Genomic DNA, 288,358 nt, shown 5'->3' with positions numbered 1-288,358 from the left:
AGAGCATGGTTAGACCAGGTTGAGACATAACTTGGATGCAAAAAGAGAATGGTTCAACTGAGTTCCCTAAAGTTGATGGTTGTAACTCTGAGTTCAAGCTGGCCCTGTCCACTGTGGGGTCAGACTTAGCCCCAAGTCCTGCCTCACAGTAGTTCCTGGTTCCCTCCTTACAGTGACTATGAAAATCTCTTCTCTCCACTCTCCTCGCCTTTGCCTTTCAGGTCAACAGTGCTGAGACAAATAAGCTAGCCTCAGTGCTTGGATGTGGGTGGGACTGGAACTGAGACTCGAGGTCACAACTGCAAAGATGAATCTTTTAGAACCATGTTTCCTGAGGGACTTTGGGAGAAGGGAGGAAGGGACAGGGAGAGCTAATTGCAACAGGAATAGATCTCCATGGCATCAGTATAAATGCAGTGCATGAGCTGGATTCATACTCACAGTCCAGCCCCCTCCATCAGTGTTCATGTCACACAGCACAGTCAGAGACTTGCAGTCAGAGAGGTAGATGGTATACCAGCCACTGAGTGTATTACCTCTACCCATCAGTTCCTTACAATTTCTTGCCCCTGGGGATATGAAGTTAGAAATGGAAAAGCAAAGAGACAAGATCACCTCTCCCACATGCCCCACCACTTCAGCTTTGGGTGTCACGGGAAAAATGAGCAGGTACAGGGAGCAATACTGGCTCTCACATGTCTTTGAGTAGAAAAAAACAGTTAGAGTATCTCAATGTCCCCTAAGGCCTGTGGAAATTTAGGCTGTATCTCCTCTGGAAATAATGAGGAACATCTGAACCTCTGACCCAGCCTTCTGGCCCAGGGTTCCTTGGTCAAGCAAAGGCAGTGGGGGGGGGGGGATCAGGAGAAGCAATCACCTGTCTTGCACAGCTGAGTTTCCAACTCCTCACCTATATATGGGAAGAAAATAATCAAACACTTGGAATTCATGATTCTCATTCACATTTCATTCTTGGGTTGTGACTACAAAAAATACAATATTATAACAAAATATAATGCAGTAAACATTATTGGGGACCTAGTATGGCTAGAACCCTGAGGAGAGGCAAAATTTCAGATAATAAGAAATAGCATTTATATAGTATCATAAGGTTTGCAAAGCACTTTAAAAGCACTGACCCTGGAGACAGGAGAACTTGAGTACAAATCCAGCCTCAGATACTTAATAATTATCTAGTTGTGTGATCTTGGACAAGTCATTTAACCCTATTGCCTAGCAAAAAAAATTCATCTTATCCTCATACCCAAAAGGTAGTTATTATTATTCCTATTTTACAGATGAAGAAAGATAGGCAGAGAGAAATTAAATGGCTTGCCCAGCTAATAAATGAAGGTGGATTTGAACTTAGATCTTCTGACTTGGGACCCAGCATTCTAGTCCTCTAATTCCAGAAACAATGCTCTTTCCACTGTCCAATTTGGCATCTTGATCCAGTATGATCAAGTACAGTAAAATTTCTAATTAATTCAGATGTCAGGGCAGCTAAGTGGGGCAGTGGATAGTTGTCAGAACTGAAATCAAGAACACTCCTCTTCCCGAGTTCAAATCTGACTTCAGACGCTTACTATATATAAGCTTCCTCATCTGTAAAATGAGCTGGAGAAGAAAATGGTAAACTACTCCAATATCTTTGCCAAGAAAACCCTAAATGGGCTTACAAGGAGTAGGACATAACTGTCAACTAAGCAATGACCTACCACCACCACCATCCCATTGCAGAGTCCCCAGTGGAATCATGAAAAGATAGGAGTTATTTTGTTCCCAAGTGTTCCTGACTTCTCCCAACTCAAAAAATATTGCTAGGGTCAGAGGATAGAGCTAAGTTAGGCATTCCCTAGGTCTTGTCTTTTTATCTCCTAGACACAGAGAGCACCATGATCTCAGAACTGTCTCTTCCACCATAACATTTTATCATTGTAGTTAATTCCATTATTGTTTTGTCCCTTTTGTTTCTCTTTATATACACAAATAAATGCCCAGGATCAACACTATCAGGAAAAATTGTTAGTATTCTCTCCTGCTTTCAATAATCATCAGATTACACCATAATAAATAGAGTGCTGGACTTGGAGAGAGAAAGATTTGAGTTCAAATCCTGATTCAGATACTTACTAAATGTGTGACCCTGGGCAAGTCACTGAACATTTTTGTATTCAGTTTTCCAACCTATACAATGGGAATAATAATAATAATAATCTCTTTGTCATTCTTATAAATATTAATATATTGTATTATTAATATATATCTATATATTTATATTTCCCATTACACTTCCCTCCCAGAGAATATTAAACTCCTGGAGGACAGTTATTGATTTTCATTTTGCCTTTATAATGGGGATAATTATAATCCACCCCAATTTGTGCTATCTAGAGCACACCCCCCATTTCTGGGCTTGGCTACACTTAGCATTTCCATTATTTTAAAAAAAAGCTCCTTCAGAATCATTTACCTGTAAGATCTATGAAGAGAGGAATTTATACCCAAGAGATAGAGAGCATTATGAAATGCACAATGGATAATTTTGATTACATTAAATTGAAAAGGTTTTGCACAAATAAAGCCAATACAACCAAGATTAGAAATAAAGCAGGAAACTGGGAAACAGTTTTCACAGCCAGTATTTCAGATAAAGGACTCATTTTTCAAACATAGAAAACTCAGTTAAATTTACAAAAAATAAGAGTTATTCCCCAGTTGATAAATGATCAAAACAAATGAACAGTTTTCAAATGAAGTTATCAATACTATGGACATATTTTTTTAAAAACATGTTCTAACCTACTACTAATCAGAGAAATTTGAAGAAATGCAAATTAAAACAGTTATAATGTACTGCCTTTATATCTATTGGATTAACTAACAGGAAAGAAAAAGAAAATGACAAATGTTGGAAGGGATAAAATGAGACATTAATTCATTGTTGGAGGAGATGTGAAATGCATTCTGTAGTGCAATTTGGAACTATGCCCAAAGGGCATAGTTTCAATGCCACTATTAGGTCTTTATTGCCAAAGAGATGAAAATGAATGGCTAGGAATTGGAAATTGTGGGATTACCATAAATTGGGGAATGGCTGAACAAGTTGTGGTATGTGATTGTGATAAAATGCTATTCTGCTATAAGAAATGATGAGCAGGATGCTCTCAGTAAAACTTAGAAAGACATGAGCAGATGCAATGTGAAATGCACTATATACAAAGTAACAATATTATAGAAGGGTCAACTATGAATGACTTAGCTTTTCTCAATAGTGTTGAGAATTCCAAACCCAGAAAAAGAGCTAATGATGTCTGAATACAGATTGTTTTTTAATTTAAAAAACCCAGCAACATTGGGTGATGATCAACTATGAGGGACTTAGCTCCTCTCAGCAGTTCAATGATCAAGGACAATTCTAAAATACTTGTGAAGGAAAACAGCATCCACATCCAGAGAAAAAACTAGGAAGTCTGAATGCAGACCAAAGCATATAATTTTCACTTTCTCAAATTTGTTTCTTTTTTTTCTTTTTCTCAAGGTTTTTCCCCCTTAGTTCTGATTCTTCTTTCACAACTTGGCTTTTACAGAAAGATGTTGAACATGTTTGATTGTACATGCACAACCTATATTAGATTACTCACAGTTATAGGGAGAAGGGAAGAAAGGATGTGAAACTCAAAAGCTTCAAAAATATGAATGTTGAAAACTATCTTTATATATATTCAAAAAGATAACATTCAAAAAAGTTGTTTTTACATTTAATGGGGGAAAATAATTATTAAGAAACATTTTAAAAGTTCCTTCAGTAATGCATTACCACATCTTTGAATCCTTATCATTCAAAATTCTTTGGGCCTAACCTTAATGCCTATCTATACATTTCAGATGAAGGACTGATTGGTCCTGGTATAAACTAAAGAACAGGGAAATAGAGCCTCACCTATTCTTCCAGGCATCCCAGGATCTCCTTTTTCTCCTAGGAAAAGAAACTGATTCAAAAATAGATCACAAGATTACAATCTCCTATAAGGGTCCAATTTAGGATATTGAAAAAAAGGAATAGGATAATTGGTACCGGATATTTTCTGAATGGAGCAAATAACTTGGCATTGGTCATTTTCTGATTGGAGAGAGTTAACCATAGTGAGAATTGACTATGAACCTGCAGAGACTGACCCTAACTACTAAGAAAACCTGATGGGGCAGCTAGGTGGTGCCAACCCTGGAGTCAGGAATACCTGAATTCAAATCCAGCCTCAGACACTTAATAATTCCCTAGCTGTGTGGCCTTGGGCAAGCCACTTAACCCCATTTGCCTTGCAAAAACCTAAAAAAAAAAAAAAAGAAAACCTGAGACACACCCTGATGGGTCATCCAGAGTCATCATTTCCATAGACTTAGACATTGTTTGCTTTCTGGAAGTTTGTTAGCTAGCTTAGAAACTTGTTCCTTATTTTATCACACACCTCAAGTAAGCTAGAGGGGAAAGAAATGGAGTTCTGTTTGGCACAACTTTGTTTCCTGTTTTGCAAAGTTTTTCAAGTCTGAGTTCTGGGTGAAGACAAAAACCTGGGGTTTTTGTTCTAGAGGCTACTGGTCATATGGATCTCTGGGACTAAAACAGGAAATTCATGTTTTTTTCCATCAGAGATAAGTTGGGTCTCTAGAAAAAAAGAATCCAGAGTGGACATTTAAAGAGATCTCCCTCACTGCTGCTGCTCAAGAGAAACATGAACTGCAGATATCTACACTTCAAGTTATCTTTGAAGGACAAGTGCTTTATTTTTGTTGCACTACATTCACTTCATGGTGATTTTTCTGTCTGTGGAGGACAGCTGGAGAGCCTGGAAATTTCTGACCTCCTCCGCCATCTTCCCAGAATGTCCCAGAGAAATACATTAAGGTCTCACCTGAAGATTATTTGTCTTTTATTTCTCCCTCTTACCTTTGGGACCTTGTGTTCCTGACTCTCCTGGGCTCCCAGGGGGGCCTCTTTCCCCTACAAATACCAAAAAGACAAATGCTGAAAACATGTCTCCCCCAAAATACTGATTTCTCTAAGCTCCATTGTCTTTAACATTGCAAGGGGCAGTCCCTGAGGTTCCATGCCAACTTTCCTATGTGATTAGTAACCCCTAGAGATATACTAGCTTTGAATTCTGGTCTGGCAAATGGTTGTGGGAAGCCAGGCATCTGCACCAAGGGGATTTCATAATTCACAGACCAAGGCTGTATTGCCTGTAAGAAATAGCAATTATATAACTATAAAGTAAACTTGAAAGATCCAAATTCTGTTTTGATTCTATTTACCTTTCAAGAAAAAGGCCTGAATTTGAAGGTAAAGGACCTCAATACTGGTTCTGCCCCTTATAACCTTCTGCAAGGCACTTAACTTCCCTAGGCCTCAGTTTCCTCATCTATAAAATGAGTAAATCCTCCCTGATTCAGTTGGAAGGGACTCTGAGTAGGAGTCCTCTGATCTTAAGTTTTGCTTTTGTGCTTGTCTCTTTTCTCACCCACCAAACATAAGGAAAGCATGTGTGATAGCTTTTTCTTGGCTACCTTCTTCTCCTCCTCCTCCAATCTGGTCCCCTTCTTAAACACATGTCCTATGCAGGGCCAGAAAGGGAAAAATTTTGCCTTGGAACTATAATAAAAATCCTAAGTTCAGGATCACTGGAAGGTCAAATGGACAAAAATATCTTTAGTTTCTCTTTTCATAATAGCAAATAACTAGAAACTAAGAAGGTGCCTCTCAATAGAAGAACAATATTTTATGCATTTAAAAAACTTTATTCCAAGAATAAACTTCAAGAGACTGTCAAAAGGGTCCAGGACACCATAATATCACACTATAAAAATCAATCAATCAATAAACATCTACTATGCACCAAACACTGTACTGAGGATACAAAAAGAGTCAATAAGAGTTTGTACCATCAAAGAGCTTACAATATAAAGAAACGGTTCCAGAAAAACCAGGGAAGACTTGTATGGGTGTAAGTAGCATGAATAGAACCCAAGAACAATTTGCAATTGTAACGATATTGAGCAATTTTAAAAGACCTAAGACTAACCACAATTCCAAAGGACCAATGATGAAGCATGTAACTCACCTCTTGAGGTGATGAACTCAGGTTACAGAACAAGTTAGATGTTTTTGGACATGGTCAATGGAAAAATTTGTTTTTCTTGCCTATATTTATTTGTTGCAAGCTCTTTCTTTCTCAAATGTGGGGGGAACAGGAAGTTAATAGAAGGCAGAAAAAAAATAAGTGTTTGTTAATATAAAAATTAAATTAAAAATAAAAGAGAAAAGGAGGTAAAAATAAACTATAATTTCCAAAGTAGGTATGACTGTCAAGATTATTCAACTATTGTCCTCTGGACCTTCTCTAAGTCTGAACAAAGGAAGAAAACAAGAAACAAGTGAAAAAAAAAGTCTTTCTGAAACACACATTCCTCCCTTTAATATTAGGAGAGTTCATCCAGGAAATCATCCTTCACCCACTGACACCCACATTGCCATTTTCTTTGCACAATTATAAGGCTTTTCTGATTTACTGGATATCATGTGCCATGTGGATACGGAACAAGGCCTTCTGCTGAGCCAGCCTAAATTTCTGTTTTTCAATCCAAAACTCTTCACTGCTAAGACCTTCATGATCCTGTCCTCTTTCCTCCTCTGTTCCTTCTTGGGAGAAAACCACTAAACAATGCAATTTTTAAAGAAACCTATTTTTATCATTTGTGCTTTAAAAATATATATTCAGCAAAAGAGTTTGTTATCTTGAAGATGTTCCTGGCAGAAAGCCAGATTGAGAGTTTCACAGGCCAGCACTGAAAAATTAGCTAGCCATTGCTAGATTGGATAAAGAATAATCTTCAGTCATTCAAAAGCAAGTACAAATTAATTTGTACACAAAAGGTGAATTTAACTTAGAAGTGTAGTTGCCAAAGAAACTTTTTCCTGAATGGGAAAAAAAAAAAGACAGTCACAGGGAATGCTATTGTGTTAAATACAGTGCTTATCTCAATAACTTTTTTTAAAATTTTCTGATAGCCATAAGAAATATTGGAATTGGGAGTTTAGAACAAGAGTATATTGGATGGGGGCTGGGGATGGGCAGTGGGCAGTGAAGGAGAAAAGATGTATTAGAGAGATAATGAGAAAAACTTTGCTTGGGCAAATTGGAAGCAAATTCTATCAAACTAGACCAAGGTGCTTTCCAAATTAAAAAGAGAATTTATAACGAAGATATTTCCCCAAAAAAATAAATAATTGAGGAATTTTCAAACTATATAAAGCATACATAGCACATAAGGATAAATTTTCATAATATATAAAATATATACATAGGGATAGGACTTGATCAGTGGTTTCATTGATATAAGAAATTCCAGGGTGAGGAAATTCCTTTTATCAGTGAAGATTTTCATCTTCTCTGCAAGTTAACTGAGATTAAGGGACCTTGCAAAAGGTCACACAGATAGTATGTTTTAGAAGTAGAACTTAAACATAGGTTTTTATGACTTCAAAATCAATTCACTAAGCCACATTGCCTATAACACATTATGTATTCAAATATAAATTAATTAATTACTTTTTATGTCATTTTAATTGCATTAGGTCTTATAGGAAAAAGAAGCCTAACTAGATAAATTTGTTAATCTGTATCCTCTTGATTACTGAAGTAAAGCTGCATTACTAACTTCCTTGCATCAACTAGAATAAGATACATGTAAGTATCTAGAATTCTGGAAATAATCCACTTCTCTAGGGTTGGAATACCAACAAAAATATCGCTCGCAATTTCTATCAACATCTCTTAGCTGTTGGGCTTAGAAAGTTAGTGCTTAAAAAGATACCTATCATTCCTGCATGTCCAACTTCTCCTTTTGGACCAATTGCTCCAGGAAGTCCAGGACAGCCTTGAAGAATAGCAAGTTTTTCAGAAGCCCCAAGACCCACAATCTTCACATCTGCAAAGAGTGAATCATAAATTCAGGTAAATATTTCTTAACTTGGGTATACAGTGATATAAAGTCATTTTCCTACACCTCCATCAATTTATTTTTTAGTACCAATTAAAATAGTAGTGAAAAAGAAAAAAGTTATTAAAGTTTTAATGTATTCTTTTTTTTATTTTTGTTTTTTTGCAAGGCAATGAGGTTAAGTGGCTTGCCCAAGGCCACACAGCTAGGTAATTATTGTCTGAGGTCGGATTTGAACTCAGGCACTCCTGACTCCAGGGCTGGTGTTCCATCCACTGTGCCACCTAGCTGCCCCTAATGTATTCTTCATGAAGACTTTTTGTCACTTTTTTGGGTTTTGACATTCTCAGCTACTTGAACAGCACCTGTCATAAGTTTGAAGCTTAATTAATAAGTATTGGCTAATTGATTATTTGATCATAGTCCCACATTTGTCTACCACTATCCAATAGAATTATTGTAGAGATAAATGAGAATGATACTAAATGAAAAAGCATTGTAAATTGTAAAGCAATATATAAATACTGACTATTATAATAACAATTTTCCTTTGCATACTAGGTAAATATTGATTTGTTCATATATGTTTTCAGTCTTGTCTTCCTCATAACTATTAATTCCTGGGAACAGTAAAGAAGAGGAAAAGCCTTGCCATGGAAAAATTGTGATATGAAGGTAAACATACTACTAAATGCAAAATAGTGTGGTACTTTTCAGAACCTTAAACAGTCAATGGAATCAAAGTTAAGATTTGGTCAAAGGTAAGTCTCAGATGGGACCTTGAATAAATTTAGGTTCTAGAGGAGTAGAGAGGAGGTGAGAGGTCAGAGAAAGTCAAGCAAGCAGCATGATCAAAAAGAAGGCAAACAAGAATAAGCTTGATTTGGATGAGATTCATAGGGAAGTATTAGAGATATCAGAAAAAAGTAAGTTTAGAGAATTATGGGGAGCCTTGGATGTCAAGATGAGGAGCCTAGCTAGCATGGTTAGGAAATAACAATCATGTTGAAGCAAGAGGGTAACATGATAAAAGGGAGATTAATGTAGTGGTAGTAAATTTAAGATAGATTGAAGGGGGGAGATTGAAGACAAGAAGATCAGTGAAGACAATATAGTAGCAATTCTGCAGTGAAGCAAAAAAGGAGTAGATTCCAATAGTATCTGAGACAGTGGAGAATAGCTGAGTTCAATCTAACCTATACCTATAATATTAGAATCTCTAAAAATATAAAACCTCAGTATGAAGAAATTAATTATGGAAAATAATTTAACCTACCTCTAATAAAGAATTTTTCCCAGAGGATTCAGAGAGGACTATTTGAAATATTGAAGAGGCAGCTAGGTGGCGCAATGGATAAAGCACTGGCCATGGAGTCAGGAGGACCTGAATTCAAATTCAACCTCAGACACTTAATAATTGCTTAGTTGTGTGACCTTGGGCAAGTCACTCTTAACCCCTTGCCTTAAATAAATAAAATTTTAAAAAATAATTGTACAGAGAGGAAGCAATAATTCAAGCAGTTAAGAGCCTATGATGACAAAAAAAATGCATGAACCAAAAGGCCAGCATCTCTCACATATAACAGTTATAAAATATTCTACCTGTGATTCTATTTGGTGTAAGCTGAGATAATAGAATACATCATGTATATATCCAAATTATTTTATTGCTTCAAACATTCCATGTCATTTTTCAGATAGGTAAACAGAATTTTGAAATGTCAACCAAATAAAAATTATATAATAATGCAAAAAAATTTTAGAATCCCTACTGCAACATAGCTGGCAGGGCTTCATCTTGCCTCTGCTTGAATTCCTCCAATGAAAGAGAATCTCTTCACAAAGCCCATTCCATTTTGGGACAGCTCTAATTGCTAGGAACCTTTTTTTGATGAAAAACCTAAATTCATGTCTTTGTTCCTTTCCCCACTGGTCGTAGCTCTGGTCCCAACCTCTGGAAATGAACAAAATAAAGATAATTCCTCTTCTACATGACAGTCAATCAACAAGCATAAAAGACAGAACCTGTCCTCAAAGAGCTCACAATCTAATGAGGGAGACCACATGTGAACTATGTACAAACAAACTCTATAATGGATAAATAAGAAAGAATCAACATAGGGAAGGCACTAGACTTAGAATTTCCTATAGAAAATGGAATTTTAGTTGGAACTTGAAGAAAGTCAGGAAAACAAGGGGGCAAAAATGAAGAGGGAAAGCTTTCCCAGCAGACAGCTAGTGAAAAAGCTCAGGGTCAAGAAATGAAATGTCTTTTTGAGGGAATAGGAAGAAGGCCAATGCTACTAGGTAAAAGTGTCACTGGGTTGAAGGGGAAGAATGCAAGGTATAAGAGTGGAAAAATGAGAAGAGGTCAAGCTATGAACGCCAAATGGAGATTTTGTATTTGATCCTGAGGTGAAAGGGAGACACTAAAGTTTCACGAGTAGAATGGGTGACATGGTTAGACCTGTGCTTTAGGAAAATCACTTCAAAATCCTTCATACTCTTCAAATCTTGAAGACAATTATCATTTCCTACCAGTCTTCTCTAAGCTAATTATCTTCATTTCCTTCTGCTGATCCTCAAGTAATATGAATTCAAAGATTTCACCAGCCTGATTGCTTATCCAAGTCCTTTATAATGTGTCACCCAGAACCAAACAGATGGGTTCTGCCTTGCTCAGACCACACAGTGTGATATCATTGCCTCCTTATTTCTAGAGGCTAGATCATTTTTGACTCAATCCTGGGACCATGTTACCTTTGGTTACCATATCATTCTGTTGATCTCTGCAATTCAGTTTCATCTTATTATGGAATGATAGAATAGAACTGGAATCTTGCAATCAATAAACATTTATTAAGTGCCTACAAGATAACATGGGCTGTGCTAGGTGCTGGGGGAATCTCAATACCCCAAAATGAAGTAATCCCTAAACTCAAGGAGTTTGCATTCTTTTAAGAGAAACAACACCCATACATGTAGAATAAATGCAAAATAAATACAAAGCATTTAGGGAAGAAAGACATTAACAGTTGAAAGGATCAGAAAGGTCTTCATAGAAAAGATGGTGTTAGAACTATCATGAAGGAGAAGCTATCAATCAGGCAGAAGGGAGACGTAAATGTGCAAAAACAGAGTCTGGAGTGCTGTGAGTATGAAAAATGGCAAAAAGATCAATTTGGCTGGACTAGAAAGTACATAAAAAGAAGTAAGAAAAAGTAAACTTAGAAAGATAGGTTTAGGCCAGGTTATAAAAGGTTTTTGCAAGGAAAGGAAGAAGGAAGGAAGGAAGGAAGGAAGGAAGGAAGGAAGGAAGGAAGGAAGGAAGGAAGGAAGGAAGGAAGGAAGGAAGGAAGGAAGGAAGGAAGGGAGTCTATATTTTATCTGAGAGAAAACAAGGAACCACTAGAGTTTATCAAATGGGGAGTAACATAGTCAGACTTAAGGAAAATCACTTTGTCAGCTTCATGGAATGGGGAGAGATGCCAGCAAAAAAAAAAACAAACAAACAAACATAAAATAAAATAAGGAAGGATTAGCTTAGGTCATGATTTTATGAGTATAAGGAAGTGGTTAGTTTAAAAAATGTCAAGATAGCATCTGGTTTGATATGTCAAATGGGGGGAAATGAGAGAAGAAAATAATGGTAAGCTTAAAAACCTGAGAGATTGGAAGAATAGTGGCTGGTACCTTGAAACTAAATAGAGAAGTCTGAAAAAACAGGTCATTTGAAGGGAAAGATAATGTTCTGTTTTGTACACGTTGAGCCTAAGATGTCTATGGGACATCAACTTTAAAGTGTCTGTCTAATACATAGTTGGTGAGGGGGAATTGAAGCTCAGGAAAAATATTGGGGTTGGATCTATATATCTATGTGTAACATGATTAGAAATGATAGCTAAAATCATGGAGTTGATGAGGTCACCAAGAGAATGAAGAGAGAATAGAAGAAGCCTTAGGACTGAACGCTGGAGTATGAATGAGTTGTGAGAAACAGGGAAATTGGCTTTCATTTAGAAAGATATCAAGAATAAACTTATTCATAATCCCCCAGGCAACAGACAAGGGGAATCAGAAGAGACTAAGTCAAATTGAGAAAAATGAACCTTCCTCCCATCTTTGTATTATTTGTATTTCTATCCTTAGTGGCACATAGCAAATGATTAACAAATACTTAATTATTAAAACTGATGTGAAATTCTATAAATACTATCAGATATGATTGGAGTGTTGATTGGTTTTTGCCAAGTTATCTTATCTTTCCCTTTTTATTTTTTAATCATAGTTACAAAGAATGACTCTATGAGTAGAGAAAGTGAAGAAATGTATTTAGAAATAAAGATCATTCTAAAAAATATTGACACAGTAGCTAGAGTACTGACCTGAAGTCAAGAAGACCTGAGTTCAAATCTGTCTCAGACACTTACTAGCTCTGAGATTATGGGCAAGTCACTTAACCCTGTTTGTCTCAATTTCCTCATTTGAAAAATGAGCTGGAGAAGGAAATGGCAAACCTTTCCAATATTTTTGCCAACAAAACCCAAAATGGAGTCACAAAGAGTCAGATATGACTGAACAACAACAGCAAAGAATGACTCAATGAGTAGAGAAAGTGGAAAGAGGTATTCAGAAATGAGGATCACATAGAATCAAAACAGCAACAAAATAATGTTTATGCAAAAAAAACCCTATTTTTTTTATTTTTAAAGAAAGAAGAAAATGGATAGTTCAAATGTTAGTACCCCTCCTTTGAAAGCAAAATGTATAGAGGGAGGTTGCAGTTGATAAACCTAAAAATATCAGATGCTCAAAATTATCTGGGGGGGGGGGGGTGTTACTCACCTGGACATGTTTCCACAGCCTGAACAGTCAGGGTCTTAGCACACAGAAACATGAGTATTTGGATAGCTTTCCCCATGGTAGCTCTGTAGGAATCTTGCCCCTTCTCGTATTTGCCTCAGGAGCAGATCCCAGACTCTTATAGGGAAGAGAAATCCAACCCTAATCCCAGCTTCTTGTTTCTCCGCTTCCTGTGGCACCAACATTGCTTATCAATTGATCAAAAATTATATGTCCCCCAAATTAGATCCCCCCCTTAGCTTCCTGTCTAACTGACCTCACTTTCCTGACAGAGTGGATTCTGGAATACTCTCTCAGGGCCTCTCAGTGAGTTGAGGTGATAAAAGAATTGTCTCTGAAGTCAAGAGTAAACTTAAATATCAGCATTGTCACTGACAACTTACATGACTGGACATCTCTGGTCCTCAGGATTCTTATCTGAAAATGATGGAGTTTAACTGTATCATCTTAAAGAGCTCTAAATATTAGTCTCAGTAGTCACAGATGGGCTTCCAAATATGGTTTCTCCAGTATCTTCCAGGCAGGTAGGAGAAGCATCATTACACAACAGAAAGAGGGACAGATTTGGAATCATAGAACCTGGGTTTATTTAAAAGAGATATAGTTGAGTTAGAGATAGAAATAGAGATGAGATATAGATAGAAAGATATAGATTTGATATAAAGATGCTCACTACACTTAATCTCTCTAGGCACCAGATTTTTCAAATGTATAATGAGGAGGTTGGACTAGATGACCTCTATGATGCATTTCAACTTAGATTCTATGAATCTCAAAGATTGGCATTCTAATACCATTTTTTCTCTCTCATTAGTCAAGAGAAAAACAAATTCGTTCCAGTTTTTTTCCTATCTTTAACCAGGTGTGAAACTTAGATATCTTCCATAACTTCCATAACTCCTCAGTGTTTCCAAATCTCTATATCCAAAATGTTGCCAAGACTAGTTAATTTTACTTTCATAACATCTTTGAAATATTCACCTTCACTCCTCTGGTATTTCCACTGTCAGTGCAGGTCCAGTGCAGGTGATAACCTCATGCTTGGAAAATTGCAATGCCTACCTCTCACTAGTCCTTTCTGTCCTCCACTTAGATGCCAAAATGATCTTCCTAAAGCAAAAGTCTTGACCTTGTTACTTCACCTACTCAATAAATTCCAATGGCTCCCATCATTTCCAGTATTCAATATAAAATTGTGTTTGGCATTCAAAGACTTTCCAAAGTACTCACTTGGTTGAGCAGGATGTTATACCAACCTCTTAACACACAACTTCAGTCCACCCTCTAATTCCATGCCCCTGTCAGATCTTGGAACAAACCTGTATCCCCTCTTCTGCAGCAGGTTGAGCTCCAGGGCACCCCCACCCCAACCACAAGTCTTCCAGTTCAAGGAGTCGTTGGGTCCTGAAGGTGGCAAAGTCCTTTTCGTCCTTTTTTGGTACAAAGTCCAGTGTTCCAAAGGGAAGAGAATTTTCATTCCCAACTTATCAATACAACACCTCAGAAAGGTCAAATCAGCTGAGCTGAAACTCCCTCTGGCTCCAGATAGAATCTTAAGGAGACATTGGCCTCTTTACATTGAACTTGGGCCCTGGATGGAACAAGAATAATCCCTGTGTGCATACAACAATGGTGCATTTATGTAACTATACAGAAACTCAGATTAATCCCCAAATTTCCCCCATCATGTTACACAATTAGATCTTAAGTATGGGCAAGCATTTAATCTTTTCCTCCCAATCCAGACCTGCCTACCTCTGTCCATCTCTTTTGGAGAAGCAGTAGTACAGAGAAGTAGCTACTGTTGGATTTGGAATTAGGCAAATCTAGGTTCAAATTCTGCTTCTGACTAGGTATATGATTATAAGTAGGTCATTTCTTATGGGTTTCAATTTCCTCATCCTCAAAATGGAGGTAATAAAAATCATTGTATCACTAGAAAATTGTGAGTTTCACATGAGATCATTTATATAAAGTACTAGGAAATCCTTTAAAAGACTACCGTATTTTTTCCTAGATCCTCTGTTTGTGACACAACTTTGAATTTTTTAGGATTTCCTTGGGTATGGAGAAAATCATAGCTCAGAATGCCTCCATTTATTGATATCTCAAATATACTTTAGCCATAATCATAATTTCACAACATATTAGAATATTCATTTAGGTTCATATTATTTTCAGTTCCGGTATAAGAGTTTCATTCTTGAACCAAGTCTACATGGTACCCTTTTATGGTCCCTGAGAATCCAGTCTATAATCTTCATGGAAATGTTCCTTTGTAGGCTTAGAAGGTTTCACTAGAATGATAATATATACATAAAGTACTGTTAAAATGTTGCTTGCTCAAGGAACATTCAGGGGAAGGTTGGCTTGTTAATCCTAATATTTGGGAGGAGGTATTTACCATTTGGGATCCTTCAGACTGTGAGGCCCCTAAAGCATTAAGAGTCATGTGGACTGCAGCCCTACCCATGGACATCTTTCATGGGGGAAGTGAAATGTTCATTGTTTGACTTTGCCTGAGATTTTCATCAATCCCAGTCTCATAGGGAAGGTGGAGAATGGGAGATGAACTTTAAAAGTCCGAGGTCAGAGTCCTGTTTTCCTTCAAGGTCAAAGTAGAAAAGAGGACCCAGACCAGACACAAAGGGATGCATCCAAGTAACAGAATGATCTGGTCTGCCTTAAAGATTCTCCTTATACTTTCCCTCTCCTTCTGCCTTTGACAAAAGAAGGAAGGAAGCATGTTCAGGTGAATGGACAACATATTTGCTGACCTGAGTACCTCTAAAACTCTTCCCAAGGAAATTGCTACTTGGGGAGAAAGGAGGCAAATGGCTCCCATACCGATGCACTGAAAAACCCCAAGATTCAGCAGACAGAGATTGTGGACATAGGAACACAGCTGACCTTCCAATTCCAATAGTAAACCCATTTGCCACAGAGTTAAGGACTGTGATTTTAGGGAACCAAAACACACTCAATTTATTCCATTCAGTTATCAAGGTGTCTATAATTGCACCATTTGTATTTCATTCCTTTGTATTTCATTCCTGATTTAAAATGAGAATTCTCCTGGAAAATTTTTAGTTCCTTAACACTGCAATGTGAATGAATATTGACTCCTTTCTTCAGTGACTCTGACTGAAGCAGCTGGAGAAGCTACCATCTTAGGATGCTAGTCACATAAGGGTATTCCATAAAGGGGGAGGGGAAGGGTTTCACATTTTGGAAGATGAACAAACGGTAAAAACAAATTTCCCTCATTTAATGATTTGTTGAAAGAGTCAAATCTACATGAAAAGTGAGGTGGTAAATGATCATAAGAAAAAATACCACCAAAAAATGCAATTCTAGTTCTGGATAAAGTGCAATTAATCTGATGATGACAGTGAATGCAGAAGAACTGAAAATTGTTTAAGATTGAATTCAATTTCCCTATGACTAAGTTGTCATTGTTGTTTTATGTATATCAAGGTTATTTAAAAGGTTAGCCAGAAGTCATCATCAATGAGAAAGGAAGAATATTCAGATACTGAACTGAGGACTATGAATTTCCCTGTATTCAAATCCCATCTCTGTCAATTAACCACCTGTGTGAACCTAGGACAAGTCACTTAACCCATCTGGGCCTCAGTTTCCTTCTCTGTAAAATGAGAGAATTGAAATAGATGTCCCTTCTGATTCTAAATGGCTTGTTCTTTGATCTATGACTCTATTATTCATCTCTCTACTGTTCCATGACTCTCAATAGGATCACTGATAATACTTGACTCACTGCTAGCCAAGTCCTCTTTATTCAAGGATAAAACTAGCTGGTCTATTGACTGCCCTTCCTTTAGCTTCAAATCCCCTTGCTACTTTTCCCTACCTTCAGAGCTCACTAACCCAGCTAGAAGATAGGTAGATCAGAGAGAAGATAGGTAATTTCAAGAGTGGCTCTTGTAAGGGGGTGAGTCCAAGAAAAAATTGAAAATAAAGACTCAGGTCAGTTTTCAGCATGATCAGCATGTTTTAATTGTGTTCTTCCTGCCTTCTACTGCAATTGATAAGGTTAAATTCTTTCTCAACCCCTGTGTTATTTTTGCTTACATGTTCTCCAACGGGACTCCCAGTCCTGCTTGTGTAATGCTGGCATTTGTTTTATTTGGGGTCAAATTAATCAGAATATGACAGGTGGGGATTATAGAGATCTTTGAGTTCTTCATGAGATGGAGGGTGGGTAATATATTTTGGTTTAGATATTCTCAGGGAACATTACTGCATAATGCTTTGTTGTTCCAAAAGAACTGGGAAAATCACAAGGTAAAAAAAAAGATTAGAGACTTTTTTTCTGAAAACTTTTTAGATTTGGAATAAAACAAGTTGGACTCAGAGTAGTTGGTGGAAGTGGATAGGCTGGTTTGTAATTATCTTTTTTTTTTTTTTTAGGTTTTTGCAAGGCAAATGGGGTTAAGTGGCTTGCCCAAGGCCACACAGCTAGGTAATTATTAAGTGTTTGAGGCCGGATTTGAACTGAGGTACTTCTGACTCCAGGGCCGGTGCTATATCCACTGCACCACCTAGCCGCCCCTCTGTAATTCTTTCGAGAAGCCAAGCAGTTTACCAAGATCACCTCCTACCTCTACCTTTCCTCTCTTTATTCCAGAAGTGAAAGTTGTAGATCTGGGATCCTCAGACAAATTTGTGATCCTTCAAGGCTGCCCTGGCTTTCCTGAAGTTCCGGTGCCCAAAGGAGAATCTGGTATAACTGAATTGAAAAGTTTGTGCCTGGACCTAGTGTGAGACAATACCAAGGAAAGGTAGGAAGGAAGAAAAGGATATAAATGATAGGATAGAAGATCACTCTATCCCTTATCATCAGGAAAATTTTTAGGGGACCATTTGGCATCATATACCAACCCCCCCACCTCAGTACTTATCCCTGACCATAACCATTTCCTGCCCAATCCCTCTCTCAGATCCAATTTCCAACCTTATATGGCTAGCTCTATCCTTGTCCTTGATTTTTTTCCATTCCAAGCTCACTTCCTATCCCTAGTTCTTGTTTCCATGGCCATTCCACTATCCATTAGCATTCCCTAAATTACTCAGTAAGAAGCCCTGATGTAAATTCCAAAAACCCATCCCTTACTGGTTCCAAATATCTTCCCTCTCCTCTTCCCCTACCAGTGAGTGTTCAAGGAATTTCATCTTTATCAAGGAGTGTGGGTTCTTTCATTTTTCAGGAGAAAAGGAGTTCCCAAGGAACTCAGGAAAAAATTATAACAGAATGAAGCAAAGGTAAGAGAAGATGGGTGTTGCCTTTGACTAACCTTCATGGGTACATATCTGAAGCATTAGGGAGTTTTCTTTCAAAGTCAGTAACTCCTGTGGGAAGGAATAAGGAATATGGTTCTACCTAGAAGGCATAACCAAATAAGTGATAGAAACAACAGGAGATTTCACTTTTCTTCTCTGATTTCCTAATATTCAATTTCTCTCTCATAACTTGGGCCTCAAGGTTTCTGCCCTGACCTTTAATCAACTTCTCCTTTTCCCAATAGGGCCTCTTCCAACAAGGACCAACTCCTTCCCTCCCCCTGGGTGAAGAAGAAGAAATGTAAAAAATATTTCCTCATCTATAAAATGAGGAGGCTAGACTAACTGGCATCTAAGTTTCTTTGCAGAACTAAATATTATTGGTCTGAATATTTCCCCCTAGGAAACCCAGGGGCTTCAGGCTCTTCAAGAGTCAAAGGTAAGAGAGATCTGTCTAAGCACAAGACTCGTGTTTGACTCTGAGAAAAGTCTTTTAGCCAAGCATGTTTCCCTTTGAACTCTACCCAGACGGATAGCCCAGAAAGATCAGCTTTGGATAAGTAGTAGGCTAGCAGACTCAGATATAGCAGGAAGGAGAGAACAGTCCCAGAGCTCCCTAAAATGGGAGAAATAGGATGTGTAATCTCTGACCCAGAACTGATATTTTGTTTCCTGGGTTTTTTTTTTCTCTACAGATAGTAAAGATGATAAGCATTATGAACAAAAAAGGGAAAATGATTCCTCTTCTAACTCTTCCTATACCACCACCCCCACAAATCTCCTCTCCATCCCTTGTCACTCCTCCATCCTACAAATCTACTGTCCCTCACTTCCCAACAATCTCCCTCTACCTCCTAACTCTTGCATCCCAACCATACTCTCATCTCCAATATCCTTCTGCTTTCCTTATAATTCAGTGTCACCCCTTTTCCATCTTCCAATATTACATTATTCATCCCTTCTTTGAGAAAATAGTAGGAATTGTCAATGCCCAACATGCACCGCAAAGGGCTGACTCTACTGATCTAGGTTTTACTCCTGTGACTCTCCACTCCTTCCCAGTATCACTAATAGTGATTAAGATTAAAAAGGTAAGGGACCATCTTTTAACTTCCCTAATCTTAAGAGACCAAAGGCACAGTCCTCATCCCTATATGAAGGGGCAGGCAAAGTCATTGAGCAAGATATAACTACTATCTTTAAAAAACTTACAGAAGATTTAAGAGGAAGACAAGGTTTAGTGAAAAATAGCTGGGAATATGTTCCAATCATCAATAACAGGATTGTTTAATCTTGTCTCATTTCAGGAGAAAAAAAGCTCCAGAAACATTCTCCAATCTGAGTAAGAATATTCTCAAATCCTCAAAGTGGAAGAATTATTTAAATTTCTCTTCTATGGGTAGACTGAAATTCTATAGGACTGAAATGTGGAGAAGGAAATGATAAACCACTCATTACCTTTGTCAAGAAAACTGTAAAGGGCAGCTAGGTGATGCAGTGGATAGAGCACCGGGCCTGGAGTCAGGAGTACCTGGGTTCATTTTGTTTTTTAGGGTTTTTTTTTTGCAAGGCAAACGGGGTTAAGTGGCTTGTCCAAGGCCACACAGCTAGGTAATTATTAAGTGTCTGAGGTCGGATTTGAACCCAGGTACTCCTGACTCCAGGGCTGGTGCTTTATCCACTACACCACCTAGCCACCCCAGTACCTGACTTCTCATTTTAAATCTCCTGCGGTTCTACACAGACTTCTCACCTGGATTCTCCCTTCCCTCCCACCCCTCCCTCCTGAGTTTTCTGCTATGCCAGAGAGATAACTCTGAACTTCTCATTTTAAACCTCCTATGGTTCTACACAGACTTCTCACCTGGATTCCCCTCCCTTCCCCCCTGAATGATGGGTGTCTCTGCTTATTCCCCTTTCCTTATAGGTAGTGTACCAACCAAAGGATGAAGGTTTTGATGGAAAGGAGGAGAGGTGGAGTGAAGATTTACTCCACTGAGAGAAAAGAAGGACAAGATTGTTGAGTGGCATGGTTATATCCTACAAGAGTGTGTTTCCTATCAAGGGAGAGTCTAATCTCTGATTTAGAGTATGGGGTATTAGTAATGGTGTGAGGGGACTTCAAAAAGTAAGAAATAAGAGGAGGGAGTGAGTGGAACTATAGCTGAGTGAAGCTTCCCTCATGGTTTCAATGTCTTCCTTTTTCCCAAAGCCATGACAGCAAGAGTTGCAGTTTTCGCTTCCCCAAGGTCAGGTGGTAACAAAGATTATACAACACTGTGCTGATTGACTCCCATATATGGAAGGATACAGAATCATCTCTCTGAAAAGGTAAAACAAATTATCCCTCTTTGATAGGGTAAATTGAACAATTATGCAAATAGGGCTTGAAAATAGGGCTTTGGGCCATTTGGTTGGATACTCACAGGAAGATTGTGAGCCCAGCTATCTAACCAATAGGTATCAGGCCAGGGAGTTGGGAATGTGTTAGGGACTAAGATACAAGGGGCTTGCACACCTCAGCATTTTGCACTCCTCCTAGAGCTATAACTCATGTTGCTGAGGTTGTACCCTCTTGAGAAGAGCAAATAAACTCCTTTTTGTTCTCCAGGAAAAAAAAAAAAAGAGGGGAGTGGGGTGGGGATGGGTGGCTAAGAGGAGATCCTGGACATCAGGATGAGCATACGGATTATTTTGCCATTGCCATGTGCATATCATTTGTATCTATTTCCTCAACCTAATAAGTGACTATGCCTTTCACTATATTAGGAAGGGAGGGAGGGGAAGGTAGAACCTATGGGGCACAAATGCCACAGTCTAAATTTTCCTGATAAAAGGCTTCTAATTCATATCAGTATTCTGCCCCACCTTCCCAATCCCCTTGGTCCTATTAGTATATTCAATCTGTCTTGGAATATGGCTAATAGAAATATATACAGAAACATGGAAGCTAAATAAATAGTTCTTAATTCCCTTTTCTTAATTAACATCTTAATTCCCTTTTCTTCTGCTTAGGACCTTAAAACAACAAGAAGATTTTAATCCAAAGGAATACCCTGAGTGGCTGTTACATCATCTCCCTCTCCAACTAAAAGCCTCTGATTGTTTTGTGTGACATGGACACTGATGATAGGAGGAAGACTGTGAATAAAAATTAAATAAGTGAAAACACCTCTTACTCCTTTTTCCATAAAAGCCTGGTAAAATTCCCCCTGCTCTCACCTCTCTTTCCAGGATCCCTCCTTCATCATCATCTATAAAATAAAAAAAAAATGTACCTTCTAGTTCTAGTGCTTATTCAGTGAGTAGTTCACCTTTTTCCCACCCTGAGCATTTACTCTCTGTGAGACTCTGTGGCTCTGTGAGAGAGCAGTGAATGAGCATTATGAAAGTTAGTAAGATACAGCGGAAAAATTACCAGATATGGAATTAGAAGACATCCCAACTGATCTGAGTGATCTTGGGCAAGTTGCTGAACTTCTCTGTGCCTTAGTTTCTTTATCTGTAAAATGAGGAGGTTGAAGTAGACAACTTCTCAACTCCCTCCCATCTCTAAATCTGTGATCTATGTTCCAGTAGTACTATGAGGAATTTAAAATTTCTCCTGGATGCTCAACAGTTGGGGAATGGCTGAATAAATCATGGTATATAAATGTGATGAAACACTATTGTTTTATAAGAAATCATGAAGGGCAGGGCTTCAAAATAGTCTGGAAAGTCTTGTATGAACTGATGCTGAGTGAAGTGAACAGAACCAGAAGAACATTATACACACTAACATCAAATTAGGTGATGATTAACCATGATGAACTTGTTCATTTTAGCAGCACAATAATCAAAGACAAATCTAAAAGACTTGTGATGGAAAATACCATCCATATCCAGAAAAGGAACTGTGGAGTTTAAATATAGCTTTTACTATCTTCAATTTTTAAAAGTTATCTTAGGTATTGTGTTTCTTTTTCCTCTCATTTTCCTCTGAATTTGATTCTTCTTTCATAATATGATTGATATAGATCTATGTTTAGCATAATTGTACATGTATGGCCTATGTTAGATTGCTTTCTGAAGGGGAGGGAAGGGAGAGAAGGAGAAAGAAAAATATAAAACTCAAAACCTGGCCCAAAAAAAAGATTGTTGAAAACTAGCATTGCATAAAGTTAGGAAAATAAATAAAGAATAATAAGAAATAAAAAACACTTAAGATAATAATAATAACTAAAGAACATAGTAAGTTAAATAAGCACTTTTTGTTCTAATTCTTGGTGGACCAAGTTAAAAAAAGATAAACAGAAATGTGTTCACATAATTATAAGAAGAACCCTTGAGTAACTATCCTAAGTCTTGATTCCAACAAAAATGCAAAGGGATTTATATTTACCCTGAATTATACAAACTCTGAAAGTAAATGAAATACTCATCATATCCATTGCAATAAAAAATAAAGATGTGCAATTATTAATTCATGGAGAGTCACTAACAGTAATCTGGAGACTGAAGTTAAGTGAACTTTATTTCCTAAAGTGATGTAGTATAGCATTAATTAGATAAGTAAATCTACTAATTCCACAATTTTTCTTTGTGGTTAGCTACAGAAGAAAATTTATGGAATTTTGAGCTGTTAAATATAATAGAGAGTTGTCAAATATAAACTGCATATAATAATAAATTTAAAACTTTTTTTCCTTAAAAAAAATTTCCCGAGGCAGCTAGGTGCCACAGTGGATAGAGCACCAGCCCTGGAGTCAGGAGTACCTGAGTTCAAATCCAGCCTCAGACACTTATTAATTACCTTAGCTGTGTGGCCTTGGGCAAGCCACTTAACCCCATTTGCCTTGCAAAAAAAAAAATTCCCCAGAAGGTTATCTTTTAGTGAATTCTGTTTCAGGTATATCCAAATTGTGCCTTTGAAAACTCTTTTTTGGGATTCAGATTTGAGTTCAGTGGAACCTCTTAGTTTAATTTTTCCCTGACTCTGAGAAGTCAAAATCCAAAATATTTCTTTCCCAAAAGACCTCTGTTTTCTCCACAAGTTTTGCAAACACGTACTGATGGATCTATAAACTTCTACCAGAATTGGGATACATTGAAAAAAAGGTTTTAGCAGTCATAGAAAAGAATTCTAGCTGGAGAATGACAATCTCCACCTGCTGATAGTTCAGAGTAAGTCTGTAATCGATGTCTTTCTTGTTTCCAAGAACATTTCTTTTGAGGCCAACTTTTCCTGCTCTTCCAACCTCACCTACTCTAGCAGGCAAGATTATTGAAACAGAGTCCAGTGTTACTCCCACCCTTACTCCCTTCCAGTTCTATTTGTTCCTTCCACATAGAAACTTAGTAAACCAGAGCCAATAACTCAAGGCAATTCTCCCTTTCCAATCCCATAATGCCACTAAGGAAAAGGTGGCCCCAATTCTGCAGTTAAAGTTTTCCTGGTATCATATTCCATCAAAACTAGAAGGGACTATAAAAACATAATCTAACCTCTTATTTTGACAAATAAAGTAAATTAACCCTAGAAAGAGAAAGTGATTTGCCTAAAGTCTCAGAGCAAGTGGCTCTTATTATATAATTATGGAAATCAGGAACTCCAATTTGATTTTTCAAGATTTTTCTATTCAAACCTCCTTTGCCAAGTGTGATTTATTCAGCATCTCTGGAGAAGTTAAGAAGTACAAACTGTATCTTGGAAAGTTCCTCAATAATACATTGATCCATTCCCCATCATGAGTGTCTGTGTCATAGTGCATAGTCAGAGACTTTGCAGTTGGAGAGGTAGATGTTGTACAGACCATTCCCATTATTCCTATGAACCCTTCCTTTCAGAATCAGGGTCCTAGGTAAAAGAAAAGATTGATCAAATCTCTTTATGATTTTATTAGTAGGAGATTAGGAGGCATGAAGAGACAGGAAAAAACCAAGGCATATAGGAAATAGGACTTGTAAACTGAGGCAGGCATGCTCTTTAAAAAGTTTAGATCTCTTTACCCCAAGGGGAAGTGGAAAGACTCCCATAGTTCTTCAAATTCAAAGGCAGTTCTTCAAATTCAAATCCCCCTTTTCCCCAAAAGGAAGAAAAGCAGAGGAAGACAGTGCCTGCGAAATTAAAGATGATATTTATTAGTCAAAGAAAAAAAAATGATCTTGTGGAATAGATAACCTAATACCAAAATAGTTCAATTTTGGGATAGAAGGGATATGGATTATATTATTTTCAGACAAAGGAGGGTGAAGAATGGGCTGGTCTGAGGAGGAAATGAAGGGTGACTAAGATCTTCAGACCCAAGGGGTGGAGGAGTACCAGGAAGCAGGGGGAATGAAGAATTCTAGGTGCAAGGACAAAAGAGGACATTAGATGTGTCAGAATGACTACTAGAATCCAAAACTAGATGATAGTTTATCTTCTGAAACCACTACAGGGTCACTGATTCTACACTTCTTGATCATAGTAAAAGATTATTAGTATGTCAAGCCATTCTGTCAAATTAGTCCTATAAGAGCTCCATTGGGTTACCTGGATAATTAGGGGAGCTCAAACAAATCAATGTAGTTAATATAGCCATTTTTAAAAGCTAGTAGGAAGATCATTCCATGAAGAAAATGAAAGATATAAACTGGGGAGTAATAGAATATAAGTAGATCTTGTGGGCAGGTTTTTAAATACCACCAGACAGATAAGTTTAGGTGTGGTGAAGATGACAACAGGGAACTATTAAAGAATTTTGAGTAGGGAGATTCCTTGAACGTGGTAGATTAGGAAGATTAATTGAAAGACTAGTGCTACTAAAGACTGGTTGGCCACAATGGTGATTTGACACAACCCAGCCGCAAATCATAGAATGTCTAAATGTACTTTCCCCTTCTGGGGGACCTAGCCTTTGCTGCCCAGAACAGCCAGTTTCCTGAGGCAAAGGATAGAGGGTAGTGGTCACTGGCAAGAGGTAAGAGGTAAGAGGGAGGGTGTAGGTGAAATGAGCAATACCCATTGACTAGCTTAGATTTCTGTCTTAATTTCTTCAGGAAATTCCTTAAACACACGCAAGAACATGCTGTTTTCTACCCAAAATCTGAACAATAAATAATAAGACACCTGAAAACTGCACTTCTATTTTCAAGGGAGGCTGGTGGTAAATAAATGCCATGAAATCAATCCCAATAGGCTCTACTTGAGAGGGACCCACTAGAATTATGCTGTTATGATATCAACTAGAAATCAGGGAAAGAATCTAATTGTTCCTACAAATTCTCAGAAATTAAATTCTGGGTTTTGTAGGAACATAAGAAGATCCTGCCTTCTAGTAACCCCAAGATGAAGATGTACCCATCATTCTCAGTTCATCCTCATTCAATGCTGCTTCTGAGCCCCTGGGTGTTATTTTCCAAATGTGAAGAGTAGGAGAAAACTACTACCATCTAGAAGCCAAGTTTTGTTACATGTTTCCTGCTCCATTTCCATTGACTATGATCCTTAAACTATTCTATCTCCCTCCACTCAGTATAAAGATTACCGCACAACCTGAACTTATGTCTGCAAGAAGTGATAGAACATTATTTCAATAATCCCAGTTCCTTAAATCTTTCCCAATATTTGAGATTTTTTCTATTTGTATCTCCAGAATTTAACACAGCAAAGACTTTAAAACTGTGTTTTTATTCATTAATTCATATTTACCAGTTGCAAACTCAAGAGATGCCTTGGTCATGGGGGAAGCACAGAGGAGAGAGAAGGGAATTATATTCATTCCCATACATATGATGGAAATCCCTAAAATAAAGCCTGGAAAAGTAAAGTGGCACCCACTTGAACAACTATTTGAAGCCAAGTACAAAGATGTAATGATATTTGGTCAAAGGCAGGGGACCTGGGAAGAAAAGGCACTGAGGAATAAAATACCTCACTTATCCCTAAATTAAAACCTGGGAAATTGGAAAGATTGACAGGGCTATTATAGTAGCCGGCTGTCTGGGCCACATGCAACAGAGAAAACTTTCCCATGTGTTTCTAGCAATGACAGTTGCTAATATTTATTTCTAGGATTAGAAAGATCCTCCTTTGCAGAATGAAGACAAGCAAACCTCTTCCCACCCCAGTCTCCCTTACTTTGTTCTTATTGCCAGAATCCTTTTTTCTGACCACCAGGATGAAAAAATGAATAACCATCTGGAGATACAAATGCCCTATATTTCCACATAGCAACAGAGACCCTGGGAACTCAGAATTGCGATATAGATTACCCTTGTCCCAACACCATCAGGGATGCACCACACAGTTCATTCTGCACCAGTGATGCCCTAAGTGACCACAGTTACCACATGAGCCAGTGGGGTGACAAATGCAAATCTCACAGAGACAAATATCTTAGCAGTCTCTCATACTTTTAAACTGACTTATTCCCAGACTCTGACAGTGACAGAAGATGACACTTCCTGACAAATCTCACTCCAGAAGACAGAAATAGTACCTAGATAGGTTCCTTGAAACCTGTGAGGGTGATGTGATCAGCAGCCAGACACTGAAGAGTTAGGTGAGAGGAAAAGAAGTGGAGGTTCCTATTGCCTATAGCTTTCTCAAGGAGTTTAGCCACAAAAAGAATTCACATGAAACATTAAGTATGAAATGATCACAAACGTTCCATTTTCAGGATAAAAAACTTTAACATTCTTCTATCTGATCACAACTTCGTATAGTTTTATCATTCCCTATATCTTTCTCTTCCAAAATCTAATCTCTGTCTTCTCAAGTTCTCTAATTCCTCCACCCCTCAGGATGGTTCAGACTATTCTTGACTTTACTTTTCTTCCCTTCCAAATCTCCATTGTACAGTTAACTAGCTCAATTCAATCTGTCCTCTACTCTCAAATCATTTGCTCTATTGTTCGATAAGCCTTACTATCTTGCCAGATTCCAACCCAGAGTTATTCAGCTTCCATTCCTACTCAAATGCTGCTGAATAGAATTGGAGGAAATTATGAAGTCTAGCTAATTAGGTCCACTATAAATTTATATTAGCCAATCTCAGGTGCAACCCTCACTGCAACAAGACAATCTTTTTTACTGACTCTCAGGGATACTCATTTAAAATCTAGACAGAAAGACCCAGCAATACAAACATGTGAGCTAGAGAACTGATCAGGTGAATAGAGGAACTAATCAGTGAGTTAAAGGCTTTCTGAGATGGCCTAATTTTGATGGGGTAGAAGGATTCTTACTATTCTTGTCCCTGATGTACCAGTACAATTTTACTACTGTATTTCCCCCAAAATAAGACTGGGTCTTCATTAATTTTTGCTCCAAAAGGCACATTAAGGTGTATTTTCAGGGGATTTTTTTCATTTTTTTCTTCTACATTTAGACATGTACATTTCATGTACAAAAATCTACATTCATTTATGTACAAAAATCTATACTTATTCAAATACAGTCTTGTCACCTCCTGAAACATCATCATAAACTCTCCTGAATTCTGACCTGAATTTCTTTCAACTCCATTTCCCAAAGAAACGTTGGCCCCAATCTCTCATGTTCAGCAATAGAGCTCTCCTTAGATGAGCACTTCTTGTTCATGAAGCCTGCTTTTAGTGCATCTTCAACACTGCTGTCAGTGATTTTATCCTATTGAATTCTTCACCCAAGTCACAACCTCTTGCAGGTTAGGCTTCACAAAGTTTCCACACTGATTTCTCTCCATTCTATTTTCAAAATAGTCATTGATTTCCATGCACAAATGGTCCTTGAATGACTAGTTCATAGCAATATCAAGAGCCTGGAGATAGGAAGTCAATCCTGAGGGAATCATTATTTGTTCTATTCTCTCTGCAAGGAAGTTTTTTATGCCTTTGGGTAAATCCCAGACTAGAAGACCTCTTTGGTCACCTCATAAAACAAGTGGCAGCATTATATCGACCTACTTTCTTATATTTGCTTGGGTGTACCAGGCTTTTTCAGTTTCAAGAACATAAATGGCTGAAACACACTCAATGCTCAGTCTTATCTTTCTTGCCCTTACTGATGATTAGAGGTGGGGTTTTCTTTCCATTCAGATGTTTTCAAGTGCTCATGTTTTATTCATGAATTGTATCTATACTCCCACTGGTCATTCTGCAAAAAGTTTCAAGTTCATCTGTTTACATAGACATTAACTTCTCATCCAAAGGCCCCACTTCAGAATTTACAAATTCTTAATTATAATTTATATTTTCATTTATTTTAAATACTAGTACCAATAATATTACTTATTCATTTTTAATATACATTTTTATAATTAATATATTTTATAATTCAATATGTCTGTTATGTGTTGCAATGGACATACTTAACATGTTCCTAACTAAATGTGTTCTTTTTGGGGTAAGGCTTATATTACAAACTTCTTGAAAAAATCATGCTAGGGCTTATTTTTCAGTTAGTTCTTATTTTGAGGGAAATATGGAAGTACCTCCATAGGGTAACCACTAATTTATCTTCTTATACCCACTATATTTTTAAAATTGTGTCAAAAGTTCCTTATAAAAAAGAATATCATCACATACTGCTCACCCAGCATGGCAGCCGGTATCATTCCTCCTCATCATTCCTGGAGTGAATCTTTGTGTGAACAGTCTTATGACTGCCCCAAATTCCCTTCATCAATTCCTGTGCCTAGTCCTTTATAATGATTTTGTCCTGAAAATTCATGTTTTGACCAACATAATTCAGATGGGGATGTCACCAAAATGCTTATCTTAAGCTTATCTTGAATTGGCTGAAGATGGCATAAATCCAATCCCCCATACCTGTCTCTTTCAAAATTAGTGTCTGCTTTTCTTGCTGTCTTCCATCAAAGTTCCTAGTGCAGGGCATTCATCTTTCAGAAATTGAATATGCAGAATTCCCATTTTTATCCTGAAAAGGTACATAGGATAATTCCCATCCTGAGCCTTCAAGTAATTAAACTAATCATAGACCATATCCTAATTAACCATTGTTTTAGTGATTCATTAGATTTCTTTTGCAATCATCAAAGATCCCTATATTAAAAATCTATAGAGCATCTTACTCTTCCATTCTAGAAGTAACTCTCAGGGACATAATACTTCAGGAACAAATAAATGGGTAAGACTGAAGAGTTGTTGGGTTTGATTTAACCATTTGCTTTAATTTCCATTCATGGTTACCCTTAATTATATTATCTTCTTTAATAGTCTCAATTTCTGCAGCACTCAAGACATTCCTCAAAGAAATCTCTGTATCAGGAAGCATGTTTTCCACCTGTTGCCTATTAGTCCCTGCCTCCATTAATATTGACCTCTTCACCTGGGTAATCAATAAATCTGGTAAGTGGTCCTCTGCTTTTTTTTTTCAGGATTTTTGCGAGGCAAATGGGGTTAAGTGGCTTGCCCAAGGCCACACAGCTAGGTATTTATTAAGTGTCTGACTCCAGGGCCAGTGCTCTATCCACTGTACCACCTAGCCGCCCCTGGTCCTCTGCCTTGAAAACAGCTTTTTAAAGATTAAAGCCTCATTTGTCTCTTCCTCTGCCTGCCTAATATATAAGGGCAATTTACTTTGTCCACCTTTCATTGGCAATCCAGGATTTCCAATGAAGTTATAAAAGCTAGTAATTTGGGAGTTCATTTTGATAGATCTCATGTAGAGATAATGGATTTGTTTTACAGGTTTAGGTTTTGGTTTGCTTGGTGTAGGGAGGAGATTTTTCTTCATTAGGGGATAGAGGAATAGAGAAAGGGACAGATTAATATAACAATTTTTACTTGAAAAAATAAAAATAGAGGGGTGGCTAGGTGGCACAGTGGATAAAGCACCAGCCTTGGAGTCAGGAGTACCTAGGTTCAAATCCGGTCTCAGACGCTTAATAATTACCTAGCTGTGTGGCCTTGGGCAAGCCACTTAACCCCATTTGCCTTGCAAAAAAAAAAAAACCTAAAAAAAATGAAAATAAAAATAAAAAATAAAAATAGAATTGTTGTGGGGGCAGAGCCAAGATGGCGAAAAGAGAGGATCTTCTCTTAGGTGTTCTCTCATAAAACTTATAAACTAAGGACTCTAACTAAATTTTCCAGAGACAGAAGCCACAGAGGGACCCAGTGAGGCACTTCTCCTACTCAAGGTAACCTGGAAAAGAGCAGAAAGGCTCTGCAGCACGGGGTTGGAGGGGCGGCCTGCCAGAGGGGTGGCCTGCCAGAGCCAAAGAACTTTAGCCTCCCAGAGGCAGCCCCAGGGCACTGGGAGCCAAGGCTCACAGCAGTGAGGGAGTTTCCTGATCTACACCCCGGGGAGCACTGAGCACAACTTGGGGAAACAGCAGGGGGACTTCTGCCAGAGAGAGCATGTGAAGCCCAGCCCTCAGGGCACACAGCGAGCAGCTTGGCCAAGGCAGTCCAGATCCAGGAAACAGAAGCAGGCTGAGCTGGTAAGCAGGAGCCCCCAGGGCATGAGCCCATTGAACCTAGGGAGGGGAGTGAAGAGAGACTGCAGAGCTCTGCCCCTGGAACAGGACTCTGGGGTTCTGACCACCAAATCTAGGCCCCCCCATAGAACAGCAGGGCCCCCTTCACCTCAATCCCGTGGGCAGAGGGGGACACTTATGGTCATTCACATATCAGGAGGGAGGACAGAGCCTCACACACACTGAGATCTTTGTGGGAGTGTCCCAAAAGCTCAGGAAGCACCCCCAAAACAGGCTTAGGCTGGGAAAATGAGCAAGCAGAGAAAACAGAGGAATACCATTGAGAAATATTTTGCCTGTGAGCCCAAGAAAGGATCAAAACACTCAATCTGAAGATGAGCAAGCACAAGCTCCTGCATCTAAGAAAAACAGAAATTGGGCTCAGGCTATGACAGAGCTCAAAAAAGACTTTGAAAATCAAATGAGGGAGTTGGAAGGAAAAACTGGGAAAAGAAAGGAGAGAGAGATGCAGGAAAAACATGAAAATGAAGTCAGCAGCTTAGTCAAGGAAATCCAAAAAAATGCTGAAGAAAAGAGCATGATAAAAACCAGCTTAGGTCAAATGGATAAAACAGTTCAAAAAGTTATTGAGAAGAAGAATGCCTTAAAAAGCAAAATTGGCCAGATGGAAAAAGAGATAAGAAAACTCTCTGAGGAAAACAAATCCTTCAGACAAAGAATAGAATTCAGGGAGACTGATGAATTTACCAGAAATCAGGAATCAATACTTCAAAACCAAAAGAATGAAATATTAGAAGAAAATGTGAAACATCTCATTGAAAAAACAACTGATATGGAAAACAGATTTAGGAAAGATAATTTAAAAATTATTGGAATATGGGGGCGGCTAGGTGGCATAGTGTGGAGTAGTGAATAAAGCACCGGCCCTGGAGTCAGGAGTACCTGGGTTCAAATAAGGTCTCAGACACTTAATAATTACCTAGCTGTGTGGCCTTGGGCAAGCCACTTAACCCAGTTTGCCTTGCAAAAACCTAAAAAAAAAATTATTGGAATACCTGAAAGTCATGATCAGGAAAAGAGCCTTGACATCACTTTCAAAGAATTACTACAAGAAAATTAACCTGATATCCTAGAAGCAGAGGGCAAAATAGAAATGGAGAAAATCCACCCATCCCCCCCGAGAAAGAGATCCAAAAAAAAAAACCCAAACCCCAGGAATATTATAGCCAAGTTCCAGAACTCCCAAGTCAAAGAGAAAATATTACAAGCAGCCAGAAGGACATAATTCAAATACCTTGGAGCTGCAATCAGGATCTCACAGGACTTAGCAGCAACTACATTAAAAGCTTGTAGGTCTTCGAATATAATATACTGGAAGGCAAAAGAGCTTAGAATGAAACTGAGAATCAACTACCCAGCAAAACTGAATATCCTCTTCCAGGGAAAAAGATGGACTTTCAATGAACCAGGGGAATTTCAAATGTTCCTGTTGGAATGGCCAGAGATGAACAGAAGGGTTGATCTTCAAATACAGGGCTCAGCATAGAGAAGCATAGAGATTGGAGGAGAAGGGAAAAATATAAGGGACTTAATGATGATGAACTGTATGTATTCCTGTATAGAAAAATGACACTGATAATACTCATATGAACCTTCTCAATTAACAGAGCAGGTAGAAGGAGATTTTATAGATGAAGCACAGAAGAAAGCTGAATTTGAAGATAAAATATGGTGTAAAAATGGAGTCAATAGAAAAAAGGGAAATGTAATGGGAGAAAGAAAAAGGAGTGGGGGAATAGGCCAAGATATTTCATATAATAAGATTTTTCTTTATTACAATGAGCTATTGCAATGATATGGAAGGGGGGAAGGCAAGGGGGAATGAGGGAATCTTCGCTCTCATCAGAGGTGGCTAGGAGAGGAAACAGTATATATATATATATGTATATATATATATATATATATATATATATATATATATATATATACATATATATATATACTCAATGTGGTAGAGACATCCAGAGTAAGGGGTGGGGGGGTGGACAGGGGGAAGGGGTGGGGATGTGAATGGAGGAGAGGATGGACCATGGTGGGAGAGTGGTCAGATATAACACATTTTCTTTTTTACTTCTTGCAAGGAGCTGAGATTGGATGGCCTGTCTGGGACCATAGGGCCAGGCTGATGCTAGGCCTAAGGGGTGGTATGGGGGCTGGGGCCTCTTGGCCCCAGGGCCAGGGATCTGTCTGCTGCACCACTCAGCTACCCTACAGCAGAATCAGAGTGAAAGGAGAGAGAAAATATAGTACATGGTAGTGGAGAAATACCAAAGGAGGGAGTTGCAATCAGCAATGGCAGTGGTGGAAAAATATGGAAGTAACTTTTGTGATGGACTTATCATAAAGAATGTGATCCACCTGCAACAGAGTTGGTGGTGTTGAAACACAGACTGAAGCACATTTTTTATTATTATTATTTGTGGGGGTGGGGGTGCAGGGCAATTGGAGCTGGGTGGCCTGCCTGGGGCCACATAGCAGGGTGATCGTTGGGTGTCTGAAGCCAGAGTTGGACTTGGGTGCTCCTGGCTCAAGGGCCAGTGCTCTGTCCACCACCCAGCTGCCCCTACTATTATTACTATTTTATTTTATTTTGGATCTTTTTCCTCTTTTTTTGGTTTTTGCAGGGCAGTGGGGTTTGGGGTAGCTTACATATCACACAGCTGGGTGATTGTTGGATGTACAGGGCCAGATATGGGCTCCAGGGCTGGTGCTCCGTCCACTGCACCACCTGGCCATACCTACAATTATTACTATTATTTTTTTAATTTTAATTTTAATTTTTTCTCTCTGCTATATCGCTCAAGCGAGTCTATATTTTTGGGGGGAGGGGGTATTTTGTTTACTCTTAGACAAGAATATTTTATTAATGTATAAAAAACATTATTTTTACAAAATGAAAATAAATATTAAAGAAAAAAGAAAAATAATAAAACCTTTTTTTAAAAATTAATAATTCAGGGAATATTTTTGGCACAGAATTCCTCAAAAATGTCTTGTACCATTCCCATAAGTCAATAGACATTTGTTTTTCCCAAAAGAGGGTCATCTATATATCTTAAACAATTTGTCACTGGTAAATGAAATTCTGTTCCTAACATCCCATTATCTCAGACTCCCTTTTTTTTTCCATAACACCCTTCCTCACCTAAAAAAAAAAAGATGTATTTAACCATAAAAAAAATTTAACCTACAAAAAATAAAGAGTTGTTCCTACAAAACCTTCTCAGGGTCTCTAACCTAAATTGTAAAATCTTCTATTTGAACTTTAAAGCCCTGCACAATCTATATTCAAACTACCTTTCCAGTCTCATATATTTTTCCCTTTCCAAAATTCTACAATTCAGCCAAAGTGACGTTATCAAGCTGTTCCACAAATAACATTCCTCACTTCCCCATGAATTAACACATTCCCTCCACACAACCTCTCATACTTTGATACTGGCCATAAGTAGGTTTGAAATGTACTCCCCTTTCATCTTTGCCTTGTAGAATTCCTTATTTCCTCAAGAACTAGTTCAAGCACTAGTTTCTTCATGAAGTTTTTCCTAAATCCTCCAGTTGTTTACCCTCCCAAAAATGTCCTGGAATTTCTTTTTAAAATTATTTTGTATATACATACATATATATATATATATACATATATATGTATATATATACATATATATGTATATATATATGAGGGAGTTTCCCTACCCCCACCCACCCCTCAGTTGATGCAGTCACAATAGCCCAGAAAGTCATCACTGTTGTTAAACTATCTGTAAGACATGTCTGAGCACTGTCTCTTTATAAACTTTTCTCTCATTGAGACAAGAAGAAAACAACTGGATTGACTGAGAAAATAAATTATCTCTATCTCTCAGAGTTTTAAATTGCTTAATTCTGTAATGCCCAAGGCAGTCAAGATTCAGTTTGATTGTATAGGAAGGAGGAATCTCTCTCTCCTTATCCCACATCTGTCATAGTATTTGGCAGTAAAGCAGGTGACAAACTATCTAGCAGTTAAAGACTGAGAGAGATTGAAAATAGGGAGTTATCTTTGGAGGAGATTCCTACAAAGACGGAAAAAAATTCTCCCATAAACCTCTCGTACAAATGTATGTCCAAAAGAGGAGTACACGCGCACGCACACACACACACACACATATACATAACACTAGTAAGGAAGAAACACAGTCAAACCAACTCTAACACAGCAAGATCCTGATGTCTTTCTCCTGGTGAAGAGTCTGTATTTGGACTCTACATTCTTTGAACTTCCTTTAACAAATTGGGTCTAGAACCTTTTACAATCTGAGAAATACCTACACCAAATCTTAGAGAAAACATTTACATCTCATAGTCTGTTGCTTGTCCTTTAAATACTGTAATTTCATCAGATGAGTTGGAGTGGGAGTGGGGGTTCCTGCCTCAATTGATCAGGGAACTTCCCCACTACATAAGCACCTACTTTGTGCTAAGCACTATGCTAGCAATGGGTAAATAATGATAAAATGAAAATAGTCCCTGCCTTTAAAGAGTTTGTGTTCTATTGAGGAGAGAGAGAGCATGTACATAGAAAATTAAATACAAAATTTGCTACAATGTAATTAGCAACTGAAGAAGTAGAGATAGTTTTCCTTATATGAGATGACAACTAAGCTGAGTTTTGAAGAAAATTATAAATTTAAGGAAGTAGAGTGGAAGAAGGCTTGAGGAACAGCAAGTCTGAATACAGATAGAGACATATTATTTTTCACCTTTGGCGGGAGTGTTTTTCCCTACATGACTAATATGGAAAAGTATTTTGGATGATTATTCATGTATAACATATCAAATTGCTTACCATCTCATAAGGAAGAGAGGGAGACAATACTGAAATCAAATTTTTTTAAAAATGAATGTTGATGGGGGTGATGATAACCTTGATGAACTTGCTCATCTCATCAGTGCAACAGTCAGGGACAATTTTGGTCTATCTGTGATGAATACCATCTGTATCCAGAGAAAGAATTGTAGAGTTTGAACAAAGACCAAAGACTATCACCTTTAATTTAAAAAAAAAAACAACAGTATCTTATTATGTAATTTTGTTAACTCTTATACTTTATTTTTTTCCCCTTAAGGATATGATTTCTCACTCATCACATTCAACTTAGATTAATGTATACCATGGAAACAATGGAAAGACTAACAGACTGCCTTCGGGGGGGGGGGGGGAGAGCAAGATTAGGGGAAAAATTGTAAAACTCAAAATAAATAAAATCTTTCTAAAAAAATGAATGCTAAAATTGTTTTTATATGTAAATGAGAAAAAATGAAATGTTATTCAAATGTTTGTTTTTTTAAAGAAGAAACAACAAGCAGGGCAATTTGGTCTGAACATATACTCTATATATGCTATAGAATATAGCATAAGTTTGTGAGCTTCTACAAGGGTAAGGATTATCTTTTGCCTCTTCTTGAATTCTCATTGTTCAGCATAATGCCTGGCATAAAGTAAGTGCTCAATAAAAGTTTGCTGAGAGGAAATCACAGGTTCAGCCCCATCTACCTCACCCAGACAAAAATATTATTGAATAATTTTTATCATAATTTATTTAGCTTTTAAACTTTTTTTGGACATTTAGGGTGTTTCCAGGGTTTGTATATGAATGTATAATTTTTTCAATTATAAATAAAGTAAACCTGAACATTCTTGGACATTTTTTTGCTGTTTTGACAATACTTTCATGATAAATTCTCAGCAGTAAAATATAGTAGATTAGAGGGTAGGATTTTTTTTAAACTTTTATTGCAAATTGCCAGACTACTTTTCACCCAAAATTTCTGCAAATTTGCAATTCCACCAGCAGCGAATGTCTATGTTGGTTCTTCTATAGCCTGTCAGTATAAAATTTTGTTTCTTTTAATTTTTTTTGACAATTTGGTAGATGTTCAATGCAACTTCATAACTTTTATTTTGTACATTTTTCTTGATAATAAAGTTAAGTATTAAAATTATTAATAATTTGTCTCTTCAAAACTATATCTTCTGACCACTTATCCATTGTAAATGGGGATTCAATATTGTCAATACCTAACAATAACATGTAATTTAGATAGTGGTGTTTAAAAAATCTATCATACCAGCTATATGTATTCTTGCCCATTCCTCTTTTTCTTTTAATTTTTTGTTGCATGTATATTTTAAATTAAATGTAGTCAGATGGATACATCCTCTCCATAATAATTCCTTGTATTCATTGAATAGGATAAAAATTATTATCTACCTCTCCATTATGGAGTTAAATATATTATTTACAATCTTGGAATCATTAACTCTTGCCTTTCTCACCCCTTTCTCACCCAAATCTTGATTTTTGAGTATTTCACATCTGACCTTTTTCTGTACTTATAGAACCACCATCATAATCCAAGCCCTCTTTATTTCATACCTGGATTATTGCAATGTCTCCTGTCTCCACTGGTTGGGTTTTTTTTGGGGGGCTGTCTTTCCTTTCAGATCATCCTCCACAGTTTCCAAAATGATGCTCATAAAGCACAACTCTGATCATGTTACTCCTCAGCTCATGAAGATTCACTCCAGTGATTCCCCTTTGTTCCTAGGATAAAATACAAAATCCCCTGCTTGACTTTGAAAGTCCTTTTAAAACCTCTACCTTTTCATATGGGATAAGGATGAAGAAAGAGACAGATAGTCATCTGAATGATGTGAGATTAAAAAGAGAGAAGAGGGAGTTCACTGTGAATGATATGAATTTTTTCTGTAAAATATGAAGCAAGATTCTCAATTTAGTTATGGGAAATGAGGGAGACTTAGGAGGTTTGAGGAGGGATAAAAAGGTTTGAAAGAGCTGCTGTGGAGAGATGGATAGTGAACTCCTACAAGAGGTACAGTAGGGTTTCCTAGCAGCAATAATAATATCCTTCATTTTTCAAAGAAGACCACGAATTCAGGGAGGTGATGCCATGACAAGCACATGAATTGGATGTGAGTGAAGGGGAGCTGTCCTAGTTGTAGTTATATGACATAAATTTGTAGTAGACTCTGTCAGAACAGTAGTATGATTTTCTCTATTTCTGTTCAGCAGAATGTGTGTAGGAGCAAAGGCAGCAGATGGTGGGAATGATCCAATGCTGAGTCTTGGCAGGGTACAATCAGATAAGGGGTAGGGAGTCAAAAGAAGAGGAAAGTATAGAGTTAGATTATTTCACCAAGTGGTCAAAATGGGGAAAAGAGGAGAGAGTAGCTAGTACAGGGGAGCTGACCAGGGAAACAGGTAAAGAGTGAAGGGGTTAGATGTCACAGTAAGGGAAGGGAAGGCAGAGGGAGAGGTAGAAAGTCTATAGATTGTGGTCAGATAAGGATATTTAGAAATTCTTGAATATGGCGATGGTGCATTTGTGAGTGATGGCAAGATCAAGGGTATGTCCATCTTTGTGTATGACTGATGTAAAATAGAGGAGTAAGTAGATCATGGGAATTGAGTAGGTTGAGAAATTGAGTGTTTAAGTCCCCAAAAATGAGGACAGGAGCTGAAAAAGAGAAAAATTGTGAACTAGGTACTGAACTCATTGGGGAAGGAAGAGGAGTGGACTAGAAATCTACAGACAAGTATCATGATGTTAATTGGGTGGTAGTGAATTACTTGTATAGAAATGGAACTACTTTGCACCAAATAGAATTTGACATCATAGTTGCCTTGAGCAAAGAAACTGAGTAACTGCTAGGTGACTTAGAAGATAGAATACTAGGTCTGAAGTCAGGAAGACCCAAGTTGAAATCAGCCTTACTAGCTTATGTGACTTTGGGTAGCTATGTGGTTTGGGGCAAATAACTTTAACTTTCATTTCCTCATCTGTAAAATAGGGATAATAATAGCACCTGAGTTCAAATATACATCAGACACTTCCTAGCAATGTGATCTTGGACAAGTCACTTAACCCTGTTTGCCTCAGTTTCCTTATCTGTAAAATTAACTGGAGAGGGAAATGGCAAACCACTCCAGTATCTTTGCCAAGAAAAACCCCAAATGGGGTCATGAAGAGTTGAAAACAAATGAAAATGACTGAACAATGACCTTCCAGGGTTGTTGTGAGGAGCAAATGAAACAATTATAAAACTCTTAGTACAATGCCTGGCAAATAGTAAGATTATATAAATGTTATATATTATTATTATCAGAGATTGGAATCTAGATCTTCTTCACTCTGTGGCTGCTTATACACTGTATGATACTGCCTTCCATATACTATAGAATACGATAATGCAGTCAAGACTAACAATTATGAGGAAGCTGACAAGTCCTTCTTGAAAAGAAAGGTGGGGAGATGGAAAAGAAGGGAAATAGAACCAGAAACACAGAATGTACACTCATTACAACAATACTAGAGGAAAGGTGAAAGAAAAAAGAATGAACAAAGAATCCTGCTGGAGACAAAGGGAGTGACTGAAGAATAGTCAAGATGTTATTTGAATATTTTAACTTAACTACAAATCATTAAAAACAAATTTAATCAATAACCTTGACACAATACATCTTCTTGGAATGTGGAAAACTCCTTATCTTATCAGCCAGAGAGCTCTTCCATAGTTCTGGATTAGTAAATCAGTCAGTAAGCATTCACTAAGTCCTCACTAAGGCCCTCTGGAGATACTAAAGAAAAGCAAAAGCTGCCTTTCTCAAGTAGCTCACAGTCCAATGGGGGAGCTAACATGGAACCAACTAAGTAGATACAAGAAATATCCAGTTATCCCTTCCACATCATGACTTTTGCCATCATGATTTCCAGCATGAAAAATTAAATAAGATTTTGGTTGGAATTTTGCAGACGCCAGATCACATACAAAAGCCAGCAGATGACAATTTAGAAACTCAGAAATGCACCAAAAATACGAATATTATTAACATATTTTATCTTTTAATAACTAAATAATTCAGACTTCTCTGGTGCCAAGGAAGAGAGCCAAAAAAATTTAAGTGGATTTTCCAAATCAATGTGGGTGAGCTGGGGTGTGGCACTCCACCCACCTAACCTCCAAGATGTGGAAGGAATGAATAACTGTACAGAGGAAATGAAAGTCATCTCTGTTGACTGGGAGAAACCAAGAAAAACCTCCTGAAGTGTAAGGGATTAGAGTCACTATCTTGGAAGGAAGCTGGTGAAGATAAGGGAGGGGAGAGATTTGGGGACTGGTAGAAGATTCTAGCATAGGGGAATAGCTAGAGTAAAGAGTGAAGGGAAGAGATGGAGTGAGGTGATCAGAGAACTGCAAGTAAACCAGTATTGATAAAACATATTAAATATATAAATTTACACATCTGCATATGTATGTATATACATTTATTAATCACTTACAATGTATCAAGCATTGTGTTAGACACTGGTTAATATAAATATAAGTCAAAAAAAAAGAGTCTCTACCCTCGATGAACTTAAAATTCTAATGATCAAAGACACATGAAGGAGAGCTAGAAAAATGGTAGAGGAGATTCAGAAAGACTAAGGAAGGCTTTCTTCTCCTGCACTTCCCAGGTAACTGACAATCTTATCTCACTAAATACAAAAGATCAGTTCACTCACTCTAACAAAACATATTTCTTGTCACCCTTATTTGCCAAACTGTCCACGTACCAGTCCAAGGGTTGATAATTTGAAGGGTCTTTCATCTAAGTGGCTTAGAACTAGCTAGGTGGGGTAGGAAGACCAGTTGGCAAATAGGCAGGGCTAAGAAATCAGGGAGGAGTTTATGCTGGTACTCAGAAGCTATTATATAGAAAAGAACAGTGGACACATGAGAGGAACTCCCAACATGGAGAGGTCAGTCCAGCTATTCCTGGTAGGATGCTTCTGGCTCTTCACTCTTCTGTGCTGGGCTGAAAACTCATGCCCAGGTAAGCAATGATAATTCCTTTCCAGCTATATATATTTTTTTTAATTTATTTAAGGCAGTGGGGTTAAGTGACTTGCCCAGGATCTCACAGCTAGGTAATTATTAAGTGTCTGAAGCTAGATTTGAACTCAGGTCCTCCTGACTCCAGGGCTGGTGCTCTATCCACTGCTCCACCTAGCTGCCCTTCCAGCTATATTTAATTTCCAAGGACAACTCAACTCCCCTCAGGAAGAGCCACAGGGAATGGCCAATGAGTCTTGTCTCCTCTTCATACCACCAGGGATAGCTAAAATTCCCCCATATCAGGGACCTCCTTTGGCTTCCCAGAGCAGAAAAATCGAGTGGGGGGGCGGGGGGATTGCCCTTCCTTTGACTTCCCAGAGGTGGGGAAACCTGGGGCGTTGCCAGTCAAGATATTAGTGAGCCTGAAGAACTTCCCAGGAATTTAGCTGATGGCCTGTAAGCCTGAAGTTGACTGAGTACAGTGTTTCATGCAGGTAAGAATTCCCAATCCACAAAAATCCAGGCTCACTATAGAAATCAAATGTAGATAGAAACACCTTGTTCTACTCCTCAGTTATTTTATAAAAGGATCCTTCACTTTGAAAAGCAATTCCTCATAGAACTCTTTTAATAACAGAATCCTTTAAAATGCATTTTTTCTTGTGTAATGGAAGGTCACCTGTTGTCAGTATCTGTGTCACTGAAAGATTAGCAATTTCAGAGAATCTTGCTTATACTCAATTTCAACTCTAATGCATGTTTATTTGATCTTAGGTTTCCACTTATTAGGACTATGACTATAGTAGGTCTTTAATTAATATTTGTTAAGTGAATGGTAAAGATAAGTAAATATTCTTAAGTTTACAGTTGCAAAGGCTTTCCTTTCCTGAAAATTTTGATTCAGGTTATTGCTCAAAGAGATAGATTAGATTGGATAGATAGAAAAGATAGAGATAGAGTTAGTTAAATGAATGCATGGATGAATAAGTAAATAAAAGAATAATTTTCTTATATTAACATTAAAAACATTGCCATGAATCAAGTATTTACTCATTTTTCTTCCCTGCTGGAAACACATATGCAATGTGATAGTTTGAGATTGAAAATTGCAGTTATTTCAGACAGGGTCTTTTCTCCTGCTTCTACTGATTAAAGAAGGCAGCAGCTTCTTGGACCTTCCAGTCTGAGCCTAGGTCCTCTTTGCATATTTCAGAGATGAAGGTGACCAGTCTGGATTCCTTAGAAAAGGCCCTCATAATCCAAGGGTGCTCAGGAGTTCCAGGGCAAAAGGGAGAACCTGGCATTGCTGGAGCAAGAGGTATGTCATTGTCCCAGAAGAGCCTTTGCTTGGGAGGGAAGAAGAAAAAGAACAAAGAGAGAGACTATGAAGAAAGGGAGGGTGTGTAGGGGGGGGAGAGAAAAAGGAACAGAACCCCACCTCACCCCACCTCATTTCTCCTGTCTCCATTCATCTCCCCACTCCTATCTGGACTTGAACCCAGCTAAGAGCAGCCTTTGTCTTCATTCTGGGGTCCTAAAAGCCTTCATTCTTGTGTTTGCAGGACTATCGGGTCCCCCAGGAAACCCCGGCAAAGCTGGTCCAAAGGGAAGTAAGGGTAAGAGAGGACAATGCTTCAGAATCTTTGATACATATATATATATATATATATATATATATATGTGTGTGTGTGTGTGTGTGTGTGTATATATATATATAACTATCAGCATAAGTTCCCCTATACCTGCCTCTATTTCAATTCTACACCCATTTACTAAGTGCTTTATTTGTGTAAATTACTGGACTAAACCACTGACAAAATACCTTGTGATGTGGAGGAGTGACCAGTTTGTATATCACTAAAAAAGGAAAAATTTGGTAAAGTCAGAGGGAGAATTTATTTTGCTGTTACCTGCTTTTTCGGATCTGAAAGGGGAGAACTTAAAAAAGGAAGTACAGATATGGCAACTTGTTTTGCATTTTGCATTCAAATCCTCATCCTTGCAGAAACAGGAAACTGATTGGTGTCACAGAATTTAGTGTTTTCAATTTTAAATTATTGGCAGATAGAAGACACTGTATAGAGTGTGACACCTACTGGTGAAGTATCTGCCAGACATCATAGATTCCCCTTCATTAAATAATAGTTATTAAGGAGTTTGGAGGTCAGTCATGAATATCCAGATTAAAGGAGGAAAGGAGGGCTCCCAGGTACTGAAAAGGTTCTAGTCTCAGAAAGGGATAGTATACAGATAGGAAGTTAAAGCTTTTCCTGGAGCTCCCTAACAATTTTGTTCATCAATAGAATTGTCAAACATGCAGTCCACCCACACCTGAATACTGCCCAAACAAGATGAAAATATAATTGTGAAATATTTAACAAAACAAATAAAAATATAATAAAACAGAAAATATTGCATCTTAAAATTAATTCGATATATGACCCATAGGGATCTTTACGTACATATTATTCATTCCTGTTTCTACAGTACAACATCCATTGTATCATGGTGCTGATCACCAATTTAGCCATTTACTCTCCCAAGAGTTTCCAATTCAGACTCTGGAGATTTTTTTTTTGAACAGAATAATCTCCAACTTTACAATGAAAATTGAAGGGGAAAATGGTACTCTTATTTTAGAAATACTCTTTGCATCCTTCTTTGATGAGTTATATCTATTATTTTTTATAATCCATATTGTTTGTTTTTCCTTGGGATGTCTCCAGAAAGAAATATGATTTTCACAGCAACCCCTCACTCATACTCAATCTATGTGCTTTTCATGATCACTTCCCTGATGTCATGGTCTTCTTCAAGAATGAAGGACAAACAACATCATCATATCTACATTTTAAAAAGTTATAATTATACATACTTCCAAGAGACATTAAGCATGTTCATGTGCATACACACACACACACACACACACACACACACACACTCACTTACACAATTATTGTTAAATCCTCATAGTACCTAATAAATGCAGCTTCCTCCAGTGGAGAATTCCCACTGGGAAGGAGGTCAGGAGTGCCAGACCAATGATTACACTTTTGTTTTCTACCCAAGTTCCCAATTTTTTATGGAGTCAAAGATAAAAGGTTTTTGGATTGCTGTGATTCCTTTCCTGGGCACACAGATCATTGGTGAATACAGAGAATAGAGAACCAAAACTTTATAGGAGAAGAATCAGGAAAGAAGAGACCCTAGAATGAGTTCTATTCTACTTATGTTCATTTTGAAGTAAACACTCACAGAATCCTGGTAGTAACCCCAAGAGGTCATAAAGAGGTCACCTGCCTCTAATCATTCATCTCACTATGATTGAATTAAAAGGCTGTGGACATACCAGTGGAAAAGGCATAGACCTTTCTCTCAAGGAATTAAGGAGATAATTCAGGTACACAAATATATATATATATAAAATTGGGGTTCCCTAAATTCTGTGCTGGTTTTCTCCCCTAATCTCAACCACATTGGATTTTCAGAGGGGCAGCAGCTAGAACTATTTTCATGGTTCTAGTAGTAGTAACCTTGAGAATGCTAGGTGGTGAAAAGGTAAGGAAGGTGTTGAGGTGTAGTCTTACTACTATTGTTTCCAAACCGCTTCAATGTACTTCACAGATGGCACAATTTACTTAACAAATGCATTTACTCAAAAGGTAAGGTAAGAACAATAACTGAATAACATTCCATTCAAAAACCCAGAATGTACTCCCTTAAATACATGTAGTACCCATAAGAAAAGTGGATGCTAATTTAAAGTAACTTGGTAGTGAAGCATACCTGTAGGAAGAAACATGTGACCAAGGCAACTTAGAACTCTGAAAATGTAGGCATTAATGTGCTTTATTCTCAGGATCAGTCCTTACTATGATTCACTAATAGTAACAGATGCCACTGTTGGTTTGTGGCAGGTATGTTGGACATAAAGCTCTATTTCTAAACTGGACTGCTCCACTACTATAAGTCCAGATCACCACTTTGCTAGAATGGGGTTGTGTACACCTTCAGAAAGGGTAAATAACCTTAACTTGGAATTTGCAGAAATTCTCCAGGACTGTTCCTTTGGCTAGACCTTGAAGGGTTTTCACTCCTAGGTAACAAGTATCAGGTAAAAAAATATATGTAGCCTCTCTTCCATCAAGTTTTCTTTGATTGGATTTTCTTTCCCAAATCCAATAACCTTCCCTCAATTCTCAGTCATCTTGACTTCTCTGTAACCGTTGACTCTGTTGATTTTTCTCTCTCTCTCCCCTTGCTATTCTTCTCTCTAGGTTTTCTGGATGCCACTTTCTCCTGGTTCTTTTTCTACCTGTCTGACCTCTTCTCAGTTTCTTTTGATGGTTTTTCCTCTAGATCATGCCCTCTAACCACAGATGTTCTTTAAGATCCTTCCTGGAATCTCTTCTCTTCTCCCTCTATAATATTTACCTTGGTGATCTCATCAGCTCCCATGGATTTAATTATCATCTCTATGCTGATAATTTTCAAATCTACTTTTCCTGCTCCAGTCTCTCTGCTGACCTCCAATCTCCATCTCCAACTACCTTTTAGACATCTTGAACAGGATATACAAAAGACAGTTTAGATTCACTATGTCCAAAATAGAATTCATTATCTTTCTCCTCTAAACCCTTCCCCTTTTCAAACTTCCCTGCCAATAGTGTTAAGATTTGCAACCTAAGAGTCATTCCAAACTCTCTACTCTCACTCTCCATAGTCAATCTATTGTCTAAAACTGCAATTTCATCTTTGTCCTATCTCATTTGTGCCTCCTCTCTTCCAACACTGCTACCATTCAAGCAAAGGCCATCATCACCTCCTTCCTGGACTATTTGCCTCAAGTCTCTCCCTACTCCAGTATATCCTCACTTCAGCCATCAAAGTGATTTTCCTAAAGTTCAGATCTGACCATGTCACCCCTCTTTCTATCACCTCCAGAATTAGATATAAAATCCTCAGCTTGGCATTCAAAGCCCATTATAATCTAGACCCCTTCCACCACCACCTTTCCAGTCTTCTTAGATCTTACACCCCCATACACACACACACACACACAAAATGTATTCTTTGATCCCATGACACTGATCTCCTTGATATTCCACAAACAAAGCAATCCAGTTTTTTACTCTAAGCATTTTTACTGGCTGTCCTTTATTCTGTGAATAAGACTTCTTCTGGCTTCCTTTGAGTCTCAAATAAAATGCCATCTTCTAAGAGAAGTTTTTCCCAACCTGCCTTAATTCTAGTTCCTACTCTCTTTTAGTTCTTTTCTATTGATTCTGTATATGGTTTTTTTATATACAGTTGTTTACAGAATGTCTTCCCTGGATAGATTGTGAATTCCTTCAGAACAAGGATTGCTTTTTCCCTTTCTTTGTATCCCTAGCTATTAGCATAGTGTCTGGAACATTGTAGAAACTTAATAAAGGTCCATTAACTGCTGGTTTTGAAGCTGGATACTCCTGATGAGTGTTTTAACCAGTACACTTACTAATTCCTCATCTCTGCAGGCTAAGCCACAATCAAGAATAACCCTAAAGTCTCTCCATTTGCCCATTAATTACAAAGAATTCCAGGCTTCAGGGTCATCCAATTTATTAACTTAGAAGTTCTTTCATGCAAGTGAGCAGCTGGGAAATAATGCACTGAGATTGTCTTTGCCCTAGAATAAGTGCTTTGTTTCAACTGGTTGCTTTCTTCGTGTTTTTCATCTTCAAGTCTCACATTCCTTTTCAATCAGCAATGCCAGTATCTGAAAGGAAGCAAAATCTTACATAAATGGATAGGAAAAAAGCACAAAATGTCCTTAAATGTTCCCTGGTCGATTGATATACTTGTCCAAGGTCTATCAATGAAGTGGGTGGAGTCTCAATCTTTTCATATCACAGGGATCTAGGCCAAGGTTATGCTGCTGTCCCTAACTCCAACTTGAGAACTTACACCCACCCCTAAAATTAACCTTCCACAAATTTATTTTTTTAAAAGTATACTTCTACATCTGTTCTCTATGCATAATTCCCTTCCTTCTTTCTTTCCTTCCTTTCTTTCCTCTCTCCCTCCCTCTTTTCCTTTCTCTCCTTTATCTCCCTCTGTCCACACAAGGAGCCATACCCTTAATAGTTGAGGTATATGGACTGGATTTCTTTTTTATGGATCATGCATCCAACTTTCATTATTGATCATTGAAAATTCTTGGCAAATGCTTTCACTCTGGTCAGTCTTGCATAGGTCCAAAAATTTCATTTTTCACAACATAATAGGAATGTTTCTGGACATCCCTCTTAATCATGGCCCCAGTTCTGAAAACCATCGTAGTTCAGGTCATAAGTGATGCCAACTAGCAATCTGGCAACATTTTTCCCATGACCCACCAGGGAGCTTCCAGAAACTAAAGTCTTTGGGTTCTGCAGGGGATTATGGTTGCAAAGCTGAGTAGAACAATTCAATCACTCTACTGATGACTAGACAGGTTAGCTATACTTTGTGACACAAAGTTGTTGTCAAAAAAATCACTATACTGGTTTTATGTCTGCTAGCATTGCTTAAACACCGAGGTGCCTGATGATATGGGAGGGAATCACATCCTGAAGGTCAAAGAATCCCATAGCATTCAGACCTTTACCAGAAGTCCTATTTTCAGAGGTGACTAAGTGGCACAGTGGATAAAGCACTGGTCCTGGAGTCAGGAGTACCTGAATTCAAATCTGGCCTCAGACACTTAACAATTACCTAGCTGTGTGGCCTTAGGCAAGCCACTTTAACCCCATTGCCTTGCAAAAAATCTAAAAAATTTTTTAAAAATTTAAAAAAAAGAAGTCCTGTTTCCTACCAGATCAGGTCATGGAGTAATGATGTTCTAGAAAGGTCAATAAGAAGGATGCCTTTGCACAACATTCTCCTTGTTATAATCAACATGATATGCATGTCATGCTATCATTCATTTAATGTTGTTATCTTTTTCAATTATACAAGACAATAACATGGACCATGACTTAAATTAATTCACTCTGGCTTTCATTGATTGGCCAACAAAAGGTCCCACTCCAAGTTTCACTTGATCATTGTTTGGATTCTGATGACTCAGAGTGAGTGAAAAGAGCAATTGTTTCTGTTTTGACCAAAAACTTTGAGGGTCTTTCCCTTCCAGATAAAATTTATTTATTTATTTGGGGGGGCATGCTAGGTAAAAGAGGTCATTCTTTACCTCATCTTAACCTATCCTTAATACTGAATTGCCTCAGACAAACTGAGACCTGGAAAAGACTTTAGCTTAAACAGGTCAAGGTCTCCCTTTGCATTCGGGGCCATCTCCAGGCATCCTGATCCTTATCTTGCCACTGGACCCAAATAACCTCAGAGTAGAGAGTGAGGCTGATGACTCTGCACAGTCTTAAATTCAGTTCTTGCAAGTCATGACATCTCCTTCCTGATGTCCTGGTCCTCTTCAAGAATGAAAATCAAACAACAACAACAACAACAACAACAACAACTTACAAAGTACTGCTCTACCCTTTATATGGTCCCAGGAAATAAGTCTATAGTTGTAGTCTATACATGACTAACCAAAGGTATGAAGAGAAAAAAAAGGAGGAAGCTCATTCTCCTAACTTAATTGCAGTTAATCCCCTAAATTGTTAGTTAGGATTATAATGCTTTGCTTATCACCAAATGTAAATTAGACAGATTCCAGGGAAGTGTGTAGTTGGCAATACTTATTGGTCATAATCCACATCAAGAAAGTAAATTCCCAGAACAAGCAGGGAAGGACATTTCCAGAACAGTCAAGAATTAAAACTGCTTTTCTTCTTCCAGGAAATAAAGGAGACCCCTGGATATCATCTTCTTTTGGTAAGAATATTCCCTATAATTACCCATGACAAGTTTGGAGATAAATGTGTGAAGAAGAAAAACAATCTTAGTTTGAGGGGGTCCTTGCTCTATAGGCCCCAGATTGTAGGGCACAATCTTGACAGTGTGGCATAGGAGCTGGTAGTCAATAGAACTCTGAGCTTGAAGTTAGGAAGACCCAAGTTCAAATCCAGCCTCAGATACTTCCAAGTGACCCATGACAAATCACTTACCTTTTGTCTGCCTCAGTTTACTTAATTGTAAAATTAGGATAATAACACCTACCCCACAGGTAGGTTGGCTGATAAGAGGTGCTATATAAAGACTTATTACCTTCCTTCCCCAATGTTCCAGATCCCTAGCTAGCGGCTCTCTGATACTTTCAAAGTTCTTGAAAGGAAAGGTGAGAATAACTGAAATGGAAGGCCAAGGTAACAAAATTAAGTTGTCCCTCTAAGAGGGCTTTTTTTTTTTTTTTTTGGATTCTAGGATCACAAGTTTAAAAAATGGACCCAAGTGCCCAGGAAGCTTCCTAACCTCTTTGTTTTTCCCTTATTCAATTGTGTTTGACTCTTCATGACCCTGTAAACCAATTTTGTCCATGTAGTTTTCTTGACAAAGATACTAGAGTGGTTTGCCATTTCCTTCTCTAGTAGATTAAGGCAAACAGGTTTAAGTGATTTACCCAGGATCACATAGCTAGTAAGTGTCTGAAGCCGTATAGAAAATCAGGTCTTCTTAACTCTGGATTTAATGCCCTATCTAATTATCTACCTAACTAGCCCATGGAAGAATTACCATAAATTTTTTAAGAGATAGGGGAATTCACAATTTAGCAAGGAAGCAATGTTTTGAGATAATTAGTCTTATATTGGAGTCAGGTCAGAGATCTCTGCTGGGTGTCTCTTGAGAGCACTGGTCTGTGCTTGATTTGTTGAAAGGTAGAAGAAGAATGGAGGAAAGAACTACCAAGAGAGGTGAGGACAAGAGAAAAAGAACCAATAGTCTCAGTTTCTTGCAACTCTTATACATATACTTGAGGTAAAATCAAAGGAGCTAACATGAACCCTGTGTCCCATGTCTCTGTCCTAGTTCTTGTTCCCCATATATCACATATGAACTTTGTCCCATTTTTCTTTCACCTACAGAGGCAAAAGATCTGGAAAACATGCTGTGTAAGAATGGTAAGTGTGACCCTGGATGGCAGGAGAAGCAGCTAAAAGATACCACTGACTTAAGTCTAAAACTTATTTACTACCTGTGTGACTTTGGGCAAATCCCTTAACTCCTCTGGTTCTTTTTTCTTACCTGATTTTTGGTCCCTTCCAGGTCAAAATCTATAATACTATGGGAATGGCCCCTCCAAGGATGGGAGTTTTCAGGATAATGCCCATTCTGTGAAAATCTGGGTCTAGAGAGGGGCCATCAAGGCTCCATCAGCCTCTAGAACACCTGAAATGACTTTCTCCATCACTTTGTAGGCTTAGGTTTATAAATATGGAATTCCAGAACTAATTATTTTGTCTTGGACACTGGTAGCTACTACCAAGGGAATAGTTTGGTCTAGGTCAGGATAAGGACTGGCCTTGTGATTTCATTGATATAGTGAACTTCTAGAAGAGGAAATTCCCACTTCTTATGCAGATTGGCACTTTTGCTTTGATTTACAGTGTTAGAGAGTTGGTTAGAGCATTAAGACTTAAAGTGATCTGCCCAGTATGACAGAATCAGGATGTGCCAGGCAGAAAAAAGGTCACCTTATTCAGATGACAACTCTATGTGTTTTGCTACACTACTTCTCTTCAGGTTACAACTAAAAATTTTTTTAAAATTTTAAAAAGCAACACAGGACTTGCCCTTAAGACGCATGCAGTCTATTTGTCTACAACTCACATCATTAAATATATGAGATAAACCATGATTAGGACAAAAAAAGAAAGATTGAGACAGAGTTCTAAAAGGAACTAGAGGAATTCAGAGATCACATTCAATAGGAGGGGAGCAGAAAAAGATAAAGGAAATGGAGACAAGGGATAAGCAGACTTCATAAAGCAAGTATTCAAGTCTTAATAGATAAAGATCGCAAGAACAGGGAGTGTGTTCCTTAAATGACAGAAGGAGGGGATCAGGGAATAGCTAATGATTCAGTCTGGCTAGAAAGTTAAAGCATATAAAAAGAAATTAGAGTAAATTAAAGGTAGATTGGGGCCATATTGTGAAGGATCTTACATATAAGTCTAGGGAATTTGCATTTTTCTATGACCTTTGGAGAGTCCCTAAAGGTTTTTGAGCATGAAGTGACAGAATCAGACAATACATTAAGAAGGTGAATTTTGTAGCTGAATAAAGGATGGATTGGAGAGAGGAGAGAAAGGAGTGAGGGAGGCTGTTTCAGTAGTCCAGATCAAAAGTAATAAGGCGAGGTAGCTAAGTGGCGCAGTGGATAAAGCACCAGCCCTGGAGTCAAGAGTACCTGGGTTCAAAACCGGTCTCAGAAACTTAATAACTACCTAGCTGTGTGGCCTTGGGAAACCCACTTAACCCCATTGCCTTGCATAAACCTAAAAAAAAAAAGTAATAAGGCACTGAACTAGTGTAGAAGCTGTATGAGTAAAGAAGAGGTGTTAAGGAGACAAAACTGATAACACTTGGCAATTGATTATAGGCAGAGTGGTAAGGAACATGAGGGTGATGCCTGGTCAACAAAAATAGAAAAGTTGAAAAGAGGGGCAGCTTTAGGAGGGAAGATGCTGAGTTCAGGTAAGAACATGTTTTGAAGTGCCAATAGAAGTCAGTCATTTGGAGATGTAAAACTAGAGACTGGGGAGAGATTAGGATTAGAACTATAGATTTGGGAGTCATCTGCATAGAGATGATCATAGAAGCCATGAGAGTGGATGAGACCAGTAAGAGGAGAGAGAGAGAGAGAGAGAGAGAGAGAGAGAGAGAGAGAGAGAGAGAGAGAGAGAGAGAGAGAGAGTGTCAAGAAAAAAAGTCTTGGGTACACCTTTTTCCACGTAGGCATTTCCTTCTCTCCAGGACCAAAAACCTGCAAGGATCTACTAGACCAGGAGAAGATCCTGAGTGGCTGGTACACCATCTATCCCTATGACTGCACCCCCATGACTGTGTTCTGTGACATGGACACTGATGGTGGAGGATGGACAGTGAGTGATTACCTCCAGGAAGAGGCTGGCCCTTGCCCAAATCATTTTCTTTCTCTAAGCTTCTGTTTCTCTATTTTTAAGAGGAGGAAGTCGAACCAAGTATTCTCTAAGGTCACTTCCAATCCTGACATCCTACAATTCTATGGAGAGAGCTAATACCCCAAAGTTAATCACATTTTGTGAGGAGCCTGCTCAAAGTCTCTTCTCATCATTAATATCTGAACAGAAATCCCTTTAACCATTTCCCGGATCTACCTAAAGACTTTCAATGAGGGAAAACTCATTTTCTCCCAAGGCAACCCCTTAAACTATGGAAATTCTTTATGCTAGTTATGGTAGGCAGCAAGTATCAGTAGCCACAAGGGACTGGGAAAGAGGGAAATCCCTTTCCCACCCTCTTTGTATAAGATCTTCTTCCAACTAATGTTTGTCCATTTTCAAAGAAGATCACCCACCCCAGGGAAGTTATGCTATGATAAGCCCATGATTTGGATTTGAGTAAGGGGAGGCTGTGCTAAGTCACCAGCTTTATTTTCTCCTTCAGAGCTAAGTCCAGTGGACTGATATGAATCAGGATGACTGGAGAGGTTCCTGGATGTGAGACCCGAGTGACTTGCCCAAGGTCACACAGCTAGTAAAGTCAAGTGTCTGAGGCAGGATTTGAACTGCTGTCTCCTGACTCCAAGGCCAGTGCTCTACTCACTGAGCCACCTAGCTGCCTCAAAGAAGAAGGGCTTTTCTTTCAACCACACCCTTCCCAGGATGGTGGTCATCAGTTAGAAAGAGAAATACTCTTATCCATGTATCACTTCTGATAGACTTTTGCTTTCACAGACTTCTAATTTATTTCTAGGACTATCTAAATCCTGAATTTATATGCCAGACTTACAGGGAATAACAATGTTCTTCCCCTTTGCCCTAGCAGCTTTAAATCTCTACACCAACAGCTATTGATGCAACATTCTGTCTCCTCAAAGTCAAGAATACTTCTTCTCTTATTTTGTCACATTCATAAGCCTTAAAGAATATGTATACCCAGTTTAGCATTTCTGCTGACCTACTTGGTTTCACAGTAGGTTTATAAGGGGCAGCTAGGTGATGCAGTGGTTAGAGCACTGGCCCTGGAGTCAGGAGGACCTGAGTTCAAATTCAGCCTCAGACACTTAATAATTACCTAGCTGTGTGACCTTGGGCAAGCCACTTAACCCCACTGCCTTGAAAAAAAAAACCAAAACATAGCAGGTTTATAGCAAATCTAACTTGAAAGCAACAGATATAGAAATGTTCACACTTAGCTAAAGCAAGAGGGAAAAAGCAGTTTAGCAAGGAAGCAGAAGAGGTTCTTCCTATATGTCTGTAGGTCTGGTCTTTTGGGCTGATTCTCTTCTCCTCAAAGCTTCAGATCACTGAGCTGCCCTTCTGGATCTTGATGCATCACCACACACTCCAGGCTTTTTTATAGACTCTCTCATAAATCTCTCACCATGACCCTTGCTACCATCTCAACTCTACTATCTTCTGGCTTACTTATCTCTTGGGTCTTTTCTTTTTCCTACTTCAAAGTCAAATTGTCCCTTTCCTAATTCTCTGTCCTCCCAAAGTCAGGTTACATTCTACTAAGGCAAAATCTCTCTTTCTATGATTTCTACCTATTGATCCTGGACCTGTGTTCTGGGATGCTATAGAACAATTCTAATTCTTCATCCATATAACAACCCTTCAGGTACTTCTTTTTTCCAGACTATACCTATCCACCTTTGTTCCTCTACCATAGGTTTTCCAGAGACGAGCTGATGGATCTGTGAATTTCTTCCGAGACTGGGCTGCCTACAAGAGAGGTTTTGGCAGTCAACTAGGGGAATTTTGGTTGGGGAATGAGAACCTCCACCGTCTGACAACTCAGAGTAAAAAATTCATCATCTCTACCTATAGTCCCCTGGGTCCAGGCAGAGGGTTTGTGTTCATAGATATCGGGCATACCACAGTAGATTGGTGCCTGAATGATATGATGTGAATGTCCCCTTTCCCAAAAGTATCTCTCTCTCTTCCTATCATAGAGAAGATTAATAATAGAAAATCATTCCTTTAGCTTAGAAGGATCTCTAGTCAACTCAAGGCAGTCAATCAATTTAATCTAACAAGCAGGATGTATTTACTTAGGCTTTGTTTCTATGGATTTTTTTTCCTTCACACAGTCTTTCTAGAAATGTGAAATTTGGAATCTATAAATATTAATGTAACTATTTACAGGCTTAATGTCAATTGACAAACATAGACAGGCTTCAAATACTGATCATATACTTATCTAATATTGATGGTCTCAATATAAACGAGACTGGGAAAGGTACAGACTATGCTCATGGACAAATTCAGGGATAATATTTATTGGTTCAACTTCTCACAGGAACTCTGAGAGCTGGGGAAATCCAAGCAGCCCTATTAATGGGAAGTGAATAAAGAAGATAGAAATGGGGGTGGCTAGATGTCACAGTGGATAGAGTACCGGCCCTGGAGTCAGGAGTACCTGAGTTCAAATCTGGCCTCAGACACTTAATAATTACCTAGCTGTGTGGCCATGGGCAAACCACTTGCCTTTCAAAAAAAAAGCCTAAAAAAAGAAGCTAGAAGTGTAATAAATTAAATCCATTGACTGAAACTTCAAGTCCTAAAGACAATTCAGTCTGGAGACAGCAGGGTATCCTTAGGAAGGAGGTGTTAACTAAGAGAACACAATTTCATACCCTTTCTAAACAGAAAACAATGAACTTCGAATCGACCTCCAAGACTTGCAACAAAACCATTTCTTTGCCAAGTATGCATCATTCCAGATTCTAGGAGAAACAGAGAAATATAAGCTGATTCTTGGAAACTTTGTGGAAGGGAATGCAGGTGAGTTATCATATTTCTGTGACAGGTAGAGGGCTTGAGAGAAGAGGTAAAGGGTCATGTATTCAAACAAAGACCCCACAAAGACCCATACCTTAAGAAAGAAAGAAAGAAAGAAAGAAAGAAAGAAAGAAAGAAAGAAAGAAAGAAAGAAAGAAAGAAAGAAAGAAAGGAAGAAAGGAAGGAAGGAAGAAGGAAGGAAGGAAGGAAGGAAGGAAGGAAGGAAGGAAGGAAGGAAGAAAGAAAGAAAGAAAGAAAGAAAGAAAGAAAGAAAGAAAGAAAGAAAGAAAGAAAGAAAGAAAGAAAGAAAGAAAGAAAGAAAGTTTTTCTACCATCTTGCCCCTGTAATTCTGGCATCCATTTCTGCTTCCTAGGCCAAGGCTTTCTGCCTCCCTACAATCTATGACTTAGGTACAATCCCAAGGATATAAAAGCTCTCTGAAAGAGCTTAAGACTCTCCAAGGTTCTGATACTTGCTCCATCACTCACTTTGGGCAAATCAAGCCTCAATTACATATCTACAAAAAGAGGGGATTGGAAGTGATCATCTCTAAGGTGTCCCAGTGGTATGTGATGTTATGATCTATTAAAATGAGGAGACCACAGGTCCTTAAGAACTGACAGCCCCATTGCCCATTTGAGGCTCTCTATGACATAATTATGAAGAAATGGCAATGTAAAACTTAATGGCTGATTTCGCATTTTAGAATAGCTTCTAAAAGTCACAGAATTGATATATCCCCAAGAACAGGAAAACCTAAAAGGGATGATGATCAGTCAATATATATATCAAAAACACTTGGTTAGGGAAAGGAGTACCCTGAAAGGGAAGTCTTGTAGAAATTCTGTGAGAGATTGTGAGGTGTGGGGTAAAGAAGATAGGACTAGATTATTTGGGGAGGTATAGAAAGGCCCTGGATATCATAAAAGGCTTCTTCCCTTGGAGACATAGAATAAATGCTTAAAATACTTGCTGATTTGCTTCCTTCTTTCCTATACAGTTAGTCCCAATCCTTCCCCTGAGCTCCAGCCCCATATAACAGACCAAGATGTTCCACCAGCACTTCAGACTCAATATATCCAGAATTTGAACTTTTCATCTTCTCCATTAAACTTGTCCCTCCTCCCAGTTTTCATATTTCTGTCGAGAGCACCACTAACTTCCCAGAGCATCTGATTCAAAACCAAATCTTTGAATTTTCTTTCTCTTCTATCCCCTGATGCAGTTAGTTTCCAAATCCTATGTTCTATAAGAGGAAAGGGATCAAGCCAAAAAAGCATCCACCATGTGCAAAGCATAGGGCTAAGCACTTTATAAAGTGCTTTGTGCCATTTAATCCTCATTACTCTGTTAAAAAGTAGGTGCTATTATTATTTCCATTTTAAAATTGAGGAAACAGAAGTGGACAGAGGTTAAGTGACTTGCCCGGGGTCATTCAACTAATAAGTATCTGAGGCTGGATTTGAACTAAGGTCTTTCTGACTCTAAATTTAGCCACTACAACCTCTCAATTCTGTCCCCTTCTCTTTACTTGGAATTCTACCACCTCAGCTCAGGCCCTAAACACCTCTGACATGGACTATTTTAATAGCTTCTTAAGTGGTCTCCCTGTCTCCAGTCTTTCCCCTTATTCATCCTTCACACCATTCCCAAAAAAACTCTTCCTCAAATACAAATTTGACCATGCTATTCTCTAGCTAAAAAACTTTAATGTCCCCCATTGCCTCCAGCATAAAATGGAGAGACATTAGTCTAACATTTAAGACCCTTTATAGTTTGCCTCCAGCTTCCTTCCTCATTTCATATTAGGCCATCATTCTCCTTACATTGCAGTCAAATTGGATTCCTAGGTAATCCCTGAATTCAATATATTAATTCTTCCCTCTTTTTATTCATTCAAGCTTTCACCCATTCCTGGGCTGGTTGCCCTTGCTCCTCATCTCTGCATTTCTTATCTTTTTTTCAAGAATCAGATTAGGTACCTTATTTCTATGAAGCTTTTCTTATATTCTCAACTTCTAGTGCTCTCTCTCCTCCTCACTGTAATTTATGACCTGTGTGACCCTGAGCAAGTCAATTAAACACTCTGAGCTAGGTTTCCTTATCTGAAAATAGAATTGATACCCTCTGAGGTCCCTTTCAGCTCTAAATCATCCCATATCATCTATCACCATCTCCCTCCCTCTCTCTCTCTCTCTTTCTATTTCTCCATCTCTCCATCTCTCTTCTTACCCAGAGATGTTAGATGGTTACCCAATTAATCAGTGGTAGAGCCAGGACTTAGACCCTAGTGTCCCTGGGCCCAGTCCATTGTACATTTCTCTAATTCCCTTTGTATACTTTTGAAACATCATGGAGCTGTACAGAGCTGAACAACTAAGACTTTTGATTGTATGTCAATCTCTGCAGGGGACTCAATGTACTACCACCAGAACAAACCATTTAGCACCAAGGACCAAGACAATGATGAGAATGTTGGCAACTGTGCCCAGATTTTCAAAGGTGCCTGGTGGTATGGAAGTTGCCACCATGCTAATCTTAATGGACTCTACCTCCAGGGAAACCATGAAAGTTATGCTGATGGCATCAACTGGAAGACTGGCAAAGGGCTTAAGTATTCTTATAAGGTATCTGAAATGAAGTTCAGGCCTATCTAACCCCAGATATTTCATAGCTATTGAAAGAAATTCAGGACCAGATTATTAGGGGAAGGAACTACATAAGAAATTTTTTTGTTATTGTTATTCCCAACCATAGTGTAGGTGTGTGGGCATGATGAGTAGAGATGCTACTGCTCTTTTGGGGCATATTTAAAGATATTTCTACACAAATTCTAAAGGCATGAAAATGACTTAAGAATGCCTTTGGTTTAGTTTTTGTCTCCTCCATTCTCTCCACTCTATTGCCACTATCACCGTCCCAGGGCAAGTCCTCATCAACTCTTATTTGTATTATCACAATAACCTCCTTCAGTATTCCCCAATGCATATTTCTGCCCCAGCAATCTTCTCAAAACCTGATTATGTCTATTATTAAATGCACATGCAGCTAGGTGGTTGCATAATGATAGTTCTGACTGAGTTCAAATCCAGCTTCAGTGTGGCTTTGTCATTTATTCTGTTTTTCTCAGTCTCCTCAACAATAAAAAGGGTACAATAATCCTATAAACTACCTCTTACAGGATTATCTTGAGGATCAAATGAGAAAATATTTCTAAAATCACTTAGCCTGAGATATAGTAGGTTTATATAAATGCTTATTTCCTTACTATTCAGAATCTTATAATGATTTCATATCACCTACCAAATAAAAGCCTAGTCTTATCCTTTGCTTAATCATTAACTTTCTTGCCTGCGGATGTAGAATTAAAATCTCAGCTTAAAGAGACCTCAGTGGTCATCTTGTACTAAATATACATCAACAGTAATCTTCTAATCTTCTCATCAAGATCCCCAACAAGTATTCATTCAACTTAAAGATCTCTAGTGATAAGAATTTTTTTTTTTAACAAGCAGCTAAGTGATACAGTGGATAGAGCACCAGGCCTGGAGTCAGGAAGATCTGACTCAGATACTCTCTAGCTATGTAACCCTAAGCAAGTCACTTAACCTCAGTTTCTTCATCTCAGAAATAGGTGTATTGGTAGTATCTACCTCCTAGGGTTATTGTAAGGGTCAAATGAGACAATATTTGTAAAACATTTGGCCCACTCCTAGATTGTAAGCTCCTTGAAGGCAAACACTCTCTGTATCTCCAGCACTTAGCATATCACATAGGAGGAACTTAATAAATATTGATTGATTGATTACTTCATTTCATTTTTGTAAACCTCTCATTAGAAAGATTTCCCTTATGGTAACCTGAACTCTTTCTCTGCAACCTGTTGCTTCAAGGTCTTCACGTAGGACAAAGCAAAACAAATTGAATACCTCTTACACCTGACAGCCCTTCAAATACCAAAAGACATCTATCATGTCTCCCCTAACCTATTCCCAGTTCCTTCAGCTAATCTTTATATAATCCATTATATTGCATGGATTCTAATTTTCTTTCTAGGTAGAATTTTGTCTTAAGTTCCTTCTGAATCAGTTCTGAACACAAAATTTCATGAATCCAAGTAGCTGTTGAATTGAAGCGTGCTGCACCTTGAGGGAAAAGTATGACAGTGTGACAAGATGCTGTTCAAGACCATAGGGAGGCAGCAGTACATCAAATACCAGTACAATACTGATGCAGTCAAGTTTCTTTTTTATTGATACCTTTCATTTTAACATCAATTTCCAAGTGTATCACTCTTGGACTTCACTAGGCAGAGAGCCATCCCTTGTGAAAAGAGTTCTAAAGATAAAAGGGGAAGAGAGAGGAAGCATTGCAGCAAAAAACAGACCAGCATTTCAACTGTCTGATAATGTATAATGTTCCATAGCCACAGTCCTCCCCACCCCGAAAAGAGAAGAAAGGGATGTGTTTTCTCAGTTTTCCTCCGGGACCAACCTTGGTCATTATAATGACAGAGAATTCTCTTTTTACTTTTATTTGAAATTTTCTTTCAATCTACATTGTTGTAATCATTACATGTATTGTTTTACTGGTCATTCTTACTTTATTTCAAATCAGTTTATATATCTTCTTTAATTTTTACTATTCATCACTTCCTATTATGAAATAACATTTTACTACATTCATGCACATATAAATTCATCTATATGCATATGATGATAATGATATTTAGCATATGTGTATATATGTATATATGGTAAATATTTTAATTTATTTCAAACAAATACAAAATAAGAAAAGAAAAAATAAACTTTTCTATGTTCACAACAGAACATAGAAGATTCAATATAAAAACAATACATTTCGGGGCAGCTAGGTGGCATAGTGGATAAAGCACTGGCCTTGGAGTCAGGAGTACCTGGGTTCAAATCCAATCTCAGACACTTAATAATTACCTAGCTGTGTGGCCTTGGGCAAGCCACTTAACACCATTTGCCTTTCAAAAACCTAAAAAAAAAAAAAAATACATTTCCATTTCAAGAAAACCTATATAATAAATACTACACATTGTTTTCAAAACTGTCTGGCTTTTCTTTGTTTCCTTGTAGGGTTTCTTTTGTTCTCAGCTGTATACTTTTTAACTTTATTTTACCCATTGCTCTCTTTTCTCCCTTTTCCCCTCCCCACTCTAAAGAAGCTACAATTAAGTGTGAATATATATAAATAAATGTGCATGTGTATTCATATATATACATATATATATTCGTACACATAGATATATAAACTAATAATAATAATAACAATAATAATAATAATAATGTGGTGCAGTGGATAGAGCACTGGCCTTGGAATCAGGAGGACAAGAGTTTGAATCCATCCTCTGACACTTACTAGCTGTGTGATCTTGGGGAAATCACTTAACCCCAACTGCCCAGCATCCAGGGCCATCTCTGGTCATCCTGATTCACATCTGGCCACTGGACCCAATTGGCTCTGCTCCGAAAGTGAAGCTGATGACTTAGCATAGCACCCCCTCACTTGAATCCAATTCATGCCTTGTCATGGCATCACCTTTCTGATGTTGTGGTCTTCATTGAAAATGAAAGACAGACTTCCGGCCAAGATGGTGAGAGAAGATAGGCACTGCATTAAGCACTCCCTGTGTCCCCTGAAAAATAACATGAAGGAAACCTCCTAACAGAAACTCAATCAACAAAACCCAGAAAAAGAAGCTAGGAGATGAATACCTAACAACAAGGTCTGTCTCAGGGGAACTTGGGTAAACCAGGAGAGAAGACCAGAGGGTCAGTGCAGGGACAGCAGTGGGGGGGGGGGGGGGAGTCAAATGACCAACATTAGGCACAGTGACTTTGTTGAGAGGCATTGGCCTCAGAGATTTTGGTGAGAGGCAGATCGAGAGCCAACTTTAGCCATGGAGTCTTTGACCAGGGGGAGGGGAGATCTGCACACCTGGAAATCTTCCAACTCTGTTCAGGATCTGAACTGCATACTTTTGGAGCATTCTTCCAGGAACAAATGGTAGCGGCCTGCCTCACTCCCCCCAATCCCCTCAAGTACAGGTGTGGACTAAGGAGGCACTCAGTTGAAAGGAAGACTGGCTTCCAGTCCATTGTTCAAGGTCAACTCAGACCCTGCTGCCCCTCCTCCCTCCCTCCTACCCCATCCAGGATAAGGAGAGGGCTTCAATCACTGCAGAGAAAGCAACCTACACCCCGCTACTGACTGGCCCTTGGAATTACTAAACCAAATGAACAAAGCCTCTTAGGATCTTCAAAAGCAAACCTCTGCGAGTCAGCCCCTCCCCCAACATAAGATCCTAGAAAAATGAAGAGAAAATAGCAAAAAGGGGGAGTCATAGAGAAATATTTAGAAGGACCAGATTCTAACCCAGAGAGATCTGGCACTTCTGAGGAGAATATGAATTGGTCTCCAGCCCAGAAAGACTTCCTTGAAGAAATCAAGAAGGAGTTTAAAAATCAATTGGAAAAGTTGGGAAAAGAAACTCAAGAGAAAATTAGCACATTGCAAGAGAAAATTAACATCTTGCAACAAGAAAACAAAATATTGGACAATACAACTGGACAAATACAAAATGAGAATAATTCTCTCACATCTTCAATGGGGCAAATGAAAAAAGAAAATAATTCTCTCAAAACTATACTTGGGCAAATGGAAAACTCCTTCAAAAATAGAATTGACCAATTGGAAAAGGAGTTGCAAAAGGTAAATGAAGAAAATTCTTCTCTAAAAAAAGAATGCAATCTGTGGAAACTAATGACTTCATGAGACAACAAGATTCTGTTAAAACCAAAAGATCAAAAAAATAGAAGAAAATGTAAAATAACTTATCAGCAAAACCACTGACCTCGAGAATCAATCTAAAAGGGGCAACCTGAAAATTATAGGACTTCCTGAAAACATTGAAGAGAAAAAAAGCCTGTACTTAGTGATTTAGTGATGGAAAACTGCCCTGATATTATGGAACCAGAGGGCAAATTAGTTATTGAAAGAATACATCGATCCCCTCCAGAAAGAGATCCTAAAATGAAAACACCAAGAAATGTTGTGACCAAATTCCAGAACTATCAGATAAAAGAGAAAATCCTGCAAGCAACCAGAAAGAAACAATTTAAATACCAAGGAGCCACAGTAAGAATTATGCAGGACTTGGCTGCATCAACATTAAGGGACCAAAGGGCCTGGAATGAGATATTCCAAAGAGCAAGGGAGTTTGGAATGCAGCCAAGAATCCACTATCTGGCAAAGCTGAGCCTTCTCTTCCAGAGGAAAAGATAGACATTCAATGAACTGGGGGACTGCCAACATTTCCTGATGAAAAGGCCAGAGCTAAATAGAAAATTTGGATATCAAACAGGAGGCTCAAGAGACACATGAAAAGGTTAAAAAAGGAGGGGGGGGGGGGTAAAGAAAAAAACTGCTATCCAATAAGATGAAATTGGCTATATCCCCACTTGGGAGAAAGATTATCATAACTTGAGAATTGTAACTCTACTAGAGAGAATATGTTTAGCCAGAAGTGATGTACACTCATAAATTTTCTGTGATTCAGATAGAATCATTTAAAAACAATACTTCCTTAAAAGGGGGGGGACAGTAATGAGACAGGAGGATGGAGGTGACTGAATGGGGTAAATCACATTATATTAAGAGGTACAAAAGACCTATGCAATAGAGGGGAAGAAAGGAGGAGGTTATAACCACCTGAATCTTCTTCTCATAAATTTGGCTTAAAGTTAGCTTACACACACACTCAGTTAAGTTAAGAAATTTATCTTACCTTTAAAGTATTAAAAGGGGAAAAGAGGAGAGGGAACAGAAAGGGGGAGAAAAAGGGGAACTAACAGAAGGAAGGGAAGGAGGAAGGGGAAAAGGGGAAAGGGGAAAGGGGAAAGAAAGGGAGGGAGGTTGATATAGGAGGGCAAACACACTGAAGGTGGCAGTATTCAGAAACAAAATATTGGGGAATATGGATAAATAGAAAAAAGGGTGAAAATACAAACAGAGGGAAGATAGCATGAAGGACAATAAAAAGTAATTATAACTTTGAATGTGAATGGGATGAACTCTCCCTTAAAACATAAGCGAATAGCAGAGTGGATTAAAAACCAGAATCCTACAATATACCGTTTACAAGAAACTCATTTAAAGCAGAGAGATACATATAGAGTAAAAGTAAAAAGTTAGAGCAAAATATATTTTGCTTCAGCTAAAGTGAAAATCATTATCTTATTATGTAATTTTGCAATCTCTTATTCTTTATTTTTCTTCCTTAAGAATATGCTTTCTCTCTCATCACATTCAACCTAGATCAATGTATACCATGGAAATAATGTAAAGACTAACAGATTGCTTTCTGTGGGGGTGGGGGGGAAGGGAAGCAAGATTAGGGGAAAAATTGTAAAAATCAAAATAAATAAAATCTTTCTTTTATTTCAAAAAAATTGTTAAGAAGGCAGCTAGGTGGCGTGATGGATAGAGCACTGGCCCTGGAGTCAGGAGGACTGAGTTCAAATCCGACCTCAGATGTTTAATAATTACCTAGCTGTGTGGCCTTGGGCAAGTCACTTAGCTCCATTGCCATAAATAAAAAAATTAAGGGGGGAAAAAAAGAAAATGAAGGACAGGGGGCAGCTAGGTAGTGCAGTGAACAGAGTACCAGCCCTGGAGTTAGAAGGACCTGAGTTCAGATCTGCCTCAGACACTTACTAATTACCTAGCTGTATAACCTTGAGCAAGTCACTTAACCCCATTGCCTTACAAAAAAAAATGAAGGACAAACATTACATACATATATATGTTAGACCATACTTTGCTTATTTCCATTTGTCATCTATTTCTCTAAAGTAAATTAGTATCTTCCTTTGTAAGTTCAAGTCTTTCTATTTTTGTACTCCAATAAAGTCTTTCCTGAGGCAATGGAATCCATTTTGCTTCCCATTTTTGCTACTGTAAAATGGGTAGCTATGAATATTTTGGTACTTCTTTCTGTCTTTTATATGGTATGGGGATCTGCTTAGCAGTAGGATCTCTAAACAAAGGATATGAACATTTTAGTCACTTTTTAAAAACATAATTCCAAAATGATTTTCAGAGGAGCTGAACTTATTTACTCTATCAACTCTGCATTAGTGTACCTGCTTTCCAACTATTTTAACAATTTAATTATTTCCTCTCTTTTCCATTGTGTTGAATAAGAATTGAAACCCCAGAACTATTTTCACAAGATTATAGCTATAGACATGGAAGGAACTTCAAAAGACTTCAATATGATTAAGTATAACCCTAGAATAGTACAAACTGATATGCCCCATAAAAAGATTATCATATAAATTATCCCTAGGGATAAAAGTATAGGATAAATATTTTTATATATTCTTAAACTGCTTCACCTCTCTTCAAGATCATTGATGATCATGGTTATGAAGTGTCCATAAATGGTGGAACTGTGATGTCTTTCCAAACCCATTTATCCTATGCCTCTGAAAAGTAGAGGGGGATAGATAGATAGATAGATAGATAGATAGATAGATAGATAGATAGATAGATAGATAGATTAAACAACCAACTTGGGGAACATTTTTAAACTTAACCTGCATTATTAACATCATTTTCTTCCATGCTTTTTTTAAATCTGGACAATCAACAAAACAATAAATCAAGTCCTGAATTGTAGTATTTGCCAATTTTGTGGAAAAGCCCACAGTGAAAATTTAACAATGCCAAGTTTGAGTTGGCTCTAGCATAACCCTTGTTATTTTCCTCCAGGGTAGAATTGTTTTTCCCTTTCTTCAAAGATTAATTCATAAACCACATCCTCTTTGAAGCTTTTCCTGATAGTATCTCTTCTTCCATCAATCAGTTAGTGCTTATTAAGCATCTGTTATGTGCCAGACATTCTGCTAGGTATTGCAGAAACAAGGGGATAAATGGAATAGTGTCTATCCTCAAGGATTTTGTCTTCTTTTGGGGAAGACAATACGTACATTTATTTAGATTACATATAAAATAAATACAATTGTGACTTGATGGATTGGTCAATATCTTTAGATCATATGTATACATATTCTGCCTGTTTCCAATGCAAGGGAGTTGTTATCAAGCCATAAGTGATTCAGGGAATTGGACTGTGAGAAAATTCATCTAAGTGGCTGCAGCTGGGAAGAAATGATGACTCAGGAATGGCTGAACTAGAACTGAATATTGCAATTAAAATCACCCATCTCTCAGTCTCTTTTTAGGCTGCTTAGAGGGAGAGGAGGAGTACTGATGAGTGGAGGACAGTTTTAAGGTCATGCTTATAGCTGGAGTGATAACAAAGCAAGATAGGGAAGCAATGAGTGTATGGTGTACCAGCTGAGAAAGGAGCAAGGGAGGAGTTAGGGGAAGGAGATGAAGTACCATATTTCCCTGTGTATAAAGCACACCTTAATTTGGGGGCCCAAAATTGGGGAAAAAAATGTAATACATAAAGTTATTGAACTCAAGTTTTATTCATCATGAAATTCAAGGGCCTCCTGCTCATATTTTTCCAGCATCTTCTGGGCAAGTCTGGTGTGTGGACACATGCTCAGTCCATTTCCATTTTATGAACCTGAAGCACCAATTGTGTCCTCCTTTGAAATCAGTCACTTCTTTTTCATCAGCAATTCTTCTTGCTGAACCATCTTTGTGGACACAGGAATGCCAATTATCCTCTGCTCTTCAATCCATCTCTTCAATTCCCTCTCTAACTCAGGCCATTTAGCTGACTTGCCTCTCATGACCATGGCAAAAGCCATGGTGTTTTCAAGAGGGTTTCTTCTTCCTTGTAGCCAGTCTCAGATTGTTATCTCAGTTGGAGGAGGACCAAAATGATGTTCAGCAGCACTATTTCCATACACTTTTGCAAACTTGATCACTTTGAATTTGAATTCAGCACTGTACAAAAATATTTTCTTTATATTTTTTGTTCCTAGTACTAAGCACAGAGCCTCTCACAAAGCTTGATAGATATATTTGGTGATTAATTATCCCTGAGTAACAATGATTCCACATTCTTTCTGCCTCCAGTCTATAACTGCATAATCAATTCTCACCTCTGAGCAAATGCTATTGGTACCACAGTACAAAATAATCTCTCCTTAAATACCTTCCTAAAGTCCTAAGTAAAGTTGAAGTCTCCAGACTCTGTGACAAGTTAGAGTAACAAGACATCATCAACTACCACAATCACAGTCCCCATTTTCCAACTGCCTGTGGAACACATCTTAAGCTGCATACTTCCATTTAGCACTTCATTCTCAACATCCCTAAAACCCATCATCCTTCATCAGGACAACCTTACTATTGCTAACTCTCTTATCTCTAAAATGGCACCATGTTCCTCCAAGATTAGAAACTGGAGGGTTATCTTCAATTTTTTCAATTTCTGTGTTATACACCTAATTCCCATTCAGTCTTTCACCACATTCTATATATTCTTCCTTCCCAAAGTCTATTATGTTCTATTCAATTCAATAAACATTTATTAAGTGACTACATTGTGCAGACTATGGAGTGCATAAAGTCTAGATAAAAAGTGGTTCTTGTCTTAAAAAATCTTAACAGTTTAGGTTTGCAAATATAGAGTTAGAAAAGAACCTTAGAAGTTATCTAGTCCAACTCCCTTGGAGACCCAAAGATTTTAAACAGTTGTACCTAGGGTCACACAGGTATCAGAGATAGAATTTGAACCCTAGCAACCAAAGTTAGTGCCTATTCCACTGTCTCTCTATCATCATCATCATCATGTCTCTCTTAGACCATCAAGGGATAGAAAGGATCACAGAAGAAGGACAATTTTGATCACATGAAATTAAAAAGTTTTGGTAGAAACAAACATAATGCAACTAAAATTAAAAAGGAAACAGTTACTTGAGTCGGGGGGGCATGCGGGCAGGGGGAGGGAGGGGAAATATCTACAAATCTCTCTGATAAAGGTCACATTTCCAAGATACATAAGGAACTGAGTCAAATTTCCCATTAGAGTCATTCTTCAACTAATATGAATAGACACTTCCCATGAGAAGAAATTCAAGATATTTAAAGTCATATTTTTAAAAACTGTTCCTAAACACTAATAATTGGAAAAATGTGAATTAAGCAAATTTGACATTCTACTTGATACCCATCAGACTGGCAAAGCTGATACAACTGGAAGATGGCAAATGATTGGAGGTGGGGAGTGGAAGGAGGAACAGGCACACATTGATCTAGCCAGTCTAGAAATAAGTTTACTTAAGCATAATCTTTAACCCAACGATACCACTATTACATCTAAACCCAGAATTTTATTGATGAAAGAGGAAAAGTTCCTATATACACAAAAATATTGTAACTCTTTTTGTTATGACAAAGAATTAGAAACTAAGAAAGAATCTAGGAATTGGACTGTGGCTGAACAAATTTTTTGAATATATTTTTATTTATTTCACAAAATATTTCCCAATTACATAATTTTAGGGGGTTTTTTTGGCAAGGCAAATGGGGTTAAGTGGCTTGCCCAAGGCCACACAGCTAAGTAATTATTAAGTATCTGAGACTGGATACGAACTCAGGTACTCCTGACTCCAGAGCCAGTGCTCTACCCACTGTGCAACCTAGCTGCCCCCTAGCTGTAAAAAAATTACAGATCTTTTTAAATTTTTATTCATTTTTAGAGTTCCAAATTCTCTCCCTCCCTTCTGCCTGCCCCTCCTTCATCCCTTGGGAAAGCAAGCATTATGAAATCAATCATGGATGTGAAGTCATCCAAAACATATGTCCATGTTGCAAAAAAAAAAGAAAGAAAGAAGAAGAAAATTTAAAAAGTATACTTCAGACTGCACTCAGAGTTCATCAAATTCTCTCTTTAGAAGTGAATAGCATTTTTCAGCATCATTCCACTGGAGTTGTCTTAGAGTTTTATCTTCATCAGAATAACTAAGTCTTTTACAATTGATCATCATTACATTACTATTATTGTATACATTGTTATACTGGTTCCATTCATTTCAATTTGTGTCATTTCCTATAAGTCTTCCCAGATTTTTCTGAAACCAATCTGTTCATTATTTCTTAAAGCCTAATAGAATTCCATCACGATCATATACCACAATTTGCTTAGCCATTTCCGCAATTGATAGGCATCCCCTCAATTTCCAATTCTTTATTAAATGGCAGAACAAAGTAATGAATATAATGGAATATTGTGCTGTAAAAAATGAAGAAAGATATGGTTTCAACCACCAATCAACTGATGCAGAGTGGACAGAACCTAAAGGACAACCAACTCTTACTATAACAACAGTGTAGTAAAGACAAACAGTTTTGAAAGACTCACGAATTCTGATCAGAATCCCAGAGGGCCAACACCACCCCGGGACAGAGAGGGGTTGGATTAAATTGTACATACATTTTGGAACTTGCCAACTTGAGAATTTGCTTTGAAAATTTGACTAGTCAGCTTTATCACAAAGGCTTTGTTTTTTGTTTTCTGTTTGTTTTTGGTCTTTGGTTTAGGTTTGGATTTTTTTTAATTTGGGGCTTTTTTTGTATTTTGTTTTAGTTTAGTTTTTTTTAAGAGAGGAAGGTGATGTGGGAGGGAAAAAATAAGTGCATGATAATTTAAAAAAATAACTAAAAAACGAACTCCCTTCCACAATTACGTAGAGAAACTCTAGTCTCAATTTTACCCACTCCCACAGAGGGAAAGCACTCTCAAGTTCACTGCGACTCTCGCCCTCTTTCTCAGCCCGCAGGGGAAGCTGCGCTTGCCCGAGCTGATCCGCGCTCCCAGCTCCAATAGGCAAAGCCGCAAGAGAAGGAAGGGCAAGGGCAAGGCGACTGGGGTTTGACTTCTACCTCAGCCCCGCCCACTCCCTCCTCTCTGCCCCGCCCACTCCCGGCCTCCCTTCCTGCCTCTCGCCCAGCAATGGTTAACCTGGGCCTATCTCGAGTGGACGATGCGGTGGCCGCCAGACACCCGGTGAGCAACGGGGGGGGCCCGTCCTGGAAATGGAGGGTTAGTCCCAGCAAGAGCCGAGAGGCAGGAGCTGGGGGAGAGGCACCTGCACGGCGTGGGAGCCGGGGGACGCGGCATTGCTCTCCTGGTGTTTGGGGGGGGGAGTTCCTCTTGGGTGGGAAGGTCTGCTGCCCTTTGGGAGGGTCTCCTTGGTGACTGGCACCCGAACCTGTACTCATCCCAGGGACTCCGGGAGTATGCTGCGTGCCAATCCCAAGCCTTCATGAAAGGCATCATAACATTCATTACAGGTAGGCTGGCAAGTTGGCTTATGTTCCGGGAAGGGGGAGGGTTTGTCCTGGACCTTTCTATCTCCGACTTGTACCCTGAGGTGCCCCCCCCTCCTTGATCAGGGCACACTGAACAAGAGTGGGGGTCAGACTAATCAGGGACTTGGCCATTAGCAGGCACCGGCACAGCCTTCTTCCTACAGAAGCTCCTCCAGAGAAAGTTGCCCTATCCCATGCAGTGGACAGTGCTTCTGGCCATGGGTAGGTACCAGAAGCTTATGGGAGAGTAGGGGGAGGGGAGGTACAGAGGTGTCTATACATTGGAAGAGATTGCTGAATCCTGACTTGCCAACCACCCATGACCCTGACCTGTCCAGGTAGTGTGATTTTGCCTTCTATTCAATCAGTTTTCCTTAAAGAAATGAAAGGGTTGGGGGGAGGAAGGGTTAAGACAACCAGCCTGAGATTCCTCAATTATTTGAGACCCCACTGGGTAGCCCTCTACCCAAGTCATTCCATTTACCTCTGCTGGCTGAAAATTATTTCCTGCTGCCAGACCCTAGCCATGGCTCCTTTTTTCCAAAGATCTGGGAGAGGCTAAGAAGCCCCTGATCAGAGTCTGTGCCCACCCCTGTTCATACCCTTTCACTCCTGTAGTCCATCCTGTTCCCTTAGTTGCTGGCTCAGTTGGCAGCTATGCAGTGACCCGGGTGGAAACACAGAAATGCTCTGATCTCTGGCTCTTCTTAGAGACTGGACAACTACCCCAGGACCATGTCCCAGGTGAGTGGAGTCCCAAGGGTCAGGCAGGTGGGCAAACTATACCATAACTTTCTCTCAAGGAAACATCCTGAACTACAGGTATGAAGAAAAAGATAATGTGAATCAATTAGAAAAATATTGTAGCCTACAACGCTGTTCAGAAATGAAAGGGAAAAAAGGAAGGGGGAAGGTAAGGGAGGGGGAGGAAGGAGAAATGAACAGTAACTAAAGGCCAATCACATAAAACTTGTCTTTTCCCTTCTGTCCTGGCTTAGGGTTAGAGTTGTGGGAGATAGGGACTGGGAAGGAATGTTTGTTCCTTAGTATAGAGCAGGCAGAAAGCCCTAAGGTCATTGAGCTTCTGGGAAAATGTGTGGTTCTTGAACAAAGTTATGAGGAATTAGGTACAGATTGCAAACCAAAGGCTGCATCCTTGCAGACCTACTTACAAACACAAGCTCAAAGCCAGATACTTTATAAAAAGTGTTTTGGGAAGTGCATCTCAGGGAGCCAAACAATTCCCTTCTCTCTCTTGGGTTCTATTTTCTAGCTTCCTCCTAGGAGCACCTTCTTTTATCGGGCTCCATTTGTCCCCTTGTGAAATCAACAACAACAAAATCAAGCAGATACAGTGTTTCTTTCATTTCTTACAGAGCCAGCCTCTCCAGGGTGCTCAGATCCAGAACAGAAGAAAAATCAGTATGGAGATGTTTTGGAGTAAAGATCTTCCATGATTTTGTCTATAGTACCATCATGGCTCTTCCATCTGTACATAAGCATACCAATCTCTAATTCGTATATACTTATAAAAAGTGATCTATCATCCTGTGCAGTCTGCTGCTTTTGTGCTCTCTAACCAGAAGGACTAGAGATTAAGGGCAATTAGAACTGGTATAGACAGTGGGAACTGTACTTAAAACTGTTATAAAGTGAAACACAGTATCTATTGCATCAATATGCTGCTATCTTTGATCCCTCCAGGATCAAAAAGCCAGAGTTGGAAAGAGACCTAAGTAAAGTGAGCCTATGTGCTAATGGAGGCCTTCTCAACTTTCAAAAGTTGTAAAAATGGAGGAAGATGAGAAGGAGCCATCATGGAACAAAAATCTAAAATTTTAATATATCCCTTTTAGGCTAAGGACTGTGTTTAGTGTTGAGAAATATACAAAACTTAGATAAGACCTACCTGCCCTCATACAACTTTCCATTGAATAGGGAGATAAAGCAAAAATAAAGGTAACAAAATACAGCATGCTAAATACAAAACAAAGATCTCAACAAAATGTCATGCCCTAAAATGTTGCACCTTAAGGGGAAAGAAAAGAGATACTCAGAAAAAATTGTCTTCACTGAACCCTTTGTTCAAACCCAAGACGCTTACTAACTTGTATGAGTCATCATTCAGTTCAGTACATGAATAAAATGATCAATTAACCTGAATAGATAATAAAATTTGGTTCTGAAAGGAACTCTAGAGAGGATATTTTGCAGGTGAGAAAATCAAAGCCTAGAGAGGTGAAAAGGTACCTCTTTGATCAGATAATAAAAAAAAATGATTTGAACCTAGGTCCTTCATTCCCAAATCTTATGTTCTTTCAGCTTTATCATATGAATTGATAATTTTTTCACTTTACCGCAAGGGTGCTATAATTAGCTAATTATCATAAGATTCATTTTTACTTGGTCCAAGAATAAATGCCTATGGGGTCTATTAGGGAATAGGTCATTAGAAAATGTCTAGTTGAATGACTGCAAGTTTAGGACTCTGAAGTTCTATGAGAATTGAGAATCCTATGCTTCACAAACAGCTCCACTCAGCTCACAATGAGACAACTGGATCAGAGGCATTACTTAGCCTATCAACCAGAGTGGAGGAAGGTGGGCAAGTTAACACCAGAGTTTTGAGAGCTTACCCCTTTGGGGGAAAAAAAAAGACTTGAGAGTGACCCAGAACTGTCACCATGAGGGTCCAGGATCTAGAAAACTTGAAGGATAAGATCCAGGAGCTAAAGACCATCATCAAGTTCCAAGGTAAGCTTTATACCCATTCATTCCATCTCAGACCCTGGCATGATAGTTTGAGGCCTCTTAGGAACAGACAGTCAGTCAGCAAGTCTAGAGTTAGACCTGTGTTTGGCACTCTGTGAGTATACATATAAGAGATGCTGGTTCTTAGCCTCACAGCACTAAGATGCCAAAAAGACTAACATAGATAAGTAGAAAACAATACAGAATAAGTCAATAACTAAGTTTGAAATATAGCACAGATATATACTCTGGGAGTTCGGGGGGGAAAAAAATCAATGTATGGCCTTGGGGGGAATTCCAGAAGATCCTAGGGCTTAAATTGAAGCCCAAACTTTGAGATCTGGACAACAGAATCAGGGGAAAGGTATAGTAGTAAAGAAGGAGGAGGGGCAAAAAATGAAACTGGGAAGCTGCCATGAGTCATGGAATTCTAGAGAGAGTACTCCCACATAACTATAATCCCTCCCATAGAGAACTTTTCTTACCAGGTTGGAATCCATGAGACTCTCCTAGGAATGAATGTTGTTTGCTTTGAATAAATTCCTATATTCTGTGAGGCGAAAACATGGTCTAAGAGGAGCAAGAAGCAACAAAATTCATCCATCTGCAAATTTATAGGTTACACATTTTTCTACTGCCTGTCCTTCCCCGCCCCCATCCTTGGCAGCAGTCTGGTAAAAATTGCAATACACATTTTTGTTTAACATATTTACATATTACTCATTTTGTATAAGAGGAATTAGGGCTAAAGGGGAAAAAAACCCATGAGATAGGAAGAAAAACATAAGAGAAGTCTTAAGAAAGTGAACATAATATATATTCTGTGCTTTAGTCTTTTGGAGTTTTTTCCCCCTCTAGATGTGGATGGCATTGTCCATAACGGATCTCCCAGGGTTGTCCTTGATCTCTGAATTTGCTGAGAAGAGCTGCTTCCATCACAGTTGTTTAACTCAAAGTGTTATTAATGTGTACAATGTTCTCCTGGTTCTGCTCCCTTTGCTCAGCATCAGTTCATATAATTCTTTCCATGTTTCTCTATCACTCATTCCCCAATTGATGGTCATCCTCTCAATTTCCAGTTCTTTGCCACTACAAAAAGAGCTGCCATAAATATTTTTGAACATGTGGGATTTTCCCCATTTTTTATGATTTCTTTTGAATATAGGTCTAGAATTTGTATTTCTAGGTCAAAGGGAATGATCAGTTTTATTGTTCTTTAGTCATAGTTCCAGATTGCTCTCCAGAATGGCTGGATCAATTCACAATCTCACCAACAGTGCATTAATGTCCCAGTTTGGAAGTATTTTCTGACAGTTATCCTCTCATGTCTTGACTCCTGTGCCCATCCATACTGCATCTGATTTACCTACAGAAAAAGGTCAAGTTCTACAAATCAAGTCCTTGGAGGAGAAGGCAATCCATAACAAGGATGTGATTAACATCCTGCAGAACAACATTCGTCATTACTACCAAGACTGGACAACTGCCAAAAAAGTATGGAACTTGAGCTAAAGCTCTGGGTAAAAGTCCATTTCCTAGTAGGGAAAGAATCTATTTCTCTAGATTCCCTTAGCCCCATAACTCAAAGTCATTGTGGGCCCTATGGTGACTAAGGTACTCCACCCCATCTCCCAGACTACCCCATCTTCACCTTTCTTGGAAGAAGTCTGACTTTGGGGGTGGGGAGGAGAGGGAGGAGAAAAAGGTAAGGAATAGCCATTTGTAATATATGTTGGAAGACCTAAGATTAAATCCTACCTTTGACACTTACTATCTTGGACAAGTCTTTCATCTTCCTAGTGTGTGTGTTTCCTCAACTATTAAATGAATGAAGAGAAGAAGTTGAATTAGCTGACCTCTGAGGTCCCTTCTAGCTCAAGAGTTATAATCTGGATCTATGATCCTTGGACTTCTCCAAAGAAGCTTCTCCCAACTGGGGACAACTTTAGTTGCAGAATCACCTAATCAGAGTATGGGACAAGGGAACTATCATGTGGGGAGGAACACTGGTTTCACACATTTCCCTAGTCAAGAGATTCAAGAAAGCTTCCATATATCATTTCAGTTCAGGATATTAGACAAGAAAACTATGTTGGTTCTGAAAGAAATACTTTCCCAGCTCTCAGGTAATTAAGTCACAGGAATTTAGAGCTAGAAGGAACTTTAGAGGCAATTTATTCCGACTCCATCTTACAGAAAGGCTTTGACATGATAGGAAAGACACTCCCTGTTCTTGGAGAGTACTGAGTCTTATGGGTCAATCAATCAAGAAACACTGGTTAAGCACCTATTTTGTGGGGATACAAAAAAAAAAAAAAGGTAAAAGACAGTACCTGTCCTCAAGGAGCTAACAATCTAAGTGGGGAAGCCAAATGCAAACAACCATGTAAAAATAAGCTCTATACAGGATAAATCAAAAATAATTAATAAAGGCACTAGAATTAAAAAGGACTAAGAAAGGGTTCCTGTAAACTGAGATTTTTATTTTTAGATTTTTCAAGGCAATGGGGTTAAGTGGCTTGCCCAAGGCCATACGGCTAGGTAATTAGTGTCTGAGGTCGGATTTGAACCCAGGTACGCCTGACTCCAAGGCTGGTGCTCTACTTACTGCGCCACCTAGCCACCCCCTTAAACTGTGAGATTTTTAACTGGGATTTGAAGGAAACGAGTAAAACTAGGGGGCAAAAATGACTGAGGGACAGACAATCTATGAAAATGCCCTGAGACTGTATCTAGTTGGAGGAACAAGAAAGTCAATGTCACTGGATAGAAGAGGATATCAGGAATGGGGATTAAGTGTAAGAAAACTGTAAAGGTAGGAAATAGGGCAGATTATGAAGATCTTTGAATGCCAAGCAGGATTTTATATTAGATCCTAAAGATGGTAGGGAAATATTAGAATTTATTAAGGGGGTTCATGGTCAGACCTGCATTTTAAGAATATCATTTTTACATCTGAATGGAGGATGGATTGGAACAGGAAGAGACTTGGAGTAGCCAGACTAACCCAGGTTATTGCAATCATCCAAGCATGAGGACACAAGTATTGGCAGTATCACAAGACAGAAGGGGACATAGTTGAGAGATTTTACAACAGGTCTTGGCAATAGATTGGATATGATGGGGTGAGATAAAAGTTAAGGATGAAACCTTGGTTTTGAACCTGGGAGGACAGTGATGTGTTTTATGGTATTATCATCCCTTCCACATCACAATTTTCCCATCATGGTTTCAATATATCACAGGTTGGCATAATAAATGGGAATTTTCAGGGAGTTTTGAAGAAGTCACAGATGATATGTAAAAACCAGCAGATGGGGGGCAGCTAGGTGGCACAGTGGATAGAGCACCAACCCTGGAGTCAGGAGTACCTGGGTTCAAATCCAGTTTCAGACACTTAATAATTTCCTGGCTGTATGGTCTTGGGCAAGCCACTTAACTGCATTGCCTTGCAAAAAAAAAAAAACAGCAGATGACATGGGAAAAGATTAGGACCTCAGAAATATATAAAATATATGTATAGTATATATAATATCAACCCAAATTTCACAGTAAGATATTGTAAAACATTCCATAAAAGAAAAAAGAGCAAATTCAGACTTCTTCTCTGGCACAAAGGGAGGGTCAAAAAATTTTATGCCAATTTTCCCAATCCCACCATTCCCCAATCTTGCAAGAAGTTTGGAAAAGGGCATTATTTGAGGGGGAATAGATAATGAGTTCCATCTGGAACATATTAAGTTTAAGATGTCTATAGGTCATCTAGTTCAAGATGAGATGTCTAATAAGAAAGTTCAAGATGTTAGACTGGTAGTCAGAGAGGTTAGAGCTGCACAAGCAGATTTAAGAATCATCAGCATAGAGATGATAATTGAATTCATTGGAGCTGATGAGATAAACATGTAAAATAGAAAAGAAAAAGAAAAGGGCTGAGGACCCAGGTGGAATATATAGAAGAGAGTTATTAACTGAAAAAAAAATACTTCATGTTTATGTAGTGCTTTATAGTTTTCAAAATATTTAACATTATTTTATTTTATTAATTGGTTGTATATATTATTTTATGATTCTATACCTATATCATATTATATATATGTATATATTAAATATATTATTTTTAACATTATGCATTGTACCTTGACTCTCACAAAAACTTTGAGGTAGGTGTTAATGTTATCTTCGTTTTACAAATATGGAAACTGAGATTAATTGACTTGCCCTGTGTCATTCCACTAGTGTCCAAAATAGAATTTAAACCCAGGTCTTCCAAATCTAATGTTTTATCTACTATAACATGCTGTCTCATAGTCTGCTCAAAATGTCTGCTCAGGGAAAGATAATTTTTCTAATTGCCATGAGGCAAGAGAGGCAGGTTGTGGGGAGGGATGTCAGTAAGAACTGAAATGAGGGTAGGGGAACTGGGACCAGAAGAGATGAAAGAGCAAGGAAGAGCAATTGGTTTGAGGAGGAAGGGAAGAATCTGGAATTGAAGTCAAAAGACCTTGAAATCTTGATTCTACCACTTTACTAATTAAAGGATTATGGGCAAATCACTTTATCTGAGGTTTACTTTCCTCCTCAATCAAAAAAATTTATTAAGTACCTACTATGTACAGGTATTATGCTAGCCTCTGGGGACAAGGAATAAAAAAATCTCTTGCAAAGAGCTCATTTTCTAATAGGGGAAACAAAGTACATATAAAAATATAAATTTGATACATATATATTCAAAGTATTTGAACATGGATAGTTTGGAGAGGTTCACATAATGTTTGAATGCTTCTTAAAAGAAGAGAGTGACTCATCAGGTTGGAGGTAAAGAGGGAGTACATTCTAGGCATGAGGAATGGTTATTACAAAGTCACAGAAATGGGAAACAGAGTATTTTGGAGACTAGAGAGAAAGTCAGATGGCTGTATTGCAGTATTGAGGGGAAATATGTCCAGCGAGGCTGGAAAGAGGGGACCAAGTGGTGTTGGTGATTTAAAAGTTTACAGAGGGCTTTATATTTTATTCTAGAGACAATAAGATGCCACTAGATTGCTAGCAGAGTCGCATGATTAGATCTGCACTTGAGAAAAATTACTCTGGTAGCAAGTATTGGATGAACTGAAGAGAGGAGATCTCCTTAAGTTAGGGAGACCAATTAGGAAACTGTTTCAATAGTCTAGTTGAAAAGTGATGAAGGTCTGAGAGAAGGGTTTAGATGCAATAGATGTTGTGAAAGTAGAAAAAGCAAGATTTGACAAGTACTTTTAAATTTGGAATAAGTGAGAGTCAAGAATCTAGAATACTGCTCAGATAACAAACCTGGGAGACTTGAAGAATGACTTTCACAGAAATAGGGAATATAAAATGGGAATAATTATAGTCACAATACCTACTTTAAAGCACTTTATAAATATGTACAATTATTAAATTTTACTGGGTGGGGATTGTGTTGGGGATTGAGGCTTGGACCCTGGAGCATCGGGGTATAAGGGGAGAAACAACTGTGGCTTTGGAACTGGTCAGCTAAATATCCCTCAATTCTACAGCATGATGAACGGACCATTGCCCGAGCCTGCGGCAAGAACATACCTTTGAAGTTGGCCACTTATCCAAGTACTGTGGAGGTAACAACTAAGGGAGGATGCATAACCAAGAACCACAAAATGTAGAAATAGTATATCCTACCCACCCCTCCCAAAGAATAGCCCAAAATAAACCCTTTCTTTGATGTTTAAGTAGAAAAATTTCAAATGAAATATACACCCATGAGAGTATGCCTGAGGACAAAAAGGCTCCCAAAGCCATCCCACCTTATACCACAAGGAAATTGGGATGTTGTTAGCTCTCTGTTCCCTGATAAAAGTTCTGAAGTGTTGCCATTGGCTTTTGAAGTTCAGAATTGGGGGAGGCATATGATGTCTTCAAAGCAGAAATCCAAAAAGGAAACGTTGAAGTAGGAGAAGTATGCTTTACAGAACTGAAAGAAATAATCTTATCACCATGCCAGTCTCCATCCTTGCACCATTTCTAGTCTTGGACCCCATCCCAATGTCTCCACTCTACCTTCTTCCCTAAGTTCCCCCTGTATCCACTCTTCTGTCCTTCTCCCTCTCTGTGTTTCATAGTCTTGGCCCAACCCTCTTGTACCTTTTACAGGTAGCTCGGGAAAAGTTGCGTAAGTATATTTTTGACCGTGTGAATGTTCACAATGTGATGCTACACCTTGTGCGGCAGCGAGGGGAGATGCTCGAAAACATGCAGTTAGAACTAGATAATCTGTTGAGCCAGCAGAACAGTAGCAAAGAAGAACTGCAGCAACTGCAGGTGAGAGGGCAGACCAGCAAAACTTAAGACTTTACATTAGCACTTCTCATTCCCTTAAAAAAAACAGTTTGAATTCTGAGAGAGACCACTCAAAATCCCAACCTCAGGTCCCTCAGCATTAGAACCAAAAAGCTTTCCCAGAACTTGCTGTGTCCATGGAGCTAATACCATAAACCACACCCTTGGTAAACCCCAGAAAAGGAGAGAAATATCTCACTGTGTGGAGACAGAGATCACAGAGCATGAGTACAAACCCAATGCTAGGGTGGGGGAGGGAGGAGGGACAGAGCAAGGAGTTCCTTCCAACCTATCCTTTGGTTACTTCCCTTTTAACACTGGGGCAAATCCCTCCCTATGGGGAGGCTATGGTCTTGCCCCATTGGAGCATATTCCTACCCCTGGCCCTCCCCTTTGTGCTTTAGAAATTCCTACCAAATGCACACATAAACATACATACTGCTCTCAACTTTCCAGATCATCCGTCAATTAGAGAACAATATTGAAAAGACAATGATCAAGCTCAATACTAGCCAGAACATTTATTCACTCTACATTCCACTGTTGGATTATCTGAAAAAAGTGAGTCCCATTCCGCTTTTCCCACCTCCATTCCCATCGATACTGCATTTTAAGTTGGTTAGTTTAGTTCCAGGAAGTCTGCTTAGTGTGCAGGCGGGGGGGGGGGGGGGGGGGGGGGGGGGGGGGGGGGGCAATGGTTTCAAATCTGACTACTTCTGTTGTCTTGGGCAGGTCATTACACCTGTCTAAGTCTGTTTTTTCATCAGTAAATGAGAGAGTTGGCCTAGACAAGGTCTAAGTTACCTAGTAATATTTCAGATTTGAGTTCACCTATGATTTCCCTACTTTGAACTCAACCACCCCAATAATAATCTAATGACTGTTGATTAGCCCCTGGGGATGGACAACTTCAAAATGGAATGCTATCTATGACATAATAGGACTCAATATCTGACTCTTCTGCTAAAGGATCTTTAGTTCTATCTTCCATGTTACCAAGCAAAAGCCAAAATAGAGAAGAATGCCTCTATATAACAAAAAAAAAAAAAAAAAAAAAACTATGTATATCCAGCAGTATATCCAGGCTTCTCCAGTGCTCTTTCTCTTTCAATCAAAAAAATAAATTTTTATCATGCACTCACCATGTACCAGACACTTCAGGTACAAAGAGCTAAAAACAGTCCCTGCCTTCAAAGACTTCATCTTCTAATGAAGTAAGCAATATGCCAATAAGACAATGCATGCAAGTTATCTACAGAGCCAGCCAGAAAGCCACCTTGAGGGGAAGGGAGGAACCAGGAAAGGCCTCTGGTAGAAGATTAGATTTGAGCTTTCTCCCACCACCCACCTATATACATGATTCAGGTGTATAAGTCAATGAAATAAAATAAAATAAAATTGCCTTTAAGCACCTCATGGATGTCAAAATATATTAGAGTGAAATGAGATACTAAAACTAGAACAAATGAAAAGTTAGTATACTGCAATGGTATAAGCTCATTATTCAATGAATCAAATTGGGAAAGTTGTTTTTTAACATAGAGAAAAGTAAATTTAGATGTCTCATGCCTCATGCCACAAACATCAAAAACCTCCAGATGGATTAATGAGCTAAATGTACAAAATAAATCATAAATTAGAAAAAGCAGAATAATATACTTATTCCAGATATCTAATTTGTCTCTAGATAAATCTCTAATTGTCAAAGAAATAAGTCAATTATATACACCTTTAATTAAACAATAAAAAGTAAAAACTTTTCTTTTAAAAAAACAGAATGGGAAAATATTCACAATGAATATGACTATAAAAACATGATTTCCACAATTTGCCCAAGCAAATTTAAGTCAGTAAGAACAATAGCAGTGGCTAAAAGACCAAAAAATATGGTCAGTTCAAGAAAGAAGAAACATAAATGCTTGGAAAGCTGTTCATTCTCACTAATAATTTGGGATAGAGAGAGCCTGAGCCCTGGAACTTCATCAACATATAGGGGTATCTGCAACCCTTGAGAAAAAACTATCCATGCTGATCTATAGCTGTCCTACGACTTAATATCTTAAAGAGCCAAGTTTGTTCAATGTCTTGAGAGGTTAAATGCCCAGAATCACACCATCACTATATGTCAGAAGCCAACCTTGAACAACCCAAACTGATCCTCTTAAGCCTGTTTTCTCTATTGTGTACCATCTGATTCTCCATTAAAAATTTAGGAAATTCAAAGGAAAACAATAGATTTGCCACCTCATATCCATTAAACATAAAAATTATCAGACCCTCAATGTTTAAACACTAGCTAATTAATTCCCTGCTGGTCTCCCCACTTAGATCAGAATCAGAACCAGGGCACAAATTGCAGTTACCAATTCTATTTGTTCACCCAGTCCCATTCCTGCCTGTTTTCCCAAGCAAAAAGGGCTTGTCATCTTGATCATTTTTTCATCTTTCTCTTCATTATTTACTATCTCTTTCCCCAGTGCCCTTGAATATCCCTGTCTTCCCCATCCATAAAAAACACTTCACTTAAACTTTTCATTCCCTCATACTATCATCCCATCTCCCCTTTGAAAACTCCTAGAAAAATCAACTGCCTCTATCTCCATTTTTATTCACTATTTACCTCCTTATAATATGACTCCATTCTCCTGAAAATTTTCTCTCAAAAGATCTTTTAACTGCAATATTCAAGAGCATTTACTTGTCTCCATACTACTGATCTTTGCAGCTTTTGACACTAATCCATCATTTCTCCTCATTTCTCAGCAATGTCTGTGACATTGTCTCCTCATTCTGATCCAACCTGTCTGACCATTGCACAAATCTGGTGGCTCATATCCAGAAGTTCTACAGACTATCTCAGTTTCCTTTGCTTGATCACATCCATTTCCAATCTACCTTCCATATGGATCCACCTAAAGGCAATAACATGGGCCTTCTTATTTCTATATATCCCTTTCCCTTAAGTTACTCCTTTGGGATAATCATTATCTGCTGTGGGCTCATAGGATTATATGATCATAGATTTAAAGCTAGAAGGTCCTTAGTGATCATCTAATTCATCCTCCTACCTCATTTTTATGGATGAGAAAATTGAAACCCAAAAAAGTTAAATGAATGCCCCTAAAGTCACACAAATAATGCTTATGGGATTTGGTCAGAATATTTCCACAGCACTACTGTTGCTTCCCAATATAAATGACCCCAAAATAGATAAAGCTACTTGAAATCTTTCTGCTGACCTTGTCTCATACTGCCAACTACTTTCTTCCAAGAAAGATTTCCATCTAGATATCCAATTAGCATCTTAAACTCAATGAATACAAAAAGAACCTTCATCTCTCTCCCTCAAAGATTTCCCTCTTTGTGTTATGGACACCACCACCTTTCTTCCAGTCACCCGTTTTTACAGTCTTCCAATCAACATTGCCACATCTTTTACCATTCTTTAGCCAACAATCAAATAATCACATTATTCTCACATCTGCCCTTCTTCTATATAATCATTTGTCAACTTTCCTAGGTCAAATCCTCATAAGTCCTGTACACTAAGCAACTGCAAGAGTTTACTTTATTTTCTCCCTCCCCTAAGGCTCTGAAGGACTCTTTCTCAGGTACAAATCTGATCTCATCACTCCCTTTGTCAGAAATTTTCAGTGGTTCCCTAATACCTCTAGGATAAAATGTAGCATTTAAAGCCCTCTTCTACATTTCCATACCTTTCATATTATTCACCTTCATGTACTCTCCATTCCCACCATACTAACTCTGGTATTTCATTTCCCACTGCCATCCCTCTGCACAGGTTTATCCTCCATATCCAGAATGCCCTTCCATGTACCAGTCCCTCAAGAGTCCTTTTCTTTATTCAGGTCCCAGATTAAGTGCTGTTGTTCAATCATATCCAACATGGCTTGCCATTTCCTTGTTCAGTGTACCCTCATTTTATGGGTGAGAAACTGAGGCAAATAGGGCTAAGTGACTTGTTCAGTAAGTGTCTGAGGTTGGAATTGAACTCAGATTTTCCTGATTCACTCAGCTGCCCTTTTTAGCATTCCCCATTCCCAATTGTTAATGCTTTTATTCTCCCCTTCAATTCACTTTCTATTTATTTCTATGTTTTGAAATTGTATCCCAGTACTTTAAATGTAAGTCTCTTAAGGATGGGGATGACTTCATCTTGTCCTTCATTGGGGGCTGTCAACAAATCAAGACCGTTATTGCTTCAAGGATTGAAATGTCAGTTGACTGCTTTGTCATTCCATTCTCCATTCCTGGGATTGCCAAAACCAAAACATGTCCCTAGTCACTTTTCCTCAATGTTTGCTACCTCCCCCTTTAGAGTGTAAGTTTCTGGTGTGTACATTTAGCACTTAGTAAGTGTTTGATATGTTATCTTTTATTCATTCACTATCATATTTCCAGCTCCTAGCACAGTCTATTACAAAATAATATATTCTTAATGTTTATTGCATAAAGAAAATTCCCTGTGTTCTTGTCATCAGGAGCTGACACACTATCCATCACAGCTAGACACGCTGCAGAACATGGTGTTGCTTTACCAGAAGGATCTTTCCGACATGACTTTAATGACCAATGAAGCCATAAAGATGACAGAAGAGGCCAAGGTCAGGAAACTGAAACGGGGGGAAAAGATGAGGGGACCTCCCACCCCCACCCCAGGCTAACTCTAAGTTTTTCTTTTGGGACACTTAATTCGATAAATAATCTGGGAGATTCATGCTCCTCTCCACTTCCTACATCAGAGGTTAAAAGGGGATATATATAACCACTAGCCTCATATTCATTCCTTTCCTGACTATACCCATCCTCCCACAATGTCATGTTACCCCTAATTCCTAACTCATGCCCCACTCCCAGGTCATAGCCTAATCCTAGCTGCTTGTTTCTTTCTACTGAGGCTGTTTCCTCCCAAGAGTTGCTGTGGATTTGTTCACACATTCCTGTGATAACCCAGAGCTCTGACCACACAGTGGGTCAGTCTGAGATAAACCCGGTGGGGTCTACAATGAGGCAGAGGTAAATCAGTTTACCTAGGATTAGTTTGTGGATCACTGTCAATCCCTGTTCCCATCATTCCACCCCAGGTGAACATGACAGAAATGGAGACAGCCTTCCTTGCTGAGCGCAGGGCCAGGGAACAAAAACTCATACAACAGAAGAAACTGATTGAAAAGGTTCATTCTGCTGTCATTGACAAGCACCGTAAAACGAGACCCTTGGAAGTAGGAAGTAAAAGTTCCACTTGGGTGAGTGTTTGGAAGGAAGATTTTCATGTTCCTGCCATATCAGGAAGGGGAGAGGGGGTCAAGATTCACATACTCTCTGCCCAAAGTGACCATCTATGATTGATACAATCACTGTTTTTGTTTCTCTCCACTCCCACCCCCAAAGGGCAGGCAAGATTTGGAATGCTCCTCCTTGGTGACCTCAGAGCCACTAAAAGGTAAAAAATAAATGATGAGTAGCTTCTGTATGTCTTAGCCTCCATCTTGGTTTCTTGGAAAAAGGTTTCTCAGATAGTCCCAGTCCAGGGCAATACTCTGAAGGATCATGCCCCAGGAGGTCAATCATTATACCCATGTGAGGGAATACAGACTCCCTGGGCAATCTATCCATCACCTAACTTACATGGGCATGGGGCATGGGGTAGGAACCCAAAAAGGACAGAGACTCATAGAGTGATAGGAATTGCCTGTTCCCCAGGTACCACTCTTAAATGGATGGCCTATTCACATCAAATATTATAAGTAATGTATTTTGTCAGAACTCAAAACCTGTATAAATGGAAGCTATTACAAGTATTATTATGGTACAGATTTGTATGCTTGCTTGTTCCCTCCAATCTGAGAACTTGGAAACTTAATCTTGCAAATATATATACAAACACATATACATATATATAATATTTATACATAATACATATGTGTCCATACAAATATATATGTGCATGTGTTCTTGTCTCTGTTTCTAGTACTGGTATTGGTGATAATGGTTCATGGGAAAAGATACCAGGACACAGAACAGAATACAACTGGTCACCTAATGAACTCTCCTACTAAATATCATAATAATACTAATAATAACTTTCATATATGCTTAAGATTTGCAAAAGACAATATATATATATACATATGTATACATATAATCTCATTTTATCTTCACAAATCTATTACATGGGGTGCTGTTATTACATTTTACAAATGAGACAATAGAGGCTGAGAAAGATTGTGTTTGCTCAATGTCAGAGGTGGCATTTGAAGTCAAACCTTTCTAAATCCAAGTCCAACATGCCTGCACAACACCAGTGAATCTCCTTTGACTCATCAAATTCACTATCTGAATTTTCTCTCCATTACATTCCTTCATATACATCAGACTAGTTCCTGTCTTCTTGCCCCTTTTACTCACACCACTGTTTTATAAACTGAATTATTTGAATCAAAGGTTAGAGCTTTCTTCCTTCATCATACCTAGCAATTAGTTTTTCTACCATCAGGATCAAGGATATACTTCCTAAATAAACTGACAACTATGAGCAACTCTCATAGCCTTGGTGTATACCTGAGCTGGCATCTCTAGCCTCTGGCCTGGTCCATCCTGTTACTTACTGATCAATATGTGCATTCAAGCAGCTACAGTGACACTGAAGGCCCCGGTATCAAATGGCTTTCACAGGGTATGACATCAAGGTAAGGGGATGAGTCCCTTGAGTTCCCAAATAGATAAATCTGAGTAGAACTCTAAATTCCCAGAAGCTTATGTAAACACAACTTTATTATAAAGAAAAGTGAGAAAAGAGGTAGAATTTAACAACTTCTTTTTAAAAAAATAAAAAAAGTGAGGATGAAACCACATGCTACTAAGTTAAATATTTCTCACACCTCACTCCAGTCCCAAGTCTCCCCAGCCCCATCCTAGTGGCTTTTTCCTGACTCTTAAGTAGCTTTGTCAAAGGAAAAGATAGTACAGGAGATTTGAGTTAATGTTTTGAATTGTGTCATCTTCCAGTCTCATTTTTCCCAACTGTAAAATGAGAATGCTGTGTTACATAATCCCTTAAGGTCTCTCCCAACTCAAACATTCTGTGACTGGGTATTCCCAGAGACACAATGATGGGCAAGCACTTTGGAGGAGACTCGATAACTCCCTTGCCTTCCATCACCACCCCTATATGACTACTTTATTCCACTCCTTTCAGGAAAACAGCAAGATGTATCCGAGTCTGATATTGAGTACCAAGCAGCTGTCACCCAAATAGTGGAAAAGGTCAAGACTGCTGTCAAATGCTCTCACCTCTGGGTAAGAGCAACTTCTCTTCTTTTCTCAGAGCCCTAAGGTGGCCTGGAGTCAGGGAAGAGGAGTTTGTGATGGCATATAGACCAAGCTGAGGATGGAAAAACTCCATGGGTTAGCTTGAGTAAGGACAGAAAGCAAATCAATTCCAACCCCACCACTACCACCACCTTCACCTCACCCAGTAGATGACACACCTAGTCCACAAACCACACATGGAACTGTGGTATATTATAGAAGAATAATGAACCTGATATCCAGAGGCCTGGGTTCAAGGCCTAGTTGTACCACTTGGTCATCGTTTGTCCTCTTTGGCCCTCAGTTTCCTCATATAAGCTGAGGCAGGTGGATTAGATCATACTTAATGTCCTTTCATTTGTAGCTTTCTGTTATCCTAGCCAAGTCCCAGGACATGAACAAGCTAGATGGAAAAAGAGAAGGAAGAAATGGGATAGCTTCAGGATCTCTTAAGTCTTTTGACTCCCCTTCCATGAATAGGAATGACTGTGCCTAGGGCAAGTTAGGGGAGTTCTTTACCTGGATACCTGTGCTGCTGGCTTCTGCATACTTGTGGCCTTTGCACAAGATTACAAGAAGCAAACTGTAAGAAAGTAAGCTTTATCATTGGACTAGGTGATCTCCAAGTCTAAATCCATGAGTCTACGAACTTTTCCCCTCCCCACTTCTTTCACACCACCCTGCCTTTCCCCCTATTTCTACATATACACCTTTTCTGGGAGAGAAAGAACTGAGAAAAGATTAGACTTGTTATTTCACTAGTTTTGGTCATGGTGTAAAACTCAAATTGAAATAGGGCCTTCATAAAGATTCTTGCAGGCTATAGATTGACTTAAAAAACTACATTTTAACATTATATTTTTTTGAGGTAGCTATGTGAAAGAGTTGACAGAGTGTCAGGCCTGGAGTCAGGAAAACCTGACTTCTAATCCAGCCAAAGACACTTACTTACTAGCTGTGTGCCCTTGAGCAAGTCACTTAATCCTTTTTGCCTCAGTTTACTCATCTGTAAAGTAAGCTGGAGAAGGACATGGCAAATCAGTCAAGTTCCTTTGCCAAGCAAACCCCAAAAGGGGTCACAAAGAATCAGACAGAACTGAACAACTTTTTTATAATTTTGTTTATTTTGCCAACTATTTCCCAATTACATTTTCATCTGGTTTTCCAGCAACAACCTGCAGGTCAGCAGTTTGTGAAAACTGACCACTCCTCTAGAACTTACAGTCTCAAATAGCCTCCTGACTCTGTGGGAAGGGTATATGACTTGTCCAGAGGGTTACACTCTAAGTGTCCAAAGGACTAAAATTCCAGGTTTTCTAGTTCTAACTTTACAATTAGGCTAAATTCAAATTAGGCTTCTGGTTAACAATCAGCACCATTGGCCAACAGAGAGATCATGGAGTTTGAGGAAGTCTGAGCTATATCCCAGCTATGTGGAGGGAAGGGGTTATGCTCAGCTCTATTTGGGCTTCTTGGTATTTCTGTCCAAGAGGACTGTGTTGCCTCTTTCCTCACTTGTACAGACCTAGGCCTACATTCTTCTTTCCTTGCATACCAAACAGGATATCGCAGGCAGGTTCCGGGCTCAGAAAAACACCCAGGAAAACCTGCTGCAGCAGTCCAAAGAGTATGAAGAGAAACGGAAAGAGCTTGAGGCCCTCCTGCAGAAGTTGGACCTAGAACGGGCAATGCTCAAGTTTCATCAGGACCCAAACACCAACAGGTACAGGAGAGAGGGTAAACCTGGGAACCCTCAAGTCTTCCCCTAAGCCTTCCCTAGAAGTGAATTCTCATAGTTCTAAGATCTGTTCCAAGCTTCTACCATATCCATAGGAAGATGAAAAGGATCGTGGGCTGAGTACAAGTTTCAGGTGGTCAGCAGGCATTGCTAAGCATCTACTATGTGCCAGGTATTAGAGATAGGCACAAAACAGTGCCTGCTCTCAAGAAGCTCAACACAGGGGGCAGCTAGGTGGCACAGTGGATAAAGCACCGGCTCTGGAGTTAGAAGTACCTGGGTTCAAATTCGGTCTCAGACACTTAATAATTACCTGGCTGTGTGGCCTTGGGCAAGCCACTTAACCCCACTGCCTTGCAAAAACTTAACAAAAACCCCAACAAAAAAAAAAAAAAAGAAGAAGCTCAACACAGAAACAACTCTGTGCAAGATATATACAAAACAAATTGGAAATAATCAGAAGGCAGGCAGTAGCATTAAGAGAAATCAAAAGGTGGGACATGAGCTGAGACTTGAAGATACAAGATAGAAAGGAAGAGAGAACATTCTAGATATGGGGGACAGCCAGTGAAAATACTGAGAGTCAGGAAATACAGTCCAGTGTCACTGGACCTCATTTAGAGGGTAGTCAGGTATAAGAAGATTGGGAAGACGGGGACCAGGTTTTTATTATTGTTCAGTCATTTCAGACTCTTCATGATCCTTTTTGGGGTTTTCATGGCAAAGATATTTGGTTCTTCTCAAGCTCATTTTACAGATGAGGAAACTGACACAAATGGGATTAAATGACTTGCCCAGAGTCAGGCAGCTAGTAAATGTCTGAAGCTGGATTTGAACTCAGGTATTCCTGACTCCAAACCTCCACTGCACCACCTAGCTTGCCCTCGATTATAAGGGTTTTAAAAAAACAGATAGAATTTTATATTTGATCCTGAAGATGAAATAAAGTCAATAAAGTTTCTTGAATATAGATGTGACATGGTCAGACTTGTACTTTAGGAAACTCATTTGAAAGCTTAGTGAAGGATGAACTGGAATAGGCAGAGATTTGACACAGAGTCCAACCAGGAGACCATTACAGTATTCCAGAACTGATGAGGACTTTTCACCAGTAAGGTAGCAGTGTGAGAGGAGAAGGGAGTGTATTCAAAAGATGATACAAAGGTAGGCTCAATAGGACTTAGAAACTGAGAGGATGTGGGAGAGAGAGGAGTAGAATGTAGGGAGCTGAGGATGGCACTTAGGTCCTGAGTTTCAAGGACTAGGTTATTTTTATCCTGGGCAGGATGGCTACCTCAGTGCCCATTCCCCTACTTCTTTTTTTTTCTTATTTAATATTTATCTATTCTCATTTTGTACAAATAATGTTTTTTTATACATTAATAAAATATTCTTGTTTAAGAGTAAACAAAATACCCTCCCCTACTTCTTTCTGGACTCTGGGACCTATAGATTTAAGAAGTTAGAGGAGAAAATGAAGGTGATGCTGGAAGAGGAGAAAGAAAGACTACAACAGGAAAATCAGAACTTGATGAAGAGTGAGCAGATGCTTCTCAATATTCAGCTTGGCATTGACAATCTGTTCATTCGACTGATAGGCATCACATTGCCCTCAAAGGTATTGCTGCTCTGGTCAAATCTCAGCCCAATTTCCTTTAGGAAAACAAGAAATGCCCCTCTGACCTTGATGGTTCTAGGAAGAACCAGTTTAGGGAAAGCCACAGATTTTTCCCTAAAATGATTTTTCAGATTAAAAATGACCCCCTTAAACCTTTTAGTCCCTTAATAATCTGTTGGGTCTCTATAATTAAGTTATCTTGATATATTGGAGAAAGGTACTGGATTTGGAATTTTAAAAAGTCAGATTGGTGTCCTGATTTTGTCTCCAGTGAGAGCTTGGACCTAAGTTTACTCATTTGTAAAAACAATAAATTGTACAAGGTCAAAGGAACATATTTATACTAGCAGTCCAATCACCAGGATATTCTTAGAAAATGTTTCCAAACAAAGGGTGAAGCAGTACAGCCTGTAATTTGTCATAAAGTGATCTGCTTCAAAGGAGGAGAAGCAACACAGCATAATAGATAGAGGAGTAGAAAGACCTGGTTCAAGGCTTTCTCAAACTCAAAAAGTCACTTTAGTGCTCCCAGGCAACTCTTTTTGTTTGTTTGTTTGTTTGTTTTCGCAGGTCTGTGGGGTTAAGTGACTTGCCCAAGGTCACACAGGTAATTTTGTCCGAGGCTGGATTTCAACTCAGGTGGTCCTGACTCCAGGTCCAGTACTCTATCCAATGTTCCACTTAGCTGCCTCTACCCAGGCAACTCTTAAGAAAAATAAGTTGTCATAAAAATGCTGACCTGCATCATTAGAGAGAGTTCTTCCCTGGGAGCTTTCTACATTAACAAAATCACAGGTCTAGTAATTAGAAGAAGAAGAAAAAAAAAGAGTGGCCTTGGAGTAAGGAGAATCTAAATTCAAATGTGACATTGGATACTTACCATTTGTGTGATTTGGGGCAAGTCACTTAACTTCACTTAACTGCCTGCCCCACCTCAAAAAAAAAATGGTTTCAAAGGTGAGGGGGCCAGTGGGGAAATACCCTGAATATAGCTCTAGAGATTAGCCAGGATTACTCCTCTCAGCCCTGCTATGATTTTATAGCTTCCTATTATATTACTTTTCAGTCTTTTATCTTCCTAGGTTTAAAAGATCTAATCAATTCAATCTTTTGAATCAAGTCTCATCTAACCATCCCTCCCTGTCCCAAGAATTCTTTTAGTTATATACCTGTTTTCTGAATCTTCTCCAATTCAGTCTTGATACATCCCCATTCTTCTGATGCTGAGTTCAGTTACCCAAAATTTGTCCCCTAAACCCTATCTAGGTCCTGTTTGTTCTGAGCTAGTGGTATCTCCCACTCTCTACCTTGTCCCTTCCCAGAGGAGTATAAAAAGGCACTTAAGATATGACCCTTCACCCAACACTCCCTCCAGTCTGAAATTCTGATCCTGGGGAAGCTCCCTGCAGAGATGGGTTAAAGGGAGAAAGTTGAGAGGAAAAGTGACACTTCTTTGTCTTCAGAAAGGAATCCCTACTCCTGCTGATATCAAAGATTCCTACAGCAAACTACAATTCTGTGAGAAGAAACTACTTTATCTGATAGAAATAACTAAGAAATATGCGGATATATGCAAAGAGGTAAATGAGGGGGAGGACAAAGGCAGAAAAGTTCTTTAATATACCCCCTTCTCCCAGCGCTTCTTTCCCCTGGATCTATCTTATGAGAGCTCTGCTTTTACAGCCCTCCCAGAAAGTGAGAGACTTCCTAGAGGAAACAACTCTAAAAGAGAAGCATAACCTGAGGATTACTTTTGAAGATATTGATGATGATGATGGGAGAGGTGAGTTACAGTGTCCTAGGGGATAAATCTATTGAAAATTCATTTCAGCCTTATGTCTGAGGCTGCTGATCCTGACTTCAGCAAATTCAATCTCCCCCAACCCCACAAACAAAAATTTAAACAACAGGGATAAGAAGAGGAATTAGACATAAGTATTAGTTTTTAACTTGGGGAGAACTCAGTAGCTGAGGTTTCTAGTTGTCTTTAATGGGATTGGGGGAAGTCTGTGGAATACTAGACACCCCCACATAGGTCTTCAACTAAACATTTCCAGATATTCAGAGCAGCATTTCCAAAGAGGAGTAGCTGGGAGTATATGAGGCAAGATGGAACCGGATTAACACTTTGTTTAACTTTCTTCCCTCCTCCCAACATGATGGACTATGTTCTGAGAACGTGCTTCCCCCCCTGTTCTTAGTCTCTGAATTATCAGATTGATATCAATTATCAAAGATGAGCTTTTCTGCCATACCACCATCCATCATTTGATTAAGAAATAACAGTTTACATTTGCAGGGCATGAGGAAATGGACTGGAACATGTTCTACAGATTATCTCAAAGGGACTTATTTAAATATCATGCAGCATGGGAAGAGGGGTATTTCTTCCTTGATTTCCTAATTAATAATAATGACAATGTTAGTCTGAAAGCCCTGGTGGGTAGGAAAGGGAGATGGAATAAAATTGAATTTAAGGTTTGCTAGTAGGCCACTCTCCTGGAGTAACAAATTCAGTGACTCTATCCTCATGGGAAGTTAGCACTCCTCAGATAACCTCCTGGAGAGGGGTCTGGGAGCTCCTCCACTTTCCTTTTGCCTTTTATTTTTTCTAGAATCCTTCCAATTTCCTGATGTAGACCATAGTTATATTCCTTCCCGCGAAGAGATCAAGAAGGAAAGTGAAAATTTGATTGAATCTAAATCCAAAAATATCAAGAAAGGGAAGAAGAAATAACCTTGATCCTTTCCTTAACCCTGCAAAGGCTAACATGTCCAACTTTCCAGGTCACAATGGACCGCCTCCTTTCATGGTCAGTTTATTACCCAAATAAATTTTTTTCAGAACTGAATATAACATAAGCCATTCATATAGCAGCTACGGGGTAAAGGAAGATGGATCTTGAGTGGAATCATCATAGGAGATTGAGGATAGCAACCCCTAATGCCTGCTGTCAACTCTACTTACAGAAAGGGAGAGTTGAAGACTGTATAGGAAAGCAAAAAGAGAGTTAGATATGAGAATTGGGACCCCTGGGATATCTTTCTGGCTCTGCCCTAACTCAAACATCATCAATCTGCCCAACACTGTGCTAAACCCCAGGAGCACAAAGAAAGGTAAAAGACTTGCCCTAGGGGCGGCTAGGTGCCGAAGTGGATAGAGCACTGGCCTTGGAGTCAGGAGTACCTGGGTTCAAATCCGACCTCAGACACTTAATAATTACTTAGCCATGTGGCCTTGGGCAAGCCACTTAACCCCATTGCCTTGCAAGAAAAAAAAAAGACTTGCCCTTGAGCTCACAGTCTGTTGGAGAGACAGCATGCAAACAACTTTGTATAGACTATATATGGAGGATCAACTGGAGATAATCAACAAAGAGAAGGCACCTAGGGGGATGAAGAAAATTTGTAGGTGGGGTTTTTTAGCTGAGATTTGAAGGAAACCAGGACAACCAGAAGGTGGAGGTAAAGAGACATAGCATCCTAAGCAAGGGAGACAGCCTGTAAAAATGCCGTCAGGAAATGGAGCTTCCTGTTAAAGCAAAAGGAAGACCAGAATCAATGGCTCAAAGAGACTATAAAGGGAAATAGAGTATCTAGGAAGGTAGGAAGGAGACAGGCTATTAAGAACTTCAGGAGCCAAACACAGAATTTGGAATTTTTCTCAAAATTTCTATTTGGAATTTATTAAGTAGAGTGAGGGGGGTGAAGGAGGGGTTGACATGATCATACCTGGGCTGTGGGATGATCACTTTGACAGCTGAGAGGAAAATGCAATGGCATGGGGAGAGACTTAAAGGCAGGGAGTCCCTTTTAAATTCCAAAGTTCTCTCTCTGGATATGGATGAATCTATCTTTACCAATTAGGAATTCAAATAAGCTCTCATCTACATAATGTCAATTGGACAGGAACCAGATTCTAACCTGAGAGTGACTAGAGGCCCTCAAAGTAGGGTAAAGACAGAAGAGTAAGAACACAAACTGAAATTTAATTCAAGACTGAGGAAAATGTTTGCAAATGAAACCCCGCCCCCAAGCTCCTGAGAAGGAGGACTTAATAGTCCTGAGCTTGGGGTCACTATAAACTTTAAAGAGGTTGGACCACAATCCAATGATTCTTAAATCTTGAGACAGTTCTCATGATTGCCATTTCTTGTGATAATACAAGTGTTCTTGGGCCTCATGAGAACAGTTTTTAAGTTTATGACCTCAAGTTTTGAGGGCTGTGATTTCTCTTCAGGGTACCCAACAAGATTCTCTGATGGAAAAAGTAGTTGCAGTACCTGAGGGTTACAAGGAACAGGGATTGTGAACATTTTGAGAGACTTGCTGGATATTGGGTCTCATGTCCCTGGGAAATAAAGGGAGCTAAAATCGTAAATCCTTCAGTGAACAAGGTGCTGTTCAAAACAATATACTTCGCCAGAGAATGAGATCAACCAGAGCACAAAGCACAATAGCATGCAAGATTCCATGAAAAAAGCCACTTCTGAGATCACTTTGATGATCCCCTGACTATATCAACATCAAGCAAGGCGTAAAACACAGAAGTTCATAAAAGATGCTTGTCAGTAAGAGCTCTCCACAATCTGGCTCCCACCTATATTTCTAGACTTAATCTTTATAGTTACAACTATTACACTTTTATTATAACTGTGCCATGATTGGGCCATCATTAGTTGACTTGACTGGAGGAGAGATTGAGGCTGATGACTGCATAGCTCTGCTTCAATTAAATCCAATTCATGAGTAAGTCATCCTTATGGTATCATTGGTCCTCTTCAAGAATGTATGCTGACCAGATTTGTTGTGAGGGCCAAAACAAGTCCCTTTGTGTACAAGGCCTCCCTGGGTAGAGAGGAAGAAGCTTGCATTTAAGTGATTTGGGGTCCTAAACCTCAGAGTCTTTCATAGCATCTGACCTCAGATTTTCCTAACTCAAAGTGCAGGACATTTTACGCCAGCTAGCTGCCTGTCTTTGTGAACTCAAATTTCAGTCTTTTCTGGGCCCTTTCTAAATAAAGGTGCTCTATTTTTTGAAGCTGCCTTAATGTGAGTGGGAAGGGAAGTTGGTGACCAAACCTGGGAAAATGCTAAATACTGAAGCTGCCTGGTTCAAATAGACACTATATAATTGCAAATCATGAAATAACTTGGCCTCCTGGGTGCTAGAGATGGGGTCTTGGGGTGCAGAATGCAGTGTTAACCACGTTGGCTCTCCTCTCAAAGGACTTGTCTGAGTTTAAAACTTGTGTATCTGCCAATACTTCCCGGGGGAAAGGGATGGGGAGAGACGCCCCCTCAAAACTGGCCCTTGGGGGGGGGGTGGCTAGGTGGATAGAGCTGAGTTCAAGTTCGACCTCTGACACTTAATAATTACCCGGCTGTGTGGCCTTGGGCAAGCCACTTCACCGCACTGCCTTAAAAAATCCGCGGCCCTGCCCCCAGCTCCTGGGCAAGCCCCACATCTCTGAGCCTCAGTTTCCCCAGGTCATTACAAGGTAACATTTTGTAAAGCCTTAAGGCTACACCGGGTCCTTATCCAAGAGGCGGAGGGTCTGAAGGGGAGGGGGCATCCGGGGGGAGGGGTCCCCGTGTCTGGGGTGGCTGAGGCGGCTGGAGGGAATTCAGATGCCCGCTCGTCCTCGGGGGAGGGGGAGGGGGAGGGGAGGGAGGGGGCCCGCTGTGCGCTCACTAGCTCCGCCCCCGCCGTGTCCTGCTCGGCCCCCGTAGCCCGGCGCAGCCGCACGAGGCCCCCGTCTCCCCGCCCCCCCCCCGCCCGAGCTGGCCCAAGATGGCGGCGCAGGGGAGCAGCCGGCCGCCCTGCCGCAGGCCGCGGGAGCTGGGCCGCGTCCTGTGAGCGCCCCGGAGCGGCGGCCGAAGCCGCGGAGGCCGCGAGGCGGGGGGGTCGGGCCAGCCCGGGCCACGCTGCGGACAGCCCGCCGGCCCGCGCCGCTCCCTCCTCCGCCCCGGGCCCCCGGGAGGCCGCCGGCCGCCGCTGTGCCCCGGGGGAGGGGGCCGGGAGAGGCCGCCCGCCCCCAGCCTCGCCCTCCCTGCCCCCTCCCCGGGCATGCCCCCGCCCGCGCGCCCTCCCGGAGCCTGCCGGGGGAGCCCCCTGAACCCCGCGGGGCCGCTGTAGGGAGGGAGGCGCCGAGCCCGGCAGGGGAGGAAGATGTTCTCCGCTCTCAAGAAGCTGGTCGGCTCGGACCAGGCCCCGGGCCGGGACAAGAACATCCCCGCGGGGCTGCAGTCCATGAACCAGGCGCTGCAGAGGAGGTTCGCCAAAGGCGTGCAGTACAACAGTAAGTGGGGGGCGGCCCCCGGGGCCCCCACACGTAGGTCTCCCGCGAGGGGCGGCGGGGGGCCGCCCGGCGCATCGGAGCCCGCTCCCGCAGGTGACCGGCCCAAGGTCACACCCCGGGGGTCTGCGTGCCCCACGCCGCCGCGGTGTGACGGGACACCGACCTCCCCTGGGCCCTCCTCCACTCGGAGGCCAGGCTCCAAGCATTTCGCGCTGACTGCCCCAAGGAATCGGATGCCCCCTTCCGCCTTCCGTCCGGGCCCAGTTACGATCCCGATCTCTACACAAAGCCTTTTCCACGGCCTCTTGACACTAGCGTTCCCTTTCTGTTGATTATTTCCAATTTATGCTATACCTGGTTTACGCAGTTACCTGTATGTTATCTCCTCATGTTTGTGGTTTGTTTCCCCAAAGCTTAGCAGAGTTCTGGCAAGCGGTAGGCACTTAATGTTTGTTGATACAGCTTTTTAGGGCCCTAACATCCAACTTGTTTCTTCTAGCCCCTCAGCTAACTGTCTCTCTGTCTCTCTCTCTCTCTCTCTCTCTCTCTCTCTCTCTCTCTCTCTCTCTCTCTCCCCTCAGCTCTCTCTCTCTCTCTCTCTCTCTCTCTCTCTCTCTCTCGTCTCTCTCTCTCTCTCTCTCTCTCTCTCTCTCTCTCTCTCTCTCGCCCCTCAGCTGTCTCTCTCTCTCTCTCACACACACACTCACACTCACATTCTGCCTATTTTGAAACTCTCTAAAGGCCCGAAGTGAGAAAAAAAAGGGAGATTCAGTTTAATTCAACAACCATTTATTAGGCACCCACTATCTGCCAAGCAGTGTTTGCTGGAGATGCAGAAATTAAGGCTGTTTTCATTAGTAATATGCTTCAGGATCAGTTTCAAAAGATGGTGACAAGTTTAAAGAAAATGAAAGTAGCGATCAGATTGAATTAGTTTCTGGTCTCTGGGCCTATTTAGTGTACCATGCCTGTTAATGCCCCCCCCCTTTATTTTTTATTTTGCAAGGCAATGGGTTAATGGCTTGCCCAAGGCCACACAGCTAGGTAATTATTAAGTGTCTGAGGCCTGATTTGAACTCAGGTACTCCTGACTCCTGGACTGGTGCTCTATCCACTGGGCCACCTAGTCACCCTACCCCTTGATTTCTAAGAATTTACAGTCATATAGTAGTAAACAATATGACCAGAATCAATTTTTATTTTATAAGGATCAGTTTTAAAATATTTTTGAGATGGTCTATTAAAATGACATAATATCACAAATATAAGTAACTTCAAGGACCAACAGTGACTATTATTGATACAATGTATTTAAAACATACAGTGTATTAAAAACTAAAATATTGCCCTTTTTCTAAAAAAGTATAGTAGCAGTTTTTATTGGAAGATACTTATATGACTGTCCTTGGATGCACAAGGCAGCATAGTAACTGGAAAATTGAAGTATTTGGAATCAGAGGGCATGGGGTCAAAATCCTGCCCTAACCACTAACTACCTTGTATGCACTTGTCTAGATTTTTGACTTTTTCACTGCCTCAATTTAAAATTAGCAAATTTAATTACATGGGTACTTTCCAATTCAAAATCTATAATGCTTTGTATGCCCAAGGTTCTATAGATGTTTATAAAATATAGGTGAGGCATAGTTCTTTCACTCCAGGAATATTTCAATCTTATTTTTATTTAAATTTGTATTGTCATGTTAGAAGGTCCTGTACTGTACAAATGTAATTCTTAAAACAGTGATAATTATAAAGCCTTCAGTATATGACACTGACTCTATTCTTGCTGCCTTTACACGTACTTAATAGCTCTGGATAGGAAATAACTCATTTTATATGCTCTGTAGCAGTTTTATCTCTGGTTGAAAAATATTAAAGGTTCTGGTGGGATATCCAATGATTTGGATAATATTGGCTATTTTGCCTAAAAATTATTACATAATTTGAAAAAGTATCCTCTTGAGGGGCAACTAGGTGATGCAGTGGAAGTCTCAGGTAGTGACAGTCTGAATTTGAACTGACCTCAGTACTTTTTTTCATTCTTGTTTTAATTTTTTTAAAGAAGCAATTCTATGGGGCTATGTTTAGTAAAGTTCCAGAAAGCATGAATACTCATATTATATACGTATAGCAATCTGTTATAGGTAATGAACAAATGATAATTTGAAGATAATAGAGACAGTGAGAATTTGAAATTGTCATCATATTCAAACAATGTAAATAAATTCCTCTGCTCCCAGACATTTTTCTGTCCTCAGGTAAGTTTTTGTTTGTCAAATTGTTCGACATTTGATTTTACTATATTGTAAATCATGACAAGCAATTGACAGCAATTAAAAGCTTTTATGCTGTACTTTGATAGTATTTCTTTTCACTCCTTTTTTAAATATTAGTAATAAATTGGGATGGGGGGGTCATCCCTTTGTCTGTTCCAAGCACTTTTCAGTCTTCATAGTAACTTGCCTTGGTGATAGGATTGAATATTTAGAAGATGAACAGAAAAGCTTTTTCAGATTTAAAAACAAAGTTTACTATGGCCATATTATAGCTATAATTTATTTTCATCTTTTTCTTTTCACTAAATGTTTAAATTCATCAAGATAGAAGAATAGTGTCAAATAAAATAACTATCCACCAAATAGTTCCTATAAATTTGTAGGATCTTGGTTTAAGCCTCTGATTTTCCTTTAAACTGTAACCCACCATTACTATGAAACTGGGTTTTTTTGTTTTGTTTTTGTTTTTAGCTTTTACCAGGCAATAGGGTTAAGTGGCTTGCCCAAGGCCACACAGCTGGGTAATCATTAAGTGTCTGAAGCCAGAATTGGACTCAGGTAATCCTGACTCCAGGGTTGGTGCTCTAAGCCGCCCCCACTATGATACTGTTTTAAGAAAAATTTTTAAGTGACTCTTTAATCCCTTGATTAAAGCAACAATATGGAATCTGTTCCCTCTCAGAAATCTATGTTCTTCTGTGGAGGTCGCCCACTGATCACGAGTGGGCTGAGAACTAGGAATTTTCATGCACTATTAAGGAGAAAAAGAGGAGGAATATCTATTTACTTAATGGACTCTCAAAATTAATGGAAATTTTAGACATCATCTGACCCAGTTTTGTTAGAATGATAAAGTAGAAAACTAGATTGGAAAGGGGTTAAGAAAAGTGTGGGAAGAAGGAAAGTGGAGGCACCTTTTGTAGACAGTCTTTTGTAGTTTAGAGTTTTCAGTATATGGGAACCTAGGATTTCTGGCCTGGACCCTCTTCTGTCTATTGGGTGAGCTCATCTCTTCCATGGATTTAATTATTTAATCTCTTCCAATGATTTTCAAATCTATCTGTCCTGCTCAAAACTCTGTTCTCTCCTCCAATTTTATCCCTCCACCTACCTTTAAGATATATCAACCTGGTTGCCTGAATTTTAAATGTCAGAAACTGATTTTGAAATCAGATCTTGAGACTAGACCCAGCACTCCATTCATTCCATCATCTAGTTGCCTCACTAGAAAAATCAGTAAAGGCTTGATTTAGGAGCTAGAGGATGAATCTTGAAGAAAGCTAAGGGTTCAGAAAGGTTAGAATGAGAATAAATTTCAGGCATAGCGGCAGGAGACATTTGTAAAGTGAAAGAAATAAGTAGTAGATCTAAATCATATGATCCTTATCCTGGTCTACTAATTTATACCTGATCTGAGCTGGGTGAATGATCTCTTATTAAGAAATATTTTTTTCTTATAGAGAATAAGATGTTGAAATGTATTATTAACATATTATTCCAAACTTGCTAGCAAACCAAATATATCTGGTGGTAATTGTTTTTATGTTTTTAATAACATTTTCCCTATTTCTCTTATTGCTGGTCTTAATCACAGGTTTTTTTCCCAGAACTGAATTTTTACATGCACTATTCTTTTTTCTTTTTCTTTTTGTTTTTTTTTTTTGCAAGGCAGTACTTGCCCAAGGTCACACAGCTAAGTAAGTATTATGTGTCTGAGGTCATATTTGAATTCAGGTCCTTCTGACTCCAGGACTGGTGCTCTATCCACTGCACCACCTAGGTCTTGCAACTCTTCTTCACCTTATTACGTGTACTAGTATTTGCCTGGTTTTTGTTTAGGCTAGCTAGGTGACAAAGTGGATAGAGCACTTGATACATACTATATTGTGACCTTGGGCAAGTCACCTGACCCTGACTGCCTCACATCCAGGGCTATCCTAGTTGTTCTAATTTATATCTGGCCCCTGGACACAGATGACTCTAGAGGAGAAAGTGAGACTAGTAACTTAGCACAGCACCCCCTCACATCCAGTTCAAGTGCTTGTCATGACCTCCCTGACCTTTTTTTGAGATATACTATTAACTATTTAGGGAAAAAGTGACAATCAATTGCCTGATCCAAGTTTTGGAATACATATTAGTTCTAGCCACCCTTTCTATTTCTTGTAATCAGAGGCATCACCCCCTTTGATTTGCTGATTAAAGTAAAAGGAATCCTTAATATACCTGATTGAATATGAGACAACAGATTGTTTCATTTTCCTTCCTACCTCACTTTGGCTGAACACAGAAAATGCCAGCACTTAAAACAAATTCCAGCAATCACCAAAACTTTTTTTTTCCCAAATAGCTCTTACAGTGACCAGGATATATTAATAATATATAATATATATATATATATATATATTATTATATGTATATATATAATAATATATAAAGAAAACTTTATCAGTACTCAAGAGGAGAAAATGTACTTGTTACAGAAACCTGAGGGTTTTGTGTTATAATTTGAGATATCAAGACCAGAAAAAAGAAAAGCTAAAACATTTCTCATTAGGATATGTATATCTTTTAAAAATAGAATAAAAACACCCCAGGTTTGAATGATGTTTACTAACTGAATGGCCTTAAGCAAATCAATTAACCTCCTTAAAACTCAGTTTCCTTACACTAAACTGAGGCAGTTCATACTGTCTTAGAAGGTTCCTAAGACCTTTTCCTATGATAGGTATAGATCCTATGATAGACTATATAGTACTAACTGAAGAAATCTATCATGTTGATGAAAGGGGTAGCTAGGTATCAAAGTGAATAAAGTTCCAGGCCTGGAGTTCTAATAGAGCTTCAGATAATTGCTAGCTATTTGACCCTGAGCAAGTCAGTTAACCCTGCTTGTCTTAGTTTGCTCAGCTGCAAAATGAACTGGAGAAGAAAATGCCAAAACACTCCAGTTTCTTTGCCAAAATATTCCAGATGAGACCATGAAGAGTCAGGTACAACCGAACAATGACGGGGTCCTTGGAACCTGACAGGAGGGATAGAGTTGGCGAAAGGAATTGAGTCAATGCAAGGGTTTGAAGGCAGAAGCAGGTTGACTGTCAGCTGCTCAGATTTATTTTTATAGTCTCAGAATCATATAAGCATCAAGCAAGCTAAGATCATTTCCTTGGTTACAAAAGTTTATAATTTTCATTATCAATCTAAAATTCATGTGGTTACAAGTTTAATCATGTAATTAATTTCTTGTCCCTGCTCAGACCATGATGACTTCAACCTGTCTGTCGCCTAATTTATTGCTGCATTGTAAAGTTATTAATTAAGCAGGACTTTCCTGATAATAATCTTTGATATAATTCATTTAATGGAATGCTTTTATGTTTTTTGTGCCGCGTATATAATGTTTTTCGATACGCTCCCTTGACAACCTACAAATATTGGTATACATGGAATCCCTATATATATTGAAGAAGGAAATGTTTTTCCATCAGGCAGCGTGGCCGACTTGAGTCTTCTTGCCGTGACTGTGTCAAGCAGCTTAGAGACCCTGGCTCCCAACAATTTGACCCTGGGCAAGTCACTTAACCCTGCTTGTCTTAGTTTGCTCAGCTGTAAAATGAACTGGAGAAGAAAATGCCAAAACACTCCAGTTTCTTTGCCGAAATATTCCAAATGGGATCATGAAGTCAGGTACAACTGAAAAATGGCACTTTTATAAAAATACATTTGAATTCTAGTTGCTCTCTTATTGCTGATAAATCTCAGCAAACTATGAACTGACCTCTTTTACAGGTCTTGACAATGGCAAATTTTCAAATTCTGCTTAATTAATATTGAAAGTGATGCCTGTTATCTTATCAGACTGAAGGAGGTCAGATAAAAATTGTTATAAAATGGCCTACATAGAACTTTTGTATGACTAAGCTCTAATATTTATGTAGAAGAGATCATTTGGGGATTTTTTTTAACCAGATGAAATAACTGGTTAGTTTACTGTTAGAATTTAATTTTTAAGAATTAATTTAGGTGGCTAGGTGGCGCAGTAGATAAAGCACTGGCCCTGGAGTCAGGAGTACCCAGGTTCAAATCCAGTCTCAGATACTTAATAATTACCTAGCTGTGTGGCCTTGGGCAAGCCACTGAACCCCATTTGCCTTGCAAAAACCTAAAAAAAAAAGGCCACCTTTACCCTTCGGGTGGCTAGGTGGCGCAGTGGATAGAGCACTGGCCTTGGAGTCAGGAGTACCTAGGTTCAAATCCGACCTCAGACACTTAATAATTACCTAGCCGTGTGGCCTTGGGCAAGCCACTTAACCCCACTGCCTTGAAAAATCTAAAAAAAAAAAGAATTAATTTAATATCACTCTACTTGAAAATTGTATAGGGAGTAGTAGAGGATAAGATGGATAGATAGATCCACTGGAGATATAGTGAAAGATAAAAGGACCTAGTGTGCTGTGTTCTATGGGGTCATGAAGAGTTGGACATAACTGAACAATGGTATTTAAAACGCAAAAACAGAAATATCCTGTTATTTTTATATTTAGCTCTGTGGGTATACTTGATGCTACTTCAGTTTTATTACCAGGGAGCTACATTTCTAGTAGAAAACTATCATTTCCTTTTGTAAAATTGATAATATCTGGTAAACTGTTTAGTGCCAAAGTTTAAATCAAGTCTTTGCTATTTATAAAACTGATGACTATTTCTAGTACTCACTAAAATATGAATCAGACAATAATACTCTTAATTTGGTACAGGCACATTAGTGATAGTCTGATCAATATTGCTTCTTAAACTAAGATATTATCCATATTTTCTAGGATTTCATTCAGATGTTACTGAAGATAAAAATTCTATGGTGTTTTTCCTCTAAAGAACTCTGAGCTTTGTGAGAAAAGAAAGAGTAGGAATTATAATTAGTTATAGTTTATAGAAAAGCAAATTGAAAGAATAGCTATGTTGGGAAATAAAATATGAAGTTTGAATGTACATTAATTAGTGAAGATAATATATAGAGAAATTAAAATCTTGAAGCACTATACAGTGTTATTGTTATAATATCTCAATAGAAGAAAAAATTTTGAGACTAGCACAAGTAGAATATTCACAAGTAGTTTGTGAAGTAAGGGAGAAAGAATATATATTGACCCTAGACCTCAAATAGGTACAAACCATTTTAAGAACCAGCATCCTTACCTTACAGTCATGTTGGTAGCACAACAGGTGCACGGGGTACATACTTAATGTTTGAAGAAGTCTACACCATAGCCATTCACATAGTTAAGGGTATAATGGAACATTAGCTTGGAGTCAAGGAAGACCTGAATTTGAACACTGCCTTAGCTGTGTATGTGCCCCCTTGATAAGCTAATTCTTCTCTCTTTTCAGTTTCCTCATCTGTAAAATGAGAATAATAGCATCTGTCTGAAAGGATGTTAATATGTATAATATATTTAAAGCTCTTCATAAGCTTTAAAGTTGATTATTATCACTATGTTGCCTAAAGAATCGGCAATTACTCAGAAACTTTTCTTGTGGCAGTGACAGTATATTCTAATCTAGTTTCTTAAAGCCATTTGATAAGGATACATTTGAGAGGTATTGCCCTTTTGTGGCATGGTTTCAGCCATAGAGACAATTTCCTTATGTTAATCCTAGAGTCATTAATTTTCCTATATTTGGTTTTAAAATTTATATCACTACATTGGTATCTTAAACCAATAATCATCATTCCATAATTACTAGGAAAAGATATTGGGGGGGGGGTGATAATGAAAAGTGTGAAGGATAAGTGATCCTTTGGGCTTTTTTTTTTTTTTCACTTTTCAAAATGAGCCACAGACTACATTTGATAACTACTAGTTAAAGTGGATAATTTAAAATATAGTTTATATTATAAAGGCAGTAAATTTATTTGTAAAAACTTTATGGAAAAAGCAGTATATTTAGATGAGAGAAAGATATTATTAGCTGTAATGTTTTATTTTTTGGTCTAAACTTGTAATTATTTGGCATAAAGGACTCTCAGTATGACGTCTTCTTCTGCTTGTACAGATGTCAGGAACCTTTAGCTTTAGTTGACCAGGTACTAGGTAAGGGACTTGTTCTTATCACACAGTTGGTATGTGTCCTAGACAGAATTTGAGCCCAGGTTTTCTATATCCTAAGACCAACCCCTAACCACAATGCCATATACTGCCTCAGTAAATTATATAACTCTTTAAGTTTAGAGGGAGAGTATTCTAGGTACCTAAGACAAGCATGAAAATTGAATTGAGAAAAAAGGAATTAATGGAACTTTGAGGAGTTTGGTGCAGATCATGGAACAAAGAAAAATGGAAAAGTTCTAAAAGTTGGGCTTTAAAGCTGAATGTATTAGTTTAAATTTTATATTGCTGATGAGTTACCACTAATGGGTTTGGGAAATGGAAGTGATGTGGTCACAGGGTAGGATAAGCAAGATGGTTTGAAAATATTTGAGTTTAGACCATAGAATGAATGAAAATAGTCAGCATACATTTCTTTCATGTTTGTCTTAATTAATTTTGTCCTCTCTTTCCTTTTCTTTTTGACCTAGTGAAAATAGTGATCCGAGGAGACAGAAACACAGGAAAAACCACCCTCTGGCACAGACTCCAAGGAAAGAAGTTTGTGGAAGAATATATACCTACACAAGAGATACAAGTCACCAGTATCCACTGGAATTATAAAAGTAAGAAAGGATAGGAATCCTAGATAAAATCTCGAGTGTGATTGGCAAATAACTTGTCAATCTTGAGTGCTAGTTAAAAATTCTATTGCAGCAACTCTAATATCCTTTCTAAAAAATTTGTATCTTTAAAAAAAAATTTATGTTTTTGAATACAGCTTTAATTTCCTAGAATTCCTTTGATAATTATTTACCTATGCTGCAAAAAGGATACTTAACTTGAATTTCATAATTTAACTTTAAAAAGTTTGGGTTTTGGTTTTTTTGGTTCTTTAGGTTCTTGCAAGGCAGTTGGGATTAAGTGGCTTGCCCAAGGCTACACAGCTAGGTAATTATTGTCTGAGGCTGGATTTGAACTCAGGTACTTCTGACTCCAGGGCTGGTGCTCTATCCACTGTGCCACCTAGCTGCCCCAACTTTAAAAAGTTTTAATAGTAGCCAGCTAAACTTATAAAAAATATTTTATTTTTTCCCTAATTACATATTAAAAACATTTTTAAAAATAAACCACTTTTTAAAAATTTCGTTCCCTTCCCTCCTTTTTTCCCCTGGGACAGTAAGTACTCTGATTATACGTGTACAGTAATGTAAAACATTTCCATATAAGTCATTTTGGTGGGGGGGGGGGCTCAAAAAAGTGAAAATTCGTATACTTCTTTCTGTATTCAAACTCCTATCTGTCTTCTGTGGAGGCTGATAACATTTTTTTATCATTAGTTCTTTGAGATTGTCTTGGATTATTATAATGCATAAATGTTAAGCTAAGTAGTTCACAGGTGTTCATGGTATAGTTTTGCTGTTACTGTGTAAAATGTTCTCCTGGTTCTGCTTTCACTTAACTCTGCATCAGTTCTTGTAAGTCTTTTTGTGAAATCATCCTGCTGGTCATTTCTTATAGCACAATAATATTCCTTTTTGTTTGGAGGGGTTTTTTTAGATTTTTGCAAGTTAATGAGGTTAAGTGATTTGCCCAGGGTCACACAGCTAGGTAATTAAGTGTCTGAGGCCGAATTTAAATTCAGATCCTCCTGATTTCAGGGCCAGTGCTCTATCCACTCCACTACCTAGCTACCCCCACACAGTAATAGTCCATTACAGTCATATCCCACAGCTTGGTTAGCCATTCCCCAATTGATGAGCATCCCCCTCTACTTTCAATTCTTTGCCACTACAAAAAAAATCTGCTATAAATAGTCATGTACAAATAGGTCTTTACCCTATTCCCCACCACCCTTTTAAAAAAAATCTTATTGGAATACAGTTTGCATAGTTATAACTCGATGCTCTCCAGAATAATAGATCATTAATATCCCAGTTTTCCCACATCCCCTCCAAATTGTCACTTTCCTTTTCTCTCATATTAGCAGATATGAATGGTTCCTCAGAAATGTTTTAATGTGCATTTCTTTAATCAGTAGTGATTTAGAGCATTTTTTCATAGGACTAAAGATAGCTTTTACTCACCTGAAAACTGCTTATTCCTGTCCTTTTGACCATTTATTAATTGAGGAAATACCTATATTCTTACAAATTTGATTCAGTTTTCTACATATTTAAGAAATGAGACTTTATCAGAAAAACTTGCTGTAAAATTTTAGCCATTTTAAATTTAATAATACAATTTTTTTTATTTGGTCTTAAATTCATCTGTAAATCTGATAGGCAGACTATTCCATGCTTCCCTAATTTGCATTTTTCTAGATCTATAAAATAAATTTTGGGTAGTTTGATTAGTATGGCACTGAATAAGTAATTACTTGAATAGAATTATAATTTTTGTTTTATTGGCTTAGTCTTCATATGAGCAGTAGGTATTTTTCCAGTTGTTTAGATCTGATTTTTATTTGTGTGAAAAGTGTTTTGTACTTATACACATCTAGTTCCTGAGTTTGTCTTGCCAGGTAGACTACCTAAGTATTTTACATTGTCTACCATGTTTTAAATGAAATTTCTCTTTCTTTATCTTGCTGCTGGACTTTGTTGGTAATATATAGAAATGCTGGTGATTTATATGAATTTATTTTATATTTTGCAACTTTTTGCTTGTTATTTTAACTACTTTTTTTAGTTGATTCTCTAGTATTCTCTAAGTATACCATCATACCATTTGCAAGGAGTGATAGTTTTGTTACCCATTGCCTATTCTGATTTCTTCAGTTTCTTTTTCTCATTGCTATGGCTAGCATTTTCAGTACAATGTTGAATAATAATGGTGACAATGGACAATCTTGCTTCACCCCTAATCTTACTGGGAACACTTAATTTATCCCTATTATAGATAATGCTTGCTGATGGCTTTAGATACATACTACTTATTTTTAGAAAGTCTTCATTTATTATATATTCTGGCATTTTAATAGGTGTGAGCATTGTGTTTTGTCAAAAGCTTTTTATGCATCTATTAAGATAATCATTATTTCTTTTGGTTTTGTTATTGACATGAATCAGTTATACTGATAGTTTTCCTAATATTCAGACACCTCTGCATTCCTGATATAAATCCCACCTGATCATTCATATATATATATTTGATCCTTGTGATATTTTGTTATTTTCCATTTTATTTAAATATTTATTAGAGCAATTGATCTATAGTTTTCTTTCTCTGTTTTGCTCTTCTTGGTTTAGGTGTCGACACCATATTTGTGTTGTAAAAGGAATTTGGTAGGACTCCTTTGACAGTTTTTCCAAATAGTTTGTATAATATTGGGATTAATTGTTCTCAAAGTGTTTGGTAGAATTCAGCTGTGGTCCAGCTGACTCTGGGGAAAGCTTATTGATGGCTTGTTCGATTTCTTTTTTCTAGAATAAATATTCTATTTCCTCTTTTGTTAACTTGACCAAATTCATAATTTTGTGAATATTCATCCATTTTGCTTAGACTTTCTGATAATTTGGGATATAATTGGGCAAAATGCCTAATAATTGCTTTAATTTCCTCTTCATTGGTGGTAAATTCACTCCTTTCTCTTTGATACTGATAATTTGGTTTTCTTTTCTTTTTTAATAAATTGAAAATTTGTTTATCTATTTTACTGGTTTTTTTAATTTAGAAAAGTGTTTCTAGTTTTACTAGTTTATTATTTTTGTTTTGTTTTTCCAGTCTTTCCTTTGATTTCCAGGATTTACAATGTTGTGTTTAATTGGGGATTTTTTTAAGTTTCCATTTATGTATTTATTCTTATTTTGTACAAATGATTTTTTAATACATTACTAAAATATTCTTGTTTAAGAGTAAACATAATACCCCCGCCTCCCCAAAAAAATATAGACCCACATGAGCGATAAAGTAAAGGGGAGAGAAAAAAATTAAAATTAAAATAAAAAAAATAATAATTGTAGGTATGGCCAGGTGGTGCAGTGGACAGAACACTAGCCCTGAAGCCAGGAGCACCCAAGCCCATATCCAACCCCATACACCCAACAATCACCCAGCTGTGTGACCCTATGCAAGCCACCCCAACCCTGCAAAAGCCCAAAAAAAGACCCCAAATAAAATAAAATAGTAATAAAAATAGTAGGGGCAGCCAGGTGGCAGACAGAGCACCGACCCTAGAGCCAGGAGCACCCGGGTCCAAATCCAGCCTCAAGACACCCAACAATCACCCAGCTGTGTGGCCCCAAGCAGACCACCCAGTCCCATTTGCCCTGAAATCCCCACCCCAAAATAATAATAGTAATAATAAATGTGCTTCAGACTGTGTTCCAACACATATTCTTTATGTCCATCACAAAAGTACCATATTTTTCCACCATTGCCATTGCTGATCGCAGCTCCCTCCATTCATACTTCTCCACTACCATGTACTGTATTTTCTTTCTCCTTTCACTCTGTCTCTGCTGTAGGGTAGCTGAGTGGTGCAGCAGGCAGATCCCGGCTCTGGGACCAAGAGGCCCCAAGCCCCCATACCACCCCTTAGGCCCAAGCATCTAACTGGCCCTATGGTCCTGGACAGGCCATCCAATCCCAGCCCCATGCAAGAAGTAAAAAAGAAAATGTGTTATATCTGACCACTCTCCCCCCATGGTCCATCTTCTCCATCATTCATATCCCCCCCCTTCCCCCATCCCCCTTCTATCTACTGACTCCATTTTTATACCACATTATATCTTCAGATTCAGCTTTCTCTTGTGCTTCATCTATAAAAGCTTCTTCTACCTGCTCTATTAAATGAGAAGGTTCATATGAATATTATCAGTATTATTTTTCTATATAGGAATACATGTAGTTCATCATCAAGTCCCTCATATTTTCCCCTTCTCCTCCACTTTATGCTTCACCTGAGTCCTGTATTTGAAGATTAAACCTTCTCTTCAGCTCTGGCCATTCCAACAGGAACATTTGAAATTCCCCTGGTTTATTGAAAGTCCATCTTTTTCCCTTGAAGAGGACATTCAGTTTTACTGGGTAGTTGATTCTCAGTTGCATTCTAAGCTCCTTTGCCTTCCGGAATATTATATTCCAAGCCCTATGAGCCCTTTATGTAGTTGCTGCTAAGTCCTGTGTGATGCTGACTGTAGCTTCACGATATTTGAATTGTGTCCTTCTGGCTGCTTGTAATATTTTCTCTTTGACTTGGGAGTTCTGGAACTTGGCTAAAATATTCCTGGGGGTTGTTTTTTGGGGGGGTCTCTTTCTCGGGGAGATTGGTGGATTCTCTCCATTTCTATTTTGCCCTCTGCTCCTAGGATATCAAGGTAATTTTCCTGTAGTAATTCTTTGAAAATGATGTCAAGGCTTTTTTCCTGATCATGACTTTCAGGTATTCCAGTAATTTTTTAATTATCTTTCCTAAATCTGTTTTCCATATCAGTTTTTTTTCCAATGAGATGTTTCACATTTTCTTCTAATTTTTCATTCTTTTGGTTTTTGAAGTATTGTGTCCAGAGTTCTTGTAAAAGTCAGCCACCTCCCTCAGTTCTATTCTTTGTCTGAAGGATTTATTCCCTCAGAGAGCTTTCTTATCTCCTTTTCCATCTGGCCAATTCTTTTTAAAGCATTCTTCTCCTCAATAACTTTTTGAACTGTTTTATCCATTTGACCTGTGCTGGTTTTTAACGTTATTTTCTTCAGCATTTTTTTGGATCTCCTTGACTAAGTTGCTGACTTGACTTGTTTTTCATGTTTTTCCTGCATCTCTCATTTCTTTTCCCAATTTTTCTTCTAACTCCCTCACTTGATTTTCAAAGTCTTTTTTGAGCTCTGTCATAGCCTGAGCCCAGTTTCTGTTTTTCTTGGAGTCTTTAGATGCAAGAGATTGTACTTCCTCATCTTCAGATTGAGTGTTTTGATCCTTCTTGGGATCATAGGCAAAGTATTTCTCAATGGTGTTCCTCTTTTTTTCTCTGCTTACTCATTTCCCCAGCCCAAGTCTGGTTTTGGGGTGCTTCTTGAGCTTTTGAGTAGTGGGACACCCCCCACAAGGATCTCTGTGTGTGAGGTTCTGTCTTCCCTCCTGGTCTGGGAATGGCCACAAGAGCACCCCTCTGCCACAGGACTGAGGTGGGGGGGACTGCCGTTCTATGGGGGACCTAGACTGCAATCAGGGTCTGAATGTGGTCAGAGCCCCAGAGTCCTGTTCCAGGGATAGAGGACAGACTTTGAAAGTCACTCTCCACTCCCCTCACTAGGTTCAATGGGCTCATGCCCTGGGGGCTCCTGCTTCTGGTTTCTGGATCTGGGCTGCAGTGGCCACACTGCTCCCTGTGTGCCCTGAGGGCTGGGCTTCACTTGCTTGCTCTGGCAGAGGTGCCCCTGCTGATCCCCCAAGTTGTGCCTGGTGTTCCCCGGGGTGTAGGTCAGGAAACTGCCTGCCTCCAGGAGGCTGAAGTTCCTTAGCTCCTGGCGGGTTACCCCTGCAACCCTGGGGAGCAGAGCCTTTCTGCTCTTTTACAGGTTATCTTGGGTTGGAAAACTGCCTCATGGATCCCTCTGTGAGTTCTGTCTCTCAAAAATGTAGCTAAGAGTTTTAAAGTTAAAGTTTTAAAAAGAGAGCACCTAAGAGACCATCCTGTCTTGTTGCCATCTTGTCTCTGCCCCTGTCGTCATCTATAATTGGGGGTTTTTAATTTGCTCTTTTTCTGTTTTGTTTTGTTTTAATTACATGCACAGATCATTAATCTTCTCTTTCTCTCTTTTACTGTTTGTAAGCATTTAGAGATATAAATTTTTCCTTAAATTCTGCTTTGGTTCCATTCTACAAATTTTGGTATGGTTCTCATTATTGTCATTCTCTTTAATAAAATTATTGTTTCTTTGATTTGTTTTTGACCATTTATTCTTTAGGATTAGATTATTCAGTTTCCAATTAATTTTTAATCTATCTTTCCAATCTGCTCTTTTTTAAAAATATTTTTATTACATTATGATTTGAAAAGGATGCAGTTAATATTTCTCCTTTTCTGCATTTGTTGTGAAGTTTTTAATGTCTTAATACAATGTCAGTTTTTGTATAACTTCAATGCACTGCTGAGAAAAAAGGTATATTCCTTTCTATTCCATTCAGTTTTCTCCAGAAAACTCTCTATTCACTTCCTTAACTTTTTTTTGTTTATTTTTGTTAGTTTTATCTAATTTTAAGAGGGAAAAGTTGAGGTTCCCCCCACAAATATAGTTTCACTATTTTCTTCTTGTAATTCATTTAATTTTTCTTTTAAAATTTTAAGTCCAATATCATTTGGTGCATATGGGTTTATAATTGATACTAGTTCGTTATCTATAATACCTTTTATAAGATATAGTTTTCTTTCTTACCTGTTTTTGCTTTTCCTTTGTCTTATATCATGATTAGCTGTCTCTGCTTTTTTTTTTTACTTTAGCTGGGAAGCATAAGATTCTGCTCCAGCCCCTTACCTTTCAGCTTCTCTGAGCTTCAAATGTGTTTCTTGTAAACAGCATGTTGTAGGATTCTGATTTTTAAAACATTCTGTTCTCCACTTCCATTTTATAGGTGAATTCATCTCATTCCAATTTATAGTTATGATAACTAATTATGTATTTCCCTCAATCCTGTTTTTCAAACCCTGTTTATCTTTCTTTCTATCATACCTTTTACTCTGTCCCTTCTCACAAGTGTTTTATTTCTGATCATCCCATCCCATTCCACCCTTCCTTCTCTCGAGTCCCTGCCCTCTTCATATCTTATCTCCATGTTTTCTTATTTCCTTATAGGGTAAGTGTGTGTTATTCCCTTTTAAGCCAATTCTATTGAGAGTAAAATTCAAGTGCTCTCCCCCCACCTTCCCTGTCTTAACCTTCACCGTAATAGCTCTTATTCACCTTTATTATTTGAGATAATTTATCCCATTCCATCTCTTATTTCCCTATTAATGTTATCCTATCATGTTAAATTAACACCCACATCCTTGTCTGTGTGTACCACTTCTAATTACCTAATAGTGATAAAGCTCTTGAATTACATTATCATTGAGTTACAAGTACCTTTTTTATTCTTCACTTTGGTCTTCAAGCTAAACTTTTATTTTAAAAAAATCCTAAAGTTCTTTGGAGAATTTAAACTTCCTTCATAATATAGAGACTCTAACCTGTTGCCCAAAACACAAGACAAATGAACCATTTAGCTTGTATAATCTTGAGTTAGAGAAAAACAGTAGGGTTTGAGGAATAAAGAATGGAAGAAGGGGCCTTTTGTCTTTTCATTTATTTATTTGTTTGTTGTAGTCATTGTGTGTATTATTTTCCAAGTTCTACTTACTTCATTCACTTTACTTCAATTATGTCTCTATATTCTTGATAGTCATTTTTTTAATAGCACAATAAATTGCTATTACTTTCATTTAACACAATTTGTTTAACCATCCTCTAATTGGTAGACATCTACTTGTTTCTTTTTTTTAACTAATGGTTTAAGGAATCTGATTTTTTTTTCTGATAGCAAAGAATTGGAAACATGATATATGCCCATCATTTAGTGAATCACTACATTTTTGATACTCAAATTGTAGTACACAAATGTAACTGCTGTTAAGAAATGATGGATTTAATTGTTGCAGAGAAACCTGGAGTGATCTGCTTAGGCTGATGCAGAATGAAGTAAGTAGAATCAAGAAAACAATATACAATGGAAATATAAAAAAATCAGAAGTGAATGTTGCAGTACTATTAAGAACAAGCATGACTCAAAAGATAGGAGAAAACACTCATTTCACATCTTCACAGAAGTTGAGGTCCACAAATGTGGTACATTGCACATATTTTCATACTTTTTCAATATTGATTTTTTTTCCTTTTTCTTTTTTATCTTTAAAAATACTGTTTGATATGTGGGGTGGCTGTTGGAAAGGGGGAAGGATACTGAGTAAAAATAAAGTGATATAAAAAATAAACAAAAACTTTCCTTTTTTTTCTTTTTTTAAAAGGAACTTAATACCGCATTTTCCTGAAAACGAGAATGGTCTTATATTAATTTTTGCTACAAAAGATATATTAGGGTTTGTTTTCAGATGTCTGGAGATAGGCATTAATTTCTGTGGGAATCATTATTTGATCTTTTCTTCTCTCTGCAAGGAAGTTCTTCATGTCTTTAGCTGAATCACAGACTAGCAGACCTTGCAAAACAAGGACCAGTATTAAATAGACCCACTTCTTTATAACTGCTTGTGTGCACCAGGCTTTTTGGGTGACTGAAAATCATTCATTGTTCTCTTTCTTACCTTTAGTGATGATTAGAAGTGGGGCTTTTTTCCCCATCCAGACTATCAAGTATGCTCATTATTGGGCATTGTGTTTGTAATTCAATTGGTCATTCAGCAATAGAGTTCATCTGTTTACATAGACATATACTTCTCTGTCCAAAGGCATCTACTTGGTTAATCATGAATACTTAAATATAATTTATATTATCATTTATTTTAAGTATTAATGTCAGTAAAAAAATTTTATATTTGGTTATATATTATTTAATTCAGTATGTCTGTTATGTATTGCAACACGTAATACTAAATATATCTGATGGCTATAATCTTAACTAGGGCTTATTTTGGGGTTATATTATGAGCACCCTGAAAAAATCATGGTAGAGCTTATTTTCCAGTTAGGTCTTGCTTTTGGGAAGTTTGATATGTGCTAAATACAGTGCTTAGTACGTACTAGGGGATATCAAGACAAAAGCAAAACAATCCTCACCTTACAGAGCTTACGATCTAATGAAAGAAGAAAACATGTGCATGGGAAAGACATTAGCAGCTGGAGGGTGGTCTAAAATTTGAATAAGCAAGGGGGGAAAAGGAACTGTAAAAAATTCCATTACAAAAAAAAATTAAAAGAGAAAAATAAATAAAAATAAAAAATATTCCATTACATTCATGGACCATTTTATTTAACCATTACTCATTCAGTGATTATTCAGTGATATGCTTTATTCCTGCTATAACTGCTGCTATAACTATTTGGGAGTTTTGTGGAAACTTTGGCGTATATAACCCCTTGAAATTTATGTGTAGCATTGGGATCTCTGGATCAGATGTCTGAGAGACTTTTTTCTTTTCAGTGTTTTCAGCATGATTTCAAATATTTTCTAGAATGATTGAACCATTTATACCTCCATTAGCATGCCAGTCTTTTTAAGTTTTCATTTCTCTTACTCATAATTTTTAACAGTCTTTTGTATGTTTTTAAATATTTTTCCATTCTTCTTTTGAGAACTATTTATATAGTTTGTTCTCCTTAATGAACAAATAAGGGTCTCTTGTGTTGAATTATGATAGCATTTTTTTTAGGCTTTTCCATTTTAAACTAATGGTGTAAATCTGAAAAAGATTTATCATGGAACCACTTGATAACTATGTTCCTGTCTCAAGATTTGAATAGTTGGTGAACTGGAGTAAACCTAGCTTTAGTTAGGCTCTAACGATGCTAGTATTTAATTTAGTAATATAGTATTTTGCCCCTTCACCTCTCTACCTTCCCTTTCTCCCTTCAGGTGATATTTACCAAAGGATTCCATAATTATGCTTATCATGGTTGTTGATTTGTGGGACTTAGTCTGATTACATATTTTTGGAATCTTAGAAACATTTCCATAAAAAAGATTTATCCTGAGATAACTTATGTTCCTGTCTTCAGATTTTAATGTGAAACTTTAGAAAAATGCTAAGTAATAGTGATAATTCTTATCTTTATTCCCAATGTTACTGCATTGGGTAGGGGAGATTGTAGTATTATGATAAATGATTTTACTTTGATTATAAAATTCATTTTGAACATCTTCCCATGGTACCCCATAATTTAATTTTTTTTCCAGTCTCTAAATGTATTACAAAACTACAGTGCTACATTTTTCACAAAAGGATGGCTTATTGCATGACATTGCTGCTGAACTCTTAAGATCTCAGCATTCTTGTTCCTTTCTGTTCTTCTCTCAGTTTAAAAAAAATGCTTGTGTGGGTGATTGAGCCTTTTGTCTCTATACTCTGGCACTTTCCCAGGAGACTCATATTAGATATAACACCAAACTGATAATTACATGGTCTTTATCATTTTCACAGTTCCCTACTGACTGGCTCCCCTAGAATGAAGAACTTGTATGTGAGGAGTAAAGAGATGTAAAAATTCAAAGCAGGGTTTGTACTGTTTGTAGTACAAAGGTTATGAGAGAAAGATGAGCTGAAAAGAAAAGGAGCAGAAGGAATGGAATACCAAAAGGAGATTAAAATAATGCCAAGGCAGACTTGTAGGAAATTTGTTCTGTTACAAAACAGTGGATAGATTACTGGGATAGGAGTTAGGAACCTGGCATCTCCATAGGAAAATTAAATTTCTGTCTTACCTTTTGTTGGAAGGATTCAAGTAAAGCTAAGTGTCATGAGGCAGCTAATTGGCACAGTGGATAGAAGACCTGAATTCAAATCAGAAAAGACTACTCAATTTTGCTTTGCTCTCTCTTGGGAGTTGAAAGCATTGATTTTTTTTTAATTAAATAATGCTATCATGTCTAGCACATGTGAAGCAGTAGATATTTAACATTTATATAAACCTGGGAAGCAGTATGACAGTAAAGAGAGACAAGAAGTAGATTTGTCTTAAATACTTAATAGTTATATGGCCTTGAGCAAGACATTTAACCGTAATTTCCCCCCCCCCCCAAAAAAAAAACCCAAACTAAGTGCTAGTATTCTGCCAAGCATTGAACAGCAGGCTTTGTGGTTTACAATATTCACTGACAATAGAAGATGGTAATGGGGTAAGGATTGGAGGTAAAAAAGACTATAATTCAAACAGAGTTAAATGGTAGAGGCCATGTTTAGAGGATGTTGTAGTTGTATTAAGATTAGTTCTAAAGGTGAGATGAATACCATCGTTCTTGAGGTTCACAACCCTGGGGAGATGTTGCTAATTAATAAGATGTGTGGAATAACAAGGTAAGAATTTTGTGATATTAATAGCTGACGTAGCACATTAAGGTTTACAAAGTGCTGAGGCTAACAGCAACTCCCTGAGGTATGTGCTCCAAGTGCTCCATTTTACAGAATGATGACACTAGACTCAGAGGGGTTTAAATGACTTGCTGAATATCATAAATAGCTTCTTGGACATAGAATTGAGTTTTAGGGGTAGTTTTTAATGTAAATTCAGCTTGAGACATATTGCTGTAATCCTTTGTTGGAGAATATATGCCCCAAAGAAAGAATCTGTAAGGAATTAGTTTCTGATCAGTGCAACAGTCAGGTACAATTTTGGAGTATCTGCAACGGTGAATACCATCTGTATCCAGAGAAAAAGTTGTGGAGTTTGAAAAAAGACCAAAAAATAATTACCTTTGATTTTAAAAAAAAAGATAATCAAGGACATTCAACTTGGATCAATGTAGCATGGAAACAATGTAAAGACTAACAGACTGCCGTGGGGGGAGGGAAGTAAGATTAGAGGAGAAATTTTAAAATTCAAAAATAAATCAATTTTTAAAAAAAAAGAATTATAGGTTCTGATTTGTAGACTTTCTAAAACACTGAAATAGAGAATAGCTGTTCACAAGAGTGCATTGGAAATTACAGAGCCATGTGACAGAGCCAAACCAAGATTCCAAAGGAAGCAGTGAAGTCTAGTGACTTTGGTACATTTAGTACATTGTATTTAGGTCTTGTAACCTTTAACGTCATCCCAGACTCTGACTCTGCTTCCATTGTTCATTATCATTAGTATTATTTGAGGGGATGGGAGAAAGGTGTCTAGACCTGTTGATTTAATGAGTATATCTATAGAAACTTAATCCACTGGTACAAATCAACTACTAATCTAAAATATCATCTTAGTTGCCCAGGTTAAGGACTTGCCCAGTCACGCAGCTAATATGTCAGGATCTGAACCAGATACTCCTCAATACAAATACTTCTTATCTTTCTTTACTGTCATACTGCTTCCCAGGTCTTATCTGATGTGGGAGACTGTTTTATAAGACCTTTTCAGCTATTAGGCCCAATTGGTAGCTATATCAAGGAGGTGTTTTTAAATGTTAGAGTTAAACCATCATGTCTATGTTATTTCATAGTAAAGGCCTAGATGCTGGAAAGATGTCTCTTTCTGAAGTCAAATCTGGGTCTTTCAATTTTACTTAGTGTCAAGTCTTGATCTCTTCAGTTTCCTTTCATAGACCCAATTAAAAATTGGTTTAAAAGACATTTTGAAATATAAATATTTGTCTTTTTACATGCTTAGTCATTTTCAGCAATGTCTGACTCTTTGTGGCCCTATTTGGGGTCTTCTTGGCAAAGATATTTGACTGGTTTACCATTTCCTTCTTCAGTTATAGATGAGGTAACTGAGACAGGAAGGGTTAAGTGATTTGATCAGGATCATATGGTTAATAAGTATCTGAGACCAGCTTTGAGCTTAGGAAGATAGTCTTTTTAACTCCAGGTTTTTAGCACTCTGTCCACTGCACCAGTTAGCTGCCCTTATTTCACTTTATGACAGATTTTTTGGAAAAAATCAGCATTCCACCATGTTTCACATCTTGTCCTGCCATCCCCCACAAAACCAGAATCTACCCACCCTGATGTCTTGCCATTTCTCCTCCCTTCTCACCTATATAATTCTCTTTTTACTTCTTGACTGGTAAAAATAATATAATCCATGCTGCCATTACTATGACTAGACTTAAATATACTTGTGTGTATAACAAAGCTGTGTCACTTGAAATTTATCTAAATTAGTTTACAATCTTAAATTTGTTGATTAAATCTGTAGCCTTCTTTGTGGAAAGGTCATGAAATCCTTATTGAAATTAAAATTCAAGAGAGGAAATATCGATTTGAACTTTGACTCTTCTCAGGTTACACTTAGTTTAAATAAAAACTGGATCTTTATAAAGCCAAATGACTATAATGTATGCTTCTAATACTGTTTTATTTCTTTTTTTTAGCCACTGATGACATTGTAAAGGTTGAAGTCTGGGATGTAGTAGACAAGGGTAAGTCATTCTCTCATTTTTTAACCTTTAGTTCTAAGTGTGTTTTATGAATGAAGATCAACATACTTCTTTCCTTGCTTTTATCCTTTTTAAAGTGTTAGATTTCCTCTGTCTCAAATAGCCTTGCTTGGTTACAGTTTTATGATATGGATGTTGTACATTCATGATCAGACTTAATCTCTGTACAAGAAGCTATTTGCTGCATACTATACCCTGTCCAAGGAAATGAATTGTGTGTCTGTGTTTATTGGCCACCACCAATCCCTATTTATGCATGGGTCGTGTTTTGTTTTTTTTTTACTATTTACATAAATTATATTATCTTTTGTTCCATTTATAGTTGTAATATGCTATTAGCTTTTAAGGTAGAATAAACAAAAAATAAATTCCCCTAATGTGTAACAGTCAAGAGCATATCTTTTATTTCATTTTATTTAGTAGTTCTTTTTAAAATAACATTTCTGGATTAAGTTGCCAAAGTTTCTTTCTTAAAATCTGTGTTGAATCCTGATAAATCTTACAAAAATCAAGATAATAGTAAAAGCATTGACCTAAATTCTTAAATGTAAGGAAATGTGGCAAAGTATGAGTTCTGAAATTGTCGTATAAAACTGGAGATTCACATGGAATATATTTACTGAAATTATCAGCATTATGAAATGCTGGAATTACAAAAATTGAATTATTCTACTGTACATTATTCATAGATCCTTAGGTGCCCAACTCCTTTAAACTTCAAAGTATGGTGTTTTTTTTTTAAAAAAACTACTCGAGTTTTTTCTCCATCATAGGAAAGAGTACTCTTTTTAACTGCTGAAAGATACAGGAACATTGGCATAATTCCTACTGTGCTTTTTTAGTTATGGAATATATATACAAACTAAAATCAGACTGCCATCAGATGCTGACTGAAACTCTAGTCAGGTAGTTTTTGCTGTTTAGAGTTTTTGGGGGGTAGGTGTTGTTTTTATAATGGGGAAGTGAAAAAAAACTGGCAGAGAGTAGGTTTTAGTTCATAATAAAGAGTGAGGGAGTGGGTAGGAACATCTTTTCTAGCCATTTAATAAAATGCTGTTGAATAAAATGTCTGAAGTTTCATTAACAATCTCTCATTTTTATTTCTTCTCATGCTTAGGGCAAAAATTTCTCCTCTGTGATTCTTTAGGTGAGAGTTTATACTGGTTGCATTAATTAGCCTTGCAATAGTAAAGCATTTTTGCAGTGTAGTGCTAAATAAGATCTGATATTATTCCTACTTTTTCCAAGATCTTATCTTAACACATATTGATAGTTGCATGGTATTTTCAATTACAAGGCTTTATTTGAAATGGCAAACACTGGAAATATGTGTGAACATTTAATTTATATGTTAGTAGTTTCTAGCTTAAAATTCATAATTTTCTTATCTTCCTCATATTTTTCCTGGGATACAAATACAGGACAATTTAGAACTGACTTAGAGTACAAAATTATTTTTTTAATCACCTTGATTTCAATGCTAAGTTTGTGGTAAAGAAGTTCATATAACCAGAGTTACATTAAGCCATTACAATTTAGCCTTGTGTTGACTTATACTTTAAAAACCTGTATTCTGTAGTGCTTTTAGTGTATTTTAGAAGTTGCTTCAGATAATTACAAAATGTCTTATTATTCAAAGATCCAGTTATTATTCCACATTAGAAAAAAACAATATTCTCTTACACCTGTTTGATGGTTTTTAGAATTTTCTAGTTTCTGTTTAACCTAACATTGTTTGCCTCTTAGCCTTGCTATTGGTTTAATTTTCCCCTCCAGATTGCTGAAAGAATTCAAGAAGCAGGTTTGGTTTTTTCTGCATTTCTAGTGAACAGTGACTCAGCACTGTATTGTTTTGTACTAAAGATTTTAATTATCCCTAAACTATAAAAACATTTCTTCTTATCTTGAAATGTCTGAAGGACAGTAATTTTCCAAGTCAAAGACTAAATTGCCTTTTTGTTTTTGCTTCCTTAGTTCTAAGCTTCTTAGAAATTGCTATATATTGGATAGCTGTGAGGCTAGAGGTATTGATTAGATCTTTTAATATTATTTTCTAAGTTTTGTTTTTAACTGGTGGTTTTTAATATTTTTAATTTAATTTTAATTTAATATTTTAATATTTTTAATATTTTCCCCCTTAGATTGGGGAATCCATCTAAAGCAGGAGCTTAACCTAAGATCCACAGATAGACTTCAAGGGTTCTTTGATGGATGGGGGAAATAAATTGTCTTTATTTTCACTATCCCTTATATTTTATGCATTTCAAAAACATTCTCAGAAGGGATTCCTGATCAAAAAATAAGTTTAAATACCCCTCTTCTGAAGTATGCTTCAGACACCTATTGTGATAAAGGAGGTTTTTGTGAGTATCAAGGAAGTTGTAAATTGGAACATATCCATTATTACTATGCTTTCTTTTGAGGAACTTACGGAATTGTTCATAGAACAGCATGCAAAACCTATACCTATATTTTCACTATATATAGTGCCAGACATTGCCTTTAAGCATATCCTCTAAGTAGTTCCTGAAATAATAAGTTCTCTTTCATAAGTCATTATTGGCTAAGCATCAATTTGGAGATGAGATGCATGGCAAAGTCATTTGACTCTTAAAAATCTAAGATGGCACCTGAAGTCTAAACACAAAAGGAACTGTGGATAGAACACCATGCCTGAGTTCAAATCTGGCCTCAGACACTTACTGGTTATATGACCTTGGGCAAATCTCAAACCTCTGTTTGCCTCAGTCTCCTCAGCTGTAAAATGGAAATAATCATAGCACCTACCTCCTAAGATTCTGGTAAAGATCTTTTTTTTTTTAGGTTTTTTTTTTGCAAGGCAAATGGGGTTAAGTGGCTTGCCCAATGCCACACAGCTAGCTAATTATTAAGTGTCTGAGACCGGATTTGAACCCAGGTACTCCTGACTCCAAGGCCAGTGCTTTATCCACTATGCCACCTAGTCGCCCCTCTGGTAAAGATCTTTTGAATTAATAATTATAAAATACTTATCATAGTGCCTAATGATAATAGATATCTGCATGCTGCTTGCTATTATTATAACTATATTCAAGATATAAACAAGATAAATCGAAGGTAACTTCGAAAGAAAGGCATTCAGATTAAGGACTAGGAAAGGCTTCTTGTAGAAGATGGTACTTGAGCTGAAATTTGAAAGAAACCAGAAGACAGAGTAAGGAGAGATAATTACAGGCATGAAGCTAGCCCCTGGAAATACCCAGAGTTAGGAAATAGAATCTTATATGAGAAAATAAGGCCAGTATCACTTGATCTCCAAATATATAGAAGGGAATAAGGTGAGGTATAAGAAGACTGGATAGGTAGAAAGGGGACTAGAATATAAAGGTTCTAAAAAGGTAGACAATTTTATATTTGATCCATAAGTAATAGAGAACCACTGGAGTTTATTGAATGGGAAGGAAAGGTGACATGGTCAGAAATACATTTTAGAAAGATTATTTTGACAACTCAAGTAGAGAATAGATTTGGAGTGGTGGGAAACTTGAGCTAGGAATCCCAATCAGCAAACTTCACAGTAGTTCACTCCTGAAGTGATGAGAGCCTGCAAAAAAGTAGAGGTAGTGTCAGAAGAGAAAAATGGGGGATATGTGAGAGATGTTACAAAAGCAGAATCAACAGCACTTGACAACTGATGTGTATATGGTGTAGGGTAAGAGAGTGAGGAGTGAAAGAAGATAAATAAGTTGGAAATCTTGATGACTGGAAAAATAGTTGACCATAAAAAGTAAATTGGGAATAAGAGTTTTTGAGATGTCTAAGGACATGCAGTCCAGAATGTTTAATAGCCATATGGATATGAGTAAGGAGAAGAGATTGACACAAGATCTGAGAGTCATCTGGAAATAATATAGAGGGAGAAGAGATAGGACCCATGATAGACTCTTGTAGGACTGCCATGTTCAATAAGTATGACATAGAGGAAGATCCAGCAAAGGAGACAGAGGTTGTGGTTACAGAGAGGAGGAAAGCCAGGAGAAAGCAGTGGCGTGAAAACTGACTGACATCTCTATTCTGTTAAAATGACTAATCTAATTTTGGGGTAAAGGATAGAGGTAGCATTATAGTTTATAAAGCATTTTGTTTGGAAGTATTTGGTGTTAAAGCAAAAGGTAGCAATTTTTTAAATGAAAAAACGTTATTTAATGGAAGACTGGCATGTGTGTAACCACTTGTGAATACGCAGTCATACCGAATCTTTATAAATTTTTACATTTGGGGTTAAAACAAGTCATTTTCATATTTATTTCACATAGAAACTAATTTATCCTTTGAAAAAAAGGAATGTGGCTGGAATTGATTTAAGACATAAATGGAACAGTGAGGAAATATAAAATATATTTAATATTTAGTTGCATGTAAATGTGTATGGAGAAAGCCTTAAGTTACCTAATTTGCTTCTTTTTTTTTGTTTGTTTGTTTGTTTTTGTTTTTTTGCAAGGCAATGGGGTTAAGTGGCTTGCCCAAGGCCACACAGCTAGGAAATTACTAAGTGTCTGAGGCCGGATTTGAACTCAGGTACTCCTGACTCCAGGGCCAGTGCTCTACTCACTGCGTCACCTAGCTTCCCCCCTAATTTACTTCTATGAATGTTCTGAGACTGATGCTCAGTATCTTAAAGAAAAAGAAAAATACTAGAACTACTCTCCCTTCATAGCACAATAGCTTTTGCTAAGGACATTTTTTTTTCCAAGCCTGAATCTGAAGTCTTTTTATTTTATTATAAGTTCTTCTCTTCCTCTTCTCCCCCCACCCCATTGATGTAAAGAACTTACCCGTGAGAAAGCTTCCTCTAACAGACTTTTCTCCAGCTGTCTAAAACTGTGCCTGGGACACAGAGAAGTAATGACTTTACTGCATATGTGGGAGGGGAGACTTACTGCCTCCAAGGTCGGGCCTCAGTTTTCTGTACAGTGCAACTTCCTATAAGTCCTCTTAAACCTGATAAATTACACTTATGGTAGAGTGGGAAAGCATAGGTTTTATAGTCCAGAGAACGTGGGCTCAAATGTTAAGTCCATTTCATGATAGTTATATAGATGTCAGGCAATTTAACTTCATTTCTCTAGACCTCTGTTTTCCCCATTTGTTAAAAAAAATTTTTGGAAAGATCTATTAAAAAAATTGGAGAAGAGCCTTTCTACCTCTAACTGGTATGATCTTATGGGAAAAAATGTTAATAGAAAAGATTTTAACCTTTTCTTTTGAATTTGGTGTTTATAAAGTCTCCAGAAGTTATAAAAGTAAAATATTTGGTAGGATTCTAAAAATTAATTTTCAAGTGTTTTTTTTTTCCTTTTGTTAATGGAGATGCCTAAAAATAGGTAGAGGTTTGAAAAGTACCTTGGAAGAAGATTTAAAGGAATTGGGATTTTCTTGCCTATAAAAGAGGGAAAAGTCAGCAAGCTCTTAAGTGCCTACTGTGTACTCAATAAATATACACAGTAATCTTATCAGGGAAATTTCATGTGTTATGTGATGCTTGAGCTGAACTTTGAAGTAAATTCGGGATTCTAAGAGGTGAAGGTATATAGGAATAAATTTCAAACATAGAGAAAGCCTGTGCAGAGGCATAGAGATAGAAGATGAAATATCATGTGTCCAGACTAAAGAGAGCAGGAAAGGGAATTATTTATGGTAAATTAAAACCTAAGTGAGATGAGGAAAAGTGAAGAGTTGAGGAAAGCTACAGGACTTTGAACCCGAGTGACTAGAAGAATGCTTTTGCCCTTCTCTGAAATAGAGAAGTTCAGAAGAGGAGTGGGTTTGGGGTAAAAGATTATTTTAGAAATGTTGATTTTGAGATGGGACATTGAGTCAAAATTGACCCCAGTAAATTGGAGTTTAAGAGACAGGCCAGGGTTAACTAGCTGACACAATGGACAGAATAGTAGTCCTGGAATCTTAACCTCATTTGCCTCAAAAAAAAAAAAGACAGATCCAAGATATATAAATCTATCTGCTTAGACATAATATTTAAATCCTGAGAATTGAAGACCACTGAGAGAGTGCATTGAGAAATTCTCAAGAGGAAGATGACCAAAGCAAGGGTAATTTGAGACGCAATTAAAAATTCCCTTTCCTGTAGACCTATAAAGAATAAAGTACATAGCCACCTGTTTTGAATGGGTTAAATCTACTTTCAGGTATTTTGTCACTTGGTGTCCTTTCTAGCTCTATATTCTGTGACTCAAAAAGTATTGACATTCTGATGGCAATATGTAATTCACATTTAAAGGTAGGCAATTTTACTATCACTAAAACATTTTCTTTTAAGCTAGTAAAAAAACTACTTCCATGGTTCTAATGAATAAAAGCTTCTGAGCTATTTTCAGAAACACTCATCATTTTCTCATCATTTCCTAAAAGATTATAAGATTATATATGGTTAACTATTTAAAATCTAGCCACTGACTTTTTTCCAAAGATTTTATTTATTTTGAGCTTTACAATTTCTCTCCTAATTTTGGTTCCCTCCCCCCACCCCCCACAGAAGGCAATCTGCCAGTCTATGCATTATTTCCTTGGTATACATTGATCTCAGTTGAATGGGATGAGAGAGAAATCACATCCTTAAAGAAGAAAAATAAAGTTTAAGAGATAGCAAAATTACATAATAAGATAATGGGTATTTTCTAAATTTAAGGTTATAGTCTTTGGTCTTTGTTCAAACTCAACAATTCTTTCTTTGGATACAGATGGTATTCTCTATCACAGATAGCCCAAAACTATCCCTGATTGTTGCACTAATGGAATGATCAAGTCCATCAAGGTTGATCATCACTCCCATGTTGCTGTGAGGGTGTACAATGTTTTTCTAGTTCTTTTTCTAGTTCTGCTCATCTCACTCAGCATCAGTTCATGCAAATCCCTCCAGGCTTCCCTGAATTCCCATCCCTCCTGGTTTCTAATAGTGTTCCATGACATATATGTACCATAGTTGTAAAGCCATTCCCCAATTGATGGACATTTACTTGATTTCCAATTCTTTGCCACCACAAACAGGACTGCTATGAATATTTTTGCACATCATCATCTCTTCAGGGTATAGACCCAGTAGTGGTATTTCTGGGTCAAAGGGTATGCACATTTTTGTTGCCCTTTGGACGTTATTCCAAATTGCTCTCCAGAAAGGTTGGATGAGTTCATAGTTCCACCAACAATGTAATAGTGTCCTAGATTTCCCACATTCTTTCCCAATGTTGATCACTGTCCTTTCTGGTCACATTGGCCAGTCTGAGAGGTGTGAGGTGGTACCTCAGAGATGTTTTAATTTGCATTTCTCTAATAAGTAATGATTTAGAGCAATTGTTCATTTGACTATGGATCACTGATTTCCTCATCTGTAAATTGCCTTTGCATATCCTTTTACTATTTGTCAATTAGGGAATTAGCCACTGACTTTTAAAGAAGTATTAGGTAACCTTTATTTTTTTTTTATCTGGTGAAATATTTCTCCCTTTGTGATTTTTTTTTTCCCCTTGGGAAGAAACACTACATAGAGTGTAGAATTTATGGGGTTAGAAATATTTCAGAAAGAATTTCTGAAAGTTTAAAAGTTAAAATAAGGACTCGGTATATCTCTTTGCCATCACTGGTATACAGTGCACAAAAATGAAAATCATAAAGGTAACAGTGACAGGAAGAAGAAATCAAACTCTTAGAGTTACTATTTTATGATTCCATAGATGCCCATCAGAAAAAAAAGACTCTTTGCCTGTCTTCTAAAATTTTTCTTAAAATAGATCTACGAACTAGTTTGAGAATAATGAGACGTTACCTTTCCTTCTAGGCCAGTCTTTGCAGCCATATGATTATTTTTGCTGATGAATTCCCCAGAAGCAGTTCACATGAAGTTATTTAACACAGTTTTTCCAGTACTCTGTTGAAACCCTACTTTGTTATGTACTGGGGCTTTTTAGTGTGACCTGATTTTTCTGTCTTTTATTTAAAATAGTCTGCACATTTACATTGACCTGTATGTATCTTAATTTATGCTGCATTTCTCAATTGAAGTAATGTTGCATTTTACTTTTAGCTGAAACAGAGAAGGGAACGATTAGAATAGCTCTAATTTCTTTTCAGGCAGCTGTCTCATATTAGTCCCTAATCAGTTTTACATTACTGTTTCATGCCTAGGGCAGGGTTTCAATTTCACTCTAGCTTTCATTTCATTGACATTTGTACGGAACCAGTTAGATGGAATTGGTCCAGTAAAACATTTCAAGTTCATAAGACAGGGCTGCCTTACTAGCTTGTGAGTTCTTTATCATTGGAAGTACCCAGTTGCTGAAAGACTATTAGAGATGTTTTGTAGGGGAAAAGAAGAATCATGTGTACAAATAATGTTTGATTAACTAAACTGTGAAGGCCCTACCAATTCTTTGGCTTCTATAATTCTGTAATGTTTGCTTTCATATGTGTGTGAGGGAGAAAAGAAGGTGGGGTAGGATAGTCTACCCATTAGACACTTTTGCATTTTTATATGTTCAGCAGTTCTAGACCATAATTTATTTCTATTTTTTAATAAGGAAAGTGCAAAAAACGAGGAGATGGTTTGAAACTGGAAAATGATCCTCAGGAGGTAAGCCATTTTGAGATACCCAGTTCTTCATCTTCCCTCAGAAATTCATTCATGTGTTTATTTATTTTAACTATTTATTTAGATATTACAGGTCTGTTGTTTTCTGCATATAATATATTTCCAAGTTAGTTTATTTGATAATATTATTAAAATTTCAGAATTTTCAACTTTGTAATGTTAGCCCTTTATTAATCTGAACTCCCTTTACCCTGTCAATTGTCCCTGGTCTTTACTGTCCTCATTGTTTAAGTGCCCAGAGTAGATCCATACTCTTGTTGCATCTCCTTGGAGCTCATATATGGTAACAACAGATACAAATGGTACCTGTTGCCCATTCATGTGTCCTTGGTTTTGTTCAAGGTTATTTGTATCTGTTACCTGGTTGGGCTAAACATAGTCTGAACTATCTAACACATGTTAGTGAAGTATATATTACCTTTTCTTTATACCCAAGAATGACCACTAATTTTGGAACCTCTTAAGTAGTGTTTTAAGTTAATTGATCACTCTTGAATTGCCCTTCACAAAAATCTTAACTCTTAAGTAGATTTCAGAGTGAAAACATTGATTTAAAGAGAAATCCATTCAGGCTCTGAGACACTTAAGCAACAAAGTGCTATAAGAGCACAAAATCTCTGAAGATTAACTGAAGTAAACAGAAGATAATCTATGTTCACAGTGAATGTGGACCCTTCTTTATGTCAAAGATGTACCAGTGCCTCATAGTTACTGGGGTAGTTTTCATTTACATGGCAGCCGCATGTTAGGTTGTAGCCTATGAGGTGCTAGGATTCAGGATCTGACTTGAGAAAATATGAACTTTGTTTCAGATGCTTACAAGTAAGATATCTGCATGGTGTTTCTCTGTTGCCAGCTAAGGTGTAAAGGTCTTATGTTGAGGTCAATTTCCAATAACTAAGATAATATTCTTCCACTTCCATAATTATGTAATAGAGAAACTTGTTCTTGAGGACCATACCATTAGGACTTTTAAGTTCTAACAGGTCCTACCAAGCTTTGAATTCAAAGAAAGCTTTGAATATAAGGCTTGAAATGAGCTCTATACCTTTCATTTGAGGATCAGTCCAGCCAGGTCTCTAGAAGGCCATTACTAGAAGTTTGGCTATAAAGAGATTTTTTTTAAGTTGGGGGGGGGGGTTGCCATAGCAGTTCATGAAAACTTAAAGCTAAGGTTGTTAAAGTGTGGCTGGGATTGCAATCTTCATTATTAGAGTATTAATCACCCTACTTGAAATGATAAATCTTTTGAAGGATTGAATACAATATCTTACTGCTTTTAACTTTTTAAGTATTTCATTGTAATTTTTTGCTCTTGTAATATCCTTAGGAGTTAGATGAAGCAGGTATTATCACATCCATTTCACTGGCAAAGAACAGAGACATTCTTACAGAGGAGTTAAGTGATTTGTCCAGGTCATAGATTGATATAATGATAAAGCCAGAGTTAGAGAACACAAATGATTTCTGAATCCCAAACCAGTGGTAGGCCACATTAACTAGGAAATTTCAGGCACTTTGTAAATGACTAGTATGTAATATAGAGTTCTGCACCCTAGCTATGATGTTCAGTGTTACTGGACTTCACCAATCCATCTGCTGTGTCTGGAGATAATTTAAAAAAAAATTTTTATTAGATTTTTGCAAGGCAAATGGGGTTAAGTGGCTTGCCCAAGGCCACACAGCTAGGTAATTATTAAATGTCTGAGACCGGATTTGAACCCAGGTACTCCTGACTCCAAGGCCAGTGCTTTATCCACTACGCCACCTAGCCGCCCCTGGAGATAATTTTAGAGTGAAATTCTGCCTTAATGTTAGAGGAGGAGCTCCTTATGAATGAATACATTAGACTTTTGTCAGAGGGCTGAAGTGAGTAATTTATTCTTTCCTAGGAGCACCATGACCTTAGAATCTCACAGAAACAATAGATAATGCACAAAGTAGAAGAGGAGCTAGAAAGGTATACAACATTTTCCTAATTGTGCCCTGTAAAAGTTCTCTGGAACTATGCTATATGCTAAAGCAGAAGAAATATCATGCTCCAGAATAGCTACCTATTCAAGTTCTGGATACTAATTTGTTGATATAATGAGAATAACTTCCTGAACCCTGCAGTCTGAATATTGTTGATAATTAATATAAATGACAGAGTAGTTTCAGATAAAGATGCTTGCTTCCTTAATCTTTAAAAAAAGTTTGCATGGCTTTTTTGAGTTTCAAAAATTGTCTACAGATGCCTTTGGGAGAATAGAATCATTTGTGATCTCTATTCCTTTTTGTTCCTAGGCAGAATCAGAGATGGCTTTGGATGCTGAGTTCCTGGATGTATATAAGAACTGTAATGGGGTAGTCATGATGTTTGATATCACAAAGCAATGGTAAGGAAGACCTAAGGTGGTTTTAATAGTCTCTCACATATTTTAGTAAAGTCAGTATGACTACATATTCAAGTTTATCATGTAACTTAACATGGCATCCTCCTTACTTATGTGTAAAGAGGCCAGAACAAGATCCCTTATTTACTTGGACTGTGCTTTTTCTTGGAAGGTGTTATTATTAATATGTTTATTTACTGACTGAGAACCAATGCTTAGATAATACTTGAAGTTAAAGTGGGATTTCATATTATGGATATGAAGATTGATATCAGATTCTTTAAAAAAAAGAAGGTCGATAGTCACGGGTTAGCTTGAGTAAAGAGCGAACAGGGTCTAGATTAGTTGTGGTAGGTCAGTGCAGTTGATATTTACTGTTTTCTTAAGCCCACCGGTGCCATAATTTTGAGGATGACCAGGTACCAAATATCTTCTTTATTCAGACTTGGCAGCATGTTAGAGTATAGCCTATGAGATACTAGGATTCAGGATCTGACTTGAGAAAATATGAACTTGACCTGTTTCACTTTTGTACATCTTAATGTATGTGTTTAGAGTATCACTTTTTAATACTCTCCTGCTTACAGACAATAATAACCTTTAAAAACAATATTTACCTTGGAAGTTTAGTGTGATTCCCTTCACCAGCATTTTTGTAACAATTTGAGTATAGCTTCTAGTGATTGATAAACCCCATAGATGAGTTCTTATATGTGCAAGGAAGATAGAACTTGCTGGTCTTTTGACCCAAATGTTGCAGTAATACATTTTCCTGTGGTATAGTAAGAATCATAGCTCCCCACTTCAAGACAGATTCATTGAAGTTTTATTTAGGAACAAAATACACATTGCTATGGGGAAACATTTAACAAAGCCATTTTCCCCTTTACAAGCTTTTATAACACGACAATTTGCAATGGTCTTACAATGAGATTTGTCTGCATTCCAGCATTGACACATAATTATCATTTTTTTGCCTACAAATACTGTCAGTTTTTTCAGCCCAGTAGCAAGGGCATGAATGGCAAGGATTTTAAAAATCAAGGACACAGAGTAGTATACGTTTATATTTTTGTTTTGTTTTGCTTGAAATGAAATGAAATGAAATGGAGACCAGTTTCTAAAATGCATGCTTTTCCATATTCATCAGATTCATCCTTAAAGCACAGTAATATCCCATTACATTCATGTATAACAGTTTATACAGTCATTCCCTGATTGATGTGTCTACTTTATTTCCACTTTTTTTACTATCATAAAAAAATGCTGCTATGAATATTTTAATGTTTTAATGAATATTTTGAGAACTTTGTTCTTATCAATGACTTCATTAAGGGATAAGCCCAATAACAGAATCTTTGGATCATAAAGTATGAACATTTTATTTTCTTCATAGAATTCCAAATTGTATCAGGACACAACTCTGCCAGCAATGTAGGAATGTACCTATCTTTTTTTGTTTTTTGTTTTTGTAAGGCAATAGGTTAAGTGACTTACCCAAAGTCATACAGCTAGGTAATTATTAAGCCTCTGAGGTCAGATTTGAACTCACTTCCTCCTGACTCTAGGACTGGTGCTCAATCCACTTAGCCACCTAGCTGTACCAGGTGTGCCTGTCTTTCCACAGCCCCTTCAATACTTGACTATTGCCATTTCTTTTATTATCTTTGCCAGTTTGAGGAAGTAAGGTGGACCCTTAAGATTGTTTTGATTTGCATTTCTCTTTTTATTAATGATTTGGAGCTATGATTTCATTTTGCAGTTCTTTTTGAGATAAATGTGATAGAAAGATTTTTCCTCTTCAGCTATTTTTCTTTTAGGTGTATAGATTTTGAAGTTTGATCTTTAATATTAAGGCCACATATCTATTTAGAATGTTTTATTGTTGGAATATTGTATAACAACATGTTACTTTCTGGGATGTCTTGTTTGTGTTTCCATCTGAACTTTCTTGTATTCTTTTCTATGTGTTTTTTAAATGCTTCAGTTGACTCACTTGTATTTATTTTTTGACCATACTATCATTATTTCTCTTTCTTCCAAATCTCTCCCAGTAAAAAAGGGGGGGGGGGGGGTCCTTGTAATAGATAATTATCATGAAGTGAAACAAATTTGCACATATTTGCCATGTCAAAAAAGGTATGTCTCATTTTGCACATTAGGTTGATCGCCCCTCTGTCAGAAGGTAGATAGCAATACCTCATTAGTCCTCCAAGTTGAGGTTTGTTATTGCATTGATCAGAGTTCCTAAGTCTTTCCAAGTCATTTTTATTTATAGTGTTGTTATAACTGTATATATTTAATACAAATCTTTCTGGCTTTTCCCAGAAACCATTCTTTTAATCATTTCTTATGGTTCCATACTATTCTATCACATTATTTCATAATTCGTTTAGCTATTCCCCAACAGATGGGCATCTCCTTTATCCTCAGCTCTTTGCTACAACACAAAGCATAACTATAGATATTTTTGTATGAGTAGACATTTTTCCTTTTTCTTTGATCTCTGTGCAATATAAAGCTAATATTATTGAGTTCTAGGGTCTACACTAAACTCTTAGTTCCAAATTGCTTTCCAGAATGGTTGAATCAGTTCCCTTGTATCTCTTCTCCTAATAGCCAAACTCCCAGAAAAAGCTATCTATATTAATGCTTTCTACTACCTTCCAACTCTCATCCCCTTTCAGTCTGATTTCTGATTCCACAACTTGACTGAAGTTTCTTACCAAAGTTTTTCCTACCACTTAATTTTTTTAAATTTATTTAAGGCGATGGGGTTAAGTGACTTGCCCAAGGTCACACAGCTAGGTAATTATTAAGTGTCTGAGATCATATTTGAACTCAGATCTTCCTGATTCCAGGACTGATGCTCTATCCACTGCCTCACCTAGCTACCCCTTAATTGCTAATTCTTGATCTTTATGCTTGTGTTTACCATGCTTTTGCCCCTTTCTAGGTTCTCTCTCCCTTGATTTGCATGTCTGTTCTCCTTTTGTTCCTTATGGGAGAACTCCCCCAGGGCATTATCCTGGGACCTCAGCTCTTCTTTCTGAATCAGTCAACTCCTGTTTTGTTATTTTGTTTATGACACCCAGGTTTTTGTGTCCAACCCTCAATTTTTTGAGATGTTATTACCTCCTCCTTAAATCCAACCCTGTTGCTTTGCATGCCATCACTTTTCTAGATATCCACATTCCTATCCTTAATGGCATCTTCAGACCTTTACTCTTCTTTATCTCCCTTTATATCTAATCATTTGTCATTTCTTTTGATTCTACTTCCACTCACTCTCACCTGTCTCCCTCTCTTCTGTCACAAAGTTTAGTACCCCTAGTTCAAATTCTTATAACTTTACACTTAGAAGCAAAGACTGTTGTCACAGCTTCCTGATTGTTCCCCATTTTCAATCTCTGTCCTCTCCAGTTGATTCTCCATATAGCTACCAAGAAGAAATTCCTAAAACACAAATCTGACTTTATTTCCCTAGTCAAGAAGTTTCAGTAATGCAAGTTCCTCTATTTGACATTGAAAGCCTTTCACAGTCTGACTTCCATCTCTATCTAGACTGATTTCACATTACTTCATCTTCTGCCTCTCCTTTGCTTAGATTTCCCCTTATGTTGGAAATACTGCCCTTCTCTTAAAATTCCTAGCTCCTTTTAAGATTAATTCAGATGTCTTCTCCTACAAGAAATGTTTCTTGATTAATTACTTCTAAATGTTAGTGCTCTCTTTACTTCTCCCCATGACTTTATATTTACTTTGTGTATATTTATATATACCCATTTTTGCACATTTCTTATCAGTATAATTTAAACTCCTTCAGTAAAGGATCTGTTTCATTTCATTACTATGCAAGTATCTGGTAAGGTGACTGGCGTATGGTAGACATTTAGTAAGAACTTGTTTATTTGAATTTAACATCACCTCACGTAGAATAGCAGGAAAAAAATAGAGACTCCATCCCTATCCATATTCTTTTGGTAGTTAAATATTGCTTCAAGGCATAGAATACCATGGTCTCCAAAACAATTAAAGTTACAGTTCTTTCAAAGAGATGAATAATAAAAGTTAAGTAAACTGATCTATATTACCAATAAAGAATTATGCAGGAGAAGCAGCATAAAAGATAATCAAAAAAATGTTTGACTGGAAAGGGAAATGAACTGGTAGTGAAGAAAGTAAGAAATGGCCCATGTATTTCATTGGTACCAATACAATTCCATCATATTAAATAGATACGCTATGGAAGTTTTACAGGAAAGCACTGTACTGGATGAATTGATCATGGATCATGATCTAAACCACTGGAGGGAGGGAGTACCTGCGTCAATAAGATCAGTTTCTCAAAGAATTAATTACATAATTTAAACAAGTGCAAGAAATCATAGAATTCTTAAAAGTATAACCCTTCTTAAATGGATTAAGGGGAAAGTTTTATATTCAGGTGGTAATTAACATAAGAACTTATTTGAGGCAAGTAACTTAGCAAGCTATAGACATATTGGAAAAAAGAGCATCCATCCCACGTGAAAAACACCAGTTTCTGCTGGTTATGCAGAGTTCTTACAAGCTTGAAGTATCAACATATAATATGGAGTTGAGCTTTTCCCATTTATTTTTATGTGGAGCTATTCCCATTTGGTTTATTTCCAGCTGCCCTAGGAAGGACTCAACTTCAGCTTAATAACCCATTTGAGTGAATCATTGTTGTGGATTTTTTAATTGTTAGTTTTCAACATGTTTTCCAATATATTGCTAGAAATACTTTTACTTTTAAAGTTTCTAGTTTTTCTATCCTCTATCCATATGAGTAATTCTGTAACTTCCACTGATTCTTGATGCTAAAATCATAGCCCAGGTAGATTATCCTCTATTAGTTACAAAGGACCTAAAAATTAAGTAGAAGTTGCTCTGAGTAGTAGGTATAATAATGCTTCAGTTGTTTGAATTGTATTCAGAATTTGATAATTTGACTTAAAGGCTCCAAATGTGTGTGAAGGGAAATCTCGCAAAAAAAAAATTTTAACAAAATATCTAGCAGCATTAGCAAACAAACTTTTAAAAAGTCATTAATGTGACTGTACTTGATCTGTTCAGTTAAAGCAGTTTTCATTTATTTTGCATTCTTAGCATAGCATGTGCCTGACACATAATAATGACTTAATAACTGTTTTAATGAATAAATACTTAGACATTTGTCATCAAGTAGCTTAAATGTACAATACTCACTTAAAAGCAGCAAAACATTTTTTAAAGCATAATTAAGATTTTGTGCTAATTTACATATTTCCTCTCCAATCAATCCAAAATATTGAAGTTCTTTGTGCATGTTTAAGAATAGCTTGTGTTGCTTAAATTTCTGAAACTTTTATTACCAGATTTAAAGTAATAAGCTAGATGATGCAGTTTGCTAGACCTGAAGTCAGGAAGACCTGAATTCAAATCTTGCTTCAGATACTTTGTCACTGTGTGACTGAGCAAGTCATTTAATTTCCGCACATTTTCTTCCCCTGTAAAATGGGAGAACAAGTAGACCTTACCTCTTGGGTAGCTGAGAAGACAAAATTTGTAATGCACTTCTCAAAGCTTAAAAGTGCCACATAAATGCCATCTAGCTATTAATTAGAATCCAAGGAGAATAAATTTGGGGACTTCAACATAGTTTGATCAGGAAAATCTCTTTCACTTTTGGGCAAAGCATTTTAAGAAGGGTAAAAAAAAATATATATCTACTACAATGTGCTAAAACTGGAATAACCTTACCTGTCCTGTATGATCAAGGACCTTCAACTACATACTTCGGGAACTTCCCAAAGTGCCGACCCATGTCCCCGTGTGTGTGCTGGGGAACTACAGAGATATGGGGGAACACCGAGTCATCCTGCCTGATGATGTGCGGGAATTTATTGATAACCTCAACAGGTAGGTGATGTCAGGCAGTGCTTGCTTTCTATAATCACATCTATATTTGTTCTACTTTACCTGGACAGTCAGGTGCTATCCCAGCATTAGTATTGTTCCCTGCACAGAGGAAGCATGTAATAAATGTTCAAAGTATGCATTAGTACTGGATGAAAATCTCTTCATCCAAATAAATGATAACAGTCCATTCAATTAAACACTTGTTAAGCACCTTCTTTGTGCAAGATGCCAGGAACACAGAAACAGAGAAAAAAGTTTCCTTCAGGTCAAGGTGCCTACATACTTAATACTTACTGAGTACCTAGGTGTTCATTATAGGCATTGTGCTGTATTACATGTAGGGGAGGAAGGGGCAGATGAAAAAATGTATGACAGAGTCCCTGCCTTCTAGGAGCTTCCATTTTGTTATTTTTATCTTTTTATTCCTAGCACTTGAACATATTTCCTTATTGATAGCAGGCACTTAAGTTATTAGGTGCTGCTGGAATGGTACATGTAGAATTTTCAGCAGAAAAATGAAATGTATTGTGATCTTAGCAATGAACCCTCTTTAACACTAGTGTAACATCTCTTCTCAAAACACTAAGGACCATGTCTCTTATTATGAAGAAGCCATCATGGCTTCATGAAGAATGAGTCATGGTAGCTTTAATCTTATTGCTTTTTTTTAAAAACAGGTTTAGTGGACTGGTAGATCAGGAAAATACTATAATTATAGTTAATTTAAATATCAGTAAAATATTTGATGACACTAATGCTATTATTGTGAAAAGGATAGAAATGTGACAATAATAGCAGTATAGTTAGCATTTATGAACATATCTAAAAACTAACCATTAATGAATAGTTCAGTGTCATTTTGGAACAATCTTTGTTTAAGTGCCTCAGAAATCTGTCCTTATCCCTATGCTGTTAACATAAAATCATAGGTGGAATAATTATCAATTTATAGATGATACAAAACTAGGAGGGATAACTAATACATTGGATGACAGTGTGGATTCAAAAAAATATTGAAACTAAAACATTGAACTGAATCTAATAAGAGAGGTTTAATAGGAGTAAATGTAAAATTTTATTTTTGGCTTCAAAAATTCAACCTTATAAATATAAAATGGAGGTATGATTATACATCAGTTATTCAGAGAAAGATCTATAAGTTTTTAGCAAAGAGTGAGCTCAATATAGTCAACAATGTGATATGGCAGTCAGTCAACAAACATTCATTAAGCTCTTACTATGTACCAGGCACAGCTGAGCACTAAGAATATAAAGAAAAACATTCCTTGACTACAAGGAGCTTACCTTCTAATGAGTTAACATACATAAATAAATTTTTACAAGATACAGAAGAAATGGAAGGTAACCTTAGGGAGAAGACTGTAGGAACTGAGAACATTGGAGAAGGTCTTCTGTAGAAGAATGAATTTGATCTAAGGAAGAACTTAGTGACAGGAGATGTGGAGTGTCATGTGAGAAATGAAAAGTAAACCAGTGTAACAGCACTACAGAAGTGCACAAAGGGAGGAATATTATGAGAAAACTAGAAATATAAGAAGCCAAGTTGTGAAAAACTTTCAATGACTAAGAACTTTATATATAATCCTAGTGTTACATGATGTCATGGTCAGACCTGCATTTTGATTATTTCAACAGCCAGGTGGAGGATGGATTAGAATGTCAGGAGACAAATTAAGAGATTGCAGTAGCCTAAGAGGTGGTGAGAGCCTTGAACTAGTGAATTTGTGAGGGAAAAGAAGAGAATATGTACAAGATTGCCAATATCCTTGACTAGGTTAGATATAAATTGGGAAAAGGAGGGGATTTGTAGAAAAATTAATGAGTTCTATTTTAGAATTGTTGTGTTTTAAGATATATAAAAGGCATTTGCCGATTCCAAAATAGAACTCAAAACAAGAGACTAAGGCTCGATGTGTAGATTGGGGAATCATCTGCAGAGAGATTGTAATTTCACTCATGGGAGCTGATGAGATCACCAAGTGAAAAAAAAAGAGGACCCAGGACAGAGTCTTTGTGAGTGGGCATTTAAATGAATGAAAATCCAGCAAAGGAAAACTAAAAAGGAGCAGTCAGGAGGAGTGCCAACAAAGAGCACTGTTTTTAGAAAAATACAATGTTCAGTTCTGAGCACTACAGTTTAGATAAGGTGAAGAGTTTTCAGAAAAAGGTATACAAGATGATGAAAGGTTTCATTCAATTCATGCCATGTGAGGATATGCTGCTAGAATTGGAGGTGTTAAGTCTAAAAGAAAAGAACTTTGGGGGACATAACTCTTTAGGTTCTCTTGTGGAAGAGCAGTTTGATTTGTCTGTTTAATGCACGGGGCAGAACTAAAGAGAAGTAGGTGGAAACTGCAAAGAGCCAAATTGAGGCTTGATATAAAAGAAAACTTCTTAACAATTAGAGTCATCCAAAATTGGAATCGACTGCTCTAGGTGGTACTGGATTCCCTCTCTGAAGGTTTTCAGGAAGATAACTACTTCTTTGGTGTATCTGATTCTTGTTCAGGGATTGATTGTGTTAGATGACCTCTGAAATTCCTTCTGTTGCTAAATTCTGTGGATAAAAATCTAGCCTTACTTTGAATATTTTTTCCCTATATGTGTTCCCAAATTCCATTTCTCTATGCATAGATGTGATTCCATTTGCTTTATATGCTTAATCTCTACTAAATAATTTAGTACAGCATATTACTACTCTGCCACCTTGTTATATTACAGATATGACCTTGAATTCTTGAAGACTCTGCCAGCAGAGTGAACTCCTGAGATTGAACATACCTCCAATGGTGTGTTATACGTTTTTGTCCAGGATTAACCCAACCAAGTTAGTAAAGTTTCACCATAGGCTTGACACTAGAAGACACATTTGTTTGTCAAGAAATGACTAATAAAGACCCATATATAAAATTACAGAGAGATTCCTGTTGGCATTAATAAAAGGAATACCTACATTGATGAAATGAAATATTCTTGAAATTCTGTCACATGAAATTAAAGTCATGAAGTATTGTTATACATAGCATGTTTACTTCTTTTTAATTCCTAAATTTCCAGTCAATACTGTTTCCATTAGTCTGTAATTGAGTTTAAGCTATACATCTAGATCATGTGTACTTGATCCTTAAATGAAGCAGTTGTTTTATAATGCATAATAGCCTGATGATAGTTCAACCATTTTAATTGAGAAGAAAGTTAAAGTTATGAGGTTTTTTGTTCAGTTCCCAAGAAAAACTTTGTCAGACCTTTTTCTAGTTTTCTAAGAACTTAACTCACTTTGTTTAAGAATAAAAATATCACCTCCAAGCCAAGGGCACTCATCTTGGGTGAAGAAGCTTGCCCAGAATAAGCTTTTTCATTGCCAGGCACTGCTGTTTTTGCCCTTTAATAGTTTTATTATTTTTGTTATATTTTTCTTTTTTTTTTTTTTTTTTTTGATAGACCCCCAGGTTCCTCTTACTTTCGATATGCTGAATCCTCCATGAAGAACAGCTTTGGCCTAAAGTACCTGCATAAATTCTTCAATATTCCATTCTTACAACTGCAGGTAAGTTTCTTTTGGGCATAGGAGTGGAACTGTGGGCAATCAAGGGACTACAGAGAAAAAAAATGACTTTTGTGACTTATATCAGGGCAATTTCCTTGATAATTTCTTGAAGGATGCTCTTTTTCATCATGTCTTTCAGGAAGTCCAATTATTCTTAAATTATCTCTCTTGGATTTTCTAGGTCATTTGATTTTCCAATGAGGTACTTTACATTTGCTTCTATTTTTTCATTCTTTTGATGTCTCAATGTCATTAGCTTCTACCTTCCCAATTCTAATTTTTAAGAAATTATTTTCTTCTTTGAACTTTTGTACCTCCTTTTCCATTTGGACAATTCTACTTTCTAAGGAGTTGTTTCTTCGCTGAATTTTTGTACTCCCTATTGACTTATTTTTCAGGATTCTCTTGTATAACTCAACTTCCCAGTTTTTCCTTCTCTTGATTTTTAAAATCTTTTGAGCTTCCACCAGGACTTTGTGAGGTTGAGACCAATTCACATTACTCTTTGTGGCTTTGCATGTGGGCATTTTGACAGTTTTCCTCTTAAGAGCTTGTACTTTGATCTGTTGACATATTTTTCTATGGTCAGGGCATTTTTGTTTGTGTTTTGCTTATTATCTGGCCTATTTCATGACTTTTAAAGTTGAATTCTACTCCTAGAGAACAAGAGGCATTAGCCCAAGCTTCTTGTGGCTGGAACCAGGGGCCTGGCCACTGGCTTTCTCTGTGGGGGCTTCCAGGTCTTAGAATTCACCTACCATGCTGGGGTTGCCTTAGCCTGGTTGTCCCTGCTGCACTGGGACCAAAGGCCTCATAGTTGACTCACTGTTCCTCTGACAAGGTATGATTTATTGTTTCAAGGGGAATTATGGAGAACTCAAGCAACTTCTTACCCTTTCTCCATCATCTTGACTCTGCTGGCTTTTGTGACTGAGATCTCTCTGAAATATTTTGTTCTTTATTTTTTTCACTAAGGATATGTCTAAAATTCAAGTATTAAATATCTATGATTTTCAGAAATTGAGAGTACAAAAGCAAAAATAGATAGAAGCACTGACCCTGCAGTCATGATGACCTGAATTCAAATATGACTTCAGACACCTGATACCTACTGGCTGTGTGACCTTGGGCAAGTCACTTAACCCTATTGCCTCACCAGAAGAAAAAATCTTTTTGGTCTTCAAAAGAATACATCAAGGGCAGCTAGATGAAACAATTCTAAATCTTGCATCTCCCAGTTTTCTATTGGACATCTCTAATTGGATGTCATGGATGTCAAGGGTACCACCATCCTCCTAGTCATTGAGGATTGCAACCTTGGTTTTATTCTCAACTCCTCAACTCTCACCACATAAATTCAGTCTGTTTCCAAGTCTTGTCATTTCTACTAATGTGAAATAGCCTTCATATTAGGTCTCTGTCTTATGCAATCCTTTTTACCCTGAACTGCCAAATGATTTTTCTGAAGGTCAAGGTCTGACCAATAAACTGACTCAGTAGCTCCATTGGCTCCCTATTATATCCTCAATCAAATATAAAATCCTCTAGTTGGATAATTAAAACCCTTCACAACTTGATTTCTTCCCACCTTTCCAATCTTCTTATGCTTAACACTGACCTTGCTGTTTTTTACCTATGATACTCCACCTCCTGATCTGCCTAGGATTCTGTTCTCCAGTTTGGTCTCTTGGTTTCCTTCAAGACTAAAGTCAGATCTCACCTTCTTCAAATCACCTCTTTCACTGCCACACCCCCCATCTTCACCTTATCCCCACTGGTAGGGCCTTCTTTAGTCTTAATATACATAGTTGTTTGCATCTTATCTTTCGTTAGAATGTGAATTTCATTAAGTTGCCTTTCTTTGTGTTTCCAGAATTTAACAGTATCTAGTACATATTAAATGTTTGTTAAATACCTGTTGACCAGTCCTAGAGGTATTAGCCACTGAAATTAATTGAGCAGATCAGCAATATAATCATACATTGCCTTAAGAATATTACTAAGCTATTTAGAGGATAAGACTGAAAGAGTGGTGGTTCAGAAGAACAGTTAGGTGCAAGAGATGTGGAGAGAAGATCAACAAGACTTAGAAACTGATATTATATGTGGGCCAAGGGAGAAAGAAATCAAGGATGGGTCCTAAGCCATGAGCCTAAATATCTGGTAGGATTGGGGTAGCGTTCGCAGAAATAAGAAGGTTTGGAAGTAGGAAAACTTTAAGGACAAAAGTGATGAGTTCAGATGAGTCACTTCAAACTTTCTGTAAATTATTCGTGTAAATGCATGCAATAGGCAATGAGTAATGTAGAAATGAACTTTGAAGACAGGGCTGGAGAAAGAGATCTGCAAGTAACCCATATGGTAAAACAACAAGCAGTTTTTTTATGTGTTTACCATGAGCCAGACATTGATAGTTCTGACCACTGAGGACGCAAATACAAGCAAAAAAGAAAGACATCCCCTACCTTCAAAGAGTTTGCATCATCATGAAAAGATGAGGGCAGAATGAAAAACATGCAAACCCAGTGGGGGCATGTTGACAAAATTCAAGAGAATCAGAAACACAGAAAGAGAGAAACAAAGTATGTTCAGTCTGCACTTGTTCCCAAAATTGAGACCCTAAAAGGACTTGGGGGAAGAAGGCTGGCATATGGAAGATTTTTCTAGAATGAGAAAGGTATAGTGAGAAACCAACTTAATCATGGTAGTGAAGATCAGGACAACAAAAGCTGTGAGGGAAACAAAGGTACAAGAACAAAAGATAAAGTGGAGGGGAAAAAAATCAAGCTCAGGGCACTCAAAGCGGAAAATATAGATAGCAGTTCTTCAAAGAAAACTGAGGTTTGGTCAGCAGATAGGAAGAGAACCTAAAGAGAGTAGTATCACAAAAACCCAGAAGGTAAGGAAGAAAGAAGTGTTCAATTAATGGTAGATGCTGCAGGCAGATAGAGGTTAAAGGGCCATTGAATTTGACAATTAGGAGATCATTGAAAGCATTGGAAAAGTACATATTCTTTGGCATGACAAAGTAGTAAGTTAGAATACAGAAAGTTAAGTAATTAAAAGGAAAAGAATTTTTTTCTGGGCTTTTGGTGAGGGAATGCAGAGGGAGTTTACTTGAAGAAATGGGAAAAGGTAAGATCAAAATAACATAGAGGGATTGTTGGCTTTGGTAAGGAAAAGGGCCACTATTTCAGAGATTGTAGTCAAGGAGGAAAAAATGTAGAATGATTACAAATGATTTGAGATACAGAAAAAAGAAAACTCACAAGCAATGGCTTCTTTTCTTAGTAAAGTAAGAGGGGAAAGGCCCTTGCTGAAAAGTTGGAGGAGGAGGTAGTAAGGAAAAGGAGGAGAAAAGAGGTTTGGAACAAATACTGTGGGGAAAGTGATTTGGAAGGTAAGAATTACTTAGAGAAGAGTAAAATTATTTGTTGAGATTAGATAACAAAGATTTTGAGTAGAGAACAATGTATTGTTGACCTAGATAACTATTGAATGAAAATTGGGAAGGGGTCAAAGTAGTCTATCTTTCCTAATTGAAGATAAACTCGAGGTAGCTAGGTGACACAGTGGATAGATAGAGCACTGGCCCTGGATGGAGTCAGGAGTACCTGAGTTCATCAATTCTTTTTTTCACTTTTTAACTATCTCTCTAGACTTGGGACTCTTGTTATTTTTGAAATAGCTTTTTGAGAACTTCAGAATCCAGTTCTTAAAGCAGATGTCTTCAGAAAGTAAATTCTTCCTTTTTACATATTTACCTCATCATTACAAAATGACGTACCTAAATTTGTTTGCAATGAATAGGATTGGTGTTGACCCTGAAGTAGAAAGGACCATTGGAAATAAATTTATGGCTTTAAAAAATTTAATACATTTGCCTTGCAAAAACCTAAAAAAGAAAATGTAATAGTATATACTAACTGGGATAGGAATAGAGAGATCTTTGCTGTTACTACCTTTATGGTTCTTACTATGCAATTAGAGAATAACTAACTTGATATCTAACATCTAACAAAAAGTCAATATTTATTTGAGTTTTTTGTTATTTTGTTTTGGTTTTTTGAGATTGGTCCTATTTGACCCAGGCTTAAAGTTCAACAGCACTCATGAATCCAATTCCAGGAAAAGATTGTCAGGAAAGCTTTGTCCTGCTCTGTTTTTTCAATCTTGACACTGATTTATTCCTCCTTAGATAGCTGCAGTAACCCCTCCAATGCCCCAGAAGCTCATCATATTGTTTCCAGACTAAGTGTAGACACTTGACTCACTTTAGCTGTACTGCACCTCAGAATTCTCCAACTCGAGTGATCCACCAGCCTCAGTGTCTGTCCCAACAACATTTCACAATAATGCAAGGCTGTTTTACTGTTTAAAGCATATACATTCTTTGTGTTTCCTTTGCTATCTAAATATGACTGACCTGCTCCTCAGAGGCAGCATGGTATGGTCATGATGAAGAGAGTTCTGGACTTGAAATCTGGAAGATCTGGGTCCAAATTCTGATTTGGATACATAGCTAGCTCTGTGACTCTGAACAGGTCATATAACTTCTCTGTGCCTCAGTTTTCTCATCTGTAACATAAAGAGTTCTGATTCTGCAAAGTTGCCTGTCATTCTATAACATATTCTCTCCTCCAAAAATCTCAGTCCTGCTTTATTTATGGTGATGTTGATGTTTGTTCTGTGCTTCCAGGGAAGTCCATGACATCAGAGAGGTGATATCATGTCAAGCACATAAATTGGATTTGAGTGAGGGGCTGCTATGCTAAGCCACCAGCCTCACTTTCTCCTCCAGAGCTATCTGGGTCCAGTGGCTGGGATATAAATTAGGATGACTGGAGATGGCCCTGGATGCAAGGCAATCAGGATTAAGTGACTTGCCCAAGGTCGCATAGCTTGTAAGTGTCTGGTATCAACAACCAAAAAATACTAAAGATGATGCCTAAATCATTTTATCTAAGCTAATAGGAAAACTTGAATCAAGTAACCAACCAATTTGAGTAAGAAAAGTAGATTTGCTTCCAATGAATCACAGAAAGGGGAGTTTAAATTACCTAATCTAACCTCTAACATCATATAAAATCCTCTACAGCATAACAGATATTCATATAGAATATGCTTAAATACTTCCAGTGGTGGAAAATTCACTGTCTCAAAGGGAATCTTTTTTACTTTTTGGACAGCTCTCTGATGTTCTTCCATGGCAGTCTCTGTCAAAATCCTTATTGAATATAGAGTTAAAAAAAAATGATCCCTCAATACTTCTACCTTTTCATCCTTTTTTTACCTTCTGGAATCACATAAAGTAAGATGGAAGCCTTCCAGCTATTTAAAAATAACTGTTATGTTCTCCCAAACATTAATATCATCTCATATGACATGGTTTTAAAGTTATTCTCATCATCTTTGTCATCTTTTTTTAGACATACTTCAGTTTGTCAGTGCCTCTTAAAATGGTAGAGAATTGAGCCTAGGACTCTAGATATATAAGGAGTGACTAATACCAAGCAGTGGAACTAATAACTCCTTTTGTAGGTACTATACTTTATAATGGTGTAGCTTTTTTGATAAGATAGCCATCTTGAGTCAAAGAGCTTATTGTTTACTAAAAATCTTTTCATATTAACTATCAACAAGTCACATTTTCCTTTTCTGTACTTGTGAAACTTATTTTCTTTAACCTAGGTGCAAGACTTTCTATTTATTTATATTTTTGTCTTTATAGATATAGGTCATAGAGTTTATTAAAAATTTTCTGAATCCTGATTTTTATCTTCCTAAATATTTATCATTTCTCTCAGTTTTATGTTTTATGAATACTATCAAGTTATCGATAACACTGTTGAACTTAAAGGCCAAAGACCAAATCCTTCAGTAAACAACTGAACTCATTTTCCAGATTGAGATGGAAGTAGCTAAGAATCCCTTTAAGTGGTATTTCTTCATCTTGTCCACAAGACCATAATGAGAGTCTTTTTCAAAATCCTTATTGAATTCTAGATATACTCTCAATAATGCCCTAATCTTAACTTTTTTTTTTTTTTGCAAGGCAATGGGGTTAAGTGGCTTGCCTAAGGCCACACAGCTAGGTAATTACTAAGTGTCTGAGGCTGGATTTTGAACTCAGGTACTCCTGACTCCAGGGCAGGTGCTCTATCCACTGCACCACCTAGCCGCCCCATCCTTATTCTTTAAAAAAAAAAAAAAAAAGATAGAATTCTGTAGGCTTAGTTTACTCTAGTTAAATTAATAAATATCTAAAGTATTTGAAATTTGTACCAATTAGCCCATTAACTTTTCCCTTTCTGAACAATGTCCTCCCAAAAAATTTGAAAAACACTCATTATTTTATACAGTATCTGAATGTTCAACTTTTCAACTTTCAGGATTTTTTACAATTGATTTATTTAGTTTTTTCTCAGATCATTGCAGAACGTTATTTGTTTATCTCTTTAGACTTGATCTGGCTTGTCCTGTTAAATTTTAGAGGAGTCCAGATCTCTATAACTTTTTGTTATGGCCTCCATAGTCAAGAAAGTTTTTGGAACAACAGATAATTCATTCTATCCATTAAAGATTTCAATGTTTTCCATCTTGGTTTTTTATGAACAGTTACAGCTGTTGTTTAATCTTCTAAAACAGCCTAATGCTGTGTAGTTGAATATTTTAGCCAGTTTTCTCCTCAGGTGTTTGTGTTCTGACACAAAAGAAGGCAGAGCTGAAAGTTGCAGGACAGGTATTCTTTAGCTTTTCTGATTTGGGGGCAAAATTTATTTGGTTTTCAGGTAAACATTTGAACTTTATATAGCACTTAAGTAAGATATGTGTTTATGGGAGTGTGATTGTGCATGTGCAAACTTTCTGTCTGACTGTCCTCCGTTTTCTATGCTGTATCATGTCTGCTACCTTGGGTCTGTCCTGGCCCCTCTTTTCTTCTCCCTCTATACTATCTCAATTGGCAAAATCATCTTCTCCCTTAGATTAAATTAGCTATGCAACTGAAAATCAACAGGTCCAAATCCTCCTTTTTCCCCCCTAGCTTCTTTATTACTTTGGAGAACAGCACTGTCTTCCCATTAGCTGAAGCTCATATCCTGGATCTCATCCTTGACTTCTCATTCCTATCTGGACATATGCACTGCCATATTCTTGATATTCCTTGAATTCGGTACTACTGATCCCAGCCCTCCTAATTCTAGTGTCTTTCCTCCGATAAAATTATTTCCTATTTATCACGTATATAACTTGCTCTGTATATTTGTTTGCATGTTGTCTCCCCCATTAAGTCATAAGCTTCTGGAGGGCAGAGACTGCCCTTTGTATCCTCAGTTATCCCCAGTGCTTAGCATAGTGTCTGCCACACAGTAAGTACTTAACATATGTTTATTGATTCTTTCAGGCAGGCTAAATTTGACTTGATAGATCTTTTATTTTCCTTGTTCTTTGGATCATTTTAAACAAAAAATGACATTGGTCCCTCCTTTACAGATGAGTTTGTATACTACTAAGCTATTTGAACATGGACTAAAACATATTTCTAGTCTCTTAAGATATACAAGGAAGTTAGAAAGGAACTACATCTTTATGATTTAAAGCATGTTCTACTTCCTATTGCATCGTTTTTTGGGGGGAGGGGAAGTTGTGATGTGACTTACCTAGGGTCACACAACTATTAAGTATCAAGTATCGGGGCTGGCTTTGCCTATCCACAGTAACACCTGGCTGCCTCCTTCCTCTTTCATCCTAGTATTTATGCTGTTGATAGGTTCTTATTAGCTTTGAAACTGCCTAGGAAATCTAATCCCTGGAGTTGAGGGACTAGAAACTCAAACTCTGATTAAATGTATTCCACTTTAGGTTCCACTTACCTAAACTCAGTTTGTTTTCAGGTGCTGCTCTGCTCTGCTGAATGGGAGCATCATGATCACATGTTTATATTTTCTTCCTCACAAGGGAAAAATGGTGCAGATGCTATGGCAGTTTAATGAGACAGGGATCATAGTGAGATTAACCTCCAAATAGACTAGAGTTATGCTCTGTGGCCTAGATTAAAACAGTGTTTCTTTATGCTAAGCAGAAGACAGCCTTTGAGACAAGTTCCTCATTTCAAAGGTGAGGAAGCATCTCTTTGTGATGGCAGTGAATTGAATAGTCTTATTATCCTCTCCTGGATTTTCAGTGTGTTCTTGCATTACCATCTCTACTCATCTACTATTTAATTCATTAAACCCAGACAAAGTAGTGACACTTGGACTGATGAAGAAGACATGGAGTTCCATTTCAGTAACCTTTTCTACTCAAACCTATCTTTATTTCTCTTTCTTCAGAGAGAGACATTGCTACGGCAGCTAGAGACAAATCAGCTAGACATCGATGCCACATTGGAAGAGCTGTCAGTGCAGCAAGAGACTGAAGACCAAAACTACGAAATGTATGTCAGCCAAGCTTCATTTCTAGTTTGATAGGATCTTAGAAGCTATTTCTCACTGACCTCCATTCCTACCTTTCCTGACTCTTCTAGGTTAGGGTCCAAGAGAAAAATGTCATTTCAGTATGTGTTTTAGTTTTATCTAAGGTTATCTCTGAGAAAAAATAATTTATCTACATCCTTTTTTCTTAATGCGTTTGCCACCTTTGAATAAAAAAATTGACAGCAACTGACACGAATAATGACATGTCTTTTGTTAAATATTTCATGCCTTCTAAAAGTCAGAAACAAAATACTTGCACATAGAGAACTCTGGTGGCCATTCTGAAATTTTTCTGATTAGAACAATCTTGATCAGTGTGAAAAATGACCTTTCTATTTGTTGTCATTCAGTTGTTTCAATCATGTCCCACCTCTTCAAGACCCCTTTTGGTATAGTTGTTTTGGGAGTTTTTGACTAAGATACTAGAAGAGATTTGCCATCTCCTCTATAGCTCATTGTACAGATGAGGAATTTAGGCAAACAGTGTTAAATGACTTGCCCAGGGCCACACAGCTAGTCTGAGCAGATTTAAATTTGGGAAGCTGAGTCTTCCTTACTTCAAGCCCTCACTATCCACTACACCTCCTAGTTGCCCCCAATACATTTAGCTGGGGTTTTTTAAATTATTAATGTGCAGTAAAATATTTAGTGTCAAATAAACCCTTGTCTAGCGTCCTATGTCGTTAAGAGGAAACAAATTAAACTTTAAATGTAACATACCCTATCTTGGAAAAAAGAATATCCAATTCTTTTAGTATACCTGACCCTCAGGGCTCTAATCTCCCATGGCTACTCCTGGTTTCGTAGGAAGAAGACAGACATATACTGCTTGAAGATTTAAATGTTAAGAAATCTCAGGGATTCTTAAGACAAGATTCTTTTTTTTTTTTGTAAGGCAAATGGGGTTAAGTGGCTTGCCCAAGGCCACACAACTAGGTAATTATCACTGTCTAAGACCAGATTTGAACCCAGGTACTCCTGACAGCAGGGCCAGTGCTTTATCCACTGCGCCACCTAGCTCCCCCAAGACAAGATTCTTACTTAGAATTTGAATTGACTAGAGAAAAATTATACTGTCAAAACTCAAGACCACTTGAATGTTTTTATTTCACATGACCAATAATAATAGTAAAAACTGATTTAAAATATTTAAGGTTTACAAACACCTTACACCAAATAGCATGGTACAGCACAGAGAATGGTGAATTTGGTATCATTGAGATTAAAATCCCATTTCTGACACTTACTGTGTGATCATGGATAAGTTACTTAACCATGCTGTTTGAGAACTATTAAATGATTTCTAAAGAGTTTTCCAAATCTAAATATATGATCCAGTAACAATTTGTGGGGTGATGATAATAACCATAGCAGGTTTTTTTGGAGGGAGGGTTGCAAGATTTGCCCAAGGTCACACAGGTAGGTAATTATTAAATGTCTGAGGCTGGATTTGAACTTGAGACCTCCTGCCTCTAGGACCCATGTTCTATGCACTATGGCACCTAGCTGCCCCCTTCTGAGCAGTTTTTTTTAATTCAATAGCTGATAATACAATTACTGTTCTGATTGTCACACACTTAGTCCTATTTGGTCACTAGTGGACTGTGGCATCATTTTACTGACTTGAATCATTTTGTCTAGGAGATAATTATATGTTTATCAACCATTTTTATCCTAGAAAAAGAGGAAGTCACTTATAGATACAATCTATGTATCTTAACTCTCCAGTAAAGTTTTCAGTTGTTAGTAAATTTAATTCGACAAATATTTGTTTAGCTTCTGTTATATAGAAGTCACTATGCTAGCCCTAAGGGATACAGAAACAACAAAGAGTTATAGTCCTTTCCTTTAAGAAATCTACATTCTGCTACTATTAATGCTTGAGGGAAAATTCCCAAACTAAGGAATTTGTCAGACTGCCTATTTATAAGACATGGTTCCCAAATGTATTAATTCATGGGGTTTTTTTGTGAAATGTTTGTATAAATTTTAAAAGAAGATATTAACTCAACATTTATGCATTTGTTTTACTTTGTGTAAATTGATTTTCATAGAGCTTTCAGTGTATCCAGGTCCTTCAAAGGCCAAACTTCACAACCTGTCCAGGCTAATGAAGGGAATCTCTGGTTATTTTGAGACTTAGTCTTTCCTGTGCTCTCCTAGCAAAATATGGATTTGGCGTGAAGATAAACTTTCTGTTCAGTACTATCTAATTAAAGCCAATCAGTAGTATTTTATGTTTATCACCTTATTATTTTGAACTTAAAAACAGACCAAAAAATGAGCATTTCCTTGTTCATAGCACAACATAAAGGATTCAATATAATACCATTTCAGATTTACTTTTTTAAACCTATGTAATAAATATTAGATATTGTTTTCAAATCTACCTTGCTTTTCTGTGCTTCCTTCTAAGTTTTCTTTTGTTCCCTGCTGTGTACTTCTTTATCCCTTCTTTATGGAGATCAGATGGTGATAATAAATGAAAATTTTTTTTAATGTAAAACCTAATATAGATGTGAGTCATTTTAACACATAGGTCCTTTGACAAGCAAATTTGAAAGATTCAGCAAGTCTGATCAACATAATGACCAGTGACAATTCCAGAGGCTTTAGGATGAAACTTGGGACCCATTTCCTGATAGAAAGATGATAGACTCAGAATATAGATGGAGACTTTTTGTTTTATTTAATGATTATAAATGTCTGTAACAAGTATTTGGGGGGGGATGAATCTCTAAAAATGAAATAAAATTTAATTAGAATATTAAAAAGCAAATAAGTCCTTTGAATAGCCATGGAGTAGTGTTAGTATTTAAATTTACTCTCCAACTAGAATGAGATCTGAATTAGTAGGGATAGTTGACAGTTAACATTTATGGTTTTGGAAATTTGGACCTGCCTAACAAAGGGATATTGGAGTTGCTGAGTGGTGACTGAGAAGTATCCATGTGTATTATTAAATCCATGGAGCAAAGTTAGTTTATTAAGGAAAATTATCGGTTGGGGATTTTCATGCCTAGATTGCCCATTTTCTCAGGTTACTAGCCAACAGAATTGGCTGCCTCTTAAAACCTTTCTTGTACCAGATTTGGCTAATTGTTTCTGAAAACTACAGGTGATTAAATGGCTTGGATTGAGAACTGGAACTTGGCTTTAGTGGCTAAAGAAAAGATTGTTCTAAAGTGTCCAATTTAGATAGATTCCCCAGGGTAGCCCAGGTGAAGGAGGTAATAAGGGTTGAACTAGTTCTATTTCTGAAGGAAGGAAAGTCTAAAGTGAAAATGGTTAGTCTTCTCTATAGCTTTTCAGGCCTTCCTTTAAGTCTCTTTTGATTGAACATCTAATAATTTTATGGTGAATTTTGGCCAGCACTACAGTTTGTGAACCCACATTCTAGAAACACAACTGTGTTATTTTTATTCTTGTTCTAAGAATAACATTAAATTATAGTAAAACAACCTTCTGGGAAGCACTTAAAATTTTTTAAGTTTAAATGTCTCAAAAAGAAGAAAGAGCAATGGAATTACATACAATAACTTTTTTAGGTAACAATAAGCTCTAAAAAAAAATCTATTAACAGATAGTGGAAACTGTTGACTATGACTTAGCCAGAATCCAACAACCAGAGAATACAAAGCTTTGATTCCCACCTTCTTTTCTACCCCCTAATTTTTCCCATTCTTTCAAAGCTGTAGTAGTAGTAGTAGTAGTAGTAGTAGTAGTAGTAGTAGTAGTAGTAGTAGTAGTAGTAGTAGTAGTAGTAATGATTATCATGCTTTTGTGGATAATGTCATACCTTCTTCAACCTAACAGTCTAGTTGTGGAATTAGCTATTTTCAGAATAGTCAAAAGGCAATCTGTTAATACCTGTTCCTTCATTAGGAGAGAAGACAAACGAGAAGTCTTACCCAACTTAAACATAGGAAAGCAACCTTAAAGAGAAGACATTCACAAACCCAAAATTTATAAAGCAACTGATTCCTTAATACTTGGCCCAAATAGGGCAGCTAGGTGGCACAGTGGATAGAGCACCAGCCCTGGAGGTCAGGAGTTACCTTAGTTCAAATCCAGCCTCAGACACTTAATAATTACCTAGCTGTGTGGTTTTAGACAAGCCATTTAACCCATTGCCTTGCCCAAAAAAAAAAAAAAAAAAAAACTTGGCCCAAATAATAGTGTAGTCTCAATAAAAATTTGAGCATTCTTACCCTAGTCTGTTTGCAACACAATCTCCCTCTTCTTTCTTAAAATTATAAACTGTTTAAGTGCAGAAATTCTTTCTCTTTTTTTTAATGCCTTGCATATTTATAATAACCTGGCACAGAACTCTTACATATTACTGACACAAAGGATAGCATAGAATTTTAGTAAATAAGTTCGTTGTGTTTTTTAAAATCGAGAAATAGCCTGTAATTTAACATTAAGACGACATGAAAATACATGATACAATCCACTGGTATTATTGCCATACTACGTATGAAAAGTTCATTCTTCTTCACATCCCCACAAAGTATTTGCTCTTCTATTCCTATTCATCCCTTATTTTGTATATTTCTCAAATCCTACCTTTTTACAAAACCTTTCCAAGACCGGGCAATAAAATAAAGGCTTACTTCTCACATCTTTATCTAGCCTTTTTCATCCAGTTCATTTTGAGCCTGTTCAATTTGCAGCCCTTCTTTTAAATGAATATTATAAGAAAGTATTAGATACACTTAATAAGAACTAATGCATAGAATAAAAACTGTTCATTTTTAATTATGCTTTTTTCTCTAGGACTTTAAAATATTGAGTGTATTCATTTTTCATAATTTCCAATTTGCTATCATTTTTCAGAAACACTTCCAGTTTTTTGCCATGAAACTTTCTGAAGAGTTGATTGGCTATTTGTGCACAATTTTTCTGAGATTAGCAGCTTCATTTTAGAGATACATAGTTACTTCCATTATACCATTAGGAATACAAAGTTCTCTAAAGTGCTTAGTAGTTTTCTAAATAACCTGCCTATCTGATGCCAAAGCTAACATTGAAGAGGCAGCTGACAGAATTTGCTCACTTACTATTTTAGATCTGAAGTTTCAAAGGAGATTAAAACTTAATTGAAAAATATTTTTAAAAATAAAGATGTTAACATTACCTTTTAAAAATGAGTCAAGAAATATATAGCTTGTAGGATCTTTATGTGGGGATTAATGGACCTCAACTTTTTTTAATTTGATAGTATTTTCACTTGTTGAAAAAAGGAAAGTCTCACTAACTGAAATAGCTTTTTAACTCTCCAAAATCATTTTTTTATATTTAGGAATTTCATTATAAATAATAATGTCCTCCAAAAAATAATGTTCTCAACTTCTTTGACTCATATCTTTGTGCACAGGGAGGGTCATGCTTTACAGATCTTACTATCAACACATCTAACTTCAGTACCCTGAACACTGCCTATTAATCTCTTGCTGTGTCTGAACTACTTTTTAATCTTCAACGCCTTGTAACCAGTCCACCCCCTCTCTCCTCCCCCATTCTCTCATTCCATCAGCCCCCTTCTAGACTCCCTTTCCTCTCTTCACTGTCCTTGATTGACCAGTTCAACTATTGTTCACTGAATACCTTGCCCATTTGCCATTCTCTTTTTTGTTCTCTGCCATGTCCACCTTCACTATTCTTCCTGTACTTCTGAAATATCAGAATGAATACATATAACCATCATTTCCACTTGATACCTCCACTTCCCATTCACTACTCAATCCCATTGTGGAAGAAAAACTCCACTCTTTGCCTTCCACATCTTGTATATGCCTTCTAAGATTACCATTCTATTGAAACTATTCTCTAAAAGGTTCTATGAAACTGTCTCTCAGCTACTTAGTGATAGTCTTTTATTAGTCTTGTCTTACTTTTTCTTCAGCTTTTTTTACCCTTTTGAATACTCCCTCTTGGATATTCTCTTCTCTCTTGGTTTGCATATGAAACGGTTCTCTCTTAGTTCTACTTCTACCTGATTTCTGTGGGTTAGGCAGGTTATCTTCAAAAAGCCCACAAACCTCTCGGTCTCCTTTGCCTGGATCATCATCCATATGCCATTCCCAAGTGTGAATGTCTTCCAAAACCTTGTTCTGGGCCCTCACACTTTCTGTCTTGTGTTACTTGGATTACTCCCTCAGGATACTCATCAGTTTTCTTGGGTTCATTTATTATCTGTATCTTTGTACAGACACTGAGATCCTTTTTTGAGCTAATCTGCCAAGAATTCAAACTCTACTGCAGAGAACATTGATGGGCCGGCCATGTTGTTCAAATACCAAGTGTGCATTTGCCTAAAAGACTATTTTACAGAGAACTCACACGAGGCAAACACTCATATGAAGGTCAAGAGAAGCAATATAGGAACATTTGCAAGGCCTCTCTGAAGAACTCTGCAATTGATTTTGTGACATGAGAGACATTGGCAAAGGCCCACCCAGCATGACATGCTTTCATTAAAAGAGGTGCTATGCTCTATGAGTGGAGCAGAATTGCAGTAGCTGAAAAGAAATATAAGATTTGCAAATTTAGAGGTATCTATTTCAAATGTTCATGCATATTATTTGTGTCCAACCTGTAGTCAGACACTGAACGTTGAGTCCAACATAGTAATGTCATTTTGGTCCTCTTTGGTCCCAAGGAAGGATAGCAACCAACTATGATCTTTATACTGAGGATTACCAAGTCTATGTAGCTAACTCTAATCCTTCTCTTGAACCAGTTTGATATTGTCAGCTACCTACTAGACTAGTCTCTATTCAATGTTCTATGCTTCTTAAACAAAGTGTTCAAAAATGTATCATTACCCCAACCTAACCTCTAAATTTCCCTGTTTATGTTGAGAGCAATTAGGTGGTGCAGTGGATAGAACACTGGGCCTAGAATCAGGAAGACTCATTAAAAACATCACTGAGTTCAGATTGGGCAAATCATCCCAATATCTTTGCCAAGAAAACCCGAAATGGAGTCATCCTCCATAAAGCTGTCAAAATAATTTTGCTTAGGGGTGGCTAGGTGGCACAGTGGATAGAGCACCAGCCCTGGAGTCAGGAGGACCTGAGTTCAAATGCAGCCCCAGACACTTAATAATTACCTAGCTGTGTGGCCTTGGGCAAGCCACTTAACCCCATTTGCCTTGCAAAAACATAAAATAATAATAATAATATAATAATAATTTTGCTTAAAGATGTTCTCTTCCAGCTAAATTAACAATTAAGTGTCCCGATTTTGTCATTTCATCTTCAGTCCCTCTATCTTTAACCAGGTTGTCCCAAATACTTCAGAATACTTTAGAAATCCTTAACTTTTACTCAGGCCTCAGCTAAGTCAATTAACAAAACCTTCCCTGATCCAGTTTTCACTACTCTCATCCTACTTCAAATCGTGTGTGTGTGTGTGTGTATGTTTGTTTTTGTGTAAACTCTAAACCTTTTGAGAACAAGTCACATTTTTGCCTATATTCTCAGTATTATGCACATAATAGGCACTTGATTGTATATACTAAAAGAAAAACTTGTTCATTTACCTTCATTTCCATGTGATTTATGTATATTATAAATTATACACATGTATAAGGCTAGTTTTGCTGTGTCCAGTTTTGTTCAGCATCATAGTGACCCTAGACACCATCAGGGTATCTCATTTTATAGATTCAGAACTTCACACTCAGAAAGGATAAATGACTTGTCCAGAGTCTCACAGCTAACAAGTTTATGAAGCTGAATTTAAGCCAAAATCTTTTTTTATTCCAAATCCAGGACACTATACACTTGTACCATATTAATTGGTTTTTTCACATGTGTACTTTGTATGTAATATGTATATGCTGCATATAAATATCAGAGTTGCTTATTAAGGACATCTTTTCCCTTTAGGATCTAAATATTTGACAAAAAAATGCATGGGGAAATCATTAGGGAAAAGAGCTAAATAGACATTTCTGAGGTCCCACATCTTAGTCGATTGTAGTTACTATAATTTAAATCAAGAAGTCAGAGGCATTATGATGTAGTAGACAAAGTGTAGAACTTTAAATCAGAAAGACCTGAGTTTGAAACTTTTTCAGAAACTTATTAGATTTATGATTCTTTATTTTATTTTTTTAGGTTTTTTTGCAAGGCAATGGGGTTAAGTGGCTTGCCCAAGGCCACACAGCTAGGTAATTATTAAGTGTCTGGGGCCGGATTTGAACTCAGGTACTCCTGATTCCAGGGCTGGTGCTCAATCCACTGCGCCACCTAGCCGCTCCTAGATTTGTGATTCTAATAGTGCCTGAAGTTAAACTTTCTGAACCTCATCTGTAAAATGATAATATCGTTAGTGTTTACCTTACAAAGTTATAAGGATAAAATGAAAGAATGTATGCCAAGTTCTTTGCAAATCTTAAATTCCAGTTATTATTATTGCTACTTTCTCATTTCCTTGCCTTACTATGTTTCAGTTTTCTGGAGATGATGGAAGCAAGAAGTCGAGGACATGCATCTCCATTAACAGCCAATGGACAAAGTCCGTCTTCCGGTTCCCAGTCACCCATCGTGCCTCCCAGCACAACATCCACAGGGAGCTCCAGCCCCAGCACACCTCAGCCAGCTCCTCAACAGCTTCTTGCAAATTCTGCTCCCTGCACTTCCCTTCCACCTTCCATGTCCCCTGTGCCCCCATCAGATGCACAAACCCAGGCATCTCCAGCTACTATTGCCATATCTCCAGGCCCACCAACTCCAGCCCCACCCCAACCTCAGCCCCAGCGTCGAAGCATCATTTCAAGGCTTTTTGGAACTTCATCAGCTTCAGAGGCTACTCCTTCACCTCCTGGTAAACACTGAACTTCCTGTAACTGTATATATACTTGCGGGTGTGTTTATTTAGTAAGCATGATAATACAACAGCCTGAGTACAGTTGAGTATAGCAAGGTCTTCCACTACCTAGCCTAAGTTATTTAGAACTAGATATTTTGGGGCAGCTAGGTGGCGCAGTGTATAGAGCACCAGCCCTGGAGTCAAAAGTACCTGAGTTCAAGTATGGCCTCGGACACTTAATAATTACCTAGCTGTGTGGCCTTGGGCAAGCCACTTAAACCCATTTGCCTTGTAAAAAAAAAAAAAGAGAGAGAGAGAGAGAGAAAAGAACTAGATATTTTGTGACCAGCAGCTGAGAAATCACTTGATTTCAGAAATCATGAGGTCTTTTCAGTTCCTAGAGTTTCTAAACTCCTAGTCTCCCTCTTTTTTTAGAAGAGCCCATGGCAAGCCTTTACTATTCTGTTAACTTGTTCATGTTGAGGTTGCCTTGTTTAAAATGATGGCTATGTGTAAAGTAACATGCGTAAAGATGGATGTGCTACCTAGTCTGAATAAGTCCTTGGGCACCCATGTCAATAGTAGGCAAGCCTTGCTACCTCCCAGGAATGATCAAATCCTTAGGTATATATACACTTTTAGAACCTGGTTTCTTAAATGAGGTAGGGTAATAATTTTGAGTATCTATACTTCATGCAGAGCCTACTCCCTCTGTAGAGACACCAGCAAAAGTCCAGAGTGTTGAAGATTTTGTTCCTGAAGACAGCCTGGATAGGAGCTTCCTAGAAGATACAAATCTGAAGGATGAGAAGAAAATCAAAACAAAAGTTGAACATGAAAGTGACAGGTAAGAGATATTAGATTAACCAGACTTCTAATTACATTCTAGTCTAGATGTAAAAGTTTCATCAAGTTTAAAAGCTCTAGTTATTTGAGATGTATTCCATATTCTCATATAGGTGCCATTTGTCTGCCTTCGTTTCCTTCTTGAGTTTTCTTATTACTCATTTGGGAGTAAAAAAGCTTCCTGTTTTTCTCCCAAGTGTTTCTCCAGCATGTGAGTTCTACAAGTGTCAACAGTTACATTAGCAAGCTGAGTTTCTAAGAAAAAGAGCTGCCTTTAAAGAATTTAATTATTAAATTCTTAACTAGTCAGAAGGGAAAGAGCAAGGATGCTGACTGTTTTACATCTAATTTCTCTATAAAGTGGATCCTGATATTTAGAATTCAAGAAGGACTTGAGCCAAATTGATATAAAACTGGGAAGAACATTAAACTTAGGCAGGATAGTGCTAGGGGAATATATGCTATCAGATTTTGGCATGTTGAAGAGTACCATTAAGTGGGAGTCCCATATTTAAGTATCTCTAAAGGTTTTGGCATCAAATCTTTTTTTTTAAGTCATTTATTTATTTAATTGTTTTGGATTTTATGGTTTTTCCCCTAATCTTGTTTCCCTCCCCCTACCCACCACAGAAGGCAGTCTGTTGGTCTTTACTAAAGTTGCTTCCATGGTATATGTTGATCTAAGTTGAATGTATTGAGAGAGAAATCATATCCTTAAGGGGGAAAAAAAAATAAAGTATAAGAGATAGCAAAATGTTGTTAGGGTGTACAATGTTCTTCTGGTTCTGCTATCTTGCTCAGCATGGCAACAATTCTTAGTGCCTAACAGGCACTTACTCACCTAGGACAGATTTGCCAAATATGCCAGCACAAGGATTTCAAAGTGGTGACCCAACTTCCAGACACTGTGTTTCCCATTTATCATAGAATATGAGAGGTTTTTTTTTTAAAAAAATACATTGAGCAATTATTCAGAATTGAAAAGGACTTGTACTTTATTCTTGGAGAGAGGAGAAAAGAATTTTTAAAACAAAAAAAATTTTGAGGAAAAACATTAGACAGCCTTAGAGAAATCAGATAACCATAAATCTTTTTAATTCAGTAAATGTCACTGAGCCATAATAATGATGAGAAGGGAGAGATTCTTAAGCTATATGAAAACATGTATTCACATTTCACTTAAGGCAGTTAATAACTTTTTTCCCTGGGTCAGTGCATATTTCGAAGCAGGGTTAGGGGAGCATTGATTGTGTCCATTTCATAAAATCACTGAGGTTAAGGCAAGTGGTTCTTGAGAGGTTTTTAAATCTCTAAATGCTCCCCTAGGGCACTGAAAAGTACTTAACATCAGTAACTCTTGGTAGAATATAGAAGAAATTTTATTTTTTAGTCCTAGTTTCTACAGATCATTCTACCATAATGCAATATATACAGTTCTGAAAGTCACTGTAATATGTTAACATATGCAATAAAAAAAACCACAGAGCTTAGAGGCACAAAACTTAAAAACTTCATTAGTGACACATTAAAAAAAAAAAGATGGGAATGGAATAAATAGCAACAGTTTAATACATGTTAAATAATTAAGAATTACATAAATAGGGGCTATGTTAGTAACTTCAGGGGGCAGTCTGTAGCTCTGAACCTCAGGGCTAGAATCCATTCAAATGGTTGAGGGGTGAGGAGTGAGGAGCCTTTCTCTGCCAATGCTCCTATCATACTGGAAGATAATACAGTAACTATGACACTTTATCTTTTTTTTTTTTTGTTAGGTTTTTGCAAGGCAATGGGGTTCAGTGGCTTGCCTAAGGCCACACAGCTAGATAATTATTAAGTGTCTGAGGCCGGATTTGAACACCAGGGCTGGTGCTATCCACTGCACCACCTAGCCGCCCTTTATGGCACTTTATCTTGACATAAACCTGAAGTTTGCTTGCAGAATATCAGGTTTTTAATTTGTAAATTATTGTGAAGTGACTCCATTTTCTGCATTTTAGAAGTTTCTCAAGGAAGAAATTACTCAAGGAAACTCAAAATTTGAGTTAGATTCAAAATGTTTCCTAATATATATCAATCAAGCTGGAACAAATTCTCATTTTTCAAATGGATAGTAAATGAAGCAAGAAAAAATTGCTATTTGAGAATTGCTCTGTGCTCTACTTGTTAGAGCTTCCTCTAATATTTGTGTCCTCTGTGCAGTGATGGGGAAGCCACTGAGGGAAACCCCATGGTAGCTGGTTTTCAAGATGACCTGGACCTTGAAGACAAGCCATCCTGTAAGTCCTCCTTACCAGCAGGCCCCATCCCAAGTAGAAACATAACCCTTTCCAGTGAGGATGAAGCTGATGAGGTGTCAGATTGCCCTCAAGTCACTGGTCTGACCACCCAAGAGAATTTGGAACCTGAAACAAAATGGTGAGTATAACATCAAGATTGTCTTTCTCGTATGTGTCAGGGTACTCAAAGAGGTGAAGAAGAGTAATTTAATCCAAAAAAAAAATTTTTTTTTTCCCTAAACTCTCCTGTATTAGACCATTGTAGATCATGAGTATGAAGACAAAGTTTAGATGCAGGACATGACCTATCTCATATGGAGCTTTAAGAGATATAGGATGACGTGACATACTTAAAGTAACAATTAAGAGCATCAAATATCTAAGGATCTCAGCAGCCACCAGTGATTTCATCAGCATGGAGAATTCCTATAGGCTTCTTAAAATTTATTCAATAAAGGGGCGGCTAGGTGGCATAGTGGATAAAGCACCGGCCCTGGAGTCAGGAGTACCTGGGTTCAAATCCGGTCTTAGACACTTAATAATTACCTAGCTGTGTGGCCTTGGGCAAGCCACTTAACCCTGTTTGCCTTGCAAAAACCTAAAAAATATATATATATATTATTCAATAAGTCCTAAGGTGGAAACTGTTTAAGGCTCTGAGAGGTTAGATGACTTGCCCAGGAGTTCACAGCTAATAAATATCAGGGGTAAAATTTGTACCCCAGGTCTTCTTTATTCCCCAAGTTCAGCAGCACTCCATTCAGTACATCAGTCTGTCACTGGGTATTCAGATAAGTATAATGTGATACAGGATGAAATATGTGTATGAAGATAAAGAATGGGTTTTGTTTGAGTGACAACAAGTATATTCTTGCTATTGTGTTATATCCAAGGTTTTGTGTATATTCCTTGTATACAAGGTTGTATATAGCCTTGCTCTAACGAACAGTATATTTTATCATTTCCCTCTCTGGCGAGGCAAGTGTATTTACAAGCAGCTGAAGTTCTACCATATATCAAACATAGGATTAGAGACCTCTTTGCCAATTGCAAGGTTTAAAGTTTGCTCACCATTTTCTTCATTCTTTTTTAAGGTCTTCCAGAAATTCCTTGAAACCACAAAGTGAAGCAACTTCCACCAAAGCCACTGACCTTAAACTTCAAGTTAGTTTACCTACTCGTTCAGGACCCGAAAAGTGCAGTAGTTCGAAACCTACTTCTGAAGCCCTACTTGGCACTGATGCCCAGGCACCCAAAACTGTTTCTCGGAACAAGGATTCCACTTCTAAATTCAGAGAGGGGAAAGATGAGAAACGAGAGTCCTCAGAGAGTGATCCAGAGGGACCCATTGCTGCTCAAATGCTATCCTTTGTCATGGATGATCCTGATTTTGAGAGTGAAGAGTCTGATACTCAGAAGAAAGTGGTAATGAGAAAAGCCTTTTTCTTACTCCCTTTGCTTGTGTTGCACTGACTTCTCTATACTAGAATTATCTGTTCATGAGAATCTGGCCAGGGAGGTAGAATTGCAGGATCCTAGATTCTGCTTTGTCCCTCTGATTAACTCTACAATTTTGAGAAATTCCTCAGTTCTCAGTCTTACCATTATCAAATGTGAATTTATTATTCCTGCTTATCAGAACCTAATCCAGAAAGGCTGTCAGGGTAATGAAAATGAAATAACAGGTGAGAAAAAAAAATGTTTGGATGAGAAAGTTTGGAAACATCATGTAAAATGCAGAGCCATATTATTACAAGGGCCGTTGTTATTTACGAGGTCAAAAGTATACTTTTTTTAAGAGAAAGATGTGTGTGAAATACAGTGATAGTTATCATGGGAGGCTAGAAGTCTGTCAACGTGGTCTAGATCACTAGCTCAGATTTTAGCTAGGATTTTTTTTTAAACCTAATTCCCTTTTAATCTTCAGAGAAGTATACTTTTTGGAGGTGGTTCAAAATATTTACTATTCAGCAACATGTGTCAGTAGAACAGACTTCACTTCAATTCCAGCCTGTCAGGACATCATCCTTGAAGTAAGTTTGAGACATTTGTCCTATTGAGAAAAATCTGCTAAATTACCTCAACCATAAGTCATCTTTAAACTAAAAAGAAGTCCAATAGAAAATGTAAAATTAAATGTGTGTGTCCCGTTCCCACACCCCACTACATTTGTTTCATCTTCTATTTCCCTGTCTACCTTGCCCCAGAAGTCACCTCGTGGAGTAAGCAGTGGGAATCACTGTATCCCTGGGCCCCTGAGGGAGTATCAAAGCCTCAGACAGAGTCCAACCTTGGCCATGTACTATCCTGGATCACCCTCAAGGTTCTCCAGTGGAATTCTCAGGCATCTGTATTAACAGGAGGAAGGAGAGAATTATAAAGCAATAGGAAGACTTCACTACAGCAGTGGGCCCTCCAGGCTGAAATCAAGGAGAAGCTTTCAGAGTCATGTCTCCCTTCTGCAGCTTAGAAAGAAAGGAATTCTACTGGGATATGTCTGGCCCTAGGCCATTCTAAAATCTAAGTTGATTACATGACAAGCACCAAGGCTCTTCCTTCATATACCCTATAACTGTAGGAAGCTGCAGAGACATTCCTCAGTTCTTCCTTCTTCTCTAACTCCTTTCTCATCTTTGTAAAAGCAGAAAAGTTTAATTGACCTGAGTGACACCCAGGTCCTAATTGGTTTTTGTTTTGTTTTGTTTTTAGGTTTTTTTTGTAAGGCAATGGGGTTAAGTGGCTTGCCCAAGGCCATTCAGCTAGGTAATTATTAAGTGTCTGAGGCTGAATTTGAACTCAGGTACTCTTGACTCCAGAGCCAGTGCTCTATCCACTGCGCCACCTAGATGCCCCAAGATCATATTTTTTAAAGTCAAATCTCCCATTGTTCAAAAGAGGGAAAATTGTTGCGAATCCCCATATTCCTGCTCTGGCATCCGAGGAATCTTACAGGGATGATTGGTGAGAAAACCATTGAGCCTAGGGGAATCTTATTATTCTGAAAACTCATGGAAGAATTAAACTGAAACTCTCATACTGCTTTCCTTATAAAACCTTTGTTTTATTCAAAAAAACCTCTAATGTTTCAGTAGTATCACGTAGCTTATTGATTTCAGGGGGCTAACCATGTGAAGAAATGCTTGATCATATAGGCAAGATCACATTCAGAAGTTCCACATGAAGATGATACTTGCTTCACAAAAGTAAATAAGTGTCCATTTGGAAATACTTAAGATCTTAGACCATTTACCAGCATAAGTTCCAAATAGGTAATGAGTTATACCATAAGCAGATTAGAAGACCATGGAAATTATATGTCAGATCTGGTTAAGTGCAGGTAAAGTATACAATTTTAATTACATAAAATTAAAAAGCTATTTTGCATATATATACAACCAATGCAATTAGAGGAGCAAGTCTCTCTGATAAAGGTCTTACCTCTAAACTTTGTAGGGAACTGAATTAAATACATAAGAATAAGAACTATTCCCCACTTGATAGATGGTCAAAAGATATGCATAAGTTGTTTTCAAAAAAAGAAGTCCATGCTATCAATAGCCATATTGAAAAAATGCTCTAAATCACTAATAATTAGGAAAATGTTGATTAATAATTTTTGAGGTATCACTTCAAACCCATCAGATTGGCCAAGTTGATAAAAATGGTTGAAAATAGCAAATGCTGGAGATGCTATAGGAAAACATTGGTAAACATTCACCATTGGTAAAGCCATGAAATGGTTATTCTGGAAAAATAATTTGGAACTATACCCAAAAAGCTTATGCATACCCTTTCACCCAGTAATCATGCTATTAAATCCATATCCCAAAGCAATCAAAGAAAAAGGAAAAAAACCATAGATATAAAAATATTTTCTAACAAATATTTATTTGGAGGTTGCAAAGAACTGGAAATAACAGAGGTACTCATCAATTGGGAAATGACTGAACAAGTTATGATGTATGATTGTGATGGAGTACTATTGTTCAATAAGAAATGATGAAGTGGGGATAGCTAGGTGGCACAATGGATAGAGCATCAACCCTGGAGTCAAATCCAGCCTCGGACACTTAATAATTACCTAGCCATGTGGCCTTGGGCAAGCCCTTAACCCCATTGCCTTTAAAAAAAACCCTAAAAAATAAAAGGATGAAGTGAATGGTTTCAAAACTCATGTAAAGTGAAGTGAAGAAAACCTGGAGAATAATTTATACAGTAATAGCAGTATTGTAAAGATAATCTTTGACTTTGAAAGACTTGAGAATGCTGATCAACACTGGTCAACTGGATTTTCAGAGGACTCATGAACTATTCTGTCTATCTATTTTCTTTTTTTTATTTTGACATGACTACTGTGGGCATTTTTGTGCTGCTTTGTTTTTCTTGCCTTCTCAATAGATGGGAGGTGAGGGAAAGAATTCAGTTTTAGAAACATTGAAGTCAGACCTCAAAAGATCATGCCCATAAAATGATTAGAATTTACAAAGGACTTTTACACAACAATCTTTCATCCTTAGTACAGGGTTATAATCCCTCTTATGCAGATGCAAAAACTTAGTCTTAGAGGAAAGTAGCTCACCTGCATACTCACATCTCTGCAATGACTCAAGTCCAGGTGTGCTGCTCCATACCCTATATGTTCTTTCCATTAAACTCTAGATTTCAGGGAACAGCCTTATTATTCTTGCCACATCCAAAAAGCTACCATCCTACTTGCATACTGAGGACATTAAAAATTGTTGGATATGTGAAGAAATGGGATTGTGGATATATAGGTTCTCTACTTTATGGATTAGGAAATAGGCCAGAGGGAATTAAGTTACTTTCTCATAATGACTCAGGTAATTAAGTAACAGTACCAGGATTTGAATCAAAATCTTCTAGCTCCAGATTGAATACTCTTTCCAACATGGTAGGTCTTGTCTTTCACTGTCTGTGATTATATGCACTCTTAAGAGTAATATGGAAAGAATGTTGAATCCTGCCTCTTGAAACCATCTTTGTGATTGTGGGTTTGTCTCAGCCTCTCCAAGTTCAGTATCCTTATTTGCAAAATAGGGATAGGAATATCTGTAGTACTTTTGAGTCATACAGTAATACAGTGAGTAAGGTAATGTATGTAAAGTACTTTACAAATCTTAAATCACTTTATAAATATAACTTGAAGGTAATGGTCACAGGAAGTTGTGATTTTGAACCTAACAACTTTTATTGGAGAAAATGATTTTCGATCTATGTTTGATTCTTCTTATAATACACATACTCTGTCTTCTCATCAGGAAGAGTTTCCAGTGAGAGAGGACCTCTCAGATGTTACAGATGAAGACATTCCTCCTGCAAAGCTCCCCCAACCCATTAAGCCTACAATTCACTCCTTTAAAATGAAAAATGACTCCGATCTCTTTGGTTTGGGCCTGGAAGAGACTGGGCCTAAAGAAAGCAGTGATGAAGGTAAAGTGATTAGCCATATAGTAAATCATTTCTCACCAAAGCCAGGCTGCGCTACTGGGCAGTGTTTCAGAAAAATTGATTAGTGGACAGAACATCTCATATTTGTCTAACATATATGGCTGTGATACTGTTCTGGTGCCATTCTCTTGACTTCAGCTTCCTAGAAAATTTCAGGAACTATTTACCATTGCAGTATTTAAAATTTTGGAAGTTGTGTGACTTTTATGTTACTTTTCTAAGGCAATGGAGGTTCTATTATACATTTTTCATTTAGTATTATACTTTTTTTGGAAAAACAGAAGGATTAGAAAAGGAAGGGAAAAAAAGACCTGTAGCCTCTGTAGAAAACCCTTATTGCTTCCCAGTAGCCAAGTCTAAGAGCATATTTCCCTCTTCCTATAATTCTATATTGGTATATCTGAACTAGTGTCACAGGACTATCTCTAAAAAGGGCAGCTATCTTCTTCCTGGTTTGTCTTATTTCTGTCATTTAGGATTTATTGTAATGCTAACACAGCTAAGAAGCTTGGGGCTTCATTCATTCTAGACTAGCATGCATTTCTTAATAAAATGGCTGTTGAAACATTTATTCAACCTTGAATGTGGTAGACTGCTTACTAATTGGCTGTGGGTTATTTATCTTTTAGTAAGACTGTTTTTGTTATATTACTGTATTGGGTTTTTTAAAAGCATCTGGGTCAGTGCACCAGACCATGACCTGCTCTTATTACAGATTCAACATCTGAACCAACTACTTATCAAAAGTTCAACAAGTTTTATAGAGTACAGTGATAGGATCAGTGTTAGCATCAGGTGGAAATTCCTTCTCCATTAGATATACTTCATCACTAATGGGTCCTTCATGTCATCCTTTGGCATATGTCCAGAATAGAAATGCCAAGCTGGATTGAGACAGACCTCAGGCACCAGGGCTTACTTTCTGAGGGACCTGAAGAAAGTTATTGAGCCTTTTCTTCTACAGATTTTCCCTATGAGGTAAGACATTATGAGGCTGAATCAACCAACCAACAAAGTTTTATTGTTTGCATAGCCCTGTGCAAAAATGGAAAGGTGGAGACATTCTCAATATTTTCTACCTTTGAGGATCATTGGATCCTAGATTTTGAGCAGGAAAAAGAATTTAGAGTTCATTAGTCTAGTGTCTCATTTTACAGATGGGGAAACTGGCTCAAAATAAGTGGGCCATGGTCACACAGTAGTAATTGGTGAAGCTAGAATTCAAATCCTTGTCTTCTGACTCTAGATACAACACTTTCTGCTCCACCACATTGACTGGGTGAAGTAGTGAATAATTAAACAAAATTAGGGCTCCCCAATGTGCCAAAAGCATGTGAAACTCAGTTGTTCTGTATTATACCATACAAATATTTACAAATGGTGATTGGATTTCTAAGCCAATCTACAAAACCTATTTGACCTATAATGTACTGAATTATAGTTAATATTTTAGCTTCATAGTGGGTTGACTTTCTTCTCCAGATGATATGGGAGCATGAATTTCCCTGTCCTTGCAGTAGGAGAGGAAACTTGTGCAATAATCATTGTAGTTTCCCAGGAACTTGCTCTAGCCAGATGAGTACAGCATTCATAAACTGGGTGGTGATATCTCAGGGACTGAAAATTGTATTTGAAAATTAATAGATCACTAAAAGTTGTAAGAATCAGAGAATATTTTGTGGAAAATAAAGGTTCTCCTGAATTCATGATTAAACTGGAAAGAGAAAAGGCTTTCTGTACAGCAAAACATCCAGGCAGGGATGTGAACATGATTTCGGGAGATGTGCAATCTGAAATGAATTTAACTGAATTACATATTTTTCCAATGCAAGGATTCTCCAAACAGGTACAGGCTATTGACTGAGCCACTGAATTGAAGCTCTTAGACAAGTTGTGGAGTAAGAAAAACACCTAATAGTATATCTGGATTTCCTTGCTGCAGATAGAAACCTTTGTGTAGATGTTTCTTCTGGAGCATCTTAGAATTACAGCTATATTTCGGTATATATAGAAAAGCTTAATAAATGGGTTGAGCCCTTCATTTTACTCATTGGAAACTAAGACTTTCTCTTCCCTTGTACCTCCAAGGCTAATAATCTGGGAAACTCTTCCTAAAAGGTGGGGACATTACTCCAGAGCCAGTGTCAGCAGAAAATGGAATCTGCCTGGCAGTTTGCAACTTTCTCTGGTAATAAAAGTTCTAGAATGATAAACATTTCCTATTTCTTCTTGCAGATAAAGAAAGCAAACTCCCCTCTAAGGAGAAGAAGAAAAAGAAGAAGAAAAGCAAAGAGGTACCCACTCTATCGTGGACCAACGAGGGTTGGGAGGACATACTATTATGACTAGAATTGGGGAAAATTCTTTTGAGCTTTCTGAGAAATGAGGTCTCCAGTGAGCTTGGAACTGAGCATGTTCCTGTTTCTGTCTTTAACATCAATTAAATGATTACAGTCTTGGCCTTCTCGTCCTGATCTGATGTTGCACCTGAACATGACAACGGGAGATCTGCAATTCCAAACCAGAAAAACCTGGCTCTACTATTTCTTAAATTGATTTCAGAATGATACTGTCCCCTCCTGAGGGGAGAGGGGATACTGAGAGTCATGGGCAAGCAGTTCCTACCTGAATGACCATCCAGGAAATTGCCTTCTCTTTGCAGTGGTTTTTCCCTTTTCCTTTACCCCCTTCCCTAGGCAAGAGCTAAACCACCCCAAGTCTTTTCATGTCCCATTCAGGTAAAGTTTTAGAAGTAAAATAGTTAAAACAATCCCCTGCTCCTCATGTATTCTGTCTTTTGTCAAGTCATATCCTGTTCACCTTACACCATTTCTCCTCTCCACTCTCACATACCAATCTAGTGCAGACTTCCAGGGTCTTCTCACACCTTGACTCTTTAAGTAACTTTCTCATTGATTACCCCACTTGAGGTGTCTATCTCTGTAATGCCAAGATGATCAGCCCTGAACATGTGTCACTCACGTGCCCACACCTTCAAAACTAGTGGCTTGGAGCGACTAGGTGGCGCATTGAGGGGTGGCTAGGTGGCACGGTGGATAGAGCAACAGCCTTGGAGTCAGGAGTACCTGGGTTCAAATCTGACCTCAGACACTTAATAATTACCTAGCTGTGTGGCCTTGGGCAAGCCACTTAACCCCATTGCCTTGAAAAAAATCTTAAAAAAAAAAACTAGTGGCTCAGGGGTGGCTAGGTGGCACAGTGGATAGAGCACTGACCCTGGAGTCAGGAGTACCGGAGTTCATATCTGGTCTCACACACTTAATAATTACCTAGCTGTGTGGCCTTGGACAAGCCACTTAACCCCATTTGCAAAAACCTAAAAAAACTAGTGGCTCCCTTTTATATCAAAAATCAAATATAAAATCATTTGTTTAGCACAGAAAGCCCATTTATACCCTGACTTCTTCCTGCCTTTCCTGGTCTACTTGTTTCTTACTCTAGCTCCGGACTCTAGGCCTTGTCACCAGTTCTCCCCCTTGCTTAGAATGCTCTTCCTCCTTAACTCTACTTCCTTAGTTTATGAGATTTCCTTCAAAATTTAAATCAGATACCACTCCCTAAGCCTTTTTCCATTGAGTCTGAGATGTTGGTGATACGTCCTACTTAAGATACTCAAAACAGTTCAGAGATAGAAATATAGAACTGGAAATGTTTTCCTAAAAATGATAATTGAACTTGAGTTCGCCAAGGAAGGAAAGGATTCGGGTCACCTTAGAAAACTGTATGAGTAGGTGTACTAGAAAAAACTAGTTAAAGAGGCAGGAAATCCAGAGAAAATAATGTCACAAAAACCTATCCAGAAGAGGGAGATAAACCAAAGACTGCAAGAATGTCTTAAGGAATGAAGACAGAGAAAAGCTGTCAGATTTAGCATTTAAGAGAGCAACTGGCACTTGGTAACTCTGGAAAGAACTTTTCATTTAAGTCAGGGCTGTCCAAAATGCAGCCCAAGTGTGATTTTTGCTTCATTTCAGTAAAGTTCTTTCTCAAGAACTCCAGTCACAAAAGAGAAGATACAAATCAATAACTAGTGGGAACAGTCAATTTTTAAGAATGGGGGAGACATGAGTGGATTTGTAGCAATACAGAAGCAGTCAATTGAGTAGTCTGCCAGAGAAGATGGGTTTGGAATGCTTATAGAGGTATTTCTCACCCCTTCAGTAGAAATGAAGGTAAAAGAGAGTGGTAATGAATGCAGAGGAAAGAAAAGATGAATTGTGGGGAGGAGGTGTTATATATAGGAGACTTGACAAGGAAATAGCAAGGTTTGGCATAGCCAGTGTAGCGAGCAGAAAGTGAATTTAGGAGGTCCAACTAATATTTTTAACAAATTTGTGGTGGATCCAGCCCTCATGGTTTCATGATTTGCTTCAACTCCAGGCTTGTTTTTATGTGAATCAGCAAAGGTAGCATGGTAGGAGTAATTCAAAGTTGAACTTTGATAAGACATGATCAGTATAAAAATTAGTAAGGGACTTGAGTGTAGAGATAGTTGAACTGATACACCAATGGATCAAAATTGGAAGGTAGGCAACTAAACCTAATGCAAATGTCATAGCACAAGAAAGAACTCAGGGAGGAGGAACAAGTTTAGGGATTGTAAGACTAAAGGAAAGATGAAATAAAGGGTTATGATTATGTAAAAAAAATTGTAATTCATGAACATAAAAATTATGGGTGAGATATCAACTTTCTGAAGTAGATGTGTAATAAAGGTTATGGGAATCAAATAGTTTGGAGGATTAAGACAGGATAGTTAGAGGGTACATCAGGAGCATAATGTGAAGGCAAGAGTTGGGATAGGGATAAAGATGGTGAAGCCAATGGATTTCTAGTTCATTGAGCAATTGATAAGAGAATGGCTACAAGAATCTGAATTGATTCATTTGAATTGCCCTTTATAGGAGAGGCTGATGAGTGATGGTGGTCAGGGGGACAGTCTGGAAGTAGCAATGGGAAGCAAGGTGTATTCTGACTATATGTTGTGTATACACAGTTGTTTGATGTCTTGACTCCATTAGAATGCTGGAGACGGGTGCTCCTGACTCAGGGCCAGCGCTCTGTCCACTGCACCACCTAGCTGCCCCTATTTTTGGGGGGGAAGGGGGTATTATGTTTACTCTTAAACAAGAATATGTTAGTAATATATAAAAAAAACCATTTGTAGAATACTGGAGAGAGCCACCTGAAGGCAAGGGACCATATTTTTGTCTTTGTATCCTAGGTGCTTAGCTCAGTTCTTCAAAAAGAAAGTGTCTTTTACATACTTGTTGACTTTTGCAACACCAAGGCAATGATTAATCTTATGTGGCAGACCTGCAGTTTATAATTGCATAGGAAGGTAGGTATCATTTTGACTTTTCTAGAAGGATCGACCCAATTTGATTTTCTCTGGGCTTTACAGGAAGGCTGCCAGACTGCTCCATTCCATCCTTGGGGTCAGCTCACTCTCAAGAATTTTTAATACATCATCTTTCTTACCTTCCAGGAGGAAGAAAAGGCTGCAAAAAAGAAAAGCAAGCACAAAAAAGTCAAGGACAAAGAAGAAGGAAAGGATGAGAAGAAAAGGAAGAAGAAGAGAAACAAGGAGAAGAATGAGGAGATTGATGAACTGGAAGCCTTCCTTGGGGGTGGGGCCATAGCCCCCAAGCAACATGGGGGTGGAGACTATGAGGAACTCTAGACTTGGGGTGCATGGGAACCCACAGACAACTTGTCATTCATCTCTGCTTCTGAGCCTTGGCAGAACAGGGGCTGCCAGGTGGTACCTGGGATGGGTCTGCCAGATGCCCCTTAGAGGCCATGAAGGTAGGAGGGTGGGGAGTTCAGTGTGTGTCCTGATAAGACATTCCAGTATGAAAGGACCAGTAAGGACCCAACTGGGTAAGAAATGGTAGTTGTGAGGCTTAGGTGAGGGGCTGGGAAAAACAAAGTTCTAACCCACTCCTCTTTCCAATAAGCCAGGCAAAAAGGAGAGAGGGGTACAGCTCCCCATTATCCCTGCCCACTTCTCCCATTCATTGCTATTTACAGGATATTCAAATTTTAACTGCTAAATAGTAGCAGTTTCAGCCCAACCAATTGTTCTCTTAACCTTGGGAGGAATCAGATTTCAGCTCTATTTTTTGTAACTTTTTTTTTCCTTAATGATACTGGCTTTTTTTCCCCATAGTCAATTCTAAGGGAAATTTTGCTGAGCTGCCTGCCATTTGGGACAGGAAAGACCCAGCAAAAGTTTATTAAGTGAGAATTTTAAGTTGTACCTTTCCCTATCTCCCATAATTCAGAAATCCATGGCATTAGGAGCTGGTGATAATGTGTTCTACAATTTGAGGCAGGGGCACATTAGAGATAGAGGTCCAAGTGAGGAAAACAGAATGGTGGTGTAATGTAAGCATCTTTTATATTAATCATTCATCCACCTTGGCTGGTTGGTGACCAGACTCCTTTTGCCCTATTGCCCCAGTAACCCTACAGTACTTCTCAGGGACATGACAAAAAGCCTTTTGAGGAACTTGCAGGAATCCCAGCCTGTTTACATTAGGAGGGGGGTGGGGGGTTTTGGAGCAAAGGAGTTGTGGAAGCAGGGAACTACTTGGTTTTTCAGGCTTCCAGAAGCATTCCACAACTAGTTCTTGTCTCCTAGTCATGAGTTGGCATATTTCAGGCCCCTGTCTCTACCTGTACCCATAATCTCTTAATGCTCCATGTTCCCTCACCCTCAAGTAAAAGGGAAAGAAAGCTATGACATCCCTAGCTACCTAGCATGATTATATGCAGGAACCAGCCCATTCCAAAGTATTGATAAGGGTAAGTAGGGTTCTCCACTGTTCCACAATGCTCTGGAACCCCAGTTCAAGGTTCAGTATTTCTCCTAGTACCCCATTCTCACAAAACTCAGAATTTACCCTTTCCTATTCCAAAGAACACGATCTTATACTTGGCTAGAGGAAATTATAATGAATCACAACTGCTTCTCTACAGCCCAGCCCTGCCCATTTTCTTTCAGGCTCCATTATCTTCAGAGTGACTGATCCATGTGGAATGGACAATTTGGAATGGGGTCTGGGATGCAATACTTTTTGGAAGGTAGTTTCTTTTCTCAGCTATGGCCAGAAGGAGGGAATTATCAGCATATGGATCAGAGAGGAAATACGTATTTCACAGGGAAGCAGGGGTATAAAAAAATTTGTGTTTTTTAAAGGTTTGTTCCCATCATGTTCTATTGGATGCTCCACTCTGATCATAAAGCGCTCTTTTACTGCTGTCTGTGTTTTCTTCCACATCCCAGCTACCACCACTTGGGGTGATCATGGAGTTAGGCTACAACTAAAAGGTGGCATTGGGAGGATTAGACAGAAAAGCAACGAGGAAGTGAATGTCCACTTGAGAACACTGCTGACCTCTTGATTTCTTAAAAGTAGGGTAAGAAACGCCCATCTCAAACAGCGTACATATATTTAGGCCACGGTAGAAATAAGGCGTCCTCTGTCCATGAACCCTCAAGTGAAGACAGTAATAAATTTTGTTCTTTAAATCTTGAATATCAATGTGAATGCTCCAGGCAGTAATAGCTAATGCCCAGACTTGGATATGAGTGTCCATTTGTAGGGAATAGCACTACTTAGTATGGATATAGATGACCTTGAATTCAAGGAGCAAGAGCACTCCCACTTTGTGTTCTGGTTGGTCCTTCGGGGCTTCCATAATTCTATTCATATTAGTGTATAAAAAAGCACTGTGCTCTCAATACTGAGAAATATGGACTGTCCAGAATTTAGAGGGTGGAAACAACACAAAGCTAAAACAAGAAATGTATAAGAGAGGGGGGTTATTACACACTGTTCTATGGCATCCTGTTGAAAACACTTTTCAGTGAATTGTGGAGTTGCAAGACTCCTGTTGCCAACCCTTGGTGATCTAATGCAATCTTGACCAAAGAAAACAAAGATTTTTAGAACCTGGGACCCCCAAAGAGCATTTAATTCAACCAACTTAGTGTCACAATTTACTTTTCTTTGTCCCAAGGTCATTTTGGGATAATCCCTAGGCTCCATTCTAGAATATGCTGCCCATTTCCCCCAGTGTTTTAGTTTCCCAGTAGGGTAGAGAGCTTATTAGTCTTTCACAAGACAGGATTTATGGACTAAACTAAAAGTTCCAAGATACTTGGCCCTATCATTCCACCCTACCAGCCATGTTTCTACTTAGACCCACAAGGGTTCAGGATGGGTCACTGCTAAAGGCTGAGAGGGGATACCTACTGCTGCAGCTTGATCCCTCTACTACTACCCTTCAAGGAGCCTTTTCCTTACTAGGGATTAGGTCAGGAGATACTTGCCCATGTTTGCCCCTCTTCCACCCATCTTCCAAAAGCCTGATGGTTCCCTGGCATCCACAACCACCCCCACAATGTTGCCATGGGAACAGTCACCAAGTAGGAGCCGTAACCCCACCTCCCTCAAGGAAGTAAGGGAAGGGGGATCAGCTATGTGCCTCAGACTTTCATAATGCACACAAACCTAAAACAACTGAAAGGGTGGGACTGAATAAGGAATGGGAACTGTTAAACCCATTAGGAAGCTTCAGACTAATAGTTGCTAAGCAACAAGTTTTCTTTCCCCTTCCCCTAATCTATTTTGGGGACCTTCCACTATAACAAGGATCCATCTCCCCTTTTGAGGGCTACTATAGGTTCTCAGTGGACATATGAAAAGGGGATATGTGATTTCCCTCTCACTTTTATTAGGATTTTTCCAGGCAATTTTGAATGCCTTGTGAAGTATCCTACCTGCCATCTTCGTATGTCAGTTTCTAGCATCCAGAGATGAGCAGATATTAAAGCCTTTCTGTCCCCAGCTATGGGAGAGAAAGTCTTCACCTTTCCCTCCAAGGCTCAGACACTTCAGTAATTTTGTATGATGGGATTAATCCAAGTGGTTTTTATAAATTTGGATTTTAGGATGCAGTAGCTGTTTCTCTGTTCTCAGGGAATCCCTAAATGTAATATGTGTGATTTGCATTACTTTATAGTGATGTCACAAGTGAGCTCATTTTTACAATGAAGTTCCAAGTCCTAATGTGTTATTTGATCATTAAATTAATCTTAACTACATATTCTGTGAAGAATACTGTGCTAGAAGTGGGAAGTGATACAAGGTCTAAATAAGACCCATTCCCCTAGTGGTCAAGGGGGAATAAGATACAAGTACAATTTATTACATGCTAAGTATGGAAAAGAGATTCAAAGTAAGTGCTGTTTGAAGTCCAAAGGGAGAAACTCTGGGGCAATTGGTAGATTATTAATTTTTAAAGATGATCTAGTCCAGTCTCATTTTACAGATGAGGACACTATTGTCTAGAGATCTTAAATTATTTGCTCATGATTTTACTAGAGACCAGCATCCTTTCCACTTCACCTCATTGCTAGGAAGTGGTAAGTGGAATGGTATGCAGGAGTTGGATTCAAGAAGTCCTGGGTTTTGAATCCCATTTCAGGCACTAACCTACTGGGTGACCCTAGGCAAGACCCTAAACCTCTCAAACTTTCGTTTGCAAAATGAGAGATAATAGCTGTAACAACAGATTTACTATGAAAACCATGTATTTATCAAATTCGGAGTAATGCAAACGTCAGGCATTATTGTTATACTTTAAGACTAGGGAAAAGACTTGAGAATGAAATGGTTCCCAAATTACCCAACTAAATGGAGAGATTGGAACTCTGTTCCTGTGTTCTGAGCAAAACATTAAAGGCTTTACTGGCTAAGGGCAAGGAGGGAATGGGGCTCCAAATGGTGATCTATTAACCTGAGCAGACACAGCAGAGACACACAAATCCCTCCTTGAAGGAGAATGGGATGGTCTTGAACAATGTGATAGGGTGTATGAGGAAGATGAGCTTGTACTAGTCCTGAAGTCAACAGAGACCTTGATCTTTACTGACAATGTTTGACAAAGCATAAAGTCATAATCTCTCTGAAATGGGGACAAAACATTTCTGTAGTACAACATGGCTATTGTGAAGGTCAAATGGTATGTATATATGTTATTTTGTAAACTTTAAAAAGCTATAAGGCCATGTATCCATTATGGAACATTTCCTCATGGACCAGATTTCCAGCTACCCTGAGGGAAGGGACACTCTGGGTGGGCTGTTGGACACAAGTAACAGGATCGGCTGGAAGGATTGGAGACTGCAGGCCATGGCTCTGTCCCAGCCCTTAGTGCCACTTCCTAAAGTGAAGCTCCATCTGCTCTCTAATTTACACAGGTGAGCTGTTAGCATCTTCTAGCCTGGTTCAGATGGATCCATGGGGTGAGCTGACTGGCAGAGAATGGGGAACTGAGCAGTAAACTGGAGTAGGGGGATTTATAAGAGAACAAAGCTAAAGGCCAAGGGCAATGCCAGTTTTGTGTCTTCACTGATAGTGACCTGTAGAAGGGGGGGATGTAATAAAAGATTCCTTCCCCCCCCCCATCACTATCCCATTTGTTCCCACCTTGGGCCAAAGAGACAAGATCCCTCTCCACTTACAGTCCTGCAGCCTCTTCATTGCCAGGAAAATCTAGGATTCAGATTGTTTTTAACCCTAACCCTCCTTGTTCAATAGACCCTTTTCCTCCCACCTCCAAAAATAAAATCCCCACATAATTCAAGATTTCTCTTCCTTGGAGACGAAGTCTATCAACTTCTTGAGCTTAGTGGAAAGAATACTACTTTTGGAATCCAAGGATTTGGGTTCAAATCTCATCCCTTGCCTATGTGACCTTAATCTAGTCACAACCTCCTTTGTCTAGTTTCCTCATCAGTAACATGACAAAGTTCAACTAGATGGCCTCCAAAGTTGAAAGGACTTTAGAAACCAGCTACTCCAGGGGTTCTTAAGCTAGGGTCCAAAGGATGTGGGCAATTTAAGAAACTCCATGAACATGAGAAGGGAGGTGGAGAATATTCCAAAAGGGGATCATAATGAAAAAAAAAAAAGACCTGGTCCACCACCACCCCTTTTTACATATGAGAAAACTAAAGTCTAGGGAAGGGATATTTGGCCCAAGGTCAAGCAAATTACAGGGCTTCTGCCTCAGGAGGGGGTGGCAGTGTGGTATGGCAAGGTTAGCCATAAGGAAGATCTTTCTGACACGATGGTCAGGAAGAAGCATCGCCTGGAAAATGAGACTGGCTGGCTTTCGAACAAGGGAATGGTTGGGGTTGACCGGGCACGGGTCGGAGCCGGGTGGCCCACCTAATCTGCCCTAGCTTGGGGCGGTCCCTGGATGCGCTGCCCCTTTAAGCACGGCCCCAGGAGTGGCCGTCGGGGGCAGCACTGAGCTGGGGCCCGGCCGGCGCGTTGCCTCCAAGCTTCTGCTGGAGCGGGGCCGGGGCCGGGGCCGGGGCCGGGCCGGGAGTGCGGGGCCGCGCTGCCCCCCTGGGCCGTCGTGGCAGCCAGAGGGCGCCCGGGCGGGGGGCTCCAAGGTAAGCGATCGAGAGCGCAGGAGGTGGGGGGAGAAACACACGCGGGGGACCCCAATCCTTAACCCGGCTCCCTCTGTCCCCAAATGTCCTCCGGCGACCAGAGGCGATGATGGAGCTGGTGCTGGTGTGGTGTGGTGGTGATGGGAGTCCCCAGGACAGCTCCTAGAGGAGCCTGGGGACGACCAGTCCGTGGAGCTGCGGGCCGACTCCAGAGCTGTCCGGGACCTGGACAGCATCTCTCTTGGGGGAGCAGGTGGGAGGGAACAGGTCCGCTACGCAACCCCTCGCAGACCAGCTCCTGCAGGAGGAGGGGATACCCCCCCTGAAAGTCCCCTCCTTCTCCCTGACCCTAATTTTCCCCAATACCTCGGCCTAGGAAGGGCGTCTGACCCCCAAAACGAGAAGCAGGGAAAGGGAACGGCAATTGGTCCCTGCCCCAGTAAGATGCCCCCACCCTAGTTGAAGAGGGGGGTCCGGGCCGTCCTAACAACCCCAAGGCCTAGTTTTTCTCTGGCACCGAGTAAAGGGAAAGGAATGGGGGAAGGGTAGAGATGGGATGAGGAGGTGAGGGGGGTAGGAGGGGGAGGTGGGAGGAAAATCTGAGCTAGAGAAACCTCCCCAAGCCTTTTTCTTCTGTCAAAGAGTCTGCTTGTTTATAGGGGAAATAGATGGGGGCTTGAAAAAGCATAAAACTGATTGTGTAGGTGAAGTCCTCAGAAATCTTTAAAAGATCCATCTTTTACTTGTACAACTCTTCCCCACCTCCCTCCAGGAATTGCCTCCTAGGGGCCGTGTCACCACCCCCATCCCCCCCTTCTTGAAGGTGTGGTCAGCATACAGCTGGTCTGTCTGCCCTGTGATGGGAATATAGGCAGAGGATAGGTATAAGAACTTAAGGAGTGATGTATCAATTGGGGAAAACAGCTCTGTCCTCATCCCCCCTCAAGGTTGGGGCTTCCCTGGACACTGCTGAATGGAGATGGTTATCACCAAGTAGGAAGAAACCCTGGGGACTGCAGAGGGGACTTAAGGATGTAGGGGAAGAGAAGTGAGAACTAAAAGGAACACTGTTGTGTAACTGCAGAGTAAGAGCTCTGCCATCATCAGAGGAGGGTCTTTCCTAAAGGCAATGAGAAGGCAATCTAGCTGTTGGATGGCTTTCCCCCTACCCTTCATTCCCAATGTTATGTGAGCCTACTGTAGGCGCCCCTAGTTTCCATGGAGCCCAGTCATAAGAGGGACCAACCCTTCCTATGCTAATATCAGAACAGATTTTCTGCTGGGGTTCAGACACAATTGCTTCATGAGTATGCCCCAACAACTTATCTGAAAAGGGCGGGGGGGGGGGAGTTCTCTTGGAATTTCCTTCTGGGCACTAATGTTCTGTACACATTTATCATGGACCTATTTATGCAAAGTGCTGCATTAGGAACCAGGGTTTTTCTTTCTTGATCTAACACCTGATTATTTGGATCTTGGCAACTACTGGTATTAGAAAATACCTCCACCAATGCAGATCAATGAAACACTAAGCACCTGCTAAGGTAATAAAGCTAGTAGATACTAAGATGCAATGACAAAAATTAAAGTCTGTGGTCTCAAGGAACTTCACAAGATCAGCAACTAAGAATTTTTTTAGCCTTTTCCTTTAAGTAACTTTTGTTATATTTCATTATATAATATGATGATGAAAGTGGGCTGTTAAGTGGTGCAACGGATAGAGTACTGGCCTTGGAGTCAGGAGGACAGAATTTTGAATCCAGGCTCGGACACTTGATTCTTATTGTGTGACCTTACCCCTTCACTCAAATCCAATTCATGTGTTTGTCATGACATCACTTCCCTGATGTTTTGGTCTTCAGAAATGAAGGAGAAACTAAGCATTCTATGAAGACAAGAAAAGAGGGAAGGAAAGTGCATTTCAAGCATAGGGAAGAAGGGAGAAAATCAGGATAATTGTATGGAGATAGAGAAATGGCATGTTTAGGGAATGGCAAGATCAATTTTGTTATAATGTGGTCTGCATGAAGGGAGGCAATATTTAGGTTGCATTTATATTTTGAAGAGATTTAGGGAGCCATTCAACAAGGCAATGGCAATAGGGAGTCATTCAAGGTTCTTGAGCAGCAGTACCATGGTCAGACCTGTGCTAAAAGACAGTTTTTGCATCTTTATGAAGGATGAAAAAGGAGAAGAAAATGAAAACAGAGAGTCCAATTAGGAAGCTGAAAATAATACTGCAAGACAAAAATGGGATCTTGGCCACATGAGAGGAAATTAATAGATTCCAGAAATATGGAGGTAAAATTGAAAGAATGATGTGGTGAAGAGATTAAGAAATGAATTAGTAAAGAACTCCCCCTCTAGGTCTTATGTGTGGTGATGGGAAAGGGGTATAAGAATGATACAGATGGGCACTGGGACTTGGGAGGTAAATACTTATGAAGAAGTCTTCTCAGGCCCTTTTCTCCTCTTCCAGGGTCATTTGGCAGAATGCTGATTTGCAAAGAAGAGAGATGAGGCCTTAAAAAAAACTAAGGTTATAAAGCTCAGTCACAGATACAGAGACATTTTATGGAGGATGGTTGGTAAGGAGAGTGAGATAAGTCTCATTTAAGGACAAGTTGAGTTTAGAAAGCCACCCACATAAATTGGAGGCAACCAACTCAGTTCAGCAAGAAAGGGGGTTAAAAGAAAAGTCCACAGAGCCTTGTGATGGGCCGGGGGGCAACACTCATAGTTAGGAAACTGGATATGGATGATCCAGCAAAGGAAACTGGGAATGATGGTTCAGAAAAATATGAAGAGAATCAGAAATTATCAGTATTACACAAAGGTGAAGGAAAGACATGGTAGAAAAGAAGTCAGGGAACCTGACTAATCCTGCCTCTGACAGTTGCTTTCTGTATTATGTGAGCAAGTCACAACTTCTCAAGGTACTACTGTCTTGGCTATAAAACAAGGTTTGACTAATTGACCTCTAAAAACTTTTTCTAAGACTTTGATATGAAAGGGATTTAAGACACAGGCCAATAGTTCAAGGGCAAGATGGATATGATTGAAGGGAAGGCTTTTTAAAGATAAGGGAGACTGGGCTAGTTTGTAAATAACTTGGATAAGAAGATGAAAGACTGAGGGGTATTCTAAGAGACAAGCTTCCGGAGAGGATGAAAGGGAATTATATCAAACACTTAATTTAGCTAGCCTTGAAGAACAGGACCAACATCTTAGGAAGAGATTATGGCAAAAAAATGAATGAATGAATGAATGGATGGATGGATGGATGGATGGATGGATGGATGGATGAATTAATTAATTAATTAATTAAAAAGCATTTACTCAGTGCTTGCTATGAACAAAGACCTGGGCCACTGGATGGGAAAACAAAGAGTGCCCCTGTTCTCAAATAGCCTTAACACATAAAAAGTTTCAGCTGCAGCTCACATGAAAATGCCTCATGGTCCTTGATACAGCTTCAAAGCAAATAGTATTTTTTCAAAATGTTCACTGACACAATATATCCATTTCTGAGACTACACCATGTAACAAGGCCAAGGACTTTGGAAGCAAGAACTTTCTCTCCCAGGTCTTCAGTGATTGTGGTTGCTAAGAAGGCAGGGTGTTGACCCTGCAGAAACAGTTGCCAGATTGAAATTCCACAAATTAACTCCTGGATGATGACTGCAGGCATTGGATTGGAAGGGGAGATAATGAAGGGGAGTTTGCTGTTCCCAAGATTCTTGAACACAGAGATCTAAACTATTTCCTTTTGAGGTCAAAGGGGAAGAGGTGGGTGGGGGAGTGGCAGTGGTTTGACCTGCCCAGCACAGGGTATTTTTTACCTAGGATCCCTTGCCTGTCCTTTTGATGGCACTTGTTCAGCTTGTGGAGATGGCTGACCCCTTTTCCACAAAGAGATCCTCCTTTGGATGAGGACTTTGAAGTTGAACTGAAAGCTTGTCTGGAAGGTACATTTTCATGGGGTTCTTAAGCTCACCAGTCCATCAGTGGCAGTTATTCAATAATTGGTGGTGAAGTACTAATAATCTGCAGTAGTGAATCTGTTCTCCACAGGTGCTGATCCCTGTTCATCACGGCACTGGATTGGAGGGAGTGTGCTCTAAGCAGAGTTGATGAAATAAAGGGTATTGCTATTCCCAGGACTCTTGGGCATAGGGTTCTGAACTGTCTCCATTGGAGGTTTGAGTGGAAGTAGTAGTTGAGGTGAAGATGACACATGTCACCACTTGATGGTCTCCATTAGGATTGTGATAAGAGGTTTTGAAATATAAAAGATGGGTAAAGAAGGAATGATGGGTGGATTCTATTTAATAAAATAGGAGACTTGATAAGAGAAGAGAGAAAGGAAAGGTGGTGTTAAAAGAAGTTTGGAACAGCCATTGTAGGGAATATAGTTAATTATGGAATAATAACAGAATTACCCTGCAGCAGAGAGTCTGGATTGATATATCCACATGAAGGTGTACTAGGTCTGTCAGCAAGACTATAGCTTCCAGCCACAGTACATAGCAGTCAGCACACAAGGCAGCATTTCAGCAGGAGGGGAGAAGGTAGATGATGGGACAAATCAGGGCTGACAGAATATAATCCAATCTAGGTAAAGAAGAAAGGGACTGGAGTGTAGAAGGCTGTGGAGTTGAACTAGTTAACTATAGGATCAATACCAAAATAGAGTGAGGCCAGAGCAAGTTGAATGACCTGAAAGACAAGAGGTGGAGAGCCTTGAGGTGGTCATAGGGATAAAGAATGGGTGGCTCGAAGAGAAAGGGAAACAGTTATGGTCAGAAAATAGGATCGTGGAAGTGGAACAGCTCCAGGTAATGTGAGCAAGGCTATAATCAGCCCTTTATATGAGCAGGGGGGAGTGAAAGTGCAAATCATGAGAGATGAGTTTGATGAACCGGGAATCAGGGTACTTAAGGGAGATCAATATTTATAATTAAACATGCATAGATAAATTTGAATGTGTATATGATGCTGCATATTTTTTGAGTTAGTTTTTACATAGAATTTTTAGGTTTGCAAAGCACTTTACCAACATTACTTAGGTAACAGCTTAGCAGCACAGTGGCTGAGACTAGATTCAGGAAGACCTGAGTTCATATTTGACCTTACTAGCTGCATGAAGCTGCATAAATCATTTCACCTCTGTCTTCAGGGTTGTGAGGAACAAATGAAATCTGTAATACCACAGTGCCTGGGACACAGTAATATAGATATGTTAGTTATATTTTATCCTTACTACTTTTATTCCCATTTTGCAGATGCAGAAACTAAGGCAGAACTAGGCTGTCACAGAGCTAGTGGGGGTCTGAGGATTTGGGCCCAGAGTCCAATCCACTGCCCCCATCCAGCTACCTCAAACAATTCTGTGCCTCAACACTTTTCTCACATGGGAGCCACACCCTCCTCTGAGTTAAGTGATGGCAGATTGATTTCAAGCACACAGAATTGTCTATTCATCTTAAAATTGTGATTTTATCCATGTGCATGCTATCTCCACCAGTGTACCTTGCTCCTTGGCCCAGATATCTGATTCTATCTATTTCTTGTCCATGTCCTTTCATTAATTCATCATAGGATATTCACTGAACCTAGAACTCTCTGTGGTCCTCTTAATACATGACCATTCTTTTATCCCTCTCATGATCTGCTCCTTTTCACATCATCCATCTCCTTGCTGATACATATCATGTGACCCTTTCTCACCTAATCGCTTCGATTCCCCAGCAAGTTTAATTCATCTGATAAAATGTCATTATTCCTATCTCTGGAAGACTAACAGTATTAAAAAATATGACTCTACTAACAATTTAAACTTCCACAGCACTTTAAATGTGGTAGAAGGTTCTATCCATATCCACAGAGATTAGAGTCTCCTATTGCCAATACAGACTGGGAAATTTGGGGACAGCTTTTATAATTGCCTGTGAGGCAGCTGGAGTTAATGGTGGAGCAACTTTCCAAAGGGCTCAAAGAGGTTAACTTGAGGCTAGGTCTATGGCCCAAAACTGGCTTTCTATACATTGACATTATACATGGTCAATTTAATACAAAGTGCTTCCCTTGTTCTGGAGGAGGGTAAGGTAAATATCTTCTATTTGCAGATTTTGCAGAAGGTCAGAGACACTAAGGGACTGATCCACAGTCATAGGGTTAATAAACATCACCTCATGTTCTGTCGTTCTGCTTATCTTTGCATTCCCAGCATGTAGTAAAGTGCTCAATGCTTAGTACTTTGGTCTTTTTTTCCTCTTGACTCAAGCTCAATGTTCAATAATTACTTTCCACAACATTACAGTTTCTCCTAGGATGATAGAGTATTACGTAGGCCACTCAGAAACTGATCTAGTTTTGATCCCTAAATATTCCTTGGGCCCTAGAGACTTTTGTTTAGCTCAAGTGGAAAGTGTGAATTAGGGATTGTTGCAAGTATGTCAGGAGTAGAATAGAATGTGAATATTCCTTTGGCATTTCTCAACCTGTATAGAACCACCTATACTATCTATTTGAATAAAGAAAATTTGGATGTTAAAAAACAGGGGGGGGAGTGGGGGAGGCTGGAAGGAGTACTTTTTCCTGGCCAATTAAACAAATACACCATTAGACATCTACCATTATGTTCAGCCTCACTGTAATAGACCACAGGGAAACAGGTAAAGGTATAGTAATAACTTATAGTTAAAAGTTCTGTTTGGCTGCTAAGACTCTTTGGGACCACCTGTGCTATTTAAGGTGAGGAACATTCAAGTTTAGAGATTGTACATGTTTCCCCAGTCCTCACTGTTATATTGTCCATTTTGAGCTCATTTATGTTTGAGGGCAGGAATCTGGAGTATTTATGGCCCAACCCTCCTGGGTAGCATATCTTGAAGTTGTGCTACATATCTCCTTTCTGGGGGCCTCATTTGAAATTATATGGGTGGTCTTGTGCATAGCAACTATAGGATAATACTAGATACTATAGGATAATCTAGAGCTAGAAGGGATCTTAGAGGTCATCTAACCCCACCCCATCATTTTTATAAATAAGGAAACTGAGAGCTAGAGTTTCGAAGATAAGCAGAAGAGCTAGGATCCTAATTTGCATCCTATAATTTCAGGTACAGCATTCCTTCCACAGCACCATGTATTAAGCAACTTCCTCAGGGTTACACCCTCCAATATGTGTCAATGGGACTTGAACTTTGGTCTTTCAGAGTGCCTAGCCACATGCCAATGTAGACACTGAAAGGATGGAGTATATATTTGTGACCATACCACACTCTCCCTTCTTAGAGTCTTTGGATCTCAGGGAAGGGATCCAAAGGGGTTGAGAAGCCTCTCCTGAATCCATGTGTCTGTCTCCCTTCCATCATAAAGTCTGGAAGACATGCTAGGCCATGTAGTCCAATATCATCATTTTACAGTTGAGGAAACAGACTTAAGGAAGCTAACATGACTTTAAAAAAGTAAGCCAGATGAAGGATTTGAACCTATGTTCTCAGACCCTAGAGCAAGTCATTTTTTTTCTATTGTATCATGATGCCCTAGTCTCATGACCTCATGCATTCATCATGCATGCTCTGAAAAAGGATTTGCTTTTTACTATTTGACCACACAAAGTAATGCCGGTAGCAGCTGGTGGAAGTCGCAGAGAGGATGACAAGTATATTAACAATTAGATCCGTAAAAAAGTGAAATGGGGTTGGGGGTGGGGAGTGTAGAGGGGTTTTCTTATTAATGGTCTTCAGGCAAAGATTCCTGCGGATGTTGGAGAGGAGATTCCTAATCTAGAAGCATCTGAGGTTCCTTCCAGCTCTAAAATTGTGTTTAACAGGTGCCCGTAATGCAGGGACAGGAGAACTGGTTCCTCTGTGATTTCTTAGGAGTCAGCCTTATGAGTTTATATAGAAAACTCATTAATTAATTAATAGCCCAAGATCCTTCATGACAAGGTCTTTTGCCATATAGGACCATTAATGAATATTTCCCATCCCCTAACTAGAGCCAAGTAACCATGGCAACACCAGCTTCAAATTCTTGAGTGGGAACTCCCTGTTGAATAGCTCAGCTCTTACAGAGCTTTCTTCACAATTGTGAAGTAGGTGAAACAAGAATTATCCCCATTTTACAGGTGGGATAACTGGGCTAGAGAGGTGACTTGCTCAGATACTGGTCAGTCAATGATGAAAAAGTCCTAGGTTGGATACTGATCAGTGAATGATGAAAAAAGCCTAGGTTTCCTGACCTGGAATCCACATAGTTTTCCCCTGCACCCTCCAAATGACAGGAACTGGTCTTTAGCCCCGGAGAGGGAACCATGCCAGATCCTGTGACAGGGATTTATTCCAAGTCCCAGATGGAGAAACGGTTGTCAGCAGCCAAGAGGTGGACAAACCACAAGGCCAGAAATTCGTTCAAACACTCCAGGCTATTCTGACGATGGGAGGAGTAGCTGCGGCCAAGCCGAGCTGCCTTAGGTGGGAGGGAGAGAGTAGGAGTAGAGCCTCGAGCCTCCAGCTGATCCTTGGGTCCCTTTTTCTAGGTGCTGCCGACCAGCAGGAATGGAGCTTCCTTCGGGCGGTCCACCGGCATCAGACCTCCAGAGTCGCCGCCGCACTACTGTTCCAGGTAGCGATGAATTCCCAAACCGGTGACATCCCCAATCCCAACCCTTTTACAGACCCCCGAGTCTGGGGAAGTCGGGCCCGGCGCCTCTAAGCGTGCCTCTCTTCCCCCCCTCCCCACTCCTCTGCAGGGCCAGACTCCGCAGAGGCCGTCTGAGACGCAGCCGGTGGCGTGGGCGCCTCTTTTAAGATGACCCGAACGGACCCGCCGGATCTGCTGGTGTCGACCGTATACCAAGACATCAAGGTGGCCGCCCCGGGCCCCGCAGCCGGTGGCCCACCATGTGAAAGCCCGATGTCCCGGCCCGCGGCTCCCGCGCCTTTCAACAAGCGCCACTGCCGCAGCTTCGATTTCCTAGAGGCTCTGGACGGGCCGGCCATGGAAGCCCGCGGCCCGGACCGGCAGCAGCCAGCGCCGCCTGCCGCGGGGCAGCGGGGCGGCCCCCCGGGCCCCGAAGCCCCCCGGCCCCGCCACCGCGGGAAGGACGGGGAGCCCAAGCGCCGGGCCCGCTCCAAAAGTGCCCCCAGGGCCAAGGCGGCCCTGGCGCCGGCCGCCGCGCCCGCCTCGCCCCCGGTCGGCCGGAGGGGCCGGGAGGCGCTGAGGGCTGCGCCCCGCGAGCCGCCCTCCCCGAGGCGAGAGCCCCCCTACCCGGCCATGCGCGCGCTGGCCAACGAGCTGCACCCCATCAAGCTGCAGCCGCAGCGCAGCAGCGCCAGCCGCATCTCGCCGCTCTGCCCGGCCGGCCGCTGCGTCCCGCCCCCCGAGGAGCCCGCGCGCGCCCCGGCGCCGGCGCCCCACGTCCGCTGCCGCCTGGACATCAAGCCGGACGAGGCCGTGCTGCAGCACGCCGCCCGCGGGGCCCGCTCCGTGCCCCCCGCGGAGCCCCCGGCTTGGGCGCGGCTGCCCCTGCCCCCCCGGGGGCTCCCGGGGCCCGGGCCGCGCCACCTGGCGCTGTCGCGCACGCCCACGCCCAGCGACTCCTACGGCGCCGAGCCCCGGGCGCCCTACTGCGACGGGCCCTTCCCCGGGCCGGCCCCCCGCGACTACCCGGCCTTCGCGGCCCCGCCGGGCCCCACCAAGTTCTTCTACACCGAGGAGCCCGGCGGCGGCTACCCCACCCTGCCCGCGCCCTCCTACGACGGCTACGCCGCCCGCCCCTACCCCGCGCCCTACTACGCCGAGGAGCCCCCCGGGCCCAGCCCTCCGCGCAGCTACTACCTGGAGGAGGCGCGAACCTTCCCCATCCAGGAGCCGCCCACCCGCGCCTACTACGGGGACGTCCCCCGCTGCTACGGGCCCCGCTTCGGAGACGACCCCCGCTACGTGGAGGACTCCCGGGCCTTCTCCTCCCGCCTTTTCTACACCGAGGATTACACCAAGTACCGGGAGCGCAACGTGTCGTCCAGGACGTACCCCTACCCGCGTGGGGGAAGCCAGTCCTGGGGAGATTGGCAGCCCCTCCCCTACCGCACGCTGCAGGTCGCCCCCCTGCCGCCGCCGGGCCCCGGGGCGCTGCTGTCCTCCTGGCCCGGGGGCACCGGCGCCAGCCCGCCGCGCCTGGCCACGGACAGCCGCCACTACTCGCGCTCGTGGGACAACATCCTGGCGCCCGGCCCGCGCCGGGAGGACCCCCTGTGCAGGGGCCGCAGCTACGAGAACCTGCTGGGCCGGGAGCCGCGGGAGCCCCGGGGCCTCTCCCCCGACGGCCGGCGGCCCCCGGTCGTGGTCACCCTGTCCAGCTCCCCGAAGCGGTACGCGGCCCTGTCGCTGTCCGAGACGTCCCTGCCGGACAAGGGCCGGGCCGGGGAGGGCCCCGGCCGCGCCTGGTACGTCACCCCGGAGATCACCATCACCGACAACGACCTGCGCGCGGCCGAGCGCCGGGCCGGCGGCGGCTGGGAGCGCCTCGGGGGCCGCCCCGCCGCCGCCCCGCCGCCCCGGCCCCCGGCCCGCGACGGCCCCTCCGCCGCCGCCGCCGCCGCCGCCCGGCAGCGCAGCCTGGAGCAGCTGGACGAGCTCATCACCGACCTGGTCATCGACTCCAAGCCCCCGGCCGGCGGCGCCGCGCCGCCCGACGGCGACAGCCTGGGCCGCCAGCTGCGCCGGCTCCTGAGCGACGGGCCCTCGCGGGCGCCGCCGGGGCCCGAGGCCGAGCCGGAGCCGGAGCCGGGCTCGCCCCCCAGCCCCCGGGACGAGACGGCCGGCGGCTCCCCGGAGCTGAGCGCCGACGAGGACGACCTCATGACGTGCTCCAACGCCAAGTGCCGCCGCACCGAGACCATGTTCAACGCCTGCCTCTACTTCAAGTCGTGCCACAGCTGCTACACCTACTACTGCTCGCGCCACTGCCGCCGCGAGGACTGGGACGTGCACAAGGCCAGCTGCGTCTACGGCCGCGTGGGCAGCGTCTGCCGCCACGTGCTGCAGTTCTGCCGCGAGAGCCCGCCCGTGCACCGCGCCTTCTCGCGCATCGCGCGGGTGGGCTTCCTGTCGCGCGGCCGCGGCGTCCTCTTCCTGGGCTTCCCCAGCCCGGGCTCGGCCGAGAACTTCCTGCAGTTCGGCCTGGAGAGCCTGCTCATGTCGCCCACCTACCTGTCCCTGCGAGAGCTGGGCGGCTACGCGGACCCGCTGGGCGGCTACGGGCAGGAGCTGCAGGCGGCCGGGCGCCAGTACGAGCCGGCCGAGTGCTTCCTGCTCAACGTCACCGTGGCCGTGGGCCCCGACGTGCCGGCGCGGCCGTCGCCCAAGAGCCCGGTGCCCACCGTGCGCAAGTTCGCCAAAGTGGCCCTGGCGGCGCCCGGGAGCCCGGAGCGCCGACGGCGCGCCCCGAGGCGCGAGCCCGAGATGGAGACGCTGATCCTGACGCCCCCGCCCGGCACGGCGGGCCTGGGCCAGGAGGGCGAGGCGGGCCGCCGCGCGCGCGAGGTGGCCTTCATCCACATCCAGCGCGAGCTGCGCCTGCGCGGCGTCTTCCTGCGCCACGAGTACCCGCGCATCTACGAGCAGCTCTGCGAGTACGTGGAGGCCAACCGGCGCTTCACGCCCACCACCATCTACCCCACGGACCGCCGCACCGGCCGCCCCTTCATGTGCATGATAATGGCCGCCTCCGAGCCCCGAGCCCTGGACTGGGTGGCCAGCGCCAACCTGCTCGATGACATCATGTGACCCCCTTCCACGCGCGCGCACACACAGACACACGCGCACACACGCACACACGCGCGCACACACACACGCACACACACACAACGGTAGGTTCTGGACGCGTGCTCCAACCGCCCGGGATTCCCAACGGCATCTCCAGACTGGGCCTGGCACCCAACGGGCTCTCCTAGCCCGCGCGCTGTTTCACAAAGGCGCCAACTCCTCGTCTGGGCCCCGCCCTGGCCTGGCCTTGCTCCCAGGAGAGCCCGGCCCTGGCCCGCCCTGTCCACTCCTCTCTTGGTTTTGGTTCCTTTCCCTACTCTTCTGCATAGTTTTCTCATCACTCGATTCCCCATCCTCCTTTGTTTTCTAGGTAGACTGAGGAGTAGGGGCTACTCCGGGGCTTATTCTGAGCCCTACTTTCTGGCAAAGGTGTGTATGTGGCAGTTCAGGGGGTTCTTGGTTTGCCGAGGAGAGGTACACTGGTCCAGGCCACTCTCTGCCTATCATTCTTCTCTCCTACTCTAGGCTACTCTTTAATCCATTTGACTTAGCCAATCTCTGGGGCCAACGCTAGTACTAACAAAAAAAGAAACGAGCCTCTTGCCTTGGGGACTTGAAGGGTCATAGGCTCAGAGTGAGAAACTGGTTCCTTCCTTCTCCTTCCTCCAGACCCCACTCACAGGTGCTTCTTCATGCCCACTCATCATCCCTATCCCGAGCTTTTTTGTTACCAAAGCTACAGTTTAGTCATTTTGAATATTGTCCTACTCAGACCATTCCCATGGAGGATTTGGGGAGAAATCTCATTTTATTCAAATTGAGAAGACATACACTAAGTACCCTTCTCCTCCCTGCTCTCTACCCCATTTCCCTAGAAAAATAGCCCATCTCAGCTGGACTCCAAAATTCAGTTTTTGATTATAAAAGAAAACTAGGGAAAGGGGTTGGAGGAAAGGAATGGTGCTAAGCAGAATGGGAAAGGATTGAGAACTTCCATCCAACTCATGGTCAGTTATTATAGCTCTCCTCCTCCCACTCTACCTTATTCCCTTCCCAATCCATTTTACAGAGACACTGGTTTCATAGAGATTGTGTGTGTGTTTGTGTGTGTGTGTGAGATTGGGGGGAGGGGAGAACAGGGCCTAACCTAGGACTTTTCTCTCCGTGGAGAAAAATGTTACCAAGTCTGGGGGAGGAGATTAATGTGCCTGTTTTTGTGTTCCTGAACACACCTGGAGGTAGGAGTCTATGCCCCAGGAGAGTGAGCAGGTGTTCACATACTAGTTGTGTGTAGTTGGGTATGTTGTCACCTGCTTGAATTCATGATCTTTGAAAAGAGTTTAGGAGGGAAGAGAATTCTATAGTCCTCCAACATCATCATCTGATGATAAGCCATATTCCTGCCCCTTAATACCAAGTCCTTTCTCTGGCCCTAAGAGAGAATGATGAAGGGAAGACAAAGTCATTATTAGATGCAGGAAATGCTACTGCCCAAATTACTGGAGAAAAACAGGCAAGACTTTCCCCGAGCTTCTGGAATAAGAAATTCTTCAGTCCCCAAACTCTCCCCTTTCCATGTACGCATCTCCTTTGGGCAGAGTCCTGTTTTGTGTATTAGGGAAAGAAGGTAACATAGTCCCTTTTAAGAAGCTCCTGATTATGGAGCTAAGATGAGCACATAATATTATTAGAATACATTTATATAAACATATATTAGAATCTATAATTTCATCAGTGTGATTTCACAACTGATATAAATCACAACTTCCTTCATTCCTTAGTAGTCAGTCTTCAAGAAATGCTGTGACTAAAAAAATTCACCTGAAACTCAATTTCCTAGTGATGAGGCCTTCCAAATTTAGATTCAGTCGACAGATGTCTATAGGCTATTACCAGGTCTAAAGTCGTACAATATGTTGGGACCTGCCAAGACTTGGATTCTACTAGCATAACCTTTTTAATATAAGTCATCTCAATGTCAAAATAGGCAACAGAGAATGATTTTACAGAAGAATGTACATGTGCATACAAAAATATATGCACAGACACATTTGATCAACAAATATTAAGCACATAAAATATTCAAGGTGCTGTGGATACAAAGAAAAAACAGTGCCTGACCTCAAGGATCTTATATTCTGTGGTGGAAGTGGGGGTGGGGGGGTGGGAAGGGAGACAAAGATAACATGTTCACAAATAAGATAGAAGGCACATAAAGCAAGAAAGGCTTTATTTACCAAAGGGGGAAGGGGGGAACCACATGAGCTGAGCCTTGAAAGAAAACATTCTGAAAAGTGGAAGTGAGGTGGGAGTACCTAACTTCAGCAAAACAGAGATACTCCAGTTTAGAATTACTGGGAGGAGGAGAAGAGGGGAAGGAAAGATTCTCAAAGGAAATCAAGGGATGGAGGGCAAGGCTGTGAAAGAAAAGGCAAAAGAGTAGGAAAGCCTAAAGTAGAGAGGAGAGGCTGAGAAGTGGGAGTGAAGTGAAGACTTCCACCATGTAGAAACACTGGTCAAGCAATACACACTAGTCACTCTCTGGATCTAAATATTCACTTAGAAATGTGTATTGTAATAAGTTGGAGAAAAGGGGGACATTTCCTGCCATTAGTGTTCATGAGACAAGAAAAATAGAAAAATCTGTACATAGTAACAAATGCCAAGGATATGCTCAAGTGCTAAGAAAATATCACAAGATCAATGTAGGGTGAGATTAGTCAGGTAACGCTTTTTGAAGGAAGTGGGATTTAAGCCGATGTAGGTCAAAAAAAGGGGTCATGGGCTGATGAAAAAAGAAGAAAGCATTTCAAATCTGGAAACAGTACAAATGCACAGAGATGGAAAAGGCCAAAGAATTAAGAGATGGGAATCAAAGGTAACATTTTAGAACTGAGACAGAAAGCTGCTTTGCTAGAATGGAATGGAAAGTTTATAGTGGGCAAGGGAATGAAGGGAGATAAGGGAGGCTTTTAAAGTCATAGTGAACAGTTATACATAAGCATTCGCATGGAGACTTTTTCTGTGCCAAGGTCCATATACCTTCATTTAGATCCTGTGGGTCCTCCAGGGCCAGATCTCTCTTGTTTTCCCATAAGTGACATGGCCCCTAGGGCTAGATTAATTCCCGAGTTCCAAGAGGTACAATTAGATTGGTCAATCCTTCACTTACCCCTAGGGATTCTAAATTTCCTCCCCTCCCAAACACGTAGCATCTCGTATTCTCATTCACACAGAATTAAAGAGAACTATGACAAGGTTTCCCTTCACAGTATTTTGGTCCCTCCTAAACATGGACTCAGGCTGGAATGTTATTCTTGTGTGTCCCCACACATGCAGCTTCTCTGTGTCTGTGTTGGGAGAAAAGAGCATTTCTCTCTTGTCCTATCAAATCTGCATCAACTTTGCCCTCTGCTTCAAAGGGAGAGACAGCTTTGGACCTGAAATTTTCCAACATGAAGGCTGCTTCTAGGGACAGGATGGGGAGAAAGCGGAATTAGATAATCATGATCTCGGAGACAGGGAGTGCCTAGGAATCCTTTGTGTATGTGGTTAGGGGATGGATAATGAAGAGGAATCGACTCTGGAGACCTAACTCAGAACCCCTATCTCTTAAGCTGCACAATTGGTCTTCACCCCCACTAAGTCTCTTCCCTTTCCATGCTGGTCACGACCCTCTCTCTCCCTGTCCCCATCTTCTCTAACTTCCCACGACTGGTGAAGGAAGAAGGGCACAAACGAGATTAATGCGCCTATCTTTCCCAATCCCGATTTCTTTTTGCACCACCGCGTATTTGCACGGCGGCTCGCCGCTCCTTCCCCTCCCCACCACCTTCCCCCATCAATTTAAGTTACCCCAAGGAGCCCGGAGGATGGGAGGGCGGGATGGACTCCCTGGTCCCGCTTCGCCACTCCCTCCGGCTTGATCCTCCCCAACCCTCCCCTCCCCGTGCGCTTCCCAAAGCCACAGGATACGTAACTCCAGCCCCGGTTGCGCTCCGCGCATGAGTATTTCGGATCCTGGAGCGGAACATTGCGTTCTGTGCACAGCTGGAACGGGGTCCTGGATGGCCGAGGGGGAGGATGGTCCCCTGGAAGAGGGAAACGATTATTCCAGAGGTGGTTGGAGTTCCTTCAGATAATTATAAAATAGAACTTGAATGTAACTTGACTGCAGTGTCTTTTTTCTAGGGCTGGAAAGGAACTGGTAAAAGGGGAGACAGTACCCTGGACAGCAGTCCTAAAGGATACTCTCCAAGGAGGAATGGGAGGGAAGCTTGATGGACCAAGGGAAGGAATTTCACGTCTGGAAAACATTTTGGCGAAATTTTTCTCCTATAGAAAAATTGAGGCTTGGAGAAAGTAAGATGGTAGGATCTAGGTGCCTAAAACCCATTCGACATAAAGGTTTCTGGTGTGTTTTCCTTCAGAATTTCTCCAAGTCACCACAAGGCCGGTTATAACTCTCTCACTCACCCAACCTACCTTCATTTACTATATTGTAAGTTCCATTAAGATAGAAACAGTATCTTATTTCATCTTTGTATTCACATAGTGTTTATTCCATTAAACCCATTCTCCACACCCACTCACAGATACATCATGGAAAGAGCAATGAAGTTGAGGGTTAAAAAACGTGGATTCAGAACTTGACCCTGACCTGGACCCAGTTTCCTTAAAATGAGAGGTTGAATTAGATGGTCTTTAAATCTCTTCCTCCAACTCCTCTTGACTGACTCCACCTATCCATATAGATCTGTCTTATACTTGTTTAACACTTTTAAATGATTCCCTGATTTTTTAAATCAAATAAAGCTAAAAACCCTCAGTCTAGCATTTATCCAATCTGACTCCAACCTTACCTTTCCAGCCTTTTGTGGGCCATAAATATAATAAAGGTAAACTAAGTTACATACTCTGAGCAAAATTATTAACAGTGATTCATATAACTCAAGTACTCCTGACTCCAGGGCTGGTGCTCTATCCACTGAGTACCTAGCCGCCCCTAGTGATTCATATAACTATTAAGAAAGCAGATCTCACTGGCCACCTCAGTGATGTCAGCATCCTCAATGAGAAGGACCACCCTTTCTCTTGATATGCAGGAATATAATAAAAGTAAACTGAATTACATACTGTGAGCAAAATTATTAATAGTGATTCATATAACTATTTTTCTTTTTTTTTTAACTTATTGATTCATATAACTATTCAGAAAGATCAGACTGGCCAATACTCCAATGAGAAGGGGCAACCCTTTCTTTTTTTTTTTTTCAAACTGTATCCAGCTTTATTAAAGATACTTTTCATAAACAATCATGGTAATTCAGGCAGGACATGGGCTACGGTCTGCAACAGTATACACTTTCAAACTCCCCTCCTCCATGGACTACCAAAACAAAGTCACTATAAAACCCAATGAAGAGTCTTTATTTTATACTTTAAACAGGGAAAGTTTAGAGTGAGGGTGGACACTTTCACATTGAGCCTATGTTGTTTAACAACTTTTCATGAGCCTACCCTGACTTTGAGGAAATGAAAACTGCAGAATTCTTAATTGGAAAAGATCCCCAATATGAAAGGAACTTCGGCTTTTTTGGGGAGGCCTCCTCGGGGCCATAATTCAAGTCCAGATTACCTGAAAGACTGGTATCAAACACAATTAATTTGGGGGTAGGGAAAGGAGAGAAAAAGGGGCAGATCCTGATAGGCCCCTAGGTTTAGAGGAGTCAGGTTGATGCTTATGGCAGACAGGGAAGAAGTATACATTTTTGAAGTTATCCATTGAGGGTATCAGTGATCTTATCTATGTATCTGGGGTATGTGTGAACCTCCTCTTGGTATTCAAGAGAAGTCCTCTCAAAAACTAGGAGGGGAAAAACACCCTACCTATTTCAACCCAGCTTCTGAAACATCCTATCTGTAACATCTGCCCCATCCCCTCAAAACAAAGTGTTCTGTGTGCTAACAACATAGCTTAAAAAAAAGTAAAACAAAATTCTGCATTTTTATAAAACTTGATAAAAAAATAGTATTTCAAACTGTACAGTCACCAGAAGTACACAGTTATCAAAAATTCACACAATTCACTTGGCATCTCCAGCACCTTCAGCTTTCTGTGCCTGGTCTGTTTTGGCATCCCATTCTCTGCAAGGTTGTTCCCATCCTTACCAGAGTCAGCCTTTCCCTTTTTCCCTTTGGGTAACTTCTCTCCCTTCTTTGCAGGTGCCTTTTTGGGTTTGGGCTCTGGCTTCAGAGGAGCAGGTTTGGTGGACAACCGCGCGGATCTCCTCTGTGGTTCGTCCTTCACCTTAGTCTTGTCCCCCTTAGCATCTCCTTCGGCCTTTCTCTTGGGCATGGCGGCGGAGGGGCGGGAGTGGCGGAGTCTGGCGCAGGCTGCAGCCCAGGTGGCGGCAGATCCAGGGGTCGCTCCCGTCTCCTCTTCCTCAGGGGCAACCCTTTCTCTTCACATATAGGAATGTAATAAAAAAAAAACTGAGTTACATACTCTGAGAAAAATTATTTTATTAATAGTTATTTGTATAACTATTAACAAAGATCAGATTGGTCGTCTCAGTAGAGCCAGCCACTCCAGTGAGAAGGGGCAGCCCTCTTTTATTTTTGTTTCCATACTATATATGGATCAAAATTGAATGTGTTGAGAGAAATCATATATTCTTTTTTTTTAGGGTTTTGCAAGGCAAATGGGGTTAAGTGGCTTGCCCAAGGCCACACAGCTAGGTAATTATTAAGTGTATGGGCCTGGATTTGAACCCAGGTACTCCTGACTCCAGGGCCTGTGCTTTATCTACTATGCCACCTAGCCGCCCCTGAAATCATATATTCTTTAGGAAAAAAATAAAATATTAGAGATAGCAAAATTTTTTTTTAAAATTGAAGGTAATAGTCTTTGGTCTTTGTTTAAACTCCATGATTCTTTCTTTGGATACAGATGGTATTCTCCATCACAGATATCCTAAAATTGTCCCTGATTATTGAACTGATGGAATGAACAAGTCTATTAACGCAACCCTTTCTCTTGACATACAGGATTGAAGGGGGGGAGGCTAGGCAAATTTGGAATATTGCAATTTAGTTTTACTAGAAAAAATTTGGCATTCAGGAATGGCTAATCATGACTTCTGACAAGTAATATTGTTTTATGCACTTCATCTGCCTCTTATAATATTTATTAGGGAACCAGTACCACCCGGTCCCCTAGAGGGAGATCAAATCTCTACTAATTGCACAAAAAAATAGGCCAGGACAGAGAGAATGTTTTGGAGGGGGGATGGCGCCAGGTTAAGCTGGTTGAGGGTTACAAACAACAGCTGTCTCTGGGACTAACGCAAGTATGGTAATATTCCCTTCTAACCATGCCTTCAAACTTAAGGAAAAACTGCATTCCTGAGAAGGTGAGTTTAGGTAGATACTAAGTCAATTATAAAAATCAAAACAGCGCAGGAGATCAATTACATTGTAAAAATAAGCTACTTCTGCAGCAGCCACCTCTTTAAGGGGCCGTCCCAAATATTCCAACCATTCATCCTCTCCAAAAAAGGGAGCATTACAAAGGCGTCTGTCCCGTTCTGTGGTGGCGTGTTGCGTTATTGAAGCCCCTAGCATGTGCTGCTTCCGAAGTGGAGCCTTCCCTTTAAGAAAGACACCCGCGTAGCGAGTGACCTCCTAAGTTCTGATTGGTCGATTCTCTCCCTTGGAGGATTCGGTTAGTCGCGTGGCGAGGGAAGGGATTCCGGGGGGCCTGATTGGCTCCTCTGCGGCTTTGCGCCCGCCCTCTCCGCGCCGCTCCGGGGAAGGGGGAGAAGGCGTGTGGAGGATTGGTGGGAGGGGGTCGGCTAGCGCGTTGCGGAAAGATGGCGGAGGCTGGCCTCGCTCAGATCCCGGATGTGGACATCGATCCCGACGGCGTCTTCAAGTACGTCCTCATCCGAGTACACTCTGCGCGGGGCGCCCCCTCCGAGGGCCGGGACTGCCCGAGCAAGGAGATCGTGCGCGGCTACAAGTGGGCCGAGTACCACGGTGAGAAGCCGCGGGGGCGGCCGGGAGCCGGGGGCGGGGCCTGGGGCGGGGGAAGGAGCCATAGGCTGAGGCCTCAGTGGGCGGGGCGGGGCCGGGAGGCGCACGTGCAGCCCGGGGCGCGGGCCGCCGCGTCAGTCCCTGCGCGCTCCCCCGAGGCCCGCGGCGCCCGCTGCCCACACTAGGCTGCGCCGTCGCCGCCATCTCCGTAACTGCCGTGGTACAGTGGAAAGAGCATTGGATTTGAAGTTTGAGTGTCCGAGTTCAAATCCGTGCTCTGACACTTAACCATCGTGGCCGGACTCTTGACCCGCCTCGCCCTTCTTTTCCTCATTCGTCAAATGTGAGCTCGGGCCGCGCAAGCCCGCGCGCCCCTCCGGGTGCGAGAGGGAGAACGCCGAGCCGCGGCGACAAAGGGCGCACACGTGGGGAGGCCCCGAGGAGAGCGGGCGGCCGGGCTGCCCAGGAGACCGGAGGCGGAGGACTGGCCCGATCCCCACCCAGCTGCTCTTGAAAGTCCGCCGGGGCCGGCGAGGTGGCGCAGGGGGTGGAGCACCGGCCCCGGAGCCCGGAGGACCTCGCTTCAAATCGGCCGTGCGGCCGGGGGCAAGCCGCTTCACCCCACTGCCTTGCAAAAACACTAAGATCATGAATAAAAATAAAAATAATCTATGCTTTGGGTAAGTCGTTTAGCCAATTTCCTCAGCTACAAGATGAGATTGGTTAGATGATCTTTTAAATTCCTTTTCAATCCTAAATAGTCCATGAGAATGGCTCACATTTCTATAACTTTTTAAAGATTCGCTAGGTTTTATATACATTACATACAAATATACATATTTGTTCCATAAACTAACCCAGTGAGTTGTTATTTTCATTTTATTGATGGGAAAACAGGATTTGAGATGAAATGACCGGCCTAGGCTCACACAGCTAGTAAATGACTAAGGTTGGATTCAAATGAATGTCCTGCTTCAAAACTGTTAAATACAAGTTATAAACTGCAACGTCCTATTCATAGGAAAAGTTTGAATTTAGATCCTCTTAAGTTCCTTGCAGGTCTGACATGATCAAAGAAGAGGAAAAAGGGCAGATGAATAAATTGGTCATGCAATTAAAAAACAAAAGAACAAATTAGAAATCCCCAATTAAACACCAAATTGGAAATCCTGAATATCAAAGGAGAGATGAATAAAATTTAAAGTAAGAAAATTGGTGAAACAAATAACTAAAACCAGGAGAAGGTTTTAATGAGGGGAAAAAAATCAAAATAGATAAATCACTAGCTAATTTGATAGAATTGAAAAAAGAAAACCAAATTACCAGTATCAAAAATGAAGAGGAAATTAAAGCAATTATAAAATCTATTTTGCCCAATTATATGCCAGTAAAGCTGATAAGCTAAGTGAAATAGATGAATATATACAAAAACATTAATTGCCCAAATTAACTGGAGATAGAATGTTTAAATAACCTTATATTGGGGGGGGGGGGAATTGAAATATGCCATCATTTATTTTTATGATACAAATATGGTACTGATACCTGAACCAGAATGAGTAAAAAACAGAAAGAAAGCTGTAGTTTAATTTTCCTAATTGTTATTGTTTATAACTATTGTTATAAAATTATTTAAATAAAATACTAGTCAGGAGATTACAGCAATATATCACAAGCCTCATACACTTCATATGATAAACCTTGATAAATCCAAAGATCTGACTTTTGGAATTTATATTCCACAGAGGTAATTTATGCCAGGAATTCAAGGCTGCTTCAATATTAGGAAAAGTATCAGCATAATTGACCACATCAATTTTAAAAAAGGATAAAAATCATATAATTATTTCAATAGGTGCAGAAAAAGCATTTGACAAAACAGTATTCCTTTAAAAAAAAAACTCTAGAAAGCATAGGAATAAATGGAGCTTTCTTTAAATTAATAAGTGGTATTTATCCAAAACCAGCAGTAAGTATTATCTCTAATAGGGTTAAGCTAGAAACTTTCCCAGAAAGATCAGGAGTGAAGCAAGGATGCCCTCCTATTGTTCAATATGGTAATAGAAATGCTAGTTATAGCATGGAAAAAAGAAAAACTGAAGGAATTAGAATAGGCATGAGAAAACAAACATCACTCTTGCAAATAACACTGTGGTATACTTAGAGAATTCCAGAGAATCAATAAAAAACCTACTTAAAATAATTAACAACTTTAAAAAAGTTGCAGGATTTAAAATAAATTCACTTAAATCATCAGTGTTTCTATATATTACCAATAAAAGTCCAGTTGCAAGAGATAGAGAAATTTCATTTAAAGTTACAGTCAAGACTACCCGCCAAAGCAAACCCAGGAATTACATGAACACAATTATAAAACATTTTCACCCAAATAAAGTCAGATCTAAACCATTTGGGATAATATTAATTACTTTTGGATAGCCAATATAATAAAAATGACAATTCAACCTAAATTAATAGTTACATACCAGTCAGACTACCAAAAACTAAGAAAACAGTTTGGCAGAAACTAAATATAGAACAACAGCTCACACCCATACCAAAATAAAATCTGAGTAAGTGATATGGTGATACCATAATCAAATTAAGGGAGTGTGGAATAGTTTACCTGTCAGATCTATGAATAAGGGAAGAATATAACCAAATGAGATAGAGAACATAACAAGATGTAAAATAGGTAACTACAATGGCATTAACTCAAAAAAGGTTTTGCAAAAACAAAACCAGTGCAGTCAAAATTAAAAAGGGAAGCAGAAAGCTGGACAAAAGTATTTTATAACAAGTTTCTCTGATAAAGTTCTCAAATATATAGAGAACAGAGTCAAATTTATAAGGATACAAGTCATCCTCCAATTGATAAATGGTCATAGGATATGAACAGGCAATTTTCAGATGAAATTAAAGAGACCTATAGTCATATGAAAAAATGCTCTAAATGCTCACTATTGATTAGAGAATTTAAAATTAAAACAGCTCTGAGGAACCACCTCACACCTTTCAGATTGACTAATAGGACATTAAAGAAGAATTATAAATGTTGGAGGGGATATGGGAAAATCAGGACATTAATACACTGTTGATGGAGTTGAGAAGTGATCCAGTCATTCTAGAGAACAGTTTGGAACCGTGCCCAAAGGGTGATAATACTGTGCATACCCTTTGACCAAGCAAGGCCACTACTGGGTATGTATCACAGAGATTTTTAAAAGGTGGGTTGGTAATGCAGGCCCTATTTGTATAAAAATACAAATCTTTGGACCTGGAAATTGAGGGGATGCTCATCAATTGGGGAATAGCTGAACAAGTGGCATATGATTGTAAAGGAATACTATTATGCTATGAGAAATGATGAGCAGGCAGATTTCAGAAAAACTTGAAAAGTCTTATATGAACTAGTGCAAAGTGAAGTGAACAGAACCAGGGAATATTGTGCACATTAACAGTATTGTACAATATCAACTAAATGACTTGGCTATTCTCTGAAATTCAAAGATAAGACATTTTGAAGGACCTATGATGAAAAATGCTATTTGTCTTGGTGGATCTGTCAGAAAGAAAGAACTGTTGGAATCTGAATGTAGATCCAAACATACTGAGTTTTTTTTTTGTTTTGTTTTGTTTTGTTTTGGCAAGGCAATGGGGTTAAGTGGCTTGCCCAAGGCCACACAGCTAGGTAATTATTAAGTGTCTGAGGCCAGATTTGAACTCAAGTACTCCTTACTCCAGTGCCAGTGCTCTGTCCACTGTGCCACCTAGCCACCCCTGAGTTTGTTTTTTAACTTTATGTTTCTTGATTTATCTGTTCTCTTTTACGTCGTGATTAATATGGAAATGTGTTTTGCATGAATGCACATGTATAACCTTTATCAAATTGCTTACCTTCTCAATGAGGGGGAAGGGGATTGATAGTGGGATAAATTTGTAACTCAAGATTGCAAAAACAAAGATTAAAAATTCTTTTTACATGTAATTGGAAAAAAATAAAATATAAAAAAAAGACCCTTTATAAAGAAGTTGAATTGGAACCCCTTGAGATCAGAGCCAAGCTAAATGGATCTCTGGTAACATTAAGATCAAGGCTGTCTTTGTTATATTCACAATGTTCCCTTTTCCCTCAGCTGATATCTATGATAAAGTGTCAGAAGAAATCCAGAAGCAGGGCTTTGACTGTGAGTGCCTGGGTGGTGGCCGAATCTCTCACCAGAGCCAAGACAAGAAGATTCATGTGTATGGCTACTCCATGGTGAGCTCTACTGGAATTATTTTTGCATAGAGAAAAATGTGGTTCCCTTTCTTTAGCAAGAGCCTATATCCTTGATCTTTGCTTGCTGTCTTATAGATAAATTTAGTCATTCAGTAAATATTTAATTAAATGTATAGTTTACAGACAATTGGGAGTTTCTAGGGAACATATAATATGTCTCTCATGGGGCTTAGAGTTTAGTAGAAGGATGATTCAAATACAGGTACTTATACAGTATTATATGATTAATACAGTAAGCAGTGACAAAATATATTGCTGTGTGAGATCTGAGAGGTAGTGTTTTATAAAATGAATTAAGGTGGCCTCTGACCGAGGAAGACTGGGACATTTAGTCAATAAACATTAAGTTTGGTGCCCACAGGTGGCTTTGAAGGTGCTGATCTGCACTGGTACAAGTTTTCAACAGGATCTCCCCGCCCAGATAAAATTACAGGCCCCATAAAAAATGTGAGGTCTGTTTAAGGGGGAAATTTTTATTGCCCTTACCAAACATATCATTGGTCATTGACTGGAGAATGTGGATGGCTCAGGAAAACCCATCCCCATTCCTGGAACCCCAACGTAAAGGACACATGATTCCAAACAACCTTTCAAAAGGGCATAAAGTATATAAAACAAGGTCCACCTATGAAAAAAGCACTAACAGTGATATGGAAAGTAAGGATGTTGTCCAAAGACCTGACCTTAGAATTCTTACCCAAACTGTGCTCTTTGGGCATTCATTCCCCTTGGATTGGAAGAGTTTTCAGCTTTCAGCTGAGGACCAGTCTATACTAGGAGACGCACTGTCTCTTTAAGAATTTGGCCTGCTGTGTATATGGATATTCCCCCCCCCTTTTTTTTGGATTTTATAGTCTAGAATGAAAAATAAACTTTAAATAAAAATAAAAGGAATTAGACTGAGGGTTATAACCTCTCAAGTCCCTTCTTTCCCTAAATCTGTGATCCTGTTTCCTATTGAGAAAAGAAAATATTTGTGGGGATGGGGAAAAGGGAAAAGAAGAGGGGAAATATATTAAAAGGTCCTAAGGCTGAGTCCCCAAGCCTCAGGGTTAGAGACTAGTTATATACACTGGAGCAAGGAGTGGAGTTAGAGATTTGCTATCCACTCTCTCAGGGTGTGCTACAAGTTCAGCATGGAATGTATGGGGCATGATAGATAAGTTTAAGGGCTCTTAGACAGAGATGCTGAGAGCCCTGAGAGACCCAAGAATCTGACAGTGTTGTCTCCTTTTTTTGTAGGGTTTTGGACGTGCTCAACATTCTCTCTCGACAGAAAAAATCAAAGCTCACTACCCCAACTATGTAGTGACCTGGGCTGACGATGGATACTGATAGGGCCTGGATTTCTGCCTTCCTTGGCTGTCAGACCTGCCCTTGAACTCTCATCCCCCACCTTTTTGTTGTGTTGTGTTCAGGAGCACATTGGCAATAGCCTGGTGTTTGCTTCCCATTGTGCCTTCCAGCACTGTGGTACCTCGCTGGGTCCCCAGGGGTCTTCAGGCACAGAGTCCCCACATGAAATTAAAAGTGGTAGCACCAGTACTGGGCCCCGCTGTGTTTGTGTGTGTGTGTGTGTGTGTGTGTGTGTGTGTGTGTCTGTCTGTGGCCTTCATTCACCTTCACTCCCTGACATGGATTACATACCAGTGAGGGGCATTGTTCTAGCTGCTGAGGTTACAAAGACAAAAATGAAATTCACCTTGCCCTCAAGGACTTAACATTCTGTTGCGGAAGGATAGTTGACATAAATATAAATAAGTAGATAAAAAAGAATGATCCAGGAGTGGGTGAAGAGAATCACATAAGACCTCATTTAGGGGAGGGGGCTCCTTCATAATGTTATGGCCATACAAGACCAGGAGGACTGAGAGTTTGACCTTAGCCAGCAAATGGAAACCCTGATATGCCAGATCTTCTCCCCCAACCTTACAATCTGACTTCCTGATGAATCCTGATGCTGGATTTGGTTTGGTTTGCTTCTCTTTCCTGACCATACCAATTTCTAATGACAGGAAGAGGGGTCCTTTGTCCATTTTTGAGAGGTATGATGAAGAATGTCTCTAGTATCAATGCATTGTCCTCTTCATTCTTGCTGCAACAAGTACTAGAGAACCTAATGTTCCTTTTTCCATGGGTACCTGCCCTCCTGTCCCGTGAAAAATTAGCAAGACAGTGTGGTATGAGCTGCTCATCCTGGGGCTGAAGGGCAGGAGAGCACCAGTCCAGTCCCTTTAGTGCCTGATAAGGAAAGGAAGGAGAATGAGCACCTCCCCTAGCCCCTTGTGTGCCTTCTCCTTAGGGTTTCTCTGCCCCAGTTTATGACCTGATTGCCTCTGCTTGAGGCCACTATCCTCAAGGACATCTGGGGAAGGGGCCCCAGCAGGACCTTGCGCAATTAAGACCCAGGTTCTGCCTTCACCTTGCTTGCTCCACCCATTTACTCAACTTTTGGTATTTTCTGAAACCCAGGAGACTTAGACTAGGGATTTTTTTTCTCTAAATTCCATGATGGACTGTAAAATAAGGTTAGGGTTACCTGGGAAAAACTAGCCCACATTTGTTTTTAAATGTTTTATTAATATCTTTTTGTTTTTATACCACAGTTATTTCCTGATAACCACCACCACTCCTGAAATCCACCTTTGTAAAAGACTACTTGTCATCTCTGTCTAGTGTAGGAAATTGTTTCTTCATCTATTCTCCGGGACAGATTTCGCAATTAACATAAAACTGCCTTTAAATGTAGACACTGCTCACATGGTCCTCCTGGTTCTAAGTCTTCCTATGCTTTTCTAAATTCCTCGAATTTGTGGCACAATATTACTCCAATATATTCATTTGCTGCAGTTTATCCTATCCTCTTTCCAGTCAGGGGTACTCACTTGGTTTCCAGTTATTTGCTACTGCAAAGTATTGATATGAATATTTGGATATATTTGGGACCTTTCTGCCTTGGATCTCCTTGACCTATAATGCTTAGTAATGGAATCTATGCACAGAAACAGTTTAGTGACTTTTCCTCACATAATTCCAAACTTTAATAGAATTGCACAGATTTGCGTTCATAAATATGAGTTCAAAGGATATGAATAGTCCTAGAATTGATACCAACAAACATAAATGCTCCAATTTTAATAATAGAAATACAAGTTACGGGGCAGCTAGGTGGCGTAGTGGATAAAGCACCGGCCCTGAAGTCAGGAGTACCTGGGTTCAAATCTGGTCTCAGACACTTAATAATTACCTAGCTGTGTGGCCTTGGGCAAGCTACTTAACCCTGTTTGCCTTGGAAAAACCTAAAAAAAAAAAAAAATACAAGTTAAAACAACTCCAAGGTCATTCCTCACATTTTATATTAGAATGTAAATAAAGATAAAAAGTAGAAATAGACAAGTTTACAAGGCTGTGAAAAGATAAATACATCTTTATAGCATGAACAAATCCACCTTTTTAATGGATTGGAGAAATCCCAGATAGTGTGAGAGCAGAGGTACAGGCTCCTTAAGAATAGAATAATCAAGAGGCAGCTAGGTAGCATAATGGATAGAGCACTTTGGAGTCAGGAGGACCTGAGCTCAAATTGTGACCTCAGACACATAATTGCCTAGCTGTGTAACCTTGGGCAAGTCACTTAACCTCATTGCCTTAAAAAAAAATAAAATGAAAAAAATTATATAGCATTTTTTTAAAAAGTCAAGAATAGAATAATCAAATCATAAATAAATATATAGACCTTAGGGATTATCTGGTACATCCCTCACTGTATATACAAGGTCCAGATAGGAGAAGTAACATCCCAGACCATGTGGGGGTGGCAAAAATCTAGACTAGAAACCAGGCTTCTCATTCTCAATTTGTTCTCCCTTCACTCATGAAACAGCACATGAGGTGCCACCTATTTATCTTGAATGAGATGATCAATTTTTTTCAAGGGACCAGAAGTAGGAGAATGAATTGGGCAAAAGCCAAACTGATTGCTCCATCAATCTTGTCTTCTGCTCTAGTGACTTCCCTTCACTCTGCCAATGGATACCAAGCTCCCTCCTTTGCCAATTATGCCCCAGTTGCTCAACCTGCAATCTCTAGCCAATTCCAGCTTCAAGCCACTAATGCTTTTCTGCTCATTTGGAGCACTCCTACTGCTGCTCATCTCTTTTCACCTAAGTATGTTGGATGTGCTTCATCTAAGAGGCCAATAACCCACAAGGTTGTCTTTTGTATTTATTGCTGTCTTTGAGGGTCTGACTTCTAGCATCTTTCCAATGGTTGATTGATTGTTCATGGTCTTTCAACACTGGGCCTAAGGGCAGAGCCAAGTTTGTTTTTTCATGTGTTAGACTGAGTACCATTGATTACATACCTGAGGATGGAGCCTACCGTTCCTTCCTTACCTCAGGTGTTCTCTATCAGGGAAGTACTTAGCCCTGGCTCCTCTTTTCTAAGTACTCAGTGCACCTTTCTGACTAGCCCACATTAGGGTGTGGCAGGGAAAAAGGCTAAGGTATTTCTGGAAGTTTGTAGCCTGCCATGTGGGATGCAGGGATCATTGCAAGCTCAAGCTTAAGTGACCCACCTCCCCCACATCTCATGGGGCCCACGGGGCACATCCCTCCCCTCACTGGAATGCATTTTATAGCCCCGTTGTCAGTGTTGGCTTGAGGACTCAGGAAAGGGGGGGAGTTAGGGAGTCCTCAGAAATACTGCATCCCTGGGATTAGCACTGTGTAGCAACAGTTAACTGATAACTGGGGCAAAGTCCCCCGACTTGGGCTTTCCAAGCTCTACCTGCTCTCTGGTCATTGCGTAGTCTGTCCTCCTTCCTGACTTCTCTCATCTTCTTTCTCTCCTCCTCTGCCCTCCTTTCTTTTGCCACAATACTCTCTACTCTGCCACCAGTCCTCCCCTAACAATTTCCCCAGTCCCCCAGAGACTATGTACCTGCTCCTTTTCCTCCTCTTCCTGGCCCCATTTTCAGGTGAGTTGTCAGGGGAGTCTGTTCCCTGCTAGAGAATTGGGGAAGGGGGGGAGATGTGGGGTGTAGATACTTCCAAGAGGAGCAATGAAGACAGTTCTTCACTCAGAAGCTTGACCTGGTGTTTTGGAGCCGGTATGTGTCTCTTGACTGGAAAGGGTGGGAAGGGGAGCCAGAACTGCTCCTCTGCTGTTACTGTTCCTCTGCTCCCAATCAACAGATAAGACACTTAGGGAAGCTAAAGGGAGCTCTGTCTAGCAAGATGGAGAGATGATCCTGGCTGGGATTATCTCACTTCCATGACTATCCTTCTCCAATGCTCAAAATGCTCAACAGTCCCAGGACCCCTCCTGAGGAAGAGGACCTTATTTGGACCTTATGAGAGCATCCTCTAGTTGGGGGAAGATAGCCTCCCTTGCTCATCTGCTTCCTTGAGCAGATCCTATCAGTTATAGAACTTGACTCCCAGGAGTGGCTAGGTGGCACAGTGGATAGAGTACTGGTCCTAGAGTCAGGAGTACCTGAGTTCAAATCCAGCTTCATACACTGAATAATTACCTAGTTTGGGCAAGCCACTTAACCCCATTGCCTTGTAAAAACCTAAAAAAAAAAACTTGACTCCCCATCCTTTGCCTTGAAATGTTCTGAGATCTCTCCTTACCTGGTTTGGATTCCCCAAAACCTGTATTTGAACCCCTCCTTGTATGAGGAATCCTTAATGCTGAGGTCTTAGAAAGGTAGAATTCCTAGATCCTGTTCTCATTTCTCTCTGGGGTCCAAGAAGAACTCATTCCTAGTTCCATGTTCCAATTTGCCTCCCTAAAAGTAAGCATTGGTACATCAAACCTTTTTATAGACCAGGAAAATCTACTCTTTCAGTGTCCCTTTCCTTATGTTTCCTAGGTCTGGGAGTTTTCATAGGAGACTGACAGTTAATAGGTCTCAAACCTGGAAGGGCATCACGCAAACTTCTCTCAAGGAAGATCCTCATTCATATATATACATATATATACATATATATATATGTATATATATATACACACCTTCTGCCTCTGCTCCTAATTCCAGTTTCAAAAAGGGATAGAATAGGAGAAAGGTGAAAGGGAATCCAGAACTTTCCTCCATTTCTCTCTCCTCCAGCTCATTTACTTGTTTAATTTGTACTAGCAAGTGACAGTGCAAGCCCCAGGAAGACCATCTGCAATTTCATGTGTGACTTGTGGGACTGTTCTGATGAAAATCAGTGTGGTGAGAGATACTGCCAATGGCCCTCCTCTTCCACCCTCCCCTTTACAGAAGAGGCTCCAAACTCATTGTTCTCCCTACCCTGTCCCTTCCCTAGTCTCTACTCTGGTCTTTGCTTCCAAAGGAAGGCATAGGACCCCAAAGGGATTACTGGTCTTGCACCAAGGGAAGAAAAAAAGAAGTTGTAGGTTCCCACCCCAATATACTTGTGGTCCTATTAGAAGCTAAGAGAACATTACTTTGCCAAAGCATCCTACCTGGGCACCTCTGAGCCTGGCATTGGAGGGAAAATAGTTATAGTCACCACCACTCCCTATCAAAGTCCCAGAATCCCCTCCTGAGGAAGAAGGCCTCATTTGGACCTTAGGAGATATTTCCCTTGCTTATCTGCTTTCTTGAGCAGATCCTATCAGTTGTGGAACTTAGACACATAGTACCTCATTGTGGATAATTCACATGATTCCCTTCCCTTGCCCTTGTAATGTTCAGAGATCCTGCCTAGGTTCTCTGGGGAGTCTGGTTTGACATAACTCCCTGGGCATCCCAAGGTTACCACCGAGAGTCTTCTTCCCTGCGTGCCCCTTTCACCTGTGACTTTGAAAAAGACACCTGTGGCTGGCAAGACATCAGTACTTCTGGCTACAGCTGGCTCCGGGACCATGCAGGGTCGACATTCGGAAGTCCAGAATTCAACTCAGACCACACATTTGGCACCGACTTGGGTGAGATCCGGAGAAGTGTCTTTCCCCCATCCCTGAGATCCTCCTCCTCCTCTGTCCTGAGTCTGGTCCTCTTTTTCCCAGGCTGGTATATGGTTGTAGGCACCCACAAAGGAAAGGAACCAGCCACAGCTGCCTTGCGCTCCCCTGTCCTCCATGAGGCAGCCCCAACCTGTGAAATAAGACTCTGGTATCATGGAAATATGCAAGGTAAGAGGCCACCAATCTCACCTAGTCTTACTCTGCCTCCCATTCTCCTCCATCCTCTCTCTTCCCAAACACTAACTTTGCTTCCTTCCTCAGAATTCCCAGAGACTTCTATGCCTTGGTTACTCCCTCATACAACACTATACAACCCTAGGCTGGAGGAAGTGTTCCAAGGATTGGGAGTTTCAAGGGAGAGTTTGGGAGGTGGTTGGAAGTTTCAGAAAGAACTACCTAGGGAAGAGTTCCCATAAGAGAATTAAGAAAACTTTGAGTGAATTGCTTGAGAATCCTCAGGAAAAAGAACTCATTTTTTTTCAGTATACACATTTACTGATCCTTCCTGTCTAGAGATGAATAAATAATACCCTGTTCATGGCCTCAGGAAGCTCACAGTCTAGGAGAACTGGAAGGGCACTTGGATACAGATGTGTTTTTCTTATTTTTATTAATTAAAAAAATAACTTAAAAGAAAGACAAAGGTATTAGAGAATTGAGCCTTGGGGTAAGATGATTGTTTATGTGTGTGTGTGTGTGTGTGTGTGTGTGTGTGTGTGTGTGTGTGTGTGTCTAGTCAAGGAGACTAGACAAGTCTCAGGGACTCAAGAAAAATCTGGAAGGAAGTTCCTAAGCCCATTCTTTGCCCTTGTAGATGTGGCTGATCTTCGAATAGAACTAACACACAACTCAGAGACACTCATACTGTGGCAAAGCTTAGGACAATTGGGAGGAAGTGGCTGGCAAGAGTTGGTGGTGGCCACAGGCCGGGTTAAGGGAGATTTCTGGGTAAGCTGTGACCAAGAGAGAAAGATTTTAATATATGGAGGAAGTCTGGGGGGCGGTGGGGGGAAGACCCTCTGACATTTCCCCCTGCCCTGTTTCTCTAGGTCACTATCTCTGCTACACGAAATGCCACACATAGAGGGGCTGTGGCCCTGGATGATGTGGAATTTTGGAACTGCGGTCTCCCTTGTAAAATCTTGTTCCTCCCCCTTCTCCCTAAGGCCTTATCCCAGGTCCCTGGGTCATCAATAGCCATCCCTAGATCACAGTTTCCCCTTAGAAAAGGGATACACTACAAGGAGGGGGATCTCAGACCTGCCCACCTTCCCACAATATTATTTTAAAGCACACTTAGAATTCACAGGGATTCCTGGGCAACCTTTATTCCCTTAAGTGATTTTTCCTAATCTGAATCCCTCCTGACCTGTGGCTCCAGGACCACTGAACTAAGCCTCTCTTCTTTGGCTCAGCCCCTCAGAACATCTGTACCAGAAACGAACACCACTGTAACAACTATGCCTGTGTGGCACTTACTGAGCTGTGTGATGGGGAAGACAACTGTGGGGATGCCTCTGATGAGGACCAAGTCTCCTGCGGTGAGGGAAACAATAGGAAGGGGATGATGTGGCAGGGTGAGCGGAGAAACAGTGGAGGAGAGGAGCAGGATGTTCCCTGAGCCCTTCCTTCCCATCTGCAGTTGACCAGAAAGTAACAGATTTTGAGAATGGTCTGGGAGAATGGACAAACACTACAGGGTGGGTGATAATGCAAGCTTCCGAAGCCTCTGCAGCCTCAGCTGAGCCAATCCGGGACCACAGCAAGAATAGCGCATCAGGTAAGACTGGGAGCAGAGGTAGGGGGCAGTAACTGTAGTGGGTAGCTTAAACTCATACTTCAGGGGCTGCTTCCAGAAAAGGGAGCTCCTACCTCCCCTAGCACACTCTTCCACCCTGTCTTGTCCTCCCAGTTCTTTTCTTGCTTCCATTGCCTCCTGAAACCTCATTTGTCTCCTAACAACCTCTCCACCCTCCTTTCACTCCATTCCATAACAAAGGACAAAAGCCAACCAAATCTCTCCACCTTTTCACATCCTTGCTCCAGGCTCTTTCCTACTCTCCAAGGCTGATCAAGGAACTCCTGCTGTCCTGATTAGCCCTGAGTTCCATCCTTCAAGTATGAACAGCTGTTTGGTAAGTCAATCATGGCCTAGGAGGCATATGGAAGGGGATGCTGTGGAGAAACAGGGATAGCATTTATCAGGTCCCAATACTAAAGACCCAAATCCACCCGGACCCATCATCAAAATCAAGCAAGAGAGGGTAAGCATCCTCTCCCTAGACTGACTTCCATCTTCACCACTCTCTAGTTCACCTTCTATTACTACCTTCATGGCTCTGAAGCTGGAAGCCTAGTATTGTACCTGCAGAGTCAGGACCCTGGCTCACCCCAGACAGATATCTTACGGATTCGCCAAGGGGAGCTGGGAGCTACCTGGGTCCGGGACAAGGTCACCATCTACAGCAAGCATCCCTTCCGGGTAAGTGGGCTCATGGCCTCTGATGTTGGTAGAAGACTGGTCTGGGGACAGGAAGAATTCTGCTCTTGCAGATAGCATCAAATGTCTGAATCAACAAGGAATTCCAATCCTATCACACTTTTTTGAAGGCCTTGTTAGGGACAGGTTCCTGAAGCACTAAGCACACTACATCATAGAAGTTTGTGAAGGGGAACCTGGTGTTCCCTGGAGCCTGTCAGGTTTAGGACATGCAGTTTAGGGAACATGGTCAGATATTCCATTTTCAAATATTTAAGCAGACCCTACTTTCAGAAGTTTCCTACTTTTACATCAACCTTAAACTTTCAGTTCTCTGCTGAGCTCACCAGGGTGTGTCTACTGGACATTTTCAACTGGATATCCCATAATCATCTCAAGCTCAACATATCCAATGTTCACCTCTCTCCCTAATCTCCCTACTTTTGTCAAGGACACCATCATTCTCATCACCCAAGTGCCAATCCTCACCCAAGTCATCCTCAATTCTTTACTCCCCACCATGCCCACCCCCCCCACAAACAATCAGTTGCCCCATCTTGTCAATAGCACCTCTACCAAATTTCCTGTCCTTCCCCTTCTTTCTACTCTTATGTCCACTTCCCTAGCCCAGCTCTTCATTACTTCTTGACCAAACTATTACCTTAGCCTTCTAATTGGTTTAATTGGTCTAACTGTTCTCTCTGACTTTCCTCCGAGCATGTCAGTCACTTGGCTCAAAAAAAACTCCAAAACTCCAAAAAACTCCAAAAAAAACTCCAAAACTCCTATTATCTCTAAGAAGTATTGTCTACATATTTAGTTGGCAGTTAAAACCCTTCCCAATCTAGCTACAGCTCACCTGCCCAGACTTATTCCTCTTTACCTCAAGCATCCTCTATGGCCCTGCCAAACAGACCTATTTGCTATTCCTGATAAACAGCTTCTCTTCTTCCACCTCCATCTCTGCATAGTCTAGCCTCATTGTCTGCAGTACAATCTTTCTTCTCACGTCCACCTCTACTACACGAGGTCTTTCTTGATCCTCTGAGCTTCTAGTATCCCCTCCCTGCCCCTGGGTCCACTGTTACTTTGTATTTACCTTGGACATATTTGGACTTATGCTTTGTTTCCCTCAGTGGAAAAGAAAGTTCTTTGAGGGCAGGACTTTTGTTTTTGTCTTTGGATTTTCAGTATCTAGCACAGTTCCTTACATATTATAAAACAACTTAATAAATATTCATTGATTGAAGGTTTTAAAAAAAGTTTTTCTTAGGAACAGAAGAAGCAGCACTATGTGGGAGGGATGTATCCTGGATTTGGGAACTGAGCTCCCCTTCACCCCCCAACAGATCCTCCTGAAGGCAAACACTGGACCTGGAGGGGTCGTGGGTCTTGATGATCTGATCCTAAGCCAACACTGCAAACAAGTGTCCAGTAAGTGACCCTCCCACCCTCATACCTTCTGCAATTATTCAGCATCTGCCCTGAGCTCCCTTGCACTTCTTCCCTTTCCTACCCCAAAGAGAGCTCCAGGAATTCTAGGGGGCTGGGGGCTCAAGGGGCTGGGCCCCACTTGCTTTTGTTGGGCCCACCCAGATAGCCCTTTTTATCTCCCAGATGCCTCTGCTACTGGAACTTTGCCAGGCATGCCCCAGCACCTCCAGCAGCTCACCAAAATTGGCTCCAGGACTCAGACTGACAATGTCTGTGATCCTGGTCATTTCTCCTGTGGTGAATTGTGTCTCCCTATGGACCAGTTATGTGACTTTGTATCCCAGTGTGCTGGAGATGAGGATGAAGAAAACTGTGGTAAAGAGAATGTCCTGAGCAGGGGAAGGACCTGTTGGCCCTCTCTCCAAGCCCATACCCTCCTTTTCTAGGCTTTCTGACTGACCTAACTGAGGGAGAGAGGGGTGGTCATCAAGGGTCTGAGTGGGTAGATAAGGGATGTGTATGAGGTGGGGGGCCAGGGCAGGGGATGTTCTCTGAGTGCACCATAGGGACAACCCAAGAAGGGGAGTACATGGGGCTGTGATCTGAGGAGTTTGCTTGATTCCAGGTGAAACAAACTTTGAGTCGGGCCCTGGGGGCTGGGAGGATGCCAGTGTGGGTCACCTACAGTGGCAGAGGCTCAGTGTTCAGGACAGCTCTGACCCCAGGACCGATGCTGAAGGCAATGAAGCTGGTAAGGTTCTTTCCCTGCCCTCCCCCAGGAATGGCATCCCTTTTCCTGATGGCTCCCCCACTCTGGGTTTCAGTGACCCCCACCCCCCCGCTCTTAGAGTGTTCCCTGCTTCTTCTAGCCCTCTTCTAACCTAGAGGACTCAAAGTAGGAGGTTGAGTCCATGAGCAGGGATTCCATGAGTTGGAAGGAAATATTTCTGATTGGGGGGGGGCTACATTAAAAGGGGATTGTTTCTTTTCTCAGGACGCTTTCTGTCGGTGCAGAGAGCATGGGGTCAGCTGATGGGAGTGGCCAGGGCACGTACCCCTATTCTAGGCCCATCTGGCCCAGGTTGTACCCTCAAGATGGCCTATTACCTTCAGGGCCACCCCCAAGGTACTTTTCCATCCTTCTTCCCATTTTCAATTCACTTCTAACCTGGACTCTCTGCCAAGTCAGCTCAGAATATGGATCATCTGTGAACTTCTCCATACTTGAGTTTCTACCCCTAAAGTTGTCACCAATCTCCACTTCTCCTTACCTCCTAGAACAAACTCTTCCCTTCACTCTTAGTTCCTGGATGTTCACTGCAGGAGGATACCAAAAACAATTTGGATTTCCATCTGTCTACAGGGTTCCTGGAACTCCGGGTGATAGAGGAGGGCACCCACAAGTTGGCCTGGAATATTCAGAGAAATGGCAATGGCACATGGACATGGGTGACAGTGCCACTTGGAGAAAGAATGAGGCCTTTCCAGGTACCCAGAGATGCCACTAGATGAGAAAGTCTAAGGACACTGGAAACAATTAACTTGGAGGAAGGAAAACTTCAGGGATCACCAAGATAATTCAGTACAGTTCCCTCATTCTGTAGATGAGGAAAGTGAATGTGAGATTGTGATTTGATCAAAAAAGAAAACCAGATCTTATAGTTTCAAATGCATGACTCTTTCTACAACACCATGTTGCCACCTAAGGTAGAAGCATCTTCAAGAATCTGTAAGACTGTCATGGTGAAGAGGTATTTGATTTGTACTTGTTTCCAAAAAAGGAAGAGTCAGGGAAGATGAGTACATAAAGGTAGATTTTCATCTTGAGATGACCTCATGAAAGCAACCAGAGGACAGAGGAACCTCTTGGGAGCCCTCCGAATTTGGGACGATGTGACATGATTGCTTGTGTGAATATGTGTGGCTTGACCATAAGTATCTATTACAGTGGAAAATTTCTTTTCTATGAGGGTGGAGGTGGTAGTTTAGTGAACAGTCATAGGTATGCAAAAGAAAAGAGATAAAGAGAAAATCAATAAAACATATTAAGGACTCACAGAAGAAAACACAAGAAACATGCAAAGGAGAACACAAATAGAATAATGAATTTAAATTATATATTTTTTAAAAGTAAACTAGTCGGGGTGGCTAGGTAGCATAGTGGATAAAGCACCGGCCCTGGAGTCAGGAGTACCTGGGTTCAAATCCGGTCTCAGACACTTAATAATTACCTAGCTGTGTGGCCTTGGGCAAGCTACTTAACCCCATTGCCTTGCAAAAACTTAAAAAAATAAAAAAGTAAACTAGTTGCAAGAATTCAGTTTCTTATACAATCTTCTTTCTTGCTCTTCTTTGAATAATAATAGATAACATTTATAGAGAGAGTGCCTTAATATTTGCAAAGTACTTCATATATACTATCTCATTTGAGTCTCACACCAGCTCTATAAAGGAACTGTTATTATTGGCATATCCACTATTATATTGTTATATCATATTACATCATATCATATATTATGTCATATCATATAGCATTTTATATTGTCAACAGGGCAGTACAGTTGGATAGAGTGTTGAACCCACAGTTCAAATCCAGATAGGCACTCACACACAAAGTGTATGATGCTAGGCAAATGACTACCTCTGTCTCAGTTCTACATCTTTAAAAAAGGAATTAATAGAACCTAACACATTTTTCTGGCACATTGTAAACACTAATTCTTGTCCTGTTTCCCTTCTCATCATTCCATTTTACAGATGAGAAAGTTAAGACTTAAAAGAGGTAAAAATGACTTGCCCAGGGCCACATAGGTACTAAGTAACTGAAATGAATTGGAATTTAGATCCTCCTCCCTCTCTGCACTATGCTCCTTAGTTGCCTCTATTGAAAGATTTGTTTGTTGATTATTAATAAGACAGCTAAAACAAAAAGCAAACCAACTCATTGAGTTTTGTGAAGCAGGGTAACTGCTACAGCTGCAACTTAAGAGTCACTTCTAGAGATCTCCCTGAGGTAAAGGAGACACAAATCTCTGACCCAGAGATGGTCCCTTCATTTATTTTTTTCTCCTTTTTTTTCTATCCTGCCCTCCAACATGAACACCAAATCTCCTTCAGCTGGAACTCTTGGGGATGATGGATTTGAACATCCCAGGGACAAAAGGGATCGCAATAGATGACATAACTTTTGTGAATTGTGACCCTGCTGTGACCACAGAGAAAGACACAGGTATCCATAATGGATAATAGTCTATGACTTCTCCCCTCTCCACCCACCCACATTCTCCAACTGCTACTGAAGATCTACCCTTGGAAACCTCTTCCTGGAACCCCGATCCTAAAGAGCATTTCCCAGTAACAGGCCCCTGGATAGGAGACAGGGATGTTTAATGGGGGAAAGGGTGCTCCCCTCTAGTTTTGCCTAAATGAGAAACAAATCAATTGGGGGGTATCCCCCCACTATAAGTCTAGCTGGTGGTGGGTAGGATTTGCCTCTCCACAGCCTACTTCTCTTCTTCCTATGGGATAGAACTCTCCTGTAACTTTGAACGGGACTCCTGTGGCTGGTATCCTGAGCATAGAACTGATGCTTTGTGGCAAAGGGCATCAATGCAAGGCCCAGGCTATGACCATACCACCGGTCAAGGTAAGGTTAAGATGTTTGGATCCTCTCTGCTTGAAGGAAACCTGTGGACAAGGAGAAGAAGACAGGGAGAGAAGAGAGACAGGAAGGGATGGGGTAAAGATAAAAGTAGGAGTGGGGAAGGGATTACTCCCCCCAAGCACTCCTGTCTCTCTATAGGTCACTTCATGTATTTGGATCCTACAATGCCTCCTGCCCGAGGAAAAGGTGCCCGCCTTCTCACAGCCCTTCAGCTTCCCCCGGCTCACAATGAATGTCTCTCTTTCTGGTACCATCTTTATGGGCCCCAAATTGGTGAGCAGTCCTATGAAGAAGAGGGGATTCTCAGGCAAGGGATGGCTCATTTGAACTGGGTCTGAACAATCAGTAGGTCTGGGAGAAGCACAGAAGCAAAGTAAATGCTAGAGGACCCTCATTTGGAGGGTTTGTCTAGATCCCTGCTTGGCTAATGGGATCCTTATCACCTCTCCAGGGACACTAAGCCTGACACTAAAAAGAGTTGGAGAGGCTGATATGCCCTTGTGGACACGGACAGGCACTCAAGGCAACCAATGGCAGCAGGCCTGGGCCACCCTCTCCCACACTCCAGACTCTGTTGCCAAGTACCACGTGAGATTCTGACTGCTCTTCTAGCCTCTTGGAAAGCTCTCTACCCCTAACCCCATGGGAAGTTCAATCCCAGACAATCAGACAACCTTTATTCAACAATAATAATCGAGGGGGTAGCTAGGTAACACACTGGATAGAGAACCGGCCTTGGAGTCAGGAGTACCTGGGTTCAAATCTGGTCTCAGACACTTAATTACCTAACTGTGTGGCCTTGGGCAAGCCACTTAACCCCATTGCCTTGAAAAATCTAAAAAAAAAAACTCCAATAATAATCGATGTGCCAGTCAACCTGTTGGCTATTAATACAAATAAGGCAAAAATAGCCCTTTCCTTCCAGGAGCTCAGATTCTATTGAGGGAAACAACATGGGGAGACTTGGGGAAGAAGGTAGAAAGCCAAGTTTGTCATTGCGAGAGTCAAAGATGAGAGGAGCTTGGGCTTCAGACCTAGTGCCCATCATTGAGATGGGAATTCCTAGCTGGATCCTGAAATAGTTCCTTAGTAATTCCCTGGACTGTAAACCTTCAAACATCACTTTCTGTCCTCTAGTTGGTGTTTGAGGCTCACCGGAATGGGTACCATGGCAGCATCGCATTGGATGACATTACCATGCGACCGGGTCCCTGCTGGGCTCCTCAACGCTGTTCCTTTGAAAACTCTGCCTGTGGATTCTTATCTAGTGGGCAAGGAGCTTGGCAACGACAGGGCAATGCCACTGGCAGAACCATAAAGGGTCCTCGTACAGATCATACTACAGAGACTCCTGAAGGTGACTGGGGATCAGGAGTAAAACCATAGTGGTCATTGGGAGAGGCCTTGAAAAGATACTGGGAAGAATGGGGTGGGTCCAAAGATGCCCTGATTCAGAAAAAAGGACTGATATGGGGTAAGTACTGGGATACCCAGGGGGAATTGCTGATATGGGTCGGACACTCTCCCACAGGGCACTACATGATAGTGGACACAAGCCCCAGTGCCCTGCCCCAGAGCCAGACAGCCTTCCTGACCTCTGAAGAATATTTGCCCCTTCCCCAGCCTGGATGCTTGACTTTCTGGTATCATCTGAGTCTCCAGAATCCAGGTGAGGAAGATACCTTAGAATATGGGAATCAGGGGGACAACCTGTAAGGAATAGTGTAGGAATATCTCCCTCTCCAATTCTACCCCCACCCCCTCAGAAAAGTGAAAGAAACCTTTTACCAGGTTCCCTGAAGGGTCAGATGTTTTAAGCAAATTTCTAACTTGTTCCATGACCCAGTGAACTTTCTCTGAGAGTCCCAGAGTTTGGAGAAAGGATTCCAAACCCACAGGAGAGGGGAAAGTTGTTGACCCTGCTTTGCCCTATTCCTCCACTTCCCACTGCGGCTTTTCCAGGCACACTCCGTGTCCATGTGGAAGAAGACAAGAGACGTCAGGTATTCAGTGTGAGTGCCCATGGTGGCTTCACCTGGAGACTGGGAAGTGTGGATGTCCAACCTGAGAAAGCATGGAAGGTGAGTAAATAGGGCAGGGATGCAGGAATTCTCCCATCAATCTTTTCTGAGGCATGGAGTGTTCAATGAGGGGAGCTTGCTTTTCTTGGACCTATCCATCTTGGGTGTCAACTAGACCCCTTACCCTGACACCTGCTGTAACCCCATTCTCCAGGTGGTATTTGAGGCAGTTGGAGCTGGGATGGAGCACACATACATTGCTGTGGATGATCTGCACCTAAAGAATGGGCCCTGCCCTCAACCAGGTAGAAGTCCAGAATACCTTTGGACTTGGGAAAGGTGGGTGGGAGGGGGGATTAGAACCTTTAAGGTAGAGTCCAAGGTCATGTAGGGTACCAGGCCACAATACTACAAGAAATAAGGAATCTCACTTATACAGCATTAATTTGGCAGAATGCTTACAAATCTTTTTCTTTTTGTGTGGAGCAATAGAACAAAGTGACTTGCCCAAGGTCACGCAGCTAGTATGTGTCAAGTGTCTAAGGCTGGTTTTGAACTCAGGACTCCTGAATCCAGGGTCAATGCTCTATGCACTGTGCCACCTAGCTGGCCCCCTTTATAAATCTTTTTTACCCAATTTCCTTTGGAAAGGACTCAGAACAGATTTTTCTCCCCAGCTGCTGGGTCTGAGTGCCTCTGGGGATGCTCTCTCTGACCTGGTATATTAGGGATGAGAATGATGGGAAGGATGAGATAATAATAGGGATAGGGATAGTGTTGACAGTGATTGGAATAATGATGATGATACAAGTGGGGGCCACTTCTAGGGTCCTGTGACTTTGAATTGGACATGTGCAGTTGGAGTCACACACCTTGGCCAGGTCTAGGGGGCTATAGCTGGGACTGGGGCAGTGGTGCCATACCCTCCAGGTACCCCCAACCCTCTGTGGATCACACCCTGGGCACTGAAACTGGTGAGTACTATGCTTTCAAGGGGAAATGAAAGTGAAGATGATATATTGTATTCTTAGAGGAGTATCCAGGGTAGGGGGTTGCAGCTGCTCATTCTTGGTGGCTAGAAGTCCTGGCTGAGGTTCTCCTAATTCCACCTTGTATCTGGGTCCAGAGAAGTGTGTGCCCTAGCCTGTGACCCCAATTTCATCTCCATCCCCACCCTGGAAAAATCTAATGCTGCTGTTCCTATCTTCCCTTTCCAACTATCCCTAACACTTTCTAAGAAAATCCTCCAGGGAAATAGGTGCAGTACCTAGGCTAGGAGTGGGAGTGACCTTCAGGTTCACTTAAGAGAGGGATGATGGGCACAGCTGTTGAGGGATTACCAGATATAATTCAATATAACTTCTGTGGGGACCAGAGGGTATATTGACCTTTAAGATCCTGTCAATGGTGTAGTAACCCCTTGGGTACCCAAGTGGAGACATCCAATCATCTTTTGGATCAGGATCACCCCCTCTGGGAGGGGTACCCCAAACCCCACTCTCTCTGGGCCTGCGCAATGAGGGAGGTAGTTTGGAATCTCCTTTCAAGGGCCCAGCTCTTTCTCTGGTTTCCAGGTCACTTTGCCTTCTTCGACACCAGTGTTCTGGGCCCTGGAGGTAGGGCGGCCTGGCTGCGAAGTGAGCCTCTTCCCCCTACTCCCACGGGTGGTTCCTGTCTTCGATTCTGGTATCACATGGGCTTTCCAGAGCATTTCTGTGAGTGGATTCTGTATTCAAGTCTGACTAAGAAAGGAGGGTAGAAAGAGTAGGAAGAGAAGGGAAGAGCTAATTACCTGCGGAGGGAAACAAAGAAGGATGTGTTTATGAGAAAGAAAGGCAGTAGGGTGAGATAGTGGTCAAGAGCCTTGGAGGCAACCTCAGCCTCTCGTGGTCAGGTAGGGCTGCCTTGGCTGAAGGTAGGATAAAAGGACTGGGGGCCTAGCAGACAGGTCTCCTAACCCCAGTCACTGGTGACTTACAGACAAAGGTGAACTGAAAGTCCTCCTAATTAGCTCACAGGGTCTGCTGACCTTGTGGAGCACTGGGGGATATCTTCGCAACCAGTGGCTTGAAGGACATGTCCAAGTGACAAGCCCAGTGGAATTTCAGGTAAGAATGGAAGTTGAAGGGATGGGGAGGCTATGTGATAAGGCAGTCCTCTGTCCACTGTGACCTTGGCTCTTCTATCCTTGGTAGATTGTGTTTGAGGCTACCCTGGGGGGCCAGCCTGTGCTGGGCCCCATTGCACTAGATGACATCATGTACCAGACAGGGCAGAGCTGTAAGCCACCCGTGCCTGCTAGAGGTAAGATGGGGGATCATGGAAGCATAGATCTCCCTAAGCAGATCAGTGGGCTAATGCCCCCAGCCCTTAGGAGAGGTCACATATAGCACAGTGATCTGTGATCTCAGTTCATATCTGTGATCTAATACAAAAGAGCCATTCTCAGCTAACTCTCATTCCTTTCTTTTCCTGTCGTGGAAACTTAGGAAGCTGTGACTTAATTTAAAACTAGAACCAAGAGGGAGATATCTTCAGATTAGTGTCACTTTACCACATTACAAATTGAGGCCTAGGACAGGGCAGACACTTGCCAAGCATCCCATAGGTGGTTCCTTTGCTTTTAATGCATTTACTCTTGAAACAGAAGTCAGCTTGGTGTCTGTCAGTAGCTTCCAGGACTGGTTTCCCAATTTCTTAGAAATTTGCCATCTTTGGGAACCTTGGGTCTTCTCATTACTTGCCTTTATAAGTTAGGCTTTATTGGTGAGGGAAAGTCTATCCCTCCCCTGCTTTGGGGGTACAATAGCATGTCTCAAAAAAAGGGTGAAAATATTTGCAGACCTAGAGAGGTTTAGACAGAGGTATTATAACACTGGGCTGGTTCTCAGCTCTAAGAGAGGAAAGAACAGACCTTGCTTCAAGGTGGAGCTCTATAAGAAACAGCTCAAGTCATTTCCTTCAATAGGGAATGGGATTTAAGAGGACTATAGTCTCCAGCAATGGGCAACTTAGCTGAGTTGAGACTGTGGCAAGGAGGATTCCAGGACAGATGTGGGTTCCAGAAAGTTAAAAGCCTTAAATGCAGAAGGGCTCCTGGATTTCAGCCCTTCGTGATCATGGAAGTTCCCTTCATATTCTTCTCCACCTACAGAGGAATCCTCAAAATCTGCAACAATCCCTGTGGTGACAGCCACCCTTTTGATTGCTCTGATCCTGGGGTTGCTTGTCTTTGGTGTATGGCACCAGCTGAGTAAAGGGCAGATCAAGAAGACCACTTCATCTGGCTTTGATAATGTTGTTTTCAACTCGGTAAGAATCTCCCATATGGGGACAGCCAAGTGGCAAAGTGGAATAGAGAACCGGCCCTGGAGTCAGGAGGACCCTACTTAATAATTACCTAGCTGTGTGGCCTTGGGCAAGTCACTTAACCCCACTGCCTTGCAAAAAAGTCTCCCACATTGGAATTTGTGAAAGTCAGGGGAGGAACTGGAACCAAGAATACTGACTTCTCTTTCCCTCTATTCAAGGGGAGGTTTGACCTCTAATCTTTATGTTTACTTTGACTAAACCACTTCTCTTTGAGCTCTGGTTTCCCAAAGTTGTAAAGTAGAAGGTGTGGAAGGAATAGAAAGTATATACATTTGTCTAATCACAGAATGACATCATAGAAAAAGCACTGATTTAAGTTACTAAACCTGCATAAATCCGGGGCTGTGGCTGCTACTTGTTACCTTGAGCTAAGCCCATGTTCTCATCTATATAATGGTTTTTCAACTCTAGATCTATGATCCTAAAACATGGAAGATGTTTGTATTGAAATTGGGTGAATAGAGCATTTTCACCTAGTTTTTGATGTTATTGGATGAATGTGTCTTTACAAAGTTGCATGATATCAGGAGGAAAGTCAGTGGAAGATCCAGTATTTAGTTCCAAACAAAATGACTTCCACACCTGAAGACAGACCTTGTGGGTTTTGTCCAAGATTATATATTAGACCTCCTTGGGTATTCTTACACAGATCTCTGTGGTAATAATATTGTTGAGTCATGTCCAACTCTTCATGAACCTATTGGGATTTTCTTGGCAGAGATACCAGAAAAATATGTCATTTCTTTCTCCAATTCATTTTACAAATGGGGAAACTGAAGCAACAGGACTAAGTGACTTGCCCAGGGACACACAGCTATTAAATGTCTGAGATTGCATTTGAACTCAGAAATATGAGTCTTCTTGATTTCAGGTTCAGCACGTTATGCATTAACCTGAATGCTAATCATAGAGTTTATTAAAAATAACTCAACCCTTTCCATTTCAGGATCATGTCACCCTGCCCACAGTAATAAGTGACCAGTAGACCATCCAGATAAAATTCAGGACCTTATGTCTAGTCTCCTGACTGAGATACTCAGAGGGGAAAAAAAAAATCACCCACCATTTGTGCTGTAACTTCAACTTCAGGTACAGGAGAAAACCAAGAGAGGCCCTGATGGGACATAAGACTCTCTCACCCAGGCTAGAGGTGCTCAGGATAACAGGCAGTATGCACCACCACAGCTGCATGAAAAATATTTAATGTAAATGTAAACCACTGGAAATTCATTCCTGTTGACAACTATTTCCTATACAAGGCAACCTCCCTCTTAGTTTTGAACTGAGAGTTGACTGAGTGGGAAGATGGACCTTCTTGTTCTTGCGAATAAATGCACTTAGTTGTGTCGAGTTCTTCAATTCTGCAGAAATTCATCATTAATCAGTGAGAATATCACAGAAAGTTTGGTGAAAGACACTATGTTAATATTTCCTAATCAACAAAATAAAAACACCCACTTTCCATCACACTGTAGATACTTAGGCAGGAGATCTCTGGACCTAGACTTGAGCATTGAGAAACTGGATGATGCTTGTCCTGGTGACAACCTTTTTACCCATCTGTTGGCAGGCTTATGAAGTGATCCCTAAGACAGGGGATTTTGTATATTATTTTGTATGATAGGAAGCTGAATTAGGAAACTTAACAAGGGGAACAGAGATCCAAGTAAGCAGGCCTGGGAAAAAAAGCACTTTGGTATTAGACCACACTAAACCATACAAAACAGCAAGAGGAAAAGACCAAAAGAACATGGTGGGTTTACAAGCACTAAGGAATTTTTTTTCAAAGACAAAAGAATAAATAAAAATAAATATGATACAAAGGTGTAATACGATTATACAAATCAGTTCTTTTCCCCTATCCATCCTTGGTCAGATCCTTATTTCTCTTTTTAAGAGCAGTGCAAAGAAGATGCAAAAATTACAGGGAATTAGGAGAGGAAGAAAAAAGCTCAGCCTAGGATACAGACTTGATTTAGAAAGGCAAAAATTCAGTTTAGAAAAAATAAGAGGGGCAACATTCTACCATCAAAGATTTTGAGAGTCCGTCCAGCAGAAGTGTTCAGTAGCTTCTTTCCTGTTCCTCTACTGGTACATGAAAACCTGAGAGACACCAGTTACCCACACCAAGACAAAGAAAAATCCCCAAAACATTTTTTTGGGACTTTGGTTCAGTAAGAGGGAGAAAAAAGCCAGTAAGAAACCATGAAAATGGATGGAGCTTAAAATATCTGGGATCCCTCCCTGCTACTGAATGCCAGTTCAGCTAAGCTTAGTCCATTAGGATGGTCCAGGCATTTTGCTCTTTGAACACTAAAGGGCAATCCCAACACAACAACCCTTTCTAGCTAGTGGCAAATTGTACTGAATGATATGTGAGATCTTTCAATTCTGACATCCACTGCTGAATTACATTTTATGTCCTTTGTATTTGTCCTTAATCCTAAATATCTTCAACTTTATTTGGGAAGGTATATAATGACCAATACAATACCATAAAGTGGGTTGTAACACTTTCTGCAGCCTAACTATTTATTACTTTGCACTAGATGTATAAATTAAAATTTAAATCACTGGCTAGAATGAAGTCTCAAATTTCTTTTCAAATACATATCTCTGCTTTCAGGGTCTGAGACTTATGGTTAAACCAAAAAGAAGTAATCATTGCTTACAGAGACTTGAAGAAAAAAAAAATTTTCTTCCTACTCCATTTAGAACATGCAGTATATGTACAAGTGTAATGATGTTTTATTTTTTGGACCTTTACTCTCAAAGAAGACCCGGAAAGTGATGCCATGACAGGCATGAGAATTGGATTTTAGTGAGGGAGGCTGTGCTAAGTCACCAACTTCACTTTCTCCTCTAGATCCATCTGGGCTCAGCGGCCAGATAAGAATCAGGATGTCTGGAGATGGCTCTGGAGGCAAGAAATTAGTGTTAAGTGACTTGCCCAAGGCCACACAGCTATTAAGTGTCAAGTGTTGGAGGATGGATTTGAACTCCTGTCCTCCTGACTCCACGGTCAGTGCTCTAGTTGCCTGACAGGGTAATGTAAATTCATCTGGAAGGGGAGAACAGTTGTTCTTATACACATATCATATTACCTCCTACCAGAAAAGATTTATCTGAGCAGAAAAGTTTTGAAGATCAAAACAGGTTATATTCTTGGCAGATATCTGGATCCATCACCTTAAAAACTTGGGCCATTCTAAACAGGCTGTGGTGTAGGATTGTAAATAATACTACTGTGCTATTATAAGAAATGATGAGCAGGTAAGATTTCAGAAAAAATAGAAAAACTTACATGAACTGATGTTGAATAAAGTGAGCAGAACCAGAACATTGTACACAATAAAAGCAACATAATTTGATGATCAACTATAACTGACTTACTCTTCTAAGCAATATAATGATTCAAGACAATTCTGAAAGATTCATTATAAAAAATGCTATCCACATTCTGAAAAAGAGAACTATGGAATGCAGTTTGAAACATACTACTTTCACTTTTTTTATGGGTTTCCATTTTTTTTGTTTTTTTTCTTTCACAACATGACTAATGTGAAAGTAGTTACATGATTGCACATCTATAACCTATATCAGATTGCTTGTCACCTTGGGGAGGGGATGAGAGAAAGGAAGGAAAAATTTGGAACTCAAAAATCTTATAAAAAAATGCTGAAAATTATCTTTATGAGTAATTGGAAAAAATACCATTTATAAAAAAAGATAGTTGGAAATTATTTTTACATGTACTTGGCAAAAATAAAGTATTATTTACAAAAAAATTTAAAAATAAATAAAAAACAAAACTTAGGCCATTACATTTTGAAGCCCTCCAACTACACTACTTATTAGAAAGGTCAATTTGAGACAGTTCTGCTGCAGAAAAAGAGCTCTTTTCAATCTTAAGTTCAGACCAGATCTTACTGAAAACACAATGAACTGGGTGTTTTCTTAGGAGAAGGTCTAAATATATTTTCACACTCTGGTAGCAGATTCTGAGAAGGGCTGGACTTCAGCAAACTAAAAAGTAACTCTTTGCCACAAACAAGAAGGATAACAAATTTTTATTATTTTCTCTTGAAAATGCAGGCTTAGGGTGAACAGAGGTCACTTAAGTTGGTGACACATTTGCACCCTTTGCAAAACAGGGAGCAAAATCCCTAAGATGCCAAACAGATATAACCCCCTCCACACTAACCCTTACACATTAATTTAAATTGATCCCATTTCAACATATGCCCCAATGCCTCAAAAAGTTATAACTGCTTCTAGATAGATAAACATTTTCTGATAAAATTAAGAGGATTATTAGTTCTGGCTCCTCAATCTTCACAAAAGGAAGGGAAAAAAAAGTCAGGAGAATCATTTAATTTGCAAGGTTTTGTTTTTTGTTTTTTTTTACAGCAGGTATAGATTTGGAAGGTTCCTCCCCCAAACAAGTCTGATACCCCTGTGTTCAGCTTGGCAATGTGAAGAGACACATTGGTTCTGGTGGTGAAGAAGAACCCGCCAGACGAGATCAGTCTGAACGAACTGATTTCGAGGCTTTGTGTTCATTTCCCCTTTGGTCCTGTCTCAAGTGGCTTTCCAATGTCCTTCCCACGAAGCTTGAGACCTAGAATAAGAAGAGTCAGCCCACTGAAGTCACCCTACCCTCTGCTTAGACAGCTCTCAGATAAAACAAAAGGTTAAGTAGCTCAGCATGTCATTTTTGGACATCAGACCTCGAAAACAGCCAAAGGCTCTTAGCCCTCCTGCAACTATCACTTCACTCTTCTGGCTCCCTGCCTTACTAGACTAGTAATTTATGCTAATATGTTGTACATGCTCACTCCCCGCTAAAAAATATAGGAAAACAAGAGGAGCTTTTATTTTTCATCTTGCCTGTTTATTTAATCAGTCTAAAGTAGTTGAGGCATTTCTTATAAGCAACTGGACTGATTATCCCATGGCCAGTTTAAAAGGTCCTTGGTCACTTCTGAGCTTAAGAAGAATTTGAACACTAATAAGCCAGTTCTTCAGAACATCTTTTGAAGAACTACAAGAAAATATTCTGATTACTTTTTCACTATCATTCATCATTGTGGTCAGATGAAGACACTTCTATCATGAGTAGCAATGGACTTCTCTTTAGCTATGAAATGAAAATTTATTTGGGTCATCAACATCAGAGCTCAGTTGTGAAGAAAATGATCCTGGTTTAACCATCCAGAGGCCTCTGCAAAAAGCTTATGGATGACAGGAAGGAGAATCATGGGTCTTAGAATGAGATTTCTTTTCCCTTAGCCTCCAAATGAAGCCTTTGATTTGGAGAGTAATAACAAGGAAAAAGTTTTAAAAGAGAAATCTCAAAGGGTAGAAAACTGAAAGGTACTACTCTTTCATCTGACTTTATCGTGTGACAAGTTTTCCTCTCATTCCCTAAAGTCTCTCAAACTTTACCCTAAGTTAGGTTGAAGGCCAATTATGTTAATTTCCAAATAATTTCTAAATATAGTTCTTAGAAGAATTATATATTCAAATTATATATTATATAATTAAGAATTATATATTCATAGAATTAGTTACCACCTCTAAACATAAAGAAAAAAACCTATCCCTATTTTCCCTCCCACCCCCCATTAACTTTATTTTTCTCCTGTAGTTAGGTTTAAGGGTATCTCAAGGAAAATAACTGTCTCCAAGTTTACACATTATAATATAATGATCCACACAAAATATACTCACCAATGGCTCTTTCGATCTTTCCCAAGACCTGGTTATTAGGAATGGCCCGTCCACACTCATAGTCTGCGATAACTTGGGGCTTTTCATTGATTTTCTAAAGAGAAGATGTGCTTTAAACACATCAGTTCAGTACAGGAAATTCTCAGAAAGAAACAAGTCAATATATCCTACAAATTCCATCATGTTCTTCAAAAGGCATTAAGAGTTGACAGAAGGCATGACAATATTCAGGAGCTATGGTAAACTTTCAGGTCATAGATCTAAGAGCTGAAAGGAACCTCAAAGGTTATCTAGTTTAAACATCTCACTATAAAAATGAGGAAATGCAGGCCTAAGTCACTTTCCCAATATCACTTAGGTAAATATCAGAAGTGGAATTTTAACCTAGGTTGTCTGGTTCCAGGCAGAGCTACTGTTCTTTCCATTGTACTACAGCATTTTTGGTTCTAGATAAGTCTGTAAGATAAAAGAACCCAAAACACTGGAAACAGAAGCACTCTAGTTGAGTTGCTGTATACAAGAACACCAATATGATCATGGGATTCTTGGCACTGACCTACTCAATTCAACAAACATTTCATGTCGACTATGCGCAAGCCATTGACATATCAGGCAGACACCAAGACAAAAAACAAAACTAATTCTACCTTCAATAATGCTGAATCTCTATCCTGGGATGATAAGACACAGAGCAAGAAAAGGTTATCTGAAGGAAAGTACATTAACAAGAAAGAGGTAAAAGAATAGGGAATACTTCAAGAATTTAACCTTGCAGGAAGATGAGGATTGTGAGAGGCAGAGAAAAGGAGGCAGTGTGTACAAGAAACAAAGGTAGGAGGTCTGTACACTGAATTTGGAGGGGAATAAAATGAACTAAACTCTGTTCTAATCAGGTTGTGGAAGGTCTTAAATCCAAGTGTGCACAGTTTGGAGGGACAATGTGGTTAGAGGGGTTTTTGAGTTGGAAAGCTTTTTCATATGCTAAGATCTAAAATTAAGAAGATTACTTTGACAACTGTATAGAAGAAAGAAACTGCAGAGAAAACCAAGAAGTGAAGAGACCAATTAGAAGAAACCATGTAATATGCTATGTGTGATAAATTCACAAAGCAGCAAAAGCAAATTATAACTGGACTAAATGTTTCATCTTGATTTCAAGAAGTCTCAATTCAACAAGGAAAAACACACTGACTTTTCTACTGTCTATTCATTGTGCTCAACAAATACTCAAATACCAATACAGCTATTCTTCTAAAACCTGTAACCATTTAGATGAAGCTATAGCTACTAAGTACTTACTGTGGCCAGATCCTTCTGTGTCATTCCCTTGCTCTGTCGGCCCTGTTGGATCACTTTGCCCACTTCTAGAGTGACCCTATCATGGTGAAGTTCCTCAGTCTCTCGGTCCAGTTTGGCTGTGTTCTTTGTGATGGAGTGTTGTTTGTTCTGGCCAGCAGCCCCTATGCACAAAACAAGAGAGAAGGTTCAAAAAAGGATTGAAAGAAAGCATAAGGAAAACTTTTTCAAAATGGCAAATCAGATTTCAGAGCTTCCTAGCTGCTAATATTAATGTTTTTACCACTGTAAAACTGGACAGTCAAAAGACTCTTTCTAGAGTACCAAAGTGGGTAAAAACATGGTAATCCAATCAAAGCTACCTCTGCAAATGGCTCTAATATGACCACATTTTTATTTCCTGTAGCTCTGGAGAATACAATTACCCAGGCACATCAGAAATTCAGATGCGAAGTCCTTAAGGTCTGTCTAAAGTTTAGATAGCTCTTTTGTCATGAATTAGTAATATTAACTTCTCATTTGAAGTTCCCAAGAGGTAGAAAGAGATGTGGGAGCTCCTGTGCTCCTCCCCCCCCTCCAATATACAACTTCCTTTTGGGACTTAAAAAGCACCTACATTTCTTGGAAGTCTCCACATCTTCTCCTCTCCTCTGAGCTGCTAAGATGGCCTATAAAAATCAGAAGATATTTTTGAGTCAAAATTAGATCTTGCAGCATCTGGCACATAATCATTTAAGCTACCATTAGACAATCTGCCCTTTCCTAATGACTCCTGTTTTTTTTTTAGAAAACTGACACATAATAATGATATTTGGTTAAATAGCCAAAGCTGCTGATATGAAAATTCTCCATAAGCATGTACTTTGGCAGTCCCCAAAAATGTGCTATCATATGAAAGAGAAATTGCTTTGGAGGGGGGGGATGGTGGAATAAACGTGGACCTGGTGAAAACACCAAAAAAGATTTTTCAATGACCTCCAGTCAAATAACACTGAAATGTTAGAATCTTAGAAAATGAGACTTGTTCCTCTTCTAAAAAAATATTCATTAATATTCAAAAGAACATGAATTCTTTCTAAAGAAATAATGATTGGTAGATTTTAATCTTAAAATCTTCTTGAGACCTCTGAACATTTTGATAATATATATTTTGGTAAAACTCAAAGTTGCTAACATATAGAACATGAACAAGAAAAGACAGCATGTATATTCTGGTTAACTCTTTTGACAGTTATACACAATCTTAAATGCTTCTGGATTATTTTCTTCTTTGTAATAAAATCAATTTAGCAGTCACTAGAACAAAATTCAAATCAACTCAGGTCAAACTAACCCTAAACAATATCAGACATCCTTATCTAGTCTTACAGACAAAAAAAATTGTTTTCTTGAAGATTTTTAGTTTCTAGGATACAAAGTAATAATAAAAATTATATACTCTCCTTCCTGACACCTTTAAAGGCCAGCCTCCTAATTAAATTCATTAAGCAAAATATTATATCCCAGTCTCTACTACCAAAAAAAAAAAAGCAGCAAAGTCCCTGCCCTCAAGGAGTTTGTTTGTGCTAAGGAAAAAACAAATCCAGAGATAATGCAAAATAATTGGGGGTAGGGGGAAAAGGAATCCACAAAGGGCTGGGATAACAGCTAAGTTAAATTGAAGGGAGCTAGGAATCATAAAGAAATAGATTTAAAGAGGTAAGAGTAATCAAAGCATGGAGGCTAATCTGTGCAAAAGTGAGAAGCAAAGACAGAATATGGAAATATAAGCTAATTGATTTGGATTTCTGTAAGATTGCTAATCTTCCCTTCCTATACTTGGAACAAGAAAAATTTAACTGAGTTTTCTTTATGGTAGTCTACAGTTCTGCAACAGAAGGTGGTTAGTCTTTCTTAATTAAGGAGATTTTTTTTTTTAGGATTTTTTGCAAGGCAATGGGGTTAAGTGGCTTGCCCAAGGTAATTAAGTGTCTGAGGCCGAATCTAAACTCAGGTACTCCTGACTCTAGGCCGGGTGCTCTATCTATTGCTCTGCCTAGCTGCCCCATTAAGGAGAATTTTGAATATTAAGGAGTTCTAGTAAAGATTCGGATTGTAAGCACCAACAAAAATCCTCCTTAATCAGCAATTCCTCTATCCAGGTCAAAGGATCAAAGAGATAGGAATAAGCTGCCAAACATTAGATTACATGGTGGGGTGATGAATGCCGCTAATGAGCAGCTTTTCCAACTTTTAACACTGAGCTTCCCCCATTAGTCAACCTTCCCTGGAGGCACATACAAGCCACACACCCACCCCAAATAACTTTTTAAAAATTATGATAAGGGGGGCGGCTAGGCGGCGCAGTGGATGGAGCACCGGCCCCTGGAGTCAGGAGTACCTGAGTTCAAATTCGGCCTCAGACACTTAATAATCACCTAGCTGTGTGGCCTTGGGCAAGCCACTTAACCCCGTTTGCCTTGCAAAAAAATAAAACAAACTAAAAAAAAATTATGATGAAACAGGGATAAAACTGGCTTTAGGTCTCTATCCTCATATTCAAGGAGAGGCTGTCCCTAAATTCTCCCGTGCTACACCAACACTGTTCAAGGTCTGTCAGATACCATTAGACTGGAAAGACTATGAACCATCAGCAATGTGTGTGTTTGCTGTCCACAGGCCCTTCCGGAAGGCTCTCTGGTGAAGGACTGGACACAATGACTCACTAAACCGTCCGACAAAGCACAACAACTCCCGACAGCGCTGTCAGGGTGTGCGATCCCCTTTCATAGAGGGGAAGGCCGCGGCTGGCAGCGGCCCTTGGGCGCGGGCTGGGCACCTGGGGACGGAGAAGCCCCCCGAGGTGAAGTCAGACGCTTGCAGACCATTTCGTGAACGAAAACAGAAAACACGCTAGTACCCTTCGTGCCACCAAGGGCCCCCGGTGCCCCTGGGCCGGCGTTATCTATCTCTCCAGGGCCCAGCAGAGGGCCCTGCGGCCAGGAGGCGGCTGGCGCGACTTCTCGGGCCGGGCTCCGACTCGGGCTCCTAGGGCCACGCCGCGCCATCCCTTCACTTTACCGAGGCGCCCCGGGGAGCTCCGACCGGGACCCCGAGGTCTGTTCCCCGGGCCCCGCGACGTGCGATGCCACGGAGGCCCGCCCTGGCGGGCCCCGGCTCCCAGGCCGGGATCCTCCTCTTGTGCGCCCCGGGAGCGCCGTCCAGCCCGCACGAGGAATCGGGCCCGGTGACTCAGCGGCGGCGGCCTGGAGCCCCGCGAGCCCCGGCCGTTCGGGGAGCCCGCGGCGGCCGGGGAGGCGGCGCGGCCTGGCGAGCCTCGGGCTCGAGTGGGGGCGCGGCGGCCGGCGGGCCGTACCTGCTTGGACTTGGCCTGGGCCGCCGTGGGGCCCTTCTTGCGCAGCACCGTCACCGTGTCCCAGTCGCTCTCGGCCATAGCGGGGGGCTGAAGGGGGAGTCTCCGCTCTCGGGGACGCCGGACTCGGGGAGCAGCGCGCCGCGACGCTCCGCCCGCCTCGACCGCTCGCGACTCTGCTCGGCCGCTGGCCGGCCCACGCCTGCGCGGTCCGGGCGGCCGGGCTCCGCCCCCTCGGGCCGCCAGCCGCCCCTTTCGGCCCCGGTCGGCCAATGACGAGAGAAGGAGGCGGCGGCTTCCTCCCGGAAGTCGGAGCCGGTCCGAGTCGGGGCCGGCCGGAGGAGACGCCTGGAAGGGGCCGAGGCAGCGCCCGGGCCGAAACTACCGGTCCCGGCATGCAGTTCGGGGAGCCGCCGAGGCCGGAGAAGAGACTACAAAGACCAGGACGCGTACGTCCGCTTCCTCCCCGCGCGGGGGGCGCTGGGAGCTGCGCCTGCTCCGGCCTCCCCCGTGTTGCGTGCGCGACGCCTGCCCTCCCGCCGGCTCGCCAGAGACAGGGAAGCCTGGCATCCGGCTTCCAGGAGCCTGACATGGCAACAGGAGAAGGGCCCAGCAGCGGTGCAGGGCCCCACACCATCTGCGCCTGAGAAGAGGACGGCGGGGAGGGAGCACAGTGGGAAGGGGGATGGGGGCCCGAAGGTGACACAGGCCAGAAGGAGGACAAATTAACCCAGTCCCATGTTTTTAAAAGTTTTGTTTTTGCCTGGCAATGGGGTGAAGTGGCTTGCCCAAGGTCTCACAGCTAGGTCATTATTAAGTCTGAGAATGGATTTGAACTCAAGTCCTCCTGACTCCACTGCTCCACCTAGCTGCCCCAATTTCATCACATATTCAAAGGACGCAGGCTTTAGAACCATTTGACCAACTATTTCTTTTTTTTTAAAACCTTACTCTATGCCAGCTTCTTTCAAGTCTCAGCCCAAAGGCCTCCTTCTTCAAGAAGCCTCTCCGGGAGTCCCCTTAACGATGACACTACCTTCTCTTGCTTCCACTTTGCCCCGAATATATCTTGTTTGTATGTTGGCTCCCCGACTTGATTGTAAGCTCCTTGAGGGCAGGCTTTATATTTGCTCTTTTTTGGTAAGCTCAGCACTTTATCATGGAAGCAGCATGGTGCATAGAGTGCTGGGGCCCTAGTCAGGAAGACCTTCCAGAGTTGAACAATGGGCCAGGATTCACCTACATTAGATTCTCTTTACCCTTAAATAAAAAATAAATAAACTTTCCCAGTTGGGTGGAGTTGTATTCAAGATTGCAGAGAATGTCTCATTGTCTACCCAGTTCTTCACAAAGAAGTCAACAGAGGGCGGCTAGGTGGCACAGTGGATAAAGCACTGGCCCTGGAGTCAGGAGTGCCTGGGTTCAAATCCGGTCTAGCTGTGTGGCCTTGGGCAAGCCACTTAACCCCGTTTGCCTTAAAAAAAAAAAAACCCTAAACAAAGAAGTCAAAAGGAAGAAACCCCTTATAATCAGTTATTTCTATAAGTAAAAATAATCATTCTCTATGCCTATGTTCTATTAAATGAAAGGAAGCTCTCTAACATCTATTGTATTTGCTCTTGAAATTACAAATGCCCATGACCATCATTTCTGAAGATAATCTGTAAAGAATCATTCAACATACTGATTTGGAATAGGATAAAAATTGGTGTGGAGGCTGTTGCAGAAAAATCTCCAAGTTAATATGTCAATAAAATACTACAAAAATATGACTATTTCATTGATAATGAAGGTTTGGAGAAGAGAGTTTGTCTCTGAATCTTAAAGATGTTCAAAGTCATGTCTTTGGAAAAGTTGGGAAGGCATGCTTTTGTTTTTAGGTTTTTGCAAGGCAAAAGGGGTTAAGTGGCTTGCCCAAGGCCACACAGCTAGGTCATTATTAAGTGTCTGAGACCGGATTTGAACCCAGGTACTCCTGACTCCAGGGCCAGTGCTTTGTCCACTACGCCACCTAGCCTCCCCAAGAATAGCATGCTTTTGAAAGAAAGGGGTGAAATCCCAAATTGAAAAACATGTTCAAGAAATCATTTAATGGTTAAAGATTACTTCTAGTACCTAAGAAAAATACAAGATAACTAATTGTGTGGCTCTGAGTAAGTCACTTAACCCAGATTGCCTCTCCAAAGAAACAAAAACAAAAAAGCAAGTTAAATATGAATACATGGCCAAACTTCCCAATGAAGTAACTATAATAAAGCTTTGTGAAACAAGTAATATAGAAATGAATAAAAAGAAAGATTAAATTACTGATGCACTAAATACTATATGTGCAGGCTTTGAAGAAGAATCACCATGAAGTTAGTTGTGCAAGGCTTTAATGCATACCTGAAGCCTTGGAAATCAGATCCAATTAATGAAGATTAAAAAAAATTTTGGAATAAAAATAATGAAAAGACACTGAAAGTCCTTGAAGTGGCCATTGCAAAGAATGCAGGAGCTCAAGGATCAATGATGGTTGAACAACTTTCACAGAGCTCTTTAGAGATAAATTAACATGTCATACTCAGATTTTGAGAATATGAAAAAAAGAACAATTGACTAAAAGATGTAAGAATTGTTTTGCTGGATACTACTCACATAGCTTTCCCATTGATTACTTTAAAAATTGTAGTCACTGAAATTTCCAAAGAAAAGAAGAGATCTGGCATGGGAGGGGATAGGTGGCATGATTGGGGACATGGGAGTTGGCATGGCCTAGTTTTCTAGACTTGTGGTCTATCATTATGAACATTATGATGTGATGCAAGAGATGACTCAGAACAGAGGACTACCTTCAGAGGAGTCAGTTGGAGATAATTACTGAAGTTAAGGCTGTTGTTTAAGAAAATCCCTTATGTTCATCAGGGGCAGAAGTAATGGTTTACTGTTATCTATGCATACATATAATTTATTTTGTATTTTTGTACAGGAAGATATTTATACATTCCTAACAATGGATGACAGATTCATACTGATACTCTTTTTTTCAACTTAAATCAGTGGAAACATTTTTCTATTTAACTGTAAAATCAGAATTTAATGCTTGCTATTACTAGAAGAAACATTCAGAAACAGCCTTTCTCTGAAGGTTAAAAATATTTTAGGGGTGGCTAGGTGGCACAGTGGATAAAGCACTGGCCCTGAAGTCAGAAGTACCTGGGTTCAAATCCAGTCTCAGACACTTAATAATTACCTAGCTGTCTGGCCTTGGGCAAGCCACTTAACCCCATTTGCCTTGCAAAAAAAAAAAACCTAAAAAAATTTTTTTAATTACATACAAAGCAAGAAAATATCTGGTTATGTTACAATTTGTGTAATAATTTTTTTGCTTAAAATTTTTTTCTGAACCTACCATCAAATAAAATGGACATTTCCATATACCTGTTAACAAAAAAACTTTTTCACAAGCCCATGAGACACTGCATTGCAATTAGATTTTTTACAAGAGAAATAAACATGTATATGGACCCTAAGCAAGCATAGATTTCATACAGAAGCTTGTTTGTTTATGACAGTACAACAAAGAAAGGAGAGAAAATAAAAATCCTATATTAAAGGTGAGTGGTATGGAAGGGGAAAATCTTCCCAAAACAAAAACTCTCCCAAAAAAGAGGAGTAAGGAAATGGCAAAATTAGCCTTCTTTTCCTTTGGGAACTTGTAGACCATGAAGATATGATGGTCTGCATACCTACAAGGGTCCAAGTTGCACAAGCAGTTTCTCAGTCAAGTGCAGACTGACTGGTGCCTGTCTTGACTCCCAAGGACACACAGTGAATTCAACTTGCAACCACTTATGTCCAACTCAAAGCATTCAGGGACTCTTAGATACTCTGAGATCAGTGTTTCTGGAAAATATGAAAGCTAAAAAAACAAGTTTAGGGAATCCCTTAACAATAGTAAAACAGAAAATGAGGGTTATACCTCAAACCGAAGATTCTTATTATGTCCTCCTTGCCCTTTTTAAGCCTTGAATTAAAGTTTCTAGTGCTATCATTCATAAACTCCTCATTATAACAGTTGAACTCTATTAGCTTTTGTGGGTTTTTTGTTTGTTTTTTAAAGTTTACTAAATTGAAATTACAAGAATAGTTGATACAAAGCAATTTCTCCATCTCTCCCAAAAACTTGGGAAATACTCTTCCCTTGCATATACCAAGTCCCCAGGGAAAGTGGACCCAAACTTAAACTATAAAGGTAGTGAGATACATGTGTTTACTCTTTATAGCACTGACACATTAGTTGTCACACCACTGGAAAAGTCATGTTCTTTGTCAGTCTTTATTTCCTTCACCATAAATAACCATCATTCACAAATAACAAGATGTTTGTGAAGAAAGTGCTTTGTAAACTTAAATAGGTATATAAATAAAATTATTTATTATTATATTTGTACTTTGACCTTCCTAGTTTGGGAATGTGGAAAACTCAGATGCAAGGGTTTCTCCAGAGGTGCATAGGCACAGCATAGAGGATGTTGGTTTTGTGAAATGTTCAAACCTGACCTCAGACACTCACTAGCTATACAACCCTGGGCAAATCATTTAAACTTGTTTGCCTCAGTTTCTTCATCTGTAAAATGACCTGGAGAAGGAAATGACAAAGCACTTCACTGTTTTTGCCAAAACAACTCAAATAGGGACATGAAGAATAGAACATGACTGGAAACAAATGAACAACAACAAAAAGTTTCTCAAGCCACAACCTAGTAAATCAATTCCCAGCCCTAGAGTGGTTAAAACAAAACCAAGGAAGTTCAAGTTCACTGATACTGAGGCAGCTTCAACCAAGAAAGAGATCATTGTTCTCTCATTCTTTTTGTTGTTGTTGTTGTTGTTTTTTTATTAAAGATATTATTTGAGTTTTACAATTTTCTCCTTATCTTGCTTCCCTCGCCCCACCCCCACCCCACAGAGAGCACTCCATCAGTCTTTACTTTGTTTCCATGTTGTACCTTGATCCAAATTGGGTGTGATGAGAGAGAAATCATATCCTTAAAGAGAACAGAATTCTGAGAGGTAACCAGATCAGACAATAAGATATCTGTTTTTTTCCCCCAAATTAAAGGGAATAGTCCTTGTACTTTGTTCAAACTCCACAGCTCCTTATCTGGATACAGATGGTACTCTCCTTTGCAGACAGCTCAAAATTGTTCCCAATTGTTGCATTGATGTAATGAGCAAGTCCTTCAAGGTTGAATATCACTCCCATGTTGCTGTTAGGGTGTACAGTGTTTTTCTGGTTCTGCTCATCTCACTCAGCACCAGTTCATGCAAATCCTTCCAGGTTTCCCTGAAATCCCGTCCCTTCTGGTTTCTAATAGAACAATAGTGTTCCATGACATACATATACCACAGTTTGCTAAGCCATTCCCCAATTGAAGGACATTTACTGGATTTCCAATTCTTTGCCACCACAAACAGGGCTGCTATAAATATTTTTGTACAAGTAATGTTTTTACCCTTTTTCCTCATCTCTTCAGGGTATAGACCCAGTAGTGGTATTGCTGGGTCAAAGGGTATGCACATTTTTGTTGCCCTTTGGGCATAGTTCCAAATAGCTCTCCAGAAGGGTTGGATGAGTTCACAGCTCCACCAACAGTATAACAGTGTCCCAGATTTCCCACATCCCTTCCAACAATGATCATTATCCTTCCTGGTCATACTGGCCAATCTGAGAGGTGTGAGGTGGTACCTCAGAGAAGCTTTAATTTGCATTTCTCTAATAATGATTTAGAGCATTTTCTCATATGGCTATGAATTGCTTTTATCTCCTCATCTGTAAATTGCCTTTGCATATCCTTTGACCATTTGTCAATTGGGTAATGGCTTTTTGTTTTAAAAATATGACTCAGTTCTCTGTATATTTTAGAAATGAGTCCTTTGTCAAAATCATTAATTGTAAAGATTGTTTCCCAATTTACTACTTTTCTTTTGATCTTGATTACATTGGTTTTATCTGTGCAAAAGCTTTTTAATTTAATGTAATCAAAATCATCTAATTGGTTTTTAGTGATGTTCTCCAACTCTTCTTTAGTCATAAACTGTTCCCCTTTCCATAGATCTGACAGGTAGACTAGTCCTTGATCTTCTAATTTACTTATAGTATTGTTTTTTATGTCTATGTCCTGTAACCATTTGGATCTTATCTTGGTAAAGGGTGTGAGGTGTTGGTCTAATCTAAGTTTCTTCCATACTAACTTCCAATTATCCCAGCAGTTTTTATCAAAGAGGGAGTTTTTATCCCAGTGGCCGGACTCTTTGGGTTTATCAAACAGCAGATTACTATACTCCTCTCCTGCTTTTACACCTAGTCTATTCCACTGGTCCACCACTCTATTTCTTAGCCAATACCAAACAGTTTTGATGACTGATGCTTTATGATATAATTTTAGATCGGGTAGTGCTAAGCCACCTTCGTTTGCATTTTTTTTTTCATTAAGCTCCTGGCAATTCTTGACTTTTTATTCCTCCATATAAATTTACTTACAATTTTTTCTAACTCATTAAAGTAATTTTTTGGAATTTTGATTGGTAGGGCACTAAACAGATAGTTTAGTTTTGGTAGAATTGTCATTTTTGTTATATTAGCTCTCCCTATCCACGAGCAGTTGATATTTGCCCAGTTATTTAAATCTGATTTAATTTGTGTGAAAAGTGTTTTATAATTGTTTTCAAAAAGATTCTGAGTCTGTCTTGGCAAATAGACTCCCAAATATTTTACACTGCCTGAGGTTACTTTGAATGGGATTTCTCTTTCTAGCTCTTCCTGCTGTTTCTTGCTAGACATATATAGAAAAGTTGAGGATTTATGGGGGTTTATTTTATAACCTGCAACTTTGCTAAAATTGCTAATTGTTTCCAGTAGTTTTTTAGATGATTTCTTGAGATTATCTAGGTAGACCATCATGTCATCTGCGAAGAGTGAGAGTTTTGTCTCTTCCTTCCCAATTCTAATTCCTTCAATTTCTTTTTCTTCTCTAATTGCTGATGCTAACATTTCTAATACAATATTGAATAGTCTCTCATTCTTTTATGGGCCCATTCTAGCCACCAGATTTGAGAAACAGTTGGGGGTATTCTCAGGGTTCCAGGCTATTTCCTATGCCTCAGAGAATGATCCCTAGTAGAGGAAACACATTAACTCATAGTTAAAAATTCATAGACTCATATCACTATTATAACATCCTCCAGGGGATTCCTGTTCAGATAGGAGTTAGACTACTTGTTCTCAAGAATCTATGGCAATAAAGGCCCATCTTCTTTGGGGGAGCACACCCTGACTATGGTAATATTTGCCGGGGATGCCACAAGTTAGAGAACATTTCAAGATGCAGCAAAGCAGAATGGTTTGATGGTAATTGCAGAAGAATGACAAATAGTACCAAAAAACTTGAAGCACAACTCTTCTATAATGTTCTTTGTTTTCCTTTTCTATATTCTCTTACTTGACAATATCTCTTACGAGAGTTGGGAGATCAATTGAGTTGACCCCTCAGTACATTGCTCAACATAAATACTAACAAAAGATGTCATCCAAGAATAAAATATAAACATGGATCTGTGATATGTTTTTCACTTCAGCTCTGATTAAAAAGCTGATCTACAGAGACCCTGTCCAAGTCTTTAAGTTAGTCCACTTAATCACAACCTTTTTTTGTAGAATGTCAAGAGCAATATAATTTAGAAACAAGGAATGACTTGAATCTTTGATATTTGATGTTGGGATCAGATTTTCAAAGAAGAGCCAATTATAATGCTGTATAGTGTATCACAAAGTACTTTGAAAATGGATGCAACTTCATACTCTATAAGGGGGGAAAGCTTGGTGCCTTTTTCTGTCAAGGGAAAAGTACTACCAGGGTAACACTGATCTGTTGGATCAGGTACCAATACATCTGTTTGATGATACCTCCACTTCCCTTGTAATACCATATAGAGCAGAAAAATGGTACATACTATGTAGAAATTGATGTCCCAATGTAACAAGATGTACAATACAAGACTATTTTTTAAAAAGGTTTTAGCATTCTCTTCTTTAATATTAAAAAAATTGCTATTTATGTTGTAACAACCTCTTTGGTTAAGCTATCCTTTGAAGGTTAGGCCTGTGAAGATGCACATCAATTTTAGAATGTATAATGGAAGCTCTTTTGGGAACAACAGACATATGAGGAAATCCATCTCTGTAGATGCCCTGTGATTACCCCATACCTGCACCCCCTAGAGATTGATGAGAGTAGGCTTCAACAATAACATTGCTTCTCTACTTGAATTGAGATTTTCTATCATTCCTGAATCAGAGATTTATTTTATTTTTATATAAGTAACACAGGGTTCAGGCCTGGATCATTTGCATAATAAGACTCTTCTCATTAGTGGAGAGAATGATGACTGAATGTTGCATGTTTCCATGGGGGGATGTAGATGACAACAGAGCTTGAATAGGAGAGACATTCTTCCTGTTTTAAGAGTTTACACACAGTTCTAAGCTCTCTTCAGGGAGAGACCTATGGGGGAAAGAAAATGCAATTTAAAAGGAAAAAACTGGTTTCTCAACATATATCCTGAATTTCTAGCTTCCCTTGCTAAATACCAGGGAACTTTTTTAAAAGGAGATTGGGACCTTTGTTTAGGTGAGCTACGATAGTTTTCTTAATGGAAAAGCTCATTCATTGTGCTTATTAAATAGCTTATTTTAATAACTGATTTCTGTTTATTATCTGCTTATATAAATGGAATGATTCATTATTTACTATTTGTGAAAGTCTTGTGTAACTAGAATTTTGGGGTAAAGGTCAAGTCTTTCTTTTGAGGTTGAGGTACTTTTACCTTTAAAAAGTATTGTGGGAGCAGCTAGGTGGTGCAGTGGATAGAACACTGGCCCTGGAGTCAGGAGTACCTGAGTTCAGATCTGGCTTCAGACACTTAATAATTACCTAGCTGTGTGGCCTTGGGCAAGCCACTTAACCCCATCTGCCTTGCAAAAACCTAAAAAAAAATGTATTATGACCAGGAAAGTATTTTTAAACTATGATAAAATATTCCATTAGACTACCAACATTGAGTTGTGAAATAAGATTAATAGCATTGAATTCAGTGATTTACAAATATTATCTCACTTAATCTTCACAGATCTGGGAGATAAGTGTTATTACTATGCCTATTTTGCAGATGGAGAAACTGAGTCAAACAAAGGCTAAGTGACTTGCCCAGATCTCATAGTCAGCAAATGTCTGAGACTGGTTTTAACTCAGGACCTCTGTTAGGATGTAGATCTATATCTAGTGCTTTGTCCACTGTACCACCAAACTGACTGATCTGATACACAATCTCTGAGGAGAGCAGTGCAGTCAGCATCAGAAGTCTGAATCCTTTTCTGCACTCATCCACACAGTCACCAAAGCCTCCCCTGGAGAGGATGGGTGAGATTCCTGAGACATACATCAAATTCTCATATCCAGCTACATTGGGGCAGCTAGGTGGTGAAGTGGATAGGGTACCAGCCCTGGAGTCAGGAGGACCTGAGATCAAATCTGATCTCAGACACTTAATAGTTGCCTAGCTGTGTGACCTTGGGCAAGCCACTTAATCCCATTGCCCAGCAAAAAACAAAAAACAAAAAAATCCAACTGCATTTAGACAAACCAATGCAGGCATACAAAGAACCTACATGGACAACACACATACTCCATGTATTATACTGCATCATTTTCCCAGTTTGTTACCTTGGATGAATGTATTTGCTAGCTAACAATGATTGTCTTTTATGTGACAAGCACATGCTTGGAGGGAGCTGTACCGGCCAAGAATGAGTTATTACCTCCCAATTTGGAACAGGACTTTCCTCCCAGAATGAAATGTAATTTTTATTCTGACCCCCCCCCCCCCAAAGATCCTTGTGTACCTAAACTGTCATATCTGATATATAGAGGATAGTTGTCCTTCTAACCTAGAGCTGGGAGAATGGAAGAGTAAACCCCCAGCCACTGCTTTGACTAAAAATGGAAATGAGGCTTTCTGGATCTCAGATATTATCTATTTATATTCCTGCACCATAGGCAGTCTGGGGTCCTGTGGTTCAGGCTTAAACCCTGCCATAGGAGCCTAACTACATTACAATAGCTTTTGTTTATATAATATCACTTACATTTCCCATTTTATTATCCTCTTACCCTAGCCTTCACTTCAGAGTCATTCTTTACAACAAAGAATTAAAAACATAAAGGGGAGAAAGTCAGCAAAACTAACCAACTCATCAAAAATGTAAGATGTTATCAGCCAGCATTACTTTCAAGGTCACTTTTCTGACATTCCCAAAATGAATGTTTCCTCTAGATCTAGAAATTTGACAGACCTTGAATCAATCCAATTCTATTCAGTACAATACAACAAACTTTTATTTAGAACCTATTTGGTCTTGTTTATCTTTTCCTCAATATTTTTCCACATTCCTTCATATGCCAAAGGTGCTGAATGGAGGGAAAGGGTATAACCTGGGTATAACTTCAAGGGACTAACATTAAAACAAACAAACAAAATAAACAAATAAATAAATAAATGAAAATTTTGGCACATGTTCCAAAACATGATCTCATTTAGTACTGCAGCCATGTCTTTTAATTGATAATTTATTTTATTTTTTTCCAGTTACAGGTTATTTAAGTTTTTCAATATTCATCCATTTGTATATAAGTTATATATTTTCCTACCACCCTCCTTTCTCACTCCCTCTCCTCAGTGGAGAGTTGTCTGATAAAAGTTGTACTTGAGGGGTGGCTAGGTGGTGCAGTAGATAGAGCACCAGCCCTGGAGTCAGGAGTACCTGAGTTCAAATCCAGTCTCATACACATAATAATTACCTAGCTGTGTGGCCTTGGGCAAGCCATTTAACCCCATGTGCCTTGCAAAAAAACCTTAAAAAAAAAAAGTTGTACATATACTTTTGTTTTAAGTCTTTTAAAATAAAGACAATAGATTTTCTTATGGTAGATTGGCTACCAGAGAGAGAGAAGCATGGTAAGTTTACATACTGTAGTAGTGGATATTATCTTCCTCTGTTAAATAGCGGATATTGTCTCCTCCCTCCTACCCCTTTTCCTGGGCATACATGGGAGAAGACTGGGGAATCATAGTACACTGTATGGGCAGTACAATTAATCATGGGACCCAGATACAGCAAAGAAAACTTTTTGTTGACCACTGTATTTCAGAATTTGCCAGTCAATGGGCCAGAAAGCAGTCACAATCTCTTTTAAGAGTTGGTATTGGGGGGTGGAGCCAAGATGGCAACAAGAGTGGATCCTCTCTTAGGTGCTCTCTCATAAAACTTCTAAACTAAGGACTCTAACTAAATTTTCGAGAGACAGAACCCACAGAGGGACCCAGTGAGGCAGTTCTCCTACTCAAGGTTACCTGGAAAATAGTGGAAAGGCTCTGCTCCTCGGGGTTGGAGGGGCAGCCCACCAGAGGGGTGGTCCACCAGAACGAAAGAACTTCAGCCTCCCGGAGGCAGGCCCAGGGCTCTGGGAACTGCGGCTCACAGCAGCGGGGGAGTCTCCTGACCTACACCCCGGGAAGCACTGGGCATAAATTGGGGAACAGCAGGGGACCTCTGCTAGAAGGAGCACATGAAGCCCAGCCCTCAGGGCACACAGCAAGCAGTGTGGCCATCACAGTCCAGATCCAGGAAATAGAAGCAGGCAGAGCAGGTAAGCAGGAGCCCCCAGGGCATGAGTGCTGAGCCTAGGGAGGGTAGTGAAGAGCGACTGTGGAGCTCTGCCCCTGGAACAGGACTCTGGGGCTCTGACCACATTCAGATCCTGATCGCAGTCTAGGCCCCCCTATAGAACAGCAGCCCCCCTCCACCTCAGCCCTGTGGCAGAGTGGGGCACATATGGTCATTCACAGACCAGAAGGGAGGACAGAGCTTCACACACTGAGACCCTTGTGGGAGTGTCCCAAAAGCTCAGGAAACACCCCCAAAACTGCTTAAGGCTGGGAAAATGAGCAAGCAGAGAAACAAGAGGAAGACCATTGAGAAACATTTTGCATATGAGCCCAAGAAGTATCAAAATACTCAGTCTGAAGATGAAGAAGCACATGCTCCTGCATCTAAAGACTCCAAGAAAAACAGAAATTGGGCTCAGGCTATGACAGAGCTCAAAAAAGACTTTGAAAATCAAATGAGGGGGGGGCAGCTAGGTGGCGCAGTGGATAGAGCACTGGCCTTGGAGTCAGGAATACCTGAGTTCAAAGCCGGCCTCAGACACTTAAAAATTACCTAGCCATGTGGCCTTGGGCAAACCACTTAACCCTATTGCCTTGCAAAATCTAAAAAAAAAAAAAAATCAAATGAGGGAGTTAGAAGAAAAACTGGGAAAAGAAATGAGAGAGATGCAGGAAAAACATGAAAATGAAGTCAGCAGCTTAGTCAAGGAAATCCAAAAAAATGCTGAAGAAAATAGCATGCTAAAAACCAGCTTAGGTCAAATGGATAAAACAGTTCAAAAAATTATTGAGGAGAAGAATGCTTTAAAAAGCAGAATTGGCCAGATGGAAAAAGAGATAAGGAAGCTCTCTGAGGAAAACAAATCCTTCAGACAAAGAATAGAACTCAGGGAGATTGCTGAATTTATGAGAAATCAGGACTCAGTACTTCAAAGCCAAAAGAATGAAAAATTAGAAGAAAATGTGAAACATCTCATTGAAAAAAACAACTGATATGGAAAACAGATTTAGGAAAGATAATTTAAAAATACCTGAAAGTCATGATCAGGAAAAGAGCCTTGACATCATTTTCAAAGAATTACTACAGGAAAATTGCCCTGATATCCTAGAAGCAGAGGGCAAAATTGAAATGGAGAGAATCCACAGTGCCCCCCCCCCAGAAAGAGATCCCAAAAAACCAACCCCCAGGAATATTATAGCCAAATTCCAGAACTCCCAAGTCAAAGAAAAAATATTACAAGCAACAAGGACACAATTCAAATACCATGGAGCTGAAATCAGGATCACACAGGACTTAGCAGCAACTACATTAAAAGCTCGTAGGGCTTGGAATATAATATACCGGAAGGCAAAAGAGCTTAGAATGCAACCAAGAATCAACTACCCACCAAAACTGAATGCCTTCTTCCAGGGAAAAAGATGGACTTTCAATGAACCAGGGCAATTTCAAATGTTCCTATTGGAATGGCCAGAGCTGATCTTCAAATACAGGACTCAGGTGAAGCATAGAGATTGGAGGAGAATGGGAAAATATGAGGGACTTAATGATAATGATGAACTGCATATATTCCTGTATAGAAAAATGACACTGATAATACTGATATGAACCTTCTCAATTAACAGAGCAGGTAGAAGGAGCTTTTATAGATGAAGCACAGGAGAAAGCTGAATTTGAAGATAAATATGGTGTAAAAATGGAGTCAATAGGAAAAAAAGGGAAATGTAATGGGAGAAAGAAAAAAGGATAGGGGAATAGGCCAAGATATTTCATATAATAAGATTTTTCTTTATTCCAATGAGCTATTGCAATGATATGGAAGGGGGGGAAGGCAAGGGGGAATGAGGGAATCTTCGCTCTCACCAGAGGTGGCTAGGAGAGGAAACAGCATATATACTCAATGGGGTATAGACATCTAGAGTAAGTGGGGAGGGGACAGGGGGAAGGGGGTGGGATGTGAATGAAGGAGGAGAGGATGGGCCATGGGAGGGGAGAGTGGTCAGATATAATGCATTTTCTTTTTTACTTCTTGAACGGGGCTGGGATTGGATAGCCTGTCCAGGACCAGAGGCCCAGGTAGATGCTGGGCCTAAGGGTTGGTATGGGGGCTTAGGGCCTCTTGGCTCCAGGGCTGGGGATCTGTCTGCTGTGCTACTCAGCTACCCTACAGCAGAGTCAGTGAAAGGAGAGAGAAAATATAATGCATGGTATTGGAGAAATATGAAAGGAGGGAGTTGTGATCAGCAATGGCAACAGTGGAAAAATATGGAAGTAAATTTTGCGATGGACTTATCATAAAGAATGTGATCCACCCATGACAGAGTTGGTGGTGTTGAAACACAGACTGAAGTACATTTTTTATTATTATTATTTTGGGGGGGTGCAGGGTAAATGGAGCTGGGTGGCATACGTGGGGCCACATAGCAGGGTGATCGTTGGGTGTCTGAGGCCGGATTTGGACCCGGGTGCTCCTGGCTCAAGGGCCAATGCTCTGTCCACCACCCAGCCACCCCTGTTATTATTACTATTTTATTTTATTTTGGGTCTTTTTTGGGGGGGGCAGTGGGGTTGGTCTGGCTTGCATATCACACAGCTGGGTGATTGTACAGGGCTAGATATGGGCTTGGGTGCTCGTGGCTCCAGGGCTGGTGCTCTATCCACTGTGTCACCTGGCCATACCTACAATTATTACTATTTTTTTTAATTTAAATTTTAATATATTTTCTCTCCCCTTTACTTTATCGTTCAAGTGAGTCTATATTTTTTGGGGTAGGGGGTATTTTGTTTACTCTTGAACAAGAATATTTTATTAATGTATAAAAAAACATTGTACAAAATGAGAATAAATAACTATTAAATAAAAAATTTTAAAAATGAAAAAGAAAAAACCAAAAAAGAAAAAAAAACAGTTGGTATAGGGGCAGCTAGGTGGCACAGTGGATAGAGCAACAGCCCTGAAGTCAGGAGGACCTGAGTTCAAATCTGACCTCAGACACTTAATAATTACCTAGCTGTGTGGCCTTGGGCAAGCCACTTAAACCCATTGCCTTGAGAAAAAAGAAAAAAGAGATAGTATAGGGGCAGCTAGGTGGCACAGTGGATAAAGCACTGACCTGGATACAGGAGGACCTGAGTTCAAATTCTGTCTCAGACACTTAACAAATACCTAGCTGTGTGGCCTTCACAAGTCACTGAACCCCATTTCCTTGCAAAATCTAAAAAAAAAAGCCTAAAAAAAAGAGTTGGTATAGGGAACACCTTCAACCATATGTGTGAAAATGTTCTTTTCTTCTCTTTTGAACTTTGATTTTGAGGTGGAGGATACACTTCCTTCTATTAATGTCCTCTGGGCAAATCTGTTCCCTTAGAAAAATTGAAGTAGTGAGATCAGAGCTTAATGGGACCTTACAACTAACACTAAATCTCAAGCTGTTCATGACAGTTTCTGTTGTAATTTTATAAGGATCATTCTTCAGTTGATAAAAAGGTTAAAGGATGTGAACAGGCAATTAATCATTAAAAGAAATCAAGACAATCTATAGTCATATTAAAAATTATCTAAATCACTATTTTTTTTAAGACAGTAGGGTTAAAGTGACTTGCCCAAGATCACACAGCTAGGCAATTATTGCAAGTCAGGCCCTCCTGACTCCAGGGCCAGTGCTCTATCCACTTTGCCACCTAGCTGCCCCAATCTAAATCACTATTGATAATAGAAAAGCACATTTAAACAACTCTGAGCTATCACTCCACACTTATAATTCTTTTACCTTCTTTATTTTTCTTGAGCTTTTTTTTTGCATTGTGGCTAATGTAAAAATATGCTTTGCATGATACATAATTGATAACATATTGCTTGCTTTCTCAGTGGGTAGGAGAGGGACTGGAAGGAGAGAGAATTTGGAACTCAAAATTTTAAAATAATTAAGTTTTTTAAATTAAGAAATATGTTCTAATTTTATTTGTAATACTGTTCAGTAAATCTACTGTAATCAGTAATCTAATTGTAAATTTCTTCAAATCCCAAGGTTGGAAGGAGATAAGAATTTTAATGCAGATAGAGGATAAGCTAATTTAAATAAATTCATGAATTATTATATGATAATCTTCATTGCATTTTAAACCATACACTAAGCAAACTAGAGACTGGGGATCCTAGGAGGGCAGGCTGATCTGATTGTGCTGAAGTCTAGGCAGGCTCATGGTTGAAAGAAGGTGTTGACCTGCTAAACTTTAGCTCAGAGCACCACCTGGTGGCTAATAGAAATTACAACCTGAGTACATATTGCTTCCCATGCATCTGGGAGGTAAGAACCCGTCAACATACAGTTTCCTTGTATGTCAACGAAAGTCAAGAAGTATATATTTTTTTGGCTTTTTTGCAAGGAAATGGGGAGAGGGAGTTAGGTGACCTGCCCAAGATCACACAGCTAGGTAATTATTAAATGTCTGAGATCATATTTGAACTCAGGTCCTCGTGACTCCAGGGGTCAGGGCTTTATCCCCTCTATCAACCTAGCGGCCCCCATCAAGAAGTATTTATTAGGCACCTACTACATTCCAGGAAGAGGTAACACCTATATATTTGTATTTATTAAGCACCTACAATGTTTGAGGTACTAGAAAGAATAAGAGACACAGAAAACCAGTCTCTGTCATCAAGGAGTTGACATTCTTCTAGGTCATGCAATAAGTATATTCTTTCCTGAAAAAGAGTCCCCTCCACTATCTACATGATAGTTTCCCTTATAATTTAAACTTGCCTATTTATAATTTAATATAGGAGTGTTAATTTGGCAGTTGAGTGGAGAACAGATTGGAGAGGGGAGAGAATGGAAGTAGTAAGATCAAAAAACAATGGAATAATGCAGGCAGGAGATGATGAAGCCCCAGACTAGGCTGATTGCCAGGTGAATGAAGAGAACGATGTTCTCCATTGATGTGGGGGGGGAAACTGTCTGAATTTGGCAGCTGATTAAGTATGAGGGTTAAGAAATAAAGAAGGGTCAAGGACGATTGCAAAATTTGGGAGGGTGTTGATGCCCTTCCCTGAAATAAGGAAGCTTAGAGAACAAATTAATTTGAAAAAAGATAATAGGTTTTGTGTGAGACATGTTGAGTTTGAAATGCTGATGAGACATTTAAGTTAAAATGTACAGTTAAAACAATGGAAGATCAGAGTTAAGGAGAGAGATTAGACCTGGAGATATATATATATATATATATATATATATATATATATATATATATATATATATATATAAATATATATATATATTTGAAAATCATCTGCACAGAGATAATAATTAAATATATAATAAATAAACTCATGAGAACTGATGATATCACCAAGAAAGAGGAAAAAGAAGAGGGCACAATGAAAAAACTTTGAGGGACATTAGAGCATGAGAAATAAATAATAATACAACTTAGGAATCTGAAAAATATTGTCAGGCAAAAAGACCTTCTCTAGAAGTTTGAAAGAGGAATAAAAGGTATAGGATGATAATCTGAGGGGGATGGAGGATCCAGTAAAGGTTGGGAGTTTTTTGTTTTGTTTTTATATTTTTGAATGTGGGAAACCTAGAAATGTTCACAGGTAAGACTGAAGATGAGAAAGAAGGGGAATTATTGAAGGGTAAACTTGAAAAGGATATAGATTTTGAGTTAGAAGGAATTTTGAGTGCTTATATGGCAATTGAAGTCCCTTTTATCTGTGGGAACCTAGGCATTAACTATATTAAAGAAAAATTCTAATATTTCTCAGAGGTAATTCTGAAGTTAATATTTTAAAAAAAATTTTTTATTAAGGCAATGGGATTAAATGACTTGTCCAAGGTTGCATAGCTAGATAATTATTAAGTATCTGAGGCAGGATTTGAACTCAGGTACTCCTAACTCCAGGGCATCGTGATTTTTCCACTGTCACCTAGATGCCCACCTGAAGGTAGTATTGATTGGTTGGTAGTTGTCCTTTGTTCTCAAAGAGGACCAAAATAGCATCACTATGTAGGGGTAAAACAATATGGGTGATATCTTTTGATTCAAGTATAAACTGGATTTAAGTGAGGCAGAGTTGTTTGAAGTTGACAGCCTCATTCTCTTCCAGAGTCATCATAGTATAGTGGCATCAAAAGTCAAGATGATTAGTGAAAGTTCAGAGGATGTAGAGGATGATCTTGGCACTTTCAAAGTCTAAGCTGCAATATCTGCTTTAGCCACCTTCATGGCAGGTGGGGAAAACAAGTCAAAAAAGATATGATTTGGGGGGAGTTGCTGCCAAGGTAGAACCTAGTGTTTATAAAATCAGAGTTTAGAGTCTGAGCAGTGTAGTGGCTAGGGATTGGGTTTGGGGGTCAGGAAGATGCAAATCCTGTCTTAGACATTTACTTACTATGTGACCTGGCCCTAGGCAAGTCATTTATTCTTTCTCACCTTCTATTTCCTCATCTACAAACTAAGGAGACTAGATTCGGTAGTCCCTAAGTTTCCTTCTGGATCTAAATCTCCGCAGATTATTTAACAAATTTGTGCCAAGCACCCATATTATGTAGGGTCCTAGTTCTAGGCCCTAGGTTCTAGGACAAAAATAAGAGAACCAGAACCTGATGAGCAAAGCAGATGAGCTATCACCTTCAACCTGAGACTCTGTCTTCTACAGGTAGAACACCTCATTCCTCTTCTGTGCTGTGGCCTCTTCTGGGTATAGGATATGTTCAAGTAAGACTAGCACCTTGGTGTGGGGTGCCAACACTCTTCAGGGTTGTTTTCCACCTTTGATGTCTACTTGAGCCACCTCTCACCTGTGGCTTCAAGAAGTTGCAGCATGCACAACAATCACATCCTGGCAAATGAGCTAAACCAGGTTGAGTGTAACCTAAGGAGTTTCAAGCTCATCAGTGAGTAGTGAGGGATGTCTACCCCAAGCATGTGAAGTCTTCCACTGGTGGAATGGGCACACGAGAACAATTTGTTTTAATGGTCATGATCCTAACTGAAGCAGTTGCTATGGAGCACTTAGAGCTTGGTTAGACATTGAAGATGCCAAGGTCATCCACTGCATCTAGAGCCCTCACCAGATGTCTTGACTATGTCTTGCTATGCTAGATTATGATGACTTTGGAAAAGAGAGTAAAGTGATTGATTTCATGCAGCTCTACCTCACTTAAATCCAATTTATCCATACAACAAAAGACATCATTCATAACCATTCCTCAAAGTCCTGTGGTGACAGGCAAGTGTCAAAGCAACAGATGCAGATATATTAGGAGCTGTAGTCACAACCCTGCACACAGGTAATACCAGGTCTTGGGTCATTTTTTCATTGAAAGCAGCAGTGAGATTTGACAGCCCCTGGGGTGAATGAGCAACCCTTTTAAGTATTGCACTGCTCAATGCTTGATGTGAGGAAGGGGCTAGAAAAGGTGTGCTAAAAATTGTCTGCTTACTAACCCTGGCCTGATTACCTTGACAGGCTGGGATCCCACAGTGAGGTTGAGATACAAAAAAAATCTAAAACTTCTGCAAAGAAGATTCCACTCACCATTGATGCATGGAACTTGCACACACTCACAGACAACACAAGATCCTATAGACCAGAAAGACGAATAGCTCATGCAAGAAAGCTCAGCAGGTGTCATAAAGAAATAGTAGCTCTGAGTATAACAAGGCTGGAAAATGAAGACCAGTTTACTGAAGTTGGAGTTGAATACACAGTTTTCTGGAGTGGTTGCAGTGAAGGGGAACACTGTGAAGTAGGTAGGTTGGGGTAGGTTTTGCAATCAAAACTAATCTAGTCAACATTCTTGAACGCCTACCAAAAAGAGTGAATAATAGGTTCATGACAATGAGATTGCCACTTCCAGGAAAACTCCATGCCTCCATCATCAATGCCTATGCTCCACCGTGATGAACACTGATGAAATTAAAGAAAAATTTTGTGAAGACCTGGAGACCCTTATCAAAGTACCTAAAGAGGACAATATTATAATTTTGGGTGAATTTAATGCTAGATTAGGCTCAGATTACCAGATACAGCAGATATGGGAGGAATGAATTTGAAAACAGCAACAGCAATGGTCATCTACTACTGAAAACTTGTGCATCTCATGACCTCGTCACAAACACTGTTTTCTGTTTACCTAAATGCAATGAAACTTCCTGGAAGCATCCTCATAGCAAACATTGGCATCTATTAGACTATGTGATCATAAGGAAGAGAGACAGGATGTGAGAGTGATGAAGGCAATGTGTGGTACAGAGTGCTGTACTGATCACAGACCCATTCTCTCTAAGCTAAATATTCACATTCAACTAAAGTGTTGGCCCCAAGGCAAAATGAGTACAAGGAGAATTAATGTCAAGAGATTAGAATGTCTCTGAGTGGGAACAGTTTGTTGCTAACTTGGAGGGAAAACTGAAACAACACACAGCAACAGTGGTGCAGGAAAAGAGTGGGAAGCTTTCAGAGATCAGTATACTGTACTGCATCCACTCATCTGGACCAAAACACTCACAGACACCAAGACTTGTTGATGAAAATGGTGGGGAAATACAGAAACTGCTGAATGAAAAAAATGACAACTCCAGAGTTTACCAGCAGGATGGTTCATCCATTTTTTAAGAAGGCAGCATTTAATTCCAAGTGAAGCTTAGAGAGATGCAGGATTTTTGACTTAGTAAGAAGACAGATGAAATTCAATTTCATGCAGACAGTTACAAACCAAAATAATTTTCTGATGCCCTGAAGGTTAATTATGGGCCAAAGACTTATGATGCATCTAACTACTCAGTGGTGATGGATCCTTATTGATTAATGAAAGGGACATAATCCTAGAGAGAGAGGCTGAACACTTCCCTAGTGTTCTTTTTTTTAAAGTGTTTTTGCAAGGCAATAGGGTTAAGTGACTTGCCCAAGGCCACACAGCTAGGCAATTATTAAGTGTCTGAGGCTGGATTTGAACTCAGGTACTCCTGACTCCAGGGCCAGTGCTCTATCCACTGTGCCACCTAGCCACCCCCTTCCCTGGTGTTCTTAACAGACTATCATCAATCAATGAAGAAGCCAGTGACCATTTTCCTCAAGTTGAAGTCAATCAATCACAGATTGAAGTTCCATCTGAAAAAGAAGTTTTGAATGCCATTGGTCTCCTTTCAAGTGACAAAGCACCTGGTGCTGATTCTATTCCAGCTGAGATCTTCAAGGTGGAGGGTTCATTGCTCAAACCAAAAACTGACTGAAATTTCCCAGGTTATATGGTATGAAGAGGTTATTCCCCAATAATTCAAGGATGCCTCCATCTTCCATCTCTATAAAGGTAAAGGGAATAAATTGTCCTATGATAATCACAGAGGTATTTCTGTTTTAGTCATTGTTGGTAAGATTCTTTCCAGAGTACTTTTTTTTTTTTAGGTTTTTGCCAGGCAAATGGGGTTAAGTGGCTTGCCCAAGGCCACACAGCTAGGTAATTATTAAGTGTTTGAGACCAGATTTGAACCCAGGTACTCCTGACTCCAGGGCTGGTGCTTTATCCACTATGCCACCTAGCTGCCCCTAGAGTACTTCTCAACAAGCTGATCCTTCCCTGGAAGTTGGTCACTTCCCTGAGTGCCAGTGTGGGCTTCAGTAAGGGTAGAGGAAAAGTCAATATGGTGTTTGCTGCCTGATAACTCTAGGAAAAATTCCAGGAACAGAATAGAGGTCTGTATACAACATTTATAGATCTGACCAAGGCCTTTGATACTTTGAGAGGACTTAAAGAAAAGTATGTCAGAATTTGGTTGCCTGGAGAAGTTGATCAGAATTGTATGTCAATTCCATGATGACATGCTGAATAAGAAAATGAAGTTTTCTTACAAGTAAGTTCTCTCAGCCTGTATGAGGATGTGCCTTCCTCACGAATTTACCTCCCCGCCCCCTCCGGACATTCCATAGGTGATTTGGCCACATCCCAAAGACTCCAGGAGCCAGCCACTCCTTGGAATACACAGGTAGTACTGGGGAAAACTGGCTATTCTCACAGTATTGACCTTATTCAAAGTAAAATCTTCCCGCCCCCTATGGCATTTCCTTGAAGTCTTCAAACTGGTAGACTTGTAGACTTTTCCCATATTACTGTTAAAGGAACTCCCTCCCAACTAAGGGAATCCCTCCCAACTAAATTAGCCTTCTTTGTTCTCCACTGATAAATACTCTGAGGCTCCAAGCATTGGCGGGAATCTCACCCATGGAGAGTTGATTCTGCCTGGGGCTTTTCTTTCTCTCTTTCTTTCTCTCTTTCTTTCTCTCTTTCTTTCTTTCCCAGATTGGGACTTAACAGAAAGATGGAAAAAGAACACGGGGTTCCCCCCAGCTATGGACTGTTCAGAGTTGGTGCTCCCCCGAATTGGGGATGTTATCCTTATCTTTTTCTTCTTCTTTGATTATAGTATTACTAACCCATTGTCTTTAATGTATTAGTTGCTGTATTGGATGTTATTGTAATCAATCTATTCCTCGTGTTGTGTAATTAAAATACTTTCATTCTCACGAGTGTCAGCGAGAGTGTCATTTGCAGGAACGAATCCGAACCTCATTTAAAATCACAATACACATGCATACCCAGGTTCTGGGTAGTGGACAATGCTCTAGAGATTTCCCAGGCACCAATGGAGTGAAACAAGGATTTGTCCTTGCTTCCATATTTTTTAGCATGATGTTTTCATCCATGTTATCAAACTGAGGATGAACATGACCTCAAGGTCAGCTACCACACTGATGGCAGATTCTTCAACTTGAAAAGGCTACAAGCCAAGACCAAAATGGAGGGAGTATTGGTGCATGATCTTCTGTTTGCAGATGATTGTGCCTCAATGCAGCCTCTGAAACTGAGGTGCAACAAAGTATGAATCAATTCTCTGCTGCTTGTGCTAAGTTTGGTCTAATAATTAACATCATGAAAATACAGGTAGGTTCTCCATCAGCCAGCACCACATCATCCATATGTGGAACCACTGATTACATCAAATGGAGAAGTGGACAAGTTCACTTACCTTGCTGTGTCCTTTCCAGATAGGTACACATTGACAATGAAGTTGACACATGCATTGCCAGAACTAGCTCAGTATTTGGGAGCTCAAAAAGAAAGTGTGGTAGAGAAGAGGTATCAGACTGACTACCAAACCGATTGTCTACAGAGTTGTTGTGCTGACCTCATTGACCTCATGCCTGTGAAACCTATACAGTCCACCAACACCATGTCAGGAAACTGAATCACATTCATTTAAATTGTCTTAGGAAGATTTGGAAGATCACCTGGCAGGAGAAGTTACCAGACACTCAGGTCCTTTCTCAAGCTAAACTACCTAGCATTCCAACATTACTACAAAGAGCTCAACTATGATGGACTGGACATGTTAGAATACTACAAGTATGCTTGCTAAAAAAACTATTATATAGAGAACTCACACAGGGCAAGTGCTCACAAGGTGGTCAGAAGTGATACCAAGACACCCTGAGGGTCTCATTGAAGAATTTTAGAATTTATTGTACAGCATGGGAGACACTGGCACATGACCACCAATCTATTAGAAAAATCTTTTAGAGTATTGTTGTCTCTCTCCAGAATTGATTAAATAAAACAAATTAATAGTCATGTGCCCATTAAATATGGACATTTGCAGTGCAAAATCTAAAATGGATTTATGAAACCTCAAATTCACTGATATAGTTTTTGATATTTTCTAATTTGTTTGAATGAAGCTGGAGAAAATTATGAAACCTTGATGATGGGGCCGCCACAAATTTAAGTTATAAAATCCCAAGGGGGCTCTCACTGCCCCAAGGCAAGTCTTTTTATAGTTCCCTAGTTGATTCACTCTTCAGTTTGCCATAGAACTTATTCCAGTGGTGGGATTCAGCTGGTTCAGGTATGATACCTAATTTTATGTAGAGTTCAGTGAAATAGTTGCTAATTTATTTGAATCCCACCACTGACTTATTCCAAAACCTTTCATTCCTCCCCAAGACTCCCAAATCACTCCCTCCTACCACCTTATCAAGCTAAGAACTTTGCCTCAATTTATAGAACAATGAGACCATTCACCTTATTTTATCATTCAGACTTTTCCTCTAGCTATTTCTTTCTGCATTCCCACCTCAGATTAAAAAGGTGGCCTTTTTCCTTTCTAAGACAAACCTCACTACATATACCCTTAACTTCATTCCATCCTTTCTTCTTCAAGCAAATTGTCCTATTATTCCCATTTTTTATCTCATCTGCAGTTTTTCCCTTTCTATCATCTCCTTCTTTGCTGTTCTCAAATACATTTATCTCTCTCTTCAAACATTAAAAAACCCTTCACTTAGTCTATTTAGCCCTTTTATCTACTATCCTATATTTCTCTTCCCTATCTCAGTTAAGCTCCTTAAAATAGCTAGTGGGTAGCACAGTGGATAGAGCACCTGAATGCAAATCCAGCCTCAGACACTTAATAAAGGCCTAGCTGTGTGGCCTTGGACAAGTCACTTAACCCCATAGCCTTGCCAAAAAAAAAAAACCAAACCAAAAAAAAGCTATTCAGGAGGTGCAGCGGATAGAGTCCTGGATTCAGGAGGAGCTGAGTTCAAACCCATTCTAATAGCTTAGCTATGTTACCTTGGACAAGTCACTTAACCCTGCCATGCAAAAAAAAAAAATCCAAAATAAAAAGCTATTCATAGAAGTGTATCCATTTTCTCTTCTAAATCTTCTGCAATATGTCTTCTGACCTCATCACTCAGTGAAAATTATGCTCCAGATCTATATAATCCTCTAGTCTCTCTCTTCTGAGTTTCAGTTACTCATCTCCAATTGCCCTTTGGACATCTCCAATTGTATATCCCTTAGACATAGCAAACTCAATACGTCCCAAATAGCACTCATATCTTCTCCCCAAAACCTCTCTTCTCCCAAACTCATGTCTTTTCAATTACTAAGGTTCTCAACTTGAGTCAATTTTAACCTTACTCTCTAATTCATTCCACATATACAATGTGAGGAATGTAGGGTGTTGGTCTTCACAGGGTGTGGAGGGGAGCCCTTAGGGAATCCATTACAAAGGGGGAATGGCCCAGCCAATCACAAGACTGGAAGAGTTTTTCTAATCCCATTCCAGGGATAGCAAACCCCAAACTGGTTCTCAACAGGTCAAGAGTGACTTAGAGATCTTGACCTAATGCAACTGAGTTTGCACAATTGGGTAATTGAATATTTACCCACACAGCCCCTGTGAAGATTGGGGTTCATTAGCATATCATGGGTAGTATGATGTGGGGGGGATCATATTAGGGGTATGTCATGGAATAGGTGGACCTCTTAGATTGTAACTCAAACTCTGAGAGCCTATGAGAATCCAAGAGGGAGTGGAAAGAGTTTCTGAGGACTATAAATTACTATAAAAGTTCCAAGACCAATTCAAGCCTCAGGTGAGGTACCTGTATCTAGCAAGGTTAGTGAATAAAATGTACAATTTTCTCTCACTCTAGCAGGTTTTTCTTTTCATTCATTTATAACATCCAATCTATTACCCTCTCTTAGGATTTCTACTTTTATATCTCTTTTATTTGAGCCATTCTTTCTACTTATACAGCCAGCATTCTAATACAGAATTTCATCACCTCACACTTAAACTTTTCCAGTAGTTTTCTGGCAGGTTTCTCTGCCTTGAGTCTCTTCCTACTCTAATCTCCCACTCTAATCTATCTTCCTGCTACTCATGCTAAAGTGATTTTCTTAATTGTGTAGATCTGACCCTAAATCACTGTCCTACTCAATAAGCCAGTAGTTCCATATTTTCTAAAGGATCAAATATAAAATACTGTTTGATACTGAAAGCCTTATGCAATTTAGTCCTTCCTAGTTTTCTAATTTTATACCTTCTATATTTTATATTTAGGTTCAGTTGTTCAGTCATTTTCCAGTTGTGTCCAACTCTTTATGACCTCATTTTGGATTTTCTCTTTTTTTTTATTTCAAGACATTTTTATTTTTTTTCTGAGTGACAATTTGATTTATTTATTTTACATTATTACAATAATCTTGTTGTGAGAGTAAACATACCCCCTCCCCCCAAAAAAGATAGAGAAATCTCAAGAATAGTAAGAGAGAAAAAAGTGTACTTCAGTCTGTGTTCAGATTCCAATGCCTCTATCTCTGGGATGAGTTGTCTTCTTTATCATAACTCTACCAGAGAAATTGCTTCAATATTTTTCCCATAGTTGCTATTATTAGCTGTAATTCCCTCCACTCTATTTCTCCCCGCTCTCATTTATTCTATTCTCTCTCTCCTTTCACCCTATCCCTGCTAAGAAGTGTGTTGTATCTGAGTACCCTCTCCCATGATCTTCCCTCTTTTCTATCACCTACTTATCCCCCTCCCCTCCCCCATTCCCCTTTATCCCATATCTTTCTTCTAATTTTCCTCTAGGATAGGATAGATTTCTCTACCCTATTACTGTGTGTATGTTATTTCCTCTCTGAACCATTTCAATGAGAATGAAGACTCACTCATTCCCCCCTTGCCTTCTCCCTTGCCACACCATTGTTAAAGCTTTTTCTTGATTCTTTAATGTAAAATATCTTAGCCCCTTCTTCCTCTCCTTTTCCTTCTTCCAAGAACTTTCCTTTATCACCCACTGATTCCATCTTTATACTATAGTATACCATTATATTCAATTGCCTCCTGTGCCTTATACATACTCTTTCTAATTGCTGTTATAAATGAGAATAATCATGAGTTATCAGTATCTTCCTCCCATACAGGAATACACACAGTTCAGCATCATAAGCTCCTCATAATTAGCCCTTCCTGTCCACCTCCTCTATGTTTCACTTGAGTCCTGTTCTTGGATATCCACTTTATCTACTTTTTGTGTCAAGATTGAAAAGCCCTTAAATGCCCAGCTCCGGTCACTAATATTGCTTGAATGGATTTGAATTAATCTATGTGTATTTAAGCTCTATGTCACATTAGAAGTAATGGATAGAAGTTGCAAAGAGGAAAAGTTTAATTTAATGGAAGAAACAATTAGTGTTGTTCCAAAATGTAATGAAGTAGTGTATTTCCCCTCATTATAGATTTTTATGTAAAAGCTGGATAATCACTTCTCATATGAATTGTAGTGGGTACTTTTTTTGTTTGTTTTTGCAATGGGGTTTAGTGACTTGCCCAAGGTCACACAACTAGGCAATTCTTAAATGTCTGAGATCAGATTTGAACTCAGGTCCTCCTGACTCCAGGACCAGTAGTCTATCCACTGTGCCACCTAGCTGCCCCAGGTACTGTTTTTAAAGTGTGGGTTATACTATCTATGGCTTCTGAAACCCTGAAATTTTGTGATCCTTAAATCATAATATAGTTAACAATTTGTTGAGGCTTTTTTTAAAGGAAAAAATGCATAACCACAAACATCTCTTGGGATGATAAACAGGTTTTAATAGAAAACTAGAATAATAGGAAAAGGATTAGCATGAGTATTTTAATATATAAGAAATTTTGAATTTAAAAAACAATCAAAATGTTTAGGGATCTCTAAAAGGATGTGATTTTCATATTCAATGACTGTGAAGATTAAAGTATAATAATCTTTGGGGTTTTTTCCAGAAAAAATTTGCCTCATCCTTTTGAATATTCATGAAATATTCTAAAGGGAAAATACATCAAGATACATCAAAAGAAGCTATAATTACACTGTCTTATTTTCATAATTTAAATGAGTTCTGAGTAAGTTTCTAAAAATAAGTGGCTATTTTATTCTTCCCATTTTTATTTATATTATCCAATTTCTTCCCAGATATTATTAGCTTTTTTTCATCCCCTAACCTTGCTCCATATCCATTGATTGTAAATTAGTGAGACCCCTGTTCCTAGAAGAAGAGCTTGGATTTTTAAACAAATAGCTATCATATGCCAATATTAAAAAAAAAAGCTATAGCCATGAGTAGAGCCAAGACGATGGTAGAGTAAAGGGAGGAATTCAACTGCACTATCCCAAATTCTCTTCCAAACAACTTTAAAATATCTTTTTTTTTTAGGTTTTTTGCAAGGCAGATGGGGTTAAGTGGCTTGCCCAAGGCCACACAGCTAGGTAATTATTAAGTGTCTGAGACCAGATTTAAACCCAGGTACTCCTGACTCCAGGGCTGGTGCTTTATCCACTATGCCACCTAGCCTCCCCTAAAATGGTATCTTAAATTGATTTCTGGGGAAGCAGAGACCACAAAAGGTCAGAATGAAGTAGTTTTCTAATGCAAAACAATTTAGGAGATTGACAGGTAAAGTCTGTCACAGTAGGGTGGTGACTGAGCCTGGATCAGTTATGGGTTCAAGTATGGATTGTTCTTTCTATGACTTCTGAAATCCTAAAATTCTGTGATCCTGATATGTCACTAACAATTTGCTAGTTGCCCACTAAAGACCCACTGAAGTTATACCAGCAGGAGTCCTTGAAGACAGCTTCAGGGGCTCTCAGACAGTAAGGGGATTGACAACTAGTCAAAAAGTGATTACAGAAGGCTCTGTGCAGGGTTTAGGACCCAGGACTCTATGTATTGCTCATACACAATTCTGGGTTGAAGTTCTAGGGCAAAGAGGAGCACTGGGGTCTGGCCAGAGTTCTAGGGCCTAGAGGAACATCAGTGCTTGTGGCTACAGAGGAACAGGGTTCCTTTCTGGGTAAAGATCAGAATACAAGCCAAGAAGGCAGCAAGCACACCTCTCCTTAGATTATCTTGGAAGAATTTAAGATTTTTGCATCTATATTCATCAGGGAGATAGGTCTATAATTTTCTTTCTCTGTTTTAACTCTTCCTCATTTTAGGTATCAGCACCATGTGACATAGAAGGAGTCAGGTAGAGTTCCGTTTTCACCTATTTTTCAAAGAGATTATATAGAATTAGAACCAATTGTTCCTTAAATGTTTGCTAGAATTCATTATGAATTCATCTGGCTCTGGAGATTTTTTCCTTAAGGAGTTCAATAATGGCTTGTTTAATTTCTTTTTCTGATCTAGGGTTATTTAGGTATTTAATTTCCTCTTCATTTAACCTGGGCAACTTATATTTTTGTATTCATCCATTTCACTTAGATTATCAAATTTATTGACATAGAGTTGGGCAAAATAATTCCAAATTATTACTTTAATTTCCTCCTCATTGGTGGTGAGTGTACCTTTTTCATTTATGATACCAGCAATTTGGTTTTCTTCTTTCTTTTTTTAATCAAATTAACCAAAGGTTTATCAATTTTATTGGTTTCATTTTGGAAGAATTGAAAAGTTTCAGACTCCCAGAACTAGCTCTGTAAACAGCAGTATGAAAACTCTGAAGCTTGGGACTGTGCCCCTTGACTTAGGAAGCAGAGCCCAACTTCAACATAAAGTTTAAAGAAGAAATAGACTGGAAAAGGAGAAAACAAGAAAAAAAGAACCTAACCATAACAAATTAATATGGTTACAGAGAAGATCAAGACCCAAACTCAAAAGAAGAAAATGATGTCAAAACAGCTACAAGCAAAGTCCCAAAGAAAAATGTGAATTGAATGTGACATGAATTGAAGCCCAACATAACTTCCTGGAAGAGATCAAAAAGAATTTTAGAAAGTGAATAAAAGAGGGAGAGGAAAAATGGGGAAAGAAATGAGAGTAATATAAGAAAATTATGAAAAGAAAATCAATAATTTGGTAAAAAGAGTCATAAAAAATTCATTGAAAAGAACACTTTAACAAGCAGAATAAGCCAAATGAAAAAAAGATGCACAGAAATTCCCTGAAAAGAACTCCTTAAAAGATAGAACTGGCAAAATGAAAAAAGGAAGTTCAAAAGCTAACTGAAGAAAATCATTCCTTAAAAGTTAGAATGGGGCAAGTGGAAGCTAATCCATTTAAGAAATAATCAAACAAAATAACATAATATAAAATAAAAAAACAAGAAACAAACAAAATTAAAAAAATGGAAAAAATGGAAGAAAATGTAAAATATCTCATTGGATAAATAATTGACCTGGAAAAATAGATCCAGGAGAAATAATTTCAGAATTATTACTCTAGTTAAAAGTCATGTGATGCTTCATCATGACAAAGAGTTTTAAATGTTTAGACTAGATAAGGAACAATTTTATATGATTTTCTGAGTACAGGAGCAGTCATAAAGAATAAGCATTTATTAATCACCTACTATATACCAGACTAAGTACTAAGTGCTTTACAAATATTATCTCATTTGATCCTCACAAAAACCCTGGGAAGTAGGTTCTATTATTATCACTGTTTTATAATTGAGGAAACCAAGGCAGATGGATCTCAAGTGACAGAAAATAAGTATCTGAGGTCACATTTGAACTTAAGTCTTCCTCTATCCAGGCCCTGTACTCTCTCCACTCTGCCTCCTAGTGGTCTCTAGTCAGAGTGTCTCCAGGTTAAATTAGGTTCTGGTCACAATAATTTAAGAAGACTGTCTCCTGGGTTGTAGAGGGCTTACAGCCCAATTTAGTGGATGGAATGCCCACACTAACAAAATCACAGGCCTTTAAAATGTTGGAAAAATTTAGCCAAATCCAGGTAACTATTTCAGATGGAAGCATCTCTAACCCCAGAAGTATTCCTGATTTAAAATAACATTTCACATTTGAAATTTAATTTAAAATGTCAGTATAATTGGTAGACTTGATCATTGTTTTTCCTTGTATTGGACTTAGTGATATTATTTTATATATATATATATATATATATATATATATATATATATACACATTTATTTGTGTGTATGGATGCATATGCAAAATCACTCCTTTTAGTCCTATTTCTTGTTTCTTTGCTTTCTAAATCATTTAATGCCACCTAAGAGTAAGTTCCTGGTTTCTGATACTCTTGGAAGGTCAATGAACAGTTTCTAGTAGATTTTCAGAGTTCTTAACTGGTCTTATTGTTGTCAGTTGGCCTGCAAGTGATTCTTTAGGCATCATTGTCTCTCTAGATCTTGTCATTGACTGGGAACTGATAATAGCAAATAATATTGAGAGTAGTACTACAGACACAAATTAAAGTAATAATGTGCTTTAAAAAAACACAAATAAGTATTTCCTTTATTCATGAAGAGATCAAAAATTTAAAAACCTAAGATCTATTTAGTTCCTTTTTTCCTTTCCTCTTTAATATGCCTTTGAGATGGTCACAGAGGGAACTATTCTTACTGCTTAGTCTTTTTTTTTGCTATTGAAACCCCAAGTAATAATAATAATAATAATAATAATAATAATAATAATAATAATAATAATAAATAATAATAGCAATTGCAGCTAATATATATTTATAGAACTTCGCAATTTGCAAAGCACTTTATAAATATTATCTCATTTTATCTTTACAAAAATCCTGGAGGTGGGTTATAATATTATTCTCATTTTACAGATGAGGAAATAAAGGCAAACTGAGATTAGGTGATTTACCTGGGATTATTCAACGAGTATCTTTTTCTTTCTTGAGGGGGGAAGAAGATATAATTTATTTTTTCCAGTTATATGTAAAAACAATTTTTTAATTTTATTTTTTTACAATTTTGAGTCACAAGTTCTTTCCCTCCCTACCTTCCCCAAAACCTCATTGAGAAGGCAAGCAATTTGATAAAGATTATACATTTGCAGTCATGAAGAGCATATTTCCATATTGGTCATGTTGTAAAAGAAAACAGACAAAAAAAGAAATTAAAAAATATGCTTGGATCTGCATTCAGATTCCATTAGTTCTTTCTGTGGAGGTCAAAACACATTCCTTCAGAATTTTTTTAGATTATTGTATTACTGAGAATAGTTAAGTCAATCTCAATTGATCATTGTACAATGCTGTTAATATTGTTTCAATGTTCTCCTGGTTCTGCTCTCTTCACCATGCATCAATTGATTTAAATTTTTCCAGGTTTTTCAGAAACTATCCTTCCTGTCATTTCTTATGGCATAATAGTATTCCATCACAATCATATACAACAAATTGTTCAGCCATTCCCCAAATGATGGTTTTGATTGTCACCACAAAAAGAATATAAATATTTTTGTACAGCTAGATCCTTTTCTTTAAAAAAAAAAAATCTCTTTAGGATATAGACTTAGAAGTGGTATTGCTGGCTAAAGGGTCTGATTGTTTTATCTCCCTTTGGGTATAGTTCTAAATTACTCTCCAGAATGGTTGAATCAGTTGACATCTCCATCAACAATGCTTTAGTTTCTCAATTTTTTCACTTCCCCTCCAACATTTATTATTTTCTGTTTCTGTCACGTTAGCCAATCTGATAGGTGTGAGGTAGAATTTGAATTTCTCTAATCAATAGTGATTTAGATTTTTTTTTTCAATGGCTATAGATCAGCTAAATATCTGAAGCCAGATTTGATCTCAGGTTTTCCTGACTCCAAATCCAATGCTCTATCTATTGCATCAACTCATTGCTTCAGAGAATAACCTCTCTCCAGTTTTTTTTAAAGTTCTAAGTGACTATATACAGTAGTGGGATTCAGCCAGTTCACACTGGTTAAGCAGAACCCATACCTAATTTTATGTTGAGTTCGGTGAACTGGTCATTAAAATGGCACTTGTATCAGGATTCTCTCTAAGGTGGGCACCTGGGTAACCGCCCAATGTGGAAATAAAAAATTTTAATTTCTTACTCTTTTTTTGGGGGGAGTTTGCAAGGCAAATGGGGTTAAGTGGCTTACCCAAGGCCACACAGCTAGGTAATTATTAAGTGTCTGAGACCAGATTTGAACCCAGGTACTCCTGACTCCAGGGCCAGTGCTTTATCCACTGCAACACCTAGCTGCCCTCTTACTCTTTTTTTAATGGACATCTGAGCAACAATATTTTCTTTTTTTTTTAAATTTTTTTTTGCAACAATATTTTCTAAGCACCTCTAGTAATGTTCATTCCTGTTCATAGGTGAAAAAATAGATGGAATTATGCTTGTAATATTTATCTATTCATTTCTTAAAATACATTAGACTTTTGATGAGATTCTACATTTTAATTCCTTTGTTTTGTTCAAAAACATTATATGTTTTATTCAAACATATAACATAAAAGGAATAATTGCCAAACAACTAGCTGTCATTTGTTTCTACTTTGTGTTATGCTCAAAATTCCCTTGAGATATTATGTGTGCTGAGGTTCTTGGAATTGTGAAACCAATAGGACACAATGAACCAATAGAAATATAGATTTCTTTTTTGTTTGTTTGTTTGTTTTAAGAAAGATTTTATTTATTTTGAGTTTTACAAATTTTCCCCCATTCTTGCTTCCTCCACCCATCCCCTATAGAAGGCATTCTGTAAGTCTTTACATTGGTTCCATGTTATACATTGATCTCAGTTGAATGTGATGACAGAGAAATCATATCCTTAAGGAAGAAAAATAAAGTATGAGATAGTAAAATGACCTAATAATATGACTTTTTTTTTTAATTTAACAGTAATAGTCTTTGGTCTTTGTTCAAACTCCACAATTCTTTCTCTGGATACAGATGGTATCCTCCATTGCAGATAGCCTAAAATTGTCCCTGGTTCTTGCACTGAAGGGATGAGCAAGTCCATCAAGGTTGATCATCACCTCCATGTTGCTGTTTGGGTGTACAGTGTTTTTCTGGTTCTGCTCATCTCGCTCAGCATCAGTTCATGCAAAAACCTCCAGGCTTCTCTGAATTCCCATCCCTCCTGGTTTCTAATAGAACAATAGTGTTCCATGACATACATATACCACAGTTTGTTAAGCCATTCCCCAATTGGAGGACATTCACTTAAAGAAATATAGATTTCAAGGGTTATCTTGTCACCCATTTCAGAAGCCATGGAATTAGAAGAAAAAAGAGTTAGACTAGTTAGAATGAGTTTTGGTTCTGCATAATGTTCCAACATTAGCTGCTGTGGTCACTTGACTGCTTTCACTCCATAAGGATATATTCACATACTGTGAGTAAGTTTTGTGTACCTTTTTTATTACTCTTATTTAAATATTAAATGCATGAAATATTAAAATACCTTTGTTATATCTTTTTGTATACTCAAAGCAGTCATTAGGGCAGAGAACCAGTTGTTAATTTATTTGAATCCCACCACTGACTATATATGATGTGCTATTTATACAGAAACAAAATTAGACTTGTTATGCTTGGTTCCAGAGGGCAAAGCTAAGAGCAGAGTGTAAAAATTTCAAAGAGAAAGATGCAAGTCCAGTATAAGGAAGAACTTTCTTTTTTTTTTAAGGTTTTATTTATTTTGAGTTTTACAATTTTTCCCCTAATCTTACTTCCTTCTCTCCATCCCCCATAGAAGGCAATTTGCCAATCTTTACATTGTTTCCATGTTGTACATTGATCCAAATTGAATGTGATGAGAGAGAAAAATCATATCCTTAAGGAAGAAACATAAAGTAAAAGAGACAGCAAGATCAGACAGTAAGATATCAGGTTGGTTTTTTTTTTTTAAATTAAAGGTAATAGTCTTTGGTCTTTGTTCAAACTCCACAGTTCTTTCTCTGGATACAGATGGTATTCTCCATCACAGACAGCCCCAAATTGTCCCTTATTATTGCACTGATGGAATGATCAAGTCCATCAAGATTGACCATCACCCCCATGTTGTTGTTAGGGTTTTTTTAGTTCTGCTAATCTCACTGAGCATCAGTTCATGCAAATCACTCCAGGCTTCCCTGAATTCCCATCCTTCCTGGTTTCTAATAGAACAATAGTGTTCCATGACCTACATATACCACAGTTTGCTAAGCCATTCCCCAATTGAAGTACATTTATTTGATTTCCAATTCTTTGCCACCACAAACAGGGATGCTATCAATATTTTTGTACAAGTTATGTTTTTACCCTTTTTCGTCATCACTTCAGGGTATAGGCCCAGTAGTGGTATTGCTGGCTCAAAGAATATGCACTTTTTTGTTGCCCTTTGGGCATAGTTTTAAGACTGCTCTCCAAAAAGGTTGGATGAGTTCACAACTCCACTAACAATGTATTAGTGTCCCAGATTTCCCATAACCCTTTCAACAATAATCATTGTCCTCTCTGGTCATATTGGCTAGTCTGAGAGGTGTGAGGTGGTACCTCAGAGATGCTTTAATTTGCATTTTTCTAATAAGTAATGACTTAGTGCAATTTTTTATATGACTATGGATTGCTTTGATCTCCTTATCTGTAAATTGCCTTTGCATATCCTTTGACCATTTGCCAATTGGGGAATGGCTTTTTTTAAAATTTGACTCAGTTCTTTCTCTGTATATTTTAGAAATGAGTCCTTTGTCAGAAATATTAGTTATAAAGATTATTTCCCAGGTTACTACATTTCTTTTGATCTTGGTTACAGTGGTTTTGTCTGTGCAAAAGCTTTTTAATTTAATGTAATCAAAATCACCTAGTTTGTTTTTAGTGATGTTCTCCATCTCTTCCTTAGCCATAAACTGCTTCTGTTTCCATAGATCTGACAGGTAAACTAGTCCTTGATCTTCTAGTTTGCTTATAATATTGTTTGTTATGTCTAAATCCTGCATCCATTTTGATCTTATCTTGATATAGGGTGTGAGGTGTTGGTCTAATCTAAGTTTCAGGAAGAACTTTTTAATGACTGCAAGTCTTTAAGCAATGCTTGACTACCATCAGTAGCTTACTGTTGAGATGATTGGATGAGATAATCTTTTCGGTCCTTTCTCATTCAGAGGTTTTGAAATGTAGTGAATATTTCTTTATACTTGTAATCCTCAGATGTACCCATATTTCAGGGTCTATGTCCTTGGAACCATGATTGCCTTTTTCAGCTCTTTCTCTCTCTCTCTCTCTCTCTCTCTCTCTCTCTCTCTCTGGAATTCTTTTCCTTAAAGTAAGAGAAAGGTCATGTTTTGGAAAAGGTAATGCAGCACAAAGTCTTGAGTGAACAGAAAAAATTATACTTCTGTTTTTTACTTATCAGTAACTCTATTTTTTCTAACTTAAAAAATCATTTCTCTTCCTGTCCCTCCCCCTCCCTGAAAAATTTGAAAATAAGAAGAAAAACAAAACCCTTGAAACAAATTTTCATATTTGATCAAAACAAATTTCCACATTGGTGATGTCCAAAAATATATCTGCCATTCTGCATCTAGAGTTTATGAACTCTTTGTGAGGAGATGGTTAACTTTCCTTGAGAGGTTCTCATGAACTATTGTTGGTTCCTACAATGGACAGAATTATTAGGTTCTTCAAATTTGTTTGTTTTTATAATGTTGTCATTAGTATGTAAATTTTTCTCCTGGTTCTGCTAACTTTACTCTGAGTCATTTCAAACAAGTTTTTCCAGTTTCCTCTGAAACTGTCCTTGTATAATTTCTTATAGCTCAGTAATATTCTACTACATTCATTCATACAACAACATATTTATCCAGTCTCCAAATGAAGGACATCCCTTTAGTTTTTAATGCCTTACTACTATAAAAAGGAGTTATTACAGATATTTTTGTAGATATTACATTTGTTTTCTGACCATGTTTCCTCATCTGTAAAAATGAGGGAGTAAAATAACCTCAAAGGCCCTTCCAACTCTAAATCTATGACTTATGATACTTAAGTCCTACATAATCATGTTATAATCATTACCAGAGGTGAATTTATTCCTATTTATAAATTGCTAGACACCCTTCCCCAGTCCCTAGGAGCACTAAGGTATTTACCAAAGAGTGGGTCTTGACATTAACTTAGATCATTTCCTGCCTCTTACCTCTACTTCTTAGAATCCTTAGCTTCCTCCAAGCTTAGCTCATGTGCTATAAGTCTTTCAATATCAGTTTTGTCCTGCTCAAATTGTCATGTATGTACTCATCTGTTTATTTGTTATTTCTTCCCACTAAACTATAAACTCAAGAGTCAGGACTATTTTTCATTTTGTCTTTTGTATCCCCAGCACCTAACACTACTTGTTACCTTGCACATAGTAAGTGGCTAAGAAATGCTTATTGGATTGGATTGATGCCAGAGAGAGAGACAGAGAGGCTGTCACACTTCCTATTGCTTGGGTTGGATAGTATTGTTATCTCCTCAACAATGCAGAAGAAGAATGAGGAGGAGAAACATAGAGCTTCACCTCATCTCTTTTACTCTTTGCTAATAAGTAAAAATTTTCTCTATATAGCTCACATATGTTTCTCTCTCTCTATTCTCATTGCTTTTGAACTATAGTATCCTCCTCTTTTGCTAAATCCTTCCTCAATCCCTTTCCCACCAGCCCTATCTTCATTATTACTGCAAAAATTGACTTTCCTGCCCAAGTCTTTATTATGCTATTCATCTCTCTAAAGTCCTATATGAATTCTCCTTTGAATATAGATCAAGTCCATAATTCCTGTGTGATTCATAGCTTCCAGGTGCCACAGATTACATTCATGCCTTATGTTGCTTCCTCATCTGTGAATGCTCAGAAATCTCATTTTACTCTTAGTCCACTCTAACTCTGTCTTTCTCCACCAAGTAAGTGCTATTCTACCAAGGCCATCACTGAAATAGCTTATGAAATCTTATCTCCTTCATGAAGTCTTCATAGAATGGACAGAGATAAGAACAAAGTTCACTCTCTTCAGTCAGAACAGAGATTATGGGATTCCCTCCTTAATCTTTACCCAAATAAACATATGCCCTTACTGCTAATTCCTAAAAAACATTTATCCCTCAATCATACTTTAGTATTAAGTCTGGACTTGGTGTGATATTGTAAGTTCTTGTGGATGCTTAATGTTGCTTGCCCTCATGGTAAGAACCCAGAGAATGGATGCTTTCATCTAATTCTAAAAGCTTGTTAATAACAATGAAAAAAAAATATGTAATCATTTATATAGGGCTTAATGGAAAACAAGGAAGAGATAATATCTGAACCCATTCTTGAACATGTTCAAAAGAAAATTATGAAATCCTTGGAGGTAGAACCTTTTTTTTGTCTTTCTTTGTTTCTCCCACCCTTAGCACAGTGTCTGGCCTATAGAAGGTGCTTAATAAATGCTTCTTTACTTAAAATACATTGTTCTTTGACATAGTAAAGCTGTCCAATAGTTGGTAGGGCAGACCAGTATTCATCAGCATCTTTTAAAGTTTAGCCATCTATGAAATAATATAGTGTGGAAAGATGAAATAAAGAAGCAAAAATACTAAAGACATCATTCACTGACCATAGTGTAATAAAATTTATATTCAAGAATGGATTTATCAAGAAAGAATTAAAAATTAATTGAAAAGGGCAGAGTCAACATGGCAAAGTAAAGGCAGCAACTCCCCTGAGTTCTCTCAAATTCCCCTCCAAATAGCTTTAAATAATGCCTCAAAATGAATTCTAGGGTGCTAGAATCCACTAAAGGACAGAGTCAAACAATGTTCCAGCCTAAGCTGACTTAGAAGGCTGGCAGAAAAGGTCTTTCTCACTGGGGTAAGAATGGAGCACGGCCCAATGCAGGCCTCTCCCAGCACTCTAGTAATCCAGTAGCAGGCTTTGGGGGTGACTGACTTGTCAATGGAATCTTCCAGAACTCTTAACCTACAGACAATAAGGGTGTAGAATAAGGGATGAGGAGATAACAGAGGACCCTTTGCTGGCACTGGGCATAGGACTCTGTTGTATTGCCCTGTCAGGACCCCCAGGTAAAGACCACCCCTCTTTCATTCCTCTTTTTTTTGCTATTAAGAGAGTTAAGGTCCAGTAAGCAAGCTGTATCTTGAGAATAACAAGAATCCTTGGCACTCACCCTCTGGATAAACTCAGTTGATGATCCAGAAATGAAGCCCTGCTATGATATGAATAGACATTTTGTCACTAGACAACCTTGCCTCATTGATGCTCTTATACTTCAACACAATTGCTACATCACATTGATTCTTTGTCTAGCCACAACTATATATATATAACACAAAGCTTAGCCTCACTGTCTTGGATGTCCTCCTAAAGAAGATTCCAGCATGCATGTGCATGTCCAGTTTCATTACTCCAACGAAATAAAGAAAGCTTTGTTTTTGTTTATTTTTTTCTCTTTGGCTTTATTTTGGGTTTTTTTTTTTAGGAGTTAACTGCACTTATGATAAGTTGTTTGAAGTCTTTGGTATTTTCAGAGTTAAAAGTAGTAGCAGGGGTAGCTAGGTGGTGTAGTAGATAGAACACTGGCCCTGGAGTCAGGAGTACCAGAGTTCAAATCTGGTCTCAGACACTTCATAATTACCTAGTTGTGTGGCCTTGAGCAAACCACTTAACCCCATTTGACTTGCCAAAAAAAAAAAAGTAGTTGCATTCCTATTATGGCTTTTTATTTTTTAAATTTATTTTATGAGTTGATTATGGTGTTGATGATTTATGTGAACTCTGGTATTTTTCAGAGTTAACAGTGGTTGCCTAGCTGCTGTGGTTCTTTGGTTTTATTTTATTTCTTTTAGAGTTTACTGTGGTGGTGATAACCTACAGGAGCTCTTTGTTAACAGTGGTTACATAGTTGTTGTGACTCTCTGGTTTCATAGTTTTTATTTATTTTTTATTCTCATTTTGTACAAATTTTTTTTACATTAATAAAATATTCTTGTTTACAAGTAAACAAAATACCCCTCCCCGCCATGAATATAGATAGACTTGCTTGGGCGAAAAAAGTAAAGGGGAGAGAAAAAAAATTAAAATAAAAAAATAATAGTAATAATTGTAGGTATGGCCAGGTGGCACAATGGACGAAGCACCAGCCCTGGAGCCACGAGCACCCCAGTCCATATCCAGCCTCGTAAACCCAATAATCACCCAGCCACGTGACATGCAAGCCATTTGATCCCCACTGCCCTGCAAAAAACAAAAAGAAGGGGAAAAAAAGACCCAAAATAAAATAAAATAGTAATAATAGTAGGGGTGGCTGGGTGGCAGACAGAGCATTGGCCCTTGAGCCAGGAGCACCTGGGTCCAAATCGGGCCCCAGACACCCAAAGATCACCCTGCTATGTGATCCCAAGCAGGCCACCCAGCCCCACTTGCCCTGCACCCTCCCCCAAATAATAATAACAAAAAATGTGCTTCAGTCTTTGTTCCAACACCAACAACTCTGTCACAGGTGGATCAAATGCATTATGATAAATCCATCACAAAAGTTACTTCCATATTTTTCCAACGTTGCCATTGCTGATCGCAACTCCCTCCTTTCTTATATCTCCACTACCATGTACTATATTTTCTCTTCTCCTTTCACTCTGACTCTGCTGTAGGGTCGCTGAGTGGCGCAGCTGACAGATCCCTGGTCTTGGGGCCAAGAAGCCCTGAGCCCCCATACCACCCCTTAGGCCCAGAATCCACCTGGCCCTATGGTCCTGGGCAGACCTTCCAATCCCAGCCCCTTGCAAGAAGTAAAAAAGAAAATGTGTTATATCTGACCACTCTCCCCCCATAGTCCATCCTCTCCTCCTTTATTCACATCCCCACCCCTTCCCCCTGCTCCCCCCTCCTTCTTACTCCAGATATCTATATCCCATTGAGTATATTTGCTGTTTCCTCTCCTAGCCATCTCTGATGAGAGCAAAGGTTCCCTCATTCCCCCTTGCCTCCCCCCCTTCCATATCATTGCAATAGCTCATTGTAATAAAAAAAATCTTATTATGTGGAATATCTTGGACTATTCCCCTTCTCCTTTTTCTTTCTCCCATTCCATTTCCCTTTTTTTCTATTGACCCCATTTTTACACCATATTTTATCTTCAAATTCAGCTTTCTCCTGTGCTTCAACTATAAAAGCTCCTTCTACCTGCTCTATTAACTGAGAAGGTTCATATGAATATTATCAGTATCATTTTTCTATACATGCAGTTCATCCTCATTAAGTCCCTCATATTTCCCCCTCTCCTCCAATCTCCCTGCTTCACCTGAGTCCTGTATCTGAAGATCAAACCTTCTGTTCAGCTCTGGCCATTCCAAAAGGAACCTTTGAAATTCCCCTGGTTCATTGAAAGTCCATCTTTTTCCCTGGAAGAGGACATTCAGCCTTGCTGGGTAGTTCATTCTTGGCTGCATTCTAAGCTCTTTTGCCTTCCGGTATATTGTATTCCAAGCCCTACGAGCTTCCAATGTAGTTGCTGCTAAGTCCTGTGTGATCCTGACTGCAGCTCCACAATATTTGAACTGTGTCCTTCTGGCTGCTTGTAATATTTTCTCTTTGACTTGGGAGTTCTAGAACTTGGCTATAATATTCCTAGGGGTTGGTTTTTTGGGATCTCTTTCTCGGGGGTATTGGTGGATTTTCTCCATTTCTATTTTGCCCTCTGCTTCTAGAATATCAGGGCAATTTTCCTATAATAATTCTTTGAAAATGATGTCAAGGCTCTTTTCCTGATCATGACTTTCAGGTATTCCAATAATTTTTAAATTAACTTTCCTGAGTCTGTTTTCCATATCAGTTGTTTTTTCAATGAGATATTTCACATTTTCTTCTAATTTTTCATTTTTTTTGGTTTTGAAGTATTGATTCCTGATTTCTGTTAAATTCATCAATCTCCCTGAATTCTATTCTTTGTCTGAAGGATTTGTTCTCCTCAGAGAGTTTTCTTATCTCTTTTTCCATCTGGCCAATTTTGCTTTTTAAAGCATTCTTCTCCTCAATAACTTTTTGAACTGTTTTATCCATTTGACCTAAGCTGGTTTTTAGCATGCTATTTTCTTCAGCATGTTTTTGGATTTCCTTGACTAAGCTGCTGACTTCATTTTCATGTTTTTCCTGCATCTCTCTCCTTTCTTTTCCCAGTTTTTCTTCCAACTCCCTCATTTGATTTTCAAAGTCTTTTTTGAGCTCTGTCATAGCCTGAGCCCAATTTCTGTTTTTCTTGGAGTCTTTAGATGCAGGAGCTTGTGCTTCCTCATCTTCAGACTGAGTATTTTGATCCTTCTTGGGCTCATTTGCAAAATATTTTTCAATAGTCTTCCTTTTTTTCTCTGCTTGCTCATTTTCCCAGCCTGGGCCTGTTTTGGGGGTGCTTCCTGAGCTTTTGGGGCACTCCCACAAGGGTCTCAGTGTGTGAGGCTCTGTTCTCCCTCCTGGTCTGTGAATGACCATATGCACCCCACCCTCTGCCATGGGGCCAAGGTGGGGGGGGCCGCTGCTGTTCTATGGGGGGGGCCTAGACTGGGATCAGGATCTGAATGTGGTCAGAGCCCCAGAGTCCTATTCCAGGGGCAGAGGACAGAGCTCTGCAGTCTCTCTCTCTTCACTCCCCTCCCTCAGCTCAATGGGCTCATGCCCTGGGGGCTCCTGCTTACTGGCTCTGCCTTGCTTCTGTTTCCTGGATCAGGACTGGGGAAAGACCAAGCTGCTTGCTGTGTGCCCTGAGGGCTGGGCTCCACAGGCTGCTCACTCTGGCAGAGGTCCCCCGCTGTTCCCCCACTTTGTGCCCCACTTTGTGCCCAGTGCTCCCCGGGGTGTAGCTCAGAAGACTCCCCCACTGCTGTGAGCCGCGGCTCCCAGCGCCCTGGGGCTGCCTCAGGGAGGCTGAAGTTCTTTCGCTCTGGGGGGCCACCCCTCTGGTGGGCCGCCCCTCCAACCCCGACCCCTGGGAGCAGAGCCTTTCTGCTCTTTTCTAGGTTACCTTGAGTAGGAGAACTGCCTCACTGGGTCCCTTTGTGGGTTCTGTCTCTCGAAAGTTTAGTTAGAGTCCCTAAGGTGATGAATTTTATCCGGTTTCATAGTTTTTAAAAGAGTTTACTGTGGTGGTGATAATCTGTGTGAACTCTGGTATTTTTCAGAGTTAACAGTGGATGCATGATTGCTATGGATCTTTGGTTTTATTTTATTTTTCAGAGTTAGCAGTGGTTACATATCTATTGAGAGTTGACACCCATAGACAGATCCAGGGTGAGAAGGAACACTAGCACACCAGAGGAGAACAGTACCTTGGCCATAATTCAAGGATGGGAAAAAAAGTGCTTGTGTTCACTCACAGGCCAGAGCATGGACCAGGATATCACTGATCACAATGTGATCACTGATCACATCTCTCCTTAGATCATATCACTGTCGAAGAACTGAAAACTTACAACTCCTAGAATTTGCTCTGAAAACCACAGTATGAGAAACCTGAGGTTTCGGACAGTGACCCCTATACTTCAGAAGCAGAGCCCAATTTTTAAGATAAAGTTAAAAGTCAAGAATGGACTTATCAATAAAAAAGAACCTGACCACAAAATTATTGTGATGAAAGCACAACTAAGAAGATACCAATGTCAAAACACTGACACCTAAAACCTCAAAGAAAATGTGAATTGGTCTCAGCTCCAAAAAGAATTCCTGGAAGAGGTAAAAAAAAATTTCAAAATTAAATAAGAAAAGGAGAGAGGAAAAAAATTGGGAAAAGAAATAAGAATGATGCAAAAAAAAACATGAAAAAAGGAGTCAACAGCTTGATAAAGGAGGTACAAAAAATACTGAAGAAAAGAACTTAGAAAATAGAATAGGCTATATGATAAAAGAAGCACCAAAAAATCTAGTGAAAAGAGCACCTTAAAAAACATAATTGTACAAATGAAAAAAGATAACACAAAAATTCACAGGATTCCTTAAATATCAGATTTGGTTATATGGACAAGGAGTATAAAAGCTCTACAAAGAAAGTCATTCCTTAACAATTAGAATATGGGGGAGCTAAGTGGCCCAGCAGATAGAGGTCCAGGAGTAAGGAGAAACTGAGAAATTTGACCTCAGACACTTGACACTTACTAGCTGTGTGTGATCTTAGGCAAGTCATTTAACCCTATCACCTCACCAAAAATAAATTAGAATTAGACAAGTGGAAGTTAATTCACTTAAGAAACAATTAAAATCAAAAGAATGAAAACATGGAAGAAAATATCTCATTGGGAAAACAGTTGACCTGGAAAACAAATATAGAAGAGGTAATTTAAGAATTATTACATTATATGAAAACCATCATTAAAAAAAGAACCTTTCAATAAATTATCTGATAGTCTAGAACCAAAGGATAAAATAAATATGAAAAGAATCCACTTATTACTTCCTGAAAAATAAGCCAAAATGAAAACTCCTAGGAAAATTATAACCAAATTCTGTAGCTCTCAGGACTGGAGAAAATATTGCAAGCAGACAGAAAGAAGCAATTCAAATATCATGAAGCCACAGTCAAGATCACACAAGATTTAGAAGCTTCTACTTGAAAGGACTGGAGACTTAGAATATGATATTCCAGAAAGCAAAGGATCTAAGATTACAACTAAGAATCTAGATCTTGAAAGAAAAAAATATCTTGAAAGATAAAAGAGAAAGTCTTGAGAAGCAGGAGGTAACTGTCACCAAGGTCCAGATAGGATGATTAAACCAGATGGAGAGAATTTCTAAGAATAAGTTGTCATTTGGCTGAGTTAGAAGGATCTGGGAATGCTATAGCAGTCACCAGAAAAGCAGAAAGGTTCATTAGAGGAGAAGTTGTGTTTATCAATTTTTTGTGGTACATATTTGTCCTTGAGAGAAATCAATATTAAGTGAAGTGATACAAGAAGCTGCTTTCTCACTTGCTAAGGCCAAATTTCCAACTGACAACTGTACCACTGTTATTCAGAATGTGAACAATTTTCACCCAAGTGAAGATCAGAGCAAAGAAAAATAATGAGCTGGTATCACCTTGTCAGTGTTTGAAGATTATTTTTTTTAATTTATTTTTTATTCTCATTTTGTACAAATGATTTTTTTAATTAATAAAATATACTTGTTTACAAATAAACAAAATACCCCTCCCCCCATGAATATAGATAGACTTGCTTGGGCGAAAAAGTAAAGGGGAGAGAAAAAAAATTAAAATTAAAAAATAATAGTAATAATTGTAGGTATGGCCAGGTGGCGCAATGGACGAAGCACCAGCCCTGGAGCCACGAGCACCCCAGTCCATATCCACCCTCGTAAACCCAATAATCACCCAGCCATGTAACATGCAAGCCATCCGATCCCCACTGCCCTGCAAAAACCAAAAAGAAGGAAAAAAAAAAAGACCCAAAATAAAATAAAATAGTAATAATAGTAGGGGTGGCTGGGTGGCAGACAGAGCATTGGCCCTTGAGCCAGGAGCACCTGGGTCTGAATCCGGCCCCAGACACCCAAAGATCACCCTGATATATGGCCCTAGGCATCTCTTTCCTTTCTTTTCCCAGTTTTTTTTTCCAATTCCCTCATTTGATTTTCAAAGTCTTTTTTGAGCTCTGTCATAGCCTGAGCCCAATTTCTGTTTTTCTTGGAGTCTTTAGATGCAGGAGTTTGTGCTTCCTCATCTTCAGACTGAGTATTTTGATCCTTCTTGGGCTCGTTTGCAAAATATTTCTCAATGGTCTTCCTCTTGTTTCTTTGCTTGTTCATTTTCCCAGCCTAAGCCTGTTTTTGGGGTGCTTCCTGAGCTTTTGGGACACTCCCACAAGGGTCTCAGTGTGTGAGGCTCTGTCCTCCCTCCTGGTCTGTGAATGACCATATGTACCCCCCTCTATGCCATGGGGCCGAGGTGGGGGGGCCCTGTTGTTCTATGGGGGGGCCTAGACTGGGATCAGGATCTGAATGTGGTCAGAGCCCCAGAGTCCTATTCCAGGGGCAGAGGACAGAGCTCTGCAGTCTCTCTCTCTTCACTCCCCTCCCTCAGCTCAATGGGCTCATGCCCTGGGGGCTCCTGCTTACTGGCTCTGCCTGCTTCTGTTTCCTGGATCAGGGTTGGGGAAAGACCAAGCTGCTTGCTGTGTGCCCTGAGGGCTGGGCTCCACATGCTGCTCGCTCTGGCAAAGGTCCCCCGCTGTTCCCCCACTTTGTGCCCAGTGCTCCCCGGGGTGCAGCTCAGGAGACTCCCCTGCTGCTGTGAGCCGTGCCTCCCAGGGCCCTGGGGCTGCCTCCGGGAGGCTGAAGTTCTTTCGCTCTGGTGGGCCACCCCTCTGGCGGGCCACCCCTCCAAACCCCGGGAGCAGAACCTTTCTGCTCTTTTCCAGGTTACTTTGAGTAGGAGAACTGCCTCAATGGGTCCCTTTGTGGGTTCTGTCTCTCGAAAGTTTAGTTAGAGTCCTTAGTTTATGAGTTTTTATCAGAGAGCTCCTAAGTTTCGATCCCTTCATGTCGCCATCTTGGCTCCCTTGAAGATTATTAAGATGAAACTGACAAATATGAATTGATTGGTTCACCCAAAGTAGGGGAACAATTGCCCAAACTGAAGAGGAATGGGGTCAGCTAGGTGGCACAGTGGATGAAGCACCAGCCCTGGAGTTAGGAGTACCTGGGTTCAAATCTGGTCTCAGACACTTAATAATTACCTAGCTGTGTGGCCTTGGGCAAGCCAGTTAACCCCATTTGCCATGCCAAAACCTAAAAACAAAAAACAAAAAAACAAACTGAAGGGGAACTGTACCAAAGCAGTGGAGCTACTGGGGGAACTAGCATCATTGCAGACTTCATTTGTTTCACTAGATGAAGCTATTAAAATAATAGGTGAATACCAATTAGACATAAGCTTACTTACATTATCACATAACTGGCTGAATGAAAGTGTGCAAAGTGTGAAGAGTTTTATAAATTAAAGAAAATGCAAAGAAGAAAGTTCTTAAGAAAACAGAAAAAGAATTGTAGTAATGGAAAGCAACAGGGGAAGTGGTGGAGTCTACTAATCTATTGACTAAAGAGATAAAGATTTCTGTTTGAATAGTCCTTCCTATTCTATAGTCTTCTTTGAGAGACCTTGTGGTTTTCTTTTTTTTTTTAACCTTTTCATGTGTCTCTTGAACCTCCTGTTTGATGTCCAAATTTTCTATTTAGCACTGATATTTTCATCAGGAGTTGTTGGAAGTCTCCCATTTCATTAAATGACCATCTTTTCCCCTGTCAGAGAAGGCTCAGTTTTGCTGGATATTGGATTCTTGACTGCATTCCAGATTCCCTTGCTCTTCAGAATATCTCATTCCAGGCACTTTGATCCCTTAATATTGATGCAGTCAGGTCCTGTGTAATCCTTACTGTGGCTCCTTGGTATTTAAATTGTTTCTTTTGGGCTGCTTTTAGAATTTTTTCTTTTATCTGATAATTCTGGAATTTGTCCACAACATTCCTTGGTGTTTTCATTTTAGTATCTCTTTCTGGAGGGGATTGATGTATTCTTTCAATAACCATTTTCCCCTGTGGTTTCATGATATCAGGGCAATTTTCTATCACTAAATTCTGAAATATTAAGTCCAGACTTTTTTTTTCTCTTCAATGTTTTTAGGAAGGCCTATGATTCTCAGGTTGTCCCTCCTCAAGCTATTCTCAATGTCAGTGGTTTTGTTACATTTTCTTCCATTTTTTCTATTTTTTGGTTTTGTTTTACAGACTTGCTGTCTCATGAAGTCATTAGTTTCCACAGACTCCATTCTTTTTTTAAGAGAAGAATTTTCTTCATTTACATTTTGCAACTCCTTTTTTCAATTGGTCAATTCTGTTTTTGTAAGAGTTCTCCATCTGACCAAATGAGGTTTTGAGAGAATTGCTTTCTTGTTGCAAGGTATTAATTTTCTCTTCCAAATTTTCCAACTGATTTTTAAACTTCTTCCTTAGGAAGAAGTTCTTCCAAGGAAGTCTTTCTGTGCTGGAAAGCAGTTCACATTCTCCTCAGAGGTTCTAGGTCTCTCTGAGTTAGTGTCTTTTCCTTCCAAGAATTTTTCTATGGACCCACCTTTTCATTGGTCTTTCTTCATTCTCCTAAGTCCTTGTGTTGAGGAGGGGCTGGTTCACAGAGGTTTGGTGTTGAGATCCCTAGAGGCTTTACTCACTGAGTGTAATATCTCCAGCTGGCCAGTAGGGGTGCTAGAGGTTTTGTTCACTGAGTGCAATATCTCCAACCGGCCAGTAGGGGTGCTGGTTGCTTTCTCTGGAGTGTCTGAGACCTTGACTGAGGCCCTCTCCCTTGTCCTGGAGGGAGTGATTGAAGATGTTGAATACTTTTATCTTTGATCAATGGTGGGCTTTACTCTGGAGTGAGATCATCACTCTCCCTATTCACAGAGCTGGTTCTGCTGCTCTCACACCTGTGCCTGGGGTGGAAGGTGGGCTGTAATTGTATTTGTTCTGGGAAGAATCTTCAGCTGAAATGAAGGTATGGACTCTGAGTTCCTCCTGACCAGAGGAGCCCAGGGGTGATGTCTGCAGCTCTCCTGCACTGGAAATCTCCCTCCAGCCCTACCCGCAGTCTCTAGATGGGCAGCACCACAAGCAATGCCTCTGCTCCCTAGCTGGTCTGAGCCCCTGTGGCTGACCAGGCTCTAGCCCCGCTGCTGATCAAGCCAGTCCTGTTCTCATGCCCTCAGGCTCCCAGACTCCTGCCCCATCATTAATCAGGTTTATTTGAGGCTGATCCAGGCTCTCAGTCTCACCAGTCCCTTGCTCTGGGCAGAGTCTGCCCTGCCCTGCTGGACTTACCCAGGATCATGGAAGACAGATCCTGAGGTGGATGTTCTCCTGGCTTTTCTTTCTGGGTCTTATAGATCGGATTTCTTTTAAGAGGTTTGTTTCATATCATATATGAGGGAAGATCAGGAAATGTTTAGCACTGTGCCTGTCTTCTCTGCCATCTTGGCCTGGACTCGGCCTTATGGTTTTCTTATATAGGGTATCCACATTCTATATGTCCAAGAATTCCAGAGATCATGGTTATATCAGTCATTTATAGGACCTACCACTATTTAGTGATAATTGGCCTGTCCAGGAGCCCATAGAAGTATGACCTGTTGTTATTTCTCCCCTTCTTGGTTTGTGGATGTAAGCAGAGTTATGTTTTATACTCTAATCATAATTGAAAAACTTCCCTTTGAAAGTTACAGTGATTCATGTTGATATTTAGCCTGACTCCTATATAAATAGCCATCATGTTGATGTTCTTTCAACCTCTGCTTTCGTAATTATGGTGCTTTGATCAGTATTGTATGAATAGCTTCACATCTTTTCTCCTTGAATGGTTGGTCTCATTTTTGTGGAAGATTTTCCTCTCCATTAGGGAAGAAATTCTACCAATTCCTATGTAACTGTAATATAAGTAAAATAAAAGAACTTTAAAATAACTTGTTTTATTTGCTGCTCTTCTGATGCCTTGATCCACATTAGAACACCTTATCCAAAGGCTACCTTTTATTTTTTTTCTTTTTTACTTCTTTTAAAAAATTTTTAAAATTTTTATAAAAGATTGTATTTAAGTTTCACAATTTTCCCCCTAATTTTACTTCCCTCTCCCCATCCCCCACAGAAGGCAATTTGTCAGTCTTTACATTGTTTCCATATTATACATTTTTTTTTTAGGTTTTTGCAAGGCAGATGGGGTTAAGTAGCTTGCCCAAGACCACACAGCTAGATAATTATTAAGTGTCTGACACCGGATTTGAACCCAGGTACTCCTGACTCCAGGGCCAGTGCTTTATCCACTTCGCCACCTAGCTGACTCAAAGTCACTCATCTTAAGATAACATATTTATTCCCTCTACAAATGCTTCCACAGCTCTGAGATTTGTCAGTCCTGAAGCCAGGTATAGGAAAGGTACAACCTCTCCATTCTAAACAGCAATGATCATTCAATTACATGATCCAGATTCCTGATGGGTCTTATGCAAAATGAGTGGTTGGAGATAGAGATTTTGAGGTCATCCACTGTGCTCAGAACTGATGTAAGTTCATGGTCTCTGTTGGCCTTTTTTCCATATACATTTTAGTTACTCAAATTTTCAGAATCCTTTTCAAGGACAGAACATTTCATTTATCCCTAAAATGACCTCATTTTTAAAGCTTGTCTTTTTTTTTGTATCTTTGCCATATTTACTATCTTTAACTTAATTGAAGTATAAATGGGGCATATACTCACAGAAAATTCTTGTAAGAGAAAACAGATACAGTAAGAATGGGATAGTTCTGATTTTTCCTTGTCATTAGTTATCATGGTCAACTCCAACTCAAACCTCCTGTTATAATTTACATATACACAAATGCATATGCACACATAGATATGTATAGGTACATCCTTAGACATATACATGCAGGTCATACATATGTTCATATATGAACATAACTGTTTATTTAAACTGTTTATTTAAAACTGTTTATTTAATATTTCTCATTAGCACTAGTTTCTGCTGAACAATAGCACTCTTAGTACTTATAGCAACTCTGACTCACTCAGGATCACACAGGACTTAGCAGCAACTACATTGGAAGTTCGTAGGGCTTGGAATACAATATACTCTGGTTTATGTTCCTGTTTAAACACAAGAGTAGTGTTCTGGCTACTCTGAAATCCTGTTATCAGCCTAGACTTTAGTTCTATAAATAAAGTTAATATTCACATCTTTTCCAATCACATAAATACCTGTAGGTATTACAATGGAGAGTCCCAAGATCAGGTCATTTTTCTTGGTACTCTAAATTATATTGAGACCAGGCAAAAGTTGCAAAAGAATTCAAAGCTTCTTTTCTTAAGGTCCTGAAGACTGCATTTCTTCCAATTCTTCCTAAGGCAGCCTAAGAATGAGTCTTGTGGTATGAACCTCATTGTGTCATGAGTCCAAAATTACCTTTTCCCTTTCCTAGACACTATTAGTCTCTGACTGCTGCTATATCCTTCAGGGACAAGCAGAGCACCAGATACTTGAGAAGGGCATCTTCCACTCAGAGAGTACTGGAGGACTGCAGGGACCCTTTGACTTCCCTCAGCCTAACTGGCTGGTTCCTGAGGTGCAAAAAGGGATGAGCTTATGAGTTTACCTTGAACTGGAGAGAGCCAGAGATAGAGATGATGCCCCACATTGGGTGCCAAAAATGTTGAAGTACAGTGAAGTAGGTTGCAGTTTGTCTTGAAAGAATCCAAACTCAAACTGAGTCTAATTTCACACTCCCCAGGTACAGGCTCTTTTCAAAAAGAGTAAGAGCAGTTCAACTGAAAAGGGACTTTGGCTTTTGAATGGAAAAGATGCAGGGAGAAGAGGTAATCAGGGACATGCATGTAAGAAGCTATAATTCAGAGGCATCCAGTTTAGGGAAGGGATTTATTGTACTAAGTACCTAATCTGGGGCTTGCTGCAGAATTCATTGTCTTATTAACTGGGGAGGGGAGCTTATCTTTATCTGAGAGTGTCTGAAGCAGAAGGTCTGCCATCTGAGTTTATTGAAACTTACTGAAAAGGTCCTTCACTGACATTCCTTAACTTCATCACCTAAAATATAGTAGACTTCAATAAATGCTTGTCGACTTGACTTGACTTCCATATCATATCTATTAAATTAGAAAATGCCACAAGAGAGAAATGATAATTGTTGGACAGGGACATTCACACATTGTTAGTGAAGCTGTGAATTGATCCAGTCATTCTCATAAACAATTTGAAATAGTCAGTACCTTTGACCCAGCAATCCTCTAGTATTTCTGTACCCCAAAGAGATCAAAGCCAGATAAAAAGAATTTAAATGCAGAAAAATATTTATAGAAACTCTTTTTATATAGTGGTAAAGAACTAGAAGCTAAAAAGGTGCCCATCACATGAGAAATAACTGAACAAAAAATATGATAGATGAACAAAATAGCTAAACAAAATTATGATGGATTAATACAGTGAAATATTTTATCATAAGAAATGGCAAAAAGTGATGGTTTTAGATGTACCCAGGAAGAATTGTATGAACTGATAGAGAATAAAGTAAGAATATTCAAGAACTGATCACTTAACAAGCATTTATTAAATCCTACTATGTTCCAAACACTGTGCTAAATTCATGTATGAATGGGATTAAAAGTGCTGTATTGGGGTGGCTAGGTTGCACAGTGGATAGAGTACCAGCCTTGGAGTCAGGAGTACCTGGGTTCAAATCCGACCTCAGACACTTAATAATTACCTAGCTGTGTGGCCTTGGGCAAGCCACTTAAACCCATTGCCTTGAAAAAAAATCTAAAAATCTAAAAGTGCTGTATTGCATTTAGCCCTGATATCATGTAAGAAGACATTTTTAACTCCTTTGCTGTAATCAGATGAAAACAGTACTCATTTAATCAATCATTGCAAGAGTTTAGACTAAGTCAGAAAATTTCTTGAAAATCATCAGATAACCTGCAGCTATTGCACCAGAAGTCTTTTGAAATCGAATGAAAGACTTGGTAACAACCTTTACAACCCATATAAAAACAGGGAATAGTTCAAAAACTAAGAGATTTGAGCATGTAGAAGAGAATATTATTGGGGGCCGGAGCCAAGATGACGACAAGAAGGGATCCAGTCTTAGGAGCTCTCTGATAAAACTCATATGCTAAGGACTCTAACTAAACTTTCGAGAGATAGAACCCACAAATGGACCCAGTGAGGTAGTTCTCCTACTCAAGGTAACCTGGACAAGAGTGGAAAGGCTCTGCTCCCCGGGTCGGAGGGGCGGCCCATCAGAGGGGTGGCCTGCCAGAGCCAAAGAACTTCAGCCTCCCGGAGGCAGCCCCAGGGTGCTGGGAGCAACAGCTCACAGCAGCGGGGGAGTCTCCTGATCTGAACCCCGGGGAGCACTGGTCACAAAGTGGGGGAACAGCAGGGGACCTCTGCCCAAGCACGTGGAGCCCAGCCCTCAGGGCACACAGCAAGCAGCTTGGTCTTTCCCCAGCCCAGATCCAGGAACAGAAGCCGGTAAGCAGGAGCCTCCAGGGCATGAGCCCATTGAGCTGAGGGAGGGGAGTGAAGAGAGACTGCTGAGCTCTGTCCTCTGCCCCTGGAACAGGACTCTGGGGCTCTGACCACATTCAGATCCTGATCCCAGTCTAGGCCCCCTCATAGAACAACAGGGCCCCCCCACCTCGGCCCCATGGCATAGAGGGGGGTGCATATGGTCATTCACAGACCAGGAGGGAGGACAGAGCCTCACACACTGAGGCCCTTGTGGGAGTGCCCCAAAAGCTCAGGAAGCACCCCAAAAAACAGGCTTAGGCTGGGAAAATGAACAAGCAAAGAAACAAGAGGAAGACCATTGAGAAATATTTTGCAAATGAGCCCAAGAAGGATCAAAATACTCAGTCTGAAGATGAGGAAGCACAAGCTCCTGCATCTAAAGACTCCAAGAAAAACAGAAATTGAGCTCAGGCTATGACAGAGCTCAAAAAAGACTTTGAAAATCAAATGAGGGAGTTGGAAGAAAAACTGGGAAAAGAAAGGAGAGAGATGCAGGAAAAACATGAAAATGAAGTCAGCAGCTTAGTCAAGGAAATCCAAAAAAATGCTGAAGAAAATAGCATGCTAAAAACCAGCTTAGGTCAAATGGATAAAACAGTTCAAAAAGTTATTGAGGAGAAGAATGCTTTAAAAAGCAAAATTGGCCAGATGGAAAAAGAGATAAGAAAATTCTGAGGAGAACAAATCCTTCAGACAAAGAATAGAATTCAGGGAGATTGATGAATTTACCAGAAATCAGGAATCAATACTTCAAAACCAAAAAAAAAATGAAAAATTAGAAGAAAATGTGAAATATCTCATTGAAAAAACAACTGATATGGAAAACAGACTTAGGAAAGATAATTTAAAAATTATTGGAATACCTGAAAGTCATGATCAGGAAAAGAGCCTTGACATCATTTTCAAAGAATTATTATAGGAAAATTGCCCTGATATTCTAGAAGCAGAGGGCAAAATAGAAATGGAGAAAATCCACCGATCCCCCCAAGAAAGAGATCCCAAAAAACCAATCCCTAGGAATATTATAGCCAAGTTCCAGAACTCCCAAGTCAAAGAGAAAATATTACAAGCAGCCAGAAGGACACAGTTCAAATATCATGGAGCTGCACTCAGGATCACACAGGACTTAGCAGCAACTACATTGGAAGTTCGTAGGGCTTGGAATACAATATACTGGAAGGCAAAAGAGCTTAGAATGCAGCCAAGAATGAACTACCCAGCAAGGCTGAATGTCCCCTTCCAGGGGAAAAAGATGGACTTTCAATGAACCAGGGGAATTTCAAAGGTTCCTTTTGGAATGGCCAGAGCTGAACAGAAGGTTTGATCTTCAGATACAGGATTCAGGTGAGCAGGGAGATTGGAGGAGAGGGGGGAAATATGAGGGACTTAATGAGGATGAACTGCATGTATAGAAAAATGATACTGATAATATTCATATGAACCTTCTCAGTTAATAGAGCAGGTAGAGGGAGCTTTTATAGTTGGAGCACAGGAGAAAGCTGAATTCGAAGATAAAATATGGTGTAAAAATGGAGTCAATAGAAAAAAAGGGAAATGGGATGGGAGAAAGAAAAAGGAGAGGGGGAATAGTCCAAGATATTTCACATAATAAGATTTTTTTTATTACAATGAGCTATTGCAATGATATGGAAGGGGGGAGGCAAGGGGGAATGAGGGAACCTTTGCTCTCATCAGAGGTGAATAGGAGAGGAAACAGCAAATATACTCAGTGGAGTATAGACATCTGGAGTAAGAAGGAGGGGGGAGCAGGGGGAAGGGGTGGGGATGTGAATAAAGGAGGAGAGGATGGACCATGGGGGGGGACAGTGGTCAGATATAACACATTTTCTTTTTTACTTCTTGCAAGGGGCTGGGATTGGAAGGCCTGCCCAGGACCATAGGGCCATGTGGATTCTGGGCCTAAGGAGTGGTAGGGGGGCTCAGGGTTTCTTGGCCCCAGGACCAGGGATCTGTCTGCTGTGCCACTCAGCAACCCTACAGCAGAGTCAGAGTGAAAGGAGAGAGACAATATAGTACATGGTAGTGGAGAAATAAGAAAGGAGGGAGTTGCGATCAGCAATGGCAACATTGGACAAATATGGAAGTAACTTTTGTGATGGACTTATCATAAAGAATGTGATCCACCCCTGACACAGTTGTTGGTGTTGGAACAAAGACTGAAGCACAGTTTTTGTTATTATTTGGGGGAGGGTTCAGGGCAAGTGGAGCTGGGTGGCCTGCCTGGTGCCACATAGCAGGGTGATCTTTGGGTGTCTGGGGCCAGATTCGGACCCAGGTGCTCCTGACTCAAGGGCCAATGCTCTGTCTGCCACCCAGCCACCCCTACTATTATTACTATTTTATTTTATTTGGGGGGAATCAGGTGGCTTGCATGTCACATGGCTGGGTGATTGTTGGGTTTACAAGGCTGGATATAGACTCGGTGCTCGTGGCTCCAGGGCTGGTGCTTTGTCCATTGCGCCACCTGGCCATACCTACAATTATTACTATTATTTTTTTTCATTTAAAATTTTTTTCTCTCCCTTTTACTTTTTTGCCCAAGCAAGTCTATCTATATTCATGGGGGGAGGGATATTTTGTTTACTTGTAAACAAGAATATTTTATTAATGTAAAAAAAATTTGTACAAAATGAGAATAAAAAATAAATTAAAAGAAAAATAAAGAGAATATTATTAAGAGGAGTTTACTAGGTGTGGAAGTTATTGGGAACCCCCCCCCCCCAAATAGGGACAAAATTAAGGACAAGCAAAAAAACTGAAATAAGTTAAGTTAAAAAACACATTTATTGATAGTTTTCTAAGTTGTGACTTCCAACTAGCCAGAGTGGTTACTCTTGCCTTAAATGCCCTGCTACATCATGTCTGGTTCATTCAATCAAAGAAAAGAACTACAGTCAATATAGGATGAGGAAGGGATAGATGGGAAAGATGACTGGGGAGGAAGGAAATGAGGCTGGAGGAGGGAGACATTCCAGGAAAAAATCTAGTCTAAAGACCCAACCCTAAAGTAAACCTTCCAGGCCGATTGAAGTTCCTGATTGAAGCTGCCATTTTTGTTTTTCTCTTAAGGGAGTTATCTCTAAGTACTCTTTTCAAATGCTAATTGTGACCCTATTTTGATTGAACCTCCTCAACTCTTCTATTGCTTAATTTGCACAGTAGAAGGCTTATGAAATAGAACAATTTCCAAACACTTGTTACAGAAATTAAGTTTAAAACTTATATAAAACCTTTGAGAGAGAGGGAACAACCTGGTTAACTGAACTGAGGGACATGGACCTGAGCATAGGATCTATAACTGATGAGGATGAGGATGTTTTTTCTCAGAATTACTGTTCCATACTGTTGCAATTAGCTAAACTCTGTAAAGCTGAAAAACATTAGATTAAAAATAAAATGACAGAAAATATAGATTAGGCATGAAGTTTATTCTCCAGGATTTCTCAAGAAACCTATAGGTAGAAATCTTCTATATAAGATGACTACCCAGAGCAAATATTTTTACACCAGCAAGGATAAAGGAAACATTAAACCTCTTTACTAGCTATTCTGTTAGGTTGCTTAAAATCTTATCAAAAAATTAACCTCCTATACAATGCTATCTTGTCTAAGGGAGGAGATATTTTTTTCCTGGATTAAAGTATTAGAAGGGCAGGACAGGTTTTCCTTACTAAATCATTTGCCTTCCTTATGTAATTAACATAAGGAGAGATAGCATTCCAATATTCTATTCTTTTCATATCTAAGAAATCCACCTTTGATCAGGTATATAGTTTAAAGAATTTATTATACTTTGACAACTGCTGTAAAGAAATTGATTGAAGGAAAGGAACAGAACTTTGAGCTCTGTCTAAACTTGACCTCCTCTTTCCTACACTTATTTGGAAGAAGTTCCTACAAATTTCAAAAAGTCTGGAGGATTTGGGATTTTCATTTCCCATCTCATGATTTTACAATGACAGTATCTAACTGAGAGCCAAGGACGTCCCAGACATAGATTTAAGACTACATAGAGTCCAACAAAATTGTATTCCTTACTTAAAGGAAACATCTGTGGTACCAAAACAGACCAGCAGAGTTTTAGGGTGGAGTTTTATTGCCAGTGACTACACCAGGAGTAGAGAAACCTAAATCCCTGACTTCCTGAATGAAGGGAGTATGGTGTTTATAAAGGCAAAAAATAGCAAAGCAATCAGTTACAGAAGCCAGAAGTGGCACAAAGGTTAATTTTCTTAAGACATTACAGTTGATCTTGTGACAGGTTTATTTGCCAACTAAGCAGGATAATCTTTTTTTTTAATTTAAATAAAATTAGGCAATGGGATTAAGTGACTTGCCCAAGGTCACACAGCTAGGCAATTATTAAGTGTTTGAGGCTGTATTTGAACTCAGGTCCTCCTGACTCCAGGGCTGGTGCTCTTTCTACTTCATTACCTAGCTGCCCCTTAAGCAGGATAACCTTAGCAGGTGAATGTTTGCTTTTTGTTGAACATAGAAATGATGGGTGTCAAAGTTCTCATTCTTTTCCTTTTGCAATAATTTAAAAATCTTTTATGTTGTCATGTGATCAAAATCTGGCCACATTTACAATGGGGTACAAAGTTTAGTACTTCATATCATGGGGACACTAGGAAAAGAATTTCTAGAGATTGAGTTATCTTTTTTGCCACATGTACTCTATAATCTATGCATATGTTTTCCTCTGGATTCTGAATATATTTATGGGAGTGTGTAAGAGTTTTGGGAATATTTGTACCAATTATCCTTACTACTCTATTCTAGAAAATTATTGTTCAGTCCTTTTAGTTGTGTCTAACTCTTCAAGACCCTATCTGGCATTTTTCTTGACAAAAATACTTTAGTGGTTTGCTATTTTCTTCTCAAGCTCATTTTATGAAAGTTTGTTCTTTTGGGGTTTTTTTGCAAGGTGGTAGGATTAAATGATTACACAGCAAGGTAAATTATTAAGTGTCTGAGGTCAGATTTGACCTCAGGTTCTCTTGACTCCAGAATTGCTGCTCTATCCACTGCGCTACCTACCAGCCCATCTTCCAGGTCATTTTAAAGACGAGTCTTTCTAACTCTTGCCTTGGTATTCTCTCCAAAGATGGGAGGAAATGGATTTCAGGAAAGGGGTTCATTTGTAGTGAAAAATTCATTACTCTTTCAGACTCAGGGAAGTAAAAAAAAATGCTTAAATTTTAAATCAAAGATTGCCCAAAAGGTTTACAAATTATTACATAAAGTTCAAAGGTTAGGTCCTTTGGAGAAGTCTAATGGTAAAAGAGAAAGTGGGAGAGTTTGAGGAAACATGCTCCCCAGGATTCAGGGGAAAGATGAAGAGAACTGTGAATGTAACTTGGGTGGAGATGTAAATTAACCAAGATCTTACTCTTGAGATGTAAATTGACTAGAAGTAGGGAATTATAATTGTAACAGAAACAATTTTAATCTTAAATGCTGCTTGGGTGGAGACCCTCTCCATTCTTGATGTACCACTGAGTCATTGTTTAATGTAAAATTTGTACTCTGATCTCCTTAGGCTTTACCCTCTACTGAATTCCTGGTGCAGTATAGGGAAAGGGAGTTCACCTTTTGACCTTTGAATAAGAGGCAAGACATAAAAACCTGGGCTGGACCCTGGCTCAGGGCTGCAGTCTCCTCTGACCATGGCCCAGCCAACACTGCTTGACTGTTCTTTTATATCTCTCTCTCCCTAGCCCTTGCTATGTCTTGTAACCTTTTAAATAAATGTTTGTTTTAGTTCTACCCTTGCTTTCCCAAATCTGAATAATGATTCCTCATAGGCAGAACCAACCCCAAGTACTTAGAGGTTACACACAGAGAGGGCCAGCTTCACACAAGACAAGCATCATAAGCAGCAGACCAGATAAGTAGTAGAGAAGAGCAAAAGGGCAGGAGAGTTTGGGGGGTGATACTACCCCAAAGCAGGTTACCCTCCAAAGGCACAGGAGTAACTCAACTGAGTAGTCAGCTGGTCTTTTAAGGACATCACTTTTTTTTTTTTTTTTTTTTAGTTTTTGTAAGGCAATGGGGTTAAGTGGCTTGCCCAAGGACACACAGCTAGGTAATTATTAAGTGACTGAGGCCAGATTTGAACTCAGGGCCGGTACTCTATCCACTGCACCACCTAGCCACCCCAAGGACATCACTTTTTCTCCCCCCAGAGCCATCTGGGTCCAGTGACAAAATATGGATCAAAATGACTGGAGATAGTCCTGGATGTGAGACAATCAGGTTAAGTGACTTACTCAAAGTCAAACAGCTAGAAAGTAT

At 39.5% G+C, this 288,358-nt stretch overlaps 9 protein-coding genes and 1 pseudogene across 15 annotated transcripts in view; 7 read left to right on the top strand and 3 right to left on the bottom strand.

The window, feature by feature from the left end:
• The window catches only part of LOC141491863 (ficolin-1-like), a 16,928-nt gene extending 4,009 nt beyond the window's left edge, over positions 1-12,919 (bottom strand). Inside the window, exons 1-8 of the mRNA XM_074192635.1 lie at positions 12,844-12,919; positions 7,873-7,986; positions 6,394-6,404; positions 6,120-6,135; positions 4,949-5,002; positions 3,944-3,979; positions 878-910; positions 442-569 (exon numbers count right to left, since the gene is read on the bottom strand). Of these exons, the coding sequence (XP_074048736.1) occupies positions 442-569; positions 878-910; positions 3,944-3,979; positions 4,949-5,002; positions 6,120-6,135; positions 6,394-6,404; positions 7,873-7,986; positions 12,844-12,919 (468 nt within the window). The remainder of the gene's footprint in view (positions 1-441; positions 570-877; positions 911-3,943; positions 3,980-4,948; positions 5,003-6,119; positions 6,136-6,393; positions 6,405-7,872; positions 7,987-12,843) is intronic.
• Positions 12,920-40,380: 27,461 nt separating this feature from the next.
• LOC141505126 (ficolin-2-like) lies at positions 40,381-58,222 on the top strand. Of its 2 annotated transcripts, none has more exons than XM_074210662.1 (9): positions 40,381-40,507; positions 41,723-41,827; positions 42,072-42,125; positions 48,328-48,363; positions 49,512-49,547; positions 51,385-51,530; positions 53,305-53,434; positions 54,285-54,419; positions 56,827-58,222. In XM_074210662.1, the coding sequence occupies exons 1-9, from the start codon at positions 40,408-40,410 to the stop codon at positions 57,072-57,074; spliced, it is 990 nt and encodes a 329-aa protein (XP_074066763.1). In that variant the 5' UTR covers positions 40,381-40,407; the 3' UTR covers positions 57,075-58,222. The 2 variants fall into 2 exon arrangements, with proteins under 2 accessions (XP_074066763.1, XP_074066764.1); XM_074210663.1 differs by having other exon boundaries at positions 40,382-40,507; positions 51,403-51,530.
• Positions 58,223-68,333: 10,111 nt separating this feature from the next.
• Positions 68,334-71,502, top strand: TMEM141 (transmembrane protein 141). 4 transcript variants are annotated; one of them, XM_074210661.1, is made up of 5 exons: positions 68,334-68,443; positions 68,664-68,730; positions 68,887-68,970; positions 69,385-69,492; positions 70,125-71,502. In XM_074210661.1, the coding sequence occupies exons 1-5, from the start codon at positions 68,390-68,392 to the stop codon at positions 70,190-70,192; spliced, it is 381 nt and encodes a 126-aa protein (XP_074066762.1). In that variant the 5' UTR covers positions 68,334-68,389; the 3' UTR covers positions 70,193-71,502. The 4 variants fall into 4 exon arrangements, with proteins under 4 accessions (XP_074066762.1, XP_074066760.1, XP_074066761.1 ...); XM_074210659.1 differs by having other exon boundaries at positions 69,367-69,492; XM_074210660.1 differs by having other exon boundaries at positions 68,884-68,970.
• On the top strand, positions 71,423-91,383 carry CCDC183 (coiled-coil domain containing 183). The gene is made up of 14 exons (XM_074210657.1): positions 71,423-71,502; positions 72,872-72,993; positions 77,037-77,114; positions 77,647-77,814; positions 78,289-78,393; positions 82,335-82,457; positions 82,938-83,099; positions 83,245-83,296; positions 85,052-85,152; positions 86,727-86,887; positions 88,355-88,520; positions 89,984-90,100; positions 90,204-90,303; positions 91,136-91,383. The coding sequence occupies exons 1-14, from the start codon at positions 71,433-71,435 to the stop codon at positions 91,255-91,257; spliced, it is 1,647 nt and encodes a 548-aa protein (XP_074066758.1). The 5' UTR covers positions 71,423-71,432; the 3' UTR covers positions 91,258-91,383.
• A 2,904-nt stretch (positions 91,384-94,287) lies between these two features.
• Positions 94,288-170,952, top strand: RABL6 (RAB, member RAS oncogene family like 6). 3 transcript variants are annotated; one of them, XM_074210653.1, is made up of 16 exons: positions 94,288-94,822; positions 103,679-103,813; positions 117,190-117,237; positions 125,826-125,878; positions 128,183-128,274; positions 134,056-134,196; positions 137,659-137,764; positions 146,098-146,201; positions 154,706-155,079; positions 155,764-155,911; positions 158,110-158,325; positions 159,281-159,611; positions 163,466-163,637; positions 165,891-165,949; positions 168,901-169,017; positions 169,165-169,252. In XM_074210653.1, the coding sequence occupies exons 1-15, from the start codon at positions 94,693-94,695 to the stop codon at positions 169,003-169,005; spliced, it is 2,214 nt and encodes a 737-aa protein (XP_074066754.1). In that variant the 5' UTR covers positions 94,288-94,692; the 3' UTR covers positions 169,006-169,017; positions 169,165-169,252. The 3 variants fall into 3 exon arrangements, with proteins under 3 accessions (XP_074066754.1, XP_074066753.1, XP_074066755.1); XM_074210652.1 differs by lacking the exon at positions 168,901-169,017 and having other exon boundaries at positions 94,289-94,822; positions 169,165-170,952; XM_074210654.1 differs by lacking the exons at positions 94,288-94,822; positions 103,679-103,813; positions 117,190-117,237; positions 168,901-169,017 and adding an exon at positions 127,789-127,856 and having other exon boundaries at positions 125,861-125,878; positions 169,165-170,951.
• Positions 170,953-174,847: 3,895 nt separating this feature from the next.
• On the top strand, positions 174,848-192,053 carry AJM1 (apical junction component 1 homolog). The gene is made up of 3 exons (XM_074210651.1): positions 174,848-175,152; positions 183,701-183,786; positions 183,914-192,053. The coding sequence occupies exon 3, from the start codon at positions 183,973-183,975 to the stop codon at positions 186,949-186,951; it is 2,979 nt and encodes a 992-aa protein (XP_074066752.1). The 5' UTR covers positions 174,848-175,152; positions 183,701-183,786; positions 183,914-183,972; the 3' UTR covers positions 186,952-192,053.
• On the bottom strand, positions 191,461-194,982 carry LOC141505121 (non-histone chromosomal protein HMG-17 pseudogene; annotated as a pseudogene).
• Positions 194,722-200,791, top strand: PHPT1 (phosphohistidine phosphatase 1). Its single transcript, XM_074210656.1, has 3 exons — positions 194,722-194,970; positions 199,104-199,228; positions 200,492-200,791. Exons 1-3 carry the CDS (start codon positions 194,805-194,807, stop codon positions 200,582-200,584), a joined length of 384 nt encoding a protein of 127 aa, XP_074066757.1. The 5' UTR covers positions 194,722-194,804; the 3' UTR covers positions 200,585-200,791.
• Positions 200,792-204,184: 3,393 nt separating this feature from the next.
• On the top strand, positions 204,185-220,982 carry MAMDC4 (MAM domain containing 4). Its single transcript, XM_074192607.1, has 28 exons — positions 204,185-204,227; positions 206,018-206,191; positions 206,273-206,398; positions 207,045-207,178; positions 207,280-207,364; positions 207,646-207,771; positions 207,873-208,010; positions 208,277-208,365; positions 208,542-208,712; positions 210,059-210,143; positions 210,327-210,518; positions 210,769-210,894; positions 211,138-211,269; positions 211,507-211,631; positions 213,261-213,372; positions 213,673-213,789; positions 213,946-214,080; positions 214,259-214,395; positions 214,945-215,164; positions 215,339-215,476; positions 215,770-215,888; positions 216,043-216,133; positions 216,656-216,802; positions 217,403-217,543; positions 217,809-217,936; positions 218,024-218,132; positions 218,983-219,140; positions 220,147-220,982. The coding sequence occupies exons 1-28, from the start codon at positions 204,185-204,187 to the stop codon at positions 220,183-220,185; spliced, it is 3,537 nt and encodes a 1,178-aa protein (XP_074048708.1). The 3' UTR covers positions 220,186-220,982.
• A 2,589-nt stretch (positions 220,983-223,571) lies between these two features.
• Positions 223,572-229,822, bottom strand: EDF1 (endothelial differentiation related factor 1). The gene is made up of 5 exons (XM_074210655.1): positions 229,585-229,822; positions 226,846-226,897; positions 226,233-226,393; positions 224,934-225,027; positions 223,572-223,821 (listed from the first exon to the last, which is right to left on the bottom strand). Exons 1-5 carry the CDS (start codon positions 229,660-229,662, stop codon positions 223,760-223,762), a joined length of 447 nt encoding a protein of 148 aa, XP_074066756.1. The 5' UTR covers positions 229,663-229,822; the 3' UTR covers positions 223,572-223,759.
• Between the last annotated feature and the right edge of the window lie 58,536 nt (positions 229,823-288,358).

This window comes from Macrotis lagotis, chromosome 1, assembly GCF_037893015.1.
Source record: "Macrotis lagotis isolate mMagLag1 chromosome 1, bilby.v1.9.chrom.fasta, whole genome shotgun sequence".
Lineage (NCBI taxonomy): Eukaryota > Metazoa > Chordata > Mammalia > Peramelemorphia > Peramelidae > Macrotis > Macrotis lagotis.
The sequence above is the reverse complement of the archived record's forward strand: the minus strand, read 5'-3'. Positions and strand labels throughout refer to the sequence as shown.

Excerpts from the sequence above, each read along its gene's own strand:
- LOC141505126 (XM_074210662.1), top strand. The coding sequence starts at position 40,408 with ATGAGAGGAACTCCCAACATGGAGAGGTCAGTCCAGCTATTCCTGGTA. Across the intron at positions 40,508-41,722 it reads GGCTGAAAACTCATGCCCAG|AGATGAAGGTGACCAGTCTG; the intron begins GTAAGCAATGAT and ends TGCATATTTCAG. Across the intron at positions 41,828-42,071 it reads TGGCATTGCTGGAGCAAGAG|GACTATCGGGTCCCCCAGGA; the intron begins GTATGTCATTGT and ends TTGTGTTTGCAG.
- TMEM141 (XM_074210658.1), top strand. The coding sequence starts at position 68,390 with ATGGTTAACCTGGGCCTATCTCGAGTGGACGATGCGGTGGCCGCCAGA. Across the intron at positions 68,444-68,663 it reads CGGTGGCCGCCAGACACCCG|GGACTCCGGGAGTATGCTGC; the intron begins GTGAGCAACGGG and ends TACTCATCCCAG. Across the intron at positions 68,971-69,366 it reads GACAGTGCTTCTGGCCATGG|TCCATCCTGTTCCCTTAGTT; the intron begins GTAGGTACCAGA and ends TCACTCCTGTAG.
- CCDC183 (XM_074210657.1), top strand. The coding sequence starts at position 71,433 with ATGAGGGTCCAGGATCTAGAAAACTTGAAGGATAAGATCCAGGAGCTA. Across the intron at positions 88,521-89,983 it reads GCATCACATTGCCCTCAAAG|AAAGGAATCCCTACTCCTGC; the intron begins GTATTGCTGCTC and ends CTTTGTCTTCAG. Across the intron at positions 90,304-91,135 it reads TGATGATGATGATGGGAGAG|AATCCTTCCAATTTCCTGAT; the intron begins GTGAGTTACAGT and ends TATTTTTTCTAG.
- RABL6 (XM_074210652.1), top strand. The coding sequence starts at position 94,693 with ATGTTCTCCGCTCTCAAGAAGCTGGTCGGCTCGGACCAGGCCCCGGGC. Across the intron at positions 125,879-128,182 it reads TGGAAAATGATCCTCAGGAG|GCAGAATCAGAGATGGCTTT; the intron begins GTAAGCCATTTT and ends TTTTGTTCCTAG. Across the intron at positions 155,080-155,763 it reads GGCTACTCCTTCACCTCCTG|AGCCTACTCCCTCTGTAGAG; the intron begins GTAAACACTGAA and ends TACTTCATGCAG.
- AJM1 (XM_074210651.1), top strand. The coding sequence starts at position 183,973 with ATGACCCGAACGGACCCGCCGGATCTGCTGGTGTCGACCGTATACCAA.
- PHPT1 (XM_074210656.1), top strand. The coding sequence starts at position 194,805 with ATGGCGGAGGCTGGCCTCGCTCAGATCCCGGATGTGGACATCGATCCC. Across the intron at positions 194,971-199,103 it reads CAAGTGGGCCGAGTACCACG|CTGATATCTATGATAAAGTG; the intron begins GTGAGAAGCCGC and ends CTTTTCCCTCAG. Across the intron at positions 199,229-200,491 it reads ATGTGTATGGCTACTCCATG|GGTTTTGGACGTGCTCAACA; the intron begins GTGAGCTCTACT and ends CTTTTTTTGTAG.
- MAMDC4 (XM_074192607.1), top strand. The coding sequence starts at position 204,185 with ATGTACCTGCTCCTTTTCCTCCTCTTCCTGGCCCCATTTTCAG. Across the intron at positions 207,179-207,279 it reads GGGTTAAGGGAGATTTCTGG|GTCACTATCTCTGCTACACG; the intron begins GTAAGCTGTGAC and ends CTGTTTCTCTAG. Across the intron at positions 217,937-218,023 it reads CAAGCCCAGTGGAATTTCAG|ATTGTGTTTGAGGCTACCCT; the intron begins GTAAGAATGGAA and ends TATCCTTGGTAG.
- EDF1 (XM_074210655.1), bottom strand. The coding sequence starts at position 229,662 with ATGGCCGAGAGCGACTGGGACACGGTGACGGTGCTGCGCAAGAAGGGC. Across the intron at positions 226,898-229,584 it reads CCCAGGCCAAGTCCAAGCAG|GCCATCTTAGCAGCTCAGAG; the intron begins GTACGGCCCGCC and ends TGATTTTTATAG. Across the intron at positions 223,822-224,933 it reads AAAGATCGAAAGAGCCATTG|GTCTCAAGCTTCGTGGGAAG; the intron begins GTGAGTATATTT and ends TTCTTATTCTAG.